The sequence below is a fragment of the Bactrocera tryoni genome, chromosome 1 (genome assembly GCF_016617805.1).
Source record: "Bactrocera tryoni isolate S06 chromosome 1, CSIRO_BtryS06_freeze2, whole genome shotgun sequence".
Classification (NCBI taxonomy): domain Eukaryota; kingdom Metazoa; phylum Arthropoda; class Insecta; order Diptera; family Tephritidae; genus Bactrocera; species Bactrocera tryoni.
This window is the reverse complement of record NC_052499.1, coordinates 49,004,029-49,211,452: the sequence shown is the minus strand read 5'-3', so window position 1 is coordinate 49,211,452 and position 207,424 is coordinate 49,004,029. Positions and strand designations below refer to the sequence as shown.

Here is a 207,424-nt window from a genome sequence, read left to right as displayed (position 1 = left end):
ATTTATCATAATTTTTTTTAATATTTTTTTTTTATTTAACATTACTTCACAATTTTTTTAGTTTCAATTATTTTCTGCACATTTGTTTGCAGTTATAACTTAATTTCAGATTTTTGTTGGTTTCAATTATATTCTGTATTTTTTTTTTGTTGGTATATTTAATCTTTTTATATACTTTTTTTTATTTTTTCATGATTTCAAAAATTTTTCGAATTAATTTTTAATTTTATTTATTTATTTTTTTTTTTTTAATATTTCATCTCTCTCTCGAATATTTTTCATCGTTTTGTATATATTTTTACTTTGCCATGTCTTTTTCGTTTATTTTATATCTATTTACACCTTCACTTTGCAGTATTCCACGCTCCGCAATGCGTTAAACAAAAATTTTCAACATAAACTTAAAAAGTGTGTTCACCAAACGCAGATTATCACTCCATTTCGTTGCTCATCATTGATTTTTTCACAAAAACTTTTGCCAGCGTTCAAAAAAATTTTTTTTTCACCTTTGCTTAATTAATTCTGCAGCATTTTTGCTGGCCGCGCTGCAGAAAAAAACCAAAACTATTATGATTTTTCACCTTTTTTCCTTAAATTTGCTGCTGTTTACATACACAGACACACACACGCGCGCAGGCAAATGAAAAAGGAAACACAAAAATTTTCAATTAGCAAAACGTCTATGACGATGCTACGCATACGCCGCGATATCCAATACGCTCGTCAGGGAATTCGGTCTCGGACTGAATACCGTAATTCCAACACACCATACAAAATGTCGCTGGAGTCAAAGCTGGTGCTGCCACTGTCGCTGCTGCTGCTGGAACTGTTGCTGTTGCTGTTGCCGCAGCCGCTTTGCTGCTCTCTGCAGTGTCATTACCAGTTAGCGTTGAGCTTACACTACATTTTCAACAACAACAACGCTTGCGAATACAACAACTTGTCAAGCTCACCACAAGCGCCAGTTGGCCTCCCCCAGCGAGAAGACGCGCGCAGCGCTGCTGCGAAGCTCTGTTGGTTGGCGCTTTTCGTGCTGCTGCCGCCACCAGGCAAGTGTGGTGAATTCGGCGTTGAGCTCCACACCAAAAAAGCTCCAGCGCGCTGCATATGCCCTTCCAGCAAAAAATAAAAAAATAATAACAGCAAAACGTAATAAACAAACAACAATAATAAATTCACGTAGTACAAAAAGTCGTTAACTCCAAAGCAAAGCAGCCAGCAGAATTTCTATGCAGCGCCGCAGAGAAAAAAAAACATAATTCAACTTAATCGTCCAACCTGCTAATGCTGCTGCTGTGGCCGGTGTTTTTGTTGCTCTTCTATTTTTGACTGTTATTTCCGTGGTTATTACATATTTTCTTTTCGAAAAGCCAAAAACAACTAAGAAAGGCTTAAGCTCAGCCGAAACCGAAATTGAATGCTCTACTAAATTGTAGTAGAGCTAGTGGTGTAAATGTCTCGAAATGTCTGTACAATTATTAAATAAGATATAGTAAGACGATATTCATAATTTTGCACTAAATTGAAGGTTTTGTTTAGCATAGTAAGCATGATCCGATTGAGATCAAATAGGCGCCATTGTGAAGTTAAATTCTAAAAAACACTACAATAGAAGTTCTCAGTTTTAGGTATTGGCAAAAAACTGAAGCAGTCGATGTTCGCAAGCTTCTCTTAATGCCAATTTTCCAGCAACAAAATAATACGTCAAAGATATGTCGGAGATTCTAACGCGCTAATGTCACTATCGTTGTGTCTGTCCTGGCGTTGTCTTGATGGATCACAAATCCTGGTCGCTCCTGAGAAATTGCTTCCTTTCGATAGGGTGGAGAGTACATATGTGGACGGTACACATTCAAATCAGAGTTTGAACGTAGTGCACCAGCTCGTAGTAGATGATGTACTACTAATCCCATCAAACCTTAGCAATTCCATCCAGAGAGTCAATCCTGGCTCGGCTCATGGCAATTGAAGCGCGACCGCTTTCGCTTGACGTTGTCATAAGGAATCCAATTTCCATAACCAGTAATCACCCACTAAAAAAATAGTTGGATTCAATTGCAACTCAGTAGCTATTTGAAGCTGGAAATTCCGTCCATGAGCTATTTTTTTGCGTTATCTCCCACCCACACACCGAACTTCCTTTTGTTTCCAGCCTTATTTAAATAGTGGGTAGTCGAAAAAGTCTTTTCGTATTTTGCCAATAAATATCGTTACAGTCGTATATCTCCAGTGCTACCAACCACATTGTGTCTTACCATATAGTATTGGAAAGGTGAGATTTTAAGATTCACGTAACCAAAAAAAATTTAAGCTCGGGGAAATTGAAAAAAAGTTACAGCTGTTCAAAAATGATTGAAAATAATGAAGAAATTCGCTCTTTTGAAATTTTTTATATAAAAAGGAAGAATGCCATCAATGAAATTTGTGAAGTTTACGGAGACAATGCTGTAACAGTTCGTGTAGCACAATAAAATAGTCGCTTGCTTCCGTTCTGGAGATTTCGATCTTAAAGCTGCACTTCGCTCTGGTCGACCTATTGTTGAAAAAGTCGAGGATATTATGGCTAAGATTGACCAGGACCGTCATTTAAGCAACCATGACATCGCTAAGGAACTTAACAGTCATCATCAAACGGTTTTGAACCATTTAAAAAAGGCTGGCTACAAAACAAAGCACGATGTTTGGGTACCAAATGAATTGTCTGTGAGAAATTTAATGGTCCGAATTAACATCTGCGATTCTTTGCTGAAACGAAAGAAATCGAACCATTTCTGAAGCGAATGGTAACAGAAGACGAAAAGTGGATCAAATACAACAATAATGTGCGAAAAAGATCATGGTTCAATCGTGATGAAGCACAACAAATGGTCGCAAAGCCAGGATTGACGCCTTGAAAGGTTATGCTTAGTGTTTGGTGCGATTGAAAAGGAATCACTCGATTGACTTGATTCTATATTTTACTGTGAACAACTGATGATATTGAAGCAAGTAATCGTAAAAAACTGATCAACAGAAAGGGTTTTGTCTTCGATCAGGACAATGCTAGACCACACACATCTTTGATGACTCCGCAAAAACTGGGAGAGAGGTTTTGATGCATCCACAATATAGTCCTGACCTTGCACCATCGGACTCTCATTAGTTTCGGTCAATGCAGAACTCCCTTAATGGTGTAAAGTTAGTTTGAAAAGAAGACTGTGAAAATTACTTGTCGCAGTTTCTCGCCAAGAAACCAGAAAAGTTTTACACTGATGGAATAGTGTCTCTAGCGGAAAAGTGGCAAAAAAGGGGTAGACCAAAATGGTACATATTTGGATTATTAAAGTTCATTATAAATATAAAAAAAAAATTTAAATATAAATAAAAATTTGTTGAAATTTGATCAGAAATACGAAAAGACTTTTTCGCTATAAACATTAAAACTTAATTACCGATATAAATTAAGAAGATGGAATGTAACATGGGTTAGGTTAGACATAGACCAGCTTTGGTGCTTTGCGATACCAGATGGAGTTCAGTTACTAGGTCCATCAGGAGTAGTTAGCCTTTAGAGTGCCTGAGCTTGACGAGAATTTTAAAAGACCATGCGGTCTCATTATCGATATCTCCTACAGTGTATCATACCGTAGGGACCCGAAATGCGTACACTGCCTGAAAACACAATAGGCCAATTCATCGATTATTCTTACTGTGATATCAATCAATATGTGAAACAACTTACTTATCCTTTTTGGATTCAATACTACTAATTTTCTACTACTAATTGCTTACTAATATTCACTTCTACGGAATCGTTGAAAATATTCCACAGGCATTTTGGATCGTCTTATTTATCAAGAACAGAATTGTTTAAGTGGCACAAAGCACTCAGTGAAGGCCGTGAAGTCATCGAAAATTTGCCACATGAGAGTCATCCATCGACCACTGTTAATGGCGATGAACTCGAAAAAAGTTAAAGAAACGTTGCTGGACATCAGAGATATGTATGTATAAGGGGATCTCAACGTACCTTTTTGGGTATTAAGGAGGTGTTCTGGTTTAGAAGCCCGAATTTTATGTACTTTTTTTTGACGCAATAAAAAAAATCAAAAATTATTTTGATTATCCATTTTTTACATGCTTTTTATTGATATTCTAAGAATAAAAAACATAAATAATATAAAAAAATTAAATTTGAAAAAAACTGAAGGTCGGCGAAGTAGAGACTAATGAAACAATGGCTTGTCCTGGTGTGCAGGATATAAATCCTTTCCGTGACCTAAAATGGAAATTTATGCGAAACCCGTGAAGAGTAAAATGGTAGTTATCGCACTGTGAAACGTTTTTGAAAAAAAAAAATTTAAAAAATGGTGGAGGTTTGAAAAAAAGTTTTAAAAATAAAAAAAAATTCTTTCGAAAGCTCTTCGTAATGCCATGCTATAATGTACATATGTATAAGAAAGCTCTGTGTAAAATTTCATGTGAATCGGTTGAGTAGAACTTGAGATATCATGCACACCGTTTCAAGAAAAGTAGTTATGAGAAAAACGAGTTTAAAGTCTAAGAACTAGTCGCGCGCAGTCAGAGTCGGAGTCGGAGTCACAAAATGTAAGCTGTAACTCGGAAAATAATTTAAATTTCCAAAAAATCTTCTTAAGGACATTTTCTTAAAGGGTTATATTATAAAAATATGCAAAAAAAAAATCGATTTTTCGAATTTCTAAACCCGAATACGCCCTTAAGCGTGTCAATGCATGACTCGTACCAAAACTTGTACATAAGTCTTTCGCAAAAACGCCGCTGAAGAGACTTGGGTTTATAATAAGACGTCGAAATTGTCTAATTATCTAGCGACTGATGCTCCTTTGAATCGTTAAAAGCGCTGAAGACCTTTCCAGCCGGGTCTTATAACAAGGGTATAGAAAATTTGATTGACGTTGACATGCTTGCATTGGCTTAGGTGTCGAGCTGCCACAGTACATATTTTTATTAAAATACGTGAAAATGTACGTTTTGTTTTTGCCAGTCTGGGTCAAATTTGATCAGATGTTATAACTCTATATTTTCTATTATCGACTTTGGTAAAATTCTACAAACAACATTTAAGTGCACAAAGCCTTTGTACTCCATGCAACATGTTGCGAGAGTATAAGGAAGCGCAGAAGCAACAAATCATAAATGAACAGTAGCCAACGACGGAGCACACATATTAACCGATATATCTATATTTATATACATACATATGAACTACACACGCTCAGATGTGGAACTCCACACATGTTTATGCAAACATAACTGTATATTAAATATCTCTGATTGTACAAATGGCATGAGCACACAAATTATGAGCCACCTGGGTTCCCAACTAACACTTACAAATGTTTTTGGATATGATTGTATGTGTGTGTGCAAATACATACTTCTGCTAATATGAATGAACTCACTAAAAATACACTCACACCCTTGATTCTGTGTGTTTTAAATTAATTTTTTGCTTATAAGCTTTCATCATCTTTTTGTGTCACTTTTTTGTTTTTACCTTTCAAATGTTTGGCTTAACTCTTTGTACATTTTATATTCGTTTGCACCTTCGTTTTTGTGGTGCGCCAAAGAGTTTCGGTCGCTTCATCCCAGTTATAAATAAAATCTTTTTAAATTGTTTTTGTACTCCGTTATTTATGCAGCGCGGTAAGTTTTAAGCGCTAAGTACATTAGCCTGCGGTATATTGCGTTGGCATCTTTTTGGGATTGTACGTATGTATATATACATGTATATGTGTGTGTGTGTAAGCCACAGCTTTAGCCAGAAAACTATCAGAAAGCTAAAGCTAACTACAATGACAGCGCCGTCGCCACAAAAAGATAAATGGGACCCCAAAAGTTCTAACTGCAGTGATGAAGCTGATGAAGATTTTGCCGATGTTTTTGCTTTTGTGTTGTAGTTTTATTTGTTTCATCAAGCAAACACAAATCGCTGGTTAACTAAATGTTTTCATACAAATGTGTATTTAAATATCATATATGTGTATGGTCCAACGTTTCTCTGATGTTTTTTATCAAGTAAGAGAATTTTGAATTTGGGATGGGATAGATACCGAGAGCTGAAGAGGAAAGCAAGACGTATTTGCAGACAAAAAAAAAGAGAGAGACCGAAATGTGAGAGTGCGAAGAGCTTGACAAGCTGCTCGAAAGTTCCACGAAAAATACTGCGATTAACAAAAGGCTTCAAGACCGGAGCATACTCTTGTAGGACTCCCAGAGGTGATCTAGTGACTGATGCCCAGAGCATACTAAAATTATAGCGGGAACACTTCTCCAACCTGGTAAATGGCCGTGAAAAGATAACACCAGGAGATGGTGAACCCGTTTCTTCAATCGACGACGATGGAGTAGACGTTCCATTAACTGACCATGAAGAAGTTCGAATAGTAATTACACGTCTGAAGAACAACAAAGCGGCGGGGGCCGATGGATTGCCGGCCGAGCTATTCAAACACGGCGGCGAAGAATTGATAAGGAGCATGCATCAGCTTCCTTGTAAAATATGATCGGACGAAAGTATGCTCAACGATTGGAATTGAAGTGTGCTTTGCACAATGAACAAAAAGGGAGTCCCCACAATCTGCGCCAACTACCTTGGGATAAGCCTGCTCAACATCGCATATAAGGTTCTATCAAGCGTGTTGAGTGAAAGATAAAAGCCCACTGTCAACAAACTGATTGGACCTTATCAGTGTGGCTTTAGATCGGGAAAATCAACAACCGACCAGATATTCACCATGCGCTAAACCTTCGAAAATACCCCTTGGGAAGGACTCTATATCTTGCGACTTCTTCAATCGACTGCTGGAGAAAATAATTCAAGCTGCAGACCTGGATAAAGAAGATGCAATCTTCGATGATCCGATCCGATGGATAAGGAAACGAAGCAAATGGGTCGTTGCACTCGCGACTAGGCTCCCACGTCTCTGTAGACAGTCATAACATCAGAGTCGTAGATATTTGCGTCTGTCTTGAAACAGCATTAACACCTACAACAATGTGAGCCTCGAAATACAACGCAGAAAAACGCGTTACGTGTTTTCAAGAGAAAGATTCTGCATAAGATGTATGGTCCTTTGCGCATTGGGAACGGCGAATGCCGCAGACGACAATGAAATAGTTCAGCGAATTAAGAGACAGCGGCTACGGTGGCTAGGTAATGTCGTTCAAATGGATGAAAACACTCCAGCTCTGAGAGTATTCGACACAATACCCGCCTGGGTAAGCCGAGGAAGGAGGAACGCTGTTGTATTCTCCGCTATAACCACGTAAGCGGTGTCTACGCCAATAAAGACGAAGAAAAAGTAATACAACTAAAATTCAATATTTTTTCGAGTCATGTATTTCCTCAGAACTCTAGCGCATAACGCAAGATAACTAAATCAAAAAAAAATATCTCTTCTAAATGGACATTAGATCGTTTTTAGATTTGTTGGTAAATTTATATACTAGAGATATTTGTATTACCATAGTGCTTAGGTGGAATATGGAACTCATTCCTGGTGTATTATGGTTTCTGTTATCGAGACCTTGGATCCTGCGGCTTAGTATTGTCTGTAGGCTGGCAGGGATGAAGTATTTCATCTTCGCAGATTATATCACTTTTGTCGGCCGTCAGATCCTTGTTCGTAATGAATAGGGTATACAGTATATGACGTAAGCGTTTGAGCAGAATAAGCTTTGCTTTCGCAACACCAAGCCCATTTGACCATTTTAGATACTAGTCAATGCCCCTCCTCGCATTAATTATACTTTAATATAGACAAGATGGCGCTCTTTTTATCAAGAAGTGTCTTGAAGGTGTCTCGGAAACCGAATTTTCCCACACATGGTAGCAAAGTCGAGTCGAAATTTGACGATAAATTATCCTATACTTATGTATACGTTTAATCGGCGGTGTAAAATCGAGGAAGTTCTGCTTAGCGATTCCTTCGAGTGACTAGACAAATCAAGGCTCAAGCATCACCGAAGCGAATGCGACTGTAATCCTCTAAGCTTATGGAGGTAATTACAGACTCCTCCTGCTCCTTTCTTTAGATGTTTAGGGCTATTAATCTAACCTTCCAAGCAAAGTTATATTCTTGTATGTGAGATTTTCTAGGGCTTATTGGATTCACAAATTATAGTGTTTGTCCCACATCAACAAACGTTTGTAATTACTATTAACGATTCCAAAAAAATAGTTTCAGGGTGTTTCTTATGAACTAGCGACTCATAAGAAACTCCCTTTCACTAATCAGAGAAGCGAAAGAAGAGCCTTCATGCTGACGGGAAATTAGATTCTTGGAAGTTCACCACACTGACAAAAACGCAGCAAAATCCCGCACACATTCATTGGCAGAAAGCGCACAAAGAAGTGCATTGTAAAATTGTACACTTTCGATGGCTTCGCGTCCACATTTCAATGCATCCGGCATTATTCGGCAAGATTTTACTACGTCTATGAATCGAGGGCTGCAGAAGTCGCGTAAAAAGCTTTCACGAAATACAGGGTGTCCACCGAAAGTCAGCGCGCAGTAGCACACATACACATGCACGCACATAGTGTTTCCAGCTTCGCCGAGAACAGCCAACCGCAGTGAGCAGTGCAGCCATAAAAGCGAGCGTAAGGAGGAGAAAGGCGGCAGCAGGAATTTGTGCGGCATTGAGCGCATGTCACGGAGTGCCAATGGACGCCAGCACCGGGGCTGTGGTAAATGCGATGGAAAAGAGTGAGTACGCACACACAGCCACTCATACATATATGGACATGGAAGTGTTGCTCTGCGCAGGTGTATGCAGAAATGAGTTTTTAGGTGTCTGTGTGTGTGTACTTATGTATTGAGCGCAGTACATAAGCGCCACTGAAGTGGGCGGACTTTCCACCAGCGCTAGACTCCATGGCGGAAAATGCTCGCCGGCTAAACACATTCGCAAACTGCTCGTCGCGGTGACAGGACGTGCGCACAGCTGCTGGGCGGCGCAGTGTGGCGTACACAGAGGACTCGCTGGTGGTTACTTTGCATAGCTTAGCATACACACAGGGGCACAATGTTTATACTACTTTTTTCTTCATAACAATGTTATGAAAATTTTTCATTTTAGGCAAATTTCCAACAATGGACCAAAGTATAGCGGAGAATTGTGGTAAAATGCAATTATGAAGGATTAAATATTTTTTGTTTGGTGTGAACTGCTGATGGTTGAGAAAGTTAAAACCGAAATTAAAAAAAAAAATTAACAACCCAAAATAACAACAAAAAATTTGTTTTGCGTATTTTTTGGAACAATTTGTGTAAAGTGCGACTTATTAAGTGTATAAACAAACAAAATGCTCTTGAAAAGCTGTCTCAAAGCAACAAATGCTAGAAGAAACTTTCGGAAATCCTTGAAATTGAAATTCATTTCAGATATTAACGTGTTTACCTCTAAATACAATAGAGTTTGTTTAAAGAAATATCGTCTTGGTTGAACTGAAAGTCGCCATAATCTTTAATATGACAATAAAGAATATTAAAATGAACTTGGTGAGCGTTGATATCGTTTTAGTATTTAAATGAAAAAATGTCATCAGATACGATATATTAAAAACAAGAAAAAATGTTGCCTTCGGGCACACGCAGCTACAATACCCTTCACAGGCGCATTTTTTATGGCATAAAAGGGTATAAAAGGATCTTTATATTGATTTTGAACGATCGGTTTTTATGACAGCTATATGCTATAGCAGTTCATTCTGAACAATATGTTCAGGTATTGTAGCACCGGACTTTTCTTCCGGTCAAGAACTGTCAACTTGGAAGAATTCTGCCGTTAAAACAACTAAAAAAACAAGAAACAAGTAAGGAAGAGCTAAGTTCGGGTGTCACCGAACATTTTATACTCTCGCATGATAAAGTGATAATCGAGATTTCATTATCCGTCATTTACATATTTTTCAAATACCGTATTTGTGTAAAGTTTTATTCCGCTATCGTCATTGGTTCCTAATGTACATATTATACAGAGAAGGCATCAGATGGAATTCAAAATAGCGTTATATTGGAAGAAGGCGTGGTTGTGAGCCGATTTCACCCATATTTCGTACAAGTCATCAGGGTGTTAAGAAAATATTATATACCGAATTTCATTGAAATCGGTCTAGTAGTTCCTGAGATATGGTTTTTGGTCCATAAGTGGGTGACGCCACGCCCATTTTCAATTTTTAAAAAAAGCCTGGGTACAGCTTCCTTCGGCCATTTCTTCCGTAAGATTTTGTGTTTCTGACGTTTTTTGTTAGTCCGTTAACGCACTTTTAGTGATTTTCAACATAACCTTTGTATGGGAGGTGGGCGTGGTTATTATCCGATTTCTTTCATTTGTGAACTGTATATGGAAATGCCTGAAGGAAACGACTCTGTAGAGTTTGGTTGACATAGCCATAGTAGTTTCCGAGATATGTACAAAAAACTTAGTAGGGGGAGGGGCCACTTTTCCAAAAAAATTACGTCCAAATATGCCCCTCCTTAATGCGATCCTTTGTGCCAAATTTCACTTAAATATATTTATTTATGGCTTAGTTATGACACTTTATAGGTTTTCGGTTTTCGCCATTTTGTGGGCGTGGCAGTGGGCCGATTTTGCCCATCTTCGAACTTAACCTTCTTATGCAGCCAAGTATCATGATATCTCAATTTTTACTCAAGTTACAGCTTGCACGGACGGACAGACGGACGGACGGACAGACAGACATCCGGATTTCAACTCTACTCGTCACCCTGATCACTTTGGTATATATAACCCTATATCTAGCTTTTTTAGTTTTAGGACTTACAAACAACCGTTATGTGAACAAAACTATAATAATCTCCTTAGCAACTTTGTTGCGAGAGTATAAAATAACGTTAGCTTCGGCTGCACCGAAGCTAATATACCCTTCACATGTGCATTTCTTTTAGTAACTATGTGTTTAAGTAAATCTAAATACGTAACCGGCCAGCGGTTTTCATCCAAAGGAAAACATTTTACTAGTTCTTTTTAGCCAGGTTGTTTGCTAGAAACATTAAGGTTATTTAATAAAGAATATATCGTCAAATGAGATAGATAATGAGCTTGCATGGAAGCATTTGAATCCGATTATTCGGTTTTTATGGATGCTATATGCTATAGTGAGCCGATCTGAACAATTTCTTCCGATATTACATTATTTCTATGAACAATAACTCATACCAAATTACGTGAAGATATATCGACAAATAAGAAAGTTTCCCATGCAAGCATTTGATTTCGATAATTCAGTTTGTATGGCAGCTATATGCTATAGTAAGCCGATCTGAACACTTTCTTCGGAGATTACATCGTTGCCCTAAAAATTGATCTGTGCCAACTTTTGTGAAGATACATTGTCCAATGTGAAAGTTTTCCATACAAGAACTTGATTCCGATCGTTCAGTTTGTATGGCAGCTATATGTTATAGTGATCCGATATCGGCAGTTCCGACAAATGAGCAGCTTCTTGTAGAGAAAATGATGTTTTCAAAATTTCAAAACGCTATCTTAAAAACTGAGGGCCTAGTTCGTATATATACAGGGACACAAACAGACAGACAGACGAACATGGCTAAATCGACTCAGCTCAAGATCCTGATCATTTCTATATATACTTTATAGTGTCTCCGACGGTTCCTTCTGAGTGTTACGAACTTCGTGACAAAATTAATATACCCTGTTCAGGGTATAAAAACAACAGGTTAAATCGTCAAAATATCAGCCCTTGGCCAGATAAAATTTTGGATATCTATTCCGAAATTCGGGAAAATAGATTAAAAAAAAAATTTCCTTACAAGTAATTGAATTGGAGCGTTCAGTTTGTTTCAGATATTATAACGGATGATTGAAGTAGAGGTACTTTTTCGAACAGTTTTTTTTTGACAGATCACGCATGAGTCGTGTCAAGTTGTCGTGTTAGTTTTGTTTGGTATTGTTTGGCATTTCAGCATGGAAAGACTTACGTCTGACAAACGTTTAAAAATCGTTCAACTTCATTAGGAAAATTCACGTTCTGTAAAGAATGTGTTTCGGGCGCTTCGCTCAACTTATAGTCAACATAATTGGCCTACCGAGCGTCCTATTCGCAACACCATCACCTATCTTCAGACCCAACATTCATTTGGATAATATTCGACCGAGTAGACCAGGTCCAGCACGCAGTTAAGAAAATATAGCAGCCGTAGCTGAGAGTGTACACGAAGACCGTCGATTCGGTGCCGTTCGCAGCAACACGGACTGATGTATGGAAAGTCAAAATACAATTTGTGCAAGAACTGAAGCTAATCGACCTTCCCAAGCGACATTGCTTCGCTCTGTGGGCTCTTGAAAATTCCCAAAAGATTTGACGTTTTTGTGACAAATTTTGTTCAGCGATGAGGCCCATTTCTAGCTCAATGGGTATGTAAACGAGCAAAATTGCCACATTTGGGAGGAAGAGCAACTTGAAGAGATTCCATTTCAGCCAGAAAAAAACAACGGTTTGGTGTGGTTTGTGGCTCAGTGGAATCATCGGTCCATATTTTTTCAAAAATTATGCCGCTGAAAAAGTAACCGCCATGACAACCGACTATTTGATGCCTGAAATTGAAGCTCGTGATCTCGGTGACATTTGATTTCAACAAGACGACGCCACTTCACACACATCGCAACAATCAATGGATTTGTTGAGAGAATCCTTCGGTGAGCAGATAATTTCATGTATTGGGCAAGTAGATTGTTCACCAAGATCGTGTAATATCACACCGTTAGACTTTTTCCTGAAAGGATATTTAAAGTCGAAAGTCCATGCGAACTATTCCGCTTCGATTGAAGCTTTGGAGCAAAACAACGCGCGAGTTATTCGCCAGTTGCCAGTCAAAATGCTCGAACGAGTCATCGAAAATTGGACTCAACGGATGAACCATCTGAGACGTAGCCGCGTCCAACATTTGAAAAGGATAATCTTCAAAAAATAAATGCCAAAGAATATTCTTTCGAATGATGTAAGGAACCTCGCAATGGATCACTCTTTAGCTAAACAAGTTTTCATACAAGAATTTGATTTTGATCGTTCGGTTTGTACGGCATGCTATATATGCTATGGTGGATCGATATCGGTGGTTCGGACATATGAGCAGCTTCTTGGAGAGAAGAGAACGTGTGGTAAATTTCAGAACGATATCTCATAAACTAAGGGACTAGTAGTTCTCGTATATGCAGACAGACCGACATGGCTAAATTAACTCACCCCGTCGTGATTTCGTGATTTGGCAACACCATGGTTGCAATCTGGCAGCACACAACTTTATCGTAAAAATTGACATTTTTGATAGTATATACATTATGTATGTATACATATATATGCATATTTATTAATTGTTGCTGAAAAGCAATTTGTTGTTTAATTCGTTATTTAATTTTGGTGAAAGTTTTAATGAAATAAAATTTAAGATTAAATATCATTTGATAATAAAATTTTGGAAACATGCACCATTCCAATTCAATCTAACCGTTAATTATACCAGGAATAAAAACGTAATGTATGTTTAAGTTGAAAATCATTCACTGTGCTTTAATGGGCGCGGTTTTAGATTTAAAAATTTCCTTACTTGAAGATTTATAATACTTTCAAATGACGATTTTAATGTTGTCCCCGAAATGTCAGGATTCTTATCCTATAATGTTGTCTAAGATGTCCCCTGGATAGATAGATAGAAATAAAATGAGCATGTGTCATAAGGTCTATTGTACCGTTACCTCTGTCTCAACGAATCACATAGGCCCAGCGCACTGATAACTTCCATTATCCTGCTGGCAGCTATTGAGGCGATCCCTATGCGGATGGAGCAGACGTTCCATTGACTGACCATGAAGAAGTTCGAATAGCAATTACGCGTCTGAAGAACAGCAAAGCGGCGGGGCCAATGGTTTGCATCCGCTTCTTTGTGACCATATTCTACAAAGAAGCTGATGCAGGCTCCTTATCAAACATGCCCGACGATTGAAATTTAAGTTTTCTCTACCCAATGAACAAAAAGAGTGGCCTCACAATCTGTGCCAACTACCGTGGGATAAACCTTCTCAACATCGAGTATAAGGTTCTACCGAGCGTTTTGTGTGAAAGATTAAAGTCCACCGTCAACAAACTGATCAGTGTGGCTTTAGACCTGGAAAATCAACAACCGACCAGATATTCACCATGCGCCAAATCTTGGAAAAGACCTGTGAGAAGAGAATCGACACACATCACCGTTTCGTCGCTTTCAAAGCTGCTTTTGATAGCACGAAAAGGAGCTGCCTTATTGCCGCGATGTCTGAATTGTGTATCCCCGCAAAATTAATACGGCTGTGTAAACTGACGTTGAGCAACACCAAAAGCTCAGGATCGGGAAGGACCTCTCCGAGCCCTTCCATACCAAACGTGGTTTCAGACAAGGCGACTCCCTTTCGTGCGACTTTTTCACTCTACTGCCGGAGAGGATAATTCGAGCAGCAGAACTAAACCGAGAAGGTACAATATTTTATACAGCTGTACAGCTGGCGTATGCTGATGATATTGATGTCAATGGCCTTAACAATCGCGCCGTTAGTTCTGCTTTCTTCAGAATGAATAAGAAAGCAAAGCAAATGGGTCTGGCAGTGAACGAGAGTAAGATGAAACATCTCCTGTCATCAAACAAACAGTCGTCGCACTCGCGACCGGGCTCCCAGTTGACAGTCATAACTTTGAAGTCGTAAATAATTTTGTCTATCTTGTAACCAGCATTAACACCAACAACAACGTCAGCCTTAAAATTAAACGCAGAATAACTCTTTCCAACAGGTAGGCAATTGAAAAGTAAAGTCCTCTCTCGACGAACAAAAACAAAACTCTATAAGTCACTCATTATTCCTGTCCTGCTAAATGGTGCAGAGGCATGGACGATGACAACATCCGATAAGTCGGCGTTACGAGTTTTCGAGAGAAAAATTCTGCGAAAGATTTATGGTCCTTTGCGCATTGGCCACGGCGAATATCGCATTCGATGGAATGATGAGCTGTACGAGATATACGACGACATTGATATAGTGCAGCGAATTACGCTGGCCAGGTCATGTCGTCCGAATGGATGAAAACACTCCACCTATGAGAGTATTAGACACAGTGTCCGCCGGAGGAAGCAAAGAAAAAGGAAGACCTCTACTCCGTTGGAAATACCAGATGGAGAAGGACCTTGGAATCTCTTGGAATCTCCAGTAAGCGGTATTTACGCCAATAAAGAATAAGAAGTTAATTCTGGCAATTTATCGTCGTTTGTATTTCGTTTTGTTCACGTAGCCGACGTTTCGTTCTGGAATAAAAGTAAGATTGAAATGTCTCTCATACCCTAGTGCTGGAACATTCGAAATACAGTATTAAGGTACATTGTTTAGATAATAGTTATCTTTAGTTCTGCAATTTTTTGGAATTTTAAAGGAAGAGTTGATTTTTTGGCGAAAAAATTTACCAATTTTTTATAGCAAAATAAAAAAAAAATTAAAATAATTCTCAAACGCATATTCGTAAATTATCAACAGAAAAAGTATTCGAAATTTCAGAACAAGCGGTGCAGCAGTTTTGAAAATATGAAAGGCACTGACTTAGGACACGTGAGATGTAGGGAAAACGCTTTGGAATCTGATCGAAACCGTTAAAAGTAAGGTATAAAAATACTCGTAACTTCGTCGATTTTACACCATATTTTTAAAGCAGCAAAAAGTAATTTATTAAAAAAAGTAGCACCTCTTTTTTCCGTGCTGTCAACAGCTGACAATCTTTGATATTACTTTCCTCAATAAAACAGGTAAGACCCATATATTTTGCTTGAGGTTCTGAATACCCATATTTCACGAATTTCCCAATTCACTTGCCTAAATTTCAAGTTTAATCCTTAAACATTTCTTGCTTACCAATAAAATAATACAAAGTACTTACAATATGAAGATTTCTGTCTTTTGCTTCAAACTTATTATGTTTAAAACCGGTACCACTTTGACCACAGCCGGAATCACCACGCCTCTGAATTCTCAACGAGAAACGCTTGCACTTTCATATCTAATAATAAATCGGCACCGGAAAAGAATTATTGCACTAATCAGTCAAAATTGTCAAAAATTGTGATATTTTGGCGCAATATTTGACATTTATTGTTTTATACACCATAGTTGTGTGAATTTAGTTATCCCAAGAACGTAAAATCATTATCGTACGATAACTTCGATGGTGAAATAGTTTTTAATTCTTCTTACATACCACACTATACATTCCAATTCTCCATGAACCGTTTAGTGTCACTTCGATGTGACAGCACCATCTGTAGACCATTTAGCCAAGACACCAACCGCAAATTTATTTTCATATGCTTTTTCTTCCACATTTAGATAACGACAACTGTTGTGGAACTACGGCTACACTCCACAGCAGTGTTGCTATTGCCATAAGCAAACCCCACTGATAAGAGGAGTGTGTTATCATAATTTTAAAAGCTTCTATAATAAATAAATAAAAATTGATTTTCCTTAAATATTTCAGAGTAAAGCAGAATAAATGAACAAATATGCAAAGCTTTTAATTAAAACTAATACACATTTAATGAACGCAAATACATCAACATAACTCGTATGGGTCAATATCGATAGCTTCCAATTTTTTTTTACCCTCTCCTGTGCTTTTATTCTGGCAACACTAGTCGATGGGATTCACTGTTATTTTTGCATTACACTTTGGTTTTTCTTCCATTCCACGTCGCTTCGTTGCGTGCGCGTTGATGTGATTTTTCGTGTTATGTGAAAAAAGCATAAAATACCTTAAATTTTACAAATTTATTTGTAAAATCTATACAAAAGTAAGAAAACTTAATCGGGAGTCGCTGTGTTTTCATAGTGTGTGCAAATTTGGCAAAATATTGTTCGAAATGAAAATTTTCTGTGTGGCTACGTGAAAGGAGTGCTTGTGGAGCATTTAGTTTAAGAAGAAGAAGGAGGAAATGGGGCGCGGGCATTAATAAGTTTTACGAGTATTGGCTGTAACCGAAGCGACTAACCGTAGCTGAGTTTCGCTTCAGAAATTTTTGCTAACATGTTTGTTTCGTTTTAAATATCAAATTTGAAAACTTTTCATTTTCCTTTTTTTGGGGAAAAATAGTTTACATCAAAAATCACAAGACAACTTAAAAATTTTGCATTTTTTTGCCGTTTCTTCCTTCTTCCGCTTTGTTTCGTTTAGTTCAGTTTAGCTTTTGGGTTGTTTTTTTATTGTTCTCGATTACATTCTCCTCGTTCGAATTGTTTTTCGTGGGTGTTTTTGTCGATTCTTTATTTTGTGCAATATAGCGTTTTGTGTGTTTTGAGTTTACATTTCGCGGCTTGTGCGTGCATTTGTGCCGCCTTCATCGCCGTTGATGTCTGAGCAGCAGCACAGTCTTCGCCGGTCCGTGTCGTTGATACTTGCACTTTTTTTTTGCGAATTTACGTTTTGAACAACTTTCGCTTTGTTGCTTTTTTTGTGTCATTCACATTCGTTCGTAGTGTACTCATTGTGTTAACGGAAGGAATTTACCTGGAATTTGTGTGCAAATTGTTTTTGCTGTATAGCTATTTGAAATGAATTAAATATTTGTTTTTTGCAGTTCAAAAGAAATCAAAACAGAATAGAAAAACACAAATAGGAACAGAAAAATCGTGACCGTTACTTTTGCGAAATTGTCGCAAAGGCGACAAAAAAATTTGTCGTCCAAACTTGTTCATCAATAAAACATTTTATTGTAACATAAAAAGGCAAAAAAAAGTAATAAACATAATAAAACCAAACCAAAATTTTTTACATAGAAATATTTGTAAAAAATAAAGGAAGAAAGAAAGTTTAGAATAGTGAAAAACTTGCAAAATAAATTTGCAATACACTTGTGACAAACGATCAATTAAAAAAAAAAAAACATTCAAATAAACATAAGCGAATTAAAAATACAAATATTAGAATAAAAATCATTTGCTTCTAAACACGTATTCGCGAAAAATTAAAGGACTTTACATACCTAAAAGTGAAAAGGCACCTTTGTAGCCGTGAAGTGAAAAGGTATATTTGGCAGTTGACTGCCAAACATAGCCTATTAACGCAGGTATTCTTGAAGGCTACCCAAGCAACTACCTGTCTTAAGATTTAACTACGAATTGTACCAAATATTAATCATAAAAGACGCAGCAACAACAAAGGAAGCGGTAAGTCGGCAAACATGATTAACTAGCATACATGTACTAATGTTATAGTTTTTGTTATTTAGTGTGTATGTATTATAAAAGTAAATATTCCTAAAAACTCTTAACTCCTTTCTCCCAGTTGCCAAAGATTTGGAAATATTAGTTCGTGAATAAATTTGAATTTATGTAGATCCTTTAATGTCACATAAATGGCGTACAAGCATATTCGCTGATACTTACATTTAGTAAATAAAATATATCATTTAAATTTGTTTGTTGCTAGAGTTTTGTTTAGTATTTTGCCAACTACCTCACGTATGTAGGTTTGTTGTTGCCTTTTTTGTATTTATAAATAACACATTCCTGAATTGATCAATCGAAATTGCATGCGTGTGCATGTGTGTTCGTACAAACATAATCTGACCATCCTGTCAATGAAGGAATTCTTACATCTGGTAGGTCGTTTAGTTGTTTGCCTACCTGTATATTCGCTATTATTCTTGTTATTGATTTTAAACATTTGCCACTACTATCCTCTTGCCTATTCCCTTTTATCGAAGTCATTTTGTTTTGACTTTTGAATTTGTCAAAATAAAAAAATTATGAACACTTGTCACTTCACAAAGCAGTGGGAATGGGTTTTTATTATGAACAACTTATTATTGTGAGATTTTTAATATAAAAATATTTCCATGGTTGTAAATATGATATGAATTCAGAAGATATAGGTTTTTGTGTTTTAAAAGCGGTTATAACTGAGTAAAAAATAAAATGGCCCGTGCTCAGTGTCAAACACCAAGCTCAATCGCATTTCTAGCATTATTAATCCTTACTTACAATCTGTGTGTACATTCATATGTAAGTATGGTAAGCGTGTCTACGTCTAGCATATGCCTCGTAATATAGCTATTAGTAACCTGTCTTCCGGGTGCCACGTTCCCAAAACACGTTACCTTGTGCCACATTATTTCCCTGCTATCAGTTATGCCTGGAATGCAGTTTGTTTTGTTTGCTGCACGCAAAATAAATTGACAAGAAAGCATAAAAATTTGGCGCATAAAATTAAGTAGGCCAAAAATTGGAAACACCCCGTAGTTTGCTCACTATATTTACACAAAATAAATGTGAAAGAATACTATACACTCCTTCATCGTTTTATTTGCCTTTTGTACTTAAGCGAACAAAGAAACACAGTAAAATGTTGAATGACTAATTGTAATAATGAATGGTGATGAGACGATTTATACATATGCATGTATGTGCGTATGTTTGTAAGTGGCCACTCAACTCTGCCTTTGCGAAGCAAGCGCAAGTGTTCTTTAAACGCTATATTGATGTATGTTTGTACATATGTTTATATTAATAATACAATATTTTTGTTATGTGCCGAAAATGGCACAACGGCCACCCACACGCATTGGCTTCAAGGTGATGTTAATGATTTCAAACGTACTTTAGTTATATTAGTCTTTCGATTGACATTATAAATGCGCTAAAATCAGTTTTAATGCTTGTAAAAGTTTATCAACGCTAATGGGAAACGCACGCTCAAATGTTTTGCTTATACCGACTTTATTGAACCAATTGATTGGTCAGCAAAAACACCTGTTGTATGTCAACAAACACCGAAGTGACAGCATATAATCTATTACAAACAATATATTGCATAAAACATATCTATGTTCGTACATATTAACAATGAAGAAGCAAATTCATAAAAGTTTTAAGTTTTTGCTTTGTTTTGCTATTTTATTTCATGCGGTGATAAGCATTTGGAAGAGTTCATGTGCCCGGTATCAATTACTGAATTATCTAACGACGTTACACTACTCAAATGCTATTATAAGTGTGTATGACATCATTATTTAAGATTTTCACACAAATAGTTTCAACAATTGAATTTACTGTATACATTTTGTATATACATACATATGTATGTATGTATATGCATGCAAGTACCAGGGGAACAGAATATTTAAGAGTTTGAGTAAATTTTTAAGTGAATATTTAAGGAACTATTGGTTATAAAATCGAATGGCGTCAGTGATTTAGGAGACTTCTTTTAAATATTGTTTACAAGATACTTCTGGCAGGGCATGGTGTTATGTATACTATGTTCAAGAGCCTCTGAATGTTTTAATGAGTTGGTTGATTCGACAGTTTCTTCAGTCACCTGCAAGGACCTGGGCAAATCAAGTATTGTCTATTTTTTGGCCGCCTGGTCCGCAATAATAATTTTCCTGAGAAAAAACTTTAATGGGCCCAATAAACAACAAATGCCAAATGTATATATTATCTTAATATTTAAACCTTTAACAAGGCACGAAGCTTGTATAACATAAATATATACATACATATGTATGTGATCAGCGTAACGAATTCAGTCTCAGTTTTTGTTCTCCCAGTCCTCCCAGAAAGCGGGTCACTTGTCGAAACCGATACCGGTCCACTATAAGATATAACTGCCATACAAACTGAGCGATAAGAATCAAATTCTTGAATGGAAAACTTTTTTATATGACAAGGTATCTTTAAGAAATTTATTGTGGATTATTACCAAGACGCTACAATATCCCAACAAATGTTTTAGATCAACCACTTTAGCAAATTGCTGCCATATCAAAATCGAGTTGTTGTGTGTGGAATACTTTTTTATTTGACAAGATAACTTCACATTTTTTTTTTGTTTTTGTATTATTTCTCTTATAATCACCTTCCTTAAAATATCGTTTTGTATTATGTATATGTTTGTGTCAGCGCATGTACGTATCCCTTGCAATCCTTGTGTATCTATTTTAAATGCATTTGACTTTGCTGTGTGTTCTTTCCTTATACAATAATATAATATTTGTAATTAAACTTTGTTTGGCGCATGTATTTACTTTGTAATTAACTTTTTTAAATACAAATTGCGAATTTTTCCAAGCAAAGTGCATCTATTGGAACTGTTCTTTATTCAACAAATAGAAAACAACGAATAGTCCAATTACTTTAGTATTATTTAGTACACTTTAGAAATTGAAAAATGTAAAATTATTCCAAAAATAACAATAATAACACAAAATGAAATTTTTATATTTTTATTCAATATTAATTATTTTTTTATTTAGTTTTTTCTTATACTTATATTACAATGCGAAAAGATTAGAGTACAATCAAAAGTCCATCGATTATGATCTATATTTTTAAAACTATTTGTGAAATCGATTCTTGCTTGAACAAATGTTTGCATGTATGTAAAGCTAGTCGTCATTAGTTGCTTTTGTAGTTAGTCCGTTTCAAAACGATTCGAAATCATAATAAGTAGCCATACTAGCGACAGCAAAAATACACTTTACCGTCTTTTAACATCATGCTTCTCGTAAATCATAAGATATTGTCACTAACATACGATTGTTTGTATTTGTTCTCTTTTATTACTGCTTGCAATTCAAACAAAAATTCCTACAATCAATAAAAAAAACAATGTAATATGAACACGCAACTCATTATGCAAACGCGAAATAAACAAAAACCCAAAACAAAAATTTAAACAAAAAAATTATAAAAAAAAACTAAAAAAATTGCCGCCAAATTTCCACAATTCTAATCCTGAAATCATAAAAAAAACAAAAACAAATTCAAATCCATGACAAAAATCATTATCAATTCCTCATTGTGCTCATCATATGTTTCACCTCAACTTACGCCAACTCTCGTCGATATTTGGGATTGTGTTTGTTGTTGTAAAAATAGGTCTTTCAAAGATCCTCCTATGTTCCTTCAAACGGGAGGGGGTGGGAAGGGAATACGCCCAAATCAACAGCATCAGCAGCAGCAGCAACAACATCACCACCAGTCGCATCATCAATCGCACCACCAGTCGCACCATCCACACGCGCCACAACCGCAGCAGCCGCAACCACAACAGCAGCAACAACAACAACCGCCGTCCGTACATCACGGTCATCAAGCGCCCCAGCAAACGCATTCCCACCACCCTCACCATCAGTCACATCAGCATTCCCATCAACAGCATCAGCAACATCAACAACAGTCGCAGCAGCAGCAACAACAGCAACAGCAGCAGCAGCAACAGCAACCACATCATCATCCGCAGTTAGCCTACTATCCGTATCAGTTAAGTCAACCACAGCCGCCACCACCCCCCGCCCAACATCCGCAAGCGCCCAATAATGCAACAGTCACGGCATCACAAATGGCCCCGTCACCACCCACACAGTCCAATACAGCTGGCGGTGCGTCGTCTGGGTCCGCAACTCAATCACACAGTATGGTGGGGGGCGGTGGTGCAGGTAGTATATCCGTCGGCGGCGGAAGTGTCAACGCTGGCAATAGTGCCAGCGCCACAAATATCGCCCGCCAACATGCGGCGGCTATCGCAGCGGCAGCTGCTGCCGCCAACAATGGCGCCAATATGCAACATTACGCGACTGGGACGGCGCTCATGCAACCGCCGGCGACGAGTACGGCATTCATGACCTCCAATTACTTGCAACAGTATCAGCAACAGACGGCGGCAGTAATCGCCGCTGCTGCAGCGGCTGCACAGTACAACAATAATGCCGCGGTAGCAGCAGCTGCAGCTGCAAATAATCATGGCGGACCAGGCGCCAATACACAAGCTGCTACCACGCTGTACCAACAACAACAGCAGCAACATCATCAAGCGCTTCATCATCCACAGACAGCGCTGCATACACACTACTATCATACGGGCGCTGGCGCTGCACCAACGCCGCCACCACATCTACACCCACACCACCATCCACAACAACATCAGTTGCGTGGCGTACTAACAGCGCCACCACATCAACGACAGCCACAAACCGCATACTTGTTGCCAGCAAATGCGATATTCGCCTTGCCGCCGGGTCCACTAACGGCTGCGCCGCGTACGTCACTGCTTGCCGCCGGCGCACATCAACAGGCAGGCAATGCTGGCGGTGGGATGCCGGTCACTCCGCTGTTGCAATCTGGTGCACGTGGTGCAGCTGGCGGTCCAACCGCGTACATTACTTCACCATTTTGTCAACCGCCACTTCCGATGGGCGCAGCTGGGCTGACGCAACCCCAACCTTTGCTGGCGACACCGTCAGCCATGACACAGCAAGCATTACAAACCTATGGACATTTAGCCGGCGCGGCTGTTTCTAACTCATCGTCGACGACATCTCTGACTGCTGGCGGCGGCGGCCTCGTTGCTGGCAGTACAGTTGGCAGCGCGGTCGGCGGTAGTGGCATTGGGACTGGTGGCACAGAAACAGTCAAACCACGTAAACACGCTATACCCATAATACACCCTATCACACATGAGAATATATTGGACCCGAAGCCACAGAAAAAAAGTACTGCGGTAGAAGCCAAGCCGCCGCCCATTGACATAGCGGCCGGTACACAGGAGACCGCAGCCAGCGGCAGTGACAAGTCGATTACTGTTTCCATCGTAAAGACGCCAACAGTGACAGCCATTGTTATGACGAAGGATCCGCACAACGATGGCGGCGCCACTACAGCAGCGGTGAGTGTTGCGGTGCAAAGCTCTACGTCAAAGGAGAAGATCGATCAGCAAATGCAAACAGACGCGGTGCGTGATCGTGATCATAGCACAGGCAGACGTGTGAGCGCATACGATGCGTCTGCGGCCGACACCTCTCCGGCCACTTCCCAAATTTCCGGTGATGAGGATACTGACAATTATGTTTATGGCGACTTGAAGGCCGCTCGTGGCAACGATTCCAACGCCGATTCAAATGAGACAGCCTTGTATTTGAATGAGGACGAACGCCAGCTTGATTCGTGTGCAGAACAAACGGGAATGCACACTACAACTATTATACACAGCGTGACCGGCGACGACGGTGAAGACAGCAATTACGATGATGGTAAGTATTAGCAGGTTGGATACTAAGCAAGCTACAGCATAAATTATTTTTAAATTTTTAGAGTCTACATCGCTGATGTTGGACATTGCAGAAAACGAGCTAGAAAATTCGGAATTAATAGATGTCTACGATGAGGCGCAAGACATACAACAGCAACATTTTACAGACAATGATATTGAGAGCAGGTACGCACTAGATCGACAAGAAGAATCGGATATTTCCGCTGTGACCTCTGCGACCACACTTAGTGGCGGCGAGGAGGACAACAACAAGTCTCATTTTAGTTTTCAGTCCGAGCAGACGTCTACAATGACGGTGACAGTTTATCCAGTACAGTCGGGTCAGCGCTCAGAATACGCAGAGCTTCAAAGTAAGTATGCTGCATTTTTCACACACACACACACATATACATATATACATATAGTATGTACCTACATTCATATATCACGGTATATGTTTATGTGACTACCTGAATTCGTTCATTTGCTAATAAATTAAATTTCCGTTTTAGCTGCAGACAACGACAACTTGCGCTCGAACACAGATACGGAGTTTATACCTGCCAGCATGGCAAAGTTACAACTTAAGACTAGTAAATCAAATACTGCAACCACTACTGGCATCACTTCTACGCCAACCATGGCCGGCCCAACATCAGCTGCCGGTAAATCAACGACTCAAAAGCATTCGCCCAACACTTCAGGTGCATCCTCATCGGCTACATCGACACCCACACACCATTCATACACACAGCCACAACAAACACAACGACAACAGTATCAAAAACAACAGCATACACAGCAACAGCAACAACCACAAAGAAAAACTGGCACCAACACATGCACAGTGGCGAATGTACAAGCCGGTGTAGGCGGCGGTGCTGGCGGTAGTAATAGTCCATCAATAACTCAGAGCAACGCTACAGTTAAGGTGTTCCAAAAGAAGGGTCGCAAGGCGTCGAAGCGCGAAAAGAAGCTCAATAAACAGTGTGAGGTTAATAGCCAACGCGCGAATGCAGCAACACTAAGCAGCAGTAGCAACAGCAGCAGCAGCAACAATAACAATAACAATAGTATTAGTAATAATAGCGATGGTGGCGGTACCGGCACCGGCGGCGTCGGCTTCGGTGGCAGTAGCAGCAGCAGCAGCAACAACAAAAGTATATTAAACAATGCCAATAATAATTTTAATAATAATTTAGCAACTAAAAATATGACAACAACAACGGCAACGTCAACAACAACAACCCAAATCCCGACTGATATAATTAATGCAAATAGTTCTAGCGATAACGGTAATTTAAGAGAAACGACAACATCAAATTTACAACAACAACAACATTCACATCAACACGCACTACAACAATGTAGCGGCAGTGTGACGAAAAGCGGGAGTCTAACACGTGACACACCAACGCCAACAAACACAAAAAGTAGGTGTAAAAAAACAACAAAATAATTAAATAGCATAATACAACCGAAAATGTTTTTTAGGAGTATTCTTGATAAGAAAATATTAACTGCAAGCCAAACACGTTACTTGCTATCGTTGTCTTCATTTCGTCAATTTAGATGTTTATATTTTATAATTCAATTATGACATTTTTCTTGACGTAACCTCAAAATATCAACTATGATATTTAACGATATGAACATCATTTGTCCGTCTGTATTCACTGACCAAAAAAATTTATTTCCGAACTGTACTAACTTGACCTCATAAGATAAAAAAAATGAGGATTTCGCTGCGACCTAAGGTCTATTGTGCCCTCAGACCACATGGAAGCATATTTTAATCAAAAGCTGTCTATCTTAAATAAACTCTAATATTGTCATTCGTTTGTCGTTTTACACAAGGTGACTCCCTAACGGACCTACATCAAGTGGCCGAACGTGCTTCGCCTGCGCCCACAACACAACAACAACCAACGAAACAGCAAGTTGCAGCGCTGCTAGAAGCACCCGGACAACAATTGCAATTCCTGAATAGCTCGTCGTCAGCATGCGAAGATGAGGAGGAAATGAGCACACGCCTGCAAATGCAGTTGGAACAAGATGCTGCTGGAGCAGCGAACAATGTACAAGACATTCGGTTCGGTGATTTCGCCGAGGAGAAAGACCCACAGAGTCCGGCATCGCCAACAACAAATGTGGCACAGCAACAGCAACAACAAACGCAGCAATCACAACCTGCCGAAGCTAGTTCAACACAAAAAGATATGCCACAAGCTAAAACAGTTTCTTCGAAGGATACCGTCGACTGTATGCTAAATGCCAGCACGACAACGCTCTTGAAGCAGAACAGCGTACAGAATACACGTGTCGCCCTGAAAGCGCTAAACGCAAACAAAACGAATATCAACACACCAGCGAGCGCGCCAGTTAGCGTTGTTTCTCCGCCAAAGCCGCTTAGATACACAATAGATGAACTGAAGGCGCTCTCAAAGTCGAGCGAGGCGCGTAAGCCGCCAATGGTGTCGTGTCAGCGCGGCGATTGCATTTCTCAATTATTTGTTTCGCGTCAGCAACATCATCATTTGACACATCACGCACACAATATGTCCTCACTGGCGCTGCACCAGCATCTGCAGCAGCAGCAATATCAACACATGAACTTCAATGAATCGCTGGAGTTGGTCAGCGGTAAGCGAGGACGCAGCGGCCAGGCGAAGAAACATCACGATCACCAATCGGGCGGGGGTGCTATGAGCGGTGTGCTTAGCGTGGCGGCCGCAGGCGTCAGCGGTGCTATGGTTGTGGGTGGCTTGGGCGGTGTTATGAGCGCTCAACAGCAGCGTAAAGTTGACTTTATACGCGTGCAGTTGTCGCTGAAGGAGGAGATAAAGCTGTCCGAGTGTGAGAATGCCTGGCAGCCGGAAACATTGCGCAGCAAATCGAATAACGTATCACCGTCGGGAGCCAATGATGACATTGATGCCGTGCTGAAGAAGGTACGTGGCGTGTTGAACAAGCTGACGCCAGACAACTTCGACGTACTGCTCAAATCGATGACCTGCATCACCATGAATACACAGGAAAAAATGCAACAAGTAAGCATATTTTGTTAAATTTCGCAGACTTTCACTTTAAACCTTGAATTTCGAAAAATTTAAAATCCAATTTCGTTTTTCTCGGAACAATCACGGCAATTTTTAAATTTAATTTCGTAATTATCGCACTTCCGCTTTCCACCGATAAATTTCGAAAATGTTTTAACTTCGAAAAAATTTAAATTTCGATTTCGAAAATTTAAAAAATGAATTTCGAAAATCCTAAATTATTTAAAATTCAAAGATTTTCTATCAAAACTTCAATTTCGAAAAATTTAAAATGTAGTTTCGAATTTGCGACACGTTTTTCCTTGAATAACTTTGGATAATTCACGTTTTGCATTTTAAATTCAAAATAAATTAAGTATTAATTTCGAAAACAGTACCTTAATTTAATATCACAGATTTTCATTTTCAAAATTTATTTTCGAAACTGTCGCACTTTTGTTCTCCACCAAAAAATTTCGGTAATATTTCAAATTCGAAATTTTTAAAATTTGATTTTCGAGAATATTAAATTGATTTCAAAGACTTTCATTTTAAAATTTGATTTCGAAAATTTCGCACTTTTATTTTTCGCAGTATAAAATGTAAGCTCAAACTTATCCACCATAAAATGCTTACTCAACATTGTACTTTCTTGTTTCACAGGTGATGCTGTTAATATTCGAAAAAACCGTTAGTGAACCAAATTTCGCGCCCACATACGCCAAATTCTGCAAAGTGCTTTTCCAAAGCAAAACCGAGAGCAAATCGCTCTTCTCGAGCCTACTGATCAACCGAATTCAACACGAATTCGAAACAAATGTGAACAATGCCGATGCAAAAAAGCTGAAATTGCAACCGCTAGTCGATAAGCTAGAGATTTGCGAAGATTCGAAAGAGCGGCTGGAACTACAGGCCGAATTGGAGGATCAAGAGTACCAATTTCGACGTCGTGCTTGGGGCACCGTACGTTTTATTGGTGAAATGTTTAAACAGCAGTCACTAACCAATGATCGTGTGTTCATGTGCATCGAATCGCTACTGGAACACGGCTCCGAAGAGAAGCTAGAGTACATGTGTAAGTTACTCACCACCGTTGGACATCTGCTGGAATCAGCCGATAATGCCAACAATGCGCGAATGGATAAAATCTTTCGCCGAATACAGGACATCATAAATAAATCGCGCAGCAATAAGTCCGGCGCTGTGAGCAGCCATTTCAAGATTAGCAGTCGCGTGCGCTTCATGATGCAGGATGTCATGGACTTGCGCGCACGCACCTGGGATCATCAGCTGTCGCAAACACAGCAACAACAGATGTCACAACAACAACAACAACAGCAGCAGCAAAACACACAGAAGCGTACAGCGATTGGTGCCAAACAGGATGACAAAATGCAGAGCGGCATCGGTGGCGGCGGTGGCGGCGGCAACATGTACGATAAAAGCAATCGGCTAGGGAACTACGGCGGCAGCAGCAGCATCGGGGGTAACATGGGCGGTGGCAGCGGCAATCAGGGCAACCGACACTACTTTCAAAAATCACAAAAGTCACAGCAATTTATGCAACAGCATGAGCAACAGAAACTAAATATCGATCCGAACAAATTGAAATTCACCAGCGATGAGGTAACACAAAGCACACCGAAACTTGGCAACTCAATCAACTACCAATGGCGTTCGTCTGGACGTCAAACCGCGTCCAGCGGTAGCAGTAATACACCCGCAACATTGCTGAGCCTAAGCACGACGAATGCGTCGAACGGCAGCGGTTTCAAGCGTCAAACCGCCACGTTAAGCGGCGCAAATGCAACGACAATGTCACCAATGGCCAACAATCCATTTCAGGCGCTCGATAGACCGGAAAAGATGTACGAGCAAAGCGCAAGTGAGGCATCATCACCGCAGGAACCGAAAGACATACAATACGCTTTGGAAAATCTGGATTTGCAGGACCTGAGTAAAAACGAATGCCAAAAACTGCTCAACCGGCTGATCGAGGAGCTATTGGATGCGAGCAGCAGTCGCAGCAGCAACGCCAGCAATAGTTGGCAACAAGAGGCGGTCAACGAGTGGTGCCAACTCAATCGCCGCCAACAGAAATCATTGCTCAACTATATATTCACCGACTATCTGCACTTGACAACCGTGAAGCGTGCGCAACGCAAAGCCTGCGCCGCCATCTTCGTGCATTTGATGCGCACCAAAGTGTGCGAACCGCAACTGTTCAATGTGGTCTACAAAGAGTTGGCCGACGAACTGCCCGATCTGCAGGTCGACGTGCCCAACCTCTGGACGTACGTATTCGAATTTATCGGTCCACTATTGCACGAACAACTTTTGCATTTCACTGACATTTGGCTGCCACAATGGTCGGCCGACGAACACTTCACGAAACGTTTCCTACATGCGCTCATCACCTACTTCACCACAGAATTTGGCGCCACTTACACGCGCGAACTCTGGAATAAGGTGTTCAAATTGGATCATGGCCAACAATTTATGAGCGATAATGCGCAATGGCGCGAATTCATCAACACGCATGGCTTTCAGTATATACACGATCGTACATACAAGCCACCGCAGCAGCCGGCTACGTCCACGTCGACACATCCCGCTGCCATAGTGGAGCAAGTGATGCGCATTGAGTATTTATTGAATGCGGTGAATGGCTGCGATCTAGCCATCGACTATATAAATACGAATGTGCACATAAACACACACTTTATACGCAGCCTTACGAAATTCCTCTGCTGTGATTATGCAACTGTGATGCCAACGTCGACTTCGGAACTAAGTAGTAGCACGAGCCGCTTACGGCAATTGGACACAGAACTGTTCCGACACAAGTGCATACCGTTGCTAAGACGTTGCCTAGACGGTCTCGAAACGCATGAGCTGGCCTGCCTTGACGCCATCGTTGACGCGCTGCAACAAAATTACGACGCACCAACTGCCAATCAGCTGATATGTAGTGTATTCGATTTGATTTACGACAGCGAAGTGATACCGAAAGAATCCTTCGACAAGTGGTATCGTGCCGAGCAGCAAAGTGCCGCTAAAGAAGCGAATGTGTCGAATAGCAACGCGCTGTACTCAGCGGCGGTAGCTGGTCTAGCGACAGCCGCCAGCAAAGCGAGCAACAATGGCGGTGCGCGGCTGAATGAAGAACTACACGCTTACATGGAGAAACTGCTCTAGCGCCGTAGGCGCCAACTACGCACGGATAAGTATAAGCAAAAATCACAACAACAGCAACAACAATACAGTAACGGCGAAGGAGTTGGTGGCAGTGGTGGCAACGTAGGCTTGGCTAAGAAGCAACGCAACTTTGCGACGCTGCTATTCCAGTGAAATGCAGCTAAGAGTGGCACAGAGAGAGCGAGAGGAGGGAGTGCGTTGGAGAGGAGTGCACTAAATCGAAGGAAATCATATTAAAATTAATTAGAACAAGTATAGCGAAAATTGCGTAGACACATTGGATCATTGGATGTTGGGCTCATGTATTGTCGCCGCCAGCGTAGCACCTCTTCACAAGACCCCCATGCAACAATAATTCAAGAGCAGAAAAAGAAAAAAACACAAAAACATTTAAAATTTAGCACTGTATATATATGAAAACTGCATATTTTTAGCTGGATAAACGAAAGACATAAGAAATGCAAGAGCAACAAAACACAACAAACAAACAAAAATCATAGGCAAAAACTAATACTAAAAACAAAAAAAACAAACAAAAATTAAAGAAATGAAAAAGCAAAATAACAAAAACTAAAAATTCAAAACAAACTACTATATTAGCGTGTGTATGTGTGTCTGCGTGTGTACATATTAGCATGTAAGATATTTAACGAGTAACTTTTGAAAAGTTTTCGGTAAACAAAAACACAAAAAAAAACAAAAAAACACAATCCACAACTATTTGGTCTCAAAGGCGTATTTCAAAAATCGTCTCCCTAACATTTTTTATGTTTTCTTTTACTAACATTTTACAATTTGACAAAATCAAATTTAATGCGCCAATACTGGTCTTTGGCCACACCCCTTAATTTTATTTTAATTGCTTTCCTCATTTTTTTTTTGTTTTGGAAACTCCAAAGAGTATTGAAAAGAAATCTCACTTTTTTGTTGCAAGTGAAAAATGAAAAACTGACGCTTACACTTATACATACATAATATTTTTGTAGTACAATTAGTCTAAAAAACACAACTGTAAATGAAATATTTAAAACTTATAATTTTTGCATCATAGCAGTTAGTACACTTGAATCTCTCAGCAAAACTGCAAGGCAAGTGTAAGAATGAACCATTTAATGGCGGTGGCAAGCAGAAGGCACATCAAAATAACTGCAATACGTTACGTTATGACGTAAACGTAAGCAAAAGCGTCAAATCTACACGTATTTGCAAGTGATTTCTGCGCGCACCGTTACACATCATTCCTATTTTCGTATAATACCCATATATATATACATATATGTAAAAGCTTAAGCAAATATCGCAACATTAAAGATATGCATACTCACACGCACATTATTTATTTATCATTTATTTAACATCAAACATCATACTCATTAACTCATTGTCGTCTGTCGTACTCGCTGTCTTGCCTTGCCTTAAACTACTTTTCATTGACGCCTGTCACTGGTCCCGGTTTGGGTCTATGTACAGGCTCAAAACACTCACATACATATTGAGCCATTCCATTGCCACACACTCTAACCGCAAGCATATGCAAACGAAGCTATTTGTGTACTTCCTTTTTAGTGCATTTTCGTATTTGTTTTGGTACTCGTTTTTTACCGTTAAGGTATACTAATGCTAAAAATTCTCTATATAACACACACACATATACAACCGTTTATTCCATATGTATGTATAAAATCGCATATTGCATTTGAGTGGTGCAACACAAATGCAGTTGTCATGCAGTAAATTTAAGTATTTTTTGTTTTTGTTTATATAATATTTTTTGTTTAAGAAAATTTTATGTTTTTAACTTACTCGTCGATGACGAGTAAGCACGTTGAAACTATTTGTCTGAATTCTGTGATCGGAATTATTATTTTAATTTTAAACAAAAACGAAATTAATCAAATCTCATACACACACACACACATACAAATATACATACATATATACTACTTATATAAATGTATTATATATAACCGTTATAATTCATAATACAAAATTGGCTATGTTTCGTGTAATTGTTGAATGAAGTACAGTAGCGTGAAATTGACGAAATTTATAAGAAGAAGTTTAGAACACATAACCCCCGCTCCCCCCACACACACGTGCACACTAACAATGAATGCACCGTATGAAAAACAATAACACTGCAAGTGAAAAATTTCGTAAATTACAAAAGCGCATACAGAAATTCCAAAGGATTGTTGTAACTTTTGTTTTCAAACTCAATGAAAAATACAAAATGTTGTAAAACGTTCGATGATAAAAATGTTTCAAATAAAAAAAAAACACAAAATAAACCAAAATTTACTAATTTCATATAACTACATATAGGAAATTTCGAGTGGCTGAGCATCGTGCTTTTAGAATGAACCGTATTAAATTAGAGCAGTATGAAAATATAATATGTACCCTGTGCGCTTCAAGCCGCCTTTATTTATTTTCTATGTAAAACATAAGCTACATACATACATACATTTATACATATATAAACAGAAATACATATGTATATTTCAATATTTTACGCTGTTATTTTATTATTTTTGTATAGAGATTTTTTATAGCTACTAACGGTATAGTCTACATATTCAAGTATAAAAATAAAAGCGTTATAAATACATAATAATTGTCTCTGAACGCGTTTCAGCAAGACAAGCATAAAATACGAACAACAAAAAAAATTTCGCAATTTTTTCATAAATATTTTTTAAGTAGCTCTCAATTTTAGGTATGATTTAATTACAAAGTGAATAACAAATACAAAACCTAAATGATATAACTAATTGCTGACAATTATATAGAAAACAACTAATGAATGTAAGAAATTTATGAATTTTTATGAATTAAAAACTAAAAATAATCAGCTGCATATTTGAGGTTAACAAAATTGTAAGGCTCCATATTTTTATATTTAAATTTTTTTATTGAAACTATATTAATTTTTTTTAACTATATTAATTTTCTTTTGGAAACTACATACATATATTATTTTTTTTAACTATATTAATTTTTTTTTGAATTATTATTATTTTTTGTTTAATTTTATTACTATTTTAGTTATATTAATTTTTTAATTTATTTTTATTTAATTTATTTTTTTTTTAATTTTTTTCATATTTTTTTTTTTTTTTTTATTTTTTTAAATTTTTTTTTTTTTTTAATTTTATTTTTATTTTTTTTTTTATTTTTTTAATTTTTTTAATTTTTTATTTTATTTCATATTCTCATTCCTTATTTCTAATATTATTTCTTATCATTTTATTAATTTCCTATTTTCTGTTTAATAGAAAAGTGTAGCAAATTCAACAACTTTATCTTAGCATAAAATTAAAAAAAGACAAAAAGGAAAAACTTCTAGTAATCCATGACTTACATATGTATATGTAGTTCTAAAAATTTCGAATAACTTCTAATTACTTTTACCATTTGTTTCCATTCACTTATTAATTTTTATAACTTTTTATTTTGTTTATTTTTTTTTAAATAATTTTTAAATTGTTAAAAAGTTTTTTTCTGATTTTTAATAATTTTTAAACTATTTTTATTTATTTATTCCTTAATTATTTTATTTTTAAATATTTTTATTCTCTTTTAATTATTTTTTATTTTCTTTATACATATGTATATACATACATACTTATTTATACTCTTTATTAACTTTTGTTTTAGTTGTTTTTTTATTTTATTATTTTTATTTAGATTTTATTTACATATATTATTATTAATTTTTGTATGATTAATTAATTAATAATTTTTTTTAAATATATTTTATTTTTAATTTATATTTTAAATATTTTTTTATATTTGATATTTGATCTAATATATTATATTTTTGTTTAGTACCTACTCATAATTGTTTGTTGTGTTTGCTAAACGTTTTGAATTTCAAGTTAAAAATAAAATAATAATTATAATTTTAAATCGTGAATAATAAAATTGATAATATTTCTATAAATATTTTTTTTATTATAATTTTTTACATAAATATTTTTAATTAAATACATACATATGTATTTTTTACGTTTTTTTGGTTTAATTTTAATATGGTTTAAATGAAATTATATAAGTGCTTTAAATTTTTTTTTAATAAACTATATGCAGTATTTTTGTTTTATAAATTATTATTAATTTTGTTATTAAAAATTATTTTTACATTATTTTTATTATTTTTTTATACATTATTAAATTTTTTTAAATATTTTTTTAGTAAATTAGTGTTATTAATTTTTTTATAAATTATTTTTATTACTTTTATTTTATAAATTGTTTACCATAATTATTTTTAATTGGTATTTTTTATTTTATTTTTTTTTTGTGAATTCTCATTCATTTATGTTTGTTTTTTATATTTTAATATTTTTTTTGTATACACATTAGTATACATACATATGTATGTATGTATGTATATTCTTTAAATTTCTCTTAATTTTGTTTTCTTCTGTTGTTTACACATATTTTTTTGTGTTCTTATAAAATGTTATATTTTTAATATTTGTTTGATTATCTTTTTCAATTTTTTTTTTAATTTATGCCTTAAATAATTTTCTCTACACCGATCAATTTTCGTTTGATCTTTTTCTAACCGAAATTTTTAAATTAAATTAAATTAATACTTTTAACGCAAAAATTTTCAAGTTTTCAAATGCTTTCTTCAATCGTTTTGATTTTTTTCATTTAAAGTAATTAACTTCATTATAATAAAAAAATTTAATTAATTCAAATCAAAGAATTAAGTTAGAAAAGTAATTTAATTATAAAAATTAATTATTTAAATTTAAAACATTTTAATTAATTTAACTTTTTTACTTTCATTTTCTGTTCAAAATTGTTTTTTTTTTTTTTGAATATCACAATCCTTAAATAAATTTTCCTCATTAAATATAATTTTTATTAATTCAAATGTAATTTCGTTAGCCTTAAAAATGCAGCATGAACTTCTTTTTTTTTACAAAAAAAAAAAAAATTAAGAAAAGTGTAAAACAAATTAAAAACAAAAAGCTAAGAATATAATATAGAATGAGAAAGAAAATCATAAACCTAGGCTTATGAAACATTTACATGTAAACGTATTCAAATATAAATGCCGATTATTCAATGGAATGTCAAGCGGAGAAGACGTTAGTAATCAGCAGCCAATATTATATAAAAAGGCTAAAAAATATAAAATATTAAAATCAAATGAAATAAAAAAGAGCTACCAAATAGCTATAGGTACTATGCGAATCCACAAAATAACAACAAACAAATAAACAAAACATTTACATACCTACTAAAAATAGTAATAATAAAAGAAATTAAAAAAGAATTAAAGCAAAAGAATTAAACGCGTCATACACACACACACATATAATCCAGTTCATCAAACCGATATCCTCGTAATAAAAATAACACCACACTGAAAAAGAAATAAAGATAAAAACCATAAAACTAAATAATTGAAGGCATAAAGAAAAGGCATAACAAGCAAATGCAAATAGCAAATAGCCGGAAAGCCCGAAAGCTTGACATGTTTCAATATACTAAGTAACGAAAATTTGTTAGAGACGGCATGTCGCAAGCGCAGAAGCATTATGACTTTAAATAAGACAATTAAAATTAAAATAAAAACAACATAAACAACAATGAAGCGTGCATACACTACGGCATATTTCCTCCACGAATATGTACGAGTACTTGTGCGCCCATAGTATAATGGATTAAACAAAACGAAAATACGCTGTGTTTTATTTTCAACTATATATCACACTATAGTGTACTTCAATAAATAGGTTGTTGGCATTGAGGAAATAAAAATGTGTCGAAATTGCGTGGAGGAATGACCGCATGAATGGCGCGCTAATCTGGCTGCTTTATGCTTAGGAATTAACACATATTTCTGTAGCATTTTTTGTCCACTTAAATTTGTTTGTGGTGTTGGGCGCGATAAGAAAAATTGCAGCTAAAAATACTAATTTTTCTATTTTCTTTTTACATAACAGTTAGCATACCGCCAGGCATAGCATCATAATTCACTCATTCGTCAATTGTTTCGAAGATGGAGCGACGTGGCCGCATACCGGTAGCGCGCTTTCGCACGCAGGAGGGCAAAACGCGCAGTCGTAGTCGTGTACGCGATCCCGATTACAATGAGCAAGATCCCGAGACTGATCTCTTCACCTTATTGGAAGACAATATTGCGCTGAAGGAGGAGAATAAAGCGCTGAAGATCGAAATTGAAGACGGTAAGTTTGAGTGGAGAATATATAATGTGCATATTAGGCTGAGCAAAAAAAAAAAATTATCGAATTTATGTTAAAACTATCCTACTTCCGTACCTATGCATAATTTAACTTTTTTTTAAACTTTTTTAGGTTTTTATATACGCGAGTTTTTGAATAGAAAAAAGTAGATGTTTGAGGAAGTTTTATGCCTTGCAAGAATCCGTAATGTAAAAATGTTATAAACGATTCAAAAGTTATGATATTTTTAATGAAAACATAATTTTTTACGTATTATTTGTAAGAAAAGTTTAATTTCTCACCGAAGAGTTAAATGAAGCTAAAAATCATGCCTTACAGAAATATTTTTTATGCCCTGAACGGGGTATATTTGTAACACCTAGAAGTAAACATCAGAAATATATACATATGTATGTACGTATATACGCGAACTAGTCCCTAAGTTTTTGAGGTGCACATTTTTCAGATCCGCCGCTATATGACCACTGTAGTATATAGCTGCCTTACAAATTGCATGAAAAAAGCTTTTTCATTAGGCGAGAGATCTCTGACAATTATTGTTTAAGGGAGCTTTTTCGCCTGAGGAGATATCTTCACAAAATTCGGCATATGTTATTGTCTAAGGCAGTGATGTAATCTTCGAAGAAATTGTTCGGGTCAGATCCCTATAGAATATAGCTGCTATACAAAATCAAGTTTTTGTGAGGAATCTTTTGCATTCCTAATGCATATATACATTTGTATACTCAGTTAATAAATAAAAAAATAAAGAATAAAATACAAATATGTAATTCCGAGCAATTTATTTTATCTAATTTCAAAATTTTCATAACTTTTTCTGCAGGCAAGAAGGCGCAAAATGAGCTGGAGTCGGAGAAGATCAAAATACTCGATGACTTATCCGCTTTGAAGAAACAACAACTCGACCATGAAACACAATTAAAAGAGTTGACCACCAAATTGAATAAAATGAGCACTGAACGCAACGCTTTGGATAAGTTGCATAAGATGAAAATCGAAAAGATCAGCGGGTAAGAAAACAATTGGATTACTTTTATAAAAATAAAATTTTAAAATCAAAAATATGCCACCAGCTTGGAGCAGGAGTTGCAAGCATTGCAGGAAAAGCAAAAACTGTTAGCTGCAGCACCCCCAACCACACCGCGAACGACGCTTTTGCAGGCCACACCCTTCGCTTCGGCCAGTTTGAGCAGCAAATTGCTGAAAATCATACCGACATTGGGCAACAATGAAATGGAGAGCATCGTAGATGTGGAACCCACGGCCGCCTTGCCCATTACAAGCGAACTAGTCGAGCGTTTGGTCGACGAATTTCAAACATTGAAGAACTCAATGAATGCGGTTGAGCTGCAGCTCTATGAAGCCAATGAGAAAATAGCCGAGTTGCTGGAAAATGTGAGTGCCAAGTAAAATTTAAGAAAAAAATAAAAATAAAAAATCAAATAATATTTATTATCAAAAAAATTTGCTTTGCAGCAACACCATTTGGAGGAAGAGAACGAAACCATGCGCACGGAGAACACGAATCTGACCAAAGTTGCCAAACTGTTGACGGACAACATGAAAGAGAGCGTTGAGACAAGCAAAAAGTATGAATAAACAATTTTAATCTAATGTTGCAGAATTATTAATTATATATGTACAAATATTTTTTTTTAAACCAGAATGGAAGCAGCGCTCATCAAATTGAAGCAGCGCAACGATGAACTAAATGCGCGCGCACGCGATCTAACCGATGGCCAGCCAGCGCCAAGTCCTTCACCGACAACGGAAAAGGTGAATGAGGAAATCGAACAAATCAAAGAGGAAGTCGAAAATCAAAATCGCGACCATAATGAACGCATTGTCGAAATGGTAAGTGGGGGCTGAAATAAATAAACAGACATGTTTTTTTGTACACAGACTAAAGGTTCTGAAAATATATATTTTTTATAGGAACATTTATAGCATAATGTGCTATAATATTTTGTGTATATATATAAACAAAAGTTTTTTTGTGTACCGACTTAAGATTCCAAAGTTAAAATTTTTTATAGGAACATTTATAGCATAATAAATGTGCTATAATTTTTTATAGCAAATTTCGAATTTGAAGTTATATGAAACAACTAAGATGTCACATATATTTACTTATTGGCATTTTTTTAAACATATATACATATGTATATTGTATATATACATTGTACATATATACATACATCTATCTATTAACTTTAGAATTAAGCAAAAAAATTATATATCAATAAACCAATAATTAATTAAATCCGCTATATTTAGGGCTTGAAAAGGGTCTCTGGCTTCTTTCATAATATATTCAAAAGCTCTTAAGCTTAAAAGCGTGCGGCACAAATATCGAAACTTTTTCAAATCAAAAACAGCACACATACAGAGAGCATACATATAGTACATAGGTGTAATGGCGTACGGAGCTTCCTTTGGTGGAGGTGAAAAGCGAATTCACATTATTGTTGAACAATAGCACTGCAACAAAAATACATATACCAAGAGTGTAAGACCAAAACGTTGACAGTGCGCTTTTGACAGTTGCTGCTATATTAATAGAGCCGCATTCTATTTCTTACTGCATGAACAGAAAATTGTTTGTTGTATGTGCATTTTGTGCTGTGCGCGGGGAATTTAACTATAGAAGCTCATCTATTTTAAGCTTTGCTTTCTAGGGAGATGTTGGTGCAGTTTTTGTTGTATTCTAAACTTAAACTTTAAGGTACAATTCGTCGGCTATCAAGCATATGCTCAAATAAAATTTTGCCAAAAGCGAGCGAATTTTATGTGTTAATAATGCTTGATTGGCATGCTGGCTGTATAAAATAAAGCTTTACTTGACTACTTTGTGTGAGAATCGTTGCATGCCCAGCTATCGCTATGGTCCGACACCGTCGAAACAACACGTTTACTGCGCCTACCGTTGGTTGACCTTGATGACAACTTATCTAAACCTTGCCACCCCAACGGGAACTAAATAACCCTTACAACAACAATTACCGTTAGTACATTTCGAACATATGTATTTGGCGACGAAAATTGATTTGACAGCATAATATGATCGATAACCGATAAATTAGGCTTCTAGAATAACAACCTCCTCAACGGGAAAACGTAACCCATGAAAAATCAGGCGATTTTCGTGAATTTTTTTTAAAAGAAAGAACTCAATCGAATGTTTCGAACTTCTTTGGACATAATAAGATTTTTTTTCTACAAAAATACTGAAAAATAACGGAGTTATGTGATGTCTTCGTAGGTGTCAAAAAAAAAAAAAGTTACCCAATTGCTGACATGTTTCCGGCAGAATGAGTAGCTGAAACAAATAAATTCAAAAAGGTTATTAAAGTTGAAGGTATATCCTATAGTTCTGAAAAAAGTGTCGTTTCTTAGGTACAAGAATTGTCGTGTTTTTAATGCCAAATTGAAAATTTTCAACCAGTCAAAAAGATCGTAGGTCATTGTATAGTAAATATATTCTAGAAATATATTCTAGAATACTCCGTTTCAATTTGAAGACGATCGATCAGTTTCTTTCTCGTTGAGTTCTGATGTCAGCAATTTTGAAAAATATCGTTTCGAGAAAAACTCGTTTAAAGTTTCAACTATCGAATTATATCGGCGAGCGGTCGCTCTTTAGAACGCTGCCACTCAAAAACTATTCAAGATACTGCCCTGCCTTTCATAGAATATTTCTGAAAATGTAAACTATTGAAAAAGCAAAAAATAAATAGATTTTTAGAGAGTGTCACACTGGTCTGGTATACCCCCTTAAAATACTCAAGCTAGAAAATATAATTAATAATCTTCGTATGGAAAGAAAGTAGAAGAAATTTAGTTTAGAAGCTGCTATTTAGACAATCAAAAATTGAGAAAGTTGCCTTAAGGTGTAGATTATGAATCTTTTAAAATATAAAGCTTCGCTGAGCAAGTTAATGTGATCCGGACAAACTGAAGAGGCCCATGAAAAGACGACGCTGCGATCGCGATACTTTTTGAACAAACCTCATAGACTTTTAGCGCTGCAACGACGATATAACGGTAATAATGACATACTAGAGGTGATAATTGAATAGAAGTTTTCTTAAAATTTACTTTTACAACAAAACATACTACTGTGGGCAAAAAATAGTAAGACTTTTTAATTTAATTTTCTCGTCGAAATATTTTTTTTCTAGGTTGGTATGACTGTCAGAGGCATCTGTGCCAAATGTCACATCAAAATAATCATTCGTGTTTAGTATACGCTTGTCTTTCTGAAGCACATAAAGTGCGTTCGGTGGGTGAATTCGATGAGTGAATTTATTCAACAAAAAAGTTCCATTAAATTTTGTGTGCGGAATCAAATTTCTCGACTCAAAAGTTCGGTGATAATTGCTTGTCGCGAGCAAGTATTTTTGATTTTTTACAAATTATTCAAAGTGGGTCGAGAACGTGTTGACGAATTACGTCCAGGACGGACATCAACATCAATAGATGATCAGCACTTCAATAAAATTGGTGCTTGATCTAACTGGAATATCGGAAAGATCAGTGAAAACCATTTTGAAGGATCATTTGGGCCTAAGAAAAGTGAAAGCACGATTGGTTCCAAAATCACTAAATTTTTTCGAAAAACAGCGTCGCGTTAACGTCTGTGAAATAGTGCTTTCCGACTACCAGGATTCCCTGAAACGTATTATTATGCTTACGAGCCGGAAACAGACGATCATTCGGACGTTTATCGTAGCAAAGCTGAGCCGACTGAAAAAACCAAGCAAATCAGGTCAAAAATCAAGATATTGTTGACAGTTTTCTTTGATTATCGAGGTGGCGTGCGCTCCGAATTCTTTCCGACCGGCCAAACTGTCAACCAGGAATACTATTTGATTTGATGAGGACGGAATTATGGACCGACAACTCTTGGTTTTTGCACCACGATAATGCATCGTCACGTACTGCTTTGATTCTTCAGGTGTCTTTCGTCAAATCTTGAACCAATTTTGTGATTTAGCTCCGTGTGACTTAATGCTATTGTAGCAAAACTCAAACGCCCGCTCCGAGGAAACCTTTTTAAAACATTAAACGTGAATCGCTAACCGCATTGAAGGTTTTTCTGGAAACTTTGTTTAACAACTGTTTCGAGAATTGGAAAGAATATTGGCACAAATGTATTGAGGTCAAGGAGGATTACTTTGAGGGAAACCAAATAGATTGTGAAGAATAAATGAAGAATTTTAATATTATAAGCAAAGTATTACTATATTTTGCTCATAGTAGTATATGTAGGTAATTAAATTACTAGGGAAATTACGAAATGTTCCAATGTTATACGGACCATAATAAGCAAGTGCTTTCTGAAAGCATAAGCTGTCAATATTTGTGCTTGGCGAAAATTACAATTTTGCGCTTTTAACTTATGTTATTTTAAGTGGCTCACATAGTGTGATATAGGCTGTTAACCCATTTAACAAAGACGATATCTAAACGAGATCAAAAATACAAAGATCATCCAGTGATCTGCAACAGTTATTCCCGGTCTTCTACGTAGAGGATGTCTAAAAAAATCTCTTTTAAAAGATATTGTCCGTACAATGACTTACGGTCGAAAGAAAACAAAAATTCACAAAATTGCGGCGTTTAAAATAGGCGAATTCGGTTTTTGATAAGATGAAATAACTTTTTTTTATAATGAACAAGACGCAGAAAATATTTAATAGTCATGGTATAATTTGCTTCCAAGTAATCACTCATGTAAATTTTAAAAATGTAGTTTTAAGAAAAAAAAAAACGCTTTTAAAAATAAACTGAAAGAGCTGATTGAACAGGACTACACCACAGAAGGCTGTAACTCAAAATCGGTTTGTGATATGGATATACATACATATGTTCACTGTTTTTTTTTTTTTTTTTTTGCTATTTTTGAAGATAACTGGTCTTTCAATAGGGACCGCTATAAAAGTAGACCAATCGAGACAGTCAACGACATCATATTTTTTTCCTCTCTCTCGACATTTCTCTTCAGTAAGATTTGGCATTCCATCATGGAAAGATAAACGATCCAACAACGAGTTGAAATTGTTAAAATTTGCTAACGAACGCTTTACTAACGAATTTCGGAGAGTGGCCTCAACTTTAAGAGCGTTACTCCTAATTTATGGTCGCCATAGTCGTAATGTCAGATGAACAATTGAGCGTCTAGTGGAAAAATTTGAATCCGCAGGCACAGTACAAAATATGCCAGTGAGACAAAGAAGCGCACGTAGTGTAGTGAATATTACTGCCGATAGCGCATCAATTGAGGAAGACCCAAATCACTCTTTCATACGTCGTTCTCAAGCATTTGGCAACTCTGTGACGTCGTTGTGGCGAAAAAATGTTGGCTAACAATTTTACAAACAAACAAATTGACCCAAGAACTGAAGCCGCTTGACCGCCAGAATCGTCGTATGTTTGTGAATTGGGCTGAGCAACAACTTGAAAATGGTCCGGATTTTCATTGAAAAATTATCATGAAGCCCGAATTCGATGATATGGACTTAGACAATATGTGGTTTCAACAGTACGGTGCCACAAGTCGCATAGTGAATGTCACAATCGATTTATTGAAAACCATGTTTGGTGAACGTGTTATCTCACGAAGTTAATTGGCCGCCTCGGCCGTGCGATTAGACGCCGTATGACTATATTCTGTGAGACTACGTCAAGTATATGGTCTATGTCAGCGATGATTGATGATCTTCGTATGAATACCGAACGTGAAATTGCAACAGTTTCGGCCGATTTATGCTTGAAAACAGTCGAAAATTGGGTTCAGCGTCTGGTTTTCTGCAAACGTGCTCGTGGTGGCCATGCAAAAGAAATCGAGTTCCATACATAAATGGCATCGCATGTACTTTAACAGGAATAAAGAATGTCATCGCTATCCCCAACCGTTTTTATTTCATTTAAACTTAACTTTTAACGCTTGTAGCGCTCTTATTGAAAACTCCGTTATAACCTCAAATTTTTGAAAACAAAATATGTGACCTGGTCTTCGAAAAGGGAGCTAACGTGCGAAAACTAGTTTTCTGGGAAAAGCTGTTAAAAATAATCGTCAGTTTCTCGTTATCTCATTGATTGTTCTCCTTTTTTTGACACCTAAGACCCCTTTCCGTAGACCAGGTCACATATATTTTTTTGTAAATTTACATTAACTGTGCCCGTTAAACCAAAAATTATTTATATGACATGTTTCTATTGTTTTTTTTTATAAACATAACAAATCCGCTATTTATTTAACATATAAATTAAAATATGGCGCATGCGCTTTACTCACTCACAACCAACTTTTCCATAGTTTTTTTTACCGCTTTCATCTATTATGTTTATTTTACTTATTTTCTCTTTCAATGCATTTTTGTATTGATTAGTTGTATATGTTTGCTGCTTTTCTACTACTCATTACAGTGCTTTAGAGTTATTTTGATTTGTTCGAAACTCGTATTTTATGTTGACTTGCGTTTGTTTGCTCCAATGTCGCTCATAACTCATCTTTTAACTTTATTTTTATGTTATAATTTTTTTCTACTAATTTTCCAACCCCCCCTCACTTTGTAGAAATCTCTTATGGAAGCGGCTATACAAAAAAATACTAACGATGAACTAAACACTTTCAAAGTAAGAGTGGAAATTCTGGAAGAGGAATTGCGCAAGGCGATTGCACGTGCCGAGCATGCCGAGATTGAATTACAGAAATACAAAAATAACTCTAACACATCGACAAACTGCTTAACAACATCCGCACAGACTGAACCATTAACAATAACAACAACGACAGCGGCACCACCACCGCCACCGCCGCCACTACCGCCACCACTACCAACTAAACTAATTTATAAGCAAGCGGACGTTGGTCCCAGCGGCGGGGCAGCGGGAGCAGCGACATTCAGCGATAGCATCGTCGCGCACAATTTGCAAAAGGAGAAAATTATCGGTACGGTTAAACAACATGTGCAAGGCGCAGCAACAGGTAGGTCACACACGCATCCACATACATGCATACCGTTACGTTTGTACATACTTATGTGTTTGTGCATGTACTATGTATGTATGCGCCACCATGACCAGCAACAATGCGCCACTAGCAACTCCAAAGAGCACGCAAGTGTGCGTGTGTGTGTGTGTGTAATATGCATGAAAGCATTCATATGCATGTGTATGTGTTTGACACCCACACGACTACGTTTGCTGCATATCGTATATATATAGTAGTAAATGCAAATCGTATTATTGTATGTCACATTGCTCACACTCATCAGCATTCGCGCACGTTCTCTCTGTGCTCCCTTATCCGCGCACTCAGCCACACAAGCATACGCCCTTATCATTCAACGCGCTGGCCCACATTTAAGTTCAAATGGCTGTGTGTGTGGGTTTCTGTGTGCAATTCGTTTTCCATTGTCATGGCTACATATTTACATAAATTTTACTTTGTTTTTGCGACCGCAAAGTTTTCATGATTAAATTAATGTGCACTTTATCACCTGCAAAATGCCGAAATATAATTTCGCGTTGTTGTATTTGCTTTCGATATTATAATTTTTGTAAATTACTATCGTTGAGAAGAGCATAGCGGGACATTATTTTACTGAAGGGGATTTCTTACAATATTTATTTAATTATAAAATAATATATATCCATATAGTGTATATACTATCCGTTATTACCCAAGTTCGTTTTTTATAGACGTTTCTGCCTTAAAAAACATTATTCAACGTAAAGAAGCTCAATTTAAACCGTGCTTTAATCATAGTATCTCTCTCCCATGTATTTAATATGGGATTTGTTGATATTTTGCTTTAAACAGCAAACTTATATGTTTGAAATTAGCAAATAACTCCATTTGCCATTCCAATTGGGAGAAGAGACCCTCATATGGGCGTTGAATGGTTTTGTGGATTTTTTCTTAAAAAATTCCTTCAAAAGTTGTATGTAAAATATAGCGCACATTCATACAAGTGTCTAATAAATTATAGGTTGCTCATACGACATGGTGCACTGTCCTATACATTCTATGTTGCTCATACGACATGGTGCACTGTCCTATACATTCTATGTTGCTCATACGACATGGTGTACTTTATGACCACAGTACATTTTTTGCATTACTTTAACTTTTTAAGGAATGATTTTATGGAAAACTCAATCAGAGCTTTTTTGTCGAGCGCTGAGTTTTGTATTGTAATATTTTTTTTAATGTAGATGTATTCGCTTTACAGATAAGAATTTAATACAAAAAATAAAAACATCGCATGCTAAACACATGGGGGAAGGAAAATGATTTAGCTACAATCCAAACTAAAAATAAAAATCAAATCAAATTAGAAGAAAATATATTTTCTACGTTTAATATTTCATTTTAGACAGATATTGAAATTTTATGGAACGTCTGTAAAAAAAGTATCAACAACTTTAATATAAATATTCTAATATCTGTTGTTGGATCAGCATATAAACTTACTTGGAATTTGTTAGGCGTGTTTCGAATGCTTTTTTTTACCACTTTGTGTCCGCTCTAACAGCCTAATCAATGTAATAACTTGAAAAGTGAACGCCGCCAGTTTCCTGCTCAAGCAAATGTTCCCCAATACGAAATATTAAATCCACCTGAAGTACCAATGAAGGATAGAAAGTCGTTCTCTTCTAAAATTTCAATTAGTTTGTCTCGTCTTACCCTGGTAAGTGTAAGCGTCTTGGTTCAAATAGCCTTACGAGCAGATAGCCAGATTCTTTGATTCGCTTCTTCGTCGCTAAATTTTTTAGCAGCGAACGCCTTCTTAAGATCTCCGCACAGAAAAATATCACTAATGACCATATACGAAAAAGAAGAATGCGGAGGACGTTTAATTAAAAGAAATTCTTGGATCGTTTTCGTTACGGATCAGGTTCATTGTCCCAATTGCTTGCCTGTACGGCACCTAATTTGCACAGAGCTTCCTTTATTCCATAAGTATGTTTGTCGGAATATAAGTATATGCGAACTAGTCCCTGAGTACTGAGATATCGTTCTGAAATATTGCACACGTCCAAGACATGATAAGACAAGATAGCTACATGAAATTAAACGCGAATAATTTTCCAAGATAACGGTACAGCATCCGAAAAAATTGTTTAGATCGGACTCTTGTTGCATATATTATAACATAGCTGCCAAATAAATTGACTGATCAAAATGAAGATAAATAAAATATTCATAAAAATGTTTGCTTTATTAAATGACCTTAATGCGACTTGAAGATTGTTTATGTATGTATATGAAAGATTATTTTTTGGCCGATCACATTCTTTCATTCATTTAGTCATACACATACCTACATACGTACATACATGGTAGTTGCTATAAGAAATCTACCTTTGAAGGGTATTATAGCTTCGAGGCGACCAAAGTTAACGTTTTTTCTAGTTATATGTGAAAAATCTCCGAAATTATCAACGTCCAAAGCGGAAATATAGTTCGTTTATTTTATCTATAATATATATAATATATACATGTGTATATGCACTGATACATATGTACAAAGTTTGCCCAAGTGCATATAAATACATGGAAAGAAACAACAGTTTCGCCCTCAATATTGGCATAATTAAATTTTTCTCCTGTCAATGCTACTTGCAAACCTACACACATACACCTTATGCATACATACATATAATAATATTCGAACACAATGCAACTGTTGGGTTACTCATACGCACGGGCGCTACTCGCTGCCGCAGTGGCTGGGTTTCGTTTGAGCTCGAATCTAATTAGTGAAAGTTACTTGCACAAGCAGACAAAAGCAGAAGAAAAAGCAAAATTCAAAATCAAAATCAATGCTTAACCTTGCGCTCATACAAATTTATATTAAAAAGACGAAGCCACGGCGAACTAGTGACAGCGAGAGCGCTTTAAGTGGCACAAACTCATGTTGATAAGCAATTTGGCATTAGCGCAATACTAGGAATACATATGTATACCATATATGTATAGACACATATAGATACCTAAGTATATATATACATATATCCATACATACAGATTAGTGTGTTTTATTTTATGGTTTTGTTTTTGGTGCTTTCTATTTCTGCCAACATATAACTTTCTTCTTCACTCGATTTGTTTTTCACACTTCCAATGGAAAAGTTTGTCTTTGTGCATATTGATTTTATTAACATGCACCACTGTGCAATGTGCAGTTTTTGTGTGGCCAGCAGAGGCTCATAAACGTGATCCTTTTTTGTGTACACTTTCACGTGATTTTCCGTATTTTTATCATCATAAATTCTATTATCCTTTGTCGGTGTGACATTTTTTTGTGAGCGCGTGAGAATTTAAATGTATTTAAGTTATTTGTGGTTAAGTTCTCTACTGCTAGCACACTCCATTCAGTTTTTTTAAGAATTTAGCGTAATAAAGCTGTAAAAAGCTTTCTTTGCTGAAAATTGTCTTAAATGAATTACAGATTTTTTACATGAAACAAATTTTTTACATGAAGGGATAAAAAAAATTATCATTTTTTTATATCGATGATAAATTTCTTCCAAAGTATTCTGTTTGTCATCCAGGAGTGTGTGTCTCCACTAAAATGTAGTGGATTTCCGCGATAAAATTTAACTTTGCACCTAAAAGTAGGCTATTTTTATTAAGGCATGCTCTGAATATACACGAACCAGTCTCTCAGTCTTTTCTCCCTAAGCAGCTGGTAATTTTCGAAATATTTTCCATATGGGACCACTATAGGATATAGGTCCTATACTAACTGATAGATCACAAATAGGTCCTTGTATGATATATTTTTTTATTTGATAAGATATCTTGACGAAATTGGACATATAATAGTAAGTAATGCAACAATCTCTGAAATAAATTGTCAGATCGGACCATTATAGCTCATAGTTGCCATATGAACTGATCTTTTAAAATTGAGTCATTATATAACAAACTTTTTTATTTTACGAGATATCTTCACGAAATTGGGCATAGCGTATTCTCAGAAGTAACGCTACCATCTCCGAAATAAATTTTCAGATCGGACCACTATAGCTTTAGGCTCTCATACAAACTTATCCCACAAAACAAAGCAAGAAAACTTTTTTATTTGACGAGATATCGTTACGCAATTTTGCAGGGATTATTGTCCAAGGTAACAGTTCAATCTCCGAACAAGTTGTTCAGATCGAAGCACTATAGCATATAGCCGCCATACAAACCGGCAAATCAAAATAAAGTAAAATATCTTTTTACTCTATCCTTTCTATGCTATAAGAAAGACACATGTGAAGTGGCTTATGCTGCAGTCGAAGTTAACGTTGTTCTTATTTTTGTTTTTTGTCTTGCCACAAAGTGATTGATATAGTTTTTGGTAGAAATATATAAAATTTACAAATTCAATACTTTTATTTAACAAAATGTTATTGGCAATTGAAAACGGCAAATTTGTGAAAAATTTAATTTTCAGTTTAATAATATTATTAAAATATGTATTTGAACCAATTACGCTTTTTGTGAACATAAATACATACAAACTAACATCATCAAATGAATAAGTATATCTTCATTTATTTTTTTAGCTGGATGCTGGTTGAGAAGGAAAGTTTGTTAACTGTGTCCACCATGAGATTCAGCAGTACTACTTATGCATACATATATGGAAATGTACATATTTACAGGCAGTTGTGCGTATGCTTATGGCAAATTTACCTGCTACAAAGCATACCAAAGCTCACAAATGTCGCTGGGAAATCGTTTGCTGAGGTGGTCGGCATGCAGACTTGCCATGCATCTTAGTACATACACATGTATGTATATGTAAACACAAACAAATATTTGTATATGTATGCGCGTACAAAAGGAATACCGCTATCTTTAATACATACACAAATATATGCGTTGCATATTTACCCAGAAACGCATGGGTTCTGCACTCAAACAGCACCTAGCAAATACCTTTTTGCTGCCAAGACGCATAAACAGTTACGATATTATGTGCACATGTATACACATACTTAGTATATGTGTACAGGTGTGTGTTACAGCTCTATATATTGTCTGAAATATCGATCGTTAAGTAAATGATTATGATGAAAATGTCTGCCACTGTGACATGCATGTAATCACAATTATTTTTCTCCAGATATAATACAAATTTATATATGTCTGTATGTGTCTGTGTGCACATTTGTTTGTACTGTCACTACAAATGCACACAAAAATAAACTAATAAATGCGAGTATGTACTCCGCTCATTGATGATGGCGTTGCTTATGCTTGCTCTCTTCGTGATAGCCTTGTTGATGTTTCTATTTCTTCTATAATGCTGATAATGGCAGTGATATTGTTGTTGGAATGGCAGTGATATTTGTATGTGTGCGTATGCGCGTACATGATGCTACCGGCATCGACACGCAAGGAAATGATGCGCTATTTCAGTGAATGGTGTGTTTTTTAAGTGTGTCTACACCTCAGTCAGCTGATGACGGAAATGAGTGCATATTGATGTGTGTCCTGTGAAGGAAACTCAAATTGAATTATGATAAGGTAGCCATAGTTAAATTTAATAGCTGCTTCTATGTAAATATGATCTAGTGGATCTATGCCTTCTTGAGTATGGAAAATTTGTCGTACAAAGTTTATCTTACAACGGAGGAAATTAAAATTTCAGGTGCATTATTTAAGAGACAATAGGGATAAAACTTCGCAGGGGAGAAGTAGAAGTAGCGATTTCTAAAAATCTATTCTTTATCCTTATATAATTCCGTTTAAATTCTAACTTGTCATTTCCACATAGAAATCTTGAATTTATAAATATGTAGTATATGTATATGTAGTTGAATGATATCATTATCATCGGTTCTGTAGTGAGTTTTTATACCGTATAGAGGGTCGGACACCATATAATATACAGTGAGTTTAAGAAGTGTTCACGTATAGTAAAAAATGCTGCATTGCAGCTGCTCATTAGAAAAATAAACATTCATATGAAAATTTTTTTTACGAGAAGTAAAGTATATTTAATTAAAAACTTTTTAAGGGGGTATTCTGGAAAGAAAATCGGTCCAGTAGAACCTGAGAAACCATGGGTATCGTACCGAAAAAGTCAGTTTTGAGAAAAACGCGTTTAAAGTTTAGGAGACAATTCTAGTGAACACGGACGCCACGTCACAAAATCGGCTGTATCTCCGAAAATAAGTCGAATTTCGAAAAATCCTTCCAAGGTCATATTTTTGAAAGTCTAAACTTTGAAGATATGCAAAAAAAATCGATTTTTTCAAAATCCTAGACAAGCCCCCTTAACATAAACGAGCACTTCATTCAATAATCTCTGGTGGCTATAGTACATATAAAGTAATACAATTCATGTGCACAATATTTGAACTTGGAGGTAAAGTGGCGATTAAAGTTCAATAACTAATAACTTGTGGGGCCGCCTTGGGCTTTTATGACTGCTTTAATACGGTCCGGCATAGAGTTAATTAGATTATCTGAAATTTCTGAAGAGAAGCTGTTCCAAACTCGTTCAACTTGAGTCCAAAGTTCATCTATTGTTTTTGGTGTTTCTCTTTGAGTAATTAACCGTTTTTTAACAAACGCCCATACATTTTCAATAGGATTCATATCGGCTGACTGAGCTGGCCACTCCATCACCCGAATTCCGTTATTTTCCAAACAAAGATTTTGTAATGCGGGCGGTATGTATAGGGTCATTGTCTTGCATGTATGTATAACAAATCACCGGGTTCACATCCAAAAATCACGAAACTAGGGATAAGTGAATCCTCTAGAACGCTAATATAGTCCGTAGCCCTCATTATTCCGTTAATTCGAAGCAATTTTCCCACCTTTCCGCCACAGATACAACCCCACACCATAAGCGAACCACTTCCGAATCTAAGTGTGCGCAGCATATTCCTATCCATGGGACCGCATCGCTTGTCATACCATGTCCAAATGCGTCCATCTGAATTAATACGATTAATTTTCGTTTCGTCAGACCAAATTACTAATTTGAACTGTTCGCTTATCCAGTTTGTGTGTTCTTTTGCAAATTTCAGCCTAGCTGCTTTGTTTTTCGCTGACATATAAGGTTTTTTATTGGGATTGTTGCATACTCTAGTCACTAGAGTCTAGTGCCTAAAGATGAGAATAACACTTTGTTAGCCTCCACTGTGTTTTTAGCTTCATCAGTCATGATAAGACGCCGTAAAGTCCTTTGTGTTTCAGGAGTGAGCTTTTTAAGCCTGCCTAACTTTTTGTGTGGTGTATTAATTTGATATTGTTTTTTTATTTTACTGATCGCACCAATTGGTTTTTTATGTTTTTGTGCACTCGCTCTAACTGAAAGCCCCTCCTGCAAGTCCGAACATACAGCTTTTCGCAAAATGAGGTTCAGGTTTTTAGTTATGTCTGAAAATTGAGCAGGCTTGATAAATGACCAATTTTTCGAATTTTTTTTACAAACCTTAGTGAAATCCTTCGCACAACAAAATTATTAAAAAATGCTGACAACTATTTTGTAATAACGGAACTATTTACATACCGCGTCACACCAGCTCAGAAAGTGTTCACGCGCACTAACGCATTTGAACGGTATTTATTCAAATTTAAATAAACATGGAAACCAATCGTAGTGGGCTTTGAAAACTAGAATATCGATGCCATATAACAGCAATAAATATTTCTTGAAGTGTTGCCATATTTGAATGAAATTCAATGAGAAAAGCAAGATGTGCATTACGTGAATACTTTTTGAACTCACTGTATATATATACAAAAGAGCAACGTCAAAAAATTTCTTATTTTTCGTAATCGCCAATATCGGATCACTATAGCGTAAAGCTGCCATACAAACAAAACGATCAAAATCAGGTATTTGTACCCAAAACTTTTTCATTTGAGGAGATATCTTCCCGAAATCGAATTTCGCATGTATTATTGTCCAACGTAACGGTGCAAACTCAGCAGAATTTATTTCGAACGGACTGCTATAGCATATAGCTACCATACAAACTGAACCATCAAAAGTAAATCTTTGTATGAACAATTGTGGTTTTTAAAAAGATATCCTCTCGAAATTTGGCGTGTACACAAACTAAACGATCAAAATCAAGTTCCTGTAAGAGATATGTTGCATTTGTGAAGATTCATCTAGCTTCGGCGCAACTGAAATTAACGTTTTTGGTTTTTTTGTGTTTATTTTTTTTTTTTATGGTTTGCCTTGACAAAACTCCATGGTGGTTATGCCATACATGTATTGTGAATTTATGACTGTAGACTAAACTTAATTATGTCCCGCTAAGTAATCATATAAGGTAAGAGAGTGTCGAAAATAGAAACCTAAAAAATACTCGTTTTTATATTCGTAAGGCACTTATTTGTAGCAGAATTGTAGCTGTATATATAGCTACTGTATTTTGTTTGTTGTTTCAGGGCTTATCAATATTGCCATTCGACATCATCTAACGAATATATGTATGCATCTAAAGGTCGCTGTGTTTGACTTTATACCAAGACTTTGATGCCAAGACCTCAAGTCATCGCGTGCGCCTCATGTCATGCTTTCAAATTTGCACTCTATCATTAAAGCGAACTAAATTTATCTTTACTAGATCTCGGATACACCAAATGACGTTAAAATTCGCAGCTTATTTCTTAAACAACCGGGATAAAGCACTAGACAAAGTTATGGATATTTGTAGAAGTGTTAGTGGAGTTACTGAAATAATGATAATTTAGTACTAATATTATAAATTTATTAACTTTATAAACATATTAAGGAATTTTGCCATATAATACTTCCAAACCAAATCGGTTTGGGCTAACCTTTGAAAAGCTAATTTAATTTAATTTAACTAAAATTTGATTATACCGATTTTCACTTAATTTTTTTTTGCCCAAAATAATTAGTTTTAAACATTTCATTAAATAAACAAGATCCTGAATTTGCCTTCGCCCAAACTTCGTTTCCAATAACGCATATTGTATAACACTTCGTTTTGTTTTTTTTTCGTTTTTTGCACAGCAACTCATCAAAACCACTCAATTATTTGGCAATTTGCCAGCAATTAATTTTTTTTTTACTATCACATTTCACATCATTTAAAAATGAGCAGCTAATAACGGAAGACGGCGCAGCGCTTTGATTGCCGCTCACTACATTATCCTGCGCACTGAACACGAACACGCAAGCATACATATATACATACATGCTTATATGTATGTATTATTCATAAATTTGCAATTGTTGTTGTGTGTATGTTTTCTTTGGAGTAATGATTGGCAATGGCAACCGATTCAGCCAGCAAAGCGCCAACGACAGCAACAACGCAACAACGACAATGGTTGCGCCATATTTCCGCCTGCTCGATACACTTCAGATGGTTACCACTTCGCGCTTCAACACCCACACGCTAATATTTATGTATATATTATATATATATGTATTTCCTTTACACATCGCGCATTTGTAAATGATTTTTCTCGTCTCGTTTAGCAGCGGCGTTTGAATTTGATTTGCTTTGGTTTCGCTTTATAGGCTGCAATTTCTTTGGTTTTTGGCGGGCTTCCGCCGCTGCGTCTGTAATGATGATTTCTATGTGAGCCACACGCGATACGTTGCTAGGTGTTGGACGTGAGTGACACAATACACACTTGCCGATCGGTGTGACATGCACACGCAGACCACTGAAGGGTGGTAACAGCAAACACACATATATTTCGATATATATACTTACACATATATGTATATATGTGTTTAATTCACTTATATTTTGAATTTATTACTCAAAAAAAGAAAACAACACTTTACGTTTCAACACTTCAACTGAGAAAAGACGCACTCCAGGGCGTATGAGTAACCACGTTATTCAAACTGCAGCCAGCCCACACAACAGGTTACGTATACGCAGCGTAATACACGCATAAAACACTTTTTCATAGCAAAATACATGAAATGCTTGCGCGCACTTAAAACTTACAGCCAATTTGCATTTAATGCATTTATTTGCAATTTGTCACCGAAAATATATTTCGTAAATTAACCGCAAGAAAAAAATAACACTGAAAGTTATTCAAGCATTTTTCGACAGCGTAGCTTGTCCGTTGAGCGCGCGCGAACAAATGAACCGAAAATGTGAAATGCTGCGGCAACAATGTGCTCTTGCCAGCCAACATGTTTATTGTTATTGTCGTATGTTGCTCCTATTTGTTTTTGTTGCTGTTGTTTTGCTACCTCTCTATTGCTTTGCGTCTGCGTCTGCGACTGAAGCTGCCCGAAGTAATGGCTGCCAGAGTGGCTGTTGATGTTGCTGTTGCTTCGTTACTTCACAATGCCAAAACAAGTGTAGCAACGTACAATACGAGTGCACAGTAACAACAACAACAGCAACAGCCAATGTAGCAGCAATCAGCAGTAGCAGCGCTGGCAACAACAGAGGTTTTGTAGGTAAGCATGCGTGTACTACACATGTCAACGTAACAAAGTGAATCAACAGTGTTTATGCGCGCACATACATACATACATACATACATACATCTATGGTATATGTGTGTTGTGTAGTTTGCTTGTATTGTTACACATACACATGTTTTACCAGCAAAAACGCGCAACATGCATAGTCTGGCAGCAACAAAAGTGCCTACTCGCACTCTAAATAACACATTTCATAGCCGACATTGACGGCCTGACGCTCCTGACACGCCTGACGGCCCACGCTACTGCACTCCCCCCTCATATACGCCTGTACTCTTTTGCTTCGCTATTTTCTTTTCTTCTGCTTCCTTATCTCGCTTTCCAACTACACTCACCGGCCGTCCACACACACACACACACACTTATAGTGCCGCTGAGCCTAGCAACTGACCTCTACATCGCAGCCACATCAAGCCCGCCTGCCAAGGCAACTTCCTGTTGATTGCCACTCAAACACTTCAATGGCACGATTTCTGATTATTGCTTCGTCGAGTCCGAAAACTTCTTGGACACCGTTATGTTCTCCTGCTGTTGCTATAGCTAGCGTTCTTTGTTTGTTGCTGTTGTTTTTTCAGCATCCACGCAGCATCCGTTTGCTTAACAAAGCTGCTGGGCGCGTGTCCTCCGCCACTCGGCGGCGACTGGCAGGTGGTGTTAGATTACCGTGTGTCTACACGGCAACCGTCTTTTGCTTGTGCCAGCAAGTCGTTGGCTTATTCCACTTGTGCCCGCTGCCACTCACACTAGCTGCAACGTGCTGCTTTTTTAACCGACGGTTTGTCGCTTATTCTAAGTTTTTTCCATTCTTGTACCCCTGCTACTTGTCGCCCGTCTGCTAATGCAGCCAATCAAGGACGCAATGCTCGCTTGCCTCTACATATATACATATGTGCGTGTGTGTGTGGATCAGTTGTTTGGCGCTGTCTCAACGAAAGTGTTACAATATCATACTCGCTTAGTCCGTATCATTACTCACACAATACAAGCTTTGTTGTTGTTGTTGTTGTTGCATCGACTCATTTACGCCGTTGTCACTCGCTGTTGTTAGCTGGCAGCGCCGTACGCGCTGGTAATCTGAGCCGTTACCTCAACTCAACGGTGCTGGGTTGGGGTCTGTCTTGCTACATACATCTGTGTTGTTGTTGTGGTGGCAACTTGTGTTGTGTGGGGTTTCTTCTTCAGCGCGCGTTTGTATTCTATATGTTTATTTGTGTGTATGTATGTGTGTGTGTGGACTGTAAATTTATGCGCGTTTGCGGTGAAAAGTAAGTCGGCCGTGGACGGTGATGGATGCGCTGATTTATTCTTTCGATTTAGAAAATTATGTACGTTTCTCATAATTTCCGTTATGTCTGCTGCTGTTGTGTTGTTGTTGTATTTTATGCTGCTGTTTAACGGCTAAAATATCCGTTTCACTTTTTTACGAAGCGCAGAAAGAAGAATATTGAATTAATAAAGTAATTGAACAAATTTAGTTTACTGAAGCTATTTCAGGGAAAACAAGGTGCTTGTGCTTCGCTTGCAACTGGCTGGTGTAGTAGCTAAGTAGCTTTAATGAGTGAATAGCAATCGGCGCGATTTAAGTTTAAAAGATTTAAAGCCACAAATCTGTATATAAGAGCTGTTGGCAGTTATTAGCACAAACTTGTATAGCAACTTGGGAGTAGACTCCAAGTCAAATGACAGGCGGGCTTGATTTTTGTTCGAAAACTTTCATTTATCGAGCTCTCAGTTTAGAATCTATTTCTAATTTGGTTTAAGGGGTTACGTGGGTTTCCTCGGTAAAAAAATTGCCTTTTTTCAACAATTGTCTTCTCATAAAAAAATTAAATATTTTATTAGAATTTTTTAATGTTACAAACATACACTACTAACACAGAAATTCTGAAAATTTTGGAAACAAATATTTTAAACTCGGCCATTGCGACGCCATTTTCGTTGACCTTTCGAAAAAATATGCGCACGCTTTGGCAGGATAGCTCCTTACAGAACCATCTAAAGTGAAAAATACGTGTTTTAGTTAAAAGCTTAACTTAGAACTTGAATGAAGAGGAAAAAAATTGAAAATTGGATTTTGACAGACATTTTTACAAAAAAATTAAAATTTCGCGAGATTGTTTTCAAATAATTGTAATCGAAAAAAATTCTTCGTCGAAGCCTCTAAGAATTGTACCTCAAAGACCAGTTTATCTCCGAAATTATTGCTTCGATCAACTTGAAAATTTTGGACAATGTGCTAGAGGTATTATAGAATTTAATAATACATTAAAATCAACGTTTTTTTAAACCCTTAAACCCACGTAACCTCTTAAATAAAGTTTAGCATACGAATATTTAAGGCATTATCTTCCTTAAGATTGACCATTCTCCATACCACAGAGTTAATGACAACATAGCAACCCAAAACTTCGAATTCTCTCTTAGGATCGAAAAATAAGTAACTCTCGAAGTATGAGTTCTTAACTCTAACGGGCAGGTTCTCAGCTTAACAGTTTTTACTTTTTTCTTATTATCAGATCGAGAAATTTAAATCTCACTTCCAACCACTACTAAAATATCTCGTTTCATAAATTTTGTAGGAAATTTAATACAAAAAAGTTGAAAGTTTGATTAGTTTAAGGAAAATATGAGTATTTACTAATTTTATGAATCAAAGAAAAAAAATTGTATAAAGCGTAAACTTTTAGTTTTGTAGGTAATTTACTGCTCCAAAAAATGGTCTCGTTCGGGCAACCACGCCTACTTCTCATATCACACAACTTTGCTTCCTTCACTGTACATTATTAAATCGTGCACCAATAAAGATATCGGCATAATACCTTGCCCATAAAGTGCGCTCAGGTCAGTGCTATTTCAGGTCTAAAACCCTTTCAAATCGGGTCATAACTTATCAAGTCTCCATATGCCGAATATATGGTCCTTAGTAGCAATGGCTGATTTTTTACCGAAAATATTGGTTAATCTGTGAGTTATAATAATAACGAAACCGCGAAAACACTTTTCTGCAGTAAGAAGTGTAAATTTGGGTCAGTACTTCCCGTAGTCCCCATATAGCTAATAAAACCTCTACATAGCACCAAACTTCGGGTCTGCTGAAAATATCGGCCACTATGTAAGTTATCTTACGAAAATTATGTCAAAATATCATATTACTTATATTAAAGTTGATTGCCGAAATGTGTGAAATCGGTCGACGAAAGTCCTCCTCCCAGCTTTCATAGCTACATATATATAGTTTTTGCGACGTATATTTCTTAACTGTTAAGTAGGCAGCTTTTAGTATAAATATTGCGGAATTAAACTTGGCACTCGAGTTCCCAGGCCAAAAATGGAGGACGAGCTCGCAGATGGGCGTAATCGGACTACTGCAACGCCCACAAAGCCACATTACCAATAAAGTGCCATAACAAAGCTTGACATATTCCACCTTTTGACCAAAAATCGGCCTAATCGAAACAAAACTTTTCCAGCCGCTAGGTACCAACTATTTGAACCTCAATAGTTATATTGAGTAGTCAAAAAAGTCTTTTCGTATTTTGTCAAGAGATGTCGCAGTTGTTGGAAAGGTAAGATTCATTTAACCAAAAAAAAAAATAAATTCGGGGTAGTTGAAAACAAGTTGCAGCTATTCAAAAATGAGTACAAATAATGAAGAAATTCGCTATATTTTGAAATTTTTGTATAAAAAAGCGAAGAATGCCACCCAACCCAACAATAAAATGTGTGAAGTTTACGGAGACGATGCTGTATCAGTTTGTGTAGCACAACAATGGTTCGCTTGCTTCCGTTCTGGAAATTTCGAACCTAAGCCTTCCTTACTTGTTTCTACTATTTTTTTCAGGCTTTAGCAACATCATCCTAAATGTAGGCAATGTTTTTCATATCTAAAAAGAAAAGCTTTGAATTGTTAGAAAAAATAGTTTAAACTTGAAATCAGTTAACTATTAGAGTCAACTGAGTCCAAACTCATATGACATTAATAAAAATGGGCATAAAAAGAATTAGTTTGCAAACAATTTTTGCTTGCATTTTTTTCTTTTCAAAATTTTCAAAATAATTTAAATCCACCTATAATTTCGAGAAATGGCGTTCTTGGCGTATACAAAGTCCAATGACATTGGTATTTGAAGGCCAAACCGTTAGGGTCGCTAATAGTAACAAATTTTACGCGCTAAAGGTACTGTAGACACAGGTACGAAGGGTGTGCTGCTTTTGACGTTGTCATGGCGAGCGCCTAAAACTGGTTGTTGGCTAGCAATTCACGGTCCTTTATTTGCTTGTGCGTCGTGTATTTTGGTGTATAACTTAGTAGGTTTCATGTGACAAAAACAACAACCACAAAAATCTAGCTTTTTGTTTTCATACTCAATACCACAGCTGCTTGTCCGCGTACAGCTCACCTGAAACTAGCAAAGCAAAAGCGAAATTCATAAAAACCCAATTGCGTGGGCGATGGCGAACTATGAATGCAATTTTAGTAAATTGCCGAGAGAGCTGTAGAATTGTGTTGTGGAAAAAAGTTTGAATTTGGTGGATTTTAGATTTTGAAAAAATATGCTTCTTTCTTATGTCTCACAATTTATGTTGAAACGTTCATATGTATGCATTTATGAAATATATATTAGAAATTCTGTTCAGTTTGTGCGTAAAATAAATTGTTTATTTTATTCGTACATAGTATATATTTATCAGGTGTACCGGCATTTTTTGTGAAAATGGAATGCTAATTTTGAATGGAAAAATAAATTATTGAAAGTAAACAATGGTCAATGCGTTTTTGACCACTTTTCTGGCAATTTGTGGATGCTATACCAACCATCAAGATGGTTCTTAAATAAATCTTTTTAACTTTTTTTTCACTTCCTTATATAATAATATTATGTATACATAGGTATTTAAATAATAAATTATAAATTAATATATCATTTTCCAGGAATAAACTGAACAAATTGTGTTTCACTTCAAAAAAAAAAAAATACTTAAGCGGCTATATACAGTTAGAAGCCCGAAAAAATCAAATTTTCCGGATTTTTTTCTGAGAAAACTTTTAAATTTATTAATCCAAAAATTGTACACATATTATGATATATTTTAACTGTATTTTAAGATTTAGTATTAGTAACAATATTAATTTGGAAAGGAACTACAGCTGATCTCCGGGAACTCCTCTCAAAAAAGACGTTTCGCGGTGACCATTTTACCTCTGAACTGAATTCTCTGAAATTAAAAAAAAAAAAAAAAACAGATTTCGTTGAAGTAATGTTCAATACCGAATTCAATCGTAGCAATAAGCAAAAAAAATTTTTCGACAAAAGACAGTTGCTAAAAAAATCGATTTTTGACCAAAAATTACGGCCTTAAATTGTCTATAAAAGAAAAAAATATTTATGGGTGAGAAAAAATCTTTGTTTAATTACTAAAAAATATATTTTCGGTTTAGCCATTTTCGAGTAATATTGGTCATCGACTTTTGAGAAAAACGCATTTAAAGTGTGGCCCTGTACTTCTAAGCTATCTGAAACCCCTTTTCAAATTTGCGTGTTACTTCGAAAGTAATGGCCGGAACGATATGAAATTTTTTGTGTGTATTCTTAAATATATGTGGATTAAGAAAATAAAATAAAAAATATAGATTTTTTGAAAATTCTAACTGTATATAATCTTAAACAAAGATGGTCATATCAAAATATAAACTTAGAAAAAAGAATACAAAACTTTTGTTTTAAAAGTTAATTTAGTAACTAGTATTCCCAGCTTTAACGTTTTGGCATACTTCGGCCTAAATCTTCTAATATTTTCATTGGCATATTATGCCATTTACGCTTCATCTCTAAGAAAAATGATTGCAAGTTTGTACGACTGCTTTTTGGTATTTCGGAGTTCAAAATTGGCCACAAATGCTCAATTGGATTTAAATCCAATGACTGAGCTGGTTAGATCGATTTTTCGTTTAAGCTTTTTTCAAAAAAGCGATTAGGCGGAGAGAGGTGTATCTTGTTGGAAGATAAACGATACCAAACTTTTTTTTCCGCATTTATTGTAAAATTTTTGCTAGGAATGTCAACATATGAAGCACCCGCCGCTTTTGGGAAACAGCCCCAAACTATGAGATAATCTCCTCCATGCTTCACCGGTTATTGTATGTAATGTGGTTTCAAGCGATCAGAGTGTTTACGCTACACTCGCTTACGGTTTTTGGAATATTTAGATATTGTTTTGCAAACTCTAGTCCGTTTTCCATATTCGCAATGGAAATCATATGTCGATTTTTGCGACATAGTTTTTCAAACGAAATGTTCGTAATTTCCCTTGCTTTGTACTAATGAAAACATCCAAACCTAAACTTTCGATCAACTCCCTCGATGAAATTTCTCGAGGTTTTCGGCAACTTTTCTTCATGCAAGTCGCTCAGCGTGTTTGGAAATTTTGGTCTCCACCGTATTCCTTTTCTTGAAGTTTTCAAAAATATTTAATGCCCTTAAGATCGAACTGGAATATTTTTCAGATATTTTTTGATGCGCTTCCCTCTGCCATTTATTCCGTAAAATTTAGTGTTTCTGACGTTTTTTGTTAGTCGGTTAACGCACTTTTAGTGATTTTCAACCTAACCTTTGTATGGGACCTTTGTGGGCGTGGTTATTATCCGATTTCTTCCATTTTTGAACTGTATATGGTCTGAAGGAAACGACTCTATAGAGTTTGGTTGACATAGCTATAGTATTTTCCAAAAAAATTACGTCTAAATCCTTTGTGCCAAATTTCACTTTAATATCTTTATTTATGGCTTAGTTATGACACTTTAAAGGTTTTCGGTTTCCGCCATTTTGTGGGCGTGGCAGTGGGCCGATTTTGCCCATCTTCGAACTTAACCTTCTTATGGAGCCAAGAAATACGTGTACCAAGTTTCATCATATCTCAATTTTAACTCAAGTTACAGCTTGCACGGACGGACGGACGGACGGACAGACAGACAGACATCCGGATTTCAACTCTACTCGTCACCCTGATCACTTTGGTATATATAACCCTATATCTGACTCTTTTAGTTTTAGGACTTACAAAAAACCGTTATGTGAACAAAACTATAATACTCTCCTTAGCAACCTTGTTGCGAGAGTATAACAAGTAAGGAAGGGCTAAGTTCGGGTGCAACCAAGAATCAAAGCCAGGGAAATACTATAAGGTGTTAAACCAATCTTTAGAGTAATGTCAGCCGGATGTTCGAAAATCCTGATATTAGTCGTATAAGGGCTAGGCCAGTTTTTCACTCAAATTTATCTATTTGAGACCATAAGATACACCGTTATGAATAAAACACGTTGTTGTTGTTGTTTTCACAATGTGACATAAGAATGTAAGAATAATACCGCGTACCTAATTTTGTCGAAATCGATTAGTCGGGTCCCGAGATACCACTCACATCGTCCAATTTTCACGTCGGCTGCTACAAAATTTTCTTATACCATCTGGATAGTAAAATTTAATATGTCTGGCGTACTTAGTTATTGATTTATAGCGCTTTTAGTAGTTTTTAACAGTACCATTATATGGAGAGTGAGCGATGTTATCCTTCAATTTCTTCCTTTTTACATTGTCGGTTGAAATTCTTATAAAATTTGTGCTCAGCAAATTTGATTGTTTTAGTTTAAGTGGTTTAGGAGATATGTACTTAAAATTTGTTAGAGGACGGGGTCATACTTTTTCAAAAGTTTTTGCCCCTTGCCATGAGCGATCCTCTGTACCAAATTACAGCTTTATATCTTAATTTAGTGTTTAGTTATGGCACTTTATACAAAGTCTGTCGCAAAAGAAACAGAACTTTTTAAATATAACTGTTTCTGGTGGCGCCACCTATTGGTGGGTATACGAAATAAAAAGTTTGATCTCTTGTTGACATTTCGTAAAAATTTTAAGACAATTGGATAACTACAATCGATGTTATCGATCCAAAAGTGACAGCAGCTTTTGGTCATCGGTCGTAAAATGCAAAGAGCAAATATTTTGTTTTAAACTTGGGGAAAACGTTTACTGAAACACTTCAAATGATGAAAAAAGTTTATGATGATCAGTGCATGAGTGGTTTAAGCGATTCCAAGAAGGTCGTGAGGACCTCTTTGACGATCAGAAGTCGGTCGTCTTCAGAAGTCAAAAATAAAGACAATGGTGATTTGTTTTTACGATTCCGAGGGTATTGTACATCGAGAGTTCGTCCCACCTGGATAAACGATTAATGCTGTGTTTTACCTTGGTGTTATGAAGCGTCTTTTATTTGGAGAACTTCATTTGCTCATGAAAGGACACTGGTTTCAGGACATTTCAGCTATACAAAACGCGACGACCGATATTCTCAAGAGCATTCCGAAAAATGACCTTAAACACTCATTTGAAATGCTAATTGAGCGGGCTAAACGCCGTATCGAAGCACACATTCAGTCAACTGTTAATAAAAAATTTAACCAGATGTTATATTAATTTTTCTCTCTGTTTTTATGTTAAGGGGGTTTCTTTTCGACAGACCTTGTATGAAAAAATCAATGGCGTTTTTGCATATCTTGAAAGCCCATCTAGACTCGAAATTTTTTATGTACTAAGAAACTTGCATACCAGGTTTCATCGAGATATCTCAATTATTACTCGAGATTACAGCCGATTTTGTGACCGTGGCGTCCGTGTTTTACTTGCTAGAATTGTCTCCTAAACTTTAAACGCGTTTTTCTCAAAACTGACTTTTTTGGAGAATTGCGATACCCACGATTTCTCAGGTTCTACTGGACCGATTTACTTGAAATTTTTATAGAGTCTTCTCTATAGGCTTGTCTATGGTTGGAACTAGCCCCATCCCCAAATTTTTATTTTTATTATTTTTTAAAAATTGGAAATAGTCAGAAAAAGTGATCCAAAAAAACATTTTTTTTCAGGCAATCGCCATTTTGTGAAAAAAAAATTTTCCCATTTTTCCGTAGTTCCGGCCATTGCGACATTATTCTAGATTAATAATCTTTTTTTTTTTGGTTTCAGATAACTAGGAGGGTTGAAATCATGGGTATGGTCACATGGAAATTTTAAGAGACCCCATTTCACTCATCAGCTCATAATTTTTCGAAAACTTTTTTTCGTAAAATAATCGATCAATCTGTACTCTTCTAAAATTAACAAAGAACTAATAAAAAAATGGATAGTAAAAATATTGATTGCCTTTTTTACGACACTTTGAAAATTACCTGAAATTCATGCTTCTAGACCAGAATACCCCCTTAAGCAATGTCCAATGACAAAGACAACCATTTGCAGTTACGTAATGCAAATTATATTAAACAACAATAACCGAAGCTATAATACCCTTCACAAATGAACAAAATTCTTTGAAAGAACTTTGATCGTTCAGTTATATGTTATTGTTATCCGATCTAAATAATTTTTTCGAAGATTACATTATTGTCTTAAGCAGTAATCCGTGCCAAATTTCGTAAATTCCAAACAAGCACTTTATTCCGTTCGTTGCATCCCATATCGGCCGCTCTGAAACGTCTTTATGAGAAAAGGACGGGTGCAAAATTTCAGATCGATATCTCAACCGATCGACATGGCGAGATCGTTAAGCTCGCCACGTTATTCATTTAGATATAGTCTCCGACTAATATTTGTATATATTTTCTTTGTAGCAAACTTAATATACCCTGTTCAGGGTCTGAGATCTTAAATGTGGCCAGAAGCCCTGAGCACAGCTGAGAAATTGTATTTTTGCATCATGCCACGTCCTATGGACAATAGTCCATAGTCTTTCTACCCCAAACATAACCAAACTAATTTACTAAATTTGTTTTGTCCTAGTGGCAAATAATATTTTTTTGACATTTCTTCGATATTTGTTGCATGAAAATAATTTTTAAAGCCTGTGAGATTTTCGCATATTGAAAGACGCATACAAAATCGCATATAAATATACCTACGCAACTTAAGCATATTTTCACAGATTGATTGCTTTGCTCATGCCATCACTTCGTCATCATCGTTTCATTTTTTTTATCTTTTGAATATTGAGTATTATTGTTTATTTGCGTTTTGTTTGTCATTTTTGGCGCTTTCAATACCGTCACACACATGCCAGGAGCACAGCAGACGCTTATGTTAAGAGCCTTAAACGCATGCAACGTGCTCTGCGCGTGCCACAAACGAGTGTGGAAGGTGACACACATGTGTGCTGGCTGCCGTTCAACAAGTCGTATACGTAACATATTTGGTGTTGGCGTGAGAGCTTTACCAACGTTTTGTACCAATTGTTGCTTGTTTCCTCTGCTTCACTGCATAAAGTGGCGAATACTACTGCTACTGCTGCTACATTGTTGTTGTCATTATTTTTTTATTTCTTTTTTATATTTTCGCTGTCTTCTTACTCGGTAGCAGTCGACAGTTTTGCATGCACGTCCTTCGCTGTAAGACCAGAAGATTTATTTTAATTTTCTGCGATTTTTTCTTCTCACATTTCGTATTTGTTTACGGTTTATTTTTTTTTTCGTTTCTACTCTACTTTTCTTTCACAGTTATCTTTACTGGTGCTGTATTTTCATCTCGTCATTAAATTAGATGGAACAATTTTATATTATAAATATGCATTTATCTTTGGCATGCTTTAAAAGTCTTAAAGAAAAGTTAGTATGCTTTATTTTTTGGATTTTAGTAAATAGGCCAATGAGGCCCATTTCAAAAATGTGTGTTTTTTTTTGGCGGAAATGAAAATAAGTCGAAACTTTTTTGAAGGACATCAAGGTGTTAGATGGGCTCGCATTATTTTTTTTTTAAAGAAAAAAACATAAAAAATTAATTTTTTTTTGAAATGAACTTTTTGTTTGAAGTTTCGTTGTTACCAGAAAATAACGGGTTTTTATTAATTTAAAATATTTTTATGCATATAGTGAAAAGCTAGTATTTTACTATCTAATTTTTATTAGTTTTTTATTAACATTACAAGAATACAGGAAAAAATAAAAATTTTAAAAATTAGCAGCTGATAAAGTGGGGTCTCACCCGCCTCAACATCAAAAACAAAAAAATATTAATCTAGGATTATGTTGCAATTTCTGAAACTGTGAAAAAGTTCGGAAATTTTTTTTCCGAAATGGCGACTAAAATTTTTTTTTTTACTATTTTTTTACTGTTTCGGTTTTTTCAAAATAGTAAAAATTCAAATTTATGGCTATGGATAGTTTCAGACATAGACAAGTCAATAAAAACGACTGTCGAAAATTTTTTAGCTAAGTCGCTTCAGTGGAACTTCAGAATTAGTGGGTATTTAAAAAAAAAGAAAGTTTTGTACGCATTTAAAGTTTCGCGTTCCGGCCGAACCAGAAATGCAAAATAACGTAGCAACATTTTCGGAAATTTACAGGGAAAAGAATAAAACACGTTATAAAATAGAACATGAGTGAAATAAAATTTATATATTTGTTAAAACTGGGTTATATCTGATAGCAGAACTATAAAATAGTGGACATATGTACTTATACATATGTATGTAATTTGAAGGAGTGAATCGTAATCAATGAATCAATGTTGATCATACGTTTTTTGCATTTTAGGTGACGATATATTTCCAAAAATTATTTCAATTTTGACAAAGGCCTTTGTAGACATATTCTTGAATAGTTATACTTTTAAAATAAAAATAAAAAATATTTTTTTATTTCTGGACTAGAATACCTCCTTAATTAGTTAGATAATCAGTGCAAATTCTGTTCTACAAAAAATCCAAAATTTCAATTAAAGATACAGTGTCCTGCTAGAATTGCCGTTAGCATTAATTAAGCGGTAGTTATATTCTACAAAGGTCCGTTCTGAGCAATATGTTCGAAAAATGGAGTGTTGCTGTGAAAACTAATCTATGCTAAATACAAATCATTTATAAGAGTTTCCGACGTTTCGTTCTGGGTATTACAAACCGCGTGACAAACTGTTCGGGGCATAAATAAAATTATTTTTCTGAGTAGTAGCATATGTTTTTTAAATTTTGCCCATAATAGAGATAATGAACCACTTCGACTACAATTTAGAGGTACTTTTTTCAAAAGAAGCCGTAGATGAGAGTGTACACGAAGACCGTGGAGAGTCGATTCGGCGCCGTTAGCAGCAACTCGGCTTGGCGCATTTTACATCGCTCTATGGACTCTTGAAAAGTTCCAAGAAGATCCGACGTTTTCGAGCCAAATTTAGTTCCAGCCCATTTCTGGCTCATTGGGTTTGTAAACAAGCAAAATTGTCGCATAATTGGAGCGAAGAGGAACCTAAAGAGATTCAGGAGCTGAAATTTCATCCAGATAAAACAACGGTTTCGTGTGGTTTGTGTGCCGTTGGAATCTTCGGTCCATATCTCTTCAATAATTTTGCCGATGGGAACGTAACCGTCAATGGCGACCGTTATCACGCCATGATAACCGACTACATGATGTCTGAAATTGAAGATCGTGCTCTCGGCGACATTTGGTTTCCACAAGATGGCGCCTCCTCCCACTCATCCCAATGGATTTATTGAGAGAACACTTCTGTGAGCAGTAAGTTTCACGTTTTGTGCCGGCTGATTGGCCACAAGACTTCTTCTTATGAGAATATGTAAAGTCTAGACTTTCTATGCGGATAATCCCGCTTCGATTCAGAACTTGGAGCAAAACATCACGAGTCATCGAAAATTCAACACAACGGATGGATCGCAGCCGCGGCCAATATTTGGAAGAGATAATCTTCAAAAAATAAATGCCAAGGAATTTTCTTTCGAATTATAATAAACATTCCCTAACAAATTTGAAGTTTCTCTGTTTTTTTTTTTTTTTAAAGAGGAAACCTCGAAGTGGATCACCCTTCATATACCCACGCGTTTGGGTCGTCTTTATGTTTTATAATTTTTAAAACATGTAGTTGATTATAATGTAAAGTCATTTCATATCAATAACACACACGAAGGTGTCTCACCTGCCTACTACTTTTAAGATCGGAAAGTAGACATTGTCAGAAAAATAAGCGAACCTTCTTATCACTGTTGTTGTCGGCATTTTTAGATGTCGATCTAAGAAATATGCCGCTTTTGAGGGTCTTAGATTTTGTAGTATTCAGGTATATCCTCCAAGGCTCAATGACGTCTGAAATGAGTTGACCAGCTAAATAGCTGCTTATCTACATAGAAGATATGATATGACTTAATATGACGCGCTTCGTTGAACTTAAGATAATTTTTAGCGCATCAGCATAAAAAAATTCTTTTAAAGATATTTTTAATGTTATGGAACTTCAGAAAATTTTAAATTATGCTTTGGTTTATATTATTTAAATGCAAATTCGGGTGTGCAACTATCACATCTGCTTTTTGTAAGGCCTTCCTATCTGTCTAATTTTGTGTAAGTTTTGTCAGCCTAAGGTTCCTTAATATCCCATTAAAGAAGTGAATGATCGAGCATTGCCGGTATCGGCATTTTGGCGGTTATTTATTTTTTCCTTTGGATATTATTATTAATCGCTTTATACATATGTATTTTTGTGTATTTTATTCATCGATTAAGCTTTAGGAAATTCTAAAAATATTATGGTAACCGGTTAAATAGCTTTCAGCTTTCTTTTTCCTCTCATCTTTTCTTTACTTTACCTTCTCAGCCTTAGATTGCATTCATTGTATGTGTGTAAATAACACTAAAGAGCTGTTAAGTGATATATCGAATAGTTAATTTGTTATTTTATTTGTTAATTAATACTAAACTAGTTGTTTTAATATTACTTAATGCCAAATGTGTTAAAATAGTTGTAAAATATCAATATGTATATAACTAAAACACATTATATCACATACACATTGTCTCTAACTGCCACCAATAAACTTTCGCTGTCATTTTTAAACCGTTAGTAATAATTTCTCATTTGCATTTCTCTCTTCATACAGGTCTTGACGCTCTAGTGAATGAATTCAAGTCGGGACGTGTCACCTTGCGTCGCAATCGCCGCAAAACGCGTACAAACGAAGCACTTCAGGAAATGTTTCAAGTCTTAGAGATAAGTCAGAAGCAGAATCGCAACTCGAAAATCTGCATCGATATGAAATTTTGAACGGCATCCGAACCCGCCGCCCTTATATTTGTATTTGTAGTAGTATTAGTTACTGATCTTTCACCTATACACACGCATGCATACACACGAATGTATTTTTTTATCAATTGACCATTTTTGGAAATCCACATTTTAGACATGCTAGGCTTATTGTATTTGTATGTGTGTGTCTATAAATTTATATTTATGCACTTTTTGATAAGCATTTTCTATTAGATCTAAAATGTACGAGCATTTGTGCCTTTCGCTCAGCTTTACAGCTCTTTTATATATTTATATAAGTACATATTTACATATGTGTAAAACGAACAAATAAGTCAACGAAAACGAAACTCATCATTGTTTCCAGCTAATTTTGGCGGTTATTAATTTTTTCCTTTCGATATTACTTCCTTTACTTTTCTTTATAAAATTTTGTTTATTTTATTTTAACTACCACTCGTCTGTGACCACTCGTGTATACTCTTTTTTGCTTTAACGCTTAGCGCTTTCAACTATCTCTTTATAAAAAACGTTTTACTTCCTTAGGAATTTGTATAAAATATCTCTTTATAAAAAAACATTCTTCTTTCTTACGAAATTGTTTAAAAACGGTTAAAATTTTTTGTTATTTAAAAAATTAGTAAATGCAAATGTTATTTAACATCTTTTTACAAAGTTCTATTTCTGTTAAATTTTCACTGAAATATTTTTTGTCAAAACAAAAAAATAATTTAAACTCTTTAAGGGACACATATAGTGAGACAGCCTAAGAAAAAGCATCATTTCTCTCCAAGTAATCATTGGAACAATTTTATAATTAAATTTTTGGAAAATGATAACCAATCGAAATAAAAAAAAATATTTTCTTTATAAATTCTCACTAGGTGTATCCCTAAATTACATATATATAAATTATATTTTTTAAATAAAAAAAAGCGAAAAAAGCAAAAAACAGATTAAATTTATTAATGCCTTATTCTCTACTTTAACTTATAAATAATAAAATCAAATACAAAAATATTAAAATCAAATCCTAACCCACAAAAAGCGATAATTTATATTTGTAATTATATTTCCGTGTTCGCAATGGTCTCACTCGAACTTATTGCCATTACAAGCATTTAATAACTCCTAAATAATTTCTTAAATCTTGCCTCAAATCTACTTATAAATCTAATAATAACCTTTTTCTAACTCATACCTGTGTTCATTTTTAAATCACTTCACTTTTGGCAGCGATAATATTTTTGCACGCTTACTTAATTTTACACAAGATCTTATATTTTTTAAAATGTACACTATATATATCTCAATTAACTTTAAAAAAATTTAAAAACTTTAAGCAATAAAAAAATTTTCGAAATTTGTTGTTTTTATTTATTTATTGGAATATAATTAGGTGCCATATCAATAGCTTAATATAGATCCGTTAAAAAGAAGTCAACATAATCGGCCTACTGAGCGTACTATTCGCAACACCATCAGCCATCTTGAGACCATCCATTCATTGTTGGATAATATTCGACCGAATAGACCAAGTCCAGCAGGCAGTAAAGAAAATATTGCAGCCGTAGCTGAGAGTGTACACGAAGACCGTGGAGAGTCGATTCGGCGCCGTTCGCAGCAACTCGGACTGACCTATGGAACGACTTGTTGCATTTCACGTCGAAATCTTACATTGAAAGAGTACTAAATACAGCTTGTGCAAGAGGCAACATCGCTTTGTCCTATGGGCCTTTAAAAAATTCCAAACAGATCCGACGTTTTCGAGCCAAGTTTTGTCCAGCGTTGAGGTCCATTCCTGGCACAATGGATATGTAAACAAGCAGAATTGACGCATTTGGGATGAAGAGCAACCTGAAAAGTTTGAAGAGCTGCCATTTCATCCAGAAAAAACTACGGTTTAATGTGGTTTGTAGGTAGGTGGAATCATAGGTCCATATTTCCTCAAAAATAATGCCGGGTGGAGCGTAACCGTCAATAGCGACCATTATCGCGTCATGATAACCGACTATTTGATGTCTGAAATTGAACTCGACAAGACGATGACACTTCTCACACATCGCGTCAATTAATGGATTTATTGAGAGAACACTTCGGTGAGCAGATAATTTCCCGTTTTGGGCCCGTCGATTGGCCACCAAGATGGTGTGATATCACACTATTACACTTTTTTCTTTGAAGATATTTAAAGTCTAAAGTCTTTGCGGATAATTCCGTTTCGATTTAGTCCTATGCCAAAAAAAAACATCACACTGGTCATTCATCAGTTACCAGTCGAAATGCTCGAACGCGTCATCGAAGATTGGACTCAACCGATGTACCATATGAGATGTAGCCGCGGCCAACCTTTGAAAGAGATAATCTTCGAAAAATAAATGCCAAATAATGTTCTTTTGAATGATAATAAGCATTCTCCATTAATACTGAAGTTTCTGTTTCTTAAAAAAAATGGGGAACCTTGAAATGGATCACCCTTTAAAAGTGCAAACGCTATATGTGACCTGGTCTACGGAAAGGGGGCTTAGGTGTCAAAAAATAAATTTTCACTTTTTTTCACGAGTTGTTTATTTTTAACAGCTGTTTCCCAGAAAACTAGTTTTCGCACGTTATCGATCAAATTATGGAAGTCGCTGAGTCCGAACGTCGTCGTCATATAGACATAGTTTTTTGCTAAACAGCTAAAAAAGAACCTAGAGACCATTGGAAGCATTTGAATAAATCTGGATACAAAAAGAAGCTCGATACATCGGCAGCACATGAATTAACGAGAAAAAAACATCGTGAACCGAATTTCAATCTTCAAATATCTGTTGAATTCCAACAAATTGATTCTTTGATGAAATGGTTGGTTACTGGTTGTTGGTTGGGTCACTTACGACAGTCTCAAGCGATACGGGTCGTGGTTTGTTATACGTTTTGTCGGATTGGAAGGAAATCATCTAGTGTAAACTGTTCACTTACGGCCAAACTCTTAGTTCGAGCTAGTACTCTTAACAATTAGACCGTCATAGAAATACCAGCTTTAGCGAAAAGTAAAGAAATTGCTTTCTATCGGGACAACACCAGGCTACACACATCGAAAGTGAGTCGCCAGAAGCTCCGGGAACTTGGTTGGGAAATTCTTATGCGTTCACCTTAAAATCCGGTTCTAGAATCAAGTGGTTTGTTTATGTTCCTGTGTATGGCGAATGATTTTATTTTGCTGGTGAAAAAATCGACTCTAGAGCTGCTTGTGAAAATCGACTATCACAGTTTTTTTTCCAAAAGCGCTGAGGGCTTATCTGAGAGTAACATTATGAACCTTCAGTTTAATGCAAACATAATGAATTTCATTTTAGTTAAGTTTAGTTTATATATACAAGGTGCGTTCCAAAGTAAACAGGAACATTTTTGAATCTAGCGCCCCCTGGTAGCGCCACCTATATGTCGACTAGTGCCTAAGAATCTGCTATCTTTGTCGATTGTCCAGTGAGAATTTCATGACATTTCATCGATTGAAAGTGAAGTTATTGCGTTTCAAGTGTCAGTATGTTTGTGCTATCCCTGCGAAAATGAGCTTTGAACAAAGAGTCAACATTAAATTTTGTTTTAAAATTGGTAAAACTTTTACCGAAACGCTTCAATTGATGAAACAAGTTTATGGCGATCATTGACTATCCCGTAGCAGGGTGCACGAGTAGTTTTAATGTTTTCAAAGTGGTCGTGAGAACATGAATGACGATCAACATGTGAGCCAATCAAAATTCGTGATTACCGGGAAGTCCATCGAAACGGTGCATCACAAAAAAGCCGAAATCGTCATTGAAATTCATGAAAATGGAATTGAACATCTCCAAAACATCGATTTATCGCATTTTGACCGAACATTTGGGCTTACGAAAGGTGTGTGCAAGGTTTGTTCCGCATAAATTGACTGACGACCAAAAATTGCTCAGAATCCAACATTCGAAGGACGATTATTTGACCGATTATTTGATATGGCACCGTGCGACTTCTTCCTTTTTGGAAAAATGCATTTGCCCATGAAAGGAAAGCATTATGCAGACATAGAGGCCATTCAAAAGGCTTGCAACGGCATACCGGCGGCCATACCGGCCAACGATCTAAAACACTCCTTCGACATGCTTTTGGACCGTGCAAAAAGCTGTATTGAAGCAGAAGCAGACTATTTTGATTAAAATAAGTTGATTTTGCCGAAAAAATCATTTGTTCTGTTTTTTTTAAGTCCTGTTTACTTTGGAACGCACCTTGTATGTGTTTTTGCTATGAGCGGTAGAAAAAATATGATCCAATTAGTATTTAGATAGGTTATCAAATAGAGTTCCATCCACTTACATAGTAAAATGATATGTAAAACAGGTTCCAATGCACCTCCTTTCTAATGGTCCGAATGACTAATAATGCATTTTGATAGGCAAATGGACCACATCTTGCCTGCTTCAGTTTAGAGTACATTGAACGGTCGCTGAATAACTAAATGTATTCGATAGCTAAAACATTCTAGCCAAAAATGCAGAATAATATCTAAGTGAGATCTTGTATGCAAAAGAAAGCTGACAGATCTGTATGCCCAGAAAAGTGTTAGGTTATGTTATATTATACTGGCTAGCTGTCACATCAAACTTATAGTAGACTTCATGCTTATGGGCTCAAGTAGACTCTGGCCGTAAAAAATATTATCTGAAACAAGTAAGTAAGTGCTAAGTTCGGGTGTAACCGAACATTTTATATTCTTGCAACTTGCAAGAAACAAAGCGAGGGAAATACTTTAAGGTGTGACACGATACATTCAAGCGTAATGGTACGATTTCACTTCTGAATATTGTCACAATATACAGACGTGCTAGTACAAACGAACTTTTATGGTAACCAAATTAAATTTATTTTAAAAAACAATTAGTAAAGAAATACTAAAATAAATTAGCAAATTAACAGCAGTTGACCCGTCTTCGATGGTTGTTGCTCTTCGACTTCTCCTTCACTTGACACCGAGTCGTATTTGCTGTCGCAAAATAAGCTCAAAGGCAAATCCAAGCAATTTTTTATATACATACATATACTATATATAACTCATAGGCTGATTTCTGAGAAAAACGAAAATCATTATATGTGACCTGGTCTACGAAAAGGGGGCTTAGGTGTCAGAAAAAAGGAGAACAATTAATGAGATAACGAGAAACTGACGATTATTTTTAACAGCTTTTCCCAGAAAACTAGTTTTCGCACGTTAGCCCTCTTTTCGTAGACCAGGTCACATATGTATGTATTATATGGCAGTAGGGGTAGTATCGACCCGATTTTATCTATTTTTCCCCAATACCATAGATTAAAGTCAGCCAGTTGTTTGAAAAAAACTGATATTAGTTATATGGCGTATAAATCAAAAAGATTGGTATAACGAAATAAAGGCAGAATAGCGAGCAGTTATACCAAAAGCTAATAATTAGTGAGTGTGAATCGAACAACAACTGGTATAAATGTAATAGACTTGCATGATCAAATAACGGAAGAAACAATAAGCAGTTAGTTATAGCATTTTGATGAGCCGACCAATAGTTTACCCTTTTAAAAGATATACATACTATAATAAGTAATTTTCTTCCACGCAATAACACTCAAATATTTATTGTTTATCCTGTAAGTGAATTGACATTTTATTGAATCTTAATAAATCTTTGGTGAACATATTAATTAAAAAAATAATAATAATTACATTAAACAAAGATTGCGGCGCATGCCAAATTCCATTTAGGTATATATGTACGTAGTAATTGAGTTGTCATTGCAGAAATTGACAAATAAACGAAATTAAATAGTAACTTATGCGATACTTTTGAGTAGATTGTGAATGATAAGTTTTAAAATACTATAAAGCGATTAATTAAGTTAAATTAAAAATGCACACGCACACACATATACGCGTGTGTGTCTGTGTCTGTAAGATAAGGCAACACTAACAATTGCATTTCGCAGTAAAGTAAAATAAAATTAAATTAAATAAGTGCAATAAGTTGACTTTCGCTAGAGGTCGGCCTATTTACCGTTAACATTATTTTTTTTTTTGCTTTTATAAAAATTGTAAATTTTATGCTATTTCATATGTGTGTATAAAGTACACAATAAATGTGTTAAAAACGCGCTCTGTTCGTAACATATACATAAATATACTTATTGATAATAAAAAAGTTCTGCTGCTTAAAAACTATTTACTACATATTTTGCTATATAATAACGAAAGTTTACAAATAAAATGCTGGCTTACATTATTTAATTACATACATTTGCAGTTTTGTTGTTTTGCAGTTTGCTATTCACGGTACTTTTTTTAATTTCATCAAGTTATATAATTCGTTTTTTTGGATTTTTGTATCATTTCAAAATAGTTGTACATGTAAATATGTATAAATAGTGTCTCTATTTGTTTTGAATAACAAAATTTTCGATATAAAGTGGCACTTCTGTCATAAGTCATAACAAAGAATATATTATTTTTATAAAAAAGTGCAAATGCTTCTCAATTTTTGCTATATTTTTGTTTGTTAGTTTCATTTTCGTATTAAAAATGCTTTTTGTAAATTTTTACTATTTAAAAATACATTTAACACGCTTTCAACTCGACTTCGTTAACAACGAATACTGAAATTATGTTGCGATAATTTCAGTTGTGTGTGTGTTTGAAACCTTTAATTGGCTCATGGTGGTCGTTTTACTATAACTAATTAAATCATAATTGCTGCAGACATAAATACAGACACGAACATATTAAAAGTTCACGGCGAAATTATTATGAACTCAGCTGTGATGAGCACTTTGTACGCAGCGAAGTGCCTAATTGGCATGCAATTAAATTAATTTATAAAAAGAATAAATAAAATGCATATAAATATGCATATACACATGTATATTATATACATATACATATATATGTAAAGTAAATAAGACTTACTTGCCTATATGTGCATTTAGTTAAGTTAGGAAGACAAGTAGTTATAACTAAAGAAATTTTCTCAAGCCGAAACGTTTGTACAACTGAAACGCAAAGTTCAATAAAAACTCTGAAATAACTTAATATCGTTAACTATATTAAATTACATATATATATTGCTGCTATCAACGCTAAACGCTTTCGTTTTGTTCTCACAAAAGTATGCGTGTGTGTGTGCTTGGCAAATGAGTGCCAGCGCACGCTCGTTTGCGCTCGTTGCTATGTACATGGTTGTCGGGCAGACAAAAGGCACGCCAACACCCAAACAATTATTTATGATTTTTATTTAAATTACATTTTTGGCACTTATTTATTTGTATTGCTGCGTTAGCGCATCAATTCCTTTAGTTCGGGCTTCATTGTTCTTACTCTTCTTCTCAGCGCGCGCTCTACAGGTGTATGCCTGGCAACTGACCACTTATTTTTAATCGGCAGCCGCCAAGCAATCAATGACTCAATCACACGCACACAAATATCAATTTTGATTATGGCTTCACTTTCACAGCGTTAATTACTTTACTGCTTTGTATTACTTTTTAAATATTTTCGCTTTCGCGTTTAGCAGGACTCGGACGTCATACATACATAATTGCTTGCCCAGCCACAAGTTATGGAATGTGTTTGCTATTGCGCGAGGGTTTTGGTGGCGGTGTTGGTGGCCGTTTTTCAGTAAGCACGAAATTTTTGGCCTCCACATATTCGTAAGAGCTATTTGAAATACTGGTGTGTTGCGTCGTGGTCGTCACGAGGGTTTGTGTGTAGGGACCAACAAGCGGTATGGGGAAGTCCATGCTGTAAGTAAAACTGCTAAAATCAGTGGAGTCACGTGTTTTTGCTGGTAGTGGTGGCGGTATGAGATCCTCCTCCGATGTGGAATCTGTTGTATCTGAAAAATAGAAATTTAACTAATTCAAATTATGGATTTGATATACATTTTTGAAAACACAAAGTCATAAATAAAAGTCGATTATCCTACCAGTTTAAAATTAAGGGATTACATGGGTTTACGGGTTTCAAAAAATTTAATTTTGTTTATTGCCTTATTAAATTCTGCAACACTGAGTAATAGTTTCGATGATACAGCCTTGAGAACTTGTGCCCTAGCGGCTAGCTAGTGCGCCGTCTTCAAACGCGTTCATCTCGAAACTGCGTTTTTGAAGTCGGTTGACAAGATTTCTCGAGAATTACTCAACCGATCTTCATGAAATTTTACACAGATCTTGGGGAGACAATTCTTAAAGACTTGGACAAAGGTTTTTTTCGATTACAACAATTTGAAAAATAATTTCGCGAAATTTTCATTTTTTTTTATGTCTGCCAAAAATTCAATTTTCAGTTTGTTTTCCTTCGACCAAGTTTTAAGTTAAGGTATTAACTAAAACGCGTATTTTTCAATTTAGAAGAACCTGTAAGGAGTTATCCTGCCAACGCTGGCCCATTTTTTTTCCGAGGGCTCACCGGAAATGGCTTCGTAATGGCGGCGTTTAAAATATTTTGTTTCTAAAAGTTTCAGAATTTCTTTGTTAGTGGTGTATGTTTGTAACAATAAAACAATCTAATAAAATATTTCATTTTTTATATGAGAAAAAAATTTTTGAAAAAAAAGGCTCATTTTTAACCCCTTAAAACAATTGTGAAATGTAAAATAATTTTACAAAAAGATAAGTTCTAAAAATTTACAGAGAAACGAGTTACCGCACTCTTTTAAAAAAATTTATATTTGAGAAAAGTTAGAATTAATCTTCGTTCAAGTCTAGTTCGCATAAAACATTTTTCAACAGATTAATTAATTTTCATTTAAACATAAATAAAGACATCGAAATAAAATTGTATAGAGTCACTCTGGTATGAGATAAATATGTTCCAAGAACGATCTATATTTTTCTAGGCTTATATACCATAAACCGAACATTCTTGATCAATATGTTAGTTATTAGTCATACATGAGAATAGTCAGAAGGTTAAAACGTAATGTAAAATGAAAGGCTCTATGCCCCATATAACCATAATCCGAATTCTGAGCCTAAGCTGACTCTAAAACCGTTATTTCAAAACAAAAAACAAATGGAAACTTTGTTAAAATTAGCATTGGGTAAGCTGGTATCCAAAATCGGACAATAAATTTGCCACATTTTTCACAAATTGTTTTTGTAGACATTTCGATAATCTACCCATCCATCCGAAATGTTCAATTATTTTTCTTTATTTTCGATTTGTCTATGTTTAAGAACAACACTTTTACTATAAGTAATTTGTAAACTCTTTACTCACCAACTGAATTCCGATTACTGCTGTCAGCTCCTGACAGCGAGTGCACATCTGTACTGGAGAATCCCTTCATGCCGGTTGTGGGTGTAGCTATACTGGCAGGACGTGACATGCGACGTTCCTTTTCTTTCTCTGAGCGTAATGGACGCTTTGTCGTTAACTAAGGTGTAAAGAATATATATATAAATCAAATTTAAAATAAAGAAATAACTTTTAATAGACATTGGAGAAATATGGATTTTTAATTTAAAATTTTTAAAATTAATTTTTAAATGGATAAACAAGAAAAAACGTTAACAACGGTTGCAACGAAGCTATACCCTCTACAGGTGCAGCCTTTATTTGCATAAAATTTTCAATAGTTTGATGGATCAGTTTGCTATATGCTATAATAGTTCGATCTGGACAATTTATGCGGAGCTAGTAGCGTTGCCTTACAATAGTCCGTACTAAATTTCGAGAAGATAACTTGTCAAATAAAAAAGTTTTTCATACAAGGACTTGAGTTTGATCTGTATCTGTGTTTCCGAGAATTGAGTAGCTTCTTGGAGAGAAAAAGACGAATGCAAACTAACAGTTCGATATCTCAAAAACTGAGGAACTAGTTCGCGTTTATGCAGACAAACATAGCTTAATGTTGTTGTTGCTGCAGCGACAAAATTCTGACGAGTTGACAGTCGTTGCCCGGCTAAAAATCCGGGTCTGTTCCGGTTACGTAGACCCGACTGTCGTGGCAACGGAAATAGGTTAATCGATTCAGCTGCTCACGCTGATAAATTATATATATACTTTACATGGTCTCCGATGATTCTGGATGTGACAAGCTTCGTGGCAAACCTAATATACCCTGTTCATGGTATAACAAGACAAATAATTTTAAAAAAGTTTTTTTTTCAACTAGTTTGTCTGGTTTTAACGCAAGCAGCTCTGGATAGCTGATATATGATATAAAGGCATTTTTTAAATTATTTTAGTTTAATTATACATAATTACATTATTTTAATTGAGCTATATGTGTAATTTCCACTCACCTCTTGTGTCAACACTTTTGGATCCGGCGATTTGGCTGTCAAGGAAGTATTTGATGCGCTTGTTATAGATGCTATTGAAGTTATTGATTCCCGTTCGGGCGTTGAGGTTATGGTTGACAACGGTTGTGTATAAAATTTGCTGTTGGCTACTGGTAAACTTAACGTTTCACGATCCAACTATGACATAAAACATATACAAAATTAATTATAAATGATTCGCGTGGCATAAGGAACCACCAAGCGAGGCAACAAATTTCACAAACCTTTTTCATTGAGCGCCGTTTTGAGGGCGTTTTCTCTTTAGACTTGCTTTTTGTACTGGGCGAATGGCCGAGGCTAGGTCTGTTGATATTGTTGTGGATGTTGTTGAGGTACGAAAGAGAGAAAAATGGAAACGAAAAAGCGAACATTGCAAAAATAAGCAAAAAAAAACCAAATAGGAAATCGGAAAATAAAGAAATTAAATTGCAAACTAATGGTGAAAAACAAATCAAACCAACAACAGAAACCGTGAGGAAAATTTAACAAAATTAAAATGTAAAATTTAATTAGAAAATGTTAAAGTTTATAAATCAAATAATTTATGGTAAATTAAAAAACAAAAGATAATAATAATAAAATAAAAGTATTTGTTTTAAATCAATCAGATTTTTAAACTAAAAATGCAGAGCATAAGGAACAAATGAGAAGGGGAATTTAATTGATTAGTATAACGTTCAGTCACCCGCAATTTCTTATAGTTGTGTATGTTGTGCATATATATGTACTTATAAGGATATATATTTGTATTTATATGGTGCGTGCTTGGTTGGGTTAGATACTCATAACGTAAGTGTTATTCAAATTAGTTTTCTACTTTTGCTACAGTTACATGCAAGTTATTTCTATTTGCATTACTGCGTTACCTTTGACTGAAATTAAACGCGAATGTTGATTTTATCGAACTGGTTTGTGGTCGTGCCGAGGAAGTAGATTTCGACAAGCCGCTACTGCGTTTGGGAATATAACGAATATAATATAAATATATAGTATATTTGTGAATTTGCGTTTAGCTTCATAGCTAATACTTACTCGGAAGAGCCCATGCTTGTCTCTGACAAGCGATTGTTGCCCTCAAACATGCCAGGCAAAAAGGAACCATTGCGACGCATAATCACCGACTCGCGATCCAACTTCAAGTCACAAGTCTGCAAAATTCAATACACCCATTAGAAAAACAAAAACAAAAATAAGAAAAAAAGTTAGCTTCGGTTGCACCTAAGCTATAATACGCTTCATAAATAAAAAAAAAAGTGGTCCAATGTGAACAATTTCAACCGAGAATGTACCGTTGCTTTAATCCATGCCATATTTCATGAAAATATCTGCACAAAAACTTCGTACTATTTTATACCCTCCAGGGTGTAAAAACTATATTTGAAATAATAGCCGATTTCAACCTACCTTCTTGCCATATTTGCCCTCCACATTCGCCTGCATGTCAGCGAAACATTGCTCCATGTGCTCTTGGAAGAGTTTCAAAGTGTCCGGTGCGCGGTGTTTATGCAGCGTAATGGCTAAAGAGGGTTTAAATGAGCGTTAATTTACTAATGTGTTTTTTTTTGTTTTTAATGTAAAACTACCGATCTCGAGTAGCGGTATTTGGGAAGCGATAAGATCCTTTAACTCCTCAACCAGATGCCTATCATCTAGGTGATCCTCCAAATAGTCGTCAGTCAAGAAAGCATTCTCATACTTGCTGAAACCGCCCATCACGGCTGGATCGACAATGCCGGTGATTTTCATGCTCAACGTTTTTATATCCAATGTTTCGTCGTTTCGATGTTCGATAATCAGATCGCGTATTTCCTTATTGGTCTTTTTCATTGTTTCAATGGCCAAAGCGATTGGTGAAATCTGTTATTTGAAGTTCCAGGAAATTAGTAAATAAATTTTAAATTAATTTTTTTTTTTTAATTTATCGTCTTACTTTGAATTTCTTTGTTTCCGTTACGGGGAACCAGCGGAGTATGCCCGGCAGCGGAAAGCTTGTCGTCATCACTATCCTTTCTAGCCACAAATTGCGCACATCATCCGGACCGCCGCCAATGCTTTCGCAACGTCTTGAAAACTGGAACTTTTGCACATTATTCGATGTGAAATACTTAACGATTTCACTCGACACCATCTTGCCCTCGAATTTGGTGCAATTCTCATTCATTACCGGCTCCACTTTGTTCACCTGTATGAATTGTCCGTCGGCCTGCGTTATATCCTCACCCGGCAACTCCAGCGTCTGCATGAGCTCCGCTTGTGGATGTTGCGCTAAAATGCGCGAGCAAAAATCACTCAAACGCTCGTAGTTCTCACCACGGAAAATAAAGGCTTTATTCTGTAGAAAGCGCGGAAAGCCCAAACCATAGAAGCAGACACGGAAATACTCCGAAGTGTGGCGAAATTCTTTCAATATTTTCTCAAAGAATTGCGACATCTTGACCAAGAGTTTGGCCAACTTCAAATAGTCATAGATTTCATTCTCGTACTCCTGCGCCAGCACTTTGCACATATCGATGGCGCATTCGAACATCAGACCGCGGTCAAAGTAGTCGATGATTTCATAGTAGAGCGCCTCTTTGAGCTCGCGATGCGTGCGACATGCCGTATGGCGGTGTGAGCGCAAGAGTGGCGACAACTCGGTATCGTTCCACTGCAGTAATTCAGTGTGTAGTTTGAGCGTGAAGGCCGCCTCGGTGCAGTTGTTGAACTCCATATGTAGATCGCACAGCTTGTAGACATAACGTATGTACATCTCTTTGCGATTCACTTGCGAATAGAATTGTAAGAGCGAAAATGTGCAAGCCATGCGGTTCTCTTTGCTCTCGTCCTGTATGATGCAGCGATACTCGAGCAGACGTTCAATGAGTTTCGTCACCATGTTCACGAATTTGGTGCCCTCTATGTTGAGCGTGTTGTGCGCCTGACATTTCTCCAGCAGTATGCTGTGGAAGAGATCTTTGTACTCGGCGTCGCCTTTGCCTGCAAACGATGTAGTTAAATGAATGTCAGCATATTTTATATTTATAGAAAATCGGGGTTGTGAAATTTTTTATTCAAAAAATAAAAATCTGGTTTTTAAACCAGATTTCGGGTATAATTTTTTTTTTCAATACCGTAATTTTTAATAAACGTTTACGGCATAACAAAAAAAGGTTAAATTCAATAATTTTTATTACAAAATTGTAGTCTTGTAGAAAATTTCTGGTTACTCACCTGCTCCGATTAATATGTCGAGCTTCTCAATCATTTCCGTTTCGAATTCGTTAAAGTTCGCTTTGTAATGCGCATTGTTGCGTTTCGTATCGCCGTAGCTGTTCGGCAGCATTTTCGAGCTGTAATACTCGCACTGCATCATATCGAAAAATATCGGTATGGTGGCCTTGCGCAATTCCACCTCGGGTATCATACTCATTTCGAGTATCGGCTCCACTAGTTGTGGCACGAATTTCGGCTTGTGTTCGCCCAATTGGAACCACATCTTGCGTATCTCTTGCGCTGTGTCCTTGCGTATATCACGATAACGTGCAAATATGATTTGTCGTTTATTATCGTTGAAATCGTTCAATTGTAACGGTGATTGTATGAGGAATGCTATCGAGCATTGGAAGAAATTCGACCAGACTTGCTTCTCGAATGGATCGAAGAAGTGATCGATGATCACAACCGATATGTGTTGTAATGAACGCAATATAACGGTATTCTGATGCATAATCATATCCATCCAATCACGCGAAAATACTGGCTTCTGATGTGGCGACACGAGCTCCTCGAAAACGAGCAATATTTCGATAATGAAGTCCTGCAGCTCGAAGCGACTGTTCAAATGCCATACGAAGATTTCGTAATGTGCCGCATCCATGCGCTGCAGTATGCCCAACATGATGGCCACCAAATTGCCAACCAATTGATTTTCGCGATCGAGTGCGTGCGAGGTTTTGATTATGGTGCGCAGCAGGATGAGCATTATGTCGCGCACATCGTTGTGTGTCTTGCCGATGTCCTTGCGGTACAGCAGACGCAGTATATTGTTCATGATGACGATGCATTCGTTAACCTGTTGCGAGAGTTGAAATGGCGAAGAAAGCAATTTTAATATTGGTAAATTATTGACGAATAAAAATCAGTTAAATATAACCTAACTTTAAGCGCTTGGTATTTATATTTATTTAAAAGAGTTTTTTTATCTTATTTTTAAAATATCTTTCTAATTTCGTGTTCCTTAATAATAATTATTATAATTAAGTTTTTATTTTATCGTTTCTCTAAATTTGTTGCATATTCAACATAACCTAAAATTTCACATAATGGCTCTCAATTATTATGTAAATTTGTAAAAACATGAATAATGTTGAACAACTATAGACATTTCATGGCTGTGTTGACATAGAGTTGCCACCTATCAAAAATTATAAATTAATGAAAATATAAAAATTGCTTGTCCTCATAAACACTAAAAAAAGTCATTCGAAATATTTATATAAATATTTAATTTGGGAGATTTTGTAATAAAGTTGCCACTAACCGAAAAATATAATATTATAAAGTATGCACTAATTATAATCCAATGCAATTTTTTGCGGAATTTTTTCATTATAGAAAAGCGTTGCCATCTGTGAAAGAATAAAATTGAACAAAATAATAAAAATGTAAGAACGTGAACTTTGATTGCACCGAAACTATAATGCTCTTCACAAATAAAAAAAATCCATACAAGAACTTGACTTTAATCGTTTCGTTGACTTGGACGATAATCCACGTCAAAATTCGTGAAAAGATATCTCGTCAAATAAAAAATTTTCTGTACAAGGATTGCATGAGAATGGATCAGTTTGTACTATATGCAATCGTGGTCCAACATCGGCGGTTTCGGCAAATAAGCAGCTTCTTGGAGAGAAAAGAATGATATCTCAAAAAATGAGGGAGTTGTTAGCATATTTATATACATACGGACACTCAGAGGGGCATGGCTAATTCGACTCAGATCATCATGCCGATCATATACAGTGTGGCGCACGGATCGCGCTACAAAATCAAACCATAATAACTTTTTTTCTGTGTGAGTTATTGACATTTTTTTATTGGACAGGTTATTATTTCAGTTTTTTTTTTAATTAATACTTGAGATAAGGAAAAGAGTGTTTGGATAGTGCAGCGGCACCATGTTTTTGTCAATTTGGCCCCCGAGTAGATGGACCATGAGATTGGTAAACATGTTCGCCGAATCTGGAAATATTGCATCGTCAATTCAGGCAAATCCAAGTGTTTCGACTCGCAACTTGAATAGATTGTTTCCGTAAAAAGTTCAAATAACAAGCCGGTCAAACCCTCTGATTTTGCAAAAAAAAAAAAAAAAAAATATTGAAATGGCCGAAAAATACAATAACTTGATAAATTGCCTGTTTATGTCTAATGAGGACTACTTTGATCTAAACGGAAATGTAAACAAGCAAAATTGCCGTAGATGGAGTGAATCAAATTCAGAAATAATCTACGAAGCGAAACTTCACCCAGAAGGAGTCACTGTGTGGTGCGCAGTTTCATCAAGGTGTATTGCCGACTTCTTTGAAGTAACTGACAATGGGCACCGTTATTTAAAGATGTTCAATGAGTTCGGCGCAGACAACTGTATCGCTTTCAATGGCGTTTGGTTACAGCAAAATGGAGTAGCTGCACACATAGTCAGACCGGTTATTGTGGAGCTCCAACGAAAATTTTAAAACAAATTAATATCAAGATCGCTGCCCCCCCAAGATTACTTGATTTGTCTGTACCAAACATTTTTATGGGGCCATTTCAGGCTAGAGATGTACTAAACAAACCACAGAAATTTGACTGAATTGAAGCAGTCCTTTGAATCGATAACTGAGCCAATATCGACTTCAACTTTTCAGGCCACAATAAATAATTTTTTAATTAGGTATCGCATATGTGTGGCTGTGGTCATTTACTGTCCATAACACTGGCCTACACTCATTTTGGTGTCTAAGATTTGATACTTGATTTTGGATGTATTTTGTGAGTTGATACGAGAGAACAAGTCACATTTTCCATATCAGCTCTTGTTCATAAGAAAGAAGAAAAAAACATCTAGTAGCGGGTGGTTCATGCTACCTACTATACAGACTACTGATGCGCACAGAGCTGCACCAAACCAAAAAAAAATTTTGTAGGCCAGTGTAATTGGTTTATTCACATAAATTGCCAGAAGCCAATATTTGAAACGGCTGACTTCATGCAGGACAGTACCATGCAAGCTTACATTACTTAGTGTATGCCAGGGCGTATGAGTGATGCGCGATGCGGTGGCTGGCAAGTGCTTGCATACATAGAATACGGGGAAATTAAAATAAGAATTGTAGGTAAACTAGAGCTATCAGCTGACATCTAGTAGCGAGAATGTGGTTCATCCTACTTACTATACCGACTACTGATGCGCACAGAGCTGCACCAAACCAAAAAAATTTTTTTGTAGGCCAGTGTAATTTTTAAAAATAATTAATTAAATAAAATAAAATAAAATTTGCTTTGCCAAAAGAAAATAAATAAATAAATAAAAGTATTGTAAATGTAATAAAAAAGCTATTACGTTTTCTTTTTGCAGCACGATTCGTGATCCACCCTGTATATATAAGGTCTCTAATAAAAAAGCTAGGACGTACAACTTTTTTGTTATCACTTTTTTACCTAACTTAAAAATTGATGTAAAAATTCAAAAACCTTTCTACCTAACCTCAAAATTAATGTAAAAAATTCAAATACTTTTTACCCAACCCGAAAATTGATGTAAAAATTCAAAAAAAAATTTACCTAACCTCAAAATTGATGTAAAAAGTTCAAATATTCGAGGCTTTAGTCTTCCAAAAAAATTTGAGGTAAACCAACCTTTTTATGTCCTTTGATATAAAATATTTATTTTTTCTCTCTATTTTGTCTTAATTAATATTAATTCTTAATATCGGAAAAGAAGTCTAATTTTCAATCGAAAATTCGCACGTCAAAATATATGCTTTTCTAAGTCGATAGACTACTTCTGTACTGAAATCTCAGCTTTATAATGGTGTAGAAAAATATACATGACAATGTAAATAATTATAAAAAACAACTAACTAAACTATTCAAAGCTTTTTAAGAGCTGCTACTACGTAGTAACAGATATCTGCATACTTGCATATAAAAAAAAATTGAGTCCTTCTAATATAAATTTGCTGCACTTAATTAATACTAAATTGTTTTCGAAGAGCTACTAAGTTTGTTTAGAAATATAAATTCAAATATGTAGCAATTTTTGAAAATTCTTATAACACTACTTAAGCACTTTTCAAAGTTAAACACGACTTATAACACTTACAGCTAATTAATTAAGCGCTAAAACACGTAAGCACAGTTTAAATAAAATACTAGGCTGACAAAACAAATTTAAGAAATAATATATTTTTGCTTTAATGCTTATAACTGTGGATTATAATAAGCTGCTAAAGACAATGTAACAAAATATTATGCGCTAGATACATAAGTATGTATGTATATGTGTATTAAAAGCATTCGGCATTGATTACTCGATGGTTTACCATAAAGCTGACACTTGCTGAGTGTTGTTGGGGATTAAAATTAAAAAAAAGTCAAAATAACCTCGTCAAGTGCCACAATTCACATTTACTGATAGAAGTGTGTTTATATGTATGTGTGTACTACTGCTAAAGCTTAATTTCCTGTTGTTTACGATATTTTTTTACGTATGTTTGTATATATGTATGTTTGCTTGTGTGGTGAGGAAAAGTGGACTTACACACTTACAAACACGCCTACGACTAAATTGAACGGTAATAAATGAAAAGTACAAACAAAGTGTAATGGAGTTACAATATAAGCTTAAGCGCACACATGACACACCTTCGAAAAGAAAAGAAAAAAAGAACAAAAAAAAACGAAAGTAGTGCATAAATGCACCCACAACCACCCACTGGACACCTGCTGGCTGTGTGCTGCTGGACGCAAACGCGCGTGTGCTGGTGGTGTTGTTGTTGCGCTTGTTGATTTTCCCTATGACTTAAATGTATATCCGTGTTTAATTCAATTTAATTTTGTTGTTTTTATGTTTAGCTGTTGGTGGTTGTTGTTTTAATTTATTGCTTTTCGTATTTAGTAATTTATTGTTGTTTTTATTTTTACCTTTTGTTTGGCAGTTGTTTCACGCGTGTGCAGATGTGATTTTAACTGTCCGAGGACTTTAGCTGCTTTCGAGAGATTCTTTTCTTGTTGCCATATATCAGATTTCGAGTCACCCTAGACAATTCGATACACAAACATTTTGCAGAAAGCGAATAATACACAAAAGTGTTTCAAAATAGATTAACGAACGAGTGGTAAACGGAAAACAAAAACAAAACAAGTGATGTATTGCATATATATTTATATAAAAAAAAAGAAATGTACAGAAATATATAGAGGAAAGTGTAGTTGTGTGCATGTTTGTATGTTTGTGTGTGAGTCAGTTACTTTGAAAAAGGATTTCTGTGATTTTTTGAGCGCACCAAGTGCTAGTATGTATATGTGCGTGTGTATTAGTGACACACCTTAATGCAAATTGTAGTTTTTTCTTTAAGAAACTGAAAATTTTTAGCTAAAAACGAAAAATTAAAAAAATACAACAAAAAATTTGTTAACATTAGAAATATTTATTAAAGTGCGGTGAACATTCCAATGAAGAAGTGTGACGTTTTTATTATCGCCGCTAACTGTGTATGTACTATTGGAGACTTAATAAGAAAGTCTGTGTCTAGTTACTAGTTATTTAAAAAAAATGCACACAAACGAAAACGTAAATGAATGGAGAAACTACAACCAAGATTTATGAATGAATTATATGAGTATTTTTATGTATGAAATACGTATGTATGTATGAGTAACATGGATGCATGTGAGAAATGAGTATGCGATTTTTGAGTAAAATTTAGATTTAATATTGTGATATATCGGTGATGCTGATGGGTGATGGCAACCGTGAAGACACAATTAACTACACACACACATGTGCATATGTATATATGTATGTAGCTATGTGTTAAGTGATAATGTGATTTTGCTAGAGTACATACACTATACTGCGTGCACAACAACTACACCAAACAACGCAGATAAAACATAAAACAAAAACATTTACACCCCAAATATGAGTGGAACGGAGACTCTAAGGAATTAAATGAAAAATCTAGTCAGATATACTTGATATATGTTGTATTATCTGATAAGGGACATACCTGAACTAAAAGTTATAACATTTTATGAAAAAAATTAATTAAGAAAATATGAAAAAAAATTGTAACAAAAAAATAAAAATAAATAAAAATAAAAAAAATAAAAACAAAAATGAAAAAAAAAAACAAAAAAAAAAAAAAAAAAAAAAATAAAAAAAAATAAAAAAAAAAAAAAATAAAAATGAAAAAAAAAAAAAAAATAAAAAATATAAAAATGAAAAAAAAAAAAATTAAATTAAAATAAATAGAAAAAAAAAAAAATTGATTTAAAAAAGAAAAAATTTTAATAATAATTTAAAAACGAAAACAATAAAAAAATTAAAAGAAAAAAATATAAAAAAGAAATATTAAAAAAAAAATATTAAAAAAAAATTAAAAATAAATAAAAAAGTAATAACAAATAAATCCAAAAGTCTTTAAGTAGACTTACATATGATAGCATTAATATTATAACTTTATAAAAAAAATTATTTCCTAATAAAATTCCTATGTCTGACATGGACAACTTTAAAAATTATAATCCTTCGATCAAATACTGCTTTCGGTTATGCTTATTGTAATATTCGGAATTAACATAAAATGTAATTTAACACATATACATACATACATATTTATTTGGGAGTGCTTATAGCCGACAGAAAAGCCATTGTGGAACCAACCAAACACGCTAGGGCGGTGGTAGAGTATATTAAGGGAAATATTGCGAAATCAAATTGCATTTACATATGTACATATGTGTGGGTAAAAAATAGTAAGACTTTTTATTTTGAATTTCGGGCAAAACCCCATTCGTCGAAATAATTCTATGTTCATATGCCTGTCAATGACATCTGTGTCAAATATCACATAAAAAAATAACTAGCCTTTGGGTCAAACCACGACAAGTGATCCAGGAAAAATTGGCAAAATCAGCGATTTTGAAAATTAGCAGTTCATTAGGAATCGTAAGCTCCCGACATCTGTGCGGCAAGAAAAGTATAAGCGCATTGCGCAACAACGGATGTGTCATACGTTTTAAGAGGGGAAGGGGGACAAAAAATTCAATGTCTTTAGAACGGTATGAATGAACAAAATTTTTTTGCAGATTATGCAGTTGTGTCATACTTGTATACTTTTAAATTTTTTTTAGCAGAACACTTATAAAATTTTAATTGTTTAACAAAAAATAATGTAAATTATTAGTATTTAAACAAAAGGACAATGAAAAAATATTTATGATATAGCACGAACATTTTTTTTTGACTTCACAAAATTTCAACGATTTATCTGTAGTAGTTTCTGAGAAAATAATTTTACAATTTTATCGTCCTCTAAATTTCTAAAAAAAAAGAATTTTGACGAAATATTTATATCAGGGAGTATGCGAACCTAATGAACTGCTAATTTTCAAAATCGGTGATATTGGGAAATTTCCTGGATCACTTGACGTGGTTTGACCCCTTTCTGAAGTACATAGATAGATAAAGATTTTTACGATGAGTGAGATTATTCAATGGAGTCATGTGAGGAAAGTTCTCTAATCGCCATTCACTTGGGAGTAGCCAGAAACGATTCTTTTACATATGGCTGAAACAGCCCACGATTTACGGTATTAAACCAAGTAACCTCTGGGTAGCCAAAAAACATCCCTTTGAAGGCGAGGCAAAGTGAGAAGGCGAACCATCCCTACTTAGGGTTGTGCGCTGAGTTTGAGACCCGGCACGAAAAAAACGCCCCCAATGAAAACGAATCAATAGTATACTCCTGTAGAACTCCATGTAGGGAACACTTCCCCAGTCTGCTGAATGGCAGTCAAGGCATAACATCAAAAGATGGTGAACCCGATTCCCGAATCGACGACAATGGAGCAGACGTTCCATACAATACAATTTGGGTGCTATGCGTCGTTTGCGCGAAGCTGTTCGTAAAAAGAGGCCGTAAAGACTTATATTAAACAGTTAAACTTTCAAAAGCTGCACATTTAAACGTGTATCTACAATATTAAAAATTTCCAAAATTAATTTCATTACCACAAACATTTTTTCAGAAAAAAAAACAAACATAGGCATTGGGGTCCATATATTCGGATCTGAGGCCTTGAAAAGTTATGATCCGATTTCGACAATTTTTAGATTTATTCCTGAGACATAGAATTTCACCTAAAAGTGGGAGGTGCCACGCCCTTTGACCAATTTTTACTCGAACTCCAATGAAGCCCTTCCGTATAATATAGAATGTGAATTTTAATGTTTTTTTTTTACGTATTTAGTTAGTGAGTTGAAATTGAATGTTTTTTTACGTATTTAGTTAGCGAGTCATCGCATTTTCAGTAGTTTTCAACATGATCGTTATATGGTATGTAGAGTGGACGGGATTGTCAACCGATTTTACCCACTTTCACATTGTCGTAGGATGTGCCGAAATGATTTGTTTTAAACGAATTTGATAAATACAGCTTTAGGAGTTTGTGAGATATGAACATTAAATCTATTTGGGGCGGGCCGAGTTCACTTGTTGAACATTTTGAAATCATATACCGCAACCTACTATGGTCTCTATCGGTATTTTCGTTTTATAGGTTAATGGTATTTTGTGGCGTGGATTCTGGTGTCCATTCGGCCCAACTACAATACCAAATCTCTTATGGTGCCAAGGAACACGTTTACCGATTTTCATTTATAGTAGTTTACTTAAATATTACGTATGTATGTAACTATGTGCACGGACGGACACTCAGTCACGTTGAATTCAACTCGTCGTCCTAATCATTTATATATACATAACTCTGTATCTAGTATATAAATATGAAAAAGATTGAGTGAAAGGAATTCTTAAACACTTTCCTCTCATTTCTGTTAATTTAGGTAACACCAGCCTAGGCAGACATTATTTCTCGCAGTTACTTCAGTGCATATAGTAATATTGTGCAGTTGCCATTTATTATTTACAGTGTTTTCCATTAAAAATTTCGCATTCACATGAATAAACCACCCCTACTTAAATCGTTTAAAATATTATAACATTATTATTTTTAACTGTATTTTACATTCCACTGAAGTAGAGTGGGCGCCTATATACATACATATGTATGTCGATAGCACATTTGTGAAACAACTACTAAACATTTACAAGTATTTTATTAAAAATACATACAAATTATATATGGTATATTTAAAAACAAATCGAAAACGTGTTTTTTCAAAAATAATTTTAAAATTAGTGCACTCTCTAAACATGCCAATCAAAAATGCGTAATAAACTAGTTGAAAAAACGTGAAAAAAACAGGCACAAAACACGGACATATAACAAAAACAAAACATGCTTAAATTAATATACATACGAATATACAAATATCATACGCTATTAATGCCGAGTTATAATATTACACTTTACACATTAAAAAAGTATATAGTATATATACAGTTAAGTTTCAAAAATGCCTGCGAAAGCTATTTGAACTCGCAAAACTAACAACATTGACGCTGCAAAGTCGAAATTTCGTATAATTTTTTGAGTAATAATGGAAGTGTTGTATTAAAATGTTATTTGTATTTTATTGTTCATGATTTTTAACCGTTATGCGCAAGACGTTTTAGTGACAAATTAAGGTTAGCGCAAATTAACTTGCAGGAAAATAAGAAAAATTGGTATTTTAATTTTTTTTTTTTTCAATTTTTAAATGAGCTTATGCAAAGTAAAAGAGTAAAAGGTAAACGCATGTAATTAGTTTACTTGGATGAACGAACACACATATTTATGTATGGCAATGTTAAAGTTAACGGGCAAAATGTGAACACCTTATGCGAGCCAATGTTATAATTTGTATTTTGCTTATGCGAAAAGTAGTATTCATCAATAAAATTAAACACAAACGCAAACGAAATAACGAAACACATAAATAAAATGGAAACTAAAAATGCATGTAAATACCTCTTCCTTGCTCTCGAGCCGATCTTTGATGTGATTGCAAAAGACGGGCAGTAGCACGGCGCGACAGTCCGGCGAGAGAAACAGTTTGGAATCGACAAAGTCCTTGATGCAACCCATTTTGGACTGTGTCAGGCGACGCGGTGGGAATTGGCGCAAGATATTGACAATCACATTACTGCCGGAGAAGAAAATATAAATAACAGTAAATTAGTTAAATAAATATTTGTATAAATTAATGTAAAACAAACCTTAGACGCACTTCGTCGAACACCGCCATCAAATCCGTGGCAATGATGTGCAAATTTTTGAGCAAAGCGCCTTCGGACTTCAACAAATCGGTGGGGCAGGCAATCATTTTGATAAACATCTCCAGCAGTTCTAGTAATATTAGTAAAATGTGGTTATGTTACATAATACTTACACCAAAGATAAAAAAAATGTTATTATAATAAAAGCAAGTTGATACGCACCATGTAGCTTATTGGCAAAATCATCATAATCCGAATTGCCATTGATGGCCGCGAAGAGCACACGTGAACGTATAACGAACTTGATAACATAATGCAGATATCTGGTGGTCTTATATAGACGCTTCACCTCTACGCGCTCTTCGATCTCAATGCCATCGGCTGACTTTTCTTTGGGTTCGATGGCTTCGCGGATGTTCTTTTGCAGCACATTAATTAGTTTACTGAAATTTTAGAAAAAAAAATATTATTAGAAAAAAAATAATTTAATAAAATAAAGAGCAAAATAAGAAATCGCCACCAACCTATAAGCCAGCGTCGCTGAGAAGCTCTCATTTATGTACACATCCAATACCGTGAGGAAATGTTGATATTTCAGATCGGATACGGTCTCGATTAAGTGTATAATACTCATGAAGACCAACTGATCGTAGCGTTCGGGATCGTCATTTTCAACCTGCGGAAGCGACATAGATTTTAAGTGTCACAAAAGCAACACAAAAGTCGGGAAAATTAAAGCTTTTTACCAAAATATTGAATAGAGCGTCGAGTATGTCCTGCAAAAATTTCACCACTTCTTCGCCGGGCACATTCGAAAGCGCATTCAAGGACTCCTCCAGTGTTTCCTTATGCGCAGACCAATTTAGCAAACCCAAGAGGCTCACTTAAAATAGTGGGAGTAAAATAAAAAAATTATAATATCATAGGTTTAAATAAATGAAATTCAAATATACAAAAAATATACAGGGTGTTTGCCCAAAATCATTAATGTAACGTTCTTTTATCAAAAATATTGAAATGCTGCCTGATCAGAGGAGGCATGTTCATTTATAAGGCAAATGAAAACGACGGCTTAGATCATATTTAGTTTCATCAGAACGAATCAAACCTCTGATTCGTTAGTGATAGATCTTTTGTGAAGTCAGATCATTTTTAAGAGCACGAAATCGTAAAAAAAATCTTAATGTTTTTCGAAACTACTCGAACTATACATATAAATGAAATTGTTAACCATCAAAAATTAGAATATTTGCTCTTAGGAATAAATTCACTGTTTATGGACCACCCTGTACATGTGTTTACATTAATTTCATGACAATTACCGCTTTGTGTCAGTTTTGTACTGCAGAGATTAACGCAAATTGTGAGTTGATCCTTGGGAAACAGCGACAAACCACCCAGCGATGGCTTGGTGCCCTGCAATTCACCAACCGTCGAAGGCAATTCCATGTAAACATTGGCATTGTTCTTATCATACTTTTTGTGGTCCATCTTGTATACGGCCAGATTGTGTTGGCCTTGCTGTTAATATGCAGAGTAAAAAATAAAATATATTATCCCGTTATATTAACTGAGTATAACTCGTATCGACTTGCCAGGATTGTCGTGCCGTTGTCCTGCATCAGCTTCACATACGACAAGCCGAAAGGCTTCTCCGATTTGTCCTTTTGTTCGTTGGAGCTGCGATGTTTGAAAATGAATTTCAGATGGCACTGCTTGAATTCGTCTATCGGCACATGTATCTAAAATTGCAATAAAGTTATGAAAATATGAATTATAATACGAAAAGTTGCTTAACAATAATTATGCACGCACCTTGAATGTTTCCAGCCACTTCGGCTTATCGTCGTGATAATACACCACGGATTTGTATTCATCAATGGGTGGATGCCCCGCGCCGATGCTCATCACACCGGGCACCACTTGTCCCTGTTCATTGCACACATACACTGTCACCTCGACATTCTTTTCCGATGTTTTCGCAATGCGCGCGAATTCACCACCACAAAGCGTCAAATACAAGTCGTTACGTACATCGCCGGGCAATATTACCTCGGGGAAACCCATTTTACGCGCTAACGGCACATTTGTGTGTAGCAAACGTGGAAAATCCTCTTTGATCTGTTTAATATCGCCCTGCAACACCTCAATGGTGACGGCCATTTTCGAATCGATCTTGCCGATATCCTTATTAGCGATCAATTTGCGCAGCGTGCCATCTAGCGTGTCCTTTTCGCACAACATGAATGGCAAATCCAAATTGCCACGGAAGTCTTCCGGCTTATGTAATATGGGGGTGAGATCTTTGCAGGCGACACCAAATGGTCGCCGCATTATATACTCGGTGCTATTGAACGAACCACTCGAACTGATCGAGAGTTGTGAGTGCTTTTTACTTGATGCCGTTAGCATTGCTGTGGTTATACTGGCTCGTTTCGAGTCATGCTCCTTCATTTCCATGGCACCAATGCGTATCGCATAACAAACCAGATACATTTTCGGTATATTCAGATCGGTTTTGCTGAGATCGGTGAAGAGTACACGATTATTATCGAATTGATCGATATCACGTGCAATGCCGGTGCGCGACCATTTGACGACATAATTTTCGCTTATCGGCTTGTGTGATTCACCATCGAATAGTGTGAAGAGCAGATCGGAGTCCTCTTGAAACTTGCACACGAAGGCGTTCACATGCAGCAATATGTTGTGCGAGTATTTGTTGAGTGGGCGTGGTGAACGTTGAATTGTTTGCGGACGCTGGGGGAAGAGGGATGTGGAATTAGTTTTCAATAATGAGATTTTGGCAACAAATGATAAACAAATTTAATTTAATTTAATATAAAAATTATCTGTTATGAGGAGGATCAAATAGCAAACAAAATGAAGTGAAAGTGAGATTAAATGAAATATTAAATAATTTTAAATAAATTTAATTATACTGGGAAAAGCTTTAGTCGATTTCATATATTTAAAATGAATATGCATGGTGTTTATTTTAGACGTGCGGTTTTCAATGAGGCAATACTTTTTTCGAAGTTTTTTTTTAACGGCTGATACTTGATTTATACTTACATATTTGGGTTTGCCATTTCATAATATACAAACTTAGCAACGTTTTCAAATGAAAAATTTGTTCTGCTTTGAAAAGCTCACGTTTGGTTGAATGGATACGTTACTAAGCAAAATTGTTGCATTTGGAATGATGACAATCCCAAGCCATTATTGAGATGCCGTAACATCCTCAAAAAGCCACTGTTTATTGTGCTCTATGGGCAAATGGAATCATTGCTTCCTATTTCTTCAAAAATGAAGCCGGCCATAATTATACAGTCAATGAGGAACGCTATAGCGCCATGACTAATGACTTTTTTGTGCCTGAATTGGAGGATGGAGTTGACGTGAACAATCTTTTGGCTCTAACAATTTGTTAAAGGAAACTTTTGGTGAGCGCATTAACTCTTGTGGTGGGCCTGTGTCGTAGGCTTCACAATTTTTTGTGGAATTATGTGAAGTCGCTTGTCTACACAGATAAGCCCGAGACGATTGACGTTTTGAAAGAGAAGATTCGACGCGTTATTTTGAGATTAGAAATTATATAAAAAAAAAAACAAATTCTCTAAATCCACCAACGTAACCTGGATTTAGCGAATATTATTTTATTTATATAAACTTCTTTGGGATTTTCATAAAAAAAACTCTTTGGAAATAAATACAAGGTTTGTCTGAAAGGCAATAGTACTAATTTTCTTCCGCCGCGACTGTATTTCGGAGCGTGCGCGCAACGACTGGATTCGGTAGAAGGCGTTCCTAGCTAACAAACAAGTGACTGGTCAGTTGCCGCCGAGCACCTGGACAGTCAGGACAAACATTTTCGCGCGACGTGTTTCTGTGATTGGTGCAAGCCGACAACGCAGCGTTCGTTAGAGCAGAGGTACGCGATTAAATTCTGGGTGAAACTCGGTAAATCTGCGACAGCGACGTTTGATATGATCAAGCAGGCTTACACAGATGTTGCTTTAGCAAAAATTGGTATATTTCGGTGGCACCAGGCCTTTTTGGAGGGCCGGGAAGAGGTCGCGGATGAAGACCATGCTGGGAGACCACGACAATGTGACTCGTGTGCGCAAAGTTTTTTACTCAGACCGTCGACTAAGTAGTCGTTTAATTGTCCGGATATTAAATTTATCAAAAATCTGTGGTTAATGACATTGTGACGGAGCACTTCAACATGTGCAAGGTGTGTGCGAAGATGGTCCCAAAAGTGCTCACTGACGGCCATCTTTCTTGTGAAAAGCTATCTAACCAAGGCCGGCATACCGCCTTGCAGCCCAATTGTAGACCCCCCGGACTTTTTTATTTCCTTGCCTGAAAAGGCCGATGAAAGGCAAACATTTTGAGACGACAGAGGGGATCCACACAGCATGCACCTCGGATCTCAAAGCTATACCGGAGAATGTCTTTCGTGATGATCGGACAAACCCTGTAACCCCTGTTCTTTGGAAAAATGAATGATAATCGTCGAGTTGGCATCGGAGAGAGAGCAGCGGATCTCAACATTTCTTATGGATCGACCCATCACATTTTCGTTAATGTTTGCCAATCTGGAGACTTGTCCCAAAAGAACAGAATCTTTTACAAAGCGTACATGGAGTAGAGAGTCGAAAAGCGTGATTTGCTTGACAACAACGTAACTAAGGATCTACATACCGAATCTGACAAAAAAAGAAGCCTGAAGAAGCCTATCTGAAAGGCGTAATAAAGATTTGAATTAAAAAAAACGTGAAGATATTGTTTTTTTCAGTCCGGATCAAATATGATCAGATGATATTCATATGATTTTTTTGTTTAAGTGGACTAACCTCTGGTTTGGTCAGAATTAATTCGCTTAATAGGAATTTCAGTTGATGGTAGGAAGTAAAGGGTAATCGATTACAAGGTTCCCTACTTTTTGAGAGAAAAAACTGAGAAGCTTCTAATTTAATGCAAAATATCATTCGACAAAACATTCTTTGGCATCTACTTTTTGAAGATTATCTCTTTCAAATGTTGATCGCGGCTACGTTTCAGATGGTCCATCCCTTGAGTTCAATTTTCAATGACTCTTTCGAGCATTTCGACTACTAACTGCCGAAGGACTCTCGAAGTGACATAGACTTTAGACTTTACATGTCTTGGTGGCCAATCGACCGGCCCACGTGAAATTTTTAGCTCACTGAAGTGTTCGCTCCATAAATCTATTAATTATCTATTAATCTCACACTTTGTGTGAGAAGTGGCGCTGTCTTGTTGAAACCAAATGTGGCCGAGATCACGAGCTTCAATTTTAGGCATCAAATAGTCGGTTATCAAGGCGGGATAACGGTCGCCAGTGACGGTTACGTTCTCTCCGCATCATTTCTGAAGAAATATGGACCGATGATTCCCCCGGTCCACAAACCACGCCAAACCGTTGTTTTTCTGGATGAAATGGTAGCACTTCAATCTCGCCAAATGCGACAATTTTGCTTGTTTACATATTCATTGAGCCAGAAATGGGTCTCATCGTTGAACAATATTTGGCTCGAAAACGGTCGGATCTTCTTGGAACTTTTCAAAAGCCCATAGAGCGAAGCGATGTCGCTTGAGAAGGTGGTGCGTCTTCGGTTCTTGCACAAGTTGTATTTTGTTTAATTTTAAGATCTCAACATATTATCCAATAATGAATACAAAAATAACATAAGAGCTTGACACGACTCACACGCGATGTGTCAAAAAAAAGGCTATTGAGAAAGTACTACTTGAATCACCCGATATATGTAAGTATGTAAGTCAAAACACCGCTCTTCTTCTTTTAATTGACTACTTTCAAACAGTAGCTACGTCCTTGGTAAGTGCAATAACTCGAAAAAAGCAACAGCTCGTTTTGGTCTGTATATATAATCTACGATTATATGCCATATGCAAATACATACATATAAATATCAGCAAATAAATATATGAAGAAAATTTGCAGCAAATAAATATATTTATGTAAATGCAAGCAAAAACCTACGTTCGCTTTGAAAATGCGATCCTGCGCATTCATGTGATGCTCATACAATTCCGTTGTGCATATCGCATTCGTATCCAATATGTCGCCGTTCTCATCGCGCACCACCATATCTAAGCCCAGCAGACTGTTTCCTGTGTCGATTTGCGATGTGGCCATCAGCTTCACTTTACGCATCTCGTCCAAAGGCAAATTGCCCGATATGAGCAGTGCGCGATTATTATTCAACTCGATCATTTTTGCGCGTATGGAATTGAAGTCACGATGTGTGATCTGCAAATGAATGAAAATAAATGCATTTAGTATGGATTGCAATAACCATTATTGTGGCAGTAAGTTAGGGCAGACTGACAATGAAGGGTTAACACAGTTTTTTTTTTTATGAAAATTAATTTAATGAATGAATTTTTGCGAGAGACAGATAACGATTGCAGCACTCACCAAAAAATACTGTTTCAATATAGAGCCCCATTCCAAGAGAACTTTGGTGATTTCCTCGACGATCTCTGTACGCTTGATACAGTACTCGCCGTTGATGATTGTGTAATCGCTCAGATGTATGTAGCTTTTCGGAAATATGCCGCGTTGTTCTTTATGCCTGCAAGAAATATGAAAACAGTGAGACTTATTTATTTAGGGAAAAAAGAGAAGAAATTTGAATGGAAAAAATAACTGAAATTAAAAATATCTGCGTTAATAAATATGGCAGGAGGCAATTAATAAAGCGCACATGACAAGCATGGGAAGACAAGATTCGCAATTATGCGACAAAACAGACATACATTTGTATGTAGTATGTGCTATAAAAGAATGGTTGTTGTATTTATGTGGACATACATACATACATACATACATACATATGTCTGACATAAATTTTTATATGACAGAGTGTGGCGCAATTCTTGATGAATTGCTAAAAAAAAAAATAAATATGAAGAGAAATAAACGCCATAAAAACAAGCAGCAACTAAACTATTAACCACAACAACAACAGCAGCAAAAAAGCGTAACAGACCAATGACGAATATGGGCACAAATTCTAACGACTGTCATGGGCCATCTATATACATGCATATCTAAATATATATTAGACAGATGGTGTTACTCGAAAGCATGGCTTGGACAAAAATGTTGTAGAAAATTGCGCTCTGCGGCAGGAGGGGCACATAGCACAGCAGATAACAATTATTAGATTGTTAGCTGGAAGAAGAAGGAGAGATCCGCCAGTGAACTGTCCGGCACAATCAGACACACATACATATGTACATATGTATGTATATAGAGGAGCATTTTGCAATGAATGGCTGGCCTTTATGAAAAAGGTAATTTTTTAATTATCGCGTCTGTATGTATGTATGTATATGTGCATTACACATTGAATATTCCGTATTTATACTATATTACTTTGAGTTTGCCACAATTGTGGTTATAAGCGCACTTCACTTCGAATTTAACGAGTTTGCGCGGAAATTGTGAAACTTACCAATGACTACCCAGTACTTTCGCAGGAAAAAAATCTTAGCGAAATAAAATAAATAAACACAAACGCATACATATAAATATGAAAAGGCACGTACTGCCACAAAAACGGTTCATTATTTTTTCACGCGCTAAGGTTACGGTCATTAACCGAAGAATTGTTTTTACATACTTCAGTTGAAGCTGACCAAAACAAAAGTGGTTGGCGAGCTGTTTAGGCGTTAGAGGCGAAACGGTGTAGAAGAAAATAGAAAACGGTTCAAATGCATTCGAAATAAAAAGTTTGTACATATTTTTGTTGTAACACTTCTAAGGGCCATATATGTATGTATGTATGTACATAAATACAGAGGTTTTCGGACATTGCTAAAGCGTTTCATATTTTTCTTTTAGACAATGTTTTTTTTGTTTTTGTATGTATGAGATTTGCTGTATAGTCGCTTTTTTAGAGCTTTACAGTAATGCAGGTATTTGCTTCATGAAAGCTCGTTAGAAAGTATATTAAAGCTTGAAGATTAACTTTAGCTTTCATTATAAAAAAATATTTTTCCTAATTTTTTCCTTTTCTTCTTTATTGGCGTAGACAGCGCTTGCATGATTATAGCCGAGCTTACAACAGCGTGTCAGTCGTTTTTCCTTTTCGCTGTTTGGCGCCAATTGAATATTTCAAGTGTAGCCAGGCTCGTCTCCCCGGGCGCAACGTCTTGGGCAAAACGATCTTCGCCGTTTTTTAATATTCAAAAAAATACTTCCACAAATTTTTTTACAAAATTTATTATAAAAAGTAAAGAGTTGTACACTCACAATGTATGTATGTAATAATCTGAATAACAATGAAAAATATTAATTTTTACTCGAATACTCTTCAGTCTTTGAATTTGTCTTACTTCTATCTTTTGGCTTATATCTTTCTTAAAAAGTGATAGAACTTAAAGATGCACTTTTCTAGCTTTGTCTAGCGACGTGTCACTCTCACAGTTACCCTATGCTTTCAATGTAACAAATACTTTTATTTCTCCAAATTTTCAAAAATGGTATTTAAAAACTCCAATTGGGGCAAAAATTCCTGCAAATTGTGGAAATGGGTTTTTTCTATGGCTTTTAATAAGATGTCTTGTAAATTTACTATCAATTTCCTCAAAAACCGTATTGTGAGAATTTTGGAACTTCAGAATTTGCGTGGCTTCTAGTTCCTAAATTTTATATACTTAATATCGAAGATATTTTGTAAAAATTCACTTTTGTTCGAACAACCTCATGAAACTTGTAGGTAGGTAGATAAGCGGGGGCGGCAGAACATCCTTGGCGCCGGGCGCCCGTAGTTGTAGCTACGCCACTGACTGGTTGGCAAAAGTTATTCTGTCTTGGATTTCGGGACTAACGTTGTTGTTGACGTAATTAGCTATGACTTTGAAGTTAAGTGCCAAACTAGAGAAAAAAATATTTTACAATTCGGTTTACGTGCGCCGTTTATGTAAATGGATCAGTCCGGGTCAAATTTGATCATATAGTAAATTACGCAGAACCAGTTGCGATATCTTTATACGAATTCTTACAAATTTGTACAGAGTTGCCAGTGAACTTAAAAAATAAAATATTTTCAAACATAATTTTTTTCACTTCGTTAGAGCAATTAATGATAAAAATATTAGCTTTAATTCCGGTCAATGTTTGTAATCACATCGGTCAAGTCGTGAGAAAGACACACAAAATTAAGAAATTCGTGGCGCTTTTACTCGATATTTCCTCATCAAGATGTTCAATCAATTTCCACATTTAAGCATTTCATTTCAATTCTTTTATTTGTCTGACCCTTTCGACACGCTGACAGTTTTTTATTATTATTTTATTATTTACTTTTGTTATTTATGAACATTTTGTTTTTGTCGTTCTTTTTTTCACTTTTATTGAATCACATTGCTGTCACTTCCGAACCCAGTGCGGCGGTGCACTTAATCACGCATTTGTGTTAGTGTGAGTGTGATTGCGCGCAATGCCTTTCAAGTGACTCTGTGTGGACAGCACGGGTCAGTTGGAGTATGAAAGAGGTCAGTGCTATGCGTTAATGGTGTATGAAGATGAAAATGGAAAAATAAGAAAACAACACACATAAAAAATGGGAAGACATAAAATATATTTTATAAATACAAATATACCATGTGGACACACACATACAAACAAGTGCCGCTTATAAACAATAGGAAGCGAAAGATTGAATTATGGCGAACAGCCAATAACAACAGCGCTGGCATTCGAAAAGTGTAGTGTCAGTGCAGTCAGTCAGTCAATAGTAGAGTTGATGATAAGACTGTGCACTAAGTACACTCATACATACATACATGTGTATGTATGTGCATATACAAATACAAGTTTCAAGTTTAAAATTGAATTTCTATGCTTTGGAACTACTGGCCAGTAGTGGCCAATGCAGCGTTTATCAGTGCTGAAGTGGATGGCTGAAGCGTTGGAGAGGTCAGCGGGCACAAACGGCGGTTATAGATAAACAATTGTATATGCACGTATGCATGTGTGTATGCTTATAGATAAAACACCGAGAAATGACAAAGCCAGCTAAGAAGGAAACTCTTGATAACAACATCGTACAAACAAACGCCACGCATTTATCATTTATGGTGTGAAATTGTTGTTTGTTTAAATGCACGATTTGATAACGCAAGCCGTAAAATAACAACGAATAGCGAATTGAGCACAAAAAAGGCATTGTGTACAGTGTTAAGAAATAGATGAGTGATGATAGAAGGTCGGCGCAGGCAAGCAGAAGTAAATATCCGCGGCGGACAGGATGAAAGCCGGCAAATGTTTGCAAACGTCAAGCGGTGATCGGTAAACGTTGTTCGACGATCGGTGTTTGGCAATGTATGAGTATGTGTAAGGCACATGGCGCCGGCCTGCGGAATTTTCACACCGTTTGGCACGCCGTGCAACACATGTCGAGGAATTCGAAAATTATGTTGCATCGCAAGGAGTTTTTAAGGCGATTTTTCGCAGCAAACGTATGTATGTGAGTGTGTTTGTATGTGTGGACTTGTGTAATATGTGCGTTGTTCGAATTGAGGCATTCGAGGTGATAAGCGGGACGATTGCGGAGTATGCTACTCAGTATGGCAGCAATTACTTACATACGGTTGTACATATATGTACATATGTATGTGGCTATTGCAAATATAGGAGTGCCAACATGTGTTTGCAGCCGCGTGAGAGAGTGATGAAGTATCTGTGAAAGGGTATTGTTTGGGAACTGATATAAATAAATTCCATATAAATATGTACTGAGCGCATTTTACGATGATTTACGATATTATTGCAGGCAAAAACGCGCAAAGTCGTGTTATTTATACAGAAATCTGTGCGAACGGAAGCAATTTATTAAGAAAACTATTCACTTGGTCGAAGCATGCATACGGTCCTGTGTATCACCCAGGAACTCTGGAGGGAAGGGGGGATGAAATATTCATATGCGCGTCTATCTTTATACCCTGAACAGGGTATATTAAGTTTGTCACGAAGTTTGTAATACCCAGAAGGAAGCGTTGGAGACGATATAAAGTATATATATAAATGATCAGTATGTTGAGCTGAGTCGATTTAGCCATGTCCGTCTGTCTGTATATATACGAACTAGTCTCTCAGTTTTTAAGATATCGTTTTGAAATTTTGCTAACGTCATTTTCTCTTCAAGAAGCTGCTCATTTGTCGGAACTGCCGATATCGGACCACTATAACATATAGCTGCCATACAAACTGAACGATCGGAATCAAGTTCTTGTATGGAAAACTTTCACATTTGACGATATATATATCTTCACGAAATTTGACATGGATTACTTTAAGGTAATAATATAATCTCTGAAAAAATTGTTCAGATCGGATTACTAGATCGGTTACTAAAAGAAATGCACCTGTGAAGGGTATATTAGCTTTGGTGCAGCCGAAGTTAACGTCCTTTTTTGTTTTTTTTTTTTATAAAATCGCGTATATGGGATCATTTTGAACACTTTTGCCAAAGAGACTATGAGTCTAAAACTGGTTTCGAGTCAGCGCTTATTAGGATTATAGAAATTTCTTTGTCAGTTTTTGCGATATCCAAATGAAATTTAATACATCCCATAGGTGCATGTTAAAATTCTATTGAACATTTGCCGAAATCGGATCCTGATAGGACAACTACATATGTCTATCACATATCTGCCATACAGCCGATTATTCAGATATTTTATTTTCCTGCATCCTGCCTTCAATTAAGAAGCTAAGAGCTAGTAATTTGCAGAGCTACCCAAAACGTCTTGACATACTTACATATGAGCGCTATTTGTGTTGTTTACAGTGACTTAAAATATTCTTCTCGACCAAAAACTAATTATTTTTTACAACTTTCCATCTGGATTAACTCATCAACAGTGCATCGATGAATTTTTGAGGATGAAGCTCTATCAACGACCAGTTTTTATCGATTGTATAGTCAATTCAATCAAAATCGTAAATCCCTCCAAGGCAAATTTCATGAGGGTCGTCCAAAATCAGATCTTATTCCGGAAAATATTGATCCTGCGCGCATTATCACTGATATTACAAGATTATTATGTGACCTATCGTGAGACTGAGACAACTATGGGCATTAGTGGGACTAGCATATGGTACATTCAATATTGCATGAACATTTGACTTAAACAAAAATCGGTCAAGGTAGATCCCACACAATTTGTCAAATGCTCAAAAAAAGACTCGTGTCGATTGGTCGGGAGAAGTGTTAACAAAATACGAAAGCGGTGCTTCGAAACACGTTATGACAATGTGACAGTTGATGAGTCGTGGATTTACTCGTCTGAGTCCGAAAGTAAACAGCAGTCGACTGTTGGATGTTTCAAGATGAGCCAAATCCAACAAAAGTTGTTCTCGCACGAAACACTTCCAAGCAAATGATGGGCTGTTTTTTTTTTGGAAAACTGGACTTGTCGCAATCATACCACTGGAACACCGCAGAACAGTAAATTTTAATTGATACACAACCACCTGTTTGCCAGTTGTCTTTCAAGAAATCAGGAAAACCAACCGCCGAAGACGAATCACTCTTCACCACGTCAAAGCTGGCTCTCACACTTCGACTGAAACAACTGCATTTTTGAGCATTTAAACCATGAATTTGATGAGTCATCCACCATATAGTCTTGACTTGGTACCGAATGACTTCTTTTTATTCACGTACGTAAAAAATAAACTAAGAGGTCAACGATTTTCGTCATCTAAAGTGGCGGTTGATGCGTTCAAAAGGCATGCTTTGGATACTCTTCAATCAGATTGTCAAAAGTACTTCGGAAATTGATTCAAACGCATGTAAATGTGTATAGATCGTAATGGAGAATAATTTGAAAAACAGTAAAGCGATTTTCGATGATTAAAATTTGTTTTTCGGTCTCTACTCCCGAAATATAAAGGCAACCCTCGTATAGCATAAATTCGTAGTATAGTTGTTGAATATAATTGAAGGAGAGTGAAAATATACATAATATTTTATTTTTCCTCCTCGAAAATACCATCAGATCAAATTTGACCCGGACTGATAAACAAAATTCCTAGATTGGTGCAACCGTCTTTCACCGTAGTTTGTTCTCCATATGTCATATGGTGCGTGTTTGTCAAAAACGCGAAAAATTTGTCGGACGATTTTTACTATGAAAAAAACTTGCTACAAATTTCGTGTTTCAAATGGGATCACTATTAAGTATTATTGAAAGTGCTTTCGATAGTCTTACTTATCACATACCCAAGTGTTTGAGTAGCATAAGACATACAGTAAAGATCGTAACGTCATCGAAAACGTGAATCATGTGAGTTGCCCATTCATCTCCGTTCATCATAAAAATCGAAAAAGTTTAAGAAAGTGTTTGAAAATCGTCGTGTTGGCAACAGAGACATAACAGAGGATCTCAGCATTTCTTATGTTGTTTTGGGTATGAAGCATGTCAATGGTAGACTCGTACCAAGAGATCTAAATTTTTGCAAAAAAGATATCGAGTAGAGGTCGCAAGAGAGATGCTTTACATTATACGAGTAGCTGAGGATCCTACATTTATCAAACGCATCATTAATGGTGACGAATAGTGGGTTTATGAATTTGAACTCGAAACTGTCGAACAATCTAGCGAATGTTGCTCAAAAGAAATTAAAATATTCAGTTGGAAGCACTAATTGCAGTTAAAGCTGGGGTGTTTTAGAGGTGTGTAAATATGTACATATACATACATATAATAATATATAATTTTATTTTTTGTACATTGTAGTATTAAATTATGAACATTGAACTAATAAAAAATGTTCAACATTATATGCAATTTTATTAATTTAACTGCATAGCAATGTAGTTGTATATGTAAACAAACGCCATGAGATCTCGTATTTTCAAGTCACCCTTTGGTCGACTTTTTGAAGTAACTTCTTTTTGACACTAACATAGTTCAGCCTCTAGTAGAAAATTCTCAATGACAAGCATATACCAGATATTCACAGCAAACTTGACTTCGGAAGTCGTTAGTGAACCAGTTTTACTATCGACGTTTCCTACAGGGCAATAGATACTTATATAGACACGAATTCGCTGAAAGTCACAAAAATTGCAAACGTTTTTAGGAAACACTCATATTTACACTAATAGAAGAAATTATCGTTTCAAATAAATTTTGGCATATTTTTTTCACACACACTATATTTCTTTTCCACAGCAAAGTATATTACTTAATTTTACTTCGTGCGGTTATTAATAATGTCATTTCAAAAATAAGTTAATTTCGCTTAAAACTCAAATTAATTGCATGCTCAGCTGAGGGCAAGGCGGGATTTCAAAGTAATATAGTGGATTTGGTCTACTTGACGCTAATGTTGAACTTAGACCAATTAATATATAATATAATATTAACCATTAAATGTGAAGACGGGGTCTCAGAGATAGATTGTGCTTACAATTTATTTGTTCAACTTTGGCTTTTTGAAATAAAACAAAGATAGTAAATCAAAAATATTTACTCTTCTTGCGGGTTACCTAATAAAACTATAGAGTGTTGTGAAATCAAGTTATCGTTAAAAATGCATTAATTATGAAACTTCAGTTTTAATCTTGACAATTTACAGTATATTTCTGAAGATTGAAAATATTGTGAAATTAAATTTTAATTTTTTATAAACTAGTTTGACAACAAGCCCTTTTTCTAAATTTTTTAGCTACAGGCATATTATAATAATCGATATACCAATTTTTTATTTCGATTAAATTTGTTCAATAATTTTTGATTTCCATAAATTCTTCTTTGCATCATCTAAATGATTTTGATTAAGTATTTTCAGTAGCCAGTTAGGGATAACGAATGTGTTATCGGTTTCACAAACTTCTTTAAGAGCACTTTTGAAAATGAGATATTTGCCTAATAGAGCATAAATTCGTATTTTCAGGAGGGAAATAAAAATCGTTTATCGATATTTCGATTATTTGTTATCGATAATTTTATTAATATCCGATTTTAAAATCAATTGAAATATATGTTTGGAGGGAAATAAAAGAGTTTATGAATATTTCGATCATGACTTATCGATATTTTTTAGGAATATTTAAAAAAATTTCTAGTCTTAGAAGAGACTAAATGTTGTTCCTAATAGATCATAAATTCCTGGTGTAGTATTTTCATATAGGTATGCATATATATTTGAAGGAGGAAAATAGAAATTGTTTATCGATATTTATTTTCCTAGTTATCGATACTTTGAGGAATATTTTCCAATGCTCCTAATTTTAAAAACGATTAATATTTAAATATATCTTTGGAGCGAAATAAAAGCATTTATCGATATTTCGATTTTTACTTATCGATACTTTTTATGAATATTTTTAAATTTTTCAAGACTTAAAAAGATTAAGTGTGTTTCCTAACAGAGTATAAACTCGTAGTATAGTATTTGGATATACATACTTATGTACATACATACATATGTACATAAGTTTGAAGGAGCAAAATCAATGTCGTTTATCCAAATTTGTATTATTTGTTATCGATACTTAGGGAATATTTTCCAAATCTCCTAATTTTAAAAACGATTAATATCTGAATATATGTATGTATGGGGGAAATAAAAAACGTTTATCAATATTTCGACTATTACTTATCGATAATTTTATGAATATTTTTCAATTTTCCTAGTCTTAAAAAGAATTAAGTGCTGCTCTCAATAAAGCATAAATTCGTGTTATAGTATTTTGATATGTGTATATGTATGTATATATTTTAAAGAGGCAAATAAAAATCGTCTATCGATTATTTGTTATCGATCTACTATATACTTTGAGGAATATTTTCCAATTCTCCTAATTTAAAAACGATTAATTTTTAAATAATATTTGTTTGGAGGGAAATAAGAACGTTTGACAACATTTCGATTATTACTTATCGATCATTTTTATGAATATTTTTACTGTTTTTATATTTATATATCATATAATAATTAAAGATACATACATACAATATAAATAGTATGAGTTGTGGTGAGTATTTGATACGAGCAAATCGAATATTTTTCAAAAATATTATATTAGCAAAAATAGTACATTTGAATTAAAATCGAAATATTCGGGCAGTCAAGTAATATTTTAGCGCATTTAGTTCACAGCTTTGTTGTTAGAAAAATCAAACTCACCTCTGCTTGTAACCATAATACCAATGTGTTGTCTCCTTCAGTATCACAACCGAATCGCCCACATCCAGACTCAAACGATGTGGCTTATCTTCCTGATCGAAATTGCATTTTGCTAAAAGGAATAGAAGAAAAATTGCCGAAATTATTTAGTTTTATTGCCATACAATCCGAATTTTTTACATAAGTGTGTTAATTTTAACAAATTCACAAGTGAATGTTATTATTCACACCATGATTTTTTTTATTATGTGTAAGATCAAAGAGTAAGTAATAAAACAAATAAAACTCACAATAATTGCTTGCACTTGAAACACTTTAGCCACAACTTGGGAAATTATGGAAATTAACCGCTTCAGTGGAGCAAACTGGAACTGGTGTAGAAAATAATCGCGCTTGAAAAATAAACAATGGCGCAACCAGAGCGTTTTGCTGACACGTCGCTACTAAATAATTGCAAAGAAATCTTTCAGCTTGATCGGGCATTGCGAAACAGATTTCATATTTGCGCTCAAACGTGGTTTATGGGGGAAAAACAATCATATTTATTTTATACAAAACTCAGTTATTACGTGCAATATGTTACTAGTATGTTTGCATATATGCATGTATATATGTATATGTATGTATATATATTTATGTATACTACATAATAGTGGTGTTTTAGAAAAGCTTGCCACTTAGTAGCAGCGTTTAAGCTTGGCAGCGAAAAGTGTGTAATGAGAGCAATGTGGGAGACTCGCGCTGAAACGCAGCCAAACGAACGTGCGAATTTGTGGGAGATTTTATAGTTTTCACCTTCGCTTACTTATGTACTGGCGGTGAGCTTACCTCCGCACATGCATATACATATGTACATACACGCACACTTGCGCTATTGAAAGTGATTTTTAAATTTGATTATGCGCAATTGTCGTGAATTGGGGTGAAACTAATAGATTTGCTGATAAAAAATTTATTTCGCAAAAAAGGCGAACTTTTCAAATGTGCACTGGGGACACGTGTGCGAGGCTACTTTTGAAATTGGAACATGCAAATTACATGTACGAATACATACATACAGAAATATATATGTACATACATATATCTACATATCATGCCATTTCCTGTGTCCACACACGGCGTGGGGTGTTAGGGTGCGCGTATCAATGAACTTGCAAGGTGATGAATGACTGCTAAAAAATAGTATGAGACTATGTGTGTGTGTGTGTGTGTGTGTATGCAGATGTATGTATAGTAATTGTTGTATTTCTGCCACGTGAGAATACAAAAAAATATTGTCATACACAGAAACCAGCTGGCATAATCGCGTTTGCTTCACTAAATATGTACATATGTATATAAAATATATGGTATACGTACATACACATGCATATAACGTGTTTATGAATATTCGCAGCGAAACTAGGTGATGCATACAATTGGCCGGAAATTTGAATAATTTTACTGAGAATAACACACAACAAGGGGCTTGCTTTAGTTTCATTTATTTAAATTTTAGTTTATAAGCACGTAATTAATATTATTAAGTGTTTTTAAGCCAATTTTAAAGTGTTTTTTTTAATAGACTTATGAAAAAATATTTGATAAGTGAAAATATTTAGTTCTCTTTGCACAAATCACAATGAAAAGCCTGTTATATTTTGATATTAAATACCAAGCAAAAGCGTAATTTGTGCATCAAAATGCTAAAATCACAACAGAAACCAAGAAAACGCGTTAAGTTTGATGGCATCGAAACTACAAACAGTCGCTTCAAAAATACAGAAGATTCCATACATGAGCTTCATTTTGATCGGTCGGTTTGTATGGCAGCTATATACTATAGTGGTAGGTAGGTAAGTAGGTAGGAGTGCAGCCCTATCGGGCTCAATTAGCACTTGATGTGCCATTTTGATACACTATTCGTAGAACCTCCTGTATCTGCTATTACGTTTCACCTTCTCTCTCAAACCATTTTGAGGTTTCGAGGAAACTACTTATGTCCGATATGCTTTTGGTGGAAATCCATTCAAGGTTTGGTGCTTGGTGGATTCCGAGTGTTTTGTGTCGGATCTGTGCTAGAGCTGGGCATTCGCAGAGAAAGTGGAAGATTGTTTCCTTGTTCCCTGCTACTCCGCAGCCACGGCAGATGTCGTTGTAGGGCAATCCCATTTTGGACGCATGTTCCCCAAATGGCCAGTGCCATGGGGTAGGAGCTGTTATTCTATAAATACTTTTTCTTGACCTATTTAATAAGTCATTGATTCTTTCCCTGTCATATGTTGGCCATAATTGTTTAGTTATGACGCATTTTGTAATGTGGTTCTATAGTGGTCCGATCTGAATAATTTCTTTGGAGGTTATTTCGTTGGTTTGGATAATAATCCGTGTCGAATTTCGTGAAGATAACTCGTCAAATTTCTTATTTTCCATAGAAGAACTTGATTTTGACCTGTCAGTTTCTATGGCAACTACATATGTATATGCTTTAGTGGTCCGATCAGAACAACTTTTTCGGAGCTGCTATGGTTGGTTTCAATAATAACCCGTGCCGAATTTCATGATGACAACTCGTCAAATAGGAAACTTTCCAATGCAAAGACTTGATTCCGTTCGTTCGATATCGGCGATTCCGACAAATAAGTAGCTACCTAGGAAAGAAAGGACGTGTGCAAGTTTTCAGAACGAAATCTGAAGGACAAGTTCGACGGACGGACAGACAGACGTAACTGGCTAAATCGCCCCAGCTCGGCATGCTGATTATTTATAAATCTATATGTTTTATAGGATCTCCGGCGCTTCCTTCCGGGTTTTATATGTACATACATACGTTGTATGTATGTATATACCTGGTCAGGGTATAAGTACATCACAATATTAATATTTTTTTAAGAGAAAAATATGGTTTATTTTATTTTTGCAACATGCCATTAATAAAATAACTTTTAAATAAATAAATAGGAAAACACAAACTGTTAAAAATTTCAATCCAAAGGGCGATTTAATAAGTAAGACTGCCTTCACACGAGGGCTTCATTGACGCTTATTATCGACATTTCTCTTTCGATGTCGCTCATTTTTATGCATTTTATTTCATTGCATTCCACCTAGGGGAGGCGAACCTCATACATATATGCACTTAACATTTTATTTTAGAAGTCAACCATTTTCCAAAAAAAATCATGTAAAGCTTAACGTACATACATACTTTATAAGCAAGTCTTATATGCATTAAAATCTTGCTTTTCATTTTGTTTCAGATAACCAGCCGCTGGAATAACACTCGCCCGTAGAGACCGTCTTGGGTGATTGTCAAAGTTGCATCGTTTTAGGGTGCTCTATACTGGCCAAACGCTCTGAAATTTCACTGTTGATAATATAACAGATTACTAAAAACCTTTCAGTACCAAAAACTACTATTTATAAGCCACAAATCAATCGATGACCCGCTAGCCACTATTCATCATGACGCCAGTAAACAAAAGCTAACTAGTAAACCATTTAAAACTGGCAAAAACCGTTCGTAACCCACTTCAAAGTGGTTTCAATGGAAACTATAGCATATAGTTCAACAACAACAAATTCAATTTACTTTCCCATTTCTTGATAGTTTTTGTTTTCTTCATTCCATTGAGCATACATAGAAACGTGTGTCTTCAACTGCACAAATCACATTCGCAGACAAATGCCAGTGAAAATATTTTAATATATGCAAAAAAATAAGAAAAGAGCGCGCCGCAGACGGTAGACAGTAGCCACTGGCTGTTGGATGGTGGCCGGTGGCCGGTGTCCGCCGAGTGAAGTCTGTTAATCAACAAGCAAAACAGCAACGACCATAGTTGCCGGAGTTCACCAGCTAGTTATTAGCATATCTGCGCTTTATGCGGTTACTTCCATGAGTATAACTTAATTTGTGCGCACTTATCTGCGAGCACACATACCAACATGCATATATGCATACACGCAACCACATGCCTTAAAATGTGGCTGTATGTGGCTTTGCAATCAATTATGGACCAAAGCAAGCATAGTTGTCGGTTTGTATGTGCGTGTGTGTGTGTGTGCTGGAAACCACACGCTAAGCGGTGGCTGCAGCTACTCCACTTCAGCGTCCAATGACCGAAAATCTACGAAAGCAACAATAGACGAAGCGAGCTGAAATTTTATAGTAAGCATGTACATATGTATGTGTGTATGTGTATGTATGTTGCACATAAAATGTCGTACAACATTGAAGCGACCTCCACTGCAACGCCGACAACAACAGCAATAATGAAAACAGCGTTTAGGAATGCAACAAGTGCAACGAACAATGCTCCCTTCCGCTGTGGCAGTGGAGTTGAGGGACATGTAAACAATATACACACATTTTTACGTGTCCACATACATACATACATACATATTGGGTTTTCCATTAGGGATGCTATGATTTCTTAAGGTCGTTTCGGCCAATTTTAATATGTCATCATCTTTATTTTTTTCATGAACAAAATAATCCTTCTCCAACTGGAACTTTTCGTGCGCTCTTGCCATTTTATGGTCGTAATAGTCGTCCACCTGTGCCTGCTATTCGTCGAATAGTTACAAATTTCGAGGGTACATCTTCTTTACATAATGTTCAAGTGCTAATAAGACAAATAATCGCTCGAAGTAATGAAAATATTGCTGCCGTTCCGGCAAATGTTGCTGAAGACCGCAATTTGCCGATTCCAAGACGTTCTCGAGAATTGGCACTATCTCAAACCACAACTTGGCGGATTTTGAGAAGGGATTGGTGCTTGAATCCGTATAAATTTGTTCTCACTCAAGAACTAAAGTCATTGGATCACCGTAAACGTCGTGAATTTGCTGATTTTGTCTTAGAACAACTTGAAAACGATAACGATTTTTATAAGAAAATCAACTTCTCCGATGAGGCCCACTTTCATCTGAATGCTGCGGTAAATAAAACAAACTGTCGATTATGGTGTAGAGAAAATCCACAAATTACTCATAAACAATCATAACATTCATCTAAATTGACAGTATGGTATGATTTTTTTCTGATGAAATCATCGGTCCGTACTTCTTCCGAAATAAAGCTGTTACTGTCAATGGAGAGCGGTATAGGTCGATGATAACCAACTTTTTATGGCGGCAATTGGAAGAAGTTGATTTTGACCACATTTGGTTCCAGCAAAACGGGGCCACGTGCCACACAGCACGTGCAAAAACCGCATTATTGCGAGACAAGTTTGGAGATTATTTCATGAAATTGTGGCATTGAATTGCCTCCAAGAAGTCAATTTGAATGTGCTACACATGACATACGACTTGAGTTAGTGGAAAAAGTAATCGAAATTGGTTCATTATACTCGTTCCTGCAAAAGAAGTCGTGGAAGCCATTTGAATGATTTTATATGCAGAACTTAATATCAGGTCTTTTCATAGGGACAGCAAACTGAAGATTTGTCATTTCCTCATGAAAAGATATACGACCCAACAACGAGTCGAATCGAAATTATTAAAATTTACTACCGAAATTCGAATCAGTGGCCTTAACTTCCAGAGCGCTGGGTCCAATTTATGGTTGTCATAATCGTCGTTTCGTCCTGTCAGATCAACAATTGAGCGTCTAGTGGAAAAATTTGAATCCACAAGCATAATACAAACTGTTCCCCTGCCAATGAGACAAAGAAGTGCTCTTAGTGTCGAGAATATTGCTGCCGCTAGCGCATCAAGTGAGGAAGACCCAAATCATTGTCTCACACGTCGTGCCTATGCGTTGGGCATCTCTGTGACGTCGTTGTGGCGAGTTTTGCGTAAAGATCTTGTCCTAAATCCTTACAAGATCAAGATTGGGCTGAGCAACAACTTGAAAATGATCCGGATTTTCATCGAAAAATCATCTTTAGCGATGAGGCTCATTTCTGGCTGAATAGCTTCGCCAATAAGCAAAATATGCGTTATTGGTCAGACAGGCAATCCACACGTACTCCATGAGTCACCTTTGCATCACGAAAAGATTACGATTTGGTTTGGTTTATGGGGCGGCGGCGTCATTGGGCCGTACTTCTTCCGTGATGATCAAGACCGGCATGTTACTGTGAATGGGTATCGCTTCCGCTCAATGATAACCGAATATTTTTGGATCGAATTTGATGATATGGACTAGGATGTCCATGATGGCCATGCAAAAGAAATCGACTTCCATACATTATGGCAACAAACGTTAGTATTGATTGTACTTCACATTAAATAATACATTAATTAAATTCCTTAACAATGAGTGTTTTTTAAGATATCACATAACTCTCATTGAAACACCCTGTACATATGTATATGCATAGTACATAAATAAATTTGTGTATTAAAATACCGGCATTAAATTGGCAATCAACACTAAATGACACACTCGTGGCAATGGACACTCCACTCACGAACTCACTCGGCGGCGCTGATGGGGTGTGGTAATTGCAGCGGTGGCTGGCAGCAGCAGCAAGTGAGCGAGCAACTACTGCTGCCCTCTACTGATGTGCTATGCGGTGTGTGGTGTGGTGTGGCGTGGTGCTGGCCGACTAGTAGCGACATCACCGCCAGATCAATTGCCATCGGCGGCGAAGCATGTCAAATATGTGCTAACAAAATAATATAGCATTTGGCGGTTAAACATGTGAGCATATACATATGTACATATGTACATACAATATTTATACATGCATTCATAAGTATGCACTGTATTCCTTTTAGTTTCAATTTTAGAGGTCCACTATCGCCGACACAACATTCGAAAAACAATAAAAGTTCAAAAGGCAATTGGCTGCAATTGGTTACACGCCATTTATGTACAACAAAACCTAGCAATAAATTGAAAATGTCGAAATTACAACAGCGATAATACATACAGACATACTCATCTAGAAGGCTGCAGTGGCTTTTGAGCTAGCTTGTAAGTTATAAATTATTTTTCATAATCATTTGTAAGTGATACCTTCCTTCACCTACGGCATTATATAAAAAACTGATTGTAAGCTATAGTGCAATACTCAGGCTGATAATCAGATGAGTGGAATAATTTGAAACTCTATATGTTTCATTAGTACAAATTATTCAAAGAGGGTCGAGAACGCGTTCATGACGAACCACGTTCAGAACGGCCATGAAAATCAGCTCATGATCAACACGTCAATAAAATAGAGGAATTGGTGCTTGGGAATCGGGGAATTAACAGTCAGAGATCTTACTGGCATCGTTCGAATATCGGAACCGGAAAAACATTTTGAATTATAAGTGGGGCCTAGGAAAAGTGAAAGCACGATTGTTACCGAAATCACACAATTTAAAAAAAACGTCGCATTAACGTCTGTGAAACAATACTTTCTGACTACCGGAATGTTGTGAAACATATTATTACTAGCGATGAGTCTGAGATGTATGCCTACGACCCGGAAACAGACGAGCAATCGGCCAAATACCGTGTCAAAGATGAGCCGAAACCGAAAAACCACGTCAAAGCAAGTCAAAAATTAAGGTTATGTTGTCCGAATTCCTTCCCACCGGCCAAACTGTCAACACGGAATATTATTTGAGTGTTATAAGCGAAGCTATTCGTTAAAAAAAGAGCCCGCATTTAACTCTTGCTTTTTCACTACGATAATGCACCGTCGCATACTGCATTGATTCTTAGTGAGTTTTTTGCCAAATTTTCAAGCGATTTCGTTTCGTATTCGCCTGATTTAGATCCGTGTGACTTCTGGCTATTAAGCGTACTCAAACGACTGCTTCGAGGAAACCGTTTTTAGTCAATTGAAGACATTAAACGTGAATGACTACGCGCATTAAAAGGTATTAGGGAAATTGAATCTCACAACTATTTCGAGGATTGGAACAAACGTGGGCACAAGTGTATTAGGGCCAAAGGGTATTCGGGTAAAGTCGATTTGGCCATAAACGTCTGTCTTTTCCATCAGTTTTTGAGATATCAATTTGAAATTTTGCACATGTTCTTTTCTCCTCAAAAAGCTGTTCAATTGTTGGAAACCCTTATAACATATAGCTGTCGTACAAACTGAACGATCAGAAATAAGTGCTTTTATGGAATGCCTTTTATTTGACGTGATATCTTCACGAAATTTCGGCATAGATTCATTCCGCCAACAAATTGTTCAGATCAAACCATTACAGGATACATCCTTTATACATACAATTGACCGATAGAAGGCCCGTGAACCCATAGAAGATCTGATCTTTAGATATTACGGATACTCATCATGGACAAAGTTGTTTTCTCGCTGGTTGAACTTCGTGGCATAAGACCCATATTTGTTATACTCTTGCAATATGTATGTTGCTCCATGGTATAATAGTTTCCTTTGTCTGCAAACAACAGAACCAATTTCTAAAACTTTCGTAACCCAAAATCAATAACCAATGTAAAGTTGTGTTATCGATTATCGATATACCTTATTACAGTGAAGTTTAGACATTCGAGAGCATCTTAAACGCAATAGTTTAACAAAAATTTAGTACCGTTATAAAATTGAAAATCAATATGGTTTATTTAAAATTACACTTAATTAACTTAGAAGTGAATGTAAACAAATACCAAAACTAAATATTTAAAAGTAAAGTAAAAATGGGCATGCTGTTTTTGGACCCTATGAAAAAATCAAACTAGAAACCATACTTTTTAATATTTTAATAATATTACGGACACAATACCATCAGAACACCACTTGTTCAGCCTAAAATGTCTTTCTTAGCTGGCCACTTTTCCGGGTATTTTCTTAACCAAAATGCGTTCCTAAGGCTTTACGCTTTGTATGGCTTATTGACATGTCCTGCTGAAAGTATTTAGCACTTCGACGTGAGCAATCGCCAGGTAGCGCCCGCAATTGACGATAATGTTGGCTACGTGTTCACCTTTAAAAGAGCATGGACCAATACTATTTGTGGCATGCAAGCCACAGCAGACATTGATTTGTATTTATTGAAAGAAGGGCGCGCGGGGAAACTCATCTGTTCACATTTAAAATGTGGAAATTGTTTACCCGTTAGCCATAAGTGCCCGTAAGGTTGGAAAATTACTGAACGTTAAACATGTGATGTGAGTTTAACGCACGAAACGTGAGATTTCAAAATGAATGTCCTCCAGGTGAAAACACCGCAGATTTTTATTTGGTAATTCGTCAAGGTAAAAACAAACAAAATTGCCAAAGACATGTGTTTACTTTGCGACTGGTGCGAAAGCTATACCTATAGGAATTTCCGTTATTTTATCTTTCCAAAAATATTCGCATAAATCATTAAAAATATGTAGATAATATTACAAAGGTTATGAAGCTAAATATTTATAAATAAAATAGGCCATTTCTCATAACCTTACTTGCGTAATGTAAAATTGGAAAGAAAAATAACCGCAGAAATAGTAAATATTTTCGGTAAACATTCTCGAACGTCTGTTTGCCAAATGAAACGAAAATCAATGGCCATAAAAATGTTTATTATTCAAACACTTTCTTATTAACATGTTGCTATAATTAGCAAAAACAATAGCCACAACAAGTTTATTTATTCGAAATTATAGACTAACGTGCACTTGGAGGCATACTTAGTAGGGTGAGCCAGAAGTTAATCAATCGAATACATGGGTTAAAAGGAACTTATCAACAGGGGAAAAAATATCCGTACAAGGAAAAATTATACCCTGAACAGATATATTAAGTTTTCCACGACATCTGTGCCAATATATGCTTTCTTTCTGAAGAACATAATGACCACTCGGCGCATTTTACGTTGAGTGAAATTATTCAATAAAGAAGTTGCAATAAATTTTGTAAGCGGAATTAAATTTCTTTCAGAATGTTGAAAATGCCTTCGATGATAATTATTTGTCGCGAACAAGTGTTTTGATTGGTACAAATTGGAACCACGTTCAGCACGGTCATCAACATCAACTGAGGATCAACACGTCAATACAATAAAGGTATTGGTGCTTGAGACTCAACGATTAACAATCAGAGATCTTACTGGCATCGTTGGAATATCGGAACGATGACTGAAAACAATTTTGAAATATCATTTGGGCATAAGAAAAGTGAAAGCACGATTGGTTCCAAGTTGACAACATTTTTTCGAAAAACAGCGTCGCGTTAACGTCTGAGAAACAATGCTTTCCGACTACCAGGATTTTATGAAACGTATTATTATTGGCGATGGGTCTTCGATTTTTGCTTACGATCCGGAAGCAGACGATCAATCGGCCGTTTATAGTGGCCAAGGTGAGTCGAACCGAAAAAACCACGTTAAAGCAGGTAAAAAATCAAGGTCATGTTGACAGTTTTCTTCGATTATCGAAGTGTGGGACACAACGAATTCTGTCAGCACGGAATACTGTTTCAGTGTTATGCGTCGTTTTCGCGAAGCCTGATTTTACTCCGTGTGACTTCAGCAAACTCACATGACCGCTCTGGGGAAACCGTTTTGAGTCAATTGAAGACATTAAACGGGAATGGCTCCGAGCATTGAAGACTATTCTAGAAATTGACTTTAACAACTGTTTCGTGGATTGGAAAAAACGTTGGCACAAGTGTATTGGGGCCTAGGGGAATCACTTTAATGGGACGACACAAGAATTAAGAATTTAAAAATTACGAACAAAGTCTGACTATGTTTTCAATTCGACGTTTCTCTAACCGATTTTGCTCTCTTGTCAAAAAAAACTATATATAAAAGCAACAACAAAGTTATCGAGTTGGATTGTTGCGAGAGGGTATGCGGATACCTCTTTAAAGTAGAATAACCGCTATCTTCAATGCTACCAAGTTTGGCTTTGTATATTTCAGATCAGTTTTACTATGGTGAATGGACCGAATGGCAAATGAAAATAAAATTTGATTTCTTGTATTATTAAAAATTACGCCTAAAATAAAAGTAATTTATAGAAAACAAAAATAAAAATTTTTTTTAAGTCGAAAAAATAATTTCTTCGCTAAGAATGAGTCATAACGCTTTTGCGCATACGTCAGAAGACATGTTAGCGCAGATTTGCACCACAAGTGCTGCCCGTTTGTTTGATCAGCTGGTATAGTTTGTTCGATTCGCTGAAGAGTAAAGCTTGGCGAATTGATGACAGCTATAAATGATCAGCGTGAGGAGCTAAGTTGAGTTAACCATGTCCGTCTCTCTGAATATACGCGAACTAGTCCCCTGGTTTTTAATACATACATACATATGTATGTATGTATATCGATCTAAAATTTCGCACACATTCTTCTCTCGGCAAGAAGCTGCTCATTTGTCTGAACTGCCAATGTCGGACCACTGTTGCATATAGCTATCTTACAAACGATCAAAATCAGGAAATTCGGCATGAAATATTTTGTATACATTTATGAAGGTATTATAGCTTAATTTTAAATATTACTTTTCTAGGCTTCTAAGCATTCGAGTTTTTTAATTAAAAATAAAGGGTCCAGAAAGTAATTTAAAAAAAATTTATGCTTTTCGGGAATCCGCAAGAAATTGTATCCTAAACGGTTCAAAAGTTATGGTATTTTTAAGGGGTTACATGGGTTTACGGTTTCAAAAAACCGATTTTTTTTTATTTGCCTTACTAAATTCTACAACACCTCTAGAATATTGTCATAATTTTCAAGTTGATCCGAAAGTCGGAGATACAGCCTTGAGAAGTTGTGCGCTCGGGGCTAGCTGAACTAAGTGCACCATCTTTAAACGCGTTTTTCTCGAAACTTGTGTTTCTGAAGTCGTTTGGCAAGATTTCTCGAGAGCTACTCAACCGATCTTCATGAAATTTCACACTGGTCTTTGAGATACAATTCTTAAAGACTTGGAAGAAGGATTTTTTTTTACTATTTGAAAAAAATTTTTTTGAAAAAATGTCTGCCAAAAAATCCAATTATTAGTTTTTTCACCTTCGTCCAAGTTCTAAGTTAAGGTTTTAACTAAAAAAAGTATTTTCTCCCTATAGATGGTCCTGTAAGGAGCTATCCTGCCAAAGCTTGCGTATATTTTTTCCGAAGGGTCAACGAAAATGGCGTCACTATGGCCGAGTTTAAAATTTCAAAATTTCTTTGTTAATAGTGTATGTTTGTAACACTAAAAAAATCGAATAAAACATTTCATGTTTTATATGAGAAAAAAATTGTTGAAAAAAGGCTGTTTTTTACTCGAGAAAACTCAGAAAACCACTTAATCAGAACAGCTTCATTTAAGTGTTATTTTTTCAAGGATTTTTTTTTATTTTACTACATGAATTCGAAAGTTTAATTTTTTTTTACTCACCCTAATGCTCTAAATACTTGCTTATGATGTAATTATGTGCTGCATATGTACGTATTTGCGATTATTTCCAGTATTTATGTAGTATTTATATTTAAAAGCACATAAATATATCTAAATAATATGCATACATACACATAAACACATTTACAAGATATGAACAGAAGAAAATTACATTAATTGAGCAGGCGCTAATTCCAGCAGCGTTTACGCAAACACCCCACAGCAAGCAACACAACCCACAGCTGAGATATACATAAACTTGAAGAACACTAAATAACAACAACAAAAAGTGCTCAATCAATTTCTTGGAATCACCAACGCAGTGAAATGAGTCACCCACCAAAGCTACACCGTGATACGGTTGCGCCGAAGACGCCGATCGAACTGCTATATGCAAACATACAAACATACGTAAAAACGTATTAACCAACAAACATACTTACATACGTATTAACATACAAACATATATACATATACACTTACACACAAAGGTGTTCATGTGTGTGCTTCTATTTGCATAACTAAGTGAGTAAGTGGGCAATCAGCCGTGAAAACAAAAACTTATAATAAATATTTAAATTAGAATATAAATTAACGGTCTGTATGGCAAGTTATTGTGGAGAGGGAACAAAAGCGACGTCTGCGCCACAGGTGAATGCATGCAAATTAGCCAAACAAAGTATCAACAAACAACGCAACAACAACGAGCCTTTAAACTGGCGTGTAAATAGACTGAGCGCCGTTTGCCTTCACACATACACACATATCTTTTACAAAAACAATAAAACCAAGTCGAAACAACCTAAAATAAACACACGAAAAGTAGCAAGATCCTAGAATATAAAGCAGATTTTTAGTAGCGAACTTAGAAATTTCACATAGTCACTAGTTGACGCGACTGCCCAGCGGCCGGAAGTCATAAGTAATGACGTTGAAAGCGCTGAGCGACAGGCGGCAAACAGAAGCACATACACAACGCACACACACACTGAAGTACACACTTACACACACTCCTCAAGTGTGGATACGGCGTATGCAGGTAAGCAAAGGAAGGTGCGGCGCAACACACACAAATATATGTACATACATATGTACATAAATGTACACTCGTTTAGCGTTTGGGATGATGGTCATGGCTGAATGGCGGCGCACTAAATTTCCCTTTATGAATTCGTAAGTATGGGAAATATAAAATTCAATGCCACAAAATTGAAGTCAAAAGCGAGTGCGCTGACAGCAGCAACGGAAATGCAACAGGAGATACCAGCGAATGGCGGAAGAAGTGGAAATTATGAAAAGGTACGCATGCATGTGTGTGTGTGTGTAAAGGAAGCGTGCTTTATGAGCAATTATGCAGAAATGGCAAACAAATCGTAAAACAAAAGGGACGACACTTGAAGCATAAACACATATGTATGTACATACATTTTTTTCTATACATACATACATACTAACAAGCAAACATAGCAATACACAACATTTCGCTTACAAATATATTAATATAAGCCACAACAACTGCAACAACAGCGTCTACAAGAGACCCAACTGATGTGACAAAAATACTTAAAACAACAAAAACAACGTTGACAACAACATGAAAATCTGCACCCACATGAAATATTGTTGTTTTTGCCGGTATTTTGTCAAAAAACACCAGCTTTGAATGAAAAGCGTGGCACAATGAGAAACTTGCGGAAGAAATTGCCGCAGCTTCCTGTATTTGGGAGTGTGTGACTCGCACAAAAACTTACAAAAATCAAAAAGTAGCACGGATTTGTAAATAAAAAGCGCCACAAATCTCAAGCGGCATTTTATGAGTGTGTATGCATGTACTCTGTACCTCAGCGTTGAGTTTGCATTCACTCAAGTGCTGACAAATGCAAATACGACGGCTTATATCACCCAACACGCTGGAGTAACACGCTCTGGCAAAAACGAAACAAAATAAATATACATACATATATTCATATATACTTATGTATGTACGTATGAACATTCAGTTGCTCGTATGTGTCTTCATGTGTTTGCTACTGCATACTTTCACATCAGCTTTTACCTTGGATGCAATATTTGTTGTTGCTGCACACTGCGCCAGAACGACTAGCCAAAAAACATTAAAAGTAAATCTTAAAGTAATTTATTTCATTTCAAACGCATATAAAATCAAGATCTTCATATTTACTACTCTGAGTAAGAATTTTTAATTTAAATTTCGCTCGAGGATCGACGATTAACAGAGATCTTACTGACATCGTTAGAATATCGAAAAGATCAATGAAAATCATTTGGGCCTAAGAAAAGTGTAAGGACGATTGGTTCCAAATTTACTAAGTTTTTATTAAAAACAGCGTCGCGATAACGTCTGTAACACAATGCTTTTGGACTATCAGGGTGTCATGAAACGTATGCATTATTATTAGCGATGAGTATTGGATCTATGCTTACGACCCGGAAACAAATGATCAATCGGCCGCATAATCAAGGTTATGTTGACAGTTTTCTTCGATTATCGAGGTGTGGTGCACTCCGAGTTCCTTCCAACCGTCGAAACTGTCAGCAAGTAATACTATTTGAGTGTTACGCGTCGTTTGTGCGAAGCTATTCGTAAAAAGAGACCGGAAATATGGGCCGACAACTCTTGGTTTTTGCACTACGATTATGCGCCGTCGAATACTGCTTTAATTCTTCGTGAGTTTTTGCCAAATTTTCAACCAATATCGTACCACTACCATCGTATTTGCCCGATTTAGCTTCGTGTGACTTCTGGCTATTCAGCAAACTCAAACGACTGCTCCGGAAAAACCGTTTTGAGTCATTTAAGGTTATTTCGAAAATTGAAGGATGAATTACTTGAGAGTCTTACTAAGTTTTGCTCATATTAGTTTGTCTGGTATAACAACTCGTCTGCAACAACTCGTATAATCGATCACACCGAGTCCTACATATGCCCGAATTTATCACAAAATAAGAGAAAGCAATAACTACGGTTGCTCCGAAGCAATAATAAACTTAACAAATACAAAAAACAAACATTCAAGAGCTTGATTTTAATCGGTCCGTATGTATGACAATTGACCGATCTGAAAAATTTGTTTGAAGACTGTAACGTTGACTTGAGAAATAATACATGCCTAATTTCGTGAAGATATCTCGTCAAATACAAAATTTGTCTATACAAAGATTTGATTTTGATGGGTCAGTTTGTATGGTAGCTATATGCTATAGTAGTCTGATCTGAACAATTTGTACGGAGATTGTAGCACTGTCTCGGACAATAATCCATGACAGATTTCGTGAAGATATTCTGTCAAATTAAAATTTTTTCCATACAAAGACTTTATTTTGATCAGTCCGTTTGTATGACAATTTGAACGGAGATTGTAGCACTGTCTCGGACAATAATCCATGACAGATTTCGTGAAGATACATACATATGTATGTAGAAATGGTCCCATATCGACAGTTCTGACAAATAAGTATCTCATTGAGGAGAACAGGGCGTGTGAAAGATTTCAGAACGATATCTCAAAAACTTAAAGACTAGTTCGCGTTTATGAAGACAGACAGAACGACATGTCTAAATCGGATCAGGTAAAGTTTCCTCTTTAATATTTGAAATACAAAACTGCAGTGTGTTAGGGACATATGTACAAGTTTACACCAAAATTCGTCGAAGAAAAAATTGTTTTGTACAAGATAAAAATAAAAAAAAACGCAAAAACTTGGTTATTTGAAATTTTCACCTACATTTTTAGATTATGTGAAAAAAGTCGATATCCAACAGTTATAGATGCTTTTATTACCTATAACATTATCACATAACGTTTTTCCATAGGACTTGTAGTTTTGCCGGAAATCGAGATAAACCATTCTTAACCTTCAAAAATTCAAAGACGTCTCTCCCCTCATTTTACCCGACCACAGATCGCATGTAAGTTTATTTTTCCTTTAATGTTTGTTATTATTATATTATTCGTTACATTTTACTTCAAAAAATTTTAAATTCTTATTTTGTCGATTACTTTAAAATGCCAACACAAACACACTGTGCGCATGCGTGACTACCTTGTGGACACCAAATAAAACACGTGCCTCCAAATGTCGCGTAGATATGCAATGCGCGTGCCTGCTGCATGTCCACATACTATAATACTACATGCATACAATACATATTTACATACATACATACGTTCTTACATACAAACATACATATGTACATATGCACGTATTTATATACATACATACTACAATATAGACAAATGCAACTTCAATCTGGCAGTTAACAACGACGAGCTAAAAAAAAATAAATAAAAAGAAAAACTACTGATATAAAAAACATATACATATACATACATACATACATGGCAACAAATACACATAACTATTTGTTAACTAAGAAAAACGCGAAAGACAAAAACAAAATAACTTTTATAAAAAATATTTAAAAAAAGTAAACGAAATAAAGCAAAAACTTGACATAAAAATGCAAACAATAAACACCAAATATTATGCAAACACACACACACGCACACACCGCCACAAACAAGAGTAGTCATAAGATTCATATGATTCGTCATCATCAGAGCAGCCGCCGAATGACTTGGATAGCTAGCGAGCGCTGTTATACGAGCTGGAAAGCCGATACATGTTTACATCATTTGAGTGAATTTCAAGGCATTCCAAAGTCACAAGTCAGTTAGAGTTACGATACGCGTATTTACATGCATGCATACTTACATACATACAGTGTCGGACAAAACTCATTGGACTAACTCGAGTCTCACACATGTTCCGTCATAACTTTTTACATAGATGCATTAGAAGAATAATTTTTTTTGCAAAAGATAGACCACATATTCTATATTAAGAAACAATGCAATAATATTTTTTTACTTTTATGTACGATTTATAAATTATAACAGAAGGGAAAAAAGTAAAAAATTCGTGCGACATAACTCATTGGACTTTAGCTAAATATGAAAATAAATTAGTTTTAAATTAATATTTTACTGAGTAGCCATTATTTTTTTTGATTGCAACACATCTTTTATGCATAAATGAAATTTAATTACTAATATGTGAATCATTTATTCCATTCTCGGCTCGCTTTAATACATCAAGTAGCTTGTTTTTATAACCGTGGACCTGTTCCTCTTTAATTTGCCTGTTGACAATTTCCCATAAGTTTTTAATCGGATTCATGTCACGAAACTGGTCGGACCATCTTATAACATAAACTTATTATTCCAAAAATCAGTCCTTCACAACTTTGAGGATGTGCCTGGGGTCATTGACATGTTGAAACTGCCAATCAGGCAGCATTTTTTGGATAGCGTGAGGAAACATTTGGGTTGGCAGTATATTTTTATATTGGAACCCATCCATGTTCCCTTCTATTCTGTAAATTGGTCCTACACCCTGACCAGAAAAGCATTCCCACACTATTATATTACCCTACCATGCTTTACTGCACCCTGCGAATATCGACACTCTAAACGCTTCATGTTGGTCTTCGTATACCTGTCATTCCATCTAAGTTCTGTAAATTAAATTTGGACTCATCTGAAAACAATATCGGCTTCCATTGCTCTTCAGACCAATTTATATGCAGTTTCGCAAATTCCAAAGGTGCTAACCGATTTTTTGGAAATATAAGATTTTTTTACTGCACGGAAGCTAAAAAGACCAACATCAACGGCGCGCCGTTGTATTGTACGCGTACTCTCTCTTAGTTGTGAGCTATCTACAACATTGTTTGTTGATATCTGAGGATATTTTATAAACTCGCGCACTATTCGCAAGTCATACTTTACCGAATTGACTCTGGGACGTCCTCCAATATTAAGTTTTTTAACGGTTCCTTCAGCTTTGTTCTTGCGTAAAATAGCAAAAACAGTTGTTTTCCCCAGAGAATAATTTTTTTAAAGCTTCTTTTCCACACATTTTTTGTGAATTTGCTTACAATTAATAATTTAAGTTCAGTTGAATGTGTTTTGTCTATATTTTTATCAAAAATAATTTTTAGTAGCATTATTCGGGACAACTTTAAATATTTCACAACACACTCGTTATCATTAAAATAAACAACTCGAATAAGTGTGATCTACGATTTATAATAATTATAATTATTGTAAGTACCTGCAAAATTCTTTTCCCGCCACATAACGGTAAATTAATTCAATGGAAGTGGTTATTTCGATATCCAAAGTGTTAGTCCAATGAGTTATGTCGCACGATTTTTTTACTTTTTTCCCTTCCGTTATAATTTATAAATCGTACATAAAAGTAAAAAAATATTATTGCATTGTTTCTTAATATAGAATATGCGATCTATCTTTTGCAAAAAAAATTATTCTTCTAATGCATCTATGTAAAAAGTTATGACAGAACATGTGTGAGACTCGAGTTAGTCCAATGAGTTTTGTCCGACACTGTACATACTACGTACATTTACATGTGTCTCTTTGTTTTTTTGTTTAGCAAAAAAGTTTACTTTTGTTTTTATTTATTTTGCTACCGGGTGCAAGGCGTCTAAATAAAACGGTTTTTGCTAACAGGTGTATATTTAACAATATACAGAAATATAGTAGTATACACAATTTATTTGTTTATAACTGTTTATGAAAACAAAGCTAAAGGTGCAAAATACTACGCATTTTCGTTAAAAACGAATGATTCGAGAGCTTTTTATGCTGCCTCGGCTTTGATAGTCGCTTGCTGAGTTATAATATTTTATCGGCGGCACAGTTATTTACATACTTATGTACGAGTATGTAGTATTACTTTTTGTTGTATTTTTAAATATCCACATTTTTATTGCAGTTAATACTTGTGATTAGTCATCATATTCAACATACGAAGGAAATGCATACATACATACATATGTATGTACATACACGAATACGTACATACGATGGACTGATGATGAATTGCGAACGATCACTCTATAGACGAGCGAAATACGAACCTACATTCTTATTTATTTGTTTATTATAATACACATGTACTTATGACTATACAGAAGAAGATAAAGTCCAATAGTTTAAAATTTGTTTTATTTAGAATAAAACTGTGATATTTTAACAAAAATAAAAAAAAACAAGTAAGGAAGGGCTAAGTTCGGGAGTCACCGAACATTTTATACTCTTGCATGATAAAGTGATAATCGAGATTTCATTATCCGTCATTTACATATTTTTCAAATACCGTATTTGTGTTTATTCCGCTATCATCATTGGTTCCTATTGTATATATGTATGTATGTCATACAGAGAAGGCATCAGATGGAATTCAAAATAGCGTTATATTGGAAGAAGGCGTGGTTGTCAACCGATTTCACCCATATTTCGTACATGTCATCAGGGTGTTAAGAAAATATTATATACCGAATTTCATTGAAATCGGTCTAGTAGTTCCTGAGATATGGTTTTTGGTCCATAAGTGGGCGAGGCCACGCCCATTTTCAATTTTTAAAAAAAACCTGGGTGCAGCTTTCTTCTGCCATTTATTCCGTAAAATTTAGTGTTTCTGACGTTTTTTGTTAGTCGGTTAACGGACTTTTAGTGATTTTCAACATAACCTTTGTATGGGAGGTGGGCGTGGTTATTATCCGATTTCTTCCATTTTTGAACTGTATATGGAAATGCCTGAAGAAAACGACTCTGTAGAGTTTGGTTGACATAGCTATAGTAGTTTCCGAGATATGTACAAAAAACTTAGTAGGGGACGGAGCCACGCCCACTTTTCCAAAAAAATTACGTCCAAATATGCCCCTCCCTAATGCGATCCTTTGTGCCAAATTTACTTTAATATCTTTATTTATGGCTTAGTTATGACACTTTATAGGTTTTCGGTTTTCGCCATGTTGTGGGCGTGGCAGTAGGCCGATTTTGCCCATCTTCGAACTTAACCTTCTTATGGAGCCAAGAAATACGTGTACCTAGGTTCATCATGACAACTCAATTTTTACTCAAGTTACAGCTTGCACGGACGGACGGACGGACAGACAGACATCCGGATTTCAACTCTACTCGTCACCCTGATCACTTTGGTATATATAACCCTATATCTGAGTCTTTTAGTTTTGGGACTTACAAACAACCGTTATGTGAACAAAACTATAATACTCTCCTTAGCAACTTTGTTGCGAGAGTATAAAAGTATAAAAAAAAACTGTCCACATCTCATGAATGATCGATCGAATGATTATAAATAATAATGAATATCTCAACAATATGTTATATGGGAGACATATCCGTAAGTCATAATCCGCCAACCTGATCAGTTAATACCCGTAGTTTGATAGATAGGGCCACGCCTACTACTACTGGGAGGTTACAACCTTGCAAGGTTTAGAGATATGATCAACCTCCCCCGAGGCAAGTTCCGTCTCCTTGCTCTATACAGGGTACTGCGGGCTCAGAAACCACTTGTCCAACATGGGCAAGGCACTGCAGGTATTGCGTCATGGAAGGGGAAATTCCAGAATACCTGATTATAGATTGCCCAGCAATTTGTAGAAGCAGGCTCAAGGCCCTGTGTTCCAGCTACATGGACAGGGATCACATCACCTTAGTCGCGCCTAGCAAGCTTTTTGAAATATTCAGAGTGTTGGGTCTTTGTGAGCATATGTGATATGGATAGGACACAATAGAGCCTTGGTAGCAGTGCAAAAACTCAATTATTTTCTATCTATCTTGATAGATAGTGAATGTGAGTTGATTTAGTCGCGGACGCCTGCCTGTCTAGCCATCGGTGAATACGTACGCTAGTCCTTCAGTTTTTGAGATATCGACCTGAAATTTGTACTCGTCAAGATGCTACTAATTTGTCGAAATCGCTGATATCGGACCAATCTAAAAATATATACATTTATACTTATACATACACTAGTTGGAATAAATTTGTGTACAGAAAAAAACAAGAAAAATTCTAAGATTTTTTTTTAGGTTAAACTGCACTAAAATTTCTTAGATCAGATTTGTTCGTAGTGGTTGAAGGATTTCAGAAACCCGCAAGTGCCAGTGAAAGAGATACATACTTATAATCGTGAAGTTATGGAAAGAAGGAAAAAATTTTCGTTAAATCGGTCAGACTGTGATCAGAACATACTCTTCGATTCAAATAGCGATTAAAACGTATAAATCGTTAAGTTCCACCGTCTCAAAGCTTCGTTCAGGGCGTCCCTCTAAATCAAGTGGTTTTGAAAAGCTCTAAGTATGTACATATATCCTTAAGGAAATGCAGAAAAATCCAAAGGCGAAGGCCTCAGATGTTGCGGAAGAGGTTAAAATATGGTTCCAGGAAACCATTTGCAATGACACCGTGTTCAAAATTTTCAAAAAAGCTGGTTCTCGAAGCCGAGTAGCACGAAAGAAGCTATTCATTTCATTGACGAACAGGCAAAAGCGAGTTGCATTTTTCAATGAGTACTTACATAAGTATATTAATAAGCCGGTGGAGTTTTGGAAACGGGTTCTTTTCTCAGACAAAATCAAATTGGCTCCCCAATTATGAGATCACAACCCATTGAGCATATATGGGATTTGTTAGAATGTCGCATACGCCAGCACCATATTTCGTAGAAGTTATAGTTCTTCGTCTTCACTGGCGTAGACATCGCTCGCGCGGCTATAGCCGAGTAAACAACAGCGCGCCAGTCGTTTCTTCTTTTTTCAATGTGGCGCCGATTGGAGATTCCAAGCGAAACTTGGTCCTTCTCCACCTGATCTTTCCAACGAAGTTGAGGTCTTCATCTTCCTCTGCTTCCCCCGGCAGTTACTGCGTTGAATACTTTCAGAGCTGGAGAGTTTTCGGTCATTCGACATGACCTGGCCAGCGCAGCCGCTATCTTTTAATTCGCTGAACTGTGTCAATGTCGTCGTATATGTATCTCATACAGCCCATCGTTCCATCGAATGCGATATTAGCCGTGGCCAACTCGCAAAGGACCATAAATCTATCGCAGAACTTTTCTCTCAAAAACTCGCAACGTCGACTCATCAGATGTTATCATCGTCCATGCCTCTGCGCCACATAGCAGGACGGGAATAATGAATGACTTATGGAGTTTGGTCTTTGTTCGTCGAGAGAGGACTTTACTGCTCAATTGCCTACTCAGTCCGAAGTAGGACATGTTGGAAAGATTTATTCTGCGTTGGATTTCGAAGCTGACGTTGTTGTTGATGTTAATTCTGGTTCCAAGATAGACGAAATTATCTATATCTTCAAAATTATGACTGTCAACAGTGACGTGGGAGCTTAGTTGCGAGTGCGACGACTGTTTGTTTGATGACAGGAGATATTTCGTCTCGCGTTCGTTCACCACCAGATCCATTTCCTTTGCTTTCTTATTCATTCTGGAGGAAACAGAACTAACGGCGGGATTGTACTTTCTCTATTTAGTTCTGCAGCTCGAATTATTTTCTAAAAGAGTAGATTGAAGAAGTCGCACGAAAGGGAGTCGCCTTGTCTGAAGCCTCGTTTGGTATCGAAAGGCTCGGAGAGATCCTTCCCGATCCTGATGGAGTTATAGTTATCATTACATACATACATATTATATATTTTGATATTTAAAGATTACTAGCACGGCTTTTCGCAGGGTAAAAATAAAAATTACACTTGCAAAATTAAACTTACATTAAATAATATGAGAATAAAATATTTCTCACTAAATGACGTGTCTATCAATTTTAGTCTCCCACCAGGGGTAAGATTAAATTGTATACATACATAAGTATGTACATACATAGTTCCGCCATCATTTGGTCTTACAAGTCAAACACTTACAATAAGCCATTTGCGTTGTTTGTTATCCTAGGGGTAAAAAATTCCCTAAAAAAGATTTTACGTAGAGACAGATTTATGAAAAGGCATTTTAGCAACCGCCCGCTTTCAAATATCCCCGCCCACATACTTTTTATATTAATAGAATGGCGTCTTTCAAAGCTGCTGCCAATTTATTAAGTAATATAATACAATAAAAAATAATTTGTTTATGTCAAAATACACACAAAAGCCGAGCCGTGCATTTTGCCGCACTTAATTTTGAAACTTGATGTGGGTGATATTTTGTCAAAATGTGTTTTCCTTGGTGACAGATTACGTTATTGCTCAAATACGTTGTGCATAGTACGTCTAACGGAAGTGAGTTTAAAGAGCAAAGCATTCAATTTGTTGCCGAAGCGACATGCAAACACACTTACACACACAAATACACATATTCTTCAAATGTCAATTAGGGTTAAAAAGCGAAGAATAAGAACTTTTATCACACTGAATGCGAGTAAAACAGTAATGCACCTAAGCAAAAATCGTAAAATGCCAAACAAATATCGGATAACGGTAAAAGGTTAGCAGTACGTGACGGTTTATTTTACATACAGACATACGTAGTACATACAGTCGAACTTCCATAACTCGAACTTCTTTAACTCGAATTTTCTCTAACTCGAACTAAATGGGTTGGCAGTAGCATTAAGAGAGTAATTAACATATAAATTTCCTTCCGTAACTCGAACTTCCATAACTCGAAGTTCTCCATAACTCGAACGAAAATACATAATTATGACTTCTTTCTTCTTTTCTCTCATTCTACAACTCGCAGTATCCTGGCCTATAACTCCAAGGCCTGGATGACTGGCCAAATTTTTGAAGAATGGGTTCTAAATTTGGATAAGCGCTTTCAAAGTACTGGCCGAAAAATTTTATTGTTTATTGAAAATTGCCCAGCACATTCTAAAGATGTACAAAGAAAACTGAAAGCCATTGAACTGGCATTTTTTCCACCGAATATGACCTCTAAATTACAGCCGCTGGATCAGGGAGTAATTCAAAACTTGAAAGTTTTTTATCGTACCAGAATAGTAAAAGAAGCACTAAAGCGTCTAGAGGCAAACGAAAAACAAGATATTACACTTACGGATTGCATCAATCATGTAACAAAAGCTTGGGATATTGACGTCAAAAATCAAACCATAGCGAATTGCTTCAAAAAAGCTGGATTTGGTCAATACTCTGAATGGGAAGAGGAAGATGACATACCTCTGAGTTTTTAAGTACTACTGATGAATATCGAAATGTAATTGAAGCTGATTACGAAGCATGGTTAAAAGCAAACAAAATAACTTGCAGTGCTACTCTTCAGGATTATATTGCAGTAGATAATGACCTTTGCATAACTGGCTTTCCTACAGATGCTGATATTGTTGAGAATTACTGCCCTGAATTAGATGATCCAATATTAAGCGGAACGGAGAGTGACGGCGAGGGATCGGTAGAAGAAACTATTCACCAGCCTCCAAATGCTTTCCGAACATTGAGTTTATAATTGCAAACAAATGACACTACAACTGATGAGCACTATACGGCTTTAAACAAATTGGAGTCATTTTTTACTGCAAATACAAAAAAAAAAGAAAATTTTCAGTCACTAATTTCTGAATACTTCACTTCACTGTAACTTATTACAGTTTTCTGTAATGTGTGTTTTAAACAACAAATACATATTCATCATTTAATATACTCTAAAGTAGCAATTGAGTTTCTTTTAAAAAAAATTTTTTTTCTATAACTCGAAGTCTCCCTAAGTCGAAGTTTTTTTTGGGATAATAGTAATTCGAGTTATGGAAGTTCGACCGTATGTATGTATGTAGATACAAGTATAACAGTATATTTTTGGAGCAAGTTTCAGGATTGTTTTTCGGATACAATTTGTTAACCTAAATCGGGACTAAATTTTATCGTTTGAGGAAAATTCATACAAAAAGAATAACAACTTCGCTGTGTGCTAGAGCCGTCCTCATAAATAAAAAAAGTTTTTAAGGTAGTAGTCTGGTAACTTGGGTTCAAAAAATCTAAATTTTTTTTTGCTTAATTTGAAAGTACAATGTCTTGAGAATATACTGTGAAAATTTCAGATAGAAATTCGAAATGTTTCGGAAGTTATAACGAGTTTCCTAGATCGCCTCGGAGTTGTTGAACTTTAAACGCGTTTTTCTCAAAACATTGTTTTTCTGGTCGGCCCGGGTCCTAACTGTTTTTCTACTGAACCGATTGCTTTTCTAACAGACTGTTCTACACACTTACATATAGTTCTGGTCGGTCTAAACGAGAATTTTTTTCACCCCTAACTTTTTATTTTACAACTCTTTCTTTGTTAAAATAAAAGGACTTTTTTTCAAAGTCCGCCATTTTGTTATTTACCCTTGAAATTTAACTTCATTAGTTCCGATCAGAATGACATGTCTATAGATTAAGAATAATCAAGAATATTTGATTGCAGATAACATCAAGAGCCAAAATCACCACGTGCATTTTTTTTGAGGTTCCAACTTCGAGTGACAATAATAATAGTAATAAAGTATTAAATTCTTTCAAATAATTTTTTTTTTATAATTTCAATATGTAAATAAAACAAGAAAAAACGTTAACTTCGGTTGCACCGAAGCTAAATACCCTTCACAGGTGCATTTCTGTTAGTAACTATGTGTTCAGTTTGTATGGAAGCTATATGCTATAGTAATCCGTTCTAAACAAGTTTTTTAGAGATTACATTGTTGCCTTAAAAAATAACATATACCAATTTTCGTGAATATATCTTGTCAAATATGAAAGTTGTCCATACAAGAACTTGATTCCGATCGTTCAGTTTGTATGGCAGCTATATGTTATAGTGGTCCGATATCGGCCGTTCCGACAAATGAGCAGCTTCTTGAAGAGAAAATGACGTTTGCAAAATTTCAAAAAGATATCTTAAAAACTGAGAGACTAGTTCGTATATATACAGACAGACGGACAGACAGACGGACGGACATGGCTAAATCGACTCAGCTCGACATACTGATCATTTATATATGTATATACTTTATTGGGTCTCCGACGATTCCTTCTGGGTGTTACAAACTTCGTGACAAACTTAATATACCCTGTTCAGGGTATAAATATTCTCAATATTCACGATAAGTCATTTTTATTTTCTTATAAAAAAAAACCACCCTCCAAAGAAGTCATGAAAATAGACATAAGTTACCAGACTTAATACAAGAACTGCATTTCGATCTGTCATTTTATATGACAGTTACATACATACATACATATGTATGTATGTACATAAGTATGTATATAATATAGTGCACGATCAGAAAAATTTTTTGAATGTTGTTGCATTGTCTTGACGGTATCTTGTCATATCAAAAATGTTACGGATCAAGGCGATCATTTATCTAAGAATATATTATATTTTATAATTTTTCCGACAAAACCTAATATACCCAGTAAAAAGTATAAGGCGTGACTTTAATTCGCCCATCCTAACCTATTCCCACCTCATGGCTCTCGCACGGGACCACTGGACTAAGTATTACTTCATTACTTTATGAGACTGGAGGGTATAGGTACATAAGTATGTACATACATACATACATATTGTATATACTTACATATGTATGTACTTTTTTATGTGGATACAATATATTTTTTATCTAGCAACATTTTGCCATATCGGGAAAGCAGTAAAAGAGTAATAAAACTAACACTTTGCTTGAAATGGAGGAAATAACGTATGGGCATTAAATGAAGAAAAACAAAAAATCAAACAAAACAAATAAAATTGAATAGATTTTTAATGACGCACATTGCAATAGAAGGTTTAGCTGAAAAACCCCCACAAAGTCACCCGTTGGCTACACGCCTCGCGCTCACAATCACTCTGCCTGTCAGTTGGGCAACCGGCAATCACGCTCCGTCCGCCACTCACAACCCATCCCGCTTTTCATCTTTCACAATAAAGAAATTTCATAGCTTCATTATTTTACGATTTCAATGCGACGGCATTGCGAGCCGAGCTTTGGCTTCGACTGCGGTGGCGGCTTAAGCATTTGAGCAACCAAAAGTGCCATCGGAAGGCGATAAAGAAGGAGGGCGTCGCCACGATAAGCTCGGCGGCCAGAGCGTTTCAACATTTCTAAGCGTGTGGATGGCGTACGACATCCGCGCACAGCTGCGCACCATGGCGGTGGGATGAGGAGGGGAGGGTAGAGTGGTGGCGGGGCAGGCGATTAATTGAGGCCAAAATAATGCGCACGATATTAAAAATATACATTTATTTATTTAATTATACACACAAGCGCCAACTAAAATACCAACAACAACATGTAGGTACTAATAAATAAGTGCACAAATGTAAGCAGCTAAGTAGCAGTAAATCCTAGTGATAGCGGAGTAACGGAATAGCAGTCTGATTGCGGCTGACACTCAATTGTCCCCTGGCGGCAACGGGCAATTAAGCTGTAAATTACAGTTATTGCCTCATATACACTTGTGTATGTGTTCGCTTGCGTATGTGTATGTGTGTGCATGTACATGTACAATGTGTGTCATTTGCTGATCCATTGTTAAGGCCGCAATTGGCAATAGGAAAATTGAAAATCAAGTTAAACAGCTTGCACACACCGCCCTGCCACGCCCAGGCTTTCAATCATTGCCGATCAGTCTAATCAACGCATTTACTTATTTATGTGCATACATATGTATGTTTAGATATGCTTCAGATACTATGCTTAGGTACTTACATATGTACATATGTGTGCGTACATACATACATACATACATACATACGTATATAAACTGGAGCCAAGCATGCAATCGATGGCAAACTGCAGTAATCCCGTCATAGCATTGATGTCGATTGCTTTCGTCGATTGAATTTCAATTCGCTTAATCAGCAATGGTCGCGCCGCATGCAGCAAAAGTGGGGGAGTTATGTGCATATTAGTTTTTTTTCCAAAATAGTGGAGTGAGTAATCATTGACAGAAAGCAATCAAAGAAAAGATTTAATGAAATACGAAAAGTTGTTTGTACTGATAAATATACATACATACATATGTATGTATGTATGTGGGTATCGAGAGTACAAGTAATTATTACAGTACACCCTGTCGTGAAACACCACACTAGTAAGAAAAGACATCCGATTTCCGGAATAAAATCGAATTAATGCCATAAATCCGGGCACTTTTTACGAATAGCTTCGCGCAAATGACGCATAATACGCAAATAGTATTCCGTGTTGACAGTTTGACCAGTCAAAAGAAATTCGGACTGCACCACACCTGAATAATTCATGAAAACTGACAACATAAACTTGATTTTTAACCTCATTTGACATGTTTTTTTGGCTGCGGCTCAGTTTTGCCACGATATTCTGCCGTCTTTCCGGGTCCTAAGCATTGATCCAAGACTAGGCAGTACTAATACATATGTATGTATGTTTCATGACATCGTGGTAGTCGGAAAGCATTGTTTCACAGACGTTAACGCGACGATGTTTTTCAAAAAAATTTAGTGATTTTGGAACCAGTCGTGCCTTCACTTTTCTTAGGCCTAAATAATCTTTGATCATCAGTTTATGTTGATGCCCGTCTTGGACTTGTAAAATATTTCGACAAATGTGTTTTCGCCCCAACACAGTACATAGTACATAAAAATAATTAGGGCATACATACATACATATTTACCGGGACAGCATTTTTTCTTAAGCCAAAAGAGGGAGGATGCCAAGAAAATCTACTTATATTAAAATTACTAGAGCTAAATAAGTTTTAGTTTTGGTAATCTTAACTTAAATCAATAAACAAAAAATTACTTTTTTTATTTAAAAATATTGTTTTCTTATGACTCCTGTAACATGGTCTCACATAATTCATAAAACACATTTTTTTAATTACAAAAACAAAAAAAAATATTATTTTCAGGTTCATTTCTAATAGCTTAAAAAATACATTGGTCCAAATAAATTGTTGAGAACTTGTACCGATGCTTTCGATATTATGGAATCCATGTCAAATTCAGTTTCATACAAAAACCTCAGCGTTATCGTTCAGTTTGTATGGTAGCTATACGCTATACTTGTCCGATATCAGCGGTTCCGAGTAGCTTCGCATATGTATGTATGTATGTATATACTGAGGAACAGATGGACATGGTTGAACCGAAAGATCTCGTCACGCCGAAGGTTTATATACGAAGACTGCCTTTTATATTTCAGGATTTGACAATCCAAATGTTTCATCTGGAAACTCACAGTTTTATGGTAAAACTTGACAATTTTGATGTGTTGTTTACAGTAACTTAAAATATTCTTCTAGACTAAAAAATGAAATTAAATCTCGTACATCTTCACGTGATCACTACTTACAACTTTCGACGTGTATTAACTCAGCAACAGTGTATCGAAGCACTTAATTAAATTTTTGACGATGAAGTTTATTGATGATATGGTGAATTCACTCGAGGTCGCACATAGATCACTCCAAGACAAGTTTCGGGAAGGCGGGAAGGTCGTTCAAAATCAGTTTATGATCCGGAAACTATTGATACTGCGCGTAAACTGATATACATATCAAGATCGCCATGTGACCTATCGTGATATCAATATTGCATGAACATTTGACTTAAAAAAAATTGTTCATGTTGGATCTCACAAAATTTTTCAATCGTTCAAAAAGACTCGTGTCTGTATTGGTCGAGAGAAATGTTAACAAAATACGAAAACGATGTTTCGAAACACGTCCATGAATCAGGAGAACCAACCGCCGAGACGGAACGCTTTTCTCCCACTAGAATGCTCTTTCACACAAATCGGTTAAAACCAATGCATATTTCAGCACTCAAAACATCGATTTGATCAGTCAACTTCCATATAGTCTTATCAAATGGCTTATTTTTTCTCGTTCGTAAAAAATAAACGAATAGGTCAACGTTTTTCGTCACCTGAAGCGGCGCACTGTGTTGCGGCTAGTGGAAAAGTAACTTTTCTCCGATTATTTTTTTCAGTGTTTTTAATTATGCAATTTTGTCACAGACATTCCAAGTAAACAAAAAACACATAAAGCTTATTTTTATGTTGGCCCGTTGATTTTTAATTGATTTTAGAAGTCAAATATACAAAATTTTCACGAAAAGAGGGGATTTCAGGGCTGTATTCAAAATGATCTCATTTGATTTTGGTGACAGATATTTTGATTCGGAAAAAATCTGCCTTCGGACAAGTATCTTCTGTAAAACAAAGGAATGTTGTTTGAGACATTTTCATATGCACCTTTTTTAGAGCGAAACCCGACTAAAGGTCCATTTTTCCTTTAAATTTGGGTTAGGCAAGCAATATCTAAAAAGTCCCAGAGAGTCCCAGTTCCAAACCACTACAGAAATGTTACATAATTTGTTTTCAACGAACTGTGAAAAAATCAGCTGCCCATACCTGCCCTCCTGGGAGTTATAGCGATTTTAGTATATCACTCTCAGTATTTATTCCATAGAAATAGAACGGAAATTCTCGGAATCACTTATTTCTTTTATTCTACATTTATTCTAGCACTCCACAAAAATGAGCATAACTCTCTTTAAACTGAAGCTATTGACTTCAAAGCGGTATCAAATTAAAGCTTTTATTGCCAAAAATTTCAGAGTTTTTCAACAAATATCGAAAAATCATGAAAATTTTACGTTTATAATTCTTTTTCGGACCACCCTATACTTTATTTAAAAAACTAATCATAGGGTATTTATCAGAAATAAAAGAAGAATTAAAATAAATTTTTTTTGTAAATTTTTCGAACTTTTTTTTTTACTTTTGTTGAAAATTTGACCCAACAATTTTTTTCGGTGTAAATTTTTTTTTCACTCATTCTGTTTGGGATTTTATTCTGACCAATCGGTAGAAGTTTCTCATCGATACAATTAAAATTACAGTTTAGGCAATATGATTTCCAAAAAATTCCGGTTTCGCAACACTGTGCGGCGGTTGATGCGTTCAAAAGGCATGTGTTGGAGATACCTCAATCAGAGTGGCAAGAGTACTTCGAAAATTGGTTCAAACGCATGCAAAAATGTATAGATCTTATTTAATGGAGCATATTTTGAAAAACAATCAAGCGTTTTTCGATAATTAAAATTTGGTTTTGTTCTCGAATCCCGAAGTATAAGCCGTTTCTTTCTAGGGGTTACAAACTTCGTGGCAACCTTTATATGTATGTATGTATATAAGTATTTTATTCAGGGAATAAAAATGCACAGTAACAACATTACAACATTAGAAGAAGAACAACATTACATGTTTGTAGAATAACTCTAGTCAGTTGTATTCAACATTTCCTATCTATGATGTCACTATCTTCAAATATGTATTAAAAACAGAATCTTCAGTAAACATTTTACCAAAAATATAAACTAAATGAAAAAAGAAAATATTTTATTAACATTTATATATTTAACATTTTTATCTAGACAATAATTATATTATTTTAACACTTATCTACAGCAGATGTCTATATTTTCTATGAACAAATTGTAAATATGAACAAAGCTCCTTCGCTTCTATGCGAATGCCAACGACTAAGCGCCATTAGCATTTCCTGCAGGGCATGTTCGTATGCATATCCACTTAATTGCCATTCAACGGTTATGGGGTGAAAAGTGCGAGTCGCGGCGACAGTTTCTTCGTTTCTTCATTTGATCGTTCAGTCACAGAATTCTTGCTTAATTGTGTTAATGGACCGTCAATTCTGTGATGAGAGCATGCTAGAAGTTATACAAAGTACTGAAATATAGGCACAATCCCACAAACAAATATGCGTGCATGTGTGTATGAATATTTACATATGTCCTTCCACTCCAAGCAAGTGCAACAAAGCGTTGTTGTAGGGTTAAAAGCACCACAAGTGGTGACATATTTTAGCTACTTGTGTGAGATTATAAAAGAAATATGTACACATACTTATGTATGTATGTATTCAGATATTTATTTATATAAATGTATGTATGTATATTATGTACATAAAGCTTAAGGCCATTGATATGCGCTGGCATATTTAAGTGTTGGCCGCATTTTTGCATTATTTTGTAAATTTTCCATTTAAGTCAGCCTTTATTGGACTTCAAACATGTTGAAACCATTTCAGAAACACAATGTTTGTGTGTAAACATATGTATGTATATAAGTATGTACTATGTAAATAAGTATTTATCACGCTTTTGGGTGTTTAAATTGTGAGCAAATAAATGAGGGTGGAATTGGCAGAGACATATGAATATGTACATATGTATGTACATATGTATGCATTTTTGCTTATATGTATTTAAGGATTCGTTAATTTTTAGAAAGTACATGCATATCAAATAAAAATTTAAATCCAAAAGAAGTAAAACACTTCAAAAATTATAGAAAAATATTAAATAAAAAATACTACAAAAAAAGCCAAAAAAGTTATTTATGCAAAAAATAATGTTATAATAAAAAACTATAACCGAACTATCAGTTAATATAAACTTAGTTTACATAAAAATTATTACAAAAAAAAAACAAGAAAAAACATTAACTTCGGCTTCACTGAAGCTAATATAGGATATCACAGGTGCATTTCTTTTAGTAACTATGTGTTCAGTTTGTATGGAAGCTATATGCTATAGTAATCCGATCTGAACAATTTTTTCGGAGATTATATTGTTACCTTAAGCAGTAATACATGTCAAAATTTCGTGAAAATACCACGTCAAATGCGAAAGTTTTCCATACAAGCCCTTGATTCCAATCGTTCGGTTTATATGGCAGCTATATGCTATAGTGAGCCGATCTCAACAACTTCTTCCGATATTACATTATTTCTATGAACAATAATTAATACCGAATTTCGTAAAGATATATCGTCAAATGAGGAAGTTTCCCATGCAAGCATTTGATCATTCAGTTTGTATGGCAGCCATGTATGTATGTATATGCTATAGTTAAGCGATCTGAACAATTTCTTCGGAGATTACATTGTTGCCTTAGAAAATAATATATACCAAATTTCGTTAATATATCTTGTCAAATGTGAAAGTTTTCCATACAAGCATTTGATTCCGATCGTTCAGTTTGTATGACAGCTATATGTTATAGTGGTCCGATATCGGCAGTTTCGACAAATGAGCAGCTTCTTCAAAAGAAAATGATGTTTGCAAAATTTCATAACGATATCTTAAAAACTGAGGGACTAGTTTGTATATATACAGACAGACAGACGGACAGACAGATGGACATGGCTAAATCGACTCAGCTCAACATACTGATCATTTACATATATACATACATATACTTTATAGGGTCTCCGACGCTTTCTTCTGGGTGTTACAAACTTTGTGGCAAACTTAGTATACCCTGTTCAGGGTAAAAATATGAATGAAACAAGACAAAACGTTAACTTCGGTTGCACTAGAGTGAAATATACCCTTCAAAAATACAAAACAAAATTCCAAAAAGTACTTGATTGTTCAGTTCGTATGGCAGCCATATACAATAAAGGGTGATTTATTTCGGGGTTTCCTACTCTTTTAAAGAAAAAATACAGAAACTCCAAATTTAATGGGGAATGTTTATGATCATTCGAAAGAACATTTTTTGTCATTTATTTTGAAGATTAACTCTTTCAAATGTTGGCCGTGGCTACGTCTCAGATGGTCCATACTTTCGAGTCGAATTTTCGATGACTCGTTCGAGTATTTCGACTGGTAACTGGAGATTGACATGCGTGAGGGTTTGTACCAAAATCTGAATCGGAGCGAGTTTGGCCGCGTAGACTTTAGACTTTACATAATGCCACAGGAAAAAGTCTAACGGTATGATATCACACGATCTTGGGACTCTTCGACCGGGTTCAACCGAAATGTTCTTTCAATAAATTCTTTGATTAATGCGATGTGTGAGAAGTGGCGCCGTATTGTTAAAACCAAATGCCACCGAGATAACGAGCTTCAATTTCAGGCATCAAATATCGGCCTGATAACGATCGCCATTGACGGTTACGTTCTCACCGGCATCATTTTTGAAGAAATATTGACCGATGATTCCATGATACTTGTTTTTTTCTGGATGAAATGTCAGCTCTTAAATCTCTAGGTTGCTCTTTAACTAAATGCTTGGTTTACATACCCATTGAGCAACAAATGAATCTCAGATCTGAACAAAATTTGGCTCGAAAACGTCAGACTTTCCTGGAGCTTTTCAAGAGCCCATTGAGCGAAGCGATCTCGACGTAAAAGGTACCAAGTCGTTCCATACATCAGTCCGAGTAGCTTCTAAATCGAATCGCCGAATCGACACTCCACGGTCATCGTGTACACTCTTAGCTACGGCTGCGAGGATCAAGATATGAAATTTCCAGCTGATAATAAAAAAAAACTGAAAACTGTGTAGCGGAGTACCTACCCGTTACAATCAAGGGCTCATACTTGAAGATACTTTCTTAGAGGTGTCTAAAAAATTATTTTTCAAAATACCAAGCGAAAATAATAACATTAATTAAACTTTACACTCGTAATAATTACACAAAAAACCTGCAATTAATTAATTAAAATGTTCAACAAAACTCCACTTCGAGATTAGCCCAATTTTTACGCTTATCCTTGCTCCTGTGAGCAAATACAGAGCTAAATTATCCACTCACAAAACTAAGAACTCATTAGAGTAGCATACAGACAGCATTAAACGCACTAGTGCCATGGTAAATAATGAAACAAAGCATCAAATCAAATGCGCCCCAATACGCTAAGACTAAAGGCAAACAACTAGGGCTCTACATAAACACAATTGACTCACGTGTTGCGCCAACCAGCATGCAACAGCAGCAGCACCCAACCAATGTGTTCACATTTGCCCTCGCCGGCGCTGATGAGCAGACTCTTGCAAGAGCAAACCAACTGCAGCGCCATCAACACAGCCACAACCGGTAGGCAGGCAGGTGAAGTGTGGGCCAATGCACATGCAAGTGGGCTCAAGCGGCGGCAAAGTCAACAGTAAAGCAAATGCAATGTGTATAAAAAAGCAAAAACAACAACAAGAGAGATTAAAAGTTAAAGGAAGCGACTACGTTGGCAAAGCATAGGGAGCTTATTTTTAAACACCCTCCGGCACAGGCACAGATGTGCGGCAATTATAAGTAGATGAGTTGGTGTTGGGGAAAAACGCCAAGAACTTTGGAAACACAAGAAATAAATTACAAAATGAAATATTTATTGTAAATGTATATAAAGGAAAGGCTGATTGCGGTGTCTACTCTGGTGAAGTGCTGTTGAGCTCCAATAAATGTGGATACTTACTCCATGTTTATACGAATTCGGGTATTTCACTTTGAGTATGGAACGCGCGGTTTTGGCATGAGGCGGCTAGACGTGGCATTCACCCGGCCACATAGCGAGTTCGAGTTAAATGCGTAAACAAGCAGCAAGAAGTGAAATTCAAAGGGGCGCATTTTATGCATTTGTGGAAAGAGGCTTTGGGTGGAAAAGTTTTTAAAGTTATTTTCAGCTCTATGATTATATAAACAAAGTCAAATAAATGTGTAAATTAAGCCATTTTGGTAATTTAATAAAATTTATAGTTTTTTGGAAAATAATTCCAAAAGTTATATGCAAATTTTTGGAAAATAAAAGCCAACATGATAAAATACTATATTTTAGTTTTTACAGTTCATATATTATACATACATACAATTTTTTCATAATAAAAAAAATCTGTTTAATTTAATTTTTTTGATTTATTTAATTAAAACATGATTCATCCTCATTGTGTTTTCATGTAATTTATTGTTTTTTTATAATTAAACAGATTCTAAACATATTGAAATTTACAAAAAAAATATTAAAAAAAAAATATTAAAAAAAAAAAATAAAATAAAAATTAAATTAAATGAATATAATTAAATAGCAGTAGCTATTCATTACATTTTATTATAATTTTTAATATTTATTATATATGTACATTAATTATTTTACTTAAAACATTAAATGAAAAGAATATTTTCAAATTTGTTATTTCGTTTCGTTAAGAATTACGATTATTAAATAAAAAATAATTCAATAATAATAATAATAGAGATATACCATTTTTAACATTTTAAAAAAAAAACCACGGCCTCTTCTTTCTTTTCCCGATCTTCGATCGCCCGTAAGTTATTTTTCTTTTAATGTTTGTCATTTTCTCTTCTGTTCTTGTTCCATTGAAATCCATCCTACTATGAATTTCTTGTTTTCTCTTTTTCTTATCATTTTCAAAGACTTCTGCACTATTTTACAAATCTTAATGATACAATTAATTTTTTATTTTTAATTATGGCATATTTCATAATTTTCAGAAAAAATATTGATTAAAATTCAGCGTTTGTTTTGAACCAACATACATATATGTACATAGTAGTTGTCTTGTTTTTGTAATTTCCGTAAGTTTTTGTTTGCTATGTGAAGTAAACAAGATGGAACATGTTTATTCAGTACAACACAAAATTATTACTTTGTATATTTTAATTTTTTTTAATAATCGATTTTTTTGAAATAAATGGTTAATTGAAATTCACCGTTTGTTTTGAAACCAACATTGTCGTATTTTTTTTTTGTGCAATTTCCGTTAAGTTTTTGTTTGCCTTGTGAAATAAACAAGATGGAACATGTTTATTCAGTACAACACAAAATATAACAAAAATCATTGAATGATTTTTAAATTTTAGCTTACCGAATCAGATTACAAAAATACACATTTTTGAAATATTTTAGAAAACGGTAATGTTTTTGCTGTGAACAAATCAATCACCCTCGTAAATACAAAAAGTAAAGAAATGCAAAAGTCATAACTAGAATTTGGAATGTTGTGGAAAATGAATAATTGATTTAATTAAAAAATAATAACAATAAAACAGTAATATGGCTAAATGATTGAATAAGATGATGTGGGTGCGAGTGTTTGCAAACTCCTACAAACAAACACATACACACGATATGAATGACTAAAGTTAAGGCAAGCAACACAGTACAGCGTAATAAAACGTACATATATTGCTAATAATGAATAATTATCGAATATAATTGGAATAAAAAAACAGTAAACGAAAAAATGAGCGATAGTAAAGTGAGAATTTCACGAGATAGAAGACAAGCAAAGAAATAAGGAATAAAAATTATATACATGAAACAAATTAAAAACAAAAAACGCAATTGTAAAGACGGCCGTATGAGTAGTGAAAAATATTAAGAAAAACAGGCAAAAGATAAAGGCAAAAAGCTGGTGAAAAAACTAAGTAATAACGTGACGATAACCGAGATACCGTGTCGCTATAAGTAGTATGAATATCAGCAACGCGCGGACAGCTCAACCATAGATATTAGCTATAAACAACAGTGTATATAAATACATAATACATAAAATTGTATATGTATAACTAACTTTTGTGGCTGGCGAGGCTTGAGGTGAGAAACGCCTCATGCCAATTATAAGTTTTTCTTTCAAGTAACGCGTACTATGAGAATAATTGTTACTTTTTGACCAAATATTTTCTACTTTTGTTAAATTATCTTTTGTTTTTGGTTTTATAATTTTCATTTTTCATTGCAAGTTGGCTTGTTATGACGGCATTACGTGCTTATTTACGTACTTGAAGACTGACTGTGGGGCGTCAGGCGCTTGGCACTAGTGGAATATTGAATTGTCCGTCGAAAGCGTCGAAGTGGAACCGCCAGTTTTCAGTTGTATGCGATTAATTTCCATTGGAGTTAGTATGATTTGTGTTATACAACTTTTTTTTATAGTTTGTGCATAGATATGTAGTGATTTTTTTGTAAATACATATAGGCCAGTGGTATCATTATAATGTATGTATGTATATGTGTTTACATACCACCAAGTATTTACTTTACTGTCATACAATTAAAGATAGATGTGGGAATTAAGATATTTAGTCGTATGAATTTTATTTATGGTGTTGCGAGATACTAGTGCCCGAGTGACTGATAGGGCTATATAGATATAAGTATAGTACGTATACACATAGACCGTGGCTAGAGCCTTTTGCGAAGAAAGGAAGAATATAATTCGTATGTAAATATTTATACCCTCATATTAACACCCAGACAGAAACGCCCAAGACCCTATAAAACCATTTTATTTATTAATAGCTCCGAAGATAAGAAATAATATTACATTATTTTTAGTATTTGATTAATACTTCCTATATGTTGCGTAATGTACATACATACATATGTAATGCAAGTGTCAGTATAAACAAACGAATGTGAATATGTATAATAACTCATTCCCACTTAAAAAATCAATATATGGTATTCTATGTTGAATTTTTATATATAATAACAAACATTGCTTATTCATACATTACAAACGTAAATATTATACTAAATGTTGAAATCGTTCAATGCCATTCAATCAAAGGTCAATCAGAGAGTCAACACTATGAAATTCAATTAGCAGAATTCAATCAGCTAAATTATGACATTTCGATAAACTAGCAGATTACAAAAGATTACGCAGAGAACATGAGTGCCACAGGCTGTAGCTATGCAACGCGAAATGCAATTACAGATATATATATTTACACACATACACATATTATTTGAAACCTCAGAAAAATAGATAATTAAATCGAGTTTCATGGTCACTGCCACAGTTATTGCGCTCGGTGCGACAGCTATTCTAGAATAGAGAAGTCCGTATGATACTTGATACTTGTTTCTAATTCAAGTGCAGGCCAGTTTGTGTTTCAGAGGCAAGAGCGTTGAATATATTTGACGATGTACCTGTAGCTGATAGGTAACTACACGGGCATACATAAATACATACATATGCACGTACATAGCACACAAGTACACGGGATGTGCATACAAACATACACAAATGTACAGTATACATATATGTATGTATAATATTATGTTGCGAGTCATCTGAAGCAAATTAAAATCCATATTACACTAGATGACGAGCTACTGAAGTTCCACATAGGCAATACTTACGTACATATGTACATATGTATAGCGGCCGGTCACCATAAAATATACCGATCAGCAACGCCTGGCATGCTTATTTTTTAAATTTTTCAAGTACGAGAATATTGAAACACGAACCGTGCTCCACTTTTCCAAGTGCGACCAGTATTTTCCAGCGTGGCAAATCCCATACACATATGTTTATATGTATGTGGAGTGTGTGTACAAAATTTTGGACGACCAGCAATAATGAAATGTGGAAAATGCGCGCACATTCTGACTATGTATATCGTGGTAACATGTGTGCATTATTTGCTGTGCGTGCTTACACGCCGATGATGCTATGTAACAAGTTGCTCAGCAGGAGGTCAATTGTCGCTACCGTCCTTTAGCCTTCTAATTGCACTTTGGCTTGTAGCTGTGAAGAACTCTACACGCCAGACAAAACATTAAAAATAAACGAATGACCTAAGGTGCCCGCATGATACACAACAAAAGAAAGGTGAACAAGATAATGGAAGAGGAAAAGTGGTAGGTAAATAGAAACACTAATGGTCCATGGTACCTACTAAGAAATTTTTTGAAAGGACAAATTAAGTGGAGACCTTTAAGTGAGGAATACTAGGTGTAGAAGAAAAACTTGTTTACTATTATAAATTGTATAAAAGTTATGTAAATTTTAGATTGTTTTAGAAATTCAAACATATACCCCGAATAATAATGACTGAGGGAGTGTTACTGAAGCATAGAGGAGAGTTAAGAACATGCACAGTGGGCTACTAAATCGCATGAAATATTGTGTGGATAGCATTAGCGCTTTTGTGATGATTTCATGTGAAATCAGAAACATCCATATACATATGTACATAAGTATGTACTATATTAAATTTTGATTAGTAAGAATCTTTTTGGTTTTTAATATTACATTATCGCAACAAAATCTTGTTGTAATTTTTTATTTTTACTATATTTATTACAAATTGTCTAATATAAACTTACCAATCCCGAAAGCACGTTTGCTATTCGCCTCCTTCCACACTGGCGTCGCCGATTCAGTCGACGTCATCTTGTTTTGTTTTCACTTTGTATTGACACCTTATTGAGACACTTTGTTGTTGTTCTATCTTTCCTGTTTTACTATACACTTCACTAACGCAACAACTTTTACTATCACTATCGACATCAGCCGCTTTCTTGAAATTGACGATATAAACTCGCAATTATGAATATTGAATGAAATTCCAATTTAACGAGTTCATATTTGCATGAGTTTGGTTAACTTTCGTTTCAATTTACTTGACTACGGTGAGAGCTATTACATTATTTGCATAGAGAAATATTTTAGAGAGAAATATTTTCACAGCATAAAATTTTAAAAAGGTATAAATACGCACTGTACGAATCATTAATTTTTAACAATTTTCAGTAAATACATAATTTTTCAAATTCACAAGCATTTAAGTAAAACACATTCGTATAAACAACATAAAACACACATTATATACTCGATTAACCACACTAAAAAGAATTAGCAAGCATATTCGTTTGCAAAAATAATGCAATGTCGTTAAGTTGTGTAATTTTAAACGCCCTTTTTTCGAATTCATATAAACTTATTTTTTTTTTAATTCGGAGTTGGCTATAGCTCACCAGCTCCCTAACACACAATCATCTCCTCATCACCACGCCTTATCGAGATGACTTTGTTCCAACAGCGTAAATAGCTTACACAGCACAGCGCATATTACTCGATCTTCTTGAAATTATTTCTTGATTATATTCAGTATATGTAGTAATTAACTAACTTACATTCTCTTCAAATCGCTCTGTGCCACTACCCGTAATAATTACTAAATTACGATTTGAACACAACATAAAAAATAGAGACTTTAATTGTTGCACTATTTGCCGCGGTTTTGTTCACATCATTTTATTTTGTTCCACACTCGTTCACTAACATTTTCCGTCTGTTGCTTCAATTTTGCCTTTGGGTAGGGAAGACTGAATGGTTGCATTTTGCTTCAGTTCGATAAATTTGTTGCGCTATTTGCTTTGCTCTACAAATTCTTTCATTTGCTTACGATGTAGGAAGAGTTAAGCAAATATTTGATGCGGTTGGAAATTGAAAGTAAGAAAGAGCACGCAATATGAAATGTGTTGCAATTTATTGTGCAATAAAATATTAGATTGAAGAAATTTTAAAAACATTGTGCGCGGCTTACACAGCTTTAAATTTGTATCAAAATAAATTTTGATATTTAAAAGCAAATTTTTTTTAACTCTCAAGAGATTTACTGCTCGCTTGTGGGAGGTATTAATATATTCTCACTTTATATTTGTTAATCTGATCACAATAAATCTTCCAATACCGACGTGCTTTAATTTTTAATTACGCTGCAAATAATGCAATTAATGTTAGATTGTAATAAATATCATCAAGTGGATATAGAGCGCAATTAAAATTGCTTTGCTCATTTTAGATCAAACGCGATTAATCACAAAACTCATGTATGTAATATGTATCGATAACATTCTGCTCGAATAGCACAGTGTGATATGTCAAATTTGCAGAAATACTCCGAACAATAGCGCCATTTTTCTGCTTGTAAACGGTTTTTGTATATTGCATTTAAACATTTTTGTAATAGAAATTAAATAATTTGTGTAAGTGAAACTAAAAGCTTATTTTAGAACAAAACTTTTTAAACATTTACGATACCTTTTGACAATTAATAAATTTTGTTTTCGATTGTTGCATACCACACATGGAGAGCGTGTTGCATGCATTGTGAAATTTACTATTGTGAGTCAGAAGTTGCACTTTGTTTGATTACATTTTTTAGGTAAATTGCGCAGTTAGTGACGAAATACAATGTTTGGTGGAACTAAACCCACATTTGGTACCTCTACGCCGGGCACTGGTTTTGGTGGTTTTAGCAGCACGACCACTGCTTCACCATTCGGCCAGTCTGCCTTTGGAAAACCGGCAACATCAACATTTGGCGCTGCACCTACTTTTGGCACACAACAGCAAACGCCTTCATTGTTTGGTGCCAATCCTACGCAGCCTCAATCGAGTGGATTATTTGGTGCTGCAAATACAACTTCGGCTTTCGGCAGCACTACAACTGCTCAGCCAGCTTTTGGAGGTTAGTTTTGTAAACAAAATGTAACTAACGGAATTAATATATTTTGTGGTGTGATTTAGGATTTCAGCAAACGGGACAAACACCATCGATGTTTGGCGCTCCACAACAAGCGGCCAATATTAGTTCCGTTTTCGGACAATCGACAACATCTGCTTTTGGATCCGCTGTTAAGCCTGGTACGCTAGGTGGCTTTGGCCAGACAGCTGCGCAACCAACTTCTTCATTATTTGGTCAACCTGCTGCTGCAACTAGCACATCTGGTTTTGGTTCATTTGGTCAAACGCAACCAACTACAAGCAATGTGTTTGGTAGTGGTACAACTATGATGATGGGAGCTAATGCTGGCTCTTCTATAGCCAAATATCAACCTACAATTGGCACCGACACACTCATGAAAGCTGGTCAACCAAATAATGTGAACACCAAGCAGCATTGTATTACTGCCATGAAAGAGTACGAAGGCAAATCCTTGGAAGAATTGCGTTTGGAAGATTACATGGCGAATCGTAAAGGTCCACAGGCTGGCACATCCGGAGCAACTACTGGTTTCTTTGGTTCAACCACTCAACCAGCAGCTACTGGTACTGGTCTTTTTGGCGCAACCGCTCAACCGACTACCGGACTTTTTGGTCAACAAGCTGCTACGACAACAGATAACAAAGGCTTGTTTGGTGGAGGTGCCTTCGGTCAAACTAACACCTCTGCCTTCGGCGCAACCACACAGCAAAATAGCTTTCTGGGCAAACCTTTTGGAGCGCCAGCCACCACTGGTTTTGGCGCAGCTACAACGGACTCTTCTAATTTGTTTGGTGCTAAGCCTGCTTTTGGACAGACACAACCAAGTTTGTTTGGTCAAACATCGACAGCAACAACAGCGCCTGCATTTGGACAAACTAACACCGCTTTTGGTGGCTTTGGTGCCGCAGCTCCTGCGCAACAAACTTCGCTGTTCGGCGCACCCGCCGCTGATGCTAACAAACCCGCGTTCGGCCTTGGAACATCATCGGCAGGCACGACTGGCTTTGGTGGATTTGGCACTGCAGCAACAAGTACCGCCGGCACCGGATTGTTTGGTGCCAAACCCGCTGCAACTGGTTTCGGCGCTGCACCTGCATTTGGTGCAACATCCACAGCCAATACAGGTTTCACAAATTTTTCACTTGGAAACACAAGCGGAGGACTATTTAATTCTACACTAAATAAACCTGCAACTACTGGATTTGGGGCATTTGGCACACAAACCTCCACAGCACCATTGAACTTTAACAGCGGCTCCACTGGCACTTCATTGTTTGGCAATGCTGCAGCCAAACCCGGTGGACTTTTCGGTTCCACTCTTGGCCAGGGTGCCACAAACACAACTGGTGGACTCTTTGGTGGTGGGGGTGCTAGTGCTTTTGGCACCGGTGGCACTTTAGGTGGTGGCTTTGGCTCGAGTACTCTCGGTGGTGGAAATATGTCGTTAGGGGGCCTTGGCGGTAACCAGCAACAGCAACAACCGCCTATTCATCAACAAATATTGGCGAAGGTCACCTCCCCTTACGGCGATAATCCAATTTTCAAAGACTTAAAACGAAGCGACGAAACAGATGCCACACGTGCCACAAATCCCGCCGCGCAAAAGGCAATACTCGAGACAACAATGAACCAGTTTAAGGTTTCTACTCGCTCCAGTCCGAGCGTAGTGCGCGTTAAGCCAATCACAAGTGCGTTAACGAAAAAATCACTTTTCGAAGGTCTTGAGGAATTTGATTCGACTGTGGAGACCTTCAGCCTAAAGCCCAATGCGAAACGACTTATAATAAAACCCAAGCCGGCAAATACGGTTGTCGGCAATAGTTCGAGTACCAACACTAGTCCCAATAGACAAACAATCGCGCAAAATTCGCTTACCAATAGTGGACAGCGCCAGTCGGGAGGTGTGGCTCAGCCCCCTACATCGACGCTTCGCAACGAATCATTCTCTGGGCAAATACCATTGGATCCACCAACATCGGAGGCAGCGAAATCTTCCACACACCCTACAGCATCAATTGCGCCCAAAATTGGACGCGAAAGTGATATAGGACGTCGCGAATCTTGGCTGCATCCCAATAATGTGGAGCGAATGCGGCAACAAAACTTGAATAGCAGCATTGAAAGCGTTGTGCCACTGAATAGCACACTTTCTGAGTTGGTGCCACGCAAACCCTTGGACACTTACCGCGCAACGGGTGGCGCCGGTACAACGGGCACACCGGTCGGACGCCCGTCTGTTTCTACAGTGCTGGAGAATACATTTGAAGAGCAAACGAGTCGCGAGACGTCACGTCGCGATGCTTCGGCACATCATGACGAAAGCTTGTTCTCCAATCGCTCATATCCCGGCGACGAGCGCTCGGTTATCGAAGAAGCAGCAGAAGAATACGAAGAACACCCTACGGGCATCACTCTGAGACGCATTGGGTAAGTTAGGATGGAGTACAAAATAAAGAGAGGCGTTCTGATGGGGGAATTCTGAATTTTAGTTACTATACGATACCTTCACTGGACGATCTGAAGTCTTATCTTGCCGAGGATGGGTCCTGTATTGTGCCCAACTTTACAGTGGGCCGCGAGGGATATGGTAATGTGTATTTTGGCAAGGAAATGGACGTGGCTGGCTTAAATCTGGATGAAATAGGTAACCCAAGAGCTGTTAGACTTTTAAGAGAGAAAAATTAATAATTAAAAACTTTTCTCTGTAGTACACTTCCGAAACAAGGAAATTATCATTTATCCTGATGATGACAATAAGCCACCCATTGGTAGTGGTTTGAACCGCGAAGCGCAAGTAACTTTGGATCAAGTTTGGCCGCATGACAAAACCAAGCACGAGCCCATTAAGGATCCAGTGCGTCTGGCCGACATGGATTGGGAAGCAAAATTGCGCAGAGTTTGTGATAAGAATGATACACGTTTCATTGAATATCGTCCGGAGACGGGTAGCTGGGTGTTTCGAGTGAAGCATTTCTCGAAATATGGACTCAACGACAGCGATGAAGAGGACGAAGGTGTGCCAACAGACCCGAAAAAAGCAAAGATGGGTGCGGCAGCAGGTGCGCAAGGTGCCACAGCTGTAGTAGCGGGCCAAGTTGCAGCAGCCAACGCCGCAGCAGCTGATAAAATTACAATGGCGGCCCTGAAGAATGCCCAAAAGGTTAATATTTAGCAGAATAAACATAAATATAAAAAAGCAGTGACCAAACAATTCCAAATTATTTTCGTTCGATTTGCAGATTTCCGAGGATGCTGCACGTGCGCTAGATCCAAAAAGTCTTGCAGCCGGTAGTGGTAATTTTTATCCTATGGATGAGTCCGCCGAATTCATGTTGATGGATAAGACACGTACGTGTTTTCTTTTTGTTGTTTTCTACATTTAATTTAAATTATTTTTTCACATTAGAATTTCTCCAAGCAAATGGCAATGATTATTCGCTATATGAAGCGCAACAACAGCAAATTCCACGCGTAACTAGCCCAACAGCTTTTTTGGCGCGCGAAGCAGGCACCGACTCACACAAGCTGCAATTAATGAAGGCTTCTTTCTTCGGCGACGACGATTTAGACAATAAGTCAGAGGGCACTGGCGCCGAGCTTGAAAACAATTACTCTGATTTTAATCGCAATCGGAGCCGTCGCGCTGGTTTATTTGGAAAACATCTGCAAGATATGCGCGTTTCATCGCAAAATTCGTTATGGAAGGAGGCTGGCCTTGGCGGTGCCCTATCGGAGGCATCGAGTCAATTGGATTTCGTTATGCAGAACTCGCCATTGCCACCATCTTCGTCGGGTTCCGTTGTGAGCATTATGCGAGAAATTGACACCGAGGTAAATAATTTCTAGTGATTTTGTAGATAGTGACGCTAAACTTATACCGTTATTTTTTATTTGTAGAGATCGACACCCGCCGCAGGCAGTGACTCAACAGCGCCCTTGCAAATGGTTAAATTACCGAAATTCTCTGTGAGACCCAAAGTGGCCAGCGTGAAAGGGCTGGCACATCAAGTGCCAATTGCAAACTCTGTGGCCTTTAAATTGAAAGGCATATGGGCAGCGGATTTGGGTTTGCATAACTATCGTCGCTTTAAACTGGGCTTTGGTCCACAGAACACGCTTATTGTGCCATCTACACGCAAGAATTTGGACCGTGAAGTGCAAAGTAATAGTTTTACCTTACCTGGTTGTTGTTGTGAATTTTTATTGCTGATGTGAAATTAGGTTGTTGTAGATTTTTGTGTTTGTGCAATTTGTTAATGTGAAATTCGTTGTTATTGTGAAATTTATTGTTATTGTGAAATTTGTTGTTGTTGTGAATTTAGTTGATGTGATTTTTGTTGGTGATGTGATTTTTGTTGGTGATGTGATTTTTGTTGCTGATGTTTTTAACTTTTGTTTAGAATTTTTTTTGATATTTTGTTTTATTTTGTAGATGAACACCTCTACCACGCCGCACCATATATATTCAAGGGTCGTGGCTCAAACGATTTCAGCAGCATTGTATTGCAGCACGTCAAAATATCCTCAGTCATGCACTACGAACACTTCAAAGAGAGTATTGTCACACATTTAGAGCTGCAATTGCACAACTCTCTGCAAGAAGACGTTGAGGGCAGTGAATGTCCTTGGATAAAGTCGGATAATGGCACCGATTTGATTGTGAAACATCTTGACGAAGCAATCAAACAAATTAATTTGAGTCCACTAGAAGAGTATGCCGTTTCGGTGTGGTCACTATGTTTAGCATTATGGGGTGAGCATGAAGAGCTGGAGGGACGCGAACCAGCTTCACACTTTGCCGTTATGTGTCGACGCAATTTACTCTCCGAATGGTTGGAGAATACATTGACCGAGAAAGATTTACTCACGAAGAGTGTGTCCAAAAACACGTATCTCGATCACTTGTTGGACCTGGTGATGTGTCACAAAGTGACCGAAGCATGTGAGCTGGCTGTGCGTTACGACGACGTAAATCTGTCCTTATTGCTGTCACAACTCTCATCGGGACCCACTGTGCGTCAGCTAATGGAGGATCAATTGGCCGCCTGGCACAAAGAAGAAGCCGACAAATTTATACAATTGGAGCGTTTGAAGTTATACATGCTGGTAGCCGGGGTGGCGCTAATGGATTCCGGACATGGACCCATCAACACTTTGGATGGCATTGAATGGATCAAAGTGCTGGCGGTGAGTGCATTCTTGTTGTATTGTAGATATTTTCTTAATAAAAAAATTAAAAAATAATAAATAAAAAAAAAACTAATATAAAAAAAAAAAATTTAAAATTATATTAAAAAAATGAAAAAATAATATTAAAAAATAATAAAAAAGTAATATAAAAAAATAAAAAGAAAATAACAAAAAATCTTTTATTTGCAGATTCAATTGTGGTACCTCTCATCGCCCACTGCATCCATAACCGACGCTCTTTTGGCCTACGATAAGTCTTTCAAGTCGGAAGAGTTCTACTCAATGCCGCCCACGCCGTGTTATATGGACAAGACTAATTTAAATGAAAAACACGTGATTTACGATTTGCGTTATCACTTGCTGCAGCTTTACTCCAAACGCAGTCATCCAATGGAGAGTCTACTGAATCCAGCCACGCACACAGCCGACCCAATGGACTATCGCCTGAGGTATGCGCATAAATAATCCGATAAAATCAAAGTTGTATTATTTCATAATTTTTTTTTCCTGCAGCTGGTTACTGCTGCAAACTTTGGAGGCCATCGGTTATCGCCACTGCTCCGAGCTCAGCGAAAGTCAATTGCATGTTGGCTTCGCCAGTCAACTAGAGTGTAATGACCTCTGGGAATGGGCCATTTTCGTGCTGTTGCATATAAAGGATCGCAATCAACGTGAATTGTCTGTACAGAATGTACTTTACCGTTATGTAAGTGTTTCCAAAGATGTCGCGCTGTCAGAGAAGGAGAAATTCGTTATCAATAATTTGGGCGTGCCAGAAAAATGGATTGATTATGCTAAAGCAGTGAAAGCAGGCGCTATTGGCAATTACCAATTGCAAGCAAAATATTTGCTGAAGGCCAAACAATGGGCTTTGGCGCATGAAGTCATCTTCCAACATCTCGCACCCGATGCAATTATTAATGGTAAGCGCTAGCAGCACTGATTTTAGTATAAATTGAGCTAATTCTCTGTTTTTTTGCCACGCACAGACAACCTCGACTATTTACACGATTTGTTGAGCCAGTTCGAGGGTGCCGAGGCAACTAAAACCATCAAAGTACCCAATTGGTCGAGTCAGGGACAAATTTTCTTAGATTTTATCGATATTAATGAGAAGGTAAGTTCACATAATTTTTTTTTATTTTTGTACACTCATTAATTGCGCGATTTCCTTTCCCACACAGTTCAAGAGTTTGAAATCGCTGAAGACGGAGGCAGATATCGAGGCACGTTGGGAGAATTTGAAACCACAATTGGCTGATTTATGTTCTCGCATAAATCTCTTGCCCTGCCCCACGGCCAAACACCGTCTATGTCAAAGTGAGATAGCTCAAAATCTCGCATGTCTCGTTCGCGGCGTATTGCTCGTTTGTCCCGTGTTGAATCCATGTTTGATTATAAAGATTGCATTGGAACGCCTGCCTTTGCCACAGGAATTTGCACAACAAGAGCTGCGGGCACTGCTCGACACGCTGGTCGAGGATTTGGCTAAAGTGAATGCCAGCGATAATAATGAATTAATCATGGCTAAATGACATTGAATGACGTCTAAAATGAAGAAGTAAAGTTATGTTTAGTTTTAGTGAAAGAAAAGAAAAATGTTATAATTGCAAGCAGTTTTGAATTATAAATTTGAAATAGCTACTCATTTGGGTGACTTTCGAAAAATATTTGTGCGAATTAACGGTGATTTTTACCCCAAAACTATAACAACAAAGTGAAATGGTGAATGGAAAATAAAAAGCAGTATTATGAACGGCCTAAGCGCCTGCACGTGTGCTGTTTTTTAAGCATCGAATTTTGCACTTATGTTTTTGAAGTAAATGTCACTGAAATTTTATATAATATTTTGCTTAAGAACACCTTCCACCGCATAAAGTGAAGTAATTGTTAGACCTCCGGTCCTACACTTGCCGTCACGTTTAATTTAATGTAGGAATTTATTTTCTTTAATTTACTTATGAAAAAGTACACAATTCCATAAATACTTGTTATAGTCCACAGCAATTCGTACAATTTGTTTATATTTAGTGTGAAACCATATTAAATTCTAATAAAAAATCAATTATCGTTAAAAGTGCTTTTTATGTGTAGGATTAACGATTGTTATGAGTGAGTTTTGAAAATTTATTATAATGTTAGCAGAAATTTTTATACTCAGAACGGTGTATATTAAGTTAGCTACGAAGTTTGTAAAACTCAGAAGGAAATTCGGAGACTATAAAATACTTATGTATATATAGGATCAGCGTTATGAGCTGAGTCGATTTCGCCAAGTCCGTCTGCTTGGCCGCAGTTTGAGATATTGATCTGAAAATTTTCTCACGTTCCTTTCTCCATGAACGCGGCTCATTTGACCACTACAGCATATAGTTGCCATACAAACTGATCGATTTAAATCAAGTCCTTGGAAAAGGTTTTTATTTGACGTGGTATCTTCACGAAATGTGATAGCATTATTGTTCAAAACTACGGTACAATCTTCGAACAAGCCGATGAAAATCAAGTTCTTGTATGGAAGTTTTCATGAAACGAAATTAACGTCTTATTCCTAAAGTAATTCGTTGTTCGAATATAAATTCTCTTCCGTTCTGGTTATGTGAACGAGATGGGCCAGCAAACGTCCAGTCTTTTTTCAACTTCTTGCGCTTCTCCAAAATATGTTAGCGGCATTTTAATTTTTGAACATCTATATAGAATTATGCGGTAAGTTCTTTTATTATAATCTTGAGGTCGCAACTTATAATGATTTGTGTTTTTTAAGTTTTTGCAATTTTCGTTGGTATACCTTCAAATATACATATATATATTTTTTGTATTTATTTAAAAGTGAATGAATGACAGCTAATCAGCTGATATTGACAATGACTTTTGTTATTGTTTACAAATATTTTCATACAATTCCCAGATTAAAAGGTACACTTCTTATTGGAAGTTTGTCACAAACACTGGATTGCAGTTCAATTAGTACTAAATATAGTAAATAAAAATTAAGCTTTATTAAATTTTACAAATTTATTAAAAAATTGACACAATAAAATGCGAATCGGACGGTTAAATGTGCTCATATTTCATAAATACTTTTGCCAGTTTTACAAATCTGTGGAATGATGCTTTCTTTTGCTTATTAATTGGTAGAAAAATCGTTTAACAATTAAAGTGTAACATTAAATACATTTGCATACAAATTATGATTTTTCAATTGTAAAAAAGTTTTTTTCTTGTATAAATTGTACATAACAGATATGTAGAAGTTCTAAGGCACTGTTTTTAAATTACAAGTTATTAATCCACTTATGCTATTATATTTCGAGCTTCTAGCTTATACTTTAATATATGTATATATTTAAAAAAAAAAATGAATACATGTGGAATGCTGAGATTCGTGTCTTACATGTTGTGTAAAAAATATATTTATAAATGTAAATCTAAGAATTTTGGACGGTATACATTTGCACTGATATAGTCATGATGCGTTGTGGAAAAGTAGATAAAATATTTTCGTTGCTAAATGCTTTGTTAAGTGTAGTTTAACCCACAGGCATAGTAGATACGGTGCTGTGCGGTGTAGTTGGACGGGAACCAGCCAAGGAATTGGCAGCTGATGCATGCAAAGAAGCCATCGTGCCCATCTATATTTAATTTAAAAATATTTTTTACATTGTTTGAATTATTTCAAAATTTCATTCTGCTTACGCGTAAATGTGCCAAATCCTCCAATTTCGTCAAGTTGGTCAACTCGAGGAATAACGAGTACACCACGCACCAGCCATAGATGCAAACGACTAAAGCGATACTCCATAGCAATACCATAAGAATATTGTAAGCGAAGATTAAATCGTTAACTATTGCGAAGAATATCAAAGCTAGTGAGCGCCAGATGGTAAACACAGCAAATGTGTTCAACCAAGGCAGAATTTTGCGCTCGTACTCCTGTGAACGGAAATAGTTAAATTACTAAACATTGCATCGAAAGTAGATAATTAAAAATAATAAGCACACTCATAAGCAGTGCATAAAATAATATAAAAACTTGTGTATATGTATAAGTATATGTATTTAATGAGTCGTACCGGTATGAAAACGAAGTGCTTTCGTTTCTTTCCTTTTTTCAGTAGCTTGTGGAATAATATGAATGTTAGTAGATGAAGTGAAGTCAAAAAGAAATCGGTTAAGAAAATTAAGTAGTGTGTATGATGAGTAAAAAGGAAAATGAATGGTGTAAACCAAGATTTTGTGGTGAAATAGGAAAGGCATAAGTTATTTGTATATATTTTGTACAAAGCCACACTTACCTTTCTAAGTGCAATTACAAGCAAAATACTTGTAAATAATATAACTATTCCCAGTATCAGAGAAAATAAGGCAAACACAATAAGCATGTTGCGCACTGTAACAATATAACAATATTAAATAAATATATGTATATTACTGAAAAATTACAATAGAGGTGCTTACCATGTTTGTTACCGACATAAACAAATTCATACGAGATTATATAGTAACCATAGTGAGTTGAGCCAGGTGCAGCCATAGCTAAGCAGTAGATATCGAAAATTGCAGTGCCAATGGTGAAGAGTGCAAGAAACTGAAATTTAAAAATTAAAAAATTAAAAATTAAATTAATTTAGCAAACTTACAATGGCGAATATTCCAATTAGCATTGAATTCTTCTGTATATCTATGTATTGGTTGTTCTTCAAAATAGGTCGCTGATACCACGGCACGCGCACCGAGCGCATTGACCGCGATTTTATCGAATGTAAATTTGTCGAGGATCTGGTGAAAAAGTAATTAAGAAAAGTAAGAAACACATATTTACATATTAACAAAATATTCTAAATGTATAACTGACCTGCCAGTGGTGTGGGAGTACACCGAATGGTTGGAGCGATACGTGGACGGTGTCTTACGGCCATAATTCATGTTGAAGCCTTAGCAATGTAGCTGCAATTCTATTCGTTTGTTTTTCGTTTAAATAAATAACTTTTATGTAGAAAATGTGTGACTGCAAATAAATTAGAATCACTGCATTAAATTGTTTTGTGCATTAATTAATGTTGTTTGCTGATTAAGTTTGGGCGTCACCCCAACTCTGTGGCAAGTTGTCAAACAGAAACACCACTCATTCAATAGTTTTAATATTTTAATTATTCTTTTTTGTACTACTATTTGTGCACCATACACTGTTTCAGTAATATCTATATTTATAATATAATTTGAAGGTAAACAAAATAAATAAGTGAACAAAACATTACTGTTTATGAAAAATGCGCTCCACGAAATGTGAATAATTCCACTTTGACAATTGTCTAATAAGTTTTGTTATCGAGTGAGTAATCGATTAGTTCAGTGTTGGATAAAATTTGTACAGGTGCAAAATAAATAATTAGAGTAGAACATGTCGATGTATTTGACAAGCAATACTTTTTAAAAATAAATGTATTGAGCCTTATTATAAATATTTACATATTGAAAATATAAATTAAATTTATTAAATATAAAATACATTTATTGCATCCTTTCCATTTGATTAAAAAATAGTAAACAGTTCTCATATACTACGGCAACGTTTCCAGTTAACAGCTGATCGCATTATCAACATTTCAATTTCTTCGTTTATATTTTTTGGTTTTTATTCCTTTGCGCATATTTTTTGTTCACAAATTGACCACAACAAATGGAGTAAGTGAAGTGCATTGTAGTGTGCGTCAACAAGAATTAGCGTGTTGGTATATGACATTATTTGTTCACGTTCAACATGACCCTGCCCCGCATCACCGACTACGACTTGCTGGAAAAGCTTGGAGTTGGTAGTTATTCAACAGTCTATAAAGCACGCCACAAGAAGGAGCGCAGCTATCATGCCATTAAAATTGTGGAAATGTCAACGCTATCGGATAGTTCACGCGAAAATCTTATTACCGAGATAAGGCTTCTACGTTCACTCAACCACAAATACATTGTGACATTACAAGACTTCTTTTGGGATGATAAGTATGTGTATATTTTTCTGTGTGATTCATTTTATGAATTGTAATATTATATTTTTAGGAAGATTTACATTGTGTTGGAGTTTTGTAATGCTGGTAATCTATCGGCCTTCATACGTTCAAAAAAATCATTACCGGAGGCTACTTGCCGCTTTTTTCTGCGTCAATTGGCAGCTGCTGTGCAGTATATGCGTGCAAATGATATCTGCCATTTCGATTTGAAACCACAAAATTTATTATTAACGCGTAATCCAAATGTGATATTAAAGGTGGCAGATTTCGGGTAAGCACATATACATACATACACACAAGTGTATATATTTATATAATGTTTTTAAATTCCAGCTTTGCGCAACATTTGAAATTGGGTGAGATCAATCAACAACTTAAGGGCTCACCACTTTATATGGCACCGGAAATAGTGCGCAAACATCAATATGACGCCAAAGCCGATTTATGGAGTATTGGTGTAATTTTATATGAATGCCTTTTTGGCAAGGCACCATACACTTCCAAGAGTATCGAAGAGCTCTTGCAGCGCATACGCAATGCAGAGAAAATAACCATACCGGCGAATGCAAGCATTAGCAATGAGTGTCATGATCTGCTTTGTCGTCTACTGGAACACGATCCGGCCAAACGTATTTCATTCGATTCGTTTTTTGCACATCCCTTCATCGATCTCAAAACTTTGCCCACGGAACATGTAGGCTTTACATTACATTCATCTTTTTCATATATTTTTAATTGAAATATTTTAATAGACTTTACAAAAGGCTTCCGACCTTGTCACCAAAGCCGTCGAATATGATGAAAAGCAAAATTACAAAGAGGCTTATTATTTATACTGCAGCGCGTTGCAATATTTTGTGCCGCTCATCACTGAGGAAGCAGATGCCACCAAACGTTTGGCTTTGCGCAATCGTGCACTTACCTACCTCAAACGCGCTGAAGAAATCAAAAATGTTCTAATCGATGCTGAATATAAAGCCGCAGCGGCTAAAGATCTACACAAGAAACAAGTGCATTCCCAGCAACAGGAGCAACTGCCGAGCAGCTCCGCTGCACAAACGACACAGCCGAACATAGCCGATGTGCTGGAGCCAGATGTGCGCTACAAGCAGTTATGTAAGTATTTGCTTTGCTTATAAAATTTACTTAATTTAAATAATAATTAATTAAAATGTAATAATGCAAATTACTTGCCTTAGTTGCGCTCTCACACTCGAGTCCACAATTGAAAAGTGCGCTGGAAATTGGACGCCAAGGCGAGCTTTATTTGTACGAAAGAAAATTCAAGGCAGCTTTAGAGGCATACACTAACGCTTTGGGCATGCTGGTGCCATTCACAAACAATGAACCGAAAGGCGAGCGCCGCAATTTGCTGCTACAACAGGTATTTTGTTGTTAATTCTGGCAATAAAAAATAAAATTTAATATTGAAAAATATTTCTTAGTTGGAAATCTGGATGAAGGAGGCTGAGAGCATTAAGAGTATACTGTCTGCTAAGGAGATGGTCGATGAGCAGAAATTGACATCGGTGCGCCACTGTTCAGTGCAGTAGTACTTAGTATAATGAAAATTACGTATAGTTTTTTTTTTCTAAAATAACATAAGTCGTGCTACACACGCCAGTGCAAGCTAAACCAAGCGAATCGTTAAATCGAATTTAATCAGCGCATAGTGTTCACGCTTTTTCGTAGCTTTATACAAATTTTGTATATGTATGTATGTATGATACATATGTATATGTATGTGTATTTATAACACAATAGAAAATATGTTTATATAGGTATGTACTGTTAGCGTTAGTAGCAAATAAAAAAATAAAAGTAGTTGTTTCAAAAAAACTTTTTTAACAAGGCCAAGCAATGGTGCGCAAGCGCAGCCATACACATAAAGTATATTAGAAAATTTGAAATCATCTTATACAGTAATGTAGTTGAACTATATGCTTATATGTTAGATTGAGTGCATGCATCTAATTCCTGTATTTTACATATATGTAGCTTAATGTATGCATACATATGTACATATGTATATGTACTAAGATTTCTATGCCGTTGTTTTTCTTAATTTTGCCTGTGAACTTTGTGATCTTTAACGCTTTAATATATTTTAAAATTTTTATCTTAAATTACCTCATAATTAATGACACTTCATTTGTATATTCATTAGCGCTGCAGTTTCAGCCACACATTCCATGCGCGCCACCAACACACTCAGCGGTTTTCATGTACGCGCATACGCTTAGTTTTAGTTTATAGCATCTGCTTAATGTTGATTTTTGCCTTTTATGCACACATTTTAGAATTTAAGAATCTATTTATGCTTTTATTGAAGTAATTTTAAAATAATTTTCCAATTCTGAAATATATAAACACATATACAGTTTTATTCATGCAAAGGATATTTGCATTTTTATTTTAACGCGATGGAAATGGGTAAACACGAAAAAGATAACTTCAATTGCACCGAAGTTATGGGTTAGATTAGGTTAAACCGATAGGCAATAAGCCACGTATATACCAGTAGTGGTCCGTGGAGGATGGAGTCAATTGTGGAAATTCACGCAAGTGAGGAAAGTTCTCTGATCGTCATTCACTTAGGAGTGGCCAGAAACGATTATTTTACATATGACTCAAGCAGCTCACGACTTCCGGTCTTTGACCAAGTATCCTCTGGGTAGCCTAAGAACATCCGTTTGAAGGCGAGCTAAAATGAGAAGGCGAAACATCTCCTCCGCAGGGTTGTGCGCTGGGTTTGGGACCCGCCACATAAAAAATCATACCAATGAAAAATTACCAACAGCCTCGGAAGAGAATGAGCTGTACGAGATATACGACGACATTGGCATAGTTCAGCGAATTAAAAGACAGCGGCTACGCTGACTAGGTCATGTTTTTCGGATGGACGAAAACACTCCAGCTCTGAAAGTATTCGACGCACTACTCGCCGAGGGAAGCAGAGGAAGAGGAAGACCTCCACTACAGGGGTCCGGCAACTTAAGAACTCGGCCCCAGGTTGTGCCGAGCATCTGCCTACATGCATATAGAGCATTGCTGCCTTTCCTCACACTTTCTTCCACGTTGTGCTTCGACAGCAATTTGCTGTCCAAGACTACCCCAAGGTACTAGGTGCGGTCCTTAAGAGAGAGTTGTGCCCCATTTATCGAAGGGAACCTCCATTGAGGAATTTTGTGTTTTCCTGTGAACACAAGCATTTTATTCATTTTAGCGTCGTTCCATTCTGCTCTTTTCCGTCTAGAGGTCAAAAGGCTTCTGATCCATTGTTGTATTGCGGGATCAACACCTATTGACTATTGACTGGATACTAATTAGAATAGATTCCGTAGAGACGTTGTTGAACGCTCCGCACTGAGGCCATAATACGCTACACAAATAATAAAGTTTCCTTACAGAAAGCTCGTCGCAGTTAGGAGGCTAAGGTTCAGATAAGTTGTCATCGAGGCAGTCCAACGGTAGGCCCAGGATGTTTAATTCTTCTAAATTTCGAATTCTTACCTCAAAACAGTACGGATGATCGCAGATCGCTCTTCAATCCTGGAGGGAACGTAGATTTTTCGATGTCCTTAAGTAGAGTTGTGTAGTTGACTGTGTCAAAGGTTTTTGACAAGTCCAAAGCTTCGAGGTTCGTCCTCTAACAGGGTGGTTTTTTTTTTTACAGAGCATGCTTCGATAAAGGGGGGATGGTTTTCTAGACCCAGGTGATGAGTGAAAGTCGGGAGTGCCAAGGCTTCAAGTGACTACTATACTACTGGAGAAATAAGAGTTGGAACCACTCTTCCGATTTTCCACACGCCGGTTATTTGAAAAGAGGTAATAATATCGAAGAAATCTACATACAAATTAAGTGCATTAACTCCAATATCATCATCAGATGCGTCTACTTTCTTCTAAGATTATCAGCTGGAGCCTTCCAGACACTGCTCGACACACTCCAATATGTGAAAGAAAAACATAGAGCTTCCATAACCTTATCTGCACCTTCCAAGCAGTTCACCTCGTATTGATCGCCCTTGCTATAATTATAGAGCTTCAGCGCGGCCTCAAGACAGTATCCTTGCCTTTCTTCGACTTCAAGAACTTTGTATACGGCAACCATAACACTTTTTATCTAAACACCGACTAGTCTAATCTATGTATATTATCACCTTCCCTAAACAGCAAAAACTATAGTCTTTTATGACATCATTCAGGAAAGAATCTCAGCTAAAGTCCAGTTCGTACACAAAGAGACAAGTAATTTTCCTTAAGGAAAGCATCAACCAAGTTTACAAAACACTAGTATTGTCTCTGAATACGAGTAAGGGCGTTGATGGTTTTCCAAATATCATCATACATACGAGGTATGACAATGAGACTGATTCCATAAAAACCATATATTTGAAAATTATTCTACAACTCTGCCATCCCCTTCAAAGTAGTCCTCTTGGGCAGCTATATAGCGATTCCAGCGCGTTTTCCATGCTTCGTAACATTTCTGGAACGCTTCGACTGGGATGTTCGCGAATACCCTCGTCACGGCCGCCTGGATGTCCGTAATCGACTCAAAATGGGTTCCTTTGACCACCGATTTTGTGTTAGGAAACAAAAAAAGTCACAGGGTGGCATGTCGGGCGAATACGGTGGCTGTTGCAACACGGCGATCCCTTTAGGGGCCAAATATTGGTACACGCTGAGGGGATGCGACACGGCGCGTTGTCGTGATGAAGGATCCAGTTACGAGCGATGTCTGGGCGCACCCTGTTGACTCGTTTTCGCAATCTTTCGAGTACTTGGCAATAGTAGACTTGATTCACAGTTTTCCCCGGTGGAACGAATTCTTTGTGGACGATTCCAAGGCTATCACGGCGTCAGTTCGCACCTCGACTGGTCTCCCACTCCGCGCCTCGTCTTCCACGCTTTCACGCCCTTCCTTAAACTCTTTGTGCCATCGAAATAACTGGGCACGACTAAGAGCACTATCACCATACACTCTTACAATTTTAACGTACGTTTCCGAAGCTGTTTCGCCCAATCTGGTGCAAAATTTTATCGCGACGCGTTGCTCTTGATTTCGTTTTTCCATTTTCGTGACGAGCACTACAAGCACACGTCTACTCAACTTGACGCAGCAGGCGAACTAAACAAGCTAGAACGATGGTACATATATCAATGGAAAGAAGAGGGATGCCGGAAAAAGAGAAAGGGAATTTGAAAGTCACAAGTTTACCACAAGCGCGGCAATAAAATCAGTCTCATTACTTAATTGTCAAACCTCGTACCCAATTAATTATTGGAAGGCAATTTCAAGCTAGGCGCGCTGTTGTTAACTCGGCTATAATCGATGTCTATAGCTAAGGCTATGCAGGAACTCGATACTTTGAGAGTAATTTCTGCATTTTTCAAAAAGCATTATTTTATTGTGACCTCGATTGTGTTTATTATCGTCGTTGTAGTGGCAAAGAATTTTCCCTGCAAAATTTTGACAGTTCTTGATCGCAAAAAAAGAAAGAAAGTAGTAAATAGTAGAGATCTCAAAATAAAGAGAGCAATTAGCGATGTACTCGCCAAAAAGACCAACCAATCAACGAGAGAGCATTAAATTGTAGATCACGGCTGATCGAGCTCATTACCAAATTCTAGGATACGACCTTGCTTCTGATCAAAAATATATTATAGACGATAACATGCGAAATTGTGGCAAGGCAATCTATTGGCTCGTTGCAAGTAATCTTAATTGTAGCACTGATTGCGATCAAGCATTTTACGGGATATTGTACTTCATTTGTCAAAGATATCTTATCGAGGATTTGAAAATGATACGGTATAACCTAGAATGAGGTCGGTTTTTCAGCTTATCGATGGCTTATCACCTACGCGCATTGAAGACACAAGCAGTTAATCGATTTAAATTGCCCAGTATTTACCGTGTGAATTATGGGGTTTACGTTCCTATAATCTAAATACGAACAATTTTGAAATCGGACCAAATGTCGTGTTTATAAAAGACACAGATTTGTGGAAATTAGTCAGTCTTAGGTACCATTTCTTAACGAACTAATTCTACATCTTCCGTTATGTGGACCCGGTACGCATTAGTGTTGTTCGCGTTGATAGGCGTGGCCTACTGCTACCCTGAAGGTCGTGTCGTCAATGGTACATCGACATCCATTGAAAAATATCCGTTTATGGTGTGTTTGCTTAAATAAAAGTTGTGTGGTGAAACAATGAAATTAATTTGTACTCTTCAAGGTATCACTACGCGGTTCGACTGGTTCCCACTCATGCGGTGCAACCATCATAGCGCCACGTTGGATACTCACCGCAGCACATTGTGTTTACGGCGGCAAACCCACATCCGTTAGCATACAATACGCGTCGACAGTGATCAGTTCCCAAGGCGCCAATGTGGCGAAGGTGAAACGTCTCATTTGGCACGAGAACTACTCGAGTTATTACATCACGAATGACGTCGCATTGTTGGAACTCTTCGGTCAGTTGGTGTTCAATTATAATACCATTGCACCGGTTACATTGCCAGCACAGGACTATGAGATACCACAGGTTGAAGAGGGCGTGCGCGGTGTTTTGGCCGGTTGGGGTTTGAATGGCGTATGTTGAATTGTTTGTTCTTTTGGAAAACATATACTTACTACGTTAATCCCCCTTCTTTCGTTCTTACTAGACTGGCGGCTCCATCCAAACAACTTTGCAAGAAGTTGGTCTGAAGATCTACTCCGACGAAGAGTGTATCGCACGCCATAACAACGGGACAACTGTTCACAATATTTGCGGTGGCGTCGATGAAGGTTGGAAGGGTCAATGCAGTGGCGATTCCGGCGGACCCCTGCTCTCTGAGGACAACGTTCAATTGGGTATTGTGTCTTGGAGTATCAAGCCATGTACAGTACCACCATATCCAGGTGTATACACAAAGGTTTCTCATTACGTTGATTGGATTAGGGAGAACTGTGAATCATGTATTTGAAATATTTTACTGTTGGCCAATCTGAATAAAAACTTTCTGATTAGTTTTTGAAAAAATTGATAAGTTACTTTTGGTTGCCAAATGGACATGATGGTATAAGAATGATTCCTTTGCCTATTCGGTCATGGCTTATATAGGCTTTGGGAATTAAATAGCACGATCAAATATGGTTATGGTTATATTTAAGGTAGCTTTTGAGTGAACTCTTGAGACAAAGAACACATAGAACTTAATTGGCAGTAGAGGGAAGAGTTTACTAAGATCACCTAGACATTAAGTACCTTTTCGTTACTTTTGGTGCAAAAATAAGAGAAAGAGACTTACGTCAGTTTGTCCTTTCACCTTTTTGGAAGTTCTTTGACAGAAGCTTACATAAGCTTGTGACGTCATTATAGAAAGTAGGCTTCTGTTTATAATTACTACCAGAAAGATGGTAAAAAGGTTACTCAGATTCATTATAGTTTCCAAATTTTTAGAGTTGCCATTAAATTCACTTTCATCGCCCTGCCTTATATACTGGGTATATTTAGCTAACTCGTTTTCTATTGATCTTAGATAATGGCTCACTAATACTTATCGATGTTCATAAATTAAAATTATAAAAAACCCACCAAAAATTGTATATAGACAGCATTCCAAAAAAAAAACTTAAAAATTATAATTAAAAAAGTTTATAATCAATAAAAAATTTATATTTTACAATAAATTGTAAAATAATGGCAATATTTTATAACAAGTACCCACTTTTATCAGTTAAAAAAAAAAAGTGGTCGATTGGGTAGTCAATAGCTTGCATATATCTCCATTACCAATACTCATACCCGAACAAAATTAAATTCGGGAAAGTTGAAAAAAGTTAGCTGTTCAAAATGAGGAAAATAATGAAGAAATTCGCTTCTGGGAAAAGCTGTGAAATCGTCAGTTTTGTAAAGTTTACAGAGACGATGCTGTATCAGTTCGTGTAGCACAACAATGGTTCGCTTGCTTTCGTACTGGAAAATGGCAAAAAAAGTGGTCGACCAAAATATTTACTTCGTGTTGGGTAGTATCTCTATACTGTCTGAACATTCCAGTATCCAATTCGAGTAACTTGTTTCATACTAAATATGGCGGTCAACGTTGCTTTCGGGCTTTTCTTCTTTACTTTATTTTTGGTTTCAGTAAATTCAGTATTTTTCGAAAATGGGGGATTAGCTAACGTCAGCCGTTACTATCATATGAACAGATGTTACGACCACCCTCGCTGAAGGATTGCTTTCTCTTGGCTACCCAGTTCTAATGTCAACTTGGAAGGTCCTGCCAGCAGCAAAGCTACCAGCGGTATTGATCTCAGGCACATTGTACATACTGAACACTCATCACGACTATATAACTATCCTCGAGGCAGTTGAACATATGGTAGTTCGTGAGCAGACTCATTGTGGTAAATGCTATCCAAAACGAATTTACCAGTCTTAAACAGATATTGAAAGAGTGTGAAGTGGCAGGCGCTGTAGACGCATTAATTAGCGGTAGATGGAAAGAAAACAGCCAAGGATATAGACAATTGGGGTTCCGCTTATGTTCAATCAATGGATTTATAGAGAGAACACTTCGGTCAGCAGCAAATTTCACATTTTGGGCCAGTCGATTGATACTCGTATCACACCTTTAGACTTTTTCCTGCGGGGATATGTAAAGTCTAAAGTTCATGAGGATAGTCCCGCTTTCATTCAGGCCTTGGGACAAAACAGCACACATTTCATTCGCCAGTTACCAGTCGAAATGCTCGAATGAGTCAGCGAAAATTGGACTAAACGGATGGACCATCTGAGACGTAGTCGCGACCAACATTTGAAAGAGATAATCTTCAAAAAATAAATGCCAAAGAAATTTTTTCAAATGATAATAAACATTTTCCATTCAATTTGTAGTTTCTGTGGTTTTCTTTAAAATAGTAGGTAATCTCGAAATGGATCACCCTTTATATACATTTTTGGAATCATCATCAATCAATGTATTGGTAAAATGAACACGAGTTCCGATTAGCTTTGTTCATTTGTATAACTGTAATTGTATATTTCAGTAATAAATCAATTAAACCTAAATTGATAAATCTATGACTTAAATAATATATACGAGCATTCCGGCAGCGTTTAGAAGACAATAAATTATTTATATATAGATATACGCGTAATGATAATTTAAAACAGTTTCGAGTTAAATGTTCGATACTTTATAATATAATACTAGCTAGAGTTAGAGCTACCTAAAAATAAATGAGTAAAGAAAAAACTAAAAAAGTAACAAATAATTGTATACAATTAAATATGCCAAGACTTAGTTACATATATTTTTGCTAAATTCAAACAACTGCATCGGTATGATTACGTATCCAGCCAATGTAGTGCGACACTTTTGTATAAACTCCCGGATAGTACTTGACGCCACACGGTTTCACGCTCCACGATACGATACCCAACTGTATGCTGCCCTTATAGAGCAGAGGACCACCGGAATCACCTGTGCACTGGCCCTTGCCGCCATCATCCACGCCAGCACATAACTGATTGGCATCAGTCTGGCCACCAAGACGTGTGCCGCACACGCAATCGGAATACACTTTCAGGTGAACATCCTCCAGTGTCGGCGTATTGACGCCGCCAGACTGTAAAGTTAATAGTATTATATCATAATTGTGGATATAGAGAAAAAGGGGCATGGCTTACAGCATTCAAACCCCAACCGAGCAGCACACCAGCAGCGCCTGTCTCCGTCTGCGGCACCTCAAAGTATGGATCCGGTAATGCAACCGACGCCACATGCACATAATCATAAACTAGACCGTCATATAATTTTACCAGGGCAATATCATTGGCATATGAGCCGCCCGGCGTATAATTCTCATGCACTATAATGCGTTCGACTGGCGCGAAGTCGCCTTGGTATCGACTGATTACCGTTGCGGCGAACTGAATGCTGAGATCCTTGGCAGCGCGCTGGTACACGCAATGCGCAGCCGTAAGTATCCAGCGGGGCGCAATGATGCTCGCACCGCAAGTATGCGCGCCCTTCGCTAAGCGCAGAGAGACCTTAACAAGGGAGATGAGAGAACTTGTTTTTTATAAATTTCTTTTTAACAAATTTTTTATAGATCTTCATTTTCAAGTTATTATAAGTAGTTTGCTGCTGTTCTTGTACATTAATCACTTTTCGAAGTTTGAACACACCATAAATGGATATTTGGCAATCACAGTCGCTGTACCGTTAACAATGCGACCATCGGGAAAACAAGCAACCGCGCTTAGGAGAGCAAAAACAATTATCGCGCACCGAGTCCACATTGTATTTTCGTTCATTTATCAAATTGAGTTCTAGACAGAAACCGCACATTTATCTAACTAACGAATTTTGGTGTTTGCGATGAACTTTTATAAGAAACCTAAAAAAATTTACCTAGAAGAAGCAGCATGCGTTGAAGGACATTATCAGCGCCCTGATTTATTGTTATTAAAAATATATGTTTAAAGATAACTTTATCATATATTTTGCAACGGTTCACTGGCAAGGTAGGCCCTTCATTTATTTGTATTTCTCGGACAATATTTCAACGCCGACTTTTGATTAGATATACACATGAGGCTGTCAAAAATATTAGTAATAAATATTTGTTGAGCAATCATTTAATAACAATGAAATGCATAAAAATTATAATAGACTGGCGCCTGAGTTCAAATTTCGTTTGTCAGTTTGTGTCCAACCAAATAACACTAAGTTCGATAATAAATAAATATCAGATAAAATTGTTGTTATTTCCGCACTTCCGTTATGACGACGCTCCAGTACTATGCGTGGTATGCAATATTTTTATCGGACATCAGACTTAGTGATAATGGACAATGTCGAGAGTTTTCAGCGCAAAGTACTTTTGTGGTATTTTTGGTAAAAAAAAAATCGAATATTTATTTTGTGTGAAATGTTCTTAAGATTTGTTGGCAAGACCCAGATCGATAACGTTTCGAAACAATCTGAGAAATTTTAATGAATGACATTGCACGTTGTACCTTCAGAGTAGAGCAAACATTATCTAACTATATTATTAGCATTTGAGTTTTTCGTAAATAATAAAGTGTGATCCATTTCGACATACCCTACATGAAGAAAAAACACTGCAACTTCAAGTTTAATGGGAAATATTTATTATCATTCGAAAGAACATTCTTTGGCATTTATTTTTGGAAGATTATCTCTTTCAAATATTGACAGTGGTTACGTCTCAGATGGTCCATCCCTTGAATTCAATTTTTGATGACACGTTCGTGCATTTCCGGTTCCTTAATTGGGAAGTTGCTGCTGCCCACTGGTTCATGTCCTTGTTAGAGTGACGTTCCAGAAATGCGATGAACGGGACAAGGACTGCGATGAACGAGACAAGGACTGAGGCGAGTAGGTATTTGTGGCATTTATTATAGTGGCCACCATTCGGTGTGGGATTCGTGGTGGAAGAGAGACTCCGTCGCCGAGTACTGTCATTCACCTCGGTGGATGAACGTCTAGCCAGAATCCGCATCAAAGTGAGGTTCTTCAACATGTCGCTGATTTGCGCACACGCCCCGATGGAAGAGAAGGACGATGTGACCAAAGATGCCTTCCATAAGCGTTTGGAGCGCACCTATTAGAGCTGCCCCGGCTGCGATGTCAAAATCATGCTTGGCGACTTTAACGCCAGAGTGGGCGAAGAAGAATATATATTTGGCAAACAGCCGGTAAATTCAGCCTCCACGAGCAAACATCCCCAAATTGGTTGAGGCTGATCGACTTCGCCGGGGCCCGAAATATGGTTATCTGTAGTACAAGATTCCAGCATAGAAAAATTCACCAAGCTACCTGGCTGTCTCCGGATCGAAAAGCCACCAACCAGATCGATCATGTCTTAGTGTCTTAGAAGTGCATACGCTCCTAGGTCCTAACATCGAATCGACCCACCGTCTTGTTGCAAAAAAACCCACGTCAACAAGCACAAGGAATGTTCGACGTCAAGAAGCTGCAATCACAAGAGACAACCGAACGCTCCTCTCTCTGCTCTCTGAGAGCACTCTCAACCATTGGTTTCCGGAAAATGCAAAAAGCAGCTAGTACGATGAGGAGTGCCGTGTCGCAGTGGAGAGAAAACAGACTGCCTATCTCGCAACGCTACGATCGACCACAATACGCGCGGGATGGGATAGATACCGATAGCTTGACAAGCTGGCCGACAGAAGTAATGCTCGAAAATTCTACGGAAAAATGCGGCGGTTAACAAAAGAACTCCGGTCATGAAACGGAGTATACTCTATTAGAACCCCCCGAGGTGATCTAGTAACCGAAGCCCAGAGCATACTAAATTTATGGAGGGAACACTTCTCCAGCCTGATGGATGGCAGTGAAAGCATAAAGTAAGGAGAAGGCGAACCCGATTCACCAACCGATGACGATGGAGCAGGCGTTCCATTGCCCGACCATGAAGAAGTTCGAATAGCAATTACCGGCCTGAAGAACAATAAAGCGGCAGGGGCCGATGGTTTGCCGGCGGAGCTACTCAAACACGGCGGCGAATAATTGATAAGGAGCATGCATCATCTTCTTTGTAAAATGTAGTCAGACGAAAGCATGTCCAACGATTGCCCAATCTATTGCAGCAACTCTTGCTTACAGGTGCTACCTCGTACTGAGTAAATAATAAAGGCAAGTAAAGTTCTTTCTCGACAAACAAAGTCCAAACTCTATAAGCCACACATTATTCCCGTCCTGCTATAAAGTGCAAAGGTAAGGATGGTGACAACGAAAAGAAGAGTTCAGCGGAAGATTTATGGCCCTTTGTACATTGGCAAGGACCGCAGTCAATAGAACGATAAGATATACGACGACATTTATGTACATAGTTCAGAGAATTAAGAGACAGCGAATTAAGAGACTACGCTGGCTGGGTCATGTCGTCCGTATGGATGAAATTACTCCAGCCCTGAGAGTATTCAATGCAGTACCCGCGGGGGGAAGTAGATGAAAGAGAAGACCTTCACTCCGTTCGAAAGACTAGGTGGAGAAGGACCTGACTACACTTGGAATCTCCAATTGGAGTGAGGTAACAAAAAGGTATAACTTTAGCAAATAGTGAGAGTAAAAAAGTTAGAATGAACCCGGGCGAAAAACTCTTCGTTTGTCACTTCACTATGTACTCAGCCTTACACTCATTAAATATTAGATCGTTCCGAAACTTTCTTCAATGAAGTGGGGAACCAATAACAATTATAATAAATATCATATAGAATTTTGAGTGTTATATATTTTGAAGACGCTAGGTTCGATCGCACCTATTAATTGCAAAATTTTATTGAATAATTGTCGTTTACGGTGGTAATTGAAATACTTAATCAGTGAAAGCAATAAAACTATATTACTCGCTACTGTGCACGCAAATCAGGAAAATCCAACTTATCTCCATATATAAAAAACCAGGCAATCATAAAAATAAAACCCTTCGTATTTAGACGATTAGATTAAGCTTAAGAACAAAGGTAATAAGACACCGTAAACTGGCTATTAAATCAGTCTGTGTTACGACTTAGTTCGATGCAAGTGCCGAGCACATTATTAAGCGAAATGTTAACTGGATACATCGTAATTTTCGTAGCACTGCTAGGCGTTGTGTCCTGCTACCCTGAAGGACGTGTTGTCAATGGAACTGATTCGGATATCACGAAATTCCCATTTTTGGTGCGTTAAACTCAAACTAAAAAAAATGAAAATGAACTACTTAAATGTAATTTTTTTGTAAAGGTATCACTGCGCGGTGCGACCGGTTCCCACTCATGTGGTGCCAGCATAATAGCGCCACGTTGGATTCTCACTGCTGCCCATTGTGTTGTTAGTGCAACGGCCAGCAGGATCAGCATTCAGTACGCCTCGACGGAAATCGCCGCCACAAGCAGCAATGTGGCGAAGGTGAAACGCATCATTGTGCACGAGGATTACAGACCCGCAGACGCGTATGCCAATGACATTGCCTTGTTGGAGTTGTTCGGTCAGTTGGTGTACAACTATAAAACTATTGCGCCGGTCACTCTACCGGAACCATACTTTGAAATACCACAAGTGCAGGCCGGCGCACCAGGCGTGCTCGCTGGTTGGGGACGCAATGAGGTATAGATTTTTTCATACGTATCATTTATTATTATTTTTTATTTTAACTTTTTTTTGTTTACATATTTTATGTTTTAGACTGGTGGCGCCGTTCAAACGGTTGTGCAAGAGGTCGATTTGAAAATCTTCTCGGATGATGAGTGCACCGAACGCCATAACGGACGCACGACCACAGATCATCTTTGTGGTGGCGTCGATGAAGGCGGCAAGGGTCAGTGTAATGGCGACTCAGGCGGTCCTTTGCTTTATAACGGTTCTATACAATTGGGCATAGTATCGTGGAGTATCAAACCTTGTACTGTTTATCCATATCCCGGTGTGTATACCAAAGTTTCGCATTATATTAGTTGGATTGAGGAGAACATAAATTAATCAGTCTAAATAAATAAAAACTTTCTTAAATTAGGTCTCATTGTACTATAAATGTCTATCATTGCAGATATTTTGGCATGTATTTCACTTTGTCTGAATAGAAAAATTAGCTGCTAAACTATAAATTGGTTAAGTTAATTCACTTCTGGGTTAAAAAAAATTTACAAAAATAAGCTCGCTACATGGGTTCTCAATGCGTTTTTCTATCTGCTAAACGCAACAAAATTGAGACATTTTGAAGCGTATGATTCTTCTTCTTTATTCACATAGACACCGCTTACGCGGTTATAGCCGAGTTTCCAACAGCGCGCCAGCCGTCCTTCTTTTCGCTTTTTGGCACCAATTGGAGATCCCAAGTGCTGCCAGGCCCTTCTCCACCTGATCTTTCCAACAAAGTGGAGCTCTTCCTCTACCTCTGCTTCTCCTGGCGGGTACTGCTTCGAATACTCTCAGAGCTGGAGTGTTTTCATGCATTTGAAAGACATGACCTAGCCAGCGTAGCCGCTGTGTTTTAATTCACCGAACTATGTCAATGCTCAAAGAACGATAAACCTCTCGAAAAGTCGTAAAGCCGACTCATCAGATGTTGTCATTATCCATGCACCATATAGCAGGAGGGGGATGATGAGTGACTTGTAGAATTAGGTCTTTGTGCGTCGAGAGGACTTCACTTCTCAACTGTGTACTCAGTCCGACGTAGCATCTGTTGGCAAAAGTTATTCTGCGTTAGATTTCGAGGGTGACGTTGTTGTTGGTATTAATGCTAGTTCCAAGATAGACGAAATAATCTACGACTTCAAAGTTGTGCGTGGGAGCTTAGTCGCGAGTGCGACGACTGTTTGTTTGATAATAGGAAATATTTCGTTTTGCCCTTGTTCACTACCAGACCCATTTGCTTCACTTCTGTGTCCACCCTGGACGGCACGGTTGTTATGGCCAATGATGTCAATATCATCGGCGTACGACCAAAGCTGCACACTCTTATGAAAACTGTATCTTCTCCATTCAGATCTGCAGCTCGAATTATTTTCTCCTGGAGTTCACTGAAGAAGTCATACGATAGGCAGTAACCTTGTATAGTCGTTTCGGCTCAGGGAGATCCTTCCCTATCCTGGTCAATTGTTGATTTTTCATGCCTAAAGCCACATTGATAAGTCCAATCGGTTTGTTGGCGGTGGGCTTTTATCTTCACGATAGAACCTTATATGCGGTGTTGACGAGGCTTATCCCACGGTGGTTGGCGCAGATTATGGGGTCTCTCTTTTATGGATTGAGCAGAACACACTTAAATTTTAATCGTCGGGCATGCCTTCGTCCGACCATATTCTACAAAGAAGCTGATGCATGCTATCAGCTTTTGTTATCAGCTTTTCGCCCGCGTATTTAAATAGCTCGGCCGACAATCCACCGCCCCCGCCGCTTTGTTGTTTTTCAGACGGGTAATTACTATTCGAACTTCCTTATGGTCGGGCATTGGAACGTCTGCTCCACAGTCATCGATTGAGAAATCGGGTTCCCCATCTCCTGGTGTTCTGTTTTCAATGTCATGCAGCAGGCTGCGGAAGTGTTTCCTCCATAATTTCGGTAAGCTCTGAACACCAGTCACTAGATCACCTCTGGGGGTTCTATAAGAGTATGCTCCGGTCTTGAGACCTTCTCTTAGTTGCTGCATCTTTTCGCAGAACTTTCGAGCATTGTCTCTTTGGGCCAAGCTTGTCAACTTCTAATGAAAACCACCCGGTCGAATGGCGCTAATGTTGGGCAAGCCAGAATTGAAGTTCAAGAAAGGTATGCTATGGATTGCGTAGAATTGGCGGGGAATAATTATCTATGAGCTGCTGCTTTGTGATGAAACTCTTAATTCCAATCTTTACAGTAAACAATTGGATCGTCTGAAGAAAGTAGTCGCCAAGAAATATCCGGCCTTGGCCAATAGGAAAGGCATTTTTTTCCCCAATTATATTTATATTGATAAAGACTCGCCTGAAGCTCTGGTAGCTTGGAGAGGGGTTCTAATATACTCAGTTTACAGTTCGGACCTGGTACCGAGTGCTTACTACCTGTTCCTGTCTTTTGCCAATGATTTCCAGAAAGTTTGTGAAAGTCAACCTACCCAGTTTTTTGCCAATAAGGATGAGGATTTCTATGAAAGTGGCATTATGAAGTAATTTTGAATATGGTAACAAGTTATCAAACAAAACGTTAAATAACTGGCCAAAATCGATTTTTTTAAATTCTTCTAAATAAAATTAAAAGTTTATGCAAAAATTATGGATTTACTTTTACTAGATATTAATAAATTTTATTATTATAAAAAAAATTAACTTAAGCTGACATTAAAATTAGAAATTCCCAAAAATCTTGAAATTCAAATATTAAATGCGCCGAAAGTTATGCTATACTTCGGAAAATCTTTGATGTCTAAAGTTCAGCCAGAGAACATGTTTTAAGTTCTCTGGTTCAGCAATGTAAGCAATATGTAGTTACTTCACATATATACAGCCACACAAAAATACAACCGTTCATAAACCACTAACACACCGATAAATCCAAGCAAACGAAACTGTTATAATACACTACAGTGGCAATCAAACTGTTTGAAAACCACCCATCATGGCATCATGCAGTCGCTGTGCTATCTCCGTCATTGCACGTGCTTTCTTCGTCGTTTTGTGTTTTGATTGGACACGTCGTGGTCCATGCAGCTGCACAACGCAAATCACTAACGTTCACGATCTCGACGCGAGCGGTTGTACGTAGCGGATAAGCGACCACACGGTGTATAAGTAGCAGTTAAAAAAAATAATAATAACAACAAAAAATACAACAAAGTGTGCATGAAGAATAGTGAGGTAAAGTGTGTGTGGAGGTGTTAGTGTGGCAAGAAGAAGCGGAAGAACGAGGTGAAAGCGCGAGAAGTGCTGCTATAACAAATGCCGAAGAGTGCGTTAGAGATTTGAATAACCTTACATAAAATAATATTATTAACAGTGCAAAATGTTTAACTAAACTTGTGTGTGATTTTGGCAAAGAATTCTTCTTCATGGCGATTTGAAAGTGAATTGAGCGTGAAAATTCGGAAAAAAATATTTAAAATTTTTGAAAAATTAATTTTTATTAAAAAACTTTATTTGTGCGAAAAACATGATATTAACACAAATGTGAAATTATGAAACGTGAAGGAAAAGCATACCAAACAGATAACAGAAAATAATAAATGCTTTCAAATCCGTATTTCAGTGACACAATTTCATTTCACTTAATTAGTGGCTGACTTTAAGCGCAGCTCAAGCGAATGGCACACCGCAAGCAAATATTATTTCGTAATAATTGCCACATTGCATTGCAACACAAGTTTGTTATTGTTTTTATTGCTTTTTTAGCTCAGCTGAACGCAAGCTGTGTTGTGTTTATTCTGCTCCGCCATATGTACGGCATGTGCGGGTGTGTGCGTGTGTGTGCTAAGCGTGTTACATAAATAATTACATTGACAAATAATTGTATGGCAAAGCCTTGCCACTGCCACCAGCAACAAAAACAACTACTACTCTGGCACAGTGCTCAGACGAAATTGTTGGTGCCGTCGCTATTTAATTACTTGCAGTGCTGTAAACGCGGCGGCATGTTGCATCGACAGCAGCTAGGGTGACTGCACTGCAAGAGCGCTTGCAACAACAACAACAGCAATTGCAGTAGTAACACATACACTAAATAACTGTGAACGCATAGCATTTGCATACCGAATTGTGTGCCGTTAAACTATTTTCACTGACACACATACAGTAGCATGTGTTTGTGGGTGTGTGTATGATCTGCAATTCGCGCCACTCAGCAATCTTTTGAACTTCGCGTTTACTTAACTGTTTGTCTGTTGTTTTTATTGTACATTGGCTGCGCCCTTAAATTCAGTGGCAAGGCATCTTTGCCATTTATTGACTTTTGCGGCTTTTTCTTTGATGTTTTTGTTTTTGGTTTGACTGTGTGCAGCTAAACTTCGGCCGCAAGTAAGGATGCGTGAAGTGTAAAGCATTTGCTGCACTTATCGCGAGACTTTCAAACAATTAAAATCACACTTTGTTTAATTTGTCGTTTAATTAAATTCGAGGTTCAACTAGGCGTATGATGAACTTTGCTTTTGGTATCGCTGTGTTTGAATGTGTGTGCAAGTTAATTGCTTTAAAAGAATAATAGAAGCTTGAATTTTAATGAATACTAAGTTATATTCCATTTACAGGAAGTTCTCAGAAAAATTGAAAATTTCGAGTTCGAAATTAATTTGCAAAACAGACTGTTTGCTTGCTGGGCTGCATGCTCTGCTTTTATGGATAAATTAGAGTTTTCTGAGATATATCTAAGACAGATATTTCCTTTTCTGAACAGATGTACTACTATGAGCAAAAAATAGTAAGACTTTGCTCATAATTTTCAAAAATTCATGTCGTCCTCTTCAAAGTAATTTCCCTTGACATCAATAGACTTGTGCGAAGGGTTTTTTCAATACTCGAACGGTTGCTAATTTTACGGAATAGCCTTCAATACAGGCCATTCAATGTCTTCAATTGACTCAAACCGGTTTCCCCTGAGCGTTCGTTTGAGTTTGCTGAGTAGCCAGAAGTCACACCGAGCTAAATCAGGCAAATACGGTGGTTGCGGCACGATATTGGTTGGAAATTTTACGAAAAATCAATGCAGTATGTGACGGTGCATTACCGTTGTGCAAAAACCAAGAGTTGTCGGTCCATAATTCCGGTCTCTATTTACGAAAAGCTTCGCCAAACGATGCATAATACTCAAATAGTATTACTTGTTGACAGTTTGGCGGGTCGAAAGGAATTCGGAGTGCATCACACCTCGATAATCGAAGAATACTTTCAATATAACCTTGATTTTTGACCTGCATTGACGTGGTTTTTCGGTTTCGGCTCACCTTTGCCTCAATATTCGGCCGATTGTTCGTCCTTTTCCGGGTCGTAAGCGTAGATTCAAGACTCATCGGCTGTAATAATACGGCTCGTGACATCTTAGTAGTCGGAAAGCATGATCAAATGATTTTTCATAATGGTTTTGACAGATCCCTTCGTTATTCTAACGATGTCAGTAAGATCTCTGACTGTTAATCGTCGATTGTCAAGCACTAAATTCTTTATTTTATTTCCGTGTTGATCCTCAGTTGATGTTGATGGTCGTTCTGAACGTGGTTCGCCGACTGTCTTGTGAATGACTGTGATGTTAGAGGCTTTTTGTTTGCTAAATATGGGTTGCTAAAACCCATAATGGTGGTCAAAATGTCCAAACAGTTTGGATTGTTTTGTGTCAAGGTCAAGGGGTTAAGGTATCAAACTATTAACATTTACTAAAATGACAAAAAAAGCTGTACGTGATGGAAACTTTCTGTGCTTCATAATCAGAACACCTCAAATAGCGCACAGACATTAGCACATAAGTCGCAAGTTTTTCTTTCAATTTTGTTGAGTAGTGTAATCAGTGAAGGTCGAAAAGGTAAAAAAAAAACAGTTCCTGGAAATCTTCTTGTTGGCATTAGAATGTTAGCAGAAGATCTCAACATACTTTATGGTTGGACACTCCACATTTTGGTTAATATTTTGTAATATTTTGGGTATGAAGCCTGCCAATGCTGGACTCGTAGCGAAATACTTCAACCTTTTATGGTAACGATGTCGAGTAGAGGTCGTAAGTTAGATGCTTGACACCGCAGCTGAGATTCATATAATATATTATTGATAATTCTAGGATTCTCAAAGTTTTCTCTATAGTTGTAATGGAAAGGGATAGTGTTATAAAGACAAGATAGACTAATTGCTACGGCTAATGCTTCGCTTTTCTTAGCGTAAACAATTATCTTTTTCTTAAACTATAGTTACATTATAGCTTGATTATACACCAATAGCTGTATTTTAGCCTTATTATAACTTAATAATATACGAATAACTGTACTTTAGCCCCAGACAAAATATAGGGCTGCTATTTACACCAATCTTTATAGCGGTGATGGGCGAATATATTCAAGAATACAAAGAATTTTATTCAAAAAAAAAAATTGGAATATAATAGTAATTTGTACAATTGTTCAAAATCTTAAGCTTATATCATTTACGATCATGGCTTCAACCTTCTTTCAACGGGAAAAATATATATTTTTTTAAAATTTTCGTCACACAAAATATAAAATTTCTTTAACTAAACTTCATATTATAATATCTAATATCTTTGAGACCTGGAAAATAGTAACACATTAATGGTTGATTAAACGGTAGTAATATTTATTAATTTTCTTTCGAAAGAAATCCCTCCAGTTCTCTTAAAAAATCCGCAAACGTTATAATGTTCCACTTAACTATATTATATTTATGTGCCTTGCAAAAGTACTTAGACTACGTAAATATATATTTTGCTATATACTTCTATTCATTTACAAGCATATACAATATACATATACATATGTATGTCTGTATATGGGTATGTCTGTGCATAAATAATTCTTATCAAAATACCATACCACACATTGTAAATATTATGCTGCTCGAGGCATTTGCATCAATAGCAATGAGCAAAATGTAAAGCCGAAGCTATAACAGAACAAGCTCGGAATGATTTTAAAATAACATATACCTAATATATATTTGTACAATACTGCAACTAGCATCATGTAATCGAAATTTTAAAATAGCCTTTAACTAGGATAAATGTTTCTTCTTGCATTATTATGCTGACTCTCATTCAATAAACAAATACAATGCATTCATTGTTGTTGCTGGAATGACAGAAAACTTGTTCCAAATAATTGTGAGGAATGCTTAACTAAATTTAGCACATGGTCGCTCTGGGTAAACTAATGGTAACTTTGAAATCATAATATATTCAAGTGTGGGCAAAAGTTGCAACTAACTTTATACCGAAAGGATATCTCACATGATGTCCCACATGTGCCTCAAACAAGCTTTGCGTGCGTTTATTATTACAATACCTTTGGCAAATATAGATTTCATATTACATATGTATGTGTTATAACTAACAGTTGGCGCAAAAATTACCGATGGTTTTTGGAAAATGAAAAACTTTTTTAAAAAATTAAAAAGTTTTTCTTGTGGATTATTTTTATTTGGACTTTTAAATTTTTTTGCATGAAGTCGAGAATATGATATCATGTAAATGAGGCTTGTTGACATAAGCCCGCGACTTCAAAAAGCCCCAAATGCATCCTTCAGCATATTGGTTGTGGCACGCAGTGTAGCGTGCCATTGTTTATTTACGTGTATTTCGCATGTATTTACTACACAAATGTCAAAACAGAACTGACATTAGAGGTCAATTGCAAAATTTATAGCATCTTCTGATCATCTTCTGACTTTTGCGCTATCTTATATATGTAATATTTAGTATATTTTATGTTTAAATTTTTTGGAAAAGCTATTTAAGCGCTGAGTCTTAAGAGACTTACACATGTGTTCCGAATGAAATATTGCTTGACTTCTAATGCACTAAATCAGAAAACAAGCCTTACCTAGTGCCGTTTTTGAATAGCTCTCACAAATAGCGATTCAGATTTGAGCAAGGAAATCATAATCAATCCAAAAGAGTCTAAATACTATTAAAAGCGTCAATGCCGAACAAGCGTGTCGAGATCAATATTTTGTTTTCCTTCTATATATGTAGTATAAACATCAATTTTCATGAGGTTGAAGCACTGGCGGTTTAAAAAAATATTCAGCTGTGTGAGAGAAATGTGAATGAATGTATGTATATTAGGGTCGGTAAAAAAGCGAATGTTTCTTTTTCGCTTCGGACTCGAGAAAATATTTATTGATAGACACCTCTAAGAGAGGCTCTTCAAGTTTTAGCTTTTAATTGTAATGGGAAGGCCTAATGATTTAAACTTTTTCTTATTATCAGATAGAAAAATTAGTATCTCGCTTTCATATTCTTATGTAATGGTGTGAAATTGGGCGAAATTGGACTGCAATCACGCTTACTTTCCATTTAACACAATTTAAATCCTTGAGTCTTTCACTTTACAGTGTACAAATCAAGAAGCAATTAATTTGGGTGTCCTACCTTATGACCAAAAATTTCCCAAACCAACCAAAACTGTTCAAAGCCTCTAGGTAACGAATATGCTGACCTCAGTACTTTTGATAAATAATATCGGTCAATGTGTGAGATATATAATTGAAATCCAGAGAGAGTCCTTTCCTGATGATAGTACGTCTAATATAAAGCTTTTTGAACCTCCAGGTGACTTTAAGCAGCATATAATGGCCAACATGTGAGTTATCTCAATGAAAATGTGCCTAAAATAGCTAAAATTGGCCGAAAACTTGACCTAGCCTCCATATAAATAATATATGTGACCTGGTCTACGAAAAGGGAGCTAACGTGCGAAAACTAAAAAAAAAAGCATCTCGTGAAAAAGCATCTCATCTTCTATTCTTCCATCCGAATCAACTAAAAAGTGAAAATTGATTTTTTTAAGCCTCTTTTCCGTAGACCAGGTCACATATGTATATAAATATTTTCGAACATCCGGCTGACTTTACTTCATATGATCGGTGATAGTATGTGTGGTACCTTAACGAATCTCAGGGAACATTTAATTAGTATGTGGCATGTTAATTGTGTGTAGTATTGGCAAAAATAAATAACATCGGGTCGATATTTCCCCTAATTCCCATATACTATGTATATTCATCATTCAATATGTCGGTCAGTGTACATACATATATAATGTGTGAACTGTGAATTTTCATAACTCAAACTCTTGAATTGGCAATAGAATGTTTTTCGAAGTATACGAGGTATGACATTTCGAATTCTTTTTGTGGATTATCGTGATTCAAGTTAGAGAAGTTAAACTCTATATATAATTGCTTGGTTGCTTATTCTCTGGTTGAAGGTTTGCACCTTAAGGATTAATTAATTTCCCAGAATTTGATTCTTACAAGTTGCAAGAGTATAAAATGTTTGGCTGCACCCGAACTTAACTCTTTCTTACTTGCTCTTTTTGCCTTTGAAAACAAAAAAAAAGAAGTATTTTCAATGTATTTTAATACAAATCTTTACTGTCGCCTCCTGAGCCATTACAAACCTGCCAACTCTTAATATATTTGGAGCGTCATATGTTCGATGATTGGACAGTTTTGACGTCAAATTGGCGTTTGATGAATGTAGAGTTCTCAGCTACTTTGTCAACGGACTCAGCCTCAACTCGACGTCTCTTTTTCAAAAGATTCAGGTCTTCTTGTACGAGTCAAGCTTTGATACGCTTCATACCCAAAACATTATCCAACACGTCTAGAGTAGATGCATAAAATATTTCGAGATCCTCGGCTATGTCTCTGCTGCCAACACGGAGGTTTTCAAGAAGTACATATTTCTTTAACTTTTACGATTTCATATTCATGAGCAGGGGGGGAGGCAAATTTTCGATAACTTCAAGACCTTCACTGAAAGATTGAGCCACTCAAATACTTGTGCTCGTGATGAACTAAACTATACAAAACAATTCTGCAACATTTTCAGAGATTGTGCATACATGCTTCCATTGGCCGGAAGAAAAGCTAACACTTTGTTAATGTTTCTGCTGACGCTACCTACAATTGCAGTTATTGTTCTGAAAAATGATCTGTTGTGAAGCGAGCTCTTTGTATTCAATTGAAACTGTGCTTATATTATTTTTCCATGTAGTTAGGATTTTTTGATCTCTTGTATTGAATCTTTTTATCTCTAAAGTAAATTTTTCTAAAACTTAAAAAAAAGATGTTCTAATATAAGTATTGGCGCTCTACAAAAATGTTCTGTTTGGATTTTAATGGAAATTTGCTTTCAAAGGTTATACGCAGTTAAAGTTATGCATCAAATGCACTAAGCATTCATACAAGTGCCTTATAAATTGTATGTTCCGCATACGGCACGGTGTACAGTGTGCCATACTGTAACCAACTTGGGAAATAACTGACATTCTACTATACTTGTATATTATATATCGTCACCTAAAATGCAAAATGGCGTAAAAACATTTTCGAAAATTTACAGTTACGTGAATGAAACACGAAATAAAATGGAACAAGAGTGAAAAAAATTTTAATATTGGTTAAAACTGGCTCATATTTGAGCACAGAACCTGAAAATGTTGGAAATATGTTGTTGAAAATATGTAATATTATGTATCTAATTTGAAGTAGTGAATCGTAATCATTAAGATACTCAATTTCGAGTTTTTGATGACACGTTATGACTATATAGATATGTACATATCGTCACCTAAAATGCAAAATGACGTAACATCACTTATCATAAGTTTACAGGTGAAGGAAAAACGATACACTAGAAACCACTCATATTGAAACAAAATTTCAGTTTTGGTTATATATTGGTTATCTATTGGTTATATCTGACAGTGGAAGCTGAAACTTTTATGCTACATATCTGTAATATAATGTAGTGAATCGTAAGGAATATTTTTATTATTTTTATTTAACTCAATTTAAATTTTTTGATCATATTCTATAAAGACTTACTTAAAAAGCCAAATATCTCGAGAACTATTAATGATTGCATTTTAGGTGATTATATATAAGTATACATATATGTACATATTAGGGTGTTTTTTTTTAACTATTAATTTTTTTCACTCCCGTCATGAAATTTCCTTGGAAATACCCTAAAAAAAATTCCCTGAAAATTTTAGCCCTTAATATTAACATTACGAACTGGACCAAGGCATGTAAAAATTTTCCAAAGAAAATACACTACAAACCTGATGTTTTTTCTTTAAATTCCTACAGATCAGAGCTATTTTATGGCATCCCTTTGACTTTAGACACATATTTCTCAGAATTGTTCACTCTACAAAAGTGCCCAGTGCAACAAAGACGTAACTCACACCGGCGAGGTAGTACGGGGCTCTAAACCTGATTTATCCATGAAATTCGCATTTTTTTGTATATATCCCGTAAATGACAAGAGCTATAGAAAAAATGTACACTACAAACTTGTAGGGAATTTTATTTACTACAAAAAAGTTCCGAAGTTAAAATCGATATCATTAATAGTTCTCGAGTTATTCGGCTTCTTAAGTAAGGCTTTATAGAATTTTCATAGATGGTATGTAATAAAAAAGCTATGAAAATTCCATGCAGCCTTCAATGTGCCACCTGATTTTGTATGTCATTTTAAAATAAATCCACTACAAAACATCTAGCTCCTATTCTGTCAGAAACATTTACTCATTAAAAGCTTATAAATGTCTCTTCAAGAAAGCGTCAAAAGCTGCTTCCTTTCTTGAATAGCCATTTAATGCTTTAATACGTTGATTTGCCGAATCATTACCAATGCCAGACACGATTTGCATATTCATTACGACGATAATAGTATTCCAAGCGATTTTATGGCCTGACAGTGCCACCAGCGTCACACATACGCTGCTGCTACCAATCATTCAATCAACTACTCAACCGCTCGTTGAGCCATTTGAGAGCGTGCTTGCATTTAAATGAAGAATTAAAATCACATTTCGATGCCGAGCAGCAAATCAAATATTTGCACTTTGCAATTCGATTATTTGCAGTAAGATATCAGTTACGTGTGAGCAGCTAAGCGTATAAGAACAGTTAAAAATATACATATGTACATATAAGAGCACATGTGTCTGTGAGATAAAAAGAATTTTCAGTCAAGAGAAGTGCGATAGTGCTCTTCTTCTTCTTCGCCTATACCAACAGTGCTACTTAAGAGTGTAAAAAAAAATAAATACAACAATAAGCAAGTCGCATTAAAAGTGAGTGAAAAAGTGTAACAGTAAAAGGCAAAAATAACGCAAAAAACTCGAGATCAGCGAAAAACCCGTTAAGCCACACGCATTTTATCTAGCAAACGAAAGTGTCTCAGAAAGTAAGCAAAATACAGCGAAAAGGCAGTACAATACATACCGACATAGCAATAATAAAGCGACTAAACGGTAAATAATAATGTCACCATTTACAAGCGATTTGAACGGCAGCAGCAACAACATGAACATGATGAGCTATGCGGACAGCATGTCACTGATGGCACGCGGCAATGCCAGCGACAATGCCAACCGCAACAATAGCAACATGAACAACAATAGCAACAACAACGAAAGCGACAACAGCAGCGGATGTGACAATATGTCGTTGCTGAGTCGCTGCCGTCGCAACATCAGCATGGGCGCTAGCAATTTGATGAGCTACCAGAATATGCTCGTTATGCTAACGGTATTGGTGTGCGGCCTTGCCACTGTTAACGGGCTCAAGTGCCACATGTGCGGCCAGTATAACGAGGGCGTCGGCTCGATTACGCCCTGTCTCAACTATTCGGATCAATATGCACATCTCTACTTGAAGGAATGTTCGAAGAAAAGCGAGAAATACTGTGTGGTAAGTGAAACCCCCCAATACAAATATATAAATATTTACATATGCACAAGCTATTTACACTGTATATTTATGTATATGTGTGCAGTGTGCTTTTTGTGACCTTGTCGCACCCACCCGTTGCGTTCGCTACAAGACAGCGCTAACCAAGGGTAGACAAGTCCCTCAATGCCTCATATGCTCGATGTTAATGCATACATATTTACATATGTTTATATGCATTGCAATTGTTATTGTTATGTCGGCTGTACTTTTTTTGTGTGCTTCTACTTTTATGTGTGCAATTTACGAGGCTTTCAAGCTCTCATGTGTGGCAATGTGTGTGTTGTGTCTTTGTATATACAGTTTCGGCGCGGCTGTGTGGTGCTGCGTGGCTTTTATTTGGTCGCACATAAACCTATTGAGTTGTGGCTATGTACCATGAGATTATAAGATTAAGATCAGCAATGAGTAGTAATCACATTTGTCGCTGTAAAATATGTTAATATTTTTTGTTTGATCCTTTAATGGCGGATTGAAATGCAGTGCCTAATAGCCACTGATTTTCTTCTAGTTTGGGACTATAATTTGTCTGATTGCGTATCAGAAAAATTTGAGCAGATTTTTGGCGACTTTTTGTACTGCAAGGGCTGAAAATAGCGAGTTGCAAAGGAAAATTTGCTAAGACGTACTAAACAACATTGGCATAGTTTTCAAAATTCAGCGAGGTTGCTTCAAATAACAAAAAAACAAAACTCTGAAATGATTTAAAAACAAAAAAAACGTTAACTTCGGCTGCATCGAAGTTAATATACCCTTCGCAGGTGCATTTCTTTGAGTAACTATGTGTCCAGGTGTATGGCAGCTATATGCTATAGTGAGCCGATCTGAACAATTTTTTCCGATATTACATTGTTGCCTTAGAAAATAATCTATACCAAAGTTCGTGAATATATCTTGTGAAATGTGAAAGTTTTCCATACAAGAAGTTGATTCCGATCGTTCGGTTTGTATGGCAGCTATATGCTATAGGGAGCCGATCTGAACAATTTCTTCCGATATTACATTGTAACCTTAGAAAATAATCTATACCAAATTTCGTGAATATATCTTCTGTGAAAAGTGAAAGTTTTCCATACAAACTTGATTCCGATCGTTCAGTTTGTATGTTAGCTTTATGTTATAGTGGTCCGATATTGGCAGTTCTGTCACAAGAGCAGCTTCTTGAAGAGAAAATGATGTTTTCAGAACGATGTCTTAAAAACTGAGGGACTAGTTCGTATACTATATACAGACAGACGGACAGAGAGACAGACGGACATGGCTAAATCGATTCAGCTCAACTTACTGGTTATTTATATATATACTTTATAGGGTTCCAACGCTTCCTTCTGGTTGTTAGAAACTTCGTGGCAAACTTAATATACCCTGTTCAGGGTATAACAACAAAAAATGTTAACCTTGGCTGCGCAGAACCTATAATACGTATACCTTTTACAAGTTTTCCATAAAAAAACTTGAGTCTGATAGATCAGTTTGTATAGGAGTTAAACTTTATGTTGGTTCGATTTGAAAAATATTTTCGATAATTATGGCTTTATATTGGCTTATAATCTGTGTCAAATTTCTTGGATATATCTTGTCAAGTTAATATCGAAAATGTGTTAAATACAGTTGTAGGCTTGTGTTATTTGCTCAGGTCCACTAAGTAAATAAATTGAAAATAAATACATATTATAAATTGTGACAAAAAGATACCAGAAAATTTAAAATAAAACTCAAAATATTTAATTATTCATAAATATTTGTTTTGTCGCTTTCAAAGTAATCCCCACCAGACACTTAAACACTTATGCCAATGATTTTTCCAGTCATCGAAACACTTTTATTTTGTTTTATCTCCTCGAGCAACAGGAAAAGGGTTCCATTCCGATGATTGTTGACTTGTTTGCATGCTAAACTCATAAACCCATGTCTCATCGGCAGTCAAAATGCTCTCCATGAGTATGGGATAGGTATTCGCACGATCAATCATGCCCAAAGAAACTTGTTTACCGTACTCATTTTGAAAAACAGAAATTAGCTTTATCGGGACGAGTCGAGCAAGAAAGCCTTTTCACACCCAATATATTCATCAAAATCATTCGAGTGGACTCGCTAGAGATGTCGAGCTCTCTTGCCATCTCTCTAACACGTGCCTGACGATTTTCAAGCACCATATACTCCATTTTTTAACATTTTCTTCGGTTGAAAAGGTCGAAGGTCGTCTAGAACGAGGCATGTCTACAACGTTCTCTCGAAGACTTTGTTCCACTCTTAGGCTTGTGTTTTTAAATCACCTTGAGCATTTCTAACATTCGCTACGATTCTGCACACGAAATTTGGTTAGAATTACAAAATTTGCCTTTATTTTATAATCGCTGAAAAAAGCGTACAAACGTTCGTGTGATGAGTTCTATAAAAAATTATATTTTTCATGTACTTTATTCAATAATTTGTTACTAGTTCCAAGTCATTAGTTTTACCACGAACCATCCACCGTTAACTTTTATAAACCTTACCTAAACGAAATTTTAGAACTTCTGTGCACCCTATGAGCCAATTTATTACAGAGTTATCATCGTAGATAATTTTGTGGCAAAATATTAAAGTAGCTTAAGTTGTCTTAAGCCCAAGCAGGTTTAGCGGTTTCTTATAAAAACGACATATCGTTGATCACTATTTTATTAAGATCGAAACATTCTGTACGAAACTGCGACAAGTCATTTCCACAGGTCTCGCTTGCAGCCAACTTTTCTCCATTAAGGGGGTTTTGCAATGACCGAAACAAATGGTAATCCGTTGGTATAAGGTCAGCGCTATGTGGTGGATGCATCACAACTTTCCAGCCAAGCTCTGCCAGTTTTTGCCGTGTCATCAAAGTGTGTGTGATCTAGCGTTGCCCTGATTGAAGACGAATACTTCTCTGTTGATCAGTTCTGGCCGTTTTTTTCGATTGCTTGCTTCATTCTCATCAGTTGTTGATAGTAAAATGTTGAATCAATCATTTGACCAAGGTGGAACAGCTCATAGTGGATGATTCCTTTCCAATCCCACCAAACACTCAGCATAACCTTTCGAGGCCTCAATCATAGCATTGCGACCATTTGTTGAGCTTCACCAGGCTTGGACCATGGTCTTTTCGCACATTATTGTCGTGTTTGATCTAATTTTCGTCTCCTGTTACCATTCGCTTCAGAAATGTTTCGATTTCATTTCATTTCAGCAAAGAATCGCAGATGTTAATTCGGTCCAATAATTTTTTTACAGAGAATTCATGTGGTACTCAAACATCGAGCTTCTTTTTGTAGTCAGCCTTTTTTCAATGGTTCAAAATCGTTCGATGATGAATGTTAAGTTCCTTGGCGATGCCATGGCTGCTATGCAATGATACTGGTGAATCGTTTCCATGATTTCATCGACTTTTTCAACGATAGGTCGACCAGAGCGAGGTGCACCTTTCACATCGAAATTTCCACAACAAAAGCGAGCGAGCCATTGTTGTGCTAAGCGAACTGATACAGCATCGTCTCCACAAACTTCACAAATTTCGTTGGTGGCTTGCGTGTAATGCTTTCCTATTTTATACAAGAAGTTCAATATATAGCGAATTTCTTCATTATTTTCACTCATTTTTGAACAGCTGTAACTATTTTTCAACTTCCCCGAATTTATTTTTGTTTTGGTTGAATGAAGCCTAAAGTGTCAACTTTCCAACACTATATGGTATGACAGAACGTGATTGGTAGCACTGGAGATATACGACTGCAAGGACATCTGTTAACAAAATACGAAAAGACTTTTTCTACTACACAATATATCGAATATATGTATATTTATAGAAAAGAACTACGTATATTAAAGCAACTTATTTCAAGTTGAGAATGCAATTTTGTATCTTCCAGCACTTCTTCAATTCAAAGGCTAAGGATAATGCCTTATATGGGCTTCCATTATACCTTATAAGTTGAGCTATAAATATCGCTTCAATTGCCAGTCATTGTTAGTATCTTACTGGTATGTGCTTTACGCATATTTATAACCTTTTTGGCAATAATTTTCATGTGCTTATTTCCCAAATGAATTGTTGGTCATTTCGTGTTCAAAGGTTCGCATGTTGTTTACTTATTTATATGTATATAGACTCAGTTGTGTACAACAACTTATTTATTCGTATGTGTATTGCTGGGCTTGCTCTTAGAAGCTTACTAACTCTGAAATGTCTGGTTGCTGTAGCTGACGGTGTTTGTATGCGGACTGCATGTCGTAAGACCGTGTGTTCGATACAAAATTTTTTGGCTTGGAAAATAACATAATTTTTTATTTAGCATAAGTCTCTTGTTTCTTGAAAGATCTTCCGAAAGTAATTAGTGAATATTTCTGACAGCTTTTCTTTGCATTTATTACCGTAATACTATTGGCTTCTCTTATTCGGATATGCTTTGAGAAAATAAAGACTTTCAGCTTGCTCTTGGACATTAGCTGTAATCTTATTATTGGCGATATATAGTAAATGAAACCAATTTAGTAAAATATTATATATGTATATAAGTATGCTGAAAAATATGTACTTGTATATGTAAATCGTCATCTAAAATGCAAAATAACGTAACATCACATTTCATAAGTTTACAGGCGAAGGAAAAACGATATAAAAGAAACCGCTAATATTTAAAAAATATTTAGTATGGTTTTAAAATGGAATTGGTTATATATCGGTTATGAATTGGTTATGTATTGGTTATGCATTAGTTAAGTATTGGTTATGTATTGGTTATATATTGGTTATGTATTATTATATCTGAAAGCGGAATCGTTTTACATTTTAGGTGACGATATGTAAGTAGATATTAAAACCGTCAAATTTAGTTATGCTAGTATGAGTTTATATAAATATAAGCTGATTTTCTGCGCCACTGTTCATTTCACTATTTCGGAACCTGATTGCCTTTGCCGCCAACCAAAATATATGGCCTAATAATAATCGAATATTTTGTGTACATTCCGACAAACCGAGAAATTCATAGCTGACAGGAAATTGTTATTGTTGATTTGTGTCGACCATAGTTCGTAAACACGTAATTTGGCGAGTGCGCATATCTATGCGACTGTGTGTACAAATTGCGTTTCGTTACTTTCGGTATTTGTTGAAAATTTATTTGTCATGCCTTATTGCACTGACAATCATCTACTCAGGGCTTGCACTCACACATTCACACACATATCCACATACAAATGCGCAAGCATGCATTCTTCTTCTTCCTTTAGTTGAACGAGTATACGTGCGGAATATGCCGATAAATATTAATGTGATTTGTGACCAGAATTGTACGAAAGCAATTAAATGAAAATTACGGTATTGTATTGTGGCACATTTTTCGGAGTTGCCAATGCTGCAAAATGCTCAGTGGAATTTCAATGATGGCAGTTTAAAACGAAAAATTAAATGTGGTTTTCAATATAAAATTTGAGTGGTTAAGAAGGGAAGCGAAAGTGAAAGAAATGGGTTGCTTACAGTGATAAATTATAAATAACTGTTTTTGGGTTATGTAGAGGAAGAGAAGTGAAACTTTTTGATACTTTAGAAAGCCGCTAACTAAAGCCTAAAATAGTTTTGTTCACTTCTGTCGAGTTGATGGTGTTTGAGCGGATATAAGTTTGGGTCTGTTTCGGTTACTTAGAACACATACCTTTGGGTATACCAATTAATATTGGATGGTGTGGATTAGAATTTTGTTTTGTTAATGTTAATTTTGTAATATTATTTATTACATTTAACATTGGTTCAATGAAATTTTGAAAGAGACATATATTTTTACAAAGGGCTAAATCTTCAAATTTTTGCTTAAAACTTAATATATTTTTTGTTGCTGTAATTTAAAATCGAGGAGACCGATAAGTACTTAGCCTATGAAAATTTCTGAAAATCAGTTTGTTTTTCAGCTTACTCCATCAGCTTGATACACTTGTCCTAGTGATGATCCGAACTTTTGAAAATGTTGAAGGTGACCGTTTAAGTTTGAAAACAAAAAGAAGTGACACTGAGTTAAATCTGAAGAATTTGTTGCATAAATCAGCAATTCATAGCCTAGTTTGACTGAACTGGCTGGGAACTGGGAAGAGTACTTTGTTGAAATAAGTTTTTTTTTTAACAATTCAGAAAAGAATCACCCCTAATGACAGGGCCATAGAATCTTGTTTGACTTTTCTCTAGACGGACGATGCAGATTACATCTTGTGTATCTCAGAAAACGGTGGCTAACACCTCTTCGCCGCAGATTGCCGGCTAAAGTTTACTGTTTCGACTTTTCCTTAAGCTGTCTCATTCAAGATTTTACCAAAGGGGTCGAATATATGGAGTTTAAGATATTTCTTATCGTATAAATCAACTTACAAGTGCTCTTTCACTCCGCAATTTTTCTTCTAAAAATAGGAGGGGGAGCACAGATCGCTACTGATTTTTTCCACTTTTCTTATACCAAGCACCGACCGACACATAATTACGAGAATTATGAAATGTTAAATTTGAATTTTTGAATGTCAAAAACAGCTGTTGCTAGATTAGTGAACAGATTAAACGTAATCTAATCACTTTAAATATTTGGTCGGAATATCGTATTAGATAATGAAGAACTAGTAAATGTTTTGATTTGTGTCCAAATAGCGGTTCCTTTAGAAAAGGGTAAGTTATTGTAAAAAATTTTATACTTCAAGGAGGCTTAAAAAATCGAAATTGAATTAAAAAACGTATTCCATCAATCATTACTTGATAAATAGATATATGTATCTAAGAAGGTCATGTGAAAGTTTCAACTCGTTCGTCGAAGTGTTTCAGAGAAATTTTCTTAACCAACACTGAAAACAGTATTTTGATAGAACACGTTTAAAGTTTTGGCAGAATATTTTCAAATATACGGACAAGTACAAAGAATCCATTTTGAAATTCTCCGCTTAACCAATACAATGTCTAACTATATGAGCCCACATATCTCTTGATCCTGTAATAATCTTCTTCTTCTTCTTTACTCGTATAGCTTACGCGGTTACAGCCGAGTTAACAGCAGCGCGCCAGTTGTTTCTCCTTAGCGCAACGTGGCGCACATTGGAATTTCCAAGCGAAGCCGGGTTCTTCTCCACCTGGTCCTTCCAACGGAGTGGAGGAATAATGAGAGACTTGTAGAGTTCGGGTTTTGTTCGGCGAGAGAAGACTTTACCATTACTGCCATTAAGGCAGCTCCTTTTCATACTGTCGAAAGCAGCTTTGAAATCGACGAAGAGGTGGTGTGAGTCGGTTCTCATTTCACGGGTCTTTTCCAAAATTTGGCGCATGGTGAATATCTGATCAGTTGTTTGTTTTTCAGATATACAGCCACACTGATAAGGTCCAATCAGATTGTTGATGGTGGGCTTTAATCTTTCACACAATACGCTTGATAACCATATTTCGGGCACCGGCGTAGTCGATCAGCCTCAACCCATTTGGGGATGTTTGCTCGTGGAGGCTGAATTTACCGACTGTTGTGCCTTCTTCTTCGCCCACTCTGGCGTTAAAGTCGGCAAGCACGATTTTGACATCGTGGCGGAGGCAGCTCTAATAAGTGCGCTCAAAACGCTCATAGAAGGCATCTTTGGTCACATCGTCCTTCTCTGCCATCGGGGCGTGAGCGCAAATCAGCGACATGTTAAAGAACTTCACTTTCATGCGGATTGTGGCTAGACGTTCATCCACTGGGGTGAATGATAGTACTCGGCGACGGAGTCTCTCTCCCACCACGAATCCCACAACAAACTTGCGCTCCTTTATATGGCCACTGTAGTAAATGCCACAAGGACTTAATCGCCTCAGTCCTTGTCCTATCCATCGCATTTCTTGGACGGCGGTGATGCCAGCCTTCACTCTAACGAGGACATCAACCAGCTGGGCAAAGAGCTTTCCTCACTTTCGTGAACTTCTACACATGGCTCCATCCTCCAATAATCCACTTCCATTAAATCCTTAATGACTATAGTAGTAGCTTGAGCACACAAACTAATTTTCCTTTAAGCCCACTCTCCTTACCATTTGCTTTAACGATATCTAACTCATGGCAAACAAATAATGTTCAAGCACTTAATTCAAAGGACTTAAGCTAAGTATCCAATAAATGCTATTTAAATTGAGTTTTAATAGCGACATAAATTATTTGAAACGCCATTAAAAATTCCAGCACTTCAGCTTGTTAATGACGTATGAATTTATAAATAAACTGAAAGCCGAATTTATGTTTTTCTAAATATGAAAACTTTGCCGTCATTTAAATATGTGAGACACCACAGTTGGCGCACATTGCTCTCAAGAAAAATTTATATTTGGAAATAATAATAAATATAATATTATATATATGTATGTATTTGTGTTACTACATATATTTCTATAAGTGTAGGTGTGCACTCTGTGCACCACAAAACTTATGAGGCCCATTAAAAAATATACCAAACAATAATAGTCCTTCGCCTTGCCGCTTTCTAATGAGCGATAATTCACAATGTTGGCAATTGCAGCCTTCAGGCGACCTCAGCAAGACATATACATATATGTAGACATATATATAAACAGAGCAAACGCACACACACCCTCAATCTCGGCACTAAACAATTGCCGTTCTGCCGACACCGAGTCAACCGAGTCCACCGGGTCGTTAAGGCAAAAACAAATGGCGCCCACTTAATTAACTAAATAAATTGCTTACAACAAGAACAACAATAATAACTACAAATCAGCGGCAAAGAACAATTGTCGTGCAAGTTTCAGCAAAGCAACAATAACAACATCTAACTGCCAAAGAAAGCCTCGGCTAAACGAATATTGGCTGCACGCAGCTGGACAAAATGCGATTGTTGCCAGTAAATGGTCAGTGACAAGCGGTGCTAAGCAGCGCATAGTAGACAGCCAGCTAAATCCAGTGCAAGGCAAAGCAAACCAGACTGGACGAGACCAGACCAATGTAGCGCAGTTTCAGTTAAGCGCACTCGGAACTTTATTATTCTTGTTTGTATGGGTGAACCAGGTCACTACGGCCAAGCAAATACTCACCCATGAGTCAAGTGCAAGTGTGTATGTGTGTGAGTCCGCCTTTACCAGCTGCTCTTAAGACAATTCCACTTCTAGAAGAAAGTCACATTCAAGAGTTGCGTTGTGTTGTGAAGCCGTTGTTGATTGTGTGTTGGCAGACTGTTTCAGTTGCGTTCGGTTGCGTCTTGCGGGAATTGCGACTCTAGTTGTGAATGGTTGGGTAGACAGATTTATTGTGTGTTTACTGTGTGAAATGTATGTAGATGTCAGGCTAAGTTAATATAATCGGAATAAATTATGTTTGTATGTTATGTAACTAATAGAGTATGGATGAGATTTTTTAGAAATGTGTAATATTTTTATTGAAGTGGTATAAAGGTCGGTATAAGGTCGGAGTTAGAAATATTCTCGAGTTCGAGGTTATGGTAACATGAAGTATTCGGCCAACTACTTATTTCCGCCCCTGGAGGTCAGTCCAGACCACATAATGGGTTCATGCTCTCAATGTTTGTTCTATGATAGGATCAAATTTGACACGGACCTTAAAAAAGGCTCTGGAGTCAAATAAACATGTTACCGCTCAACGCAATTTATAAGCCGCGGCTGGGATAGATTTCAGTGAATTTCGATTTTGAGGTTTCGACTAATTATAGTCGGAGTTAAAATTCTTCTCTAGCTCATGGTTATAGTAATATGAAGAATTCGGCCAACTACATATTTTCGACTTTGGAGCTCAGTCTAGCCCACATAATGAGCTCATGCTCTTAATGATTGCTCTTCGATCCAATCAAATTTGAAACGGACCTTAAAAATAGGCCCAGAGTCCATCAAGCACCCTAAAGCTTAATGCAATTTATAAGCCTCGGCTGTTATGGACTTGACCGAATTTTGTTTTTTTCAGTTTCCACTCATTTTTGGAGCGCCTTAGTGTCAGCCATGCTAACTAACCTTACTAATCTTGTCAACCATCTCGTTTGCAACCTATACTTGACTTCAGCTTTGCAAAAGACTCATGTTTCAAACCCGAAATCCTGATCAAAATTCGCAGAGTTGATCCATCAGATATGTTGAGCTCCTCTGCTATCTCGCTGATGCCAACAAGATGATTTTAAAGCACTGTTTTTTAATTATCTCGTTATTAACATAAGTGGATGGACGACTCGGATTAGGCAAGTCTTCGATGACTTCACGAATGGTCCATGGAATAGTGCGAGTCAAATAAATACAGACTATATTCAGCACAAAGAAAGCTAGTAATGCGAGTCGACGTAGAACTTTACTCAGAAAAAGTAACCCTACTATTTTCTGGGACTCGCTGAGTAATTATAAAGATCAGAATTTATAAATAAGCCTATTCACTTTTTAAACCACTGTACCACACGTTCGTGTAGTCAACTAGTCTGGCTACACATAAACTTGGCAAATAACAAAAAACAAACAACTCCAAGTAAATGAAATGTAGCAACTGAGCCAAAGTTGTTTACATTTCTTGGCACGACACTGGCTGGCAAATTATTATGAATGCATTTATATTCAAATTAGCAGCTAAGAAACTTCCACAACAGCACACGTACGTACAAACATCTGGTATTTGGTTAGAAAGGTTGATTAGCCAGCGAGCTTATGTCTGCCAGCGCGGCTGTCCTGCAGTGCCTGTGGATAACTATCCGGCTCGACGTTTAAGTGCCAAGAATGTTGTTACTGGTCGCAGTGGCGACGAGAACGGACGAACGTTATGGTAATTGCAATGAAGTGCTGTAATAACAAAAATGAATTATTCATAATTTCAAAAAGAAGAAGTTAAGCATTTGAGAGCTGTGTACCTTGGAAGCGAGGTAGCTTTTTTGCTTGATTTTATCGGCTCGCAAAGTCAAGTAAATAGTTCAATAAAGGCATTAAGTTATACGCGAAGGCGAACCTTCAGTTGTCTTCAAGTGATAAGAAAAGGATATATGATGTTCTGCATAATACACATATTGACAAAATAATTTGTAAATACTCTCAAAATTTCGACGAACTGGCAACTCCACTTTCATTCGGTAGAGTGTGTGAATAACGAAAGATATGCCATTTATTAAAAAGGATTTGGACCCACAGATTTTCTAAATTTTGTATCTCAAAAAGCCGCTTTTCCAACAAACTCTTCACTTGATCTCAAATTTTCCATATAGAACTACTTTTTATACTCTCGCAACAATGTTGCTAAGGAGAGTATTATAGTTTTGTTCACATAACGGTTGTTTGTAAGTCCTAAAACTAAAAGAGTCAGATATAGGGTTATGTATACCAAAGTGATCAGGGTGACGAGTAGAGTCGAAATCCGGATGTCTGTCTGTCCGTCCGTCCGTCTGTCCGTCCGTCCGTGCAAGCTGTAACTTGAGTAAAAATTGAGATATCATGATGAAACTTGGTACACGTATTCCTTGGCTCCATAAGAAGGTTAAGTTCGAAGATGGGCAAAATCGGCCCACTGCCACGCCCACAAAATGGCGGAAACCGAAAACCTATAAAGTGTCATAACTAAGCCATAAATAAAAAGATATTAAAAGTAAATTTGGCTTTAAAAGGATCGCATTAGGAGGAGCATATTTGGACGCAATTGTTTTGAAAAAGTGGGCGTGGCCCCGCCCCCTACTAAGTTTTTTGTACATATCTCGGAAACTACTATAGCTATGTCAACCAAAGTCTACAGAGTCGTTTCCTTCAGGCATTTCCATGTACAGTTCAAAAATGGAAGAAATCGGATAATAACCACGCCCACCTCCCATACAAAGGTTATGTTCAAAATCACTAAAAGTGCGATAACCGACTAACAAAAAACGTCAGAAACACTAAATTTTACGGAAGAAGTGGCAGAAGGAAGCTGCACCCATGCTTTTTTTAAAAATTGAAAATGGGCGTGGCGTCGCCCACTTATGGACCAAGAACCATATCTCAGGAGCTACTAGACCGATTTCAATGAAATTCGGTATATAATATTTTCTTGACACCCTGATGACATGTACGAAATATGGGTGAAATCGGTTCGCAACCACGCCTTCTTCCAATATAAAGCTATTTTGAATTGCATCTGATGCCTTCTCTGTATAATACGAGTATATATGTACTTTAGGAACCAATGATGATAGCGGCATAAAACTTTACAAAAATACGGTATTTGAAAAATATGTAAATGACGTATTATGAAATCTCGATTATCACTTTACCATGCGAGAGTATAAAATGTTCGGTGACACCCGAACTTAGCCCTTCCTTACTTGTTCTAGTTCGTATTAAGTTGGATAAATATGGAAGATTTGAAAGACTATGTGGTTCCTAAGTAATTGGGTTCCTATGGTTCAAAGATTCAACAATCTGGTTCAAGATTCAAAGCCTGCCCGTGACAGCTTTTTTAGGTTTCAATTGGTCAGGTGACTACCTTGGTAGTGTTCGAGGCCGATCTAAAACCTGTGCCGAGCTGTGGGTCCAGCATTTGGCCGTAGTGCGACTCCACATTGAATTAAATTTTTAATTCTTCCAGCCCTTATATTTAAAACACAGCCACCTCCAATCTCACCAAAGAGCCAAACTCAATGAGCAGATTGGAGCGAACTCCAAAGGCTAACTGCTCCCCGTGGTACCTGATTTAAGTATCCGGTCTCCTACTACCAGTTGAGCACCCATCAAACTCAATGACTGTTGACATTTGTCGCTTGATGTTCAAATGTCTGTAATATCAGTTCAAGCTGATTAATATAGCCTTATTTCTGACAAGACTATGCTAAAATTTCAAAGCAAGCCAAATGGCAGACATAGAGCATATTGGATTGTAGTCGCCTCTTAGGACAGGCACCCTTAAGCGCAGGCAAATTGAACCCCTGCCCGCTGGGAATGGTTCAAAGGTCCAGGCACAAGAGTTCCATAACGTGTATATTTCATAGCATCGGAAATTTAGTTTCTTCCGTCAACCTCATCATTGTGATGTGATAGTTGACGAGTGAGAATGTTCGGATACTTCGGTACTACTAAACATACATGGTCATTATTTAAGACAATATATACAATCTGAAGTCAACTCTCTTATTTTACCATTTTTCTGGTAATTTGTGGGCAGCATCCCCAAAAGAACTGCACCAGCTTGAGGGCCAAGAATGAGTCAAGTCAGTTTTGATATCCAGTTCTGATGATAACCGTATTCTAGGAGAGCGTTCTGCATGGTATCGAATAAATAGTAGGCGGAAGGGGCGTGGTCTGCCGTTGTTCTCCAAATAGTCCGGTCAAGGTTCATGTAATCGAGCGTTGTCACGATAGAAAATTATTACCTCGTGTCTAGTCGTAAGCTTCTTTCGGTTTTCGTCAATCGGTCAGTTCAATTTTATGAGTTGCTATCTATAGTATCCCTCATTAATGCTTTCATATCCATTTTGACCTTGAATTGGCGAATGATACGCGTCAGTCCAATTGGCCTGAATCGAAGCGAAGTTTTTGTCGCGTAGACTTTAGACTTTACATATCGTCACAGAAAAAAGTATAATGGTGTTATATAACACGATTTGGGTGGTCAATCGCTCGGCCTAAAACGTGAAATTGTCTGCTCACCGAAATGTTCTCTCAATAAATCCTTTGATTGATGCGAATGTGGGAATCTTCTTCTTCTTCTCTTCTTTATTGGCGTAGACACAGCTTACGCGATTAAAGTCGAGTTAACAACAGCGCGCCAGTCGTTTCTTCTTTTCGGTACGTGGCGCCAATTGGATATTCCAAGCGAAGCCAGGTACTTCTCCACCTGGTCATTCCAACGGAATGTAGGTCTTCCTCTTCCTCTGCTTCCCCGGCGGATACTGCGTCGAATACTTTCAGAGCTGGAGTGTTTTCGTCCATTCGGACAACGTGGCCTAGCCAGCGTAGCCGTTGTCTTTTAATTCGCTGAGCTATGTCAATGTCGTCGTATATCTCAAACAGCTCATCGTTCCATTGAATACGATATTCGCCGGGGCCAACGCGCATTTCAGTTGTTGTCATCGTCCAAGCCTCTGCACCATATAGCAGGACGGTAATTATGAGTGACTTATAGAGTTCGGTTTTTGTTCGGCGAGAGAGGACTTTACTTCTCAATTGACTACTCAGTCTAAAGTAGCACTTGTTGGTAAGAGTTATCCTGCGTTGGATTTCCAGGCTGACATTGTTGGTGGTGTTTACATTGGTTCCAAGATAGACGAAATTACGTACGGCTTCAAAGTTGTGACTGTCAACAGAGACGTGAGAGCCAATTCGCGAGTTCAAAGACTGTTTGTTTGATGACAGGAGATATTTCGGCTTCGTTCGCTATCAGACCCATTTGCTTTGCTTTTTTATCCAGTCTGAAGAAAGCAGAACTAACGGCGTGGATATTGAGGCAAATGATATCAATATCATCAGCATACGCCAGCAACTGTACACTCTTATAAAAGATCGTACCCACTCGATTTAGTTCTGCAGCTCGAATTATTTTCTCCAGCAGGTTGAAGAAGTCGCACGTTAGGGAGTCGCCTTGTCTGAAACCTCGTTTGGTATCGACCGCTCGGAGAGGTCCTTCTCGATCCTGACGGAGCTTTTGGTGTTACTCAACGTCAGTTTACACAGCCGTATTAATTTTGCGGGGATATCAAATTCAGACATCGCGGCATAAAGGCAGCTCCTTTTCGTGTTGTCGAAAGCAGCTTTGAAATCGACGAAGAGGTGGTGTGTGTCGATTCTCCTTTCGACTAGTCTTTTCCAAAATTTGGCGCATGGTGAATATCTGGTCGGTTATTTCAGTCAGTTTGAATGGCGATCAGAGAACTTTCCTCACTCGACTCCATCCGCCGAGATTACGATCTTCAATTTCAGGTATAAAATAGTTATCACACCAAATCAGCAGTCCTTGAATTTTTTCCTGTTTCTTTTCGCGGCAATGTTAACATACCTATTGAGCTAGAAATAAGTCTAATCACTGAACAAAATTTGGCTCGAAAACGTCGGATTTTCTAAGAACTTTTCAAGAGCCCATTGAGCGAAGCGATGTCGCTTGGGAAGGTCGAGTGGCCTCAGTTCTTGTTTAAGAACTCGACGTGAATGCGCCAAGTCGTTTCGTTAACGGTCTTCGTGTATACTCTCAATTACGGCTGCTATATTTTCTTCACTGCGTGCTGGACGTGGTCTATTCGGTCGAATTCTATCCAATAATGAATGCAGGGTCTCAAGATGAGCGATGGTGTTGCGAATAGTACACTCAGTAGGCCGATTATGTTGACCATAAATTGAGCGAAGCGCGTGAAACACATTCTTACTTGAATTTTCGTAAAAAAGTCACAGGATTTGTAAACGTTATTCATGCGTAAGTCTTTCCATGATGAAAAGCTAAACAATGCTGAGATGCCAACTTGACCAATAAAATTTTAAGATGTATTTAGAGATTATCTTCATTTCACTATACAACCTTACGCTACTCATTTCATAACTGCTTATTTAAGCATTCAATAGATAACTACCAACGCTATGGAACCATGACATCTGTATAATTATTCCAAGCGTGTGCGCGGCACCATAGTTTATCATCCGAGCGCACAAAAATAAATAATATACGAAACAAAAAATCCAAACAAACTTAACTGACAAGCGCAAGCGGCGTGAATATGTCACGTGCAGCTAAGCGAAAATGTTCGCAATTCTTATGCAAATGTTTGATAACGCGCGTAAAACAGCTGTCGTCAACCGCAACAAAGGCGGACAGGCACGAGTTAATGTTGCACAGTTTTACTGTTTTACGGTAAGTAGCGGCAACGCGTATAAAATCCAACACGTGCAAACGGTAATTTTGCATAAAATGGACAGAGCGGACATGGTTATGCTTTTTTGTTGTTAAAAATAACTGTTATTGCTGTTCACAAAGAGCACACTTGTATTCTGTACCAGTTTTAAAGCTATTATTAGTTAGAAGACAGCAGCGATTGTGCCGTTTGTGATGTGCTTTGCATGAGTTTCGGCAGCTAATGCGGAATCTGCAGTGTTGCCACGTGCTTTAAACATTTTTGTCCTAAACATTTTCATTAGCTATACATATATACACAGTTGAATAAGTGAATAGACTATACCTTGAAAAATAATATGCTAAAATTTTAATCGCTTACTTAGTTAATTTTTTAGTTATAGCTTTCTAAATTGTCGCCGCGCACTTCAATCGATTCTATAAGTTGGCTTTAAGGGAAATTTTCACAGATTTTCCTTTTTTGAAATTTCTTGAGTGCTTACTCGGATAAACTCAACTTTTTTCGACTGCAGGTGTTATCTTTAGATAACGCATTTTTTAGGCTTCATTAACGGAGTAGTCCAGTACCATTTTTGCAGTGAAGAAGGCCCTTTATTTTCGAAATTTCTTGAATGATTCATCATGTTCCTTATTATATTGAGTTCTTCATACATATGTACAGTTACTTAGCACCTTTTTTGCAAGCCAAAAATGACTAATATTTAGGGAAAAGCTCAACTTTCTTCGACTGCAGATAATATTTTTGGATATGGATTTTTTAATGGGCTTCATCCACAGAGTAGTGCGGAGTCATTTCTACAGTGAGGCAGGCATTTTTTTTTGTGAGACCACTTGGTTATGTTGTTCGAAGCAAGTGTCCGTTGGACGTTGTTTTAAAGAAAAAAAATTACTGATTTTCATTATTTTAATTTTTTGAATTTTTATCATAGCACTTTGCCAAAAAAAAATGGCAAATTTACCGTTTTTTTTGTGGCTGGTGGAAAATGACAGTGAAATAAAAGAGCGCAAGTGGAAAAGAAAAGTAACAAGTGGAGAGGAATATGCAAATTTCCACAACAGTTAAGCATTTATAAAATAAGTTCAGCGCCTGTTTTTGTCAGTTTTTCCGGTTTACTTACAAACATTCACTGACCCTTCATTTGTTGGCTGCCAGCAACAGCAGCATTTGCATACCAACTATTACCTATTGCATTAAGGTTTTAAGTTTTTTGTGGATTTTAGTTTTTAGAATACTTTAATTTTGCAGACTCAAGTTCACCGTGTTTATAGACTAGTCGAAAGAAAATAAGTTTTGTATATGCTCGGTCCTCAGTTGCAGTTAAAAGTTGAGTCCTGAGTTAGTGTCACTATTCGAAGACACTATTCGTTAGAGTTTTCCAAAAAAGGGATTGTTACAGACGAGAATATAAAAAAACTCTACAAATTATTTTGGATGATCGTAAAATGGAGTTCTTCGTGATTACTGTCACTCTCAAAACATCGATAACATAGTTAGACATTATATTTGGTTCATAGTGGATGTTGTGCGAATTTATAAATCAATAAAAACTATTTCCCTTTTTCTCTCTCTCTCTACGCTTTCACGTTTCTCTCTTTCTCTTCTCTCTCTCTATATCCCTTCTCGCTCTATGATATGTAGGAAAACTCTCACGTTTCTCTCTTTCTTTTCTCTCTTCTCGCTCCTCTCTCTCCCCATCCCTTCTCTCTCTATGATATCAAGGGAAATCTTAGTTGTTTCAAATTGTTTCCACATCCATCATAAACACCGGATCTACCACAGCTTGTTCTCACACCTTAAAGAAACTGTGCCCTAAAACGAGTTTATTGACAATGAGTAGTAATCGCTGAGATAAAGCTCGCCCTATTTTCAAGCAAATATGTAATAACTTTTTTTTTGAAGGTGATATCGAAAAGTTTGAAGGTCGCTATACTCTGTGTATGGCGAATGATAACAGCTATAGTGAATAATGAGTTCCACTTTTCACGCCTCTTTTTTGTAAATCTTGTGCAATCTTTATCAGTTGTTTTCCATTTTATCGGAATTAAGTTGAATATTAAGAGCAGCATGAAAGTCCTCTCTAAAGTGATCCTCTTAAGATATGTTACTCATGTCAATCTAAGGTTATACTCAATTCTAAAGTGAGAGTTTAACATCTTTTTAATGACTTTCCAAGAATTTGAAATTGTGATATGAAATGTAA

The 207,424-nt window shown here is 36.3% G+C and overlaps 10 protein-coding genes and 1 long non-coding RNA gene across 17 annotated transcripts; 8 read left to right on the top strand and 3 right to left on the bottom strand.

Moving 5' to 3' along the window:
- The first annotated feature begins 8,921 nt into the window (after positions 1-8,921).
- LOC120782644 lies at positions 8,922-9,531 on the top strand. The gene is made up of 2 exons (XR_005706271.1): positions 8,922-9,011; positions 9,106-9,531. It is a non-coding gene; the product is annotated as an uncharacterized LOC120782644 (long non-coding RNA).
- A 7,244-nt stretch (positions 9,532-16,775) lies between these two features.
- Positions 16,776-69,981, top strand: LOC120766975 (shootin-1). 2 transcript variants are annotated; one of them, XM_040092766.1, is made up of 9 exons: positions 16,776-16,871; positions 17,655-18,243; positions 36,312-36,554; positions 37,396-37,582; positions 37,646-37,967; positions 38,049-38,161; positions 38,237-38,426; positions 44,154-44,565; positions 68,961-69,981. In XM_040092766.1, the coding sequence occupies exons 3-9, from the start codon at positions 36,368-36,370 to the stop codon at positions 69,122-69,124; spliced, it is 1,575 nt and encodes a 524-aa protein (XP_039948700.1). In that variant the 5' UTR covers positions 16,776-16,871; positions 17,655-18,243; positions 36,312-36,367; the 3' UTR covers positions 69,125-69,981. The 2 variants fall into 2 exon arrangements, with proteins under 2 accessions (XP_039948700.1, XP_039948701.1); XM_040092767.1 differs by lacking the exon at positions 44,154-44,565 and having other exon boundaries at positions 68,961-69,072.
- LOC120766974 lies at positions 21,977-30,707 on the top strand. The gene is made up of 5 exons (XM_040092765.1): positions 21,977-24,107; positions 24,169-24,477; positions 24,619-25,539; positions 25,964-27,156; positions 27,808-30,707. The coding sequence occupies exons 1-5, from the start codon at positions 21,977-21,979 to the stop codon at positions 30,340-30,342; spliced, it is 7,089 nt and encodes a 2,362-aa protein (XP_039948699.1). The 3' UTR covers positions 30,343-30,707.
- Positions 69,982-75,782: 5,801 nt separating the features above from the next.
- LOC120780748 (dedicator of cytokinesis protein 1) lies at positions 75,783-150,062 on the bottom strand. 4 transcript variants are annotated; one of them, XM_040113023.1, is made up of 24 exons: positions 149,913-150,062; positions 149,103-149,415; positions 109,049-109,160; positions 99,314-99,470; positions 98,876-99,145; positions 94,657-95,601; positions 94,437-94,583; positions 94,164-94,362; positions 93,588-93,724; positions 93,366-93,517; positions 93,064-93,284; positions 92,842-92,971; positions 92,594-92,768; positions 87,599-87,712; positions 82,643-83,483; positions 81,363-82,408; positions 81,016-81,289; positions 80,837-80,949; positions 80,465-80,580; positions 80,299-80,382; positions 79,657-79,735; positions 79,394-79,570; positions 78,366-78,522; positions 75,783-76,980 (listed from the first exon to the last, which is right to left on the bottom strand). In XM_040113023.1, exons 2-24 carry the CDS (start codon positions 149,167-149,169, stop codon positions 76,703-76,705), a joined length of 5,991 nt encoding a protein of 1,996 aa, XP_039968957.1. In that variant the 5' UTR covers positions 149,170-149,415; positions 149,913-150,062; the 3' UTR covers positions 75,783-76,702. The 4 variants fall into 4 exon arrangements, with proteins under 4 accessions (XP_039968957.1, XP_039968995.1, XP_039969038.1 ...); XM_040113061.1 differs by having other exon boundaries at positions 149,103-149,403; XM_040113104.1 differs by lacking the exon at positions 149,913-150,062 and adding an exon at positions 149,754-149,859.
- Positions 150,063-150,661: 599 nt separating this feature from the next.
- LOC120782718 (nuclear pore complex protein Nup98-Nup96) lies at positions 150,662-158,048 on the top strand. Its single transcript, XM_040115139.1, has 13 exons — positions 150,662-150,767; positions 150,947-151,252; positions 151,312-153,697; positions 153,760-153,914; positions 153,979-154,430; positions 154,510-154,618; positions 154,677-155,101; positions 155,168-155,432; positions 155,703-156,457; positions 156,650-156,909; positions 156,974-157,383; positions 157,450-157,577; positions 157,645-158,048. Exons 2-13 carry the CDS (start codon positions 150,976-150,978, stop codon positions 157,993-157,995), a joined length of 5,973 nt encoding a protein of 1,990 aa, XP_039971073.1. The 5' UTR covers positions 150,662-150,767; positions 150,947-150,975; the 3' UTR covers positions 157,996-158,048.
- A 328-nt stretch (positions 158,049-158,376) lies between these two features.
- Positions 158,377-161,802, bottom strand: LOC120782721. 2 transcript variants are annotated; one of them, XM_040115145.1, is made up of 7 exons: positions 161,719-161,802; positions 161,316-161,468; positions 161,101-161,239; positions 160,919-161,048; positions 160,756-160,850; positions 160,157-160,393; positions 158,377-160,092 (listed from the first exon to the last, which is right to left on the bottom strand). In XM_040115145.1, the coding sequence occupies exons 2-7, from the start codon at positions 161,384-161,386 to the stop codon at positions 159,991-159,993; spliced, it is 774 nt and encodes a 257-aa protein (XP_039971079.1). In that variant the 5' UTR covers positions 161,387-161,468; positions 161,719-161,802; the 3' UTR covers positions 158,377-159,990. The 2 variants fall into 2 exon arrangements, with proteins under 2 accessions (XP_039971079.1, XP_039971078.1); XM_040115144.1 differs by lacking the exon at positions 161,719-161,802 and having other exon boundaries at positions 161,316-161,688.
- A 218-nt stretch (positions 161,803-162,020) lies between these two features.
- LOC120782719 (serine/threonine-protein kinase ULK3) lies at positions 162,021-164,862 on the top strand. Of its 2 annotated transcripts, XM_040115141.1 has the most exons (7): positions 162,021-162,457; positions 162,515-162,736; positions 162,799-163,159; positions 163,218-163,581; positions 163,665-163,849; positions 163,911-163,994; positions 164,633-164,862. In XM_040115141.1, the coding sequence occupies exons 1-7, from the start codon at positions 162,222-162,224 to the stop codon at positions 164,798-164,800; spliced, it is 1,620 nt and encodes a 539-aa protein (XP_039971075.1). In that variant the 5' UTR covers positions 162,021-162,221; the 3' UTR covers positions 164,801-164,862. The 2 variants fall into 2 exon arrangements, with proteins under 2 accessions (XP_039971075.1, XP_039971076.1); XM_040115142.1 differs by lacking the exon at positions 164,633-164,862 and having other exon boundaries at positions 162,022-162,457; positions 163,911-164,289.
- Positions 164,863-168,485: 3,623 nt separating this feature from the next.
- LOC120782720 (trypsin-1-like) lies at positions 168,486-169,505 on the top strand. The gene is made up of 3 exons (XM_040115143.1): positions 168,486-168,650; positions 168,712-169,071; positions 169,145-169,505. The coding sequence occupies exons 1-3, from the start codon at positions 168,537-168,539 to the stop codon at positions 169,445-169,447; spliced, it is 777 nt and encodes a 258-aa protein (XP_039971077.1). The 5' UTR covers positions 168,486-168,536; the 3' UTR covers positions 169,448-169,505.
- Positions 169,506-171,791: 2,286 nt separating this feature from the next.
- Positions 171,792-172,770, bottom strand: LOC120766753 (anionic trypsin-1-like). The gene is made up of 3 exons (XM_040092426.1): positions 172,657-172,770; positions 172,156-172,518; positions 171,792-172,094 (listed from the first exon to the last, which is right to left on the bottom strand). The coding sequence occupies exons 1-3, from the start codon at positions 172,768-172,770 to the stop codon at positions 171,792-171,794; spliced, it is 780 nt and encodes a 259-aa protein (XP_039948360.1).
- Positions 172,771-176,009: 3,239 nt separating this feature from the next.
- LOC120779825 (chymotrypsin-1-like) lies at positions 176,010-177,022 on the top strand. Its single transcript, XM_040112196.1, has 3 exons — positions 176,010-176,179; positions 176,243-176,605; positions 176,684-177,022. The coding sequence occupies exons 1-3, from the start codon at positions 176,036-176,038 to the stop codon at positions 176,975-176,977; spliced, it is 801 nt and encodes a 266-aa protein (XP_039968130.1). The 5' UTR covers positions 176,010-176,035; the 3' UTR covers positions 176,978-177,022.
- Positions 177,023-179,713: 2,691 nt separating this feature from the next.
- On the top strand, positions 179,714-191,931 carry LOC120771624 (nuclear pore complex protein nup43). Its single transcript, XM_040099758.1, has 3 exons — positions 179,714-179,829; positions 188,562-189,390; positions 191,872-191,931. Exons 2-3 carry the CDS (start codon positions 188,962-188,964, stop codon positions 191,929-191,931), a joined length of 489 nt encoding a protein of 162 aa, XP_039955692.1. The 5' UTR covers positions 179,714-179,829; positions 188,562-188,961.
- Positions 191,932-207,424: the final 15,493 nt, after the last annotated feature.

What these genes read in the sequence shown, in the direction of transcription:
- LOC120779825 (XM_040112196.1), top strand. Translation starts at nt 176,036, where the DNA reads ATGCAAGTGCCGAGCACATTATTAAGCGAAATGTTAACTGGATACATC. An exon ending in TCACGAAATTCCCATTTTTG is followed by an intron (nt 176,180 to 176,242) that starts GTGCGTTAAACT and finishes TTTTTTGTAAAG; the next exon opens with GTATCACTGCGCGGTGCGAC. An exon ending in CTGGTTGGGGACGCAATGAG is followed by an intron (nt 176,606 to 176,683) that starts GTATAGATTTTT and finishes TTTATGTTTTAG; the next exon opens with ACTGGTGGCGCCGTTCAAAC.
- LOC120782719 (XM_040115141.1), top strand. Translation starts at nt 162,222, where the DNA reads ATGACCCTGCCCCGCATCACCGACTACGACTTGCTGGAAAAGCTTGGA. An exon ending in TGTGCGCTACAAGCAGTTAT is followed by an intron (nt 163,582 to 163,664) that starts GTAAGTATTTGC and finishes TACTTGCCTTAG; the next exon opens with TTGCGCTCTCACACTCGAGT. An exon ending in ATGAGCAGAAATTGACATCG is followed by an intron (nt 163,995 to 164,632) that starts GTGCGCCACTGT and finishes TATATTCATTAG; the next exon opens with CGCTGCAGTTTCAGCCACAC.
- LOC120782720 (XM_040115143.1), top strand. Translation starts at nt 168,537, where the DNA reads ATGTGGACCCGGTACGCATTAGTGTTGTTCGCGTTGATAGGCGTGGCC. An exon ending in TTGAAAAATATCCGTTTATG is followed by an intron (nt 168,651 to 168,711) that starts GTGTGTTTGCTT and finishes GTACTCTTCAAG; the next exon opens with GTATCACTACGCGGTTCGAC. An exon ending in CCGGTTGGGGTTTGAATGGC is followed by an intron (nt 169,072 to 169,144) that starts GTATGTTGAATT and finishes CGTTCTTACTAG; the next exon opens with ACTGGCGGCTCCATCCAAAC.
- LOC120780748 (XM_040113023.1), bottom strand. Translation starts at nt 149,169, where the DNA reads ATGACGTCGACTGAATCGGCGACGCCAGTGTGGAAGGAGGCGAATAGC. An exon ending in ATCGCATTTTCAAAGCGAAC is followed by an intron (nt 95,602 to 98,875) that starts GTAGGTTTTTGC and finishes CTCTTCCCCCAG; the next exon opens with CGTCCGCAAACAATTCAACG. An exon ending in CGACATATTAATCGGAGCAG is followed by an intron (nt 82,409 to 82,642) that starts GTGAGTAACCAG and finishes CATCGTTTGCAG; the next exon opens with GCAAAGGCGACGCCGAGTAC.
- LOC120766974 (XM_040092765.1), top strand. Translation starts at nt 21,977, where the DNA reads ATGTTCCTTCAAACGGGAGGGGGTGGGAAGGGAATACGCCCAAATCAA. An exon ending in AGACAGCAATTACGATGATG is followed by an intron (nt 24,108 to 24,168) that starts GTAAGTATTAGC and finishes TTAAATTTTTAG; the next exon opens with AGTCTACATCGCTGATGTTG. An exon ending in CACAGGAAAAAATGCAACAA is followed by an intron (nt 27,157 to 27,807) that starts GTAAGCATATTT and finishes CTTGTTTCACAG; the next exon opens with GTGATGCTGTTAATATTCGA.
- LOC120766975 (XM_040092766.1), top strand. Translation starts at nt 36,368, where the DNA reads ATGGAGCGACGTGGCCGCATACCGGTAGCGCGCTTTCGCACGCAGGAG. An exon ending in AAAATCGAAAAGATCAGCGG is followed by an intron (nt 37,583 to 37,645) that starts GTAAGAAAACAA and finishes ATATGCCACCAG; the next exon opens with CTTGGAGCAGGAGTTGCAAG. An exon ending in TAGCCGAGTTGCTGGAAAAT is followed by an intron (nt 37,968 to 38,048) that starts GTGAGTGCCAAG and finishes TTTGCTTTGCAG; the next exon opens with CAACACCATTTGGAGGAAGA.
- LOC120782721 (XM_040115145.1), bottom strand. Translation starts at nt 161,386, where the DNA reads ATGAATTATGGCCGTAAGACACCGTCCACGTATCGCTCCAACCATTCG. An exon ending in TTATGTCGGTAACAAACATG is followed by an intron (nt 160,851 to 160,918) that starts GTAAGCACCTCT and finishes ATATTGTTACAG; the next exon opens with TGCGCAACATGCTTATTGTG. An exon ending in AGGATTTGGCACATTTACGC is followed by an intron (nt 160,093 to 160,156) that starts GTAAGCAGAATG and finishes AATTAAATATAG; the next exon opens with ATGGGCACGATGGCTTCTTT.
- LOC120782718 (XM_040115139.1), top strand. Translation starts at nt 150,976, where the DNA reads ATGTTTGGTGGAACTAAACCCACATTTGGTACCTCTACGCCGGGCACT. An exon ending in ATCACTCTGAGACGCATTGG is followed by an intron (nt 153,698 to 153,759) that starts GTAAGTTAGGAT and finishes TCTGAATTTTAG; the next exon opens with TTACTATACGATACCTTCAC. An exon ending in CATGTTGATGGATAAGACAC is followed by an intron (nt 154,619 to 154,676) that starts GTACGTGTTTTC and finishes TTTTCACATTAG; the next exon opens with AATTTCTCCAAGCAAATGGC.
- LOC120771624 (XM_040099758.1), top strand. Translation starts at nt 188,962, where the DNA reads ATGTCACCATTTACAAGCGATTTGAACGGCAGCAGCAACAACATGAAC. An exon ending in AAAGCGAGAAATACTGTGTG is followed by an intron (nt 189,391 to 191,871) that starts GTAAGTGAAACC and finishes ATTTGTTACTAG; the next exon opens with TTCCAAGTCATTAGTTTTAC.
- LOC120766753 (XM_040092426.1), bottom strand. Translation starts at nt 172,770, where the DNA reads ATGTGGACTCGGTGCGCGATAATTGTTTTTGCTCTCCTAAGCGCGGTT. An exon ending in TTGCCAAATATCCATTTATG is followed by an intron (nt 172,519 to 172,656) that starts GTGTGTTCAAAC and finishes TCCCTTGTTAAG; the next exon opens with GTCTCTCTGCGCTTAGCGAA. An exon ending in TCGGTTGGGGTTTGAATGCT is followed by an intron (nt 172,095 to 172,155) that starts GTAAGCCATGCC and finishes TTAACTTTACAG; the next exon opens with TCTGGCGGCGTCAATACGCC.